We start from the raw sequence: 288,358 nt of genomic DNA on the forward strand, positions 1-288,358 counted from the left end.
CACTGTTGAATTAAAGTGCCTTCCAATGCCTATTAAACTTTGACATATGACCTTCATCAAGTTCCCCTCGCATGATACTATCATTAGCCCTTTTCCATACACAAGTGCTGGCTTGGCTTGACTCCATTTGACTCTGCATGTCAGCCTGGCACGGTGGGGATTTGCATCTCCATTACAACAGGGCTACCCACTTGAAGGTGTGTCTTTAACTGATGATGCTTGAGTCAATGATGTTTAAAAGTGCCCTCCTAAGTGCTGTTTATCATCATGGATCTTTCTGAGGTTGTTATTGCAATTTTGCTTGGCATTTCCTGATTTTTGCTTGAGAAACAGACTGGTTCATGATATGGATATTGAAGAGAATGATAAAGCTACTTTTCGTCCATGAATGATGACAAAGCTCATCTGACATCACTTCAAACCGCTTGTAGGACCCGTCTTTAGAGATGGTCCATCTAGAGGTTCAGCAATACTTAGTGCACTTAAACTAGAAATGGAGACACAAGTCAACATAGCGTGGTTTGACTCAGCACAGCCAAAAGTGCCGATGGAAAACCCCTCCATGTTGACTAAGCAGTTCCCATCTAAAAATAATACAGTAAATAGGTTATCCCACAAATCCAGGGATTATGAAAGTACATTTAACTTGGTTGATTAATCAGATGTTGGTTCTGCATTTAATTAATTGCTTTCGTTTTTTAATACCGGAGGAAGGAAAGAAGACAAGTTGTCATTCCCACAAAGACTCATTTACTGTAAATACTGTAGTGCTGGCATACTGTCGGCTGCTGCATTGTATTTCATTTATCACTGCTGTACAGTACACATTCAGATGTCTCCTCTTGGGTATTCTCTGAATAAGTCTTTGTCAAGTGCACCACAATCACAAGCATTTTTGTTGCATTATGTAGCTCCTGTGATCTGTTCTTTAGCAGCATACTTTATGTTTAAAACATGTTTTGGTGGTGAATCAAGTACAGCAATTCCCACTTTGGCCCCAAACAAAGCAGACTCTTATCAGTTGAATGTTTCTCACAGACAGTTCAGCGATAATTCTACTGGCTCAGTGGTGGGATAGGTACTCAAGTCCTTTCCCTGAGGAAAATTATCTACAGCACAATGGAAAACCAAAAATAAAAACCTCACTGCAAAAGTGTTAGCAATAAATTGTGCTTGTACATCAAAACCTAAAGTTCATGATGACTGGAAACTGTCAGACGGCACATGTAATCACTGTTTTTAGAATATCTGAAACAACAGCAAAAATTTGTGAGCCGACAATTAAACATTTCTGCAAATTGATTGATAAATATGATGATTTTAACAACGACATTTATTTCTTGAATACTCGTGCCTTCTAGCTCTAATTGACATTACTTATGGTCCATGGTAAGACAAAATCTTTTCAAAATAAATATGTTCCAAAAAATGTAGATAAAGCTTGCATGCAGAATTACAAGATTATTTAATTAGATATTTCCGTGAGCATTTTTTACTCAACAGTGAGGACTATCAAAGCCAGAGAAAAATATTACTTTATCGTTTTTTTTATATGTATGTATATGTGATGTCTTACACTCTGTGCTGACTAATTTGGTTTGTGGGCCATTTCTAAACAGTTAGTAGTTTGGACATCATGCATTCATTTTGCTCATGTGTCTTTGTGCGATTTATGCCAAAGCACCTTTGCGGTTGAGGAATTAGTATATACAATATATACAATATAGTGAAGGGCCAAAACAAGTAGTGTAATTAAATAGTTGCTTGGTTTTGTAATAAAACCATCTTAAAACACAAATTGAAAACAGGCTGTATTTTAGTGTAATGCTTTAATGCTCGACGCATGGTGGCTGAACACATCTGCATTAACAATCTGGAGAAGCAGTTGCAGTGATACAGAGTGTAACACGCATACATTTGACAGCTGGTCAGTACAGTCAGTCTGGTGGCCACTGAATGGATCTATTGAAGAACTTTGGGGTTAAGTGCCTTGCTCAAGAGCACCATGAGAGCTGTTGCTGGAAAGGGGAAGTGCACTTCAGAACTATTCTAATGCCCACTGTAGTCTTGCTGTGATTACGGTGTTGTACTTGTAAGTCAGTCTAGATAAAAGCATTAGATAAGTGTAAGTAGACTGAGACTCTTAAATGCTGAATGTAGCCACAGCAGAGCACATGTTGGTGCTGATTTAGCTGCATATTGCTGGAAGATGCACAGAGAACCCTGTTTCATATGTTGATGCTCTTAGATAAGTCCTTGTGGATAGGCTGCTGTTGGTCACACACCGTGCAATTGGCTATATGAAAAATTGATTTCAGACAGTCTGACTAATGATTTCAGCTCTTTCACGAGGCTGTCAAATAGCAAACAAGACAGTTGAAAGCTTTAAAAGAAGCAAGATGGGTACAAAGGAATGAAGAATAAAGACATGGGACAAGGTGAAGATACTTACTGTATGGGCAGATTTGCTTGTTTTTGTAATCCAGCAAATGCCGCTTGAGTATTGAGACCAGGGTTCAATGCAAGCTTTACAGGGCACAATGGAGAGTGACCCTTTGTGATGAAATATGGCAGTTACAACAAAAAGCAGACACAGACCAAGTTGCACACTGAGCCAGCATTGCTAAACACTGTTTTAGCCTACTGAACTGCTTATTCAGGAGCATGGAATTAATATAAGAATAGAATAAAAAGAGCTACCGCCTCGCTGACAATGCAAATAAACATACTGCACATCCAATAGGCTGAAATGAGAAAAAAATTCTGCACTTTACATGAAATGCTTACATGGTGCACAAGTGCAAAAGTGAAAGGTCTCTAACATCACTGTACTCTTACTATAAAGAGTAACACCATGTCTATATAGAAGGCATAGCATAAGCAGCCAATTAGCAGCAGCAGCAGCAGCTTCATTCCTCAATCTGTGTGGACAGATGACATGTTCGGACAGTGTTGCGTGTAGATCAACAGTGTTTTGGGAATGCTCAAAGCCCAATTGTAGTGATGCACAAAGACGAACTTCAAGCATAAAAATACAGCGTTGAGCTGTGACATGGCCTGTGAAGACAGCTGGATTGATTCTGTTCTTTCAATAAGTTTCAAATGTGCTTTGGACAGACAATTGAAAAATGCAGCTTAAACACTTAATGTGTGCAGATGCCATAACAGTCCAGCATGCTTACATTCGCTAACTGGCACAAAACACCAAGTACAGCTGAGGCTCATAAGATTGTTATAAGTTTTTCAGAAATCCGATCACACTGGATTAACAGGTGATGGATCTAAACACAACTCAGGGGATTTACGTTCTGAACCTCACGTGCACAAACAAGCCCGCAATAAGCATGCACAGAGGTAGATAACACACACACACATGCACACACTGTACATTAGGGTGGTTTCACAGGACCACCCATTATCACCCTTTGAAGTGGACGAGTTGCTAATGGTTTTGGATCCTATTCAGGGAGAGTCTGTGGCCTGTCTGCCCATTAGCTGGCTCACACACTCTGCTGACTAAACACAACACTTCCACTGCCCTTGTCCGGTGTTCCTCTCTACCAGGAACTACTTTTCCAGTCTTTTACATTGAGTTGTCCATCTTTATTCACCTTTATGGTAATTGACTATTTGAGTTTACTTAATCTTCCAAATAATGTTAGTTTCAGTTTAATCCCACGTTCTTATGCATTTGCAAAGCCAACAAAATGTTCACATTTGAACTAAAATTTGATCTGAAAATTGATTCAACAATAAAGCTACTGAAGCACAACAAAACAGACAAACTCAGTCTCAATTTTTCTTTCACAATAAAGTGAGTGGGAGTTTGTTCAATATCACTTAATAAAGCCAAAGAATGTTGTCAAAATGGCAGAAGAAATGAGTAAATGTGAACCTATTCTAAAAATAAACCAACAAGTGAAAAGAAAAAAAATACAACATAAAGCATTTTTGCTAACTGACCACAGCTATCTGCCTGCAAAGCTGACTGCCTATACTGCTGACCGCAAGGAATTATATGTAAGGACTTGACTCCACACCTGGATGTACACAATACTTCAGCTTCACATCCAGCCAAAGAACCAGACCCCACACTGAGCTTTTAGGGCAGCACTTTGCACTATGTCCTTCAAAGATTGCCAAAGAGCATTCGCCTCTGCTCTGCTCTCACAGTCAATCGATAGCAGACGTTTCTGCCTCCTTAGTAAAAAACCAAGGTAGACCTCTGCTGCACTATGCACGTGGTTGTATGTGAATGTGTGAATGGATGTAGTTTATAATTGTGCATTCCCTACACAACAAAAACATACATGGGTATGGGCACATGCAAGCACACACGTACACACACTCACTGGCCCATTCATACTCAGACCGTGCACACAGGAACAAGAATGCTTACATATTCTATCCATCACTCAAGCTGCTGATATACAGGAGCATGGTAGGGTGCTGGCTGATTAGATAAATCTATAAATCAGATTTGATATTTCCTGTCTGTCTGCCTGCCTGCCTATGTGTGCGTGTGTGAGAGTGTGAGTGTGAGTGTGAGTGTGAGTGTGAGTGTGCGTGCGCGTGCGTGTGTGTGTGTGTGTGTGTGTGTGTGTGTGTTGCTCTGCCCTGTAGTCAGTCAGCATCTCTGTTCGTCCCAGACACAGATTAAAGAGCTGAAACTGATCTGTGATCAGCCATGCAGTAATCCCCTTCATGTTGGCCACCATCATTTCATCTCTAGATAACTGATAGAGATGCCAGCAGACGGAACGGGCATTTATTAAGTAATGATATTAAAACTGATCTCAAATATTTTCATTTGGGATCATGATTTGGAAATGTAAGGCATTCCGTGAATTTCATTGGCGGGCACTCATTAACCAACAGTTTAATGGGGATTTAATGAAATTCCAAATTAATCAACTGAGCTGCTAAAGGATTGACCTAACTCCATCTACAACTGTGCTGCTGTCTTTAATATTGTCTTTGTGGTACTTCCCGCAGCTCTAAATTGAGCTCATTGTTAATAAACTCACACAGCATATATTAATTAGTAATTTGACCTCTTTCCACAAAGGGCAGGATTAACTGGAATTATTTCTGAAGAGCATATTAACTGACTATACTGTGTGAAGGTGGAGGGATGGTGGCAGAACAAGAAATATATATTATTATATGTGAATACTACTGAGGCTAAATTCACATGAAGTTCTTCATCTTGTTATTTCCTTTTGTTTGGGACTTTTTGGTTTCTTAAATGGAAGGGTGTAAAGGCGTTGTGCTGTTGAGTTGGAAAACAGGAAACTAAAGTCTCCCTTTGATCATATCATTATTTGTTCAGGTTCTGTATAAGAAGGGACACACACTTTTACTATCCCAGTTTCAAAATACAAAATATCTTAAAGGAACCCAAATCCTTTCCTTTTTTCTTCTCTGGCCATAGTTCCTAGTTCCATAGTTCCTTTGTCCTATCAACAACTTAATTTGCCTGCATATGAGCAATGCACCGATATTTAACTGAGGACGGTTAAGGCTAGTGTCTAATATTGATGCGGATCGTGCAAACACCGGGTCATAAAAATTATTATTCTGATTAATAGTGGATGGGGCGTGGGTGGGTAAAATAAATCTTTAATGAGGAAAATATTAATTACATTACCTGCAGCAATCCCCCAGCAGCAGGAACAATAAGTCTCCATTCAGGGAGACCTATGTGCACAGGGCACAGCAGCTTAACTTTAAATCTCACGACACTTCAACAAGATAAGTCAGGATCTATTGTTAATTAATGTTCTGTGTTCTTCTACACATCCAAAAGGTCACACAAACATAAAGTGAAATATATTGGAATGAAGCAGCCATCATCCTGATAAATCCTGAGCTCCATCATACAGTAGTTGTTCAAAAATAGAACATTTTAATCAGTTTCCGTCAGTGTGAAACCAGAAGTCAGAAGTTTTTTTAACATAATGTAGTGAAGTTAAGTGGCGTACATAACATTACGTAAATGTCTTAGGTAACTTTAGTACATTTGTAACAGAAGTAAACATCATTTTAACCCAAATGATGATGTTTTCCTTACCCTAACCAAGTAGTTTTCTTGCTGAAACCTAACCAAACTGTGACTGACAATGAAGGTTTGGTGCGTGTGTCACTGTTACGCTGCAACAGTCATGTTGTTTTGGGAACGGTAATGTTGACGTTTTGGGAGACGCTGACAGTCGACCTATTCAGTAGGTATGAGGATGTGTTGGAACCTGCCCCTGCAGGCTCATCTTACTATCTGAATAATGCAGCCTTTAAATAGAGGAGAAATACTGCGACTTTATTTGTTCCTATTTTCTGGTGTATCTGTTATTGTGTGTTATTTTCTTTTTTCATTTGCATTTAATGGTTTATATGTCGTTCTTTCTTTTTAATGTTGCTAATATATTATTTAAAGCACTCTAATTTGCCTTTGTGAATGAAATGTACTGTACAAATATACTTGGCTTTCCCTTGCCTTATTTCATCTTGATGGTGCAAAACACATTACTAACATTAAGCAGCTTGCACATTTGTACTTAAAGTGATATGGGCTGTGGGCCCAGAATCAGTGCCATGGTCAGCAAACCTATGCTTGCTGCTTTGTCAAGTATATTTAATTGTTGTGCCAGTGTTGTTTCGACATGATAATCTAGATATTTTGAATGAGAAGTGAATCGTACTGGGTACAGACTGTAAGATAAGGATAGACAAAATGGATAGGGAAAGTCAGATGACCAAGACATGAATGGGGAAGCAACTCAAAAAGAGACAGAAACATGGTGGCATTAAATAGAGAGAAAAATATAGTGAGTAAGAGTAAGAGGCAACCTGAGTGAATAAAACAGTCTGACAAGCACATAGACAAAGACAGATGAGAACCAGGAGGAGAAAAATTCAAAGAAAGTCACAGTGGAAGAAAAATATAGAAGAAGGCAGAGAGAAGGCAGGTGAAAGAAAGGTATAAAGAGGATGCAGTGACCCCTGTCTGACTAATCTTAGCTTACACTGGAACAGCACCTTGAACTAGAGCTAATGGACCACATCCACATCTAGCCTCAACTCTCTCTTTTTCTCCATCTTGTACACACACAAAGCAATTTTTATCACACAAGTGTCCACACCTACACACACACCTAGCCTCTGCTGTAAACAAACACACACTCAATCAAAGCAGGTGGTTTGCACTACAGAATATGTACATACTGCTTTTCTGCACATGTACTGCATGTGCATATAAGCAGAGGCATACAAACAACATTATTAGAGTGGATCCTAAGGATCTTTATTAAGGTTGTGGCGGTCATATTTTAATTGATCCATACTGGCTACAATGAAGCTGGTCAAAATGTGATTCTTTCCCAACGGAACTCTCCTGGGTCTTGTCATTGATTTATCAGCCTGCCAGTGTTGCATCACTGCTCTTTTTAATGGCAGCCAACAGTGTAGTGTTTCAGTGTATATGCAAGTGAAAATTACAGTGAATGTGAAAAATGATTTGGTTGCAAACTGCTCTCACAGATTTACTAAGCTCTGATGGCAACAAATCTATTAAAGCAAAATGTTGTGTACGAAACATTCAAGTAGCAGTTTCTAATTTCTAGCCAGCTCAAGCCAGCAAAGACAAACAACAAACTTTGTAATTTGTTAAAGTGGCAAGGTGGTGGTGGCAGGTCGTATCAGCTGTGGCTAATTAACATTGATTCCATGAGTAACTTGATGGCAGGCCAAATTTAAATTTGGCTGTTGTTGGTTTGTGGATTCTCAGAAAGCTGGTTTCTATACTCTGCCAAAGATTATTTTTGAGATAAAACCCTGATCACACTGTAACACCGCTTTACACTCACACAGGTCAAGAAAAGACAAGACAAGACAAGACAGGTTTTCTCTCTAGTTTTCTCTTCCAGTTAAACTTTCATTCAAATCATATCAATAGTTAAAGCTTTTCAGTTTAATAGTTCTGAATCAGGGCCAACAGTAGTTGGACCATAAGCTCATGAAAAATAAGGCGGACTGAATTTAGATGGCTAAAGCAGTTATTTCAATGTGTCAGACACATATTTAATCAACATTTAGTTAAATTCAGAATAACTATTCAGCATGTCAGCAGATATTAAAGCTTAATAAAGGACTCGGATTGGGATCGGTGACAAAAATACATAAAGACACACACACACTGTTGTGTGAACCCTAGTGTTTCCGGCAATCCTGCTAGAGGTTGTTCCAACCCTACTATAGACTAAGCCTGTCTGACATCCCAATTTTACCAAATTTACACACAAACATACTGTACACACACACACTCCATGAGATCATGTGCACACAATGCATACAACCGCACAATGCAAAACACATCTTTTTCCACACTCACATTCACTTCCTTGTACACACACACACACAAACGAAGAACACCCAGGGAACACAATGAACATCTATCCATAAACAGCAGAGACCAGCAGATCCAAGCATACATTCACACACATACACACACACTCACACTCACACACTATGAGACTTGTTTCTCACTAAGCCAAGTCTACTGGAAGCACTGGTGTGATTTCAGCAGAAATGTTGCTTGCATTAAATAAGGCAGACAATGCCTGTTTACCTTCTCTGTTACAGTTGTTCTCCTCTTTATTTTCTCTCTACTTTTACTTCCCACAAATAGTCATAGATGCACCCCAGTGAGACACACACACACACATACACACACACAATGACCAAGTCGTGCACCCAGTCAAGACATGCACAGGTAAACTGTATCTTCACTATACCAAAATAGAGATACACACACAGAGAAATACAAAGGATATGTTTTCCAAGTGACTGGCTGGCTACAGTATGCTCCCATTCTGTCTCTGTGCTTTTCCTTTGAGTCTAAGGAGAAAAAGGAGGAGTGTTTCCTGAATGGTAGTAGCCCAAAGATTAATTCACTTAATCTTGGGCTGTAAATGGGGTATTCAAGCGGCTTAAAAAACAAATTGAATGCAAAGGCTGAGAGTAATAACAACATTTGTCTTAGCTGCGGCACAATGCCCTTTTCCACAGTACTCTTCCACATGAGCTGGTGGCTAGATTTCCAACATTCATTATGACAGAAGGGGACTTGTGCATACGCACTTGCACACACATGCACGGTCCGACAAACAGACAAACTTGCTCTCTCACACACATATACACACATTTTGAATGTGCTACCTACTGTACAGAATGACAAAAGTATGAAGCATGAAATACAGACATGGTGAGGCTTATAAGGACAGTATCGCTCTGTGTGTGTGTGTGTGTGTGTGTGTGTGTGTGTGTGTGTGTGCATAACTGAGACAGTTGAACAGATGTTTGCTGCTGTTTTTAATGTGTAATCCCCAGATTCATCATGCTACTCCATCAGGCATGTGCAGATCAAAGGGTTAATATTGCAGAATATAGGTTAAACTCGAAGAGAGACAAGCAAAAGCAAAAGTTAATATATTTTATAACTAAATATTACAGCTTTCTGCTGCTTCTCTTGGCTCTTGGCTAATGACTTAGTAATGTATGATCATTATTTTTAAATGACCAATAACTAATTAGCGAAGGTAATTAGCTCAAAGTCTCATTAAATCATTGTGCGCACTATGCAATGTACTCACTATGACTAAATAATGCATGTTTTTCAGGCAATATACAGTATAAGTATATTATATATTAACTCATTTAGGCTCTCATTGGTGTCCTCCCCTTTTGCATTTGCTATTATATTCGTGGCGCATAAATTATTTGATATCTAATATCACACTCATAGCAAAGCAAAATCAAATGTTTGTTTTTCTCAACGACTAAAATTGTGACCTGAGTTGAAGATAACCATTTATGCAGAGCAGTGGGCAAACTGAATAGTACAGCAGTACAGTGTCATTTAACGTTGACAGAATGACATAATTACACCTCTTTGCAGTTCTGATCATCACGTTTTTTTTATGACTAGGCTAACGCTAAGAAAGGCTAATGATTGTATGGCTTGTGGAAACCCCTGTTCTTCTAAGGTTATTTTCCCTTGACCTTTTAATATACTTGGCGTGTTACTATGGATCGCTCTTGCTTTCCAAGTCAGAACCTACATCAATCATGCTAGATTAGCTCAAAGGTCAAAATAATGATTCCGAAAGTATTAGATTTCATTGATAATGGTGCACGAGTTAATTACCAGTAGGATGTTAACTGGTGAACAACCAAGTTGGATTTGAAACAAACACAAACACACAAGATAAAAAAAAAAAATCAAAAAAGGTCTGGAACGCAATCCCAGAGAGACCACTGAGGTGTTTTTTGGCAAAGGCAAGGGAATTCAAACTCAACGTGAAGACAACTCATACTGCATACTCACTCAGCAGTTCAGGAGGGTGAAATTAATCAATGAATTATGAGAGGCTGTGTTTTTAAAAACAGCTATGTGTAATTAAGAAATAACACACCACTGTAATTAAAACACGCTGAAAATGTTCAATAAATGCTACACTTCCATCAATGAGAATTAAAACAAACAATAATACATTGATTTTATTATTCTACCAATTAATATGGTGCCTCTAGTATATTTTACATGAACAAACTTGTGCATTAATTAGTAATTTTATAACACTTTTGAATGAGGCACCTGACTAGATATGTTTTCCCACCTTGACAGCACCTTGGATTCAGTCCCTGGCTGCTGATTGGCCAGCTACATCGACCATGGTTAGCAGTAAAAATGGGTGGGATGCCAGAGAGGGCTCGGTCGTCTTTGTTGCACGATTAACTAGAATAAACAGTAATAATACTGCTCTGGTCAGTCTGTCTAAACCTTCCCCATACTGCTGACAGAGGTGATGGCCCAGTTTTACTTTGTGCCGTTTTTGACACTGTTGTTTTGACACTGATGATTTGGGTCAGGTTCACTTACACTGCTTTTCACTGCTCTTTCTAACACCTCCAGTGCCCCAGTGCAGCTCAATTCTGGCATTCCTCCAAGAGTAATCCAGGTCAGTTGTTGTACCCTATCTATTGGCTTCCTCTTAGTGAATTAAGTGGTAAATTTAAGGCTAAAACAAACAAGATTTCAACCTCATTCTGTATAGTTTTGTTAAGTAGTTCAGAACTCAATACAGAGGGTTACTCAGCTAGGTTTCCGGCAGATACAATGAGCAACAACTTTCAAATCTCATGTCTCCTTTTTAAAAAGGGCACTCATGACTCATGATTATCCAGTAAAACTGGTTTAAAAGTGAATCTGAAGAGAGAGAGAAAAAAAAAACAGACAGACAGACAGACAGACAGCATTGCAGTTATGAAGCTTCATTTTAAGGTTCAGTAGTTTCAAAGGCTGGAAAGTCACATCATCATCTAAACCTCTTTACATAGTCTGCTGATGGGGCAGGTTCACCTGCCCACTTCAAATAACTCCCTGTAGATTTCTAAACCAAAATCGTGTAGCAAAGACTAAGCTCCTGAGATTTCTGCTGGCTTTGCAAGGCTAGTCTTCTAAGGCTCAGCGAGGTCTAGCCCCAAGTTACAGCTCAAGATGAACTCAGGTTAGCAGAGTGTCACCGTATATACTCCAGGTTACAACCTTGTTTGAACAAAAAAAAAAAACAGACAAATCATTATGGTTTTAATTTGCTGTCCCCCACTTTTATAACTTATATTTGTTCACTGTTATTCAGATTTGATTTGGTTTCATTTTATTTTGGCTTTTAGTTTAATCAGCTGTTTTATCCCCTGACACTGTGTTCATACCGTCGGTCCTATAAAGACAAATTGAAATTGATGATGGTGATGATGATGATGATGATGATGATGATGATGATGATGATGATGATAATTATGATGATGATAATGATGATGTACAATAAGCAAATTTTAAGTGGATATTCAAATTGACTGCAAAGCAATTATGAATGTTGTATATGATCAATCAAGATGTAAAACAGCCAGGTATCACCAAAGGGAAGTGCAGTATTAGGTGACATGGCAAGGTCCATTCTCCAACTAATGCAACGGCCGCGCTCCGATGCAGCTACAGATTATAATAACAACGGTAATATTGAATGACAAGATGTCAGAGAAAATCCTCGCCTCCTGACCATCTTTCCTCGAGCTGTCTCTCCTTATCCTTCTCTCTTTTCTGATAAATGCCGCTTCCTTCTCTAAATGTCCTCTCTTCCTTCTTCTATAGTGCCAGCCCACTCTCCATCTCAGAGACCCTTGTCTAATGAGGTGGACAGATTCTGACGGGTTCTAATAAGAACACATTCCACTAGAATAACTTTCAGATCCCATAATTCGAACATGCCCACGCACACACATACTTACAGTCTCATACAGAGAAGCATGCAACTTTAGATGCAGAATTACCCCATTATGCACCTGCACTACAGTCCCCATTATGGGTTCAGTTTTCAATTAATGCGTGTGAAGTCAGTGTTAGTGTCTGTGTGTGTGTGTGTGTGTCTGTGTGTGTGTGTGTGTGTGTGTGTGTGTGTGTGTGTGTGTGTGTGTGTGTGTGTGTGTGTGTGTGTGTGTGTGTGTGTGTGTGCGCGGAAAAGGAGGACAGAGGTAAAGCTGTGATTCTGCATGGTGCGGGCCTCTGTGTGTGTGTGGGGGGGGGGGGGGGGAGTGTGTGCGCGTGTTACGTTACTGACATTGTTAGGGGAATTATGCTGCATGACTTGTCAGTGTACATTTGTATCACTCGGCCTTGCTCCCATGATGAAACACAGATAGCCTTGCAGTAGGATTCACTTCCAAGAGAGAAATTTCAATTCTTCAAGGAGACCAATACAGCAGTCTAAGTATAAAGTTGAGAGGGAATAGATAAAAAAGAAAACAGTCATGGTGTTCTGAGAGTAGATGTTCATCATTCTTGAGATCTATGACATTAAGTAAATAAAGAAAAAGCATCTATGCAAGCATGTTAATATAAATGATTTTAGCGATATATTACTTTGTCCATGTTTGAACATAAATATGAAATGTGCAAGCGACAAGGCTATTCAGTTCTTTGTCATAATAGCATAATGTCTTATGATGCAAGTGAAGATATTCTTTTCAAGCCAAATCATATCCATTTATTATGGGCTGCGGTGAAATAAAGAAATTCCGATTCCTTGTGCTATGAAAATAAAGTGCTTTTTGGGAACGCGGTGACTTGTAGGTCAAGCATTTTGTCTCAAAAGTACTGTTATGAATTCATGTTAAGTGAGCTAAAATATTCATATGCTGATGGGGCAAGTGAAATGTAAGAGTTGTATGAGACTGAAGAGGAGACTGCAGTGTGGCTGTCTCTGTTTGGCTGTGAGCCATGTCAGTTTGGTTGTTGCAGTGGTCACACAAACACTCACACACATACAGAGTAGGTGCTGCTTTGAAAGTTTGCATGAGCATGCACAAGCAGACGCATCACATTACTCGGTCGAAAAGTGGCTAGTGGGGACTTTTTTTATCAAACATATTTGTAATCAGCAGCGGAACGAGAAAGGGACAGATTGTGAGCAGAGACTGGTAAGATGAAGAAAGAAGATGAAAAAATACAGGAGGGAGGGAAGTGATTGTGGCCAGATGATAAAACCACTGAGGAGAGCCAAGCAGGGATAGAAAGAATTAAAGACGAGAAAAAGGGCAGTAGACAAGAGAAGGAAAAAAGACAGAATCAAATGATAAGAGAATCAGAGGGCTAAGGGGGAGTAGGAGTAGGAGGGAGCAAGAGGAATCATCAGGGGCAGTTAGTGATGAGACAGCTGAAAAAAGAGAGCAGGGCATGAAAGGTTTTTTTAATGGATTTTTTGTAAAAGAGGCAAAAAGACAGGCAAGACGAGCAAGGAAACACTATAAGGAGAATGGGGAAAAGAGGCTGAGGGAGATTTATTGAAAAAAGAGGGAGTGCAAAGGAGCCAATAGATTAAAAAAAGAAGCAGGAGCAAGAAAGCAACTTTGACTGAGGAGGACAGGATGGAAGAGAAAAATTGCAGTGCAATTAACAACTGCACCTTGTTTCCTAGCTCTGACTCACTTGACTCGATGGCTGATAAATCCACCAACGTGGACACACACACACACACCCAAAACACACATGGGAAGATCCACACATATAAATACATAGGGGCCAAACAACACTAAACACCAAGTATTGAGCTGATCTAATCGCTGTCAAACCAGTCTGCTTCCTCTAGCCCTAATCCTATTATTACCACCTCCTACTGGGAGCCATCGGACACACAAGCACACACACACAAAGTCAAAGCACAGGCCATCAGGTTTACCTTAATTTGTTGGAGAGTATTTTTAAATTATAGTATATCTCATTGACATTTTCCCACAATGACTGATGACAACAATATCAGTGACTCATTTAAAGACAATAGCAATGAATAAGACTGCTTTAACACATGTTACTGTGGTAGGACTGTGAGTTTATCTTGTTTGCTTTAGACAAGCCACAACTTGTCAAATCTTCAAATTCCATACAGAAGCTATAGGCAAATGGGTTTCCCTTATTCAGGCCCCAATCAAATATAATGGGAAGATCTGTTGATGCCTCATACTCAACTAAGAATGTTTGTGTTGGCAACAAGATGCAACTACTTTTTTTTTTTTTTTCACGTGGCATACAACAAATCATGTTGAATACCAGGAAAGCCTGTCTTGCCCTTTGAGGCCCTGAAGGTGCAACCAGACTGATGTCTATGTCAAATGGTCTGGCATGCTTAATGAGATAAGAAAAGGCTAATCTGATTCTATATCAGACAGGCTCTAGGGGCCTCCCATTTAGCCACCCATGGTGTCACTAACAGTGACTTAAGAGCACATCCTTTCCTTTTCACACACTGGTGCTGAGAGTGTTAAAATGTAAACCCGCCCTTGACACAGGGAGTGATGAATAGCGACAGTGTAAAGTAGAGGAGTTCAAGGCTGATTAAAGGAATTTTTTTTTTTTTGTTTGAAAAAAAGGGGTTGAAGTAAACTGTTAACAAATATAAATATCTGTGCATACAAAATACACTTACACAGTATGTCACACATTAAAAACACTAATGAGCTTATTCTCCATGTGAACTATCTGAATCAGAGAAACATGTTGACTTGAATTGAATTAAAAAATTAATGTCCAAATGCTAATTTACATACTGTACTTTAAGTGTACAGCTCAAGTACAACACGGGTAAAATGAAATGTACGTTATTTCAGTTGTATGAATAGCTGTAGAGTAAAGCTTTAATGTCCCTGAGGGGCCTTGCAGACATCAGTCAGTTGCAAATACGGCAATTGATAAATTAAATGGCTATGGTTCTGTGCGTACCTTTAAACACATTGTGCGCCTTTACAAGTTTGTATTTCTCAATGTTCTCATGTGCATTCATTGTGCGTTCGCTTAATTTTGTCGGACCGCAATAAATGTGAAGTTGTACTGTAATGCACCATAAAACTGACTCCTCAGGCTTGCGTAGGAGAAAATCCCTGGATTACTGTTCAACAAACAAGCATTTGTTGAACCATACATGCGTGAACATATGAAAGAACATGCAAAGGCACACAAATCCATATGGAACAAAACATATATAAATCGCCCATTCCTTTATTGGTACGGGAGCTTGAATTTTTTTAATGCCGTTATCTCGGGATTACGAGTTCATTATTTTGCTATCTTGAGAAAATGAGCATTGTTATCTTGAGAAAAGGAGATAATAAATCTGCGATCATGAGAAAACAAAAGGTTGTTTCCTGTTTCTACTTGTTTAAATATCTCTTGATCAGAGATCAGGAGTGCCATGCTAGCATGCATAGATGGCGTATAAACAACTGTAGCAACTGATTTAAGATAAAAAAATGTCAGATCAACTAGTACACATAATAAGTACACATTATTGATCAACACCTCAGACTGTACATCAATCCTGCTATACTACACCATTCAAACACCCACCAATGTAGGTAGTGTCCTCTCCAGTTCCTCTATGCCAACAAGAATTCTTTTGATTGAAGCCTACTGGACAGTAACATATCTGCTTTAAGTTGACAAGTGTACGTACTGTAATCCCATCCCTTAGAATAACCGATCATAATGTAAATACCCTCATATTAAATTACTAGGGAAAACGTTCTTAGAACAAATATGTTCGTATGAAACTCCTTGAAACTCCCAAACCCACCTCACAGAGCAGCCTGTGTATGTCATGATCCACTCTTGTGAATCTTATGAAGTCATCAGTTTTCCCGCGATGAATCATGTCGCTGGGTTTTTATTTTCTCAAGGTAAAGAGAAAAATCAATCCTTTATCTCAAGAAAGCAAGCGTTCATATCTTGTGATCACAAAATAATTATCTTGTGATCTCAAGATAATGGCATTAAAAAAAACAATTGTAAGCAACACTTGTAATTGTAATTCTCAGCGTCCCTACGCCGGTTCCTCACAGAAGCATTTTCAGAGGGCCATTGGGAGACTCCGCACAGTCGGGGGGTCAACCAGCTCATTGACTTTTAGTGTGCGAGTGTGTTTTCCCCGGTTGAATGAAAATGTTAATCTTTTTTACTCCATGCCTCAGACCATTGGCCACAATGACACTGTCTGTTCCCCAGAGTGTTTCACATCTAGTCCACGGAGGGATAAAGTCAACACTCAGATTTAAGCTCAGCAGTGGGACTGCTTGTCCGATTCAACATGCTGCTTATATGACTCTCTCTGTCTCTCTCTATCTCTCTCTGACACACACACACACACACACACACACACACACACACACACACTTGCCTGCTGTCTTCCAAATTCTGATCCACACTTGGATATTCCTGTTGTGTCGTAATGTTGTCTTACAGATGTAAGATGTAAGATGTTTGTCTTGCAACATACATCTATCAATATGTTACAGACAGCTATAGAGTGATGAAGTGAATGATACATACATGTTGTGGTGTATAATACATCAGTATATGGTATATAAAAAACACATATTACCCCAAATTTATGGAAGAATTTAATTAATACTTAATTACAGTGACAGACAGTGATGATATCCTATCTTTATATATCTGAAATAGTTGTGGGTCTTATCATTTTGGTCGTAATTTGGAATTTAAAAGAGCAAACATTTATTGAAGAACATCTATATGATAGGAAGTTATTTAGCTAAAGTTTGAAAGAATCAACAACCTTGCGCAAGCCCTCAGCCGAGGTTCCCCTTCAACAAGACACTGACTCTTTTCTTGCTCCAGGGACACTGAAGCTGACCCTGTCACAAGTGCCAATTGACAGGAGCCAGAGGACTGAGGATTTCCATAGAGGGATCAATAACGTTTTTTTAAATAAACTGGTCCCTATGACACCTATTTTCCGTGAGGTCGCTCTATGAGCAACAGCTTTGTAAAAGAAAAACGCACTGCCCATCTCCTCTAACTCTCCTTCTCTCTTTTCTCTTCTCTAACACTCACTGACATGCACACGCACGCGCGAGCGGCTCGCTGTGGCGCTTCTCTGTTGATGTCTGTCGGAAGGGATGATTAATGAGGCGCGTCCCCGGACACATTCATCCGGGACCCCAGAAGCCCTGGCGATCACCGGGGGAATCAGTCACACCGGCTCAGTCACCGTCAGCAACATCGGGAAGACATCGAACCCAGTGTGGATGATTCCAGGACAATACAGAACCAAAACTAACTGGTCTTTTTAAGACAGATAGGTCTAATAAAGCCAACAAATATCAGGCAGATGGTAGATGTAAATAAAACATGTGAAATACCAGGAGAAAGAACTACGTATAATAAGCCTATGAACACTTTAAATCCCTTTGACTGTGTCGATGAGAATACAAGTGTGTAATGTCAGGGAATGTGTAAAAATACGTTATACAGATACTAAAGTTGATAAGCCAAAAAAAGATCTTCCTTGGGTTTTCCAAGTGTTCAAAATAGATCCATCCTTTGTATTTACGAAATGTATGATCAGCTGAGGCATCTACTCTAAGTTGTTCCTAAGTGTTCAAGTGACTGTTTGCTGGAAAGTAAAATTGAATATGATAAGTCCAGATCTGGTTATAGAGTCGAGACTAATCAAAGTCAAACTGCATAGAAACCTCTACAACAACCTAAATGAGAGTGCAAAGGCAATCGACTCAAAATTAGAAATCGTTATGTGCCTCTGGGTCTCTGGCAGTGAAGCCTCCGAGTTTACACAAAGTTTATTAGACCATAACTCCATCCTGAAAATGTGGAGATTCATCAAAACCTCTGTGTGGATTTCTTTTGGGCATATGCAGTGCAATCCAAACTAATCCGATAAGAGCTGGAAATAGCCATACATAACATAATAACACTTGTGCACTTTGCCCCGGGGTCGAGACTGAACAAAAAACATTAAACCACAACTGATACACGGAAATGTCATTCAGCAGCCTACTCCAGCACTTTCTAGAAGCCCTAAAAACCCGCGATCAAAATCACCAAACGGACATAAAATCCAGGGCGCTAAAATCAATGGAGCAGAGATCCTGAAGAGTTAACACGTGTAGGTCTACACTCAAAAGTCAAGCCCGCTCCCTCTCCCTTTCCCATGAGCAGCCTGGCTCTTAAGCTCCAGAAAGCCCCAGCTGGCACCACCGTGGGGGATACCTGCAGCCCCGCTGGTACACGCACCGTCTCTGCCTCTGCTGTTGTGCTCCATGGGCAGGCTCGGTCTGCTTCCCACCCATATGTGGACTCACCCGTTCAGCGCGGGGAGACACTTCAAAAAAATTAAGAGAAAACAACTTACGGGTTGTTGGCAAAGCTCCGTGCACAGCCTTGACATGGCTGCAAATCCACAAAGCGACCGGCAATAACAACGCCAATCCCTGGGCAGGACGGTGCCGGTGCATCTTCACGGCCGGTGTGGACGCAGCAGCAACGGGAGCGGGAGAGGAAACACTCAGGAAAAAAACAGCGAGGTGAGGGTAAAGCCAGTCGGTCCGTCAGACTCGCTTCGCAGTTGAGGACTGGCGAAGAGGAGCCTGGCTGCACGGACTCACTCTCTCACTCACACTCTCTCTCTTTCTCTTTCTCTCTCTCTTCCTATGTCTGCTCTCTCTCTCTCTCTCTCTCTCTCTCTCTCTCTCTCCCTCCAATAAAGAGATGATGTAAGGATCGCGCCGGCACACAGGCTGCCCTGCGTTTGCAAACGCAACGCACTCCTCTCTGCAGCTGTCTGGCGTCCTTACTTAGCGATTCCCGAATAAAAACAAAACAAAAAAACAACCGAGTCTCCACCTGCACTGGACGAGAATGACTTGGTGCGACTGTAGTGTGCAGTACAGGCTCCAGTAGTTCAAGGTGGCATGACTGTGCGCAGCTCAAATCCACTGAACTGATTTCTCCTCTCCAGCGCTGTGGCGCGCTGTCCGTGGTGCTGAACTTATCTCAGTCTTTCTGTGTCGCTCTCTCTCCCTCTTCATGTCTTGTAGCCAGACAGTGCCCCCCTCCTTTACTCGGTGGTGGTGGCCTTTTTCCTCGTGCATTTGTTTCCTTCCCCCACAACAAAACCTTGAACAAATATTACACACGACCAACAGTCACTCTGTGTCTTGACGTCGTTATCTCTCGTTTCTAGGTAAAGCAACTCCCAAATCAGTCTTTGCCACAATAAACATGTCAGTGATAGGCTTAATGAATACATCGTTAAATGTAAAATGTGAAATTACTACTCTTACACGTTTATTTAGAGAGTATCTCGACTTGTTCTGGCAAGTTACAGGGTTATGGAGAACATGAGAACAATGACAAAATTAAAAGACCTTTCACAAATTACACTTTTATTGAAAAATATATCCTCAGTACTGAGACATCTGTCAGTGATTATGTGCATTAACAGAATTGGATATATCAGTTTTTATTGCCTCCAGATTGCAAAAGCTTAACTGTTTGTGGAGCACAACAGTTATTTTCTCAATTTTAAAGGGATCAGAGCTGGATTTGGTTTTAACCAGTCAATGACTTACATCTTTGATATAAAGACGATACAATTGTTATTTAGCTCTAAGGTTGTTGATGAATAGAAATTGTGTTTGCAAGAAAAGAATTCTGAAGTGTCTTTTTTTGGTTCTTCTTTTGGCCCAGTGTGTATGGCTGAGCATCTCTAGAAGACATTAGCTCAAATTTAAAGACTCGACGTGACTGAGTGACAGCTGAGCTCCTGCAAGCACTTCAAATGTTTTATATTTTTCCCACTTGTATGCCTTCGTCTAATTCTGCTTCAGAACTCTCAACATTTCTTTTGGTTTTATTCTTTCAGCATGAAAAAGTCTCAAGTACTGAACACATCACGTTGTTTACTTTCCACTGAAAAGATGGTGATTCATTTGTAGTGGTGGGATTTTTTTCTATATGAAAGGAAAAAAATCTGGAAATATCCTTTAGAAGCTAATGAAAAGACATGTTCACATCATGACAAATTGCTTTCCATATCTGGCTGTCTGCATTTGTTACTATCATGTCGCAGTCATGTCTCACTCATTGTCATCTGTCCAGAACATAATCTGTGATCATCATTACTGCGGAGATCATTTTTCTAAATGAAGAAAATGGAGAATGAAAATGGAAAATTCATAACAGACAGCTCCATCAGTGGCAATAACATTTTATGAGACTGACAGTCACCAATGTACAAAGAGGGGGAATGTCTTCATCAGGGATCAACAGTAAACCATATTTCCCACTACACTAGAATTTGTCTTAAATGAAAAATATGAAGATACATAATTATGTTGATTAGGTGTTGGCTTAAGCTTCTGAGAATATACTGTGGTTTCACTCACTGTAAAAGTAATATCATGATGTGATAGTACTTTTTGTTCAACTTATTTATAAAAGTGCTACAATGGCTTCATCTAAACAGGTGAAACAACAAAACTAAAGTTATTACACTTCTACACTAAATGGTCAAACCATAAAGAAAGCTGTGCGTATGCTCCAAAAATATACCACAGGCTACTCCATACATGACGTGCAGCTAAAAATGTAACTTCACACCATAGGAAGTATAATAAATACTGGATGGAGCCATCGCAACGCCACTCAATGGTTTGTGGACCATAGTCTCAGAGCCTTGAGTTTGGCATTATGGATGTCACCATCTTGTTTTTTGGAGCCAGATGTGGCCTGATTTGGATGAGATCATGGAGCTAGGGAGGATATGTATTTCTATGCTTTTACAAAATGCAATCATGCTGTGTTGAAGATGACTCGAAACTAGCGATTGAGTCCATAAACTCATTAGGAAACTGATTACTGAGGTAATAAATCCATTGAGAAGTGGGGCCATCTTATCATAATCTTCCATCCAATTAGACTGCTTTTGCAACTAGTGGAGTCACCTCCTGCTAGCCATTTAAGGGAATGCAGGTTTTTAAGACATTTCCGCAGTGGCTTCACTTTTCAGACCAGGATGCTTAATGCACTTACCGTACTGTCGATGCTGCATTTTAGGGTTACAGCGGCCACAAAGCGCGGCCAATGGCATACAAATCTATGACAGGAATCCCACGTATCAAACCATCTTAAGACGTAACAGCACCACTAGCAGCTCAGTAAGGCTGTACTTAGCCACAGTGGTAGCGGTATTTAAAGTGAAAAAGAGGCAACTTTTCAACTTATCCTACCCTAGCTTTCACCCTTGGTGGCAGCCTTGTCACAAAGACCAGATTGCTTTTTGACATACATTTAGCTCTCAACATTTTCTTCATGAAGATAAGTCAGAGCAAAAAAGTTGTCAATAGCCAGTTTAAGCTAAATACTACATTAGCACTCTTAAAATGCTCCAGATGTTATAATCCTTATAATGTTCACTGTCTTAGTTCAACATTTTAGCATTATATAAAAAGGTACAGCTGAGTTGATGAGAATTTAATTAAAAGTTATTAAATTACATCATGGTGGGGACCAAAATGTCTGGACCAAATTTCAAGTAATCTATCCAATAGTTGTTAAGACATTTCTTTCAAAAACCACAAAAGTCAACGTCATGGTGGTGCTAGTGAAAAAGTCAGGAGATTACCAAAGTCAGGAGAATTCATCACCTGGAGACCATGAATGACTGCACAAAATTTCAATTTCAGTCTATCCAATTGTGGTTGAGATACAGTATCTCAGCCTGGACAAAAGTCTTGGACCACGTAACTGAAAGACTGAAATTGCCATCCATTGAGCCACATTATCAAGTATGACTTCTTTTCTGTGGTCAGCGAAATGTCGAAGAATGAGCTTCTGTATTTTTTCTTCTCTCTCCCTTTTCCTCTTTTTCTTGTTGCCTGTTTCTCTTGTTTTCCCTGTGTCTCCCTCCTCTGCTTGTTGATTACTCCGTCCACCCCTTCACCATGCCTTTCTCTGTATGACAGTCCTCTTTCTCCACAAGGACTGCAAATGGGTTTGTCAATATGTCATGCATTGTAATTTACAGCCATCATTCATCTCATAAAAAAAGAGTGATGACTGATGGCCCATAGATTTTGAACAAAAAAAAAAGTTGATGACAGCAGTGATGAATCTCCAGAGGAAGGCAGTTTTGTTAAGTAAAGCGCTGGTGAGAAAGGAGTGATTTTCACAGACAGTTGTCCTGGCTGCCTCCCTGCTGTTATCTATCTACTTTAGGACAGACAAAATAAGGCTATGAGGAGATTTCACATAGTGTTTGAGGGAGCATTAGAAAAGGGACCGCCTTTGTGTCTGTTGGACTATACAGTTTTCTTATGTAGACCTGAACAAGACTTAGATAAGGAGCTGTGGTCTGTTCTATGAGAGGTAATTACTGTGATGATAACGTGCATTATTATAGACCCTGACTCAGCACAATAAAGTAGACTCTCAATAAAGTCCATACACTGGACTCTATTAAATATACACTGGAGAGGAAATGATTGGATAAACGATGTGGTCTAAGGTAGAAAGGGAATTCATTGTTGAGATACCCAACAAAATTGGAGGGCTAGAGACAGATGCGGCCAAATTGCTACCCCAGGGAGGAATTCACGAGTTGTCTATAGAGTGATTCACCGCTGTGGAGAAAGTAAAAAAAGAAACCCAAGACACCTTCATCAGGAAGGAAAATTTCATCAGGAACCACTATTATTGAGTTATTGTGGCAAACTCAATTTCACAGTGGGATAAAACTACCCGTTTTATTTGGTGTACGAGTTTAATTTGTCTCAGGCATCTCAAGTTAAGGAGGAAACCATCCTACTGACAATAGAAGGGGAAGGGAAGAGTTTCCTATGCATGACACAGAGCTCTACTTTTCTGAAGTACCATGGGCAAATGTTTTGTCTAAATGTTTTGTCTAAGTGACCATCTCTTGTGCATTTAGTGGCAGATCAACAATAAACCGTAAACACTGAATCCTGCCATGTTTAAATCACAGGGAATGTCACACAATCAAGGGAAATGGTAGAAACATAGCACTCCTAGAGAAAAAAAGCTCCTCTTTAGGTCAGAGAAAGCTCACACATAAAACTTTAAATAGGTCTGGCAATATCTCAGAGCAAGCAGACATGGGGTTATTTTTAAAATAGTTCAGGTTTTTGACAGATTTTGCTTACAGTGTCTCACAAAAAATACCATCATTAACAATGTGCTTCATGATATCAACAACAACTTCAAAACAGCTACGTTTTCATTTGTTGTTACAAATCTGTGGACAAAAGCAGCAAGAGCACCAGCGCCTCTGTGCACTGTTTAGAAAATAAGTGAAAGAATGAGGAAGCAAATTTTAATTGCTATTTTTCTTTTTTAAACACAACCATTTACAAAATGCATGACAATGAGGTAATGTATTTTTGGCAGTGTAATATTAATATCTGTAATATGACAATGGTGAAACAAAGTCAACTCTGTTTTAGTGTTGTACTGTACCACCAGACTATAGAGCTGCTTCTTTCCTCAGGCTGTGACACTGCTCAATTCATTCAACTCTCACCATAAGAAATTGTTTTAATTGTATGACTTGTCTGATCCGTGTAAAAGAATTTAATATGAGCTCACCCTAAACCTGTTGCAACATTAAAATGATTAACATATTAATGCAATAGTAAGTACAATCCAGTAGTATATCATTCTGGAATGTACAATTTTAATTAAACAAATGCTTAAAGGCATCTTAGCTAAGTTTCGTGATTGGGTTTGTGGTATCTCAATTCTACATTTTGACACAAACATTTACTGTAAATGTATATTGGTTCAAAATATCAGTTATCTGTCTCCTTGATAACTAATCACCCATATTGGCCCTGAAAAAAACATACTGGTCGACCCCTAATTCCTTGGGGTACGTTTAACTTCAAATACTGGTATGCCTAAACATAACACATAATTTTCAATGCAATTTAAATATGTAGGTGTGAACATATAAAAGGCTTCATATATTCCCCTTTCCCACCAATAAGTTAATACCTTAACACTGAATCAACTTCACATTCACATTTACCCTCACACAATACACCAAGCCCAGCATGAACCCTGATGAAGTAGCGCCATAATGTCAATTGGTGGTTTTGAGAAAAGGGTAAGAAGAGCAAACATTTCACATTTTTGGTTTTACTGAGCAAGTTTTGTGCCCGCTAGCCATGTCCTTACCTTAACGGATGGTCCGAAGTATGCAGAGACCATAGATGGTGTTGCTCTTGAGAGGACATCTGCAGTAGTAGTATCAGTAGTAGTATCAGAAGATGTTACCTTGCTCCTTGACCTGCACATAGACACAGTAGTTAGGAGTTATTTAATTTTAACAGGTGTCTGTGCCATTAAACAGACAACAAAAACAAAAATGCCACATTGATATTGTCTTTAAAAACATCTACACAGCCAGCAAAGCCCTCTGACACTATACAATTGTTGGAGATTTATTACCTCTGCCAGGAAGTAATGTTTTCACCCATGTTTTGTAGGATTACACAAAAACTACTGACCAGATTTTCACGAAACTTGGATGAAAAATGGGTCTCGGCCCACAATAGACCCCATTAACTTTTGGTGGGGATGTGGCTAAAGAAATGGCTCCTGGACTTTTTTCTCACTCTCTTTAACATTGCGAGATAAGGTGATTTTCAACATTCTCATTAATTTCTTAGGGGCTAGAAATCAGGTTAAGGTTAAGCAGATATGGGTGGTTTAAAATTTAGAGTGATACAGGGCTACCACATTTGATATTGGATTAGGCTTGATTGATTTAAAAGGGGACTGTTGGGCCTTTGCTGAGGTATGCTCTCTACTGAGTGCCAGTCTAGTGATCATTGACCAAGTGATCACAAACTATTTTTCACCAAACACCAGACACAGCACTCCTCAAATTCATACCCACACTTCAGTTTCTAGAATAGGAACACGAGTCGCTTCAGTTGTTCATGTGTTTTACCATGAGTCTGCTTCGTGCAGAATATCTAATCGAACGTGATCACTATATATTTTGCTGAGCCATAACACACTGTAAGTACAGCAATAATATGAAATATTATATTACAAAATAGCTTACTTGCAGCAGACTGAGGTGCTGTGAAGGTACTTCTGTTTCACTGGGCGAATCTAACTGAAAATAATCTTAAACATATAATGCAATATAATTAAAAATTCACATTGTACATAGAGTTGTCTAGATGTAAGGTTTATTATACCTTCTACTGACACAAAATACAGTATGAGAGCTCTAATTTGCAATAAAACTGCATAGCCTAGTCAGTTTGCCCCGTATCTGTCTATTGACTTTTATAAAAACTTTGCTATTAAAAAAAAAAGTTCTTAGGCTCTCTTAGGAAGGACAAGATGTAGTAAAAAGGCTCTTTAAACACTTCAGCATAGATAAACCAGACCTTATCTCTCAATCAGGCAATGGCTGTTCAGCACTAAACACTTTTTAGCAGACCAGAGTTGGCAGAAGACATATCTTCATTAAAAAAAGAACTGTTGCCATGCCCTCAGTATGCAATTAACACCTTTAATAAACATAGATCAGACTGTCAGGACCTTCAGTACAACGCGATACCCATGTCTTTCAGCTGTTACATCTGGCTGACTTGTATTCAAGCTCCCCACCGCGAGCGTTTTGACTTGTCATATCACCAAAAGCACAGGGGTAACTAATAAAATTAATTCAGGCTCCTTTTCATTTAAATATGCCAATAAACGACGTCACTGCGCCGGCGTTCACAATACTAGAGCTCTACCTGGCGCACCTGAACGCAGCTGCAATTAACGTGATTAGTTACACCTTTGTTTGACAAGTTAAACGTCCGCCACGACAGAGGTAATACAATAGACCTGCTAACATTACCAGTGTTGCCTGTTAACAGTGTTAAACACTGCGTTTGCTTTTCGTGGTAGTTAGTTAAGCTTTTGAAGACATAAATAGTCCCTAGTAGTAAACCTCCAAACGACCTGGACTCTCTTTTAGAGAGTTCAGAGCTGGTACCGAAGCTTGGAAAGATACTGTAGCGCCACTAGGCTTAGCTAGAAAAGGCTGTTAGCACTTATGCTAATAGTAAGAGTTTTTAGCAGATGTGTAGGCTAACATAACATTAGCATTAGCTTCTCTAACTTGTCTAACCTTAAAACAGGTGAATAAGTCGACTAACAGTATGACTGTACCTGTAAATTGCGCGTTATTTCCTGCTCTTCTTTCTGTTTCTTCTTGTGCACCTGGAAACCTGGACAGTAATGAAGGAACAGACAGGCTGTGTGGGGTTGAGTTTTCTTCTTCTATGATTTTTTTTTTCTTCTTTGATTTTTCTTCTTCTATGACTTTCTTACTTTACCTTTTACTTTCTTCCTGCTCACTCATTTCCTCATTAGCTCTGATTAGCTTCGTTAGCTGTCTGGCCCAATGTGCACATGTATTTGTTTACCACAAACATAGTTGTTTCAACCTATGAACAAACATAAAAACAGGCCAAATGAGGGCACTTAACACCCCAAATCATCCATCCACCCACATGATGGCATAAATTGCACTTAACAGGAGCAAGGGAAGAAAACAGACAGAGTAAATATACACATGTATTTATTTTTTTATTTTTAAGGTTTTTATATAGAAGAGATGTGTTCAAATGTAATGGTTTCACATATATTTCAGGTGATCTGTATTATTTTAAATGTGACATTCAGAGCAGTTACTTCACAGCTTCTGTTCGTCACATTTGCTATGAGCCCACTGTACTTTTCCATTATATCTGGCTATATTTATGGAATGACTGTCCAGTCCCCAGAGAAAACATGAACTGACTGCATTCAGCTGTGTGTTGTGTTGTATGCCTCTAGGTTCTTCTCACTTAAGTCATATGCCATTCTGAGGAACTTTCCAGACCTGCCGCTCCTTACCTGTCCACCAGATGCCCTCAGACTTTCTCACAAATCCTGGTCAGCTGACTCTCACATCAGAGATATTCCCACACCTGTTCACATTCCCAAATCATTTCTACCTGCAAACACACCTGCCTCCCATGATCTCATCTGTCCTTGGAGTGAATATACCCAACTCACCAGCCCTTTCTTTTGGACAGTTTTTCATCTTGTCAATATGAAATCTTGTTTCAGCCATCTGCACCTGTGCCAGATTTTCTGCCTGTTGCCTCGATTGCCCCTCTGGATTTGTTTGTTTCTTTTGACTGCCTTCTCATGCCTGACTGTAAGCCTGTTCATTTGAACATTGGTTTAGTGAAGTCCCCTTTTTTTCCGACTTGTTCTGCTTCATTGGGCCCTCAATCCTATTGACTCATGCACCCATTCATGACAACAGTATTTGGATCAAAAGCATGATAGAAGAATAAGACTAGACGGTGAGAGCAAGAGTCTTGCTGCCTTCATGTGCTATGGTACAGATGGTATTTTCCACTTGTGATCTGGTATTTACCAGTGCGTTGTGTTCATGTGTTTTTGTTGTTGTACAGAGAAAATAAAGATGGTGGACACACAGATTCAGGCTTGTTAGCATCTGCTCTGGGGAGGTAAAACCAAACCATAATGGTATTTTAAAAACTGACACCGAGTGTTAACGCATCATATTACAATTGTCAATGGAGCAACACTTTATAGGCTACAAAAACTATCCACTAACAGTAGCAAAACACGTTTAGTAGTGTACATTGCTTACCATTCACAAATCTTCCGTTGCTCGCCGCCATGTTGAAAAGGTGAAAGGTTATCTCATCTCGGCAACTCGGGCATCAAACAATTCTACGAGTTGCCCAGTGGAAAATACCACATGAGAGGGTGTTCATGTGCACTTTTCATGTCGTCTTTTGGTATTTACCATAAATACCATAGCACATGAAGGCACCATCTGAGTGTAAAATTAGTATACATGCCCCCTCTGTTAACGATCTGTTGATCAATTTCAGTGTCAACGGAGTCTAAGAAAAAAATTGTGGTGGTGGAAATATGTCACCTCGCACAGAGATGGAAGGTGCATTGCCAGTCGCTCACGATAATGGTCCTAGAACAGAGGTGCTTGTTACTTTCCATTTTTCATATAGTCAGGTGAACCGTCTAGAGCTTTTCCCCACCTCTCTCACCACTTGGAAAGTCTCCAGTTCTCCATGACCCTGAACAGAGGGAGCTGGTGAAAAAAACTGAACGGACTATTATCAGTAGACCATTTACACAGCAGACGTTTTGACTTGTCAAAGCAGGTAAAGCACAGGTGTGTCCAATAACGTTAATGATGGCTCCATTCTATAAAGCGTCTCAGTAAGCCATGTCAGTGAGTGAGCATGCACAATAGACCCTTTTCACAGCAGTCAGCAGACATTTTCAATTGTCAAAGCAGGAAAAGCACATCTGTGACCATTAACGTTAACGAGGGCTCCATTCTATTAAGTGTCCCAGTAAGCCCTGTCAGTGAGTGAGCATGCACAATACCAGAGCCCTGGAACCAGCTTACCTAAATGGCACGCAGCCATCAGTAATGTTGTGAATTCACCTGTGCTTTTCCTGTTCTGACAAGTCAAAATGTGTGCTGTGAGAATGGTCTATAAGCAAACTGGTGATTAGGATGGAAATGCCTTACAGCCACTTACCATATGTATGTGATGTGTGTATATAGCATTTGAGAGCTATAATTAAAAGTAAAACATTTCAGCCCTTTTATTCTCAATTCATTGCATTTGCTGTATACCGCAAGTGACTGCCTTTTATTTGCTCTGTACGTGTACTGAGAGAGAAGGTAGAACACTGCTACATTTCACTCCCGAAGGAAGCACAGTGGAATTGACTTATGTTAATTAACGACCTTTGGTGTCAATCGTTCCAGGGATTATTTGCATATTCTCAAAATAGCAGTAGAAAAATCAACATCTGCACTTCTGTGAAACTCTCCTTGCTTCTCTGCCGTCAGACATATCATAACACTGCATTACAAATCACTATGCATGTTGTACAAATCACTGTGATTTATGCAATATGTTGATGAGCATGAGCAGATTCCCCTCATCAGTTCAGTCTTGGTACATTTGTTGTTTTTTCGCTGTGGAGCAAATAAGTAGGATCGTGAACATAAGTGCTCATTGTACATGGATGTTGAAGGAATCTCCAGCCGCTAATGGAATATGTCCATGTCTCAGTGTTATTACTTGCTACTTTTAAAACATAGTGTATTTGTAATGATCCATAATTAAAATAAACAGAAGCATTAATATGTTATGATCGCGCTCAGCCATCCACACCACAACTCAAGAAGTTGCCTCTTTAGAAGATAAATACAACACACATGTCTACGTCTGATTGGTTCAGCTGTAAGAAAATATCTTACAATATTGTTTCGGGCAATTTTCACGTGGAGAAGTTGGTTATAAAATTCTGATTGACTTTTTTGCATCAAGACATAATCTTTCAATAGAAAATTGTGATGCAGATTGAGATTGTCACTCCTACTGCACATGCAACACTGTACAAGAGTAAGGTATGATATACACAGATATTCTCTTAAATACAGTAATGTTTCAGTGCTTTGCATAGAAAAACCTCTGCTGTGATATTGACCATAGACACTTTTAGTTAAAGACAAAGGGCAACATTTGGGTGTAAAAACCATAAACCAAATTGTAATGGTTGGAGTCACTGATATCATGCAGAGGACATAAAATGCCCCTGTACTGCAACCAGACTAATAAACTTTATTGCCCATATCCTTAACTACGCATAATATTAAGGATGGATTCCCCTTTAAGTCTAAGCAGTGTTTGGAGTATTTCTTAAAAATCTTCATGGTTTCAACCTGCCATCCACTACCCCAAATTAACAGCAGATCCTATCAGTGGCATGCATTGTCTGTAATCTGATGTCAGACTCTTCTTATCCCTAATAGAAAATCCTGTTGCAAAGAATGTCGGGGTCCGTCACTGCCACGTCAGAGTTTCTCAAGTAATATTGTGATGAATGATAATGTGGATCCACAGGTGACGTCAAAAGGAAAATAGACAAAGGGAAGTAAAAGTTGCTGATGCTGCATTTCACTGTATAAATCCAAACCCTATTTCAGCGGCCGCTTAGGTCGGACAAGTTTCTTTTCTCTTGGAAGACAAGAGACAGACACAGTCTGCACTTACAAGGAAAGGTGGTCTTTTAATAATGTCACTGCATAATTGGTTTCTGAAACATTTCATGGCCTTAATTAACTAAATGAGCCTAAAGGAATCGGCGAGGGCCAGAGGAAGAGAGCAAGGAGTAATACAACTGATAGAGATCAGATACCTTATCTCTTCGGTTCACACGTCTGCTATTCATTCCTGGTTGTCCTCTCAACTCTGCTCCCACACTCTCAATGGGTTTCCGTCTCTCAACTCAAATGAATGTTCTTCACATTCAGAGGCAGTCTCTTGCACACGCTGGATAAAAAATTGCAGTATGAGTGTGAATTTTTGCAGAGTTGTTGAACACTTTGAATGCTCTTCACATATTTCACTGTAACCTCAGTGGTACAGTATAACAAGAGGACACAATGGCATTTTTCATGTCTCAAACGCGTTCACAAGGGCTATGCATTAGTTTTGATTCAACCTGGTCTCTACAAATATCATTTATACAGTATGTAACTATCCTTCATTAGTACTTCATTAGTACTTACTTTTTTAGGCAAAATTGGTGCTGAAAGACAGACTGCACAGATTTTCCAAATTTCACTGGGATGGACTTTTTTAACATAAACTCATAACATCTGAATAATATTAAAGATGCTCTTAGCAAAGGAAAAACACACACATTCACACTGCACTTAGCCCAGTGCTAAAAGTATTCTAAGAACCATCTTAGCTCCAGGCTAAGAAAGCTTTCAGGCTGGTGCAGCCCTCGCACTTTTCAAAGTGGGCTAACCTTGACTTCTGCCTAGGGCCTGCTGGCCCTGCCCTGAAGCAGGGTTAGCCCTGAGTTTGGGCTGAAAATTGACTAAATGTGGCGCTAAAAGGTGCCAGTGTGAAACACGGCAAAGGGACACAAAGTAGTCACACATCAATCTAGAAGGTTAGCATAATTTGCATGTTCCAAATGGACCTTTAACACAGGATTAAGAGAAATACAGTATGAATCATATACTGTAGCACTGGGCTTAGGTTAACCCTGAGCAGTGTATGTGATATGTATAAGAATATGCAGGTTGAAAAGCCCGATAGTGACTTAAACCCTAACCTACCTTTAGGTGTCCCCTAACCATACATTACTTGCTGTGAATATTTTAGGAGATGCCAAGTCAACAATAACTGAGAACATATTGGGGCTTTCCCCTAGAAAATAATTACCACTGTAAAACTGTTATAGGAGATTTGGCTGAAAGAAGGATTTGTTTTTTAAGCTTCTTATTTATTGACTGATTCTTCCTTTTTTGGGGTGTTGGTGCTACTGGATCCATGTGTATCTGTGCATTATGTGTGCAAAAAACAGTAAATAAACAAAGAAAAACAGGATTAGACTAGGCTCTGTGCTGGCAGAATGAATGGCATTTTGGTCCAATCAGGTTGATGTTTTACCTCATTACAGGAATGATTATGTTCGTGTGTGGGCTGCATCCTTTCATGTGATTATACACCGCATACTCTACAGCACAGATAGTGTTAGTAGTATGGATAGTGCTAATGCCTATGATGGGTTTTTGTTTACACTTCAGCATCACTGTAGGCTACAGTTATTTTGTCTTGATTACTTAGTTGTTGCTTACAACGTATCAGAAGTTGACAATATATTCACTCTTGTCAGCAACGCAATCTTATTGTTTCTGTAGACAAATTAAGAAATGAGGTGATTTGTCTTTAAAAAAATCCTTGAATCAAAAATGTATAATAATCCTTAATGTTTGGCATCAGTGTAGCACATATACGATAACTTGAAACAAAATGACAGAGTTGCTTAGGAACCAAAATGATCCAATTTTAAGCCTTCCTTTTTTGTGATGCAGAAAGATTATAATAAAATTACATCTACAAGGCTGAAGATTGAATAAAGCGATTGGTGTAATGTGTGGCATTGCAGTAATGACATACAATCTAAATAAAGCAAGTATCATAAATCAGTATCTAAACACAATAACTCCCTCTTCCAAACAGTTAAAGAAACATATTACTTGGGTCTGAGGGTCTATACAAACATTCAGTATTACTCCCATCCACACCAGCTTGCTGTTTTCTAATGCAATTTGTAAGGAAGTAAGTCTGTTTCTTTAAGACCTACAACTTTTCACAAGTCGGCCTCATTGAGTGTCTTGACAGACATGGCGTGATTTCAAGACAAAGGCCTCGGATTAGTAGTACGATCACAGTAATTTTCAAGGAGTTTGCACTTTGAAAAATCTCACAGGTACTGTCATGAAGAACAAGGGTGATTGGGGACATGCCAGACACTACCAGTCTTTACCCTTTTTTAAAGGGTGACTCAAGGAGGAGGCAGACTTTTCTTAAACCACACTTCTGCTTTTAACTTCCCATTTGGTAGGTGTCAGGTGCATGACTGGACAGGCTTGTGCGCAGTGGTGAGTGTATCCAGCAAGCAGAAGAACAAAACACAGACAGAAATGGCCTAGATGCTCACCCTTTAGGCAGGATAGGTAGGCTGGAAGAGTGAGAGTCATCTAGTGAGTGAGCTTTTATATTTTCCTTTACAGGTGCAGCCAGTCTCACTGAAGGCTACAAGAAGGCCAACCACAGACTCTGGGCGGGGGGGAGCAGACAGCAAAAGAAAGAGGCATCAACTGATACAGTCACGGCCGGAAGACTCCATATAGGTGTGTAGGTGGCAAGGTTATAATTTTTCTCCATCTCCTGAATCATTTCCATCTTTTCCCCCTGCCAATCATATTTTGGTCTGTTTTGCTTTTGATAAGCTGAACTGACAATGACAGACTGATTGCACTGAGGATAAATTGTGACTGAATCATCCGATTATGCAGACATAACAAAAGCGCTACAGATGTATTCACCAAAATGAGGTGTACTTTGGAAGCTGTTCTTGGAAGCAGAGCAGACTTCTGAAAACAGACAGATTGAGGAAGTTCCTCATCAAATGCTTATGCGCAACTTGTGCAATGCACCCATTATTCCGAAAAAAAATTGTCCCTTTGGACTTAAAGCCCTTTCTTTGCCCTTAAACTTATTTGAAGATGCAGGAAAGGACAAAGTTAGGTGCGAAAGGATATTGCCAAAGTCAGGTGACTTTAATGGTAACCATATGAGCATGTGGTAAACATTGTGAAACAGTCAGTTTAATTAGGAACAGGTACCAAAACTACTTGGTTAGGTAAAGGAAAAGATCACTGTTTGGTTTAGAATAAGTATGTTTGTTGCATCGTTTAAGTTACGTACATAAAATGGCCTTCGGGGTAATGTTTTCAGAAGGCCGACTGTCGGACAAATGGGTTTTTGCTCTACATTTTGGGGTTTCATAATTACGGAACAATCATATGGCACCACTCATCCAGTAGCTCTTTTTGGATGAATTAGAAACATTTCTTTGAATACCAATGTTGACCCAAATAGTTTAATTAACTGGTTTTGTCTGGTTTGGGATGCCAATTGAGCATACTGTATAATTTTTTGTTCCGCTCAGCTCAAAGTAAAAGATTCCGATCTTATAATTTATATTAAAGTGACGCGTGTTATTATTTTTTTTAAATGTGAAAGCAGTCATCCAATTATGTTCATGAAGCAACAATTTTGGAACATTACCTGGTCTCGCTTTATGACTGAGTGGAGAAGAAGGGCCTGGAAAATTGAAAACACTAATTGCATTTTCAGTATGTGATAAAAAAGAAGGACAACTGCTTGAGCCAGAGACCTGTAAAGAATATTAAAGTCTGCAAGGAGCAGGAATAATAAAGCTGTTGAGCTCATTAACTTTCCCTCCTTCCCGCTCTCCTTCCTCCTTTCCTTCCCTGCTTTAGGTTTTCTCCTTGTGATCTCCTCTAACTTCTTGCTCCCATCCTTCTCCTTCAGATATTTTCCACCTACATAACTCTGCATATTTACATCACCTTGTTCTACTCACTTCACCCTCTCATGCCGTGAGATGATTATAAAGCATGTTTCATCTCAGTTGCTTACTGCTAAATGCTAATGACTGATCACATTAGCCATATCCTTTATCATCTCAAGTGCCACAGCGACCCCAAACCCAGCCAATCCCATCGCTTTGTAATTAATGAGCATTCCGTTAACGATCTTATGCACATGCTCTACTGACTGATGGAATGTTTTGGGAATGTGTTACCAGGTCACTGTGGTTATTGGGCGTCTCGTTAATGATGGAGCGCTCTCCTCCTAACGAGGGGGCGGGGTGGTGGTGCGTGTCTGAGCAGGTGTGGCCAAGGCACTAAGAGATGGCTAATCAAAATGGGATTAGCAGGTTGATGGCCATCAGATTTGAATGAGGATGTCCCTTAGTCAATGTGCTCTAAAACGATACAGTGACGTGGAAAGAAAATTCATGAAATTACATCAACTATAGCATAACTGAGAGAGGGCAGAAAGTTTACTTTAAGAAACCGTCCCGCAGGATGTAAATGACACTACCTGTCTACCAGTCCATGCTAGAGGCTCCATACGTTGGTCAACTTCTTTGGTAGCGACTAAAAAACTCTCAATAACTATGGGATGAAATGCAAAGAGGATGACATTTCTGTTTCTTGGTTGAATGTCTTGGCAACTAATGAGGGACTGACATGAAATTTGGTACAGATATCCATCCAGAGTTTGAATGGTAATGGTGATCCCCAGACTTTCACTATAGCACCACCAGCAGGTCAAAGTTTTCACTGATCCTGAGAAATGGCTCAACATCTACTTTGTGGATTGGTTCAAAACCCTGACTTCCTCTTCTATCACTGTGAGGTTGACACTTGGTTTTGAGTGAAATATCTCCAGAACTACTGGGTGAATTGCCATTAAAACCTGGTATGTACATTAATGACCCTGTCAGGATAAGTTGTAGTAACTAGTGATCCCTTAGCTTTCAGTTAGTGCCTTTATTAGACCAGAATTCTAATCTTCTAATCTTCTGTTTATGACAAAAGCACGATGTTCATTCAGTAAATTATGGTCCAATTTAGAGTAAAATAGAGGATAAAGCAGGGCATACTTGAGGACAAGGCTGCCTACAACAGCACGTCATTGGGTTCTCAGTCTGATCTTTTAGGGATATCCTCCCCAGCTCCTCCTTCTTGTCCAATAAGGTTTCTTCTGGCTCAAAAAATAAAGATGGTGTAATGCCAGACTCGAGGCTTTAAAACAGTGACATCACAGTGGGTTTCCATGTGGCTAATATGCTAAACTAAAATAGTGAAGACGGTAAACATACAGTACCTGCTAAACATTAGCATGCTGTGTATTTGTATGGTTGTAGTTCCCTGGTCTTGTTTAAATGTCTGCATGGTTTGCCGTCCCTTAAACATAATGATCAGGTAGAATCAGACCTCGCGAGGAGAGGCCATGGCATGCTTCCTAACCAGGTAGCCCCAAAGTAAGTAGGCAGGAAAACTCAGGGTCTCTCTTATGCACAACATTTATTTAATTTCTTCTTTGAAATGCCTGGCCTGTAAATGTTCCAGTCTTTATCGCTGTCTCCCGCAAAGTTCAAGACGGACACTCTTGCTCTTTCTAGCCCTCAGCATTTGTGATTTTGCTGTGAAGGCATTTTCTCTGTTTGTGGTGGCCATTCGTCCATAAGCTGGATTTATGGTGGCAAATCCAAGGCTTTCTTTACCAGCTTGTCCTTACTCTCAACTAATGTGTGTCTCAGAGAGTAAGTGTGTGTGTGTGTGTGTGTGTGTGTGTGTGTGTGTGTGTGTGTGTGTGTGTGTGTGTGTGTGTGCGCGCGCGCGCAAGTATGCACTATTTGTTCCAGGATTTTACTTCTCGTTGAAGGCTGAAGGTCATGATGCCTCCTAATCCGTGATGATTGGCTGACTGCTGGCTACTTCCAAATATGGACAGCTGCCCTTTTGCCCTTGTGCTGCTGCAGTCCTCAAGTCTAAAATCCCATACCCTGCTCCCACTCCTTCCTGTACCCCACCAGCCCCACCCCCAAGCACGCAAACACACACACACACACACACACACACACACACACACACTTCTCTCTCCTCACATCCTCCTGCCAAATCTGTCCAGTACGGCCCATTTTCCATTGAATACATAATGCATACACTACTTACTGTATTGCTCCATTTTTTTTCACATTGCATTGACCCTACCTGCAATTTCAACAACATTGATGCATAATTGAATAATTTATAACCTTTTCTGTTTTTAACTGTAGTGTTGAGGTCAATAAATGCAGGTTTAAACACAAAAGAGTTATGTTATCCATTGATGGGCTTTTCTTTGACAAAGAATGACTGTAAAATGAACAAAATATGCTCCTGAGAGAAAATAAATTCAATATTGTTTCTGTCTGCTCTTTTTCTGCACTCTAAGAGGAGATTTGAATTGAGTTCTTTAAAAATAAAAAGGCGCAGCAAAATGATCTGATCCTGCCTGTGTTTTTGCTGCATAATGCTTTTCCCTTTTCATATGTTATAATACTCAGTCCACTGAACTTAAGCTTGAACCCTTTGAGGGAGTGTAACTTTCACAATTACATTTAATAATGGCCAAATCACTCAATAGCATAAAAAAATGTAATGGGCACCCGAGTCTCCTCAATATTACGGCAATATTTTCCTCGGAGAATTAGCCAAGCCATCTCACATTTTAAAATATGCATAGATTTGGTTGATAGGAGTTCATAAGAACTACCTTTCACATTCATGTATTCTCATCCTCAAAAATATTAATTCACCTAACACCCTCATTATTTCAGCCATGAACTCAAACTCACCTCATACCATACCTTTCAATATCATTATCACCCCTCTCTCACCACCACCACCACCACCTCGCCCACACACTATTTTATTATTAAAACTATGACGGTGTAATATTTTCACCAATGATGGTAATGTCTTGTCCCAGGTAATTCCAATTGGGAAGCCTGATGACTCATTTCAGTGCAGAGTGTGGGGCTAATGGGAAAATGACCAGGGCTGAGGAAAGATAGAGACCTTTTCAATTACTGTAGAGGTGAGAGGACAATCCATTCCACTATATATATGATTGGCAATAACACCATAATAATCAGGAAACTGGGAGACCAGGATAATTTCACAGTCATGTTCTACTATTTTTATTAATATAAATGCCAGGGGCCTTTTGCCTCTAAGGGGTAAAACTGGAGGGATTGGATGAGCTGCTGCGGAAAACTACACTGCACTGTATATATAGATGATTATATGGTTGTATGATAAAATATTAAATGCTATGTATTTGCAATATTATACTAAGCTTCCAGCGCAAATAAATATCTCATTTCCCTCTAACGTTTTCTCATCTGTTGAGGAAAATTATTTATAAAAGTGTCTTTGAAAGCTTGATTTGTATGCAGTTTTAAAAACTCAATACCCAAAGGTCATCATTCAGTCCTCCACACAATCAGTTATGAACAATTCTAACATCTGTTTTACAGATGTAATGTTGTCGAATAAAGACTGTAGGGACAAGCAGTTTGTTAGTCAACAAAACACCATTTTGTTTGAATTTTATACCATCAATTACTGTGCAAGGTGTTGCTTTTTCAGGCTGTTGACTTCTCATTTTAGAACAGCTTTCCCCATTCACCCAATTGGACTGAGTGTAGGTGGTAACTCAATGTTGCGTAATGCAATGATGCTGTGTTGATACCAAACTGCTTTTTAACTCCAGATGTGCCTGCAGATGTCACTTGCTTGCAATTTAATGGCAGGTGGTAATGTTTTTTTATGGCAACTGCACTGAACCGACGAACCGATGAGCCATCATTATCCCCCATGAGAATAAATACCATTATCTGTGTACCGAGATTGGCATTAGTAATTAGGACAGGGGGCTCTTTCAGGATGAACCCGCCCAACATGTACCCATTTGCTTTTTTCATCCTGTGTTTATCCACGGAAAAATTTCACTGCTCGTATGTTATTGCTCAGCATTGCCCTGTTTTGTATTCACGTTAGCTCACATTCAAACCAAGGGGAAAATAATTCCTTTATTGTTTGTTACTGAACAGCACTGCTGGAGCAATGGGAGCATTAAATGCCTTGCTCAAGGGATCTCAGGTTATGACTGAAAATTAATCTTAGAGGCAAACCAAGATATAGTGTAAGTGAACTGAATTTCTACGCTATGTGAGTTTAATTGAGAATAAATAACACAGTCCAAATGCCTGATGAATTACGTGCAGCAATGGGAAGAAATGCCAACAAACAAAGGTGTTATCTTGGGTCAGATAGCTCTGTTTCTGTCTGAGCCTGCTTGTCCCAAAATGGCTCCATTAGCAAATACAATTTCAGCCGTTACAGACGACTGGAAACCCTATCAGAAGGAAGCACACATTGCAGGAAAATAATACGCACACAGACGCACAGCACTACCCAAAGGCAGGTGTGCATGCTTATACACGACACGCACGCACTCACACACACTTCCACACACATACACACACGTGCACAGACAAGTAGACAGGAGTATGATTTTCCTCTCAAACAACTTGATCTGGTGCCAGATCTTACCTATTGAATAGGAGAGGGGGAACAAAAAATCCAAGGATGCATCATAGATCTGGCAGAGAATTATCACAGAGGAGAAATATTCGCTAACATCTCACCTGTGTATTCCTCCTTTGTCTGAGCTGTTTTTGTAAGTGAGAAGCAGGAGTTGGGGAAGAAAATGGATAAAAGGTAAACAGGGAGTGGGAGAGAGCAAAAAAGTACAGAAATGTGAAAATGATAAAATGATAAAAATACATGAGAGAAAAATAGCCAGACCTTCTGGAGGAATAAACACCCAGAGTCATATCAGATTTTGCTCTAATCCTCAGCCATTTACCAAAAGGAGGAGAGCTCAGAGATTACTTTCTACATTTTGGAATTGAAAAGTGGATTCACCTTCACTCCTGTTTATCAACCTGACTGCAGCAGCAATCTGGGGAGGTGGCACCCTTTGTTGGATGTTTATACACTATAATGTTGACTGGAGCTGGAGGGGAAAAGAAGAGAGAGAAGAGAGGGAAACAGAGCCTCTAGTGAGTGCTGAGGTCTGTGAGAGGTCGACCTCAGTTAAATCAGAGATGCTTCAGGGAATTCAGACCTGGTGTTAACATCTGTCCTGAGTGATCCGGTCACAAGCGCTAAGCCCGTCAGTTAACACCTGGCATTAACATGCATCTTGACATGCTTTTTGCACATCACTGGGACAAGCGGACACAATGTTTTTTAAAGAAAGAAAGACTTCTCTGCATGTATAATGTTTGCTGAATTAACAAGAAGCCCAAATAGTTAAGAACAAGACAAGTGAATGAATTAAAGAAAATGTTTATTATAGCTGATGATGTGATAATTATTTTGCTGCCTAATCCTAGCATTTATGAAGTGCTTTTGAGGGGATTCCCAAATATTTCCAAATCATTTAAAGGCCATAAAGCCTTGTCCTACTACAAACACTTAAACCTGCATTGACTGACTTTTTTGGACAACAGTACAACAATACTGAAATATTTTTAAGTTGATATGCTAGGTTGTTAGCAAGTTGCTTAGTTACACATCCAGCTAATATGAAGCAACATTATCATTGATTTGAAGTCATGCTTCAGGCCACCTGATTAATTCAAGTCCACTCCCTCTTAGCTTTGATTCTCCACCAATTCCTTATGGAAATGTCTGGCTTTTCAGCAGCTAAATGCTCCACTGTGTTTGTTGCCTTCTGGTGAAGGACAGGTATCATACAGTGATTTTTTTTTAGAAGTTTTTCACTGAAAACAGCTGCCTGCTGTGGTTGAAAACATCAGTGATGAGAGCAGTCAGAGTGGAGCAAAAAACACATGCTGGAATATCAAAACAATGAGATGAAAGATGGTGAAATGGTCCATGGAGCTGAGGGGAACTGCGTCAGGTGATAATTCTCTGTGGGTTTGTCACTACAAACAACCCCCTTTCACATACAAGTAGTCATGTGATCCACTGTTAGCATAAAAAGTTTAATTAGTCTCTTTAAAGAGCTGCCCTTGTGTTCATAGTAGAACCGCTTGTTTCTCCGGGTTTACGCATCTTTCAGAATTAATCTGTTACGCACGTTGTTGCCGTCTCTCCTGGCATCTGCAACAGAATTTGACAGAAACCCAAGCAGCACAAAAACTCAGTTTTTTGGCTCACCAGTGTTGGATGCCAGTGGCTAAGTCTAATGATCTAATGAGCTAATGATCCGGGTATGGCAGCCAGCAGCACTGCCACCCATTGTTGATGGCTTAGTGATACACTAAATAAAAACAATCAATGATGCCAACAGAAACAAGTGAGCACAAGTAAACTAACTGATTAGTTAATCCAAGTCCAGACCAAAGTTTGTCTTACGGATCTTTCCAAACCATGGATCAACTGTAAAACACACACCCATGCAGCAACATAGGATCAACTTCATCATAACCATGATATGCTAATTTTGTATACATGAATGCATTCATTTCCTGTTGTTATTTTTGGTTAATTTCTGTGTTGAATGGATAGATGCCATTATGTATTCAGATTGCAATCAGCTGTAAGCAAGGCAGCAAACAAAGGATGGATGGGCAGATGGAGGCAGTGAAATGTTCATCAGCCTTAAAAGTCACAAAGGAAAAGCATGATAGAGAGGAACTCTCTTTTCTCCTTGGTTTACCCTTGGAGCTACTTCCTCTATGTACCTGCGGCGTTCATCCAAATTAACTTCTCCACAAGCTTTTTACATACGGTATGACAGAGTGATTCTGGTGGATTTGTATAGCTTATCCAAGTACGGTCATCCAGTCAGCCCGGCAATGTTACAAAATGAATTCAGTCACAGTTTCCTTTCAATGATGAAAGAGAGAAAGCTTGTGCATTTTCACTGGTGATTGTGTGTGTGTGTGTGTGTGTGTGTTTTCTTGTTATTATTAATTGTGTTTGACAGCCTGTATTTTCCTCATTCTCTCTCCAACTGGAGACATCTGTTTTTCATTTAAGCCTCAGAGCCATAGGGGACCCCTCTCAAGACACATGCACATCTGCTCACTCACAGAAACACACACACACACACACACACACACACACACACACACACACACACACACACACACATACACACACATACACACACAGATCATATACGCACATGCACAAGAAGGCACAGGGCTGTTTGCCACCAATACACAGATGCCACATTTAAAAATATGAAGAACACTCTCAAATGTGAATTGGAAGTGTACAGGAAGATATTGCTGAACAATAATTAAAGATCAAACTTTACTGTTTAAGCCAATTTGATCCAAAATCATGTTTCTCCTTGATCATTCCAATTCAAGTAAGTTTTTAAAAAGTAACAATTTCACCTTTAGGATCAAATGAAGAAAGCCAAGACCTGGAAAGACAAATGTCAAGAGACTAACACATGAAATTGCTCAATTAACATGTGACTCACAGACTAACTGTCCGGACACAGTGGCTGAAAAGATTAGTAGAAAAATGTCAAAGTTCAGATAAATATTCCTTGAAAAGAAGCAAACTACATTACATCATAGTTTTTCCCTTCATCCTGCCCTGGGACACTTTTTTTTTTTTTTTTTACCCAAATGTTGATTAGGTTCAATAAAATCCCACCATGAAGACCCACAGTAAAATCCAACCTGCTGATGCTGGTGTTCCGTCCTGTTCCTGGATAATTATAAACTAATCACTGGCTCAACCAGGTCAGTACATGGCCAAATTAAAATTAGGAATAGCTCCTTGGTTACAGCATGTAATCTCTGTTCAGGGAGGTGTGAATGCAAGAATACCCCTTCCAACTGTTCTAACACACATGCCTCACTAGTCTACAAACCATTATACTGTAAACTCTCCATATAAAGGCCCCTCAAGAGTCCTACCAGAGACACCCAGGTAATAGCTATCAGCCTTGATACCAGGATTTTGTTGGTGTTTCTGGATAGGTTCCTTTGTTTTATTAGACTGGCAGCGTATATGGGCCACATGGGGATGATTGTCAAGGCAAGTGTTCACATTGGTTTTTTTTGTAATGCACAACTTACCACATTATGGAGCATGTTTTGGCCCATATACAGAACACATATATATAACATTAGCAAACATTTCTACAGCAAACAATACATTAAGCTGATGACTCTTCCTCCAGACACCCACTGGCTTCAGGTTATTTTAGTAAAGTATGAAAAAAAAGCCCTTCAGCCCTGACGTCAGATGCCAACACTTGAAAATGTCAGATGTGGAATGTGTCTTTTCACAAGTGAAAATCACACTTCACTTCATAGTTTCACATGTGACCGGCTTTTTCTGCCTGTGAACTAGCATGTGAAAATGATACAAACCCACATATGGTTTTTCATGTGATTTCTTTGTCATTCTGCATGATTGTATGATGGCATTTCTCTGTGCAGTCTACACACAAAAACAAAAACTATACACACTAATTAATACAAAAATAAAGTCAGAGAATTGGTGGAGGGATAAAGATGGGTTCAGGAGTCCCACAGCCTGAGGAAAGAAGCTGCGCTGTAGTACGCCAACGGATACTTCTGTTTCTTTTGCCAGATGGCAGCAAGGTGAACATACTGTGGCTAGGGGGGGTGGGTGTTGTCTTGTCTTGTTGTCTGTGCTTTTGCTGCTATAATAACGTTTCGACATTTGTAAGCACGAATCTATTGGATATTCTTGACGAGACGTCGGGACAGTTTGCAGCCAAAACGTGGTATTTTTAACTCGACAATTTCTAGTTTGTGGCAACAGAGCCAGGTAAACCAAAACGGTATTTGTGAGCTGTGGTTCAATAATGGCTAAGCCAACAATCCAACTGTGGTTCAATACCACAGCTGGATTGTTGGCTTAGCCATTATTGATGACACTTGTCACAAGGCGAGCAACATGTCTGCAATTCATCACACCCCCATTCATTCACTAATCTCATGTTCCAGACAAACACAATACAAAAACACAGGGAGGTACAGCACAACCATTTTTCTCTTCGAACATTATGTTACAATGGCTTTATCACAATTTTACAAATGCATCGACAGAGAAAATACCAAGTGCATGTTAGAAACATACTGTATCAATTTCTCCTTTAACAATAAAGTGATTTGTGTATTTATCAGCCAATGATATATGACAAAAGATGTCTATTAAAATATTTATTGAAAGAGAAAACATAGGTTTCAGAGTTGTGTTCTTACAGATGTGCTGCGAAAGGTTTTCTGTAAATGAGAATGCAAGGACAAGGAGCATAATGACAGTGTGTGTGCAGATGTATACTGTGAGTGTCTGAGTTTGGGGCTGAACACTTTTGGCTGTTGAGTCAGCACAGTATTTTTTATCGGCTTTGCACACCTCGGCTCTCCCCCCTGTGCACCCTATCCGCCACTCTGAACTCTTCTCTCCAATACTCAGATTCAGTCTTCTCTCCTTGTTCTTTATATTTCTTTAATAAGGCTCCCCTTGCCTTCCTCTTCTGCTGCTACTGAGAGCAAACGAACATTGTCTCAGTGGAGTTCGCAGCACTCTCAAAGGGAAAGAAGACAAACATTTTTGGACTAATGATGGTGCAAGCTTGTTGCAAATGAGCCCCTGCTGAGCTTTTAACATCATGATTGATAAAAACACATGGTCAGCCCACCACTTTGGTCCATATTTAACCATCTCTCAATTTTTGGATTGTGACTGAATTTGGTCCAGATATTCATGTTTTTTAGATAATGAATGAGTGACTTTGTTGATCCCCTGACTTTTCAGGGCCACCAGGTGGGTGACATTTGCTTTTTTTTGAGTGAATGTCTTAAATTGGATTGATTGCCTTGAAATTCGGTCAGTATTCATATCAACAACATTGGCATTAGTACAACCTCAAAGAGCCACTAGCATGGCTGTAAACTCTGTTTAAAAGAGACCTGTTGCTTTTTTGTATTTTTCCTTTCATTCCGTATTTTATTAATGTTCTTATGAATGTAAAAGATCTTGAAAGTTTAAAAAGTCAGTCTGTACCAACGGAAGCTCCTTTCTCCCACAGAAAACACTGGTCCTGAAATGCCTCCTCAGTATTCTTGACTTTAACTCTGTAACTTAGTGACATCATGGAGTCTCACATTTGCATAATAAATGCCTAGTAGCTTGGCATGTAAGTACTGGTTAAGCACAGCTGCTCTGTTGTTGTAAGCAATGCTGAGTCAGGCATGTGTGAGCTGACCAATCAGAGCAGACTGGGTATTCGAGGGGGGGGGTTCAGACAGAGGGGGGGAATACAGTGCAGCAGCACTGGAGCGTATGAGAAAACTGATGTGTTTTTTGAGCATTAAAGCATGTAAACATATTCTAGTAGTAACCCAGAATAAAATTATGAACCTGAAAATGAGCATAGCATGTCTCCTTTAAATGTGAGTCATACACTCCTCAGACAGTTCCATGCACTCTTAAAAGAATCAACACCTAACAGGTGATCGAGTGACCTCTGACAAGACACTCTACACTACACTCTACACTAACATCATCTATGAATAAAGCAATCAGTCCTGTATTGTATGGCTCCTTGATTAATAACATTGAAATGGTTGCAGCCTCAGTCAAGATAAAAAAAATAGTTTTATCAGTCACAATGGGCTGATAATTGGTGTAATTATTAGGTATTTTCTCTCACAAATTAAAAATAAGCCAAGTGGATGAAATGTGTTGTCTTTAATGTTGTAAAGCTCTCATCTCTGTAAAAAAAAAAAAAGAGATTACTCATTTGTGCATGGATGGTTGTGAGCAGGTATGCGAATTTCAGACTACACATTTAGCAGTTCGAAGCAGTTTCAGAAAAACATCTTTCAGTTTTCAAAATAAATACATGGATACACACACTCACCCACTCACAGTGTAATGATCCTTGTTGTGCGTATGGGCTGATATTGTCTCTCATTGTAGATCAGCTGAAATCAGGTTTGGGGGAAATTACTGTTGCTCACCAAAGGTGCTCATATGCCTGCTGATTTGCAATAAAGCAGGAGAACAGATTGAGCACAGAAGATGTGGTATTAAGTAGATTTATTTGCAATAACCCTGAAAATGTCAATGCAAATGTTGTTTAGAAGACAAATAAAAGTGTTGCATTTCATGTCAAGTTAACTTATCAAGTGAAAAAATAACTGAAGACTCTGTTGGCCACGTGTACTTCCATGCTCTGAAAATAATAATGTGAATTTGAATTTAAACTCCCGCACTAAATTGCATGTGCCTTATTACACATCTTAAAGCTCCATGTAGATGACAACCTCTCCTGAATTTAAAGTTAAATTAAACAGGAACCTATGCCGCTACCATTTGAGGATTTCTTTTGGTCTTTGAAGTTGGTTATCTTCTCAGCAGCGTTTGCAGCTGTGGAAGCTACTGTGCTTAAAATTAATCCATATATTAATAATGTCAGGGCTCTGTCTCTCTGTCTCTTTCTGTGAGATGCAACATTAGAGGAGAGGAAAAGTTTTAATCCATGCATAAATGATTAGAGAGTTTTGTTACCCAAGGATTATCATTTCTATCCCTTCTGCACAAGTACCTTTGATCCTGTCGCATGCACGTACGCACACGCAGAGTCACAAACACACATTTTTGACCAGCAGTGCAGCGATCTCCACAGATCTATACATGTGCACAGCCTGCTCTGTGCATTTCAGAAGCGTGAATGTTTGTGCTCTGCGTGTGAGACAATTTATGTGACACGATCAAAGTTACTCGTGCAGGAGGGATAGAAATGATAATCCTTTTGTAGCAAAACTCTTTAATCATTTACTATGCATGGATTGATACTTTGCCCTCGCTGAAACAGTGCACACCAGGGGCAGAGAGGGAGCAGGAGGAGGGTGGCGGAGGCATACAAAGAACAGGAGGAGATAAGAAGAGGTTAGCAAATACTAAGGTGTGTAAACAAATGAATATTTAAATGTATCTTAGCATCCAACGCACTCTTGCCTGAGAATTTGCATGAGCATTGCTTGGCTGGATGGAACACAAATGTTTTTTTGAGCAAAGGTAGACTACATTTGACTTTCTTCATTTAATTTGAGAACAGTGACAGCAGATTTTTCCCTTTTAAATTGTGAGAGAAAGCAATTGTGTTATCGTTTATTGGGTAAAATAAGTCTCACTGTGTTTTTCTTGGTTTTAATGAAGTTGATAAATACAAGGAGGAAGTCAACATTTGTGTTTTAAAAATACATTAAAAAAACTACCCTCCACTGAGATTGGGTTTCTGTGAGTTGCCTTCTCTTCTCCTTTGTCGCAACAGACTCATCATTTAGAGATTGTAGACACAATTACACATTTTATTTCTCCCCAGGTAGCAAGCCTAGTTTGAATTACTTCATCGGAAGCCAGACGGTCAACAACCAACTCCAGAGACTTGACAAACGATCTCATGCTGGACGGTTCAAAGATAACATTTCACTTAGTTTGTCTATAAATCATCGGCTAAAATGAATACCGAAAACTTGCAATGTGGCTACTGCCACACCACCTTTATTACGGCAAATCTCCCAGCAACAGCAGATCGAATTTGCTCTTTCTTGGCACTAAGAATAACTTCCTGATAATTGCCGCCTCGGTGAACGAGTTCCATTTTCAGATTGTCAAGCCCTAGCAAAGAGCGGGAAAGGATAATTGCAGCTCAAATCATGCCTTTTAATAATTGCCCAAATGAGCTCCACCATGGGTTTCAGTTTTTATTGGCATTCTAATACAAGCTATCTTGTGTTTTTTTCCCCTCCGTACTGCTTCTCTGAATGAGCCCCATTGCTGTCACTGCTGAAGCCACTGTTCTGCTATCATTATGTGACTGTGTTCAAAACTCAGAAATATATGAATACATGAAATGAAAAGAATATTTTATTCTCTTCGGAAAATTATTACATGCAATTTGAGATCAAGTGCTTTTGTAGCACACCTATTGTGCACGTATTCAGCGCTGTAAGGATTGTATTATAAAAGCTAAGGCCTACTGGAAAAATCTTTCTTGGGTCAAAAGGGAATTCTATTTATTATAACAACATAGTGAGCGATATTTGTAGGTGCAGGATAAACCTTTAACCTTTAAAGTACTAATTGAGACAACCATGCACGCTGCAATAAGTACTGTATATGTCAATATTTGCTTAAACCTGATCTCACATCTTCTAAATGATCTTACGTCTTTTGCCTGGTTTGTCCATATGTGTGTTCGGTAAACGTTTAAGGTAGCAGCTTGTTCACTGCTGGCATGCCTCTGCTTTTGTCAAAATGAAAAACATTATTCCGCAGTCGATATCTAATTTTCCTGTTTTGCCAGGTAGAACAAACAAGAGAAAATACTCTCCCAGCCCTCCTCACAGTCTACCTGTTACAGGAGGCTGCACTTCTTCCTCTCTCCATCTGTCTTTCTTACTTTCTTCTCTTTTCTCTTTAAACACACACTTTTGGTTAATTCTTTGACTGACACACCTCTCTTCCGACCAAAGTGCGTGCAGCTGGGAGCGAGGAATAAATCCACTTGGTTTCTAATTGATTAGTTGTCCTGCGCCGACTAATCTTATGCTGCACTTACCACACTCCGCTAAGACTTAAGCTGGTCACATTGGCCTGGGGATCTTAGAACAAATAAACAGGCAGACAGCACACAGTCAGACAGACGAGACACTCAATCACACATGCAGACACACATAATTTCAAAACATTTGATGCATTCGCGCTGCCTGCTGCTTCTCCATGTGTGCCTGCTACCATGCGTAGAAGTACGATTAGTGTGTGCATAAACGTATGTGAAATGTGTGAGGACGACGCGTCCACTGATGAATTATAGAGAGCGAAAGAAAATATGTATTGAGGTGGAATGGATCTGTGAGGCGAAACATTAGTATTTTTTGTCCTACTTTCCCTCCAGCTTGTTAAAAGCAATTGTCTGGACAATTTGTCACCTGGCCTGTAACGGCTCCCCCTCGTGAGGCTCGAGATACACACACAAACACCCACACCAGTGACCACCGTGCCACCACCAAGCAGGAAGCAAGGTGGCATGCTAGTTAGCCTGCCAAATTGGCAGACTGAAGGGATGTGGACGATAGTGTATGCTGCGTCGCCTCCTGAGATGAGGTAGCTGAGGGTGATTACTATTTGCCTGGTGCTTGGTGGGTTGAGCGTGCTGGCTAACTTGACACGGTGTTAGCTGGTTGTAGTCGGTAAGCATGCTGTTAGCTGGTGATATTGCTAGATTTGAAAATAGAACTAGATAGTGAACCCAAATACGGTGCCCACTCAGTCCACTGAGAATTTTCTGCTTAACTAAATTTCATACTGTTATACTCTGTCCAGATTTGGCGGACTCTACCACCTTTCCAGCTTCAAACATGGTTCTTGGGATTTTATTTAGCTGAGAACAGCTTGTTTATTCAGTTGTGGAAAAATAAATATTTTAGAGTTTGTATTATTACCTCATTAATATATTAATATCAATTTTCAATTTGAGTTTGAGTTCTTGAGTTGAGTTTCTTCTTCAAAACTACACAGTGGCCCTTTAACCAGCCAACATCCACTTTTTGCTTGGCTGAGTGTACTGTGGGTGTTAAAGGCAGCTTAAAAGTGCTTTAGGCCAAGCTAGAGAATGGTGTCACCTGCTAAGCGCTTTGTCATGGGTTTTCATAGGAAAGTCGGCCAACTTTCGACACGTTTTACTGTGTATTCATGACTCCTCATTGAACGGATAATAAAAGTGTATCTGATCTGATCTGATGAATGCAAAGATAGAATAGGGATCAAAGGAAGCATGAAGCATTGATTGTGCACATCTATGTGTATGCACGCATTTGGGTTGTTCACACACTCCATGCAGCAGGTGTGTGCCGTTCCTTTTGTAGTCGTAATCCAAACACCATAAAAGTAAAGTCAAACAAGAACTGATGTTTCTTTTTATACACAACAGAAAAAAGGAATTTCTCTCAGACTGTGAGCTCCCAAAGACTTTCTCTATCTTCCCTTTAGCTTTTAAAGACAGATCCAGAGCAGAAATAAAGCCTCTTACAGAGTCCCCTCTAGCCGTCAACTGCACTGACAGGATCAGATTTAACACCGCACTTGATTTTCTCAGCCCTCCAAGAAAGGTAAGAAATGACTGTCTAGCATTTCTCTGCCACCCCTTTGTCTCGCCGGAGATCAAAAGCGAACTAGACAGATAACTGTGTAGTTAAAAAGCCACATGAAGGGCTCAATGCTGGTAGCTACAGCTGCTCCTGAGAACTACAGTATGTGGTGAGGGACCCGGGCTTTACGCGGCGCTGTCCTGTCACTTGAGCTTATCTCAACCAGTGATGTGGTGATAAATAGTAGACGAGCTTCCTTGATGCCCTGAAGGAGGGCATTTTGTGACTTTCTAATTTGTCTTGTAAATAAAAGCCTTTGTCTGGTTATTTCAATATCACATAATAAGGCAATTACGGCATCTTGCCATTTATATTTCATGCACTGCTTGACCCAAGATTTTACACACAGCACTTATTTTTCAACAATGACCTGACCTGCTCATTACCTGATCCTCATTGGTGATACTAAAGCAGTAAGTGAGCGGTAATTGATTAGATGAGCAACTGAAAATGAAGCTCAAAGATATATTTATTAATTCTGAAGAAAGAAATAATGAAAAAAAATATGAGATGCAACCTTTTTCTACTGATGGATATATTTGTACAGCTGACAAATGTTCTCTGATAATTTGTAATTTGGGGTTGTTAAGCATCTGTTTTCAGTTGTCAAACAACTAAACAAGTACAAAATTTGATCGTGAGTCATATAATGTTATAATGTTAAACAACAGTCAACAGCTGTGCTATGAGATCAACTAGGTTGATGTGTAAAATGAGTATTGATGGTAGGTTAGGAGCAACAAAAGGTTGTTTTATTCAAGTACAGCCACAAAACATCTGTCACTTGACCTAAATGAGCTGCAAATGTGTATTTATGCTTCTAACATATGCAGAAAGTGGCGAAACTATAATATAATGCTGCTGAAGAACACACGCTCCGCTTCTGGAACATTGATGTTATGTTGATGCCTTGACGTCATATCCAGGAGATAATGTCTTTAAATGTGAGTATAATACAGAGTGCATCCCATGTGAATGCAACACACGGAACACTAATGGAGGGGGGTTAGTTCCCAATCACATGAGGTCCCCTGGTAATACCATTCCTGGGCAAATTGGGTTTAGGTTATGGAAAGACTGTGACTTTGGTGAAATGTTAAATGAAAAATCGTATGTCTCAGGTCACAGCTGACCTTTTATCTAATATAACAGACCATGACCTTCCCCTAACCTTAACTAACTGCTGCCAGTGCCTAAACATATAAAAGCGGAATAATGCTGTAGTCACTGTGACTGGATGGTGTGATGTAAGATTATCAATTTTGGGGTGAAAAAAAAAAACTGCATCATTTTGTTACAGAAAGCAAGGCGAAAATGGCAGCTATGCTTTATTCTGCCGGGCTTCACAGTACAGTGTAGTGTGCAGTGTTTTCCCAACCTGATGCTTCAGAGAGAGAAATGCTCAGTCAATCATCGTATCATGTTAGCCTGCTCAGCTGAGTCTACAATGCCGCATATGGATAACACCGCCTCACCCCTACGCCTCGACAACAAGCAAGGTCAAGCTAATGAGTGCTCTTTTAGGCCGGAGGAGATGGTTGAAGGGATGGGGGGGTTGGGGGTGGCGGTTTGCTGATTATCGAGCTTCTTTGATGGAAACAACCTCTGGAAAGGCGAGCTGAGTGAATCAGGGAAGAGTGGGATAAGAAATGAAGATGGAAAAAGCAGGGGATGACTGTCGGTGATATTAAAGGCCTCTTCTGGTCCACTGATGAAAGACTAATCATGATAAATGCTTCTTAAGTCTCGCTCATTTTGTACCGGTAGACATATGCACACACACACACACACTCGCTCATGCTCACACAGACATACGAAACCATTTCACTAACCAATACTTCAACTATTTTAGAATAAAGCCAAGTCAGGCTTAAAATATGGAAAAATGATGCAGAAGAGAGATGGAAAGTGAAGACATTTTTTGAACGATAGCACCACTGGGTGTTTTTATTCCACCCCTGTGGCTATAAATCATTTAGAATAGTGCAAATCACTAATAGGTCCGTGTGAGTTTAATGAAATACATGCATCAAAACCGGTTACAGTGAACACAGGCGCATAGATCTCTCTGTCGTATGCTGCAAAATGTTGTTTATGTCTTTCTCCTTTAACTGCATCATGGGAGAACAGGTTTTGAATATGAAAGCAAATGCAAATGATATTTGGCACATGTTGACATTTGCAGAGACTTAACTATCTCTATTTTTATTTTAAAGACTGAATGTGGCATGTTCGAGTGCAAACTGCCGTCAGTCTGCGTGAGGGCAGATGTTTTAATGAGAATCTCAGTTTGTGCGTGTGTGTTGCGAGCGTGCTACTGTATCTAATGTCTGTTGCTCTGTGCGCAGACGAATAAAGTGAATTCACACGACTCGCATCACTCACACTGGATCTCATCACTGACAGCATCTCTGTTCTGCGTTGCATCCCAACACAAACAAAATACAGCTTATGGCGTTTAGGGTTTGAGTCATGGATGCAAATTACCGATGCAGACACACTGATGCGAGCATAAAGTCATTTTCTGTTTCTCTATAGCGCACGCACAAACACAAAGGCCTACTGTACAGTTTATGGAAGCACGCGGGGACGTCTACACACACCGAAACACACACTCCCTCATGCACCACTGCCTTTTTTATTTCGCACGTTCAACTGAGTGAGCTGGATTTCCTCCCCATCTCTCCTTGTCTCTGCTGTAGTTAATGACTTCTGCCTAATGTCTCCATAAGCTCTATTGAGAGGAATGAATGCCAGGTAAGACTGCAGGCCACATCACATTTCTGCCTGTCTCTGCTAAACTACACGGCCTGCCTACAGTAATTATCACAACACAGAGAAGATTCAGCACCAGAGAGAGTGAGGGGCATTAGCTCGGGGGTTTGTATGTATGAGCAGTTGATTTTATTCAAATTCCTCCCTGCATTTTGTGTGAGTGTGTGTGTGCGTTTAGTATTTGTGTATATGATTGATTCGCTGCCAATGTGAAGGAAGGAAAAAACAATTGCCAGGAGGTAAGAATTAAAATCCGACACATTACTGAAAGGGGTCATTTTCATTCTGCATCCCGAGTGTCGCTCGAGAAGTAGAGAACATAAATATGTGCTGTCAAATGAATTGATTTAAGAATTTTAACACATTATGTGGCTATTAAGCTCCCAGGGTTTACCGATTTTCCTGTTGAACATGGAAGGTACATAAAAACAGAAGCCGAATGGAAAAGCCTCGATTGTGTCATGCTTTTTTCCCCTCTTTTCCATATTTATCTCTCAATTATCTCTGACTTTTTGTGGCCTATGGGAATCGTGATGAATGGCTTAATTCTGAACAAATAAGGAAGTCAAACTCTGGGGTGTCAATTTGACTGATGGTACAGCAGACAAGGTATTATCAGCTCAAGGCTGGTTTTGCTGTTGTTCAGCTGTTAGAGCTCTCACGCACCAAGCTGACAGTTGGCCATCAGGGGCTGTGGTGGGCCATTGTCTTTGCAGTGTGCCCTGCACTGTTGGCACAGGTTGGATTTTGTTTTGCAGATGGAGCCTCCTCTCCCTATTTTATTTTATCTTATTTTTTTTGGTCTTCTATTCTTCTTAAGCAATTAACACAAAAAAACACCAATTCAAAGCAATGTTAAAACATTACAAGGCCAGTTTCAACACAGTCATGAATTTTCTTCCTCATATTCCAGGCATATAAAACAAACTAGTTCACAACATTTTCTTGGTTTTATCTTTCTGCAATGTTTTTGTCTTAAAGGCACAGAATTAAATGAAAAGTTTCACTTTTTTTATTTTATTTGTGTATCTCCTTTCTTGCCGAGAGTTAGATAAGAATACATTCTTCATGTTTGTACTCTAAATATGGAGCTACTGCCGTCGCTAGCTGGCTTAACTTAGCACAAAAACTGTCAACGGAGGTAAACAGCTAGAATGCTTCCATCCACATTAAATATCCAAAGTCTAATTCTCAGCACCTCTAGAAAATGCTATTCATCTAATTCTTCAATATGTACTTAAAGTGAAGTGCAATAGCAAACAAAAAAAAGTAAGAATATCAATTAGTCAATGAAGCAGGATTCTGTATTTTTTAAAATGACGGCAAATTCTTTGCCAGTGCCAAAGAACTTTCCTCTCGTCTTCACACTGCCGCTGCATGAGCTAATCATATTCTCTACTGTAATTAAATCTTAGATGCTTAACAGGGTTTGTTCACAGGTCTCCCACACACATCACATACAGCACTGAGGTTGTTCTGAGAACTGCCATCGTAAATCAGTGGCACCTTTTTGCATTCATGGAGCCGGAGTTTGCATTTGACCATGAGAGGCGCAAGGACAAGTAGTACCTATCAACCGTATGTTATTCAGACTACATCCTGGTGATAGTGTAGTTACTTGCTACTGTGTCCCTGTTGATGATAAAACAGCCCGAACTGCTGCGTTTCGATATCATTCTTTTATTCTGAAAATTTATCCTAGAACCGGAATGTTTGGGATTGGAAGTATCGATATTTGTGATCGGTCGGCGCGCCACTTAAAAAGACGACTAATCTCGGTTTTAGTAGAGTGGAATATATGTTGTTGTTCCACAGTTAAAATTTGTCTTCAGCGCAGTACTGTAGTCTGTTGCTTCACATTAAAGAGACATTCCAAAGTGCATTTGACAACCCGACAGCTTAGAGAAGAAACTAAGAATTAAAGTGCCAAAGTAGTTAGTGCTAAGGTGTTTGAGTATCTGTGGCACATTGCTCTATTTTAAGATCTACATTAAAGTTTAGCAGCTCGACGGAGGCAGGGTTATATTCAAGACAATTCTTAGATCAGGACCACTTACTTGTCGGTTGTCAGACAACTGGTTGCTACATATTTAGACACGAAAATGGCATCAGTCTTCTCATTTAACTCTCTGCAAAAAAAGCAAGTATGTTCCTTAAGTGCAGCAAACAGCTGGCCATCGGAAGTAATCGACTTCCAGAATGCAAGGCTTTGCTTTTTGTCCAGGTCTAAATGGGGAACGAGGACCATTAGACAGGCCAAGCCAGGGAGGGAGAAGCTGCAGTGTATGAAGGAGATGGGCTTTCAGACAGAGTTTGTTGTATGTTTCTCTGAGTACTGCTGTTTAACTGTCTGCGTGCGACGGTGAGAAAGCAAGATTTGTATCAAATCGCATTTAACCTCTCCGTCCATCCATTCATCCGCCCACTGATCCAGGGAAACAGAGAGAGAGGTAGAGAGAGCACAAACGTGAGCGAGTGTGTGTTATTCCCACATGATTTACCACTCATATTAATACAGGAATATATTATATCTCAAATTCAATTTGAGCGGAGGGCGGTGTCAGCATTTTGCCTGTCATCTCCAGCGATGGGAAGCGACTGGGATGGATGTGAATGCCTTCTCTTATTTAACTCTGTCTGATTCTCCTGTGGCATGAGCAACTGCACACAGCCGCAGAGGCAAATACACACTTCCTGGGGTTCATAACCTAATCCTGGTTAACATTTGGGAAATAAGCCGTCCTGCGGCCTTTACTGCGGAGTGAAACAATTGCATGAAATGCAGGAGAGGAACATTTCTCATCTGACAGTCAAACACAGATTTTCAAACAACATTACTGTCATGACTTACCTTCCAGTCACTGTTAAGTATTGGTACTTGGATATGCAGAGGTTTGACTGGCAGACTATCATGCTCATAAATATACATTATATATACATACTGCATCATTCTGACGACACGCACTCTGACCTACACATTCTATGCATATGGAGCGGCTGTAAAATGATATATGATGGGCGAGCCCCTTCTATCTGCCACTTCGAGACCTCACTTCGGTTACCGTTTCAACTGAGAAAACTGGATCATTTCTGTGACTGTTGAGCCTTATTTTTGGTGACAAAACGAGGTATTTATAGCAAGATACTGGATTGTTTCTAGCCCTCTCTGTGGCAACAAAATTATTTATTATTATCATTAGATTTCAGGACGCTATCCAACCCTTTTTCTAACCGTAAACCTAACCAGACTGTACAAACTTGTCACCACAAAAAATGGAAAAATGAAAGGGAAAGAAGCATTTAAGGTCCAACTAGATTTTCCCAACTCTTCAAATACTGATGCTTTGGGATGGTGGGCGACCTGACCTACAATCCCAAAGCTTCAGTATTTGACAAGTTAGCAGTGAGACTCTAAAATAATAAGTTTCAGCATGTCCATGGTTTGCAGAAATGCACAATGCCAGCGTTAATTCTGCCGACTGGGTTGCTGTGTTTAGTGGTTGGGCAGGATGTCCACATGCGGTCATACTGTATTTATACTTTACTGGCAGCAACTCAGAAAAACCTATACAGCCGGGGTCAGCGCTGACAAGGAGCTCTGGCAATAGTCTGGCAATGTAAAGAGGTCAAAGGGCAACAAAACTGGCAGTACTGTGCTTCAGGAGCAGGGTGAAGACAGTTGCTAAGGGTTTATTTCAGTTCATTTTCAGCCGAAGAGCAGAAAAAGAATAGGAGAAAGTAAAAGGAAAGCCCGACTTAGTCTGGGGTGAGGTGTAGCCTGAAGTTTGCATTATACAATAGATGATAAGGAGTGATTCTGCTGTCTTGCAGCTGACAGAAGGATCATTTCACCACTGAGAACCCAGGAGGGCGAAACGTCCAGACAGCGCAGTGATAGCGGGTCGCCACAGGGTAGAGAATGTTGAGCACCTATTAACTACAGAGTGCAACGCTGGAATATAAGGTTGAGCCATTGCCTGGAGGCAGGGGGTACACTTCCTGCCGGATCCTTCATATTGTTGTCAGCACTAAGGTGACTTGGAGGAATTTAGAGAGGTGGTGTAATGGGTGAATTGCACGGCGCAGACAGAAGTGCACGGGGAGCAAAGCCAACAGGGGGTCGAGTCAGGAAATGACTAGGGCTCGGACAAGGACTTGAGCAGAATCCCTGGTGAGAAAAGGCTGGATTTGACAGATGTTGTAAATCTCCTGAATCGCGTCGTGGCAAAGTGGGGTTTAAAAGGTCACTGGTGGTCACACTGGGATCCTGGCCAGACAGGGACTGGGGTCAGGGGAGTGTTATTACTGGATTTCTTGCAGAGGCTGGGATTTGCAGCAGGAAAGAAAGAGAGCACATTTCTGTAAAGGTGCTTGAGCTGTCGAGTTGATATAGAGTCATATGTGAATTTGTAGAAAATTAAAAGACATTTCCGCTAATAAAATCTGTGAATAAGAAAGCACCTCAGGGAGAGGGAACAATAGAGCTGTAGAAACTCTGTCTGACATACAGAGAAGCTCCTCACCTTTAAGAGTGTTAACAGCTAAAAGAAAGGCAATCACGATATGAATGGATGCCTGAGTAATGTGTGCCGCTCTGATATCAAAGGGTGAGAGCAGGCAAGGGGTGCAAAAAGCCTGCCGTTATACACAGACCATCGGGGACTCACCATGAATACATTTCCACTGGTGAAGTATCTTTGAAGGTGATGGAGTCCTTGAGTGCTGAAAGAGTGAATTTAAGTCTGGATGTAGGACGCAGCAATGTTTGTTTGTAATTGTTTTTCCAATGACGAGCGTCTGTTTGCTGTACAAAGCTGATGATGCATCTGTCCCTGCCAGATTTCTGTCTGAACTGAAAAGTTTGAAGAGGCTGAACTTGTTGGAACTGAGGAGTGTGTTTTTTGAGTTTGCATCATCCTTTTAGTCTGCAGGATCAAAGCATTGCTTGTGTTAAATATATTCCAAAACTAACCAAGAGGACACTGAAACTTCTGGTGTCCCCTTGTTCAGTGATGGATCAGTATGACCGCAGTAGCAGAAGCAGTGTGGTTACTGTAGCACTGTTGTTTTTAACTAATACTCGCTATTTCTTTCATTGTGTGGTTAATGTTCTCAATATAGGGGATATCCCCAGGTGCTGCTATCTCCTCCCGCACTCTGAAACCAACCCAATCATGGGAATAAATGTTGGCATTTTACAATTCTTTACATTTCTATGTTAAAGGAGCAGCACTGTATTCCCCCTCTGTCTGACATGGTCTGTGTTAGCTCCTGTCTCTTTAAAGCCCCCCTGATGAATAACCAGTCTGCCCTGATTGGTCGGCTCACACATGTGTGAGCCAGCACCGCTCACAGTGTCTCCAGTCAGCTCTGTCCTGTTTTCAGTCTCCAGTTAGCTTCACTTCTACCATGGATAAAGGCAGAAATTATGCAAATATATGACATGGTGATGTGTGATGTCATAAAGTTAGGGAATTAAAGGCGGGACTACTGAGGAGGTGTTTCAGGCACTTCAGGAGCAGGAGAGAGGAGCTCCTGTTGGTGCGGACTATGGGCTCTCCTTTAAATATTATTTTGTGACAATGCTGTGCTTATGTTCTTGTTAGGTTTGGACACAGAAATCAAATTCATTTTAACCCTTTTAAAGGTGTTTTTGTGAATGAAAAGATATTAAACCTAATATTTACTTGAATAACAAATCATATAAATCTAATGACATACAGGCGTGATTCCTCCTGTCTAAACTTTACTGGCAAACTTCTTCATCGCTCCACTTCCACCCGGCCGACTCCTGATTTTAGATCCGAGCCGTGCCAATTGCCATTCATTGAGGCGAGTCATAACTCTGCCTAAGAGCACTCATTGAGGGCCGAGGCAAGGAAATGGGCTCATATATATGCAAAAGCTAAAGGTGTGAATAGCATGTAAATGACCGAACGCACCGGATCTCGCCCTTGTAAACACAGCAAACACAGGTGTCGCTAATGGAGAGAGTCAGTGGTCAGCGGTGGGAGGAGGCGACTCGTGGCTGAGCAGGTGCTAATCACAGCTCAGGTCATGTTATCTGCCCCTGATTAGAAACACTTTGAATTCATTACTGCTGGGGCAGCTGCAAAAGTAACCTTTTTGATGATAAATGTATGGGAGAATAATCTATGTGCATATGAGTTTGTTTGAGAGCGTTTGGCATGTGGCACCGATGATATGAGTCCGCATTCCACTCTTCTTCTATAATGTCGAGTTCATTATAGACCTTAGTGGCTGCTGCACTTTCTCTCTCCTCTGCTTTGAAATGATAAGAGGCTTTTACTGTAAATTCAACTTCAAGTAATGACAGTTTGTTAAAACATTTTCAGTCTTGCTCACTTCGATAAATTTAATTTGAGCAAATTAAATCAACCCAATTTGTGACAACGTTGTGCTTATGCTTCGGTTAGGTTTAGTCAGGAAAAACCACTTAGGAAGAAATCATGTTAAAGCTTAAAGTTCCTGTTTCGTTCACCGCAAATACAGCTGGAGACACTTCCTTCTCAAATGTCAGTTTGGTAGGTAGAAATGTGAAATGTGTAGAAATGGGAACACATCAGTGATTTCCAGAAATTCTGGGGGAATGGGCTGCTGGAAATGTCCCAGCGTCTCGTCAAAATGATCCACTCTCATCAAAATGATCAACCAAAAACATGGCTGGAAATGTGCCAATGTCTTGTTGAATATATCCAGTAGTTTCATGCTTACGAATGTTGAAACATAATCTTGAACTGTGGTTTCTTGCTTGGCAGTCGTCTCCTACCATCCCTTCCAAACGTGATATGACAGCCATTTTACAAATGTCAATATGATGTGAATGACAAGTACAAATTTGAACATCTCTGTGATTTGAAGTTACGTAAAAAACTGGGGGTTATTTGGGTAAAGTTGAGTAAATCCCTTTGAGGCACAATTATCTTAAATTTAGATCATCGTAAAAGTAAATCCACTATATCTAAGAATTTTGATACATGTCTACGTCTGTGATCCCCACTCCCACTAATCCCTCGCTCAGTGAAAAGCCTCAAAGATAGCTGTGCTGTATGTAAACTTTCATTTCTTATCCAATTCCCACTCTGACTCTTTCTTAATACTTTTTAATACCCTGCCATTTCCTAGTGGAGGGCTACATGCTGTCTCAGCAGCGGACAGACAAAGGCGGCGAGGGACATGGAGAGAGATTCAGGGGCTTAGTGTCTATGGGAGGGTGACCCTATATTGTTCCAAATGCATAAGGGACCAAAGAGAAAACCCGTGGATGAGGAGCCTTGGCTTAGCGCATAATGCATAAAATGAATTTTCTCCCCACGTCTACTCGTTTGCCACTTATTCACTCTAATTCCTCCCACCCCGCCTCCCTTCTCCTCCTTCCATATCTTGCTTTGCTTTCGGTTGAACAGCTCGTAAAACTGGTGTCAGAGCGGGATCACGGGCATGTGCATGTGTGCATATGAGGAAAGTGGTGATAAATTAGAAATTGTGCGTATCTGATAGCGAGAAAAGAGGAGTCAAAGAGCAAAAGAACAAACGTGTAAGTGTGTGTGTAAGTGTGTGTGTGTGTGTGTGTATGTGTGAGAGAGAGAGTGTGAGGGAGTAGGTAAGTGTGCGCGTAGGGTCTGTGTGTGTGGCGGAAAGAGACAGTGTCCCAGGTTTTAAAGGCAGGTACAGTTGCAGAACGCTGAGCGCAGTTAGCTTTTTTCTCAGTAATTGCTCCTCGCCGTAAATGCTAATTTGGTGTCATGACTGCTTGACTGAGTCCCAGATGGGATTTTAAAAGTACCCAGCCTCTGTCTAATTTCATTCTGTTTAACCAGCCCATCCAGGGCTCTTTGTGCATGCATTGTGGGCTTCAAACTTAAACCATCCATTCTGTTTGTGATTTAACAATTTGCAAAAACTCCTGTGGTCGCCTTTGGTTTTTTTTCTCAGTGTTAAAATCAATTTATTGTTGCACAAAATCCCCCGGAGAGCTGGGTCCATTGAGCAAAATGTAAAAACCAACAAAATAATGCATATGAGTCATGAACCAAATTGGACATATGCTCAAGATGTAGGAGGGTATGGGTACAGTATCCATTTGTCTCTCTGCTTTTGCCATAGGTATGAAGCAACTGTGTGATTGATGCCGTGTTGCCCTATTGTCATTGAACGCCCCCAAGCAAAGCGATTTGAATTAGGTATAAGCTTGTGTTGAAAAGAGAAATTGTTTTTTGCTATTACAAGGGATTTAAAGTGCTTAAAGTAGCAGCTCTAAGTTTGTAAAACACTGCTATTACCGGTTTAACCTTCAAATCATGAGCTGCAATGTTTGAGATTCATGTTTGGAGCATCGTGTTTGTGTGTGCATGAGCATATGTGCGGGAGTGTGTGCGTGTCGGGGGGTTATTTCGGCAAAGCTGTTTTCACAGTAGGTCCTCGTCTTTTTACTGTCAGTCCGATGATTACTCTGCTGGCTTTGCAAGTGCCCTCACTGCGTGGGGGTATGTGTGCGAGGGAATTTATTGGTGTTTCTGGTTAAATGTGTGGGCTTGCACTATGTGTGTGCCTATGGATTTGCATTCATGATTTGTATAACTTGAGCGTACACGCACCGGCAGCGGCAGGGTTGTCACATTAGGGTGCACACTAAGAGCAGCAATACTGTTTTGCAAATATATGGCTTTGTAGTGTCTGAGAAGTGAAGGTTTTTAAGCTTGGGATTGTCCATATGGATTAGGCTGTAACGAACTAAGTCTATAACATGCCTCTGGCTCCACTTCTCACATCTGTTGACTCCAACAAAGGGCTTATTAAGGACTACATGGTGGCTTGCCTCTGTCCACATGTCATCTTCTATTTATCTTTTTTTTTAAACAGTCCCTATATACTGCACCTCTTTCACACTGGACACAAACCCACCAACAGCTAGCATTCATTCTGAGTCAAATAACTGCAGTAGTCATGGGCACTTATCGGCTTCAGCGCCGATCCGCTGTGATGGAAACATTACACCCGCGTGGACACTCTAAGTTTTCTCGCCTTTCCCAGAGCGATGCTGTGATGGACGTTCAGTTGAGTCGTCGTTGAGTTATTATTGTATTTATGTATAAGGATATCTATGGATGTTGAAAGCATGTAAACCTTTTGTGTCATCTCATCTCTTGCTATTTCATTGCTTCATTGACTTGTATTTCTTTCACCTGGTGTGTCATTATCTGGGTCACGTTAATGCCTCCTATTGGTTGTGGCTACTTTCTAGGTCGGGCCCCATGCATTGTTTCATTTGGAGCCTTGATAATGACCAGATGGTCAAAACATGATGGCTATTTTAATGATTGCCCTTTTAATGCCACGACAATAACGGCTTTTTAATATTTCCTCCCACGTTTTTGGGATATTTTCTTTTTCGGAGGGCCTGGATTGCCTTTGGAGTCACCCTTTTCTCCTGATTTCCAAGATCACCCGACAGAATTTTTGCCTACACTGTGTTAAACGGAGCAACCAGTCATCTTCTCTTTTTTCATACAACTGACGACTCTTTATCAGAAAAGAAGGCTGGTTATTCGCAAAAAATCATGATCCATGACATCAATCGAATCATTATTTACTCATGCATGAACACAAAATCGGATGTTTTCACAAAGTGAATCTGAGGTTATATACAGTTGTCTGTGTTCAGCAATATTCACAGTATACAGTATGTGGATTCAGATAATTTAGCTCAAACAGATTAAACAGTTTTCTGCAGACATGGCGGGTTTCACGTCTGAATGGCAGAATTTGTGAGCAAAGGAAATGTAGCTTCTATACAGAACTTCAAGATACTTACCGTTGGTTTGCTCATCGTTGATTGCATTGCATATTCACATTTAATTTCACTGTGTTCACGTACAAACTAATAAAATGCTCTCTTTTCTCTACCTGAAACAGACTGATCGGCTAAATCCAGGTTAAAGCTGTGATCCCCTTTTAATTTCACCTGTTTAACCCACCTCAATCAGTGAAGCTGAAGGCAGGGAGATCTTTAATACAGACTCTAAAGTCTTCACACCCCCGAGACTCTGGATTGTGTGAGCGAGGGAATGAACAAAATAAGATTCATGTGCCTTTGGACTGAATTTGATGGAAGGTGTCGGGATGGTTTGAGGGAGCAAAGAACTGCAACACTGCTGGGCTTTTTTTTTTCTTCTTTTTTTAACCTGAGCACTGTCCTGTGTGTATCTAGATTGGTCCACCTCCCAGAGGACATGTGGCTACCAGCATGACTGTGGTCAAAAATGGCTCCTTAATGAAAGAGGTCAAAGGAAGCTGACACACACTGAGCTTACAGCCTACAGTTCGTTATTTCTGAACGTCCGGCTCAATAATTGCCCTGAAAGACCTGTAAAACAATGTCCAAATTGGTGCACCTTGACACTAACGGAGTATGGCAGCTGAAAACTTTACAGAGAGCAACATCTATCAGAATCAAAAAAGAAAAGCATTGTTTCAGTGAATGAATGCTCTGGGCTCTGGAGGATTGGGTACAAATTGCCAGGACTGATAAACCACAATTCCAGCTGTTTCAGTCGAATGCGCAGACTTGGGTGTAGGAAGCAAACAAACAACAGAACATTCATACCGCGGGTCAGGTATTGTATTTGTGACACACTCCATGTTGCAGTAACCTGCCAGGGTCTTTTTTTTCCTGCAGAAACTAATACTTCTTCTGCTGAGACAAAAAGCCCTCTGACTCTCTCTTTTGCAGCAAGGTGTACCGGTTCATTCTCGAGGATGGGACATCTCATTAAGATTGGCATTAGAGGTTCCCTGTGACATGATTTGTTTCCAGGGTGAAGGAACTGCGCGCTCCGGGGGAGACTTCCCACATCAGCCGAGACCGTTATCCCCTGGATCACCTTCACACTGTCTGCTGAATATCACCTTATCCAGACTTGTTGTCGCCGTTTTCTTCCCGACTTGCTTATTTTCCATTTTAGCTGTCTTTCACTTCTCTCTTTTACATCTGATATATGCAGATCTGGCACCTGTTATCTCCTGAGCGCTCTCAATATGCCACGCATGTGTTATGAGGCCAATTTTTCGCTCTGTGTGAGTGAAATATTTCACTGCGTGTGAAAAAAAAAAAAAACAGCGAGAAGGGCATCAATAAACTGTTCTCAATATTATATATTTTTAAATGTTTTCCCAATTCTTGCATAAGTATAGCACCGTGTGACAGTGGCAATGCCTCATGCTTTGAACTCTGCAAATAATACTTGTATATTGCATATTTTTTCTTCAACACTTGCATATTGCATATTTTCTCTCAATATATTGAGGCAGGAGAGAGCGATCACTCTGTGTCGTTATCTTTCATCTTCCCTATATTCTAATGATCTTACACTACTTTCCCTCTTGGGCAATGACGATGATGCATCTCAAGTTTGCCTTGCACAGATGCGAAAACCTCCAAGTAAATTATCCGGTTGCGTTGAAATGATCATTTTGCATGTGAGTCCATGGGGAGTCAATATCTCAGCAGTAGGCAATGAGCACACCGTACAATTGCAGAGAGACTAAACTGATATAGCCTCACACGCAAAGACATTGCTCTTTTGAACTGAACCCATGGAATCTCACTCTTGTTTCTTTTTCCAGCATAATTCCCCCTACTCTCTACCCCGGCTTGTGTGCACGCTAAAACAAAAAGATAGACATTCTCTCTCCTTCACTTACTCATATTAGCCTGCGCTGCTGCCTTCCTCCTTAACTGGAAAGAATCAATAATGGTGATGGCTGGCAGGCAGACTTACAGGCGGGCTAGCTGAGGAATTTTAGATGATAAGGCCAAAATGTTCCACTCCAGAAGCCTTCAATAATCTTTATTGACCACATGAGAGCAAGACAGCGATGACTCGGTGTGGTCATCCTGCCAAACCTCCCACATAGGTCCTCTTCTTTTCTGCAAAAAAGAAGAAAAATAAATGAAAATGGTCTCTTTCACAAGATACGTTTCTGTGGATTCTGACATGTTTATCGACTCCCTCTAACAGAAGGGAGAGGTTGGGTAAAGTTCTTGACTCTTGGCATCCAGGTCTGGGAAGAAAAACTGACTCCCACGTTTGATCAATATGTTCCCTGTAATGATGAAGCATCTGTTTGTCACAAAGCATGCCTCGGGCCGCCAGCTAGTCAGTTTGCAAAACAGCCAGTCAATCATCCAACTGCATGGCAGGTCCAAGATGCAAATTCTATAACATCAGGTCAGTTGTCTTTGTAGAAGACTTGATCTGCCTTGGTTATACATCTCAAGGTCAGAAAAGGAGAAGAGGTGTCATAATTTTCCACTGGTGAACAGAAAAAATGACAAAAGCAGCAGTAGCTGTTATGAAGACATTACTAATGTCACCTTCCTTCATAAATACTGGCAATGACCCTCTCTGCCATCTCATCCAGGACTCTGGCGAATATCTTAAAATTTATGACAATGCAAAAAAAGGGTGAGAAAAGGGCCTGAAAGGAAATAATTTCCCAAAACTTTGGTATTGGTTTTTACACAAGTTCCAGAGTACAACTGATCATTTGAGAGCACTCCTTACAATACACTGCACACTGACAGATAAAAACACATCACCAGCGCCAGCCCTGCCGTCAAGGGTCCAGATGACCCCGGCCCAAGGCCCAGGGAGGCCCCTGCGAAGGTCTATGGCTGACCCTTAAATGGGATCAAGTAGAACAATTACTTACTGACACAGATCACTGACAATACATGTGAAATATAACGTGTCATCTCATACTTCACCCCCGGCTGTTATTGCGAAACGGTTCAGTCAACACTTGGCCAGTCTGATGTGCAGAACAAATGCTGCTAATGTAAAGGAAACTTCAGTCAAATTAAGTCCAAATGCCTCACCAAAAGTCAGAGGCTGAAGAAGAAAAGACAGGATATAGAGAGAACAAAGGATGAACAGAGCACAAAGGTTATGGCAACATTTCTAGCCACAGAAAGTTAGAGAAGGCACCAGGTACGACAGGCGAAGCTTAACATGGCATGCACTGCCTGAGAGGATAATATACTGCAGCCTGCTGGTATTAATAATGCTTGCTATTAGTAAAAAGGTTTGGCCCAAAGTCAGCAACAAAAAATAATTGGAATGTTGTGAAAATGTTGTCCTCCTAATGATAATACCTAATGGCTGCTCCGACCAGAGCCTCAGTGCACAGCTGGTGGAGTGAAAAAAGAAATCCTTCAACAGGAAGCCATCCTGCATCTTACTGTCCATTTTAAACTCACAATAGAGACCTTTTTTTTGCAATAACTTATCATTCTGAAGTAAAAATTGATTACGCACAGTAAAGGCTGCAGGGGAATGACACCATTCCCGTATAAATTGGTTCCCTGTAAGCTTTGCTTTCACTAAGCTATTTGATCTGCCACCAGGCTGGATATTTCCCAGACAAATCAAGGTTGAATTTTGGGCCAAAAGAAACGTGTCTGCCATTGCACGGCCAAAACAGGACGAGGCAGTGATTTCTCTGGTGGCTTTCCCCGAATAATGATGGCACAACTGGAATAACTGTTGAAACTCTACAATGCAAAAGAAAAAGAACCTTGCTGATGCAGAAGGAAAAGAAGGCGGAAAGAGGGAGAGTGGTAGAAACTGAGGTCAAACAAGAATGAACGGACAGGCAGTGCTGGTGCTCGCCTGCTGAGACCTGTTTCTTCTTATCACCTGGACTTAAAGTGGTTCAAAAGTGGCATTCTACAATGTTCTCACTAAGAACAACCAATTGTTTTACTCTGCCTTTTCATAGCACTGAGATTGGTACTGCTATAGGTCAAACTGGGATTCTTACGATTGTTTAGTGCTTTGGACAGTAGCCAGGCTGCGAAAGATGTCTTTGTGACAGCGGCAGTAATACCACAGGGAAACACTAGAGAAGGGGAAAGTTAAGTTGTCTATTTTTAACTTTAAGTTCAACTTTGTTCATTTCTAAAGACAAATATTTGTTAGTGTCACTTTAGTTGTCGTCTTACCAACGCGTCTCATAGCCTGTTGTAGCAACCCTCAAAGAACTGCTAAAGAACCCTTTAGTTGGGATAGTAGTAGAATAAAAGCTTTGGATGTTTGAGTTTTGTGTCTGATCCCTGCCAAGTGCTTTGCTTTAACACTGCAACAACATTTTCTCCCCCAGCCTCTTTTCACTTAAAATCATTACTACCCCTATAATGCGTTTTGTTTAATTAATATCATAGATACAACAGGGCTCAAGAGCAAAAAGCAATCCATACTTGTGAAAATACACTAAAAGCTGTTGTTTATTTACGCGTCCTCGATAGCTATTGATTGAGTGCTCTCCTGGTACAGAGCATTGTAATTCTTCAGCCGCCAGTGCGACACCTCAGCAGTCAGCCAGTGAGCAACGCAGGCAAGTCTGTCAATCAAGACAACCAATCTGCCAGCCAACAAAGCTGCAAGCCAGTCAGTCAGCAGCTCCAGTACCTTGTGAATTAGAAAACCAAAAGCCTGCCAGCCTCCCAGTCAATCAGCCAACCAGTCAGTCAAACATTTTCTTGCATCATTGTTTTCCTAACTATCATATACCACCGACATAAACAAAAACATCTGGTGTACTACCGGAGAGAAAACAAGTGTGCGTGATGCTGTTATAAATACCTTCAGGGCAAAAACAAGAAACAAGCTGGGGACTGTTATTCAACATATGGAAACAACTAATTGTGTTTTTATTCCCCTTTTTTTCAATAAACATGAAGAAAGTGCTTGAAAATAAATATGCTTACCACACAGTTTGACATATCCTACTAATAACTCAAAAAGAATGCCACTGGCCATAAAAGCTTTATATGTTATTATACCCGTTATATCTTTGGATTCTACAATCAAAAGAAAAACGATTTGACGCTGTCACTTCTCATGTGAATGAAGAATTATATATCAGGGGTGGGTAGACAAAGCCATAGGAAAATTAATTGAAAGCTTAATACAGCGTTCAGTTAAGTTAATAAAAATCCACATATCACATTAACCTTAAGCACGGTGGAGAGGAACAGGTTAATAAATAAACAAACAAACAAACAAATAAATGAATAAAATGCTAACCTCCAAGCTGGAGCATAGGTCATATTATGATTGGCTCAGTTCCTGTTGATTCTTGCCCAATTACTCCAGATGTGGCACAGTTTCCAAACACATCCTAGCATAATTGGCTTTACAGCTAAGAAAATACTGCTAAATAAATGTAAACATGTAGCAAACGCAATGTTATTGGTGAGAGCAGCTCCGAAAAATATTCTTCCTAGTTTGTCCTTTTAAGATTTAGAGATTTGAGTAGGTGCGTTTGATCAGAGCCAAGCCAGATGTTTCCCTCCCTGTTTCCAGTCTTGGTGTGAGCTAAGCTAATTGGCTTACTGTCGTATAGACATGAGACTAGTATCGATTTTGTCACTTCTGCTTTTCCTTTAACAGTTAAACTGCCAAGCACTGACACAGCAAATTGCATTTGAATTATCTAATGTAAGTCTAATTTATCATTATTATTATTATTATTATTATTATTATTATTATTATTATTAATTTTTCACTTATTTATCAAATATTCAGGATCAACACCGATAGATGTCTGGGTTTTTATAAGACTACAATAATGAGCCCTATCATTGTATTGCAATGCTTCCCAAACTACCCTGTGTTGGAGAAATCATACAAACCAAATACAAGCAAAGTCTGTTTGCCTGCAAAAAATAAAAGCTGACAACCCAATGCTGACCCAGTTCAAAAGCATGTTTCTGGTTAATACAAAAAGTTTTCGCTGATTCCTTCAGCCGTGTTAAAAGAACATTTGTGGGTTGAAGCTTAATTAGATTTTCTTTAGGGGAAATTCACATTAAGAGATCAAAACACAATGCATTACCACTGAGGCCTTACACCGCCAGATGCACTGCGTCTGCACGAGAGAAACAGAGCTTGTATTTGAGAAAGTGTAACGTGAGAACTCGAGAAGTGGAGTGAATGTGTGTCTAAGTGTGTGTTTTTTGCATTCTTGAGATAGAAAGCGTACAAGAGAGAAAAAGAAAAAGATGGAGAGCAGAGACGGTGTTGTGCTGAGGGATAAAAGAGCTGCCCCAAGAGACTGCAGAGCAGAGTACAACACACACACACACACACACACACACACACACACACACACACACACACACAAAGACAGACACTCTCCAGGAAGATTGCTTGTAGGTTAAATCTAGCCCCAACAAGCAGCTCTAGCAGGGTAATCTATTCTACTCTGTGTCTGACAAAAGAAATCTTTTTTCCTCCCTCCTTCCTTTCCTTCCTCTCTTAATTTTTTTTCCTTCCTGCCTGGTAGTTCCTTCCCTTCCCTCCTATTCAATCCATCAGACACTTTGCTGTCTAAGATGAGCTGTATTTTAAAATCTTATTAAAAGCAAAAATTAAACATTCTCAGTATAAAAGAGAAGATTGTGAAATATATAATAAACCGTAGATGGATAAAAGAACATAAATGTGACTGTAAAACTATTTAAATAGAGCTAATCTCCCTGGCCTGCATGGTCAATTGAAAGCCTCCTGGTACTGATGTGAAATTGTAATCGCACATTATCCACAGTGTATATTCTGGACAATGAAGAAAAGCTGCGATACACAGCCTGCAGCACAACATTGCTTGAAAAATCTAATTAAACAAAAACAAGATTAAAAATTGGAAATTTATAACAAAAAACACAAATCTTGGGATTTTTTTTATTAACAAGATAATGTTAACAAAGCAGTTTTGAAAGTCCAATGTTCTTAACTTTGTGTTTAATGAAGCAATATCAAAGGCCAACTTGTCTAGTTTAAAGTTTAGGACTAAAAAAGTGTACAACAGGAACTTTATCAAAGATCTTGTGTCTTTCCTTTCCACTTCCCAGTTCCTCCATCCAGTGGCGGACTTGGGATGTTTGAGGGCCGGGGGTGAAAAAAAGGGGGCACCAGCCGTACGTGGTGGGGTGCAGAAAGTTGTGTGACATTTATAGTGAACTGGGAGGGCACTTAAAATCCTTTTGTCCACCTGAAGGGCACATTAGAGGGCGCTATATCATGTTTTGGTCACCTGGAAGGGCAATCAGTGCCTCCATCAAATCTGTTTGCTTGTATGTTTCCCCTGATACTTGCTTGATTCAGTGACTTACCCTCTTACTAAGTTTTCCAACTCCAAACTCTTACCCCATCTTTGCTTCTCCAACAAAACCTCTGGACCCAGAAATGATGAAAACAGGGTTGCAAAATTTTGACAAAAATCCTTTAGTGATTTGACTAGCCGATGCAGTGATGCAAAAGTCAGATCTCCTAAAGTAATCAAAGATTTTTGTTCCTCCACACGCCCCTTGTTTTCTCACTGATGTAACTCCAACCAGAACCAAGAACAAATCACACCTTCCCCGACTGATGGAGACAAGAGACTCTCAAGGTGAGAACGCACCTTGAATAAACATCGTGAACGCGTTTACTAAACCCCAAATAATCCTCTGCGCTTGATAATGATGTCATCACCGAGCGCTGGCTTAATCCAGAGTTCCTATTTATGAAGTGGAAGAGGCAATAACCTTATTATCCTTCTGAAACAACGGCAGATTAAAACAGAAGTATGTGTGAGTGTGTGCAGAAGAGAGCGTGTGAGCAGCCAGCTGTTTGGTTCCACTGTTTATTCACTAAATAAATTAAGGGTGGAAAGGGATTTTTAAAATTAGATGTTTGTTATAATACAGCATATATTATGTGAGTGTGTGAGTGACTGAGACACAAACAGTTATTTAATGAGCGACTTGCTTGCGTAGCTCTAAACTAACCTAAATGTCTGATCTCAGAAGCATTTTCCTCTGCACTTGTCAGTCAAGACAAAGCTTTGCCTGCATCAGAAGCAGCTTCTCTCAAATGGCAACTTCATATTTCAGGGGAAAAAAAGTGTCTCTCTTGCTCTTGGCTTCTTACTCTGATACTATTTTTCATTTCGCTGTGAAGTCACATCCAATGTAATATTAATATAATATTTTTTCAGACAGCGTTGGAGTTTAGGTAAACAGCAATTTGGAAGGGATGCTGATTTATTGCCAAGATTCAAACCCACGTAATTACAGGCACCTCCCAAACTATGCTACAAACTCTCCACCTTGCTGAGCTAAAAACTCTATCTGTGTGAGCACAGACTGATCGAAGATTTAAGCCATGGCCTTGGGATATATTTTATGAAGAGCAAAGTTATTACATTGCCGTTCTGTCACAAGTTCTCCCTGTTGCTGTGGCGAGAGGATTTCACAGGTTCTTTCCCTCTTTACCCTGATACTTTTTCCACATAAATTTGGGCAGCACTAACCAGAAGATTAGAGACCAGAGCTTGGGTCCGCAAGATTACCAGTTCGAATCCCTGGACAAGGTGTGAAAATGTGGACAGGCGAAGAGGAGAAGTATTTCTTTATCCTATATGAAAAAAATGTGTCATTTAAAGAGCGGCCTTGGGCAAAGCACTCGACCCTCATCTTCTCCACTCCACTTCCAAAAGTAAAAGTCTCTTCTGTATTTAGACTTAGCAGCTTCTTGGTAAGGCTGGGTAGAAAGTGTGACTGTGCAGCGAGGAATATACACTCAGAAATACTTCTATCAGTTAATAAAAGCCTATAAAAAAGTAGGATTTTCAGAATTTTGGTGAACACACTCACTGGCATCGGTGCGTTCAGCGTTCCGAAATATAATCCAAACCTGGAACCATTTGAAAATCTATCAATTGCTTCCTGAAGAGCGACAGTGACTGGGTTGGCTTTAGTGAAATCAAACTGAAAATCAGTTTCCCTTCCAAAAGGAACTCAGTTACTGTATTTGAATAAGTACAATGTAACCCAGAACCAAACCAGAATGGAGATGTGGCAGGGATGTGGCATGTGATAGTCTCTGCAGGATGATCTGAATAACACTGTCGACCAAAGGTTGATGGGTTGAAGCTATATCATGTGCTGTGTGTCTCCCTTTTCTCATTACTCTGAATTTCTTATAAACATAGAATTCAGATTCCTCTTCTCTTTGTTCCCTGAACAGTAAATTCACCATGCAGCTGCTTTGTTGGGAGGTCTGAAAGGTAAGCAAAATGTAGCACACTGGTCTTTTTCTCTAACTGTATAAAGAACATCCCACAGGGAGTGCTCACACACACACTCACACACGCACACAAATAACCCCAGAAAAACCCTCTCCTGAGATTACAATCCTCCTTTCAGTGTGACTAAAAAAGGGGAATAAGCATCTTTTCTGTTCCCTTCACCCATGAAAGAGAGCAGTGAAGGTAAGACAAACATGGGAATCACAAATAGCCCTCCCTGGAGGCCATCAGCACTGTGTCAGGAGAGTTGTTGTCACAGTTTCATTTGATCCTGCTTTTGATTTGCTGATAATGCGGGAGCCAATGTGACTCACTCCCAGGCAATTACACGCCACTCAAGGGGCGTAGGAGCTAAGAAAATTAGTGTAATGATCATAAAGTGACATGCAACATCAAGTCATTTCAAAGAGCCACATGAGCACCACAGCTAGAGCTGGCTTGGTCCTGAATAAAATGAATTAAAAATCGGTGGACTACTGTTTTGAAGCATCAGGTTTGGCTATTTGGCAGTCGTCATCTTGTTTTTATGGCTGCGAGTTGCAATATTTGGACTGGAGGGTGGAGCTGGGGAGGAGTAATGGGTAGATCCGTGTGCAATGCACTATCAATATTACTGAATATTTACATAATTTGACCATTTAGTGTTTTAATGTACGCTGTTTTGTTTTAATTGATTGACTGTGAAATGGTCTAAGTTTTGAGATAAAGTGACAGAAAACACCCAAAAACAAATTCACGGCTATTTAAATGTACACAGTGGCTTGGATATGCATCGCTACGCCTCTATCCCTATTGACAGGTTGCCGTGTTATTGACACAAGACAGCCAGAGCCAAAGCTCTAAGTCAGTTTCATAATTGGGACTATTATTCACTAAATGAACATCATGCTGTATCGAAGAAGACTGGGACCATGACCTCATCAGGAAACTGTTTACTGAGGTAATAACTCAAGCGAGAAGTAGGGTCATTTTGGCATAAGCTTACATACAATCTGACTTTTTTTTTGCAACCAGTTGAGTTGCCTCCTGCTGGCCTTGTGGAAGGAGCCAAGAGAATTCAATGATACGAAGGAAGTCTCAGACATTACATTTGGTTGAGGTCATTTTAGATTGTCAGTCTCGTCAAGAGGACAAGAGAAGGTTGAAAAATAAATAAAATAGAAAGAGAACAGAAAGACAAAACATTAGAGCGGGAGAGGTCCTGCAAATAGTCCTTCAGAGGAGTGGCAGTGGAGAGTCAGAAGACACTTCATTCATTAAACTGATTGATTCATTGTCAGAGTTTCTGTTGGTCTGCGTGTTTAGACAGAGCAGAACCCAGGAGACTGGGCACGGAGGGAGAGAAAGATCAATTGTGTTTTTGAGGACAGAATGAAGTTGGAAGGGAGAAAGAGAGAGCATACACAGAGCTACAAACTGATGGCTTTTAATGATCTAACAAGACAGTAAGACAAACAAAGTCTGTCACAACTCAAAATATGCAAGATATATCTTACATTTCTTTATCACTTATTGATTTACATGTTATGAGATGGCATTATAACATTTATAATATTTTCTGATTATGATTTTCAGTCAGCCGCAAGATCCTGCTCATCTACTTTAGATTAAATAGAAAGCATCAATAGTCATACCGAAAATATCACTACACTGTCGCATCATAAAGGTAACATCTCTACAGCACATTGATGTTACCTTATTTGAGTCAAGTATTGAAAATATGATATAATATATTTGATTTTGATTTTCCAGCTCTGACTCAATCCTGTTACGCACGCGAACACAAGCTTACAAAAATAGCAGAATCAACCACAAAACTGAGACGGACTCCAGAAACCCACATCGCCAGGCATTACTGATAATGAAATGCAAACAGTTGGACCTCTTCCTCCTTTCATGGGCACCAAAACATAGCACCCCCTTGAAAATATCATTTTGAGAGTAAAAACAATAAATTCTCCTCGCCCTCAGGCATGCTGAGAACATCTCTTTCAGAAGTGCCCAGTATGTGACCACTCATCCTCATCTTGTGCATTGCCCGAGTGGCTAACTTGGCTTTGAAACAAAGAATTCAATGAAATGCATTGGTCTTTTTTTCCATAAAGAATGCAGTACATACGCCTTTTGACACCTACCCAAAGTTTCCGTCTCTTACTAAGCCAGCTAAAGCACACACTTGCCTGCAGGCAATTTTCTTCCAGTTATTTTCTTAAATTACAGCCATCTGCAGGTTTCTTGACCTCTAAAGGAGAGGCGGTGCCCTCCCGCCACCGGTGGTCTTGGCAAGCTGTTCAAGTGTTGTCCAAATTTCACAAAATTTTCAGTTATGGAAATGGGAATTTGAATATTCAGATAGCAAAAGATAGCTAAATATTTTAAATCTAGAGCTATTCAACGAAGAATTATTCAACTCCCTTATTGGAAATATTCACTCTTCTGACAATTTATCGTCTCTCTGACATTAACACATGCTGTGTGCATGCCCCCCTCTTTGTGTCTGTCAAAAATAACCCATGCTCACATCATTGAAATGTTGCCTCTATCCCCCTGCCAAACCCCAGTTTCCCTTGGTGCCACAGGGAGCTGAGAAATCTCCTCCCCCGTGGCATCACCCGGCACCATCTGCACCATCCCTCACAGCAAACTGGCAGGGCCACCAGCAGCTCCCCCGTGAACCCCTCTGGCACTTTCTAGGAGGTCAGTCCAGTCCAGCTCTGTTTCTCTACCAATAGGTAACAGAGGTTGTGCTCCAACTTTGTGATACCAGCCCTCACAGGAATCTCCCTTGGGGTTGTAGCACACACACAAGCGGAGATATTCATTTTTGGGATGACAGGTTTCTACTACAACCCCATCCATTCACTTTAAACCCCCACATTACACCGTCCACTAATGTATACCTCAGCAGGAGCCAAGCCCTCAGGACAGATGTGTAAAATCAGAGGCACGAGTGATTAATAACCTGTAGTGCTCATTTTGGCTTTATGTGTGTGTGTGGGGGTGGGTGGGGGTGGGGGAAACGACTAAGCTGCCAGCCCTACTCCTCTCTAAGAGCACATCCTCAACAGATATAAGTTCATGAGCTGCTGGAATGGTGCCTCAAGGTCGCTCTTTATCCCTACTTTTGGACAGGCAGGTGAGGGACACCAGCCCTTAGGCAATGACATCGTGCCCAAAAAGAAATCAGACCAGTTTCCCCTGGATATATGACAGGAAGCCTCTGCTCTGGGGGGAATTAAATACAGCACGGTTATGCCACAGGGGGAAAGGCTGCCAAGTTGTTGATAATCACCAGCCGGCTCATGAGTTAAAAGAGCCGCCACCTCCTTCGACAACCTGGATCCAGGTGTCGGGATCCAGCCTGGATCCCAACACCTGGAATATGCCCTCCTTGTTCTCAGAGCTGATGTACACCTGGAGTCACTTAAGCCTTGTCTCTTTCTACTGAGGCCCATTTGTGTGAGAGAGAAATCCCAATCCAAGCAGGATATTGCAATATGTTGTTTCTTACCCTACTTGACCATGGCAGGAGACTCAAAAACAAGTGGAAAAAGAGGCTGTCCTCTACTGCCCTTGTGTCTTGTTCATTCCTAGCAAAAAATGGGTCATCATTACTGGCAGATAAAAAAGAAAAATGGCCTACTTAGCCCTAATTCAGCCGCACATACCCCCTGCAACTACTGTGTATGGACTTGACCCCAGACTGAGCAGAGCCGTAAGATCCCCAGAGCAACCGTAGCTGGCTTGTTTGAGCTGCTATCCACCATTATCAAACATTGAAATAAATCATTATTAGCAAAATAAAAATGCAGGAATAAAAGAATCCAAGAGCATAATGGGAAAGAGTAGACAGGCAAAATGAGGGAGCGTAAAAAGCTGAAAGCAAAAAGGAGAGATAAAAGGGAGCAGGTAGCGGGAAAGGCAAGACAGATAAAAAGGAATAAAGGCGAGACAGAGAGAGAGAGAGAGAGAGAGAGAGAGAGCATTAGTGGGGGAAAAGGAACAGGTGAAACAGAAATGACAGAAAGGAGTAAAGGTAATGATAGGGAGTGTTAGTGGTAGAGAGAGTATATAAAGGGAGAGAGAGTCTGAATTTGCATGTCAGTTAGCGTCTCCCTTTTTTTGTTTTGTTATCCGTCACAATAACAGGTGTATTCTGCCAGGGGTGAGGGGGGTAATAATGTGACCTGTGTATCCACTGATAAGAGATATTAAATTGAACTCGAGACGAACACACTCACTTCTCTGCGGTGTGACCTTGAGCAGAAAATGAAATAGAAAATGTACACAGCAACAGTTTTCACTAGAGCCTCTCTGTGGGCAGGTGATAATTTAAGAAAAAATGACCAAGCATGGTTTTCTGAGCCTGAGCAGCTAACATTGGTATTTGCGCCCGACATCACTTCATCATTTCCTGCAGGTGAGAAATTGGCAACCGCCCCCTGGTTCTGATGTGTCAAATAGCGAAGGTAATTAGCTGCACAAGATAGATAGCCAAAACCTGGAGACCAACCACAATGTTCTGCAAAGGGATAATTAAAAAGCAATTGGCAAGAGATTTTGATACAATTCTATTATTACCTTGCACAGTAGAAAGAAAGATTGCAAATGAATGTCTGGCAGAGGTTCACTTCTTGGAATGATATTTTTCTATGGTTCAGCCCTCTGCCAGCTTTGAGAAATGTTCCTGCTGTGCGTTAAATGTGATTCAGTTGTCTCTTTATTTTGACTGATGGACCTTTCAGTCAGACTTGTATAGAAATCATGAGGAGATGTGGAAAACAGGGGACGCTACATATTAACTAATGGACTTTTACACAGCCATGGTAATGTTTTTTTTTTAATTTATTTATTTATTTTGTTTGTTGTTTTACAGCTATTGTCGTAATGTGATACCACTCATACTGGTGTGTTGAATATGTCAGGAAAGCAAAGAAGGAAAAATGCCCCGAAAGTTGAAAATGTATGTGAAAATGTAAACAAAGAAAAGTATTTTAAAAAGTGCATGTGAATGCTTGTGAATTAGTGATATTGTTGGACAGAAGTGACATAGTATTCTATGTTTCTGTAAGGCACTTTGAATTGCCTTGTCCAAATGGTGCTATATAAACTTGCCTTGCCTTGCCTAAGCTTACTGGCCGTAGCTTCATATGTCACAGACAAATGTAAGAGTGCTATCAGCTAGTGAATAAAACCTTGTAGTTTCAAGTGTTATTCCACTCTTACTGACAGCATCACATACATATCCTGTGTCTGCTCGTTTCAGTTCTACATTTAAGCTTCATTATGTTTACACTCCGTGAAATATTCAAACAATGAATATTTCACTTTTTCGTTTTAATATGGATGCAAACATTTCATCAAATGGAAATATTCTAGATGTTGTATGCATCACTTCATGCACATCTGCTCAAAATTCATCCTGTGGTGTTATAATTGGCGACTTTGGGATCTCCAATAGAATTCAATATAAATATCTGTCGGTTTGAGCGGTGCACAAGCAGAGTCTGTGAGGTTTAAATGGTTAAATATTCCACATGAATATCAATCTCATGTTTCGTGTTAGGCCATCTAATAAACCCCCCTGTTAAAAGAATGTGGCTGTATTGTCTCCATCTTCACTGCATCACTGACCATCTTTTTCTTACAAACCCGTGAACTTCCCCCCAGTAATAAAAAAGTGAAGGGAAGAGTGCTGCACCCATGAAATGAGGGGAGAGTAAGAGTAACAGAAAGACAAGACGTTGTTCTACAAAAGACAGAAAGGTGCCAAAAGAGGAAGAAAGGAAAACAGTAAAAATTGGAAAGATTGATGGACGAGGAAAGGTGAGCTGGTTAGATAGATGCAGAGAGAAGACAGATCTGATCAAACATTCAGGTAGTGTGGCCTTGTAAAAAAGTGCTGCCAAGAATCCTGAAGAATGCACTCAGTCTGGAATTTATTCATAGATGTATTTATAATGCATGCCCACAGAAGGGAATGACTTCCCATGCAGCATAGCATGTGTGCTCATTTGTGTGTAGTGTACACATGCCTGTGCAACACGGCGTGTTGAGTGTGTGCATGGTTTCCTCCCGTGAGCAGACTGTCTGGAAGACAGGAAAAGTGCTGATTGATGAGGGAGCGTTTGCTTTAACGAGCCTCCGGAGTGGATTCACCTTGAGAGAGATTCGGTTTCTCGCTTCACACTGGTTCGACTGCTGTCTCAAGATATCAGAAGCGTATGCCATCAGTCCACTGCTTGTGTGCGTGCGTGTGTGTGTGCGCTCATGATGTTGTTTGCTTGTGTGTGATTGTCCAGTATGTGTGATATTTCTTTTATGTGGCTGCATTTTTGGTGGGTCCAGCTGTTGTTTGCAGGAAGTGAAGTGAGCGTGAGTGTGCTTGTGTGTGTGTGTGAGAGATAAATAATTGATTGTGGACCATTAGATTACCCAAAAATCAGTAGTTTAATCTCAGAACCAGTCATTTTTTGTCTTTTTTCTTTTTCTGTAACATTTCTTTCATTCATGTCCTAAATATCATAGGAATTAGTCCATGAATTGGTCACTTAATTAGGTAAATACTAAATTTTGGCTCCAGTGATTAGCAGCAGGCACAGTCAATCATTATACCTACTGTAAAGAAAGAATATATTTTACTCCAATTACTCCAATTCATTGATAAAGTATTAGTAGATGAATATAGATTAATATTTGATACATCAATTTAAACACAACAAATTTGAGAGGTTTCGTGACATTTAAAAAATGTTAAGGATGACATATGCTCCCAAATATAACCACATTAGGACAGCTGTCCCTGTTTTGTGAGCTTTATTGTACTGATAGAATTAAGTTGCTGTTTTGTTGATTGACATTAAATTGGACATCTGTTCAATATCCACGTTGTAATGGGGCACGTGATGATGGTTACTCTGAAGAATGAAAGCAGTGATTGCAGTAGTCTCTCTCGTATTACAATAATTTCCACAGAATGAACCTGGGAGTGAAATTAAACTATTTCTCAATTTAGTGGAGAAACCCTAGAGTCTCCTTAAAACAAACCTCTGGTGCTGCCTTTGAGAATTCTCTGCTTTGGAGCGATTTAAAAAGCAAACGCGTTTCCACTTTTGGCCTCTAGGTGTCCCCGTAACAAATTCCCGCCAGTCCTCTCCCCTGCAGGGAGCTCCTTACGCTCTCTTCGACTGTTTACACTATCAATGGCGGAAGACGCTTCATGCCGTGGGTTTTCGTTAAATATTTACATAATACAGCAGTGACGGCTTTGACGTGTGATGTCGCTTTACTCGCAGTGACACATACTGTCGCCATATGCGTTGTTTTTGTCCGAACTGTACGGTTTTCATCTGTGAACAACGGGAGGCAGCCTGGTTCATCGCTCCGCCGTCTCCTCCTACATTAGCTGCGTTCAAGTGTTGAGAAAGTGAATGAGAAGCCACCGGTAAGAAGTCCACTCCTCACAAGCCCTGTTGCCAAAACGGCTCGGTTACCAAGAAAAGGAGCTTATGGGTCAGCTGCTTTCGTTTAAACACAGCTCAAAGTGTGGTCAGGTATTTGTGAGAACGGATAAATACCGGAGGGAAAACACCAGTCACTGGTAGTAGTTGTAGTAAAGCCAGCCCAGCAGCATTACATTTTGCATATTCATCAGGGGGCTGTGCTCATCCATTAGGTGAGATTTGACAGCGTTGTTGATACCCATGGCAGCACATCTTAGTGATTTACTCTTAAGTTATAATTAAATAATAATCAGTTCATGTTATTTATATCAGGGTTGTGGAAATGTGCATTCAGAGAAGAGGTGAAGGCAATATAAAGATTACATAATTCCACTTTATGGCATCTAAAGTTCATTTATTTATTTTTGAATGAATATAGTCCACTGGGTTAGTATGTGTAAGGTAATGATTGACATCATTGTCAAAGTTCAGCTAAGGTGGAGTTATTGTTGTGACCGCTGTGAACAGTGCTTCCTGTTTCAGTCTTAGTCTTTGCTTTATTCTGTTAGCTGTGTTGCTAGATATGGTACATGATGTTTGTTCTATGCTTTTGTTCTTCATGTATGTTTTAAATGTGGTGGAAGAAATTCGTTGTAATTAAAGGACAGAATGTTGTGCAGTTTTGACTAAAGGATGGCTTGAAAAGTTTTGGTTGAGACTGATATGCATAAGAAGGATTTCTAAATGTAGAACGGTTGTTTACAGTTTATTTCAGATATTATTTTTTGTAGCAATTTTAATTTCAGGTTTACTGTTAGACTTGATACACAGCATTTCTGAGTGTATCTTTAGTTTTAATTCTGAAACATTTTGTTACGGTTTAATCTCAGTTATCCATAAAACTGAGTCAAACTTGAAGCTCTTTATAATGCAGCGAATGATTGTATGATAGATTCCTGCTTACTAAAGAGAAGGTTTAGGGCAGCAGCAATTGATTATTTTCATTTTTTTAATAATCTGTCAATCATTTTCTTCAATAAATCATAACAGTTCGAATTTTGCAGAGACCAAAATGTTGCTTCCAATCGCCTGCTGTTTCATCAGTCCAAATCACAAAGATATTCAAATTTACTATCATTTGTGGCACAGAAAAGCTAAAACCACACATTGGAAAAGCTGGAACCAGCAAATATTACAGTAGGTATTTTGACTTGAGAACTAACTGATAAAACATTAGTTATAGATGAATGAAACTATATGAATCACTTTTTCAAAATAGTCACTGATTTAATTTCTGTCAACTGATTAATGAATTATTCTTCTATTTTCATTACATCTAATTACTTTCAAGACAGCATTTGCTGCTTTACAGCTTCCCTTTCAGCAGATAGAGCGATGACTGTACAAAAGTGTCTGTGTGTTGATATTATAATTGCCATGTGTATTATATCGGCGACCATCTGTCGATTCATCATAAGTTGATTGACAGGTTATCAATCTGCAACCATTTTAATAATAAATGAATGATATGAGTCACTTTTTTAATAAAAAAAAAACACATTCTGTGGTTCCAGCCTCTGCAGTGTGAGCATTTACATCCTTTTCCAATGCAATATCTATAAGGTGAATACCTTTGGGGTTTGGACTGCTGGTCGAATAAAACAAGAAGTTTAAGGAGGTCACCAAGTACATTTACAGCAATTTTATAAACCAAATGGCTAATCAAGAAAATATTGTGCACAAGGTCTGGGAAGTATATGCCAGACTATATATCAACATTGTGTAGAAATCAGCATTTGACGCCCCCCACTAAGTACAACAACACTGTCATAAATACAAGTCCCAGGTCTGTAACAATTTGTCTGACAGAATGAAGGGGCTAACTTCGAACAAAACTCATTAAGTCATAACAGTGTTATGAGAACTTAAAAGTTACACAGTGCATAGACAAGTGATAGGAAGGCGGAGTGACTGTGACAGAGACACATTTCACCCTAATACAAGACACTGTATCATCAAAATGATTGAGAAGCTGTTATTTTAAGATAAAAAGAGTTACATAATGTTTCTTTAAACAACAGCCAATATATTTTTAGCTGCAGCCCTAGTGTCACTATTGTGTCTTGAGTTACCCAGTCAACCAGCCTTAGTGTCATCATGCTCACATGTGCATGTTAGAGATTGTATTCAGTTTGCTTGTTTCAGGGGGAATAATTAGCCCAGAGGGAGACTGGTGATAAACTTGGATTAGAGGCAAGTTGGAAAGGGAAGTGACTTTCTTTGATTGGTTAAAAACAAAAGAATGAAAGGAGGAAATAAAAAAATAAAATAAAAGTGAGAAGAGTAGCAACAGTGTCTGTCCTCCTCTCTTCAGTTCCAGGTGAGTCGGCTGACTGAAGACGGGGCTCCTGTGGAACCAGGCCATGGATGAAGAGTTGACGCCTTTGGACTGCCTGCTGCCCTCAGGTACTGTCTTTCAAACACACATTCCCTTGACACAAACACACATGCACACAATCAATCAAATAGGCAAGTCCATGCATAGACACATATGGTGTGTACACCCACACAAGTCACATTTGTGTGTGGGACACGCAATCACAGACAAATCTGTATGCGTCTGATCAAAACACATCTCTTACTCACGTCACTGTCACACTTGTCTTCCTCTCTCTGCTGCTCCCCCTCGCTCTGACACACACAAACTGTCTTGGGGGAATTAAAACTCAAAAACAAATCACTGGCACTTTCATGACAACAGTGTGTATATGTATGAGATGCACTTCACTGTGTCTTCTTTTGTTAGGCTCAGACATAATGAATCTTTACTGAAGGAGGCCTTGATGTGTTTGCTTTTTGAGAAAAACACACACAAATAAATAATCTTGCTCCCTGTCATCATATAAATTCACTTTGTTCAAACACAGTACTAGAAACCCAGGTTTAATCAGACATTTGACAAGAAAATCCCCATGCACATTTATTACATTTCAACATTGCATTTATTCTCTCATTCTGTTGCAACATGTTCTGTATCTGTCGATGCGCTGTAAAAAAACAAACTCTCCAGATGGTGAGCACTGACTGCTCTCCAAACCTGAGGAGGAAGCTGGTTATAGCTGCCTTTAGCCACTACTGTCAGGTCAAGGCTTATGTGAGCTCCCAGGTGGTGTGTGTGAGTGTGGAGGAAGGAGAGCTGATCTGAGCCAAAGGGCAGCTTTTACACAGAGCTGCAAAGGTCAACGGGATCGTACAACAGTTTGGCCTGTAGAGGAGACAGCAGGCAGATGTAGCTCCCTCCATCTTTTACGCCTGTCTAGTATTACACCTGCAGTAACATTTGTTATTTCCAACTAATTTAAAGAGCTAATTTTGTGATTTACATGAAACATATTCCTGCTCTACAAGCTTGTAAGTTAAAATAAAGGGGTCTGTCATTGGTTGAGTAGCAGCAGATACACTCTGTCCAAATTGAATTGTCGTGTGGGACTTTGACACTGGATAGAAATATTGTCCACCCACAGAAAGATATAAATAGAGAGCTTAGCAGTGATAAACAAACATGGTGCCCCCAGAAAGCTCAGCAGTGTCAACTTTTGCCTCTCTCATCCTTCCTGGATTCCTCGGCATACAGTGATCACAGATGGGCCTGGTTCATAAAGAGACATTAAGCATACCGTTTGCTGACAAGATACAGAGGAATCTGAAGTCCTTGAAAAATCTCCTCTTTAATATATCTTAGCAATCTGTGTTGCTGCATTCCTGGAGTTATTTAAATGTTGGAGTTTGGTGCAGCCACTTTCCTTCAACCTTACATTGTTGGATTGCTGAAGAATCTTTTACTGACCCGCACTCTAGTTTAATGGAGAAATACCCGACTTGACCTCTTGTTGTCTATGTTTACCCATTTACAGAGTAGAATCTGAAAAGGTGCAAGGTGCTATGCCAAGAATTGGTTATTAGGGTTGTTGAGGTAATTTGAAATGAGCATGGAATTCTCATGGAAAATAAACTGTTAGAAATGAAGGTATGACGAAATGATTAATTGTAACTTCGTTTTAAAATTAAGATTATTTAAATGACAACTTGATACGAACACTGATAAAAACTAGAGCTGCAATAATTAGTTGTTTTGTCAATAACAAGAAAAATAACTGTTTATCATTAACTTTTTTGATGAAGATTAGGGAAGAAAGTGATTTATAAGCAATGACTTTGCAATAAGCAAAAATGGAAAATAATTTGAAGGTTCCAGCTTCTTAAATGGAAGGATTTTCTGCTTTTCTTTGTAATTTATTGAGTAAATGAACTGTCTTTGGGTATTGGACTGTTGGTTAGACAAAAGAAGCAATTTGAAGATGTCACTTTGGGCTCTGAGAAACTGTGCTGAGCCTTTTTTTAAATTTTCTGACATGTCAGACTAAGCAATTTATTGATTAACAGTGAAAATAATCAGCAGATTAATCAATAATGATCTTCCTGTGATCTGTGACTGCAGACTGCCCAAGTCTGAACTGCATATGGTGATTCAGATTGCATTTGGTTCCCATCTGAGCACAATCTGTTCTTTTGTATAGACAAACTTGAACATAACAGGGCTGATCTTTTTATATCCAGGTCCAAAAAGTAGGTACGGCAGGCCTGATTACAAAAAATGTTGGGATGCTGTGAAAACATAAATATACATTGACATATACTCCAGTGAAAACAGCACAAAGACAATATATTTAATGTTCTACCTCATATGCTTCATTGATTTTTGTAAATATATACTTCATAAAACCGTTGTCGGTAAACACTTTTCTGTGCAAAAAACTTTTTATGGAATTGTGGTTGTATCTGTGTCGAAAGGACTCTCAGCACTGTAGAATGCTCACATCAAAAACATTTTTTCAGCCTATCTTGAGCCCAGGTTGGCTCTTTGTCAGGTTTCTCCTTCTGTACCTGATGAAGAGCAAACATTAAGCTAAATTAATTAAAGAAAAAAAAAGTTTCTGAAAGGGAGCATACTACAAGTCCTTGTACAACCTGATTGAGCAACTACAGTAACCATTTAGTCCAACGATTTTGATACTCGTCATTTATCAAGTATACCATATATTTATAATAATATAGTTTGTGTTTACATTGCCCTCTTCTCTCCCATTGCCTTTGCTTCTCTCTTCCTCTCTCTCTCTCTCTCTCTCTATTGATCCATTAATACTCTTGTTAAACTACCATCACCACTGTAATTGTTGTTCTGTATGTACATATGTTTGATCATTCTTGACATTCTCGCACATGTTTGTGATCTACACAGATCAGGAACACAGAAACAATGTTGATTTTCTATGCTTGTACAGCTCTAAAATCAATAGCACACAAAGGCCAACATCAGTCAAGAGACACTCACTCCTGATAGGATGCTATCAGCAGTTGTGAAGCATCCATTGAAACAAATGTTTACTCAAACACGTTAGCTAAGCATTACAGGCTGCACTCTTGGGTTTGCTCACTGTAGAAATCTGAGATTTATTCTAAGGATTTCACAGGGTGTTCAAATAATCCGCCAAACGGTTGCAGAACAGATCAGAGCAGAAACACACACAAACACACATCAACACACATCCTGCTGATAATTTAATTTAGTGGATAAATCTGTCACTTGCTGTCAAAGGTAAAATACGTGTTTGAGATTCCCTATATCGTACACTTTTAAAATCTTGCTCCCAACTGTAGTTAAACACTCCCTCCCTCCATTATATGAATTTAGAGTATATTTTTATGGCTTCTTTAGTTTAATCTCTTGCAGGAAATGCTTATCTAGACTCTTGTTGGAGAATATAAAAATAGCCCCTGGATGTCTGCATTTTAAAATCCCAAGTGTGCATGGTTAGCTTTTTAAATTTTGCTATTTTAATTATAAATGCCTATTCCTGGAATGTCTATGTACTAAGTTGTGTGCTTGGATTTTGTATGCGTGTGTGTGTGTTGTGGTATTTATGCTGTCTGGTACTTTTAAAAGAATCTCAAGGTGACATTTCTTTGAACAGAGCGCACAAAAGGCCGTGCACCTTCCTTGTGTGTGTGTGTGTGGGGAGATGAGTGTTTGTGTGACGTTGGGTTATCTGAAAAGTCACGGCTGGTTGAGTTTGTCTTTTGTTCTCTGTACACCTCCAGCCAATTAAGAGACAAGACTGACAAACCTGCTCCTCCTCCTCTTTCTCCTCCTCCTCCTTCTCTTCTACCCCTGCCTGTGTCCTCCTTTCTTTTCCTCCTCTTTAGTGTCTCCTCTTTATCCTCACTTACCTTCCTCTTCCTTTTACCATACTCTGCTGGGGTTGACTTTTCGTATTGGATATGACCTTCCAGTGATGTGAACTTTTTAACAACATCAAGCCGATGCTGCAACAAAGTCACAAACCTAAACGACATTTTTTTTTTTATTCTCCACACTCTCAGCCAAGCCAAAATGCCCTCTCTTGAGGGTATAAATCCAAAAAAGATACTTTTTTTTTTTTTTTAATTTCAGGACTCAAGGTGATGCACATTTTGCAGTGAGAATTTCATGAAGCCTGAAGTATATTCTTATTCTTTCTTCTTCACCGTTGCTTTCTCTGGCCCCCCACTGCCTTTATGATGTATTAGGAAAGGTGCATTGGGAAAGATATAAGCTTTGCTAAATGTGCCATGTTTCGGTCTTCTGAAAATACAGGTTAGAAGAGAGGGAAAACGACATTGTGTTCACACAGTGTTGATTAAGCTTGACTATGACAGTTAGGCTTTGCTACAAAAGGCAACAATTTTGAAAATGTCTGAAATTGTTCATAAGTGAAGACTTAAGAGAAAAGATAAATGAGTAATGAAATGTGTGTGAGGGTGAAGGGAAGAGAGGAGAGAGAAAGCTTGAGTATTTGGTCCATTAAGGCTTTTCTAGGAGCTCTGTTTGTACTTTGTCAGTGAATGCAGAGTTTTCCATTATTTTTTTTTCATCTTCTACAGATAGAAAAATGACAATTCTTGACTATTAGTCAGGGGATCTGCATTAGCAGCAGAGCAAAAGAAAAGTTTAAAGCAAGATGGATGGGGGGAGCGAGGGAGGAAATAGATTTGTGAAATGTTGCACCCAGGGACGGAGACTTTGACAGAGAAGCATTGAGGTACACTGAGAGAAAAGAGAGAAGCTATAGGTTGGCAGGTAACTTTCATTTGTGCTGTTTTGGAAAGGGTTCCCTCTGTTGTCGTGTAGTTACAGATGGTGTGTCACCAAGGTCAAAGTAATCAAACAAGTATCGATGAGAAATGTGTGAGAGTTCTTTTGGAAACAAAAACAACCCAAACTTTGACATTTGTGACCCTGGATGAGGAGAGTTACTGTCCGGAGGGAAATTGTTGCCTAATTTGGATACACATTATGTATACATTGGTTATGTTTTGTTATCCTCCCCTGTTGCAAACAAACCACTCACAGCTTAATTGGATCAAGAGGGAAAACATTCTGAACTTTCACAAAACCGCGATTCGACATCTAGACATGTTTTGGTTGGTTTTTCACCCTCCCTCTTATTTTGCTGTCTCCGTGTGGAGCATAATAATGACTTCATTATCACGCCATTGTTTTAATTTTGTTCCTTATTTAGCACATTCTGTCCCACGAACAACAGCCTCCAACCTGTATTTTGAAAGGTATTTTTTAACATGCGAATAGTGATGTGGTTTGTGTGGTGATTGTGCACCATCATCCGTCTGTCTGTGTCTTTATCTGATTGTGTATGATTCATACCTTTCCCTTCTCCCCTCCACTGTATCATCTTTTGCAGGCAAGCAGAGGATCTGTCTGATCATTCTGAACCAGCCTCTGGATAAGGACTACCTAAACATCCTCTGGAGTAAAGGTATACAGAATCTCACACATCTGTAACACAGATCAAACAAGTCCCCTTTACATTATATCATATTCGGTCCAGTCTTCATTGGTTTGCACTGAGCATCCCCTCTTGTTTTTTTTTTGAATGTGCTCTCTAGTCTACATAGCCTCCACTGTGCAAAATCTTAATTGCTTCCATGTCATTAAAAATGCCCCATCCCTGCCCTCTGCCCACATTTCCTGTGAGATGTGTTTTAATGAAGTTAAAGATGGCATCTTTTTTTTTTTTTTGAGGGGGGGAATGCAGGAAATGATGTGCCTTTCTGCAGGGGTGATTTCTTTTTTTTTTTTGTATTTCTTTTTTTTTTAATAACTCCAGGCTGTATGACTTGAACAATGATTATAGTCCAAACAAAGAGAATAATACACCTCCAGTGCTTTCGTAGGCTAAATGTGCAGCATGATCTTGTTGCCCCGGAGACACCATTTTTTCTTCTTTTTTTGCATCATTGCACCATTTAAATGGCAAAACAATTTTTGTATGAGAAATTTCAGTAGAATTTCTGACACAAGCAACAAGCATTTCCATGACGAGCTGAAAGGGGGGTCATTTAGCTTCACAGACAAACCCGAAAATGATGATGTGATGGCGTAAGAGCTATATTGTAATTTAAAGGTCTGTATTTCATTCATTATCTTCATAGGTTGTTAGCTTTCACAGCACATACACTTAACTGTACAATTTGTGTTTATTACAGACATTCAATCCTATTGAAAGCACTGTTACAGCAACTGTAAAGTCTCATGTTAATAAGGATGCCGCATCCATTCAGACTCATTAAATGTATACATTCACTATAGATAATGGGTTGGTAAATTATGTGAACATAAGCAATGGCATTAAGCTTCCACTTAATATAAACAGTCACATTTTCAGAAGACCTATAATAAATTCATTATTGAACCAAACTGCCATGACATACATGTTCTTTACGAATGTATGTAAACTTTTGACTACAACTGTACGTTTAGTTTGAAAAGAACACAGTATTCAGTGGAAAAGACAGAAAAGGACACAGGACTATACCTTCATATTCAAACATACAGTACTTGTTGCGTAATACAAGCTCACTGAATGGCTCCACTTCAGCAGTTTTGGAGTAACAGTCATGCCCAAGGGCAATTTGGTGATTGATGTGAAGAACTGTGCTCAGTCACTTTCACATCATCAAACTGATGGTCACAAGTTTGCTGGCAGTTTATGAACCAAGGAACTAGATTGCAACCACTTCTTTGTAGCTGGTAATAAGAGGATATAAAATCGGTGTGATTTTTCTTCTTCTTTGTGAATACTACAAGGCCCTTTATCAGAGTAAAAGACAAACAGATATTCAGAGAATTCAGAAACATGCAAAAAAGGCTCATCGTTAAAAGAGCAAAAATGTGGAGGGAAGTAGAGCTCCAGACTCCCCGGGGTGTTGCTTATGAGATGTGTTGATGCATAGCATTGGTGCTACTTGGCTGTGATATATTAAATATGCAAAGCTGACTTTGAGCAGTTAAACCAGACAGTGTCATCTCAACCTGTATCCTACGTTTTTCTTTTAAATCTGGTGAACTGATCATAAACAGTATTACTCGTAGAACGAAACAGTGTTGAATTTGTTTGGCATTAGTCATTTTTATTAAGGAAAAATTGGAGAGAAGTGGCCTGGATCACTGGTTCTGAACAGTTTTAAAGATGAAACGACAACAGAAAAAAGTAAGAACACTAATTAATGAAAAATGTGATACACATACTTATGCAATCAGGGAAGAAACACAGTGACTTTGAAGTCAAACTTGTGATTAAAACCACATCAGATTGAATTTGAATGAACACTGCTTTGATATTCTTATCAACTAAGCTAAAACATTGGCATTAGACAATTTCCTCATCTGATTTCACACCAAAGGTTGCCTAGTTTATTTGGTGATAAGAATGAAAATATAGAGTTTAAAGAAAGAAAAAATCTATTAAACATTCATCAAAAGTATTTCGATGCTGTTAAATGAAAAGGGAATGGGTTAAGTTTTTTATAGATCTGCTCAATACTATCAAAAAATCACATTGCCTGATTTTTTTCTTCAGTAAATTACAGTTGTTATATGATTTGAAATGCATTTGAACACCCACTTGTAATTTTTCCGTGCAAACAATGTCTAAATTGAAGAGCGTTTTTCAATACTCAGCCTAAATTGTCCGTTTGCTTCGAGCATGGGGAGATATTACACTTTACGCCCTGTTGAATATAACCAACCCTCAACAGTATTTGGAGAGTGATATTTTTTAGTTTAATATCCTATTTTCAAATTCAAACTGTGACCAGACCAGCAAAGGGTAAATGATGTGGTTACACTGCAGGGATTACATTTTACACAAATGCATTATGGGCCTATTGCATATCCTTGTCCTGATTGTTTTATAGAGATTGCCAGTCATACAGGAATAAGAGTCATGAAGCAAGCATTGCATCATATAATCAAACCAACCGACTGCCCCCTTTTTGCAACCACTGTAATAAAGATGCAGATTTCAGATGTACTTTGACAGTATGATGTAGCTCGATAGTGTCTTATGACAGATTTCGGCATTTCTTCCCTCTTAGATAAGTCAAACTTATAAAAAAAAGTTTCAGACTTTAGGTGGTTTCTTAAGTGCCAAAGGCAATGCTGTGGTGTAAATGTCAGAAATCGGGAAGCTTTCTTGATCAGTTGGCAGCAGCGCACATGGGACTTGAAGAAGCTTTGACAGGATGATGATGGTGCGTGAATGGCAGATCTCAGATCTCCCGCAGTGTGATGGTAAACACGCTTGTAGTAAGTTTATCGTTCCTCACTTAATATGCCATGTATTTTTAATGTTGTTTGTGGGATAAGCTGATGTAAGTGTCTGAGTTGTTGTCACTCTCCAGATGGTTGTTCACCTGGAGGCATCGTAGCCAGGTCCCCACCTTTACATACACAGACATCTGCACACACACACACATACATGCATGCGGCAGTCTCAGGTTCTCTGATGTGCTACCCCTGGGCCCCCTCATCACCTGTGGGAGAGGTAGAGCAGTGGGGGAGCAAAGGAGAGATAGAGGCTGGAAAGCGCAACACTGATCAAAGGAAAACTCATTTACAGGTGCCGAGTGTGATGTTGTGAAGTGGGATCAAGCTGCTTATCTCACTCATGCACCCTCTCAGTCATCTAGGCCATCAGTCACCCACTCACTCAGTCAGTCACTCATTTACTTACAGATCCCTCACTTTGTAACCTCACAAACAAGCAAGTCAATAAAGTAATCAGTGAAGACAACTCTCAACAAGACAAAACACAGGCCCGTGTTTACTTCAACTGCTTCGTTTCATCATCTGTTGATGAGGAGCAGCTTGCTGAAGTTGAAGTTTATGAACATCACCCATCAGCCAGTCAAGTGTCAGCCTTGTAATCAAGGCTGGTTGGGGGATGCGGCTGCGATGTGCTGGTGTGAACATATGCACTTCCTGCACTTCTGCATTTAAGCACAGGTGTCAGATGGAGTAAATAGGTATGTGGAGCTATTAGCAAGGATTGATGAGAGAGATCAAAACACAGCTGAAAAGCGAATAATTCAAGACTGTCAATGGGAAAGAAAGGAGAATGAGTGGAAGAGCACCGAGAATAACAAAGAGAAGGATAAAGTGGAGGAATAAAGAGTTACAGAGTGGAGCTAGAGAGAAAGAAAATGAGATGTTTGTGTGGGGAATCAATCAAATTTCAGGCAAGGTGTAGAGAGCAGCGTGGATCTGCCGACAGGGTGACAGATGGAAGGGTAGAGGTGGACTGATAGATGAAGGGAGGGCGTCAAGGCATCATAATAAGGATAATAATCTTTTCACCGCTCTCCGTGACCGTTTGCCCTCTCCTGTACTGCGCCAAAGCCCCAACCTGACAGGCATTAATCCTCACCACTAACCTCATCAATACAGGGGTGCTATAGAATATATCCCACAGCTGTGTGTGTGTGTGTGTGTGTCTGTGTGTGTCTACATGAATGTGAACATACATCTTTTCTGCATCAAACTCAACAGTGAGATAGATGAAAAAGCAAGTGCTGAAATGGCAGGTTTAGTAGTGTGTGTGGATGTGCATTATCGCCTGCCCACCGTATGTATCTGTCATACAGCAGGGTGAGTGACAGGAAGAGTTGGTACTGAAGCCTGCAGGGAGGGATTATTATAGCTGGTTAATTTACAAGGTCATCTCCCCCGACTGCCTCCTCTGTCCTCGCTCAGCTCATATCATATAACCGTCCGGATTCAGAATTAGTCTTCTCTGCCGGGCCTGTTCGTTAAACTCAAATGCTCTAAAGAGAAAGAGAAGATGGAGTTGGTTTGGCTGTTGTATACACAATTGTGGCACTTGTACTGCAAACAGACAGCAATTCATTGGGCGGATGAAAGTAATTCTATCTTCACTGCCTGTGGATGGAGTGCAGATGGAGAGATAATCTTTTTCAAGTTAAGTTTACCCACTTTTGTCATTAACTGTGATGAAGACAAATTGAATGATGATAGATACAGAAAGAACGACGCCCCCGCAGACGTTTAAGAAAGTTTCTCTTTCAATAAAAACAAACTTTTAAATAAGCTTGACCTGTTTTATCTGAATCTTTGGAAGTTGTGTAAAGAACAGCAACCTTTAAATGACAGAAGAAGCATGCTCTTGACTATTTGACATGCAGACAATTGAAGCTTAAAAATGTATAGTTGCACACTCAAGGACATCAACCTTAATACAGGGAATAAAGTGCTCTCCTGTGACAATTTAATGAAAAGGGATATAAAATAAATTCCTGATATATACAAAGCAGAAAAAGTATGGGGTCTCCTTCAGAGAACTGGTTAAATGGCACACATTAGCTTGTTGTCTTGTTGTGGTCCCTACTGATGCTGATGTATTATACTTACTGACCTCTGACTCACATCCCTATACTGGCCTTACACTGCCCCTACCATTCATGTGGGTACTGTAAGAGCATTTCTGCTCTGTGTGCACAAATGTGGTCACACAAGCATGTGGCTGTGACAAGCGGCCCACAATGCTCACAGCTGGTCAACACTCGCAGGCTCGTCAAGTTGACATTTAAACATTCGAAGCAGGGACAGTGGTTGATATAGGTAAATAACGAATGCAAGGTAAAAAATGACCCCTTCTCCCTCCCCCATTGTCAACGCTTCGAATGTTTGTGGGTAATTCTTATTGAAGCCCCAAAAATGTTATTCGGGACAGGCCTACAAATAAGAATCTGACTGTGACTGGGTTAGTTTCTCAACTTATATTACTTATTCTTTCCCTGTCATTGCAACGTGCTGCTTTGATTTCAACTACCTTATGCTGTTCCTAACCAATGATAGTGTTACGGAGAAATGATTTTATATGTGTTTCTCCTTTTGGTTTGTATTGTGCACAAGTTTGATGCTATTCCACTGATGGTGGTGGTAGTAACACGCAAAGAAGCATATTGATTGAGGTGCAAAGGCAAAGGCAGTGAAGAAGACTGCTAGCGCTAAACATGAATATACACAATGCAGGATTTTAAAAATAAATAGTATTCCCTTGCAAATGTTTAATGAAGAAGTCAAAAACATTCAACATGTTAGACAACAAGGACATAAAAAATGCTTTCAGAAAAGAAACACTGATAGTAAAAATTTTGTTTACAAGAAAACTCCATAGGGCACCCATAATTGTCCCGAAGCACACAAACATAGTAATCTACGAATTAATGACCTGCTGAGCAGAATCTGGCACATCCTGCATGTCATCTCATTATCAATGTAGTTACTAGATGACGGCAAACAACTGTCTGATTTGTCACTGCTCATTTTTCCTTGATAGGGCTAATACATTTGAAAAAGCTGTAATAATTTCTTCTGATCTACGTGGAGGCACTGTTCTTTTCAGACAAGGCAGCAGGTCACACTTCACCTCTTTCTCTGGGGGATAACCGTATGCAAAGAAACCGAATTGTAGAATAAAAACAGCAGTGCAAAGTAATGTTAAATGAGGCTTTAACTGATATTTTACTTAAATGATATTTACCAGATCAGCTTTCATAAAGCAATGGAAGGGATCTTCTGCTTATCATAACAAGCATTTGCAAGGAGAATCTCCTTCAAAAGATTTTGCAGTGGTTAATTGACGGACAATTTTGATACATTCCCGTGTGAATGCAGAATGCAAGATAAGGAGATGGCTGTAAAGTGTAGAGTGTAATATGACCCAAAATTGATTTTTGCTTTTTGCGGTGGCAGTATCAGATCATGGAATTACAATAATAAAAGGGATCCAGTCAAACGTGATTCTATCTACCTGTAAGAGTTTTCCAGTTGTTGTGAGGACATTTCAATCACAGATAAAGTGGTCTTCACTTCCTTGGTTGGTGGGAGTAGACAAAGATGATTGTGTTGATTCCCTCAGACAACAGCAGAGAAATTGTGATGCTCTGTTTACCTTTCACATGTTTTGTTATCAAATTCGGCATTAGCAAGTAGTAACTGGATGTAACTTTAGTTCTATGAGTACGTATTTATCCCTCTAGCTGTGCTTTATCGCAGCAACAGTAAAGTACATTGTTTTTGATAAACTAAAACATTTATGACGGTAAATCCATGTTGTGGCTGATTGTGACACCGCTAACAATAATGAAACCAAAATACTGCCCACCCCTAATGTAAGGCAAAATCATGGTCAGGAAACTCAAATTATGGTCAAATTATAAAATTGGAAATAGATGATTTCAAAAGATTGTTATAACGGTCAAAAAATTGTCAAAAGCCACACTAGAATGACATCAAACCTCTCTGAAGTGTGTCTGTGTGCGTTTTAATGGCATACAATGCAAACAGAGCTGAGGAAATGATTGACAGACAAAGGTAACTGTTCTAAAACAGCAATTCTGTGTGTGTGTGTGTGTGTGTGTGTGTAGATACTCATAAACAGATAATGACTGATAGCTTTACAGTCTGTCATCACGAGGCTAGAAGAAGAGTTTCTCTGTTTTTCAAAAAGTTTTCATTTGAAAAGTTTCTCAGCCTTTGCACTCTGTCAGAGATAATGAGTCATTTCCATTCCATTCCATTCTTGATGTGAAACATCGACAGCAGGTGGTGGGGGTTAAGAATAAAAGCACTACCTTGAGTATAAGTGTCTTATTTACATCAATGCGAATGCATCTGCATTCTCTTCCTTTTTAAGCGCCCAAGGCAATGGTTAGATTGTGAAGAATTCCATCCTCGGAGAACGATTCAACATTTAACTCTATCAGGTCTACCTTAGGGTATGTGTGAGTCTGTGTGTGCTTGTTAATTTGCAGTATGTAGGTGGGACATTGTGGCATGTTGCACATATTTGAGAGGTCATGGTGAAAAAATGTGTTCAGAGTTGTGTGATGTATTGAAATCATGGTTGTGGAGGTTGCAGTTATGCTAATTTTGAAAACTCCTGACCTGGATTTGTTACTACAAGATACACTTTGGAGAACAGACGTGTGAATTTTTATATTTTCTAAATGCTGTGATGTGCACAAATCACTTTTTGCCCTGAAGTGCGAGGAGAGTAGTCACATGCGAACTATCAGTGTTGTTATACTGAAAACTGAACATTGATATTCCTGAAGAAAATTTCCACTAGTTGTAAGTACCTTGTTGGAGTTTTTGACCACTAGTAGCACTGTCAAGTAATTTTTCTGCAACTCAATCACCAGAATGTACCATTCGGCAAACCACAGATATGTGCAAATGTATGTTTCTTTATCTTCAGTTTTCTATTTTATTTTGTGGTAGCACTGAGCTTATGGTCTGGTTAGGTTAGGCACAAAAGTGACTTTGTTAGGGTCAAAAGATCATGATACAAATACCCAGGTCTTTGGTGGCAGATGGAAAAAATACCTGGTTTTCGGCTGAAGTGGCCACAAACAGTGGTCTCATGCCTGGTAACCTTCTCAGACAAGTCACTTCCTGCTACAACATGTCAAAATTTCTGCTGTAAGAAAGGTTTATCAAAAAGTGTAAAGGTCCCACCCTAACAGGTGCACCAAAGCTAACGGGAGACTGAGGGAGAAGTCACACACTGACAAGAGACAGGGCCTAATGAGGCACAGAATTGAAATCAACTTTGTGGGTCGGCCCTAGGTGTGCATGGGTTTTAAACATGTTCCGTTGACCTCTAGGATACACTGTGTGTTTTGGTGGGAAACAATAAATGTAAGCATAACTTTTGTATGTTATCAAGAAAATTTCTCAGGGTACCTCTGACTGGATACTATGGCTATTGCTTGGATTCACTAAAAAACGATTAAATCGAGGTCTATGACACAGGGTTTCACAGCTTTGGATAGTTATCACAGCAGCAACAATGTTCTCCTCTATACGGATGATACAGTAGAAATATGCTGTTCAAGTTATAAAGTAAACTACCAGCTATGTGTGCTTGCCTGTACATATACTCAGTGTAGTGCAGGATGTGTTGCAGCAAAAGTTGCTGGCCTAATGAGGTTTAAGTTTGCCTGTGTTTGGCATGTTGTGTCAGGATTTTTGTGACTTATCCTCTTTCCCCGTTTTTGATGTAGACTAATAAGCAATATGTGCCCACCTTTCACAGGGTTCTGACTATTACAGTTTTTACAAGATAGCCTGCCTGAAATCCATGATGCTATGAGGTCAGGCTGTTTAGAAGGCAGCACAAGGTCAAAATCAGTATGAGCAAAGACAAAGTGGGGAATGAGTTTCAAGAAAAATGGCAACAGACTGATTTAGTAAACCAGATCACATGTTATAGAAAGCTGTGACTAGAGATTATTCTTCAAACTAGGTCTCTGTATTTTTTTGGTAACAAAAACAAATTACATACACACAGGCATGACTACACTCAATAATGGGTTCAAGGAATGGACACATATGGAGAAGGAAAGCCGACGAGACTGGAGTCGCTTGTCTCTTTCATGCAGGAGTTACTTAGTTTTAAACAAGGTGAAAAAAAGAAAACTACATCTAATTCTTTGAAGTTTTCCCCCCTGTGTGCACCACAACAGCCCCAAACAGGAGAGGGCTCTTAAAAAATAGGTTGCCTGTTCAATTTGAATAGAATAGAGGCCATGAATGAGCATACATTTGCAAATAGTTTGCATCTAATTTAGTGCAAGTTGCACACCGTTTTAAGAAAAGCAAATAACCGCCTCATTTGTCTATTTTTAAAATCAGAGAAGATATGTGCTACTTTACTTACTTTGTCTTAAACTGGTCAAAACAAATTTTGAGAGACTTTACATGTCTGAGTGTGCTGTTTGTTATGTTTTCAATAGCAGAGAGGTTGTTTTTTTTCTACTCAAGTTCTACCTAAGTTTATTGCTTGAACAAAAACTTTGGCATAGGCCATGTGGGTGTCCAAGCTAGTGCTGTGTTTGTTTTTCTTTTTTCTATAAATTTCTTCCTCTGCACCCAATGCTCTGACAGTTGTAAAAAGCAGCAAAATCTGCCCATAGTGTCTCGTAAAATGAGTCAGTGAATGACTTGTTTGGTGACCAAAGCCAGCAGGCTACAGAAGCAGTAGGCGTACTCACAGAAACCTTGGACACTCTTTGAAAGTAAACCGCACCTCAGGATAAAGGGAGAGCATGCAGTATTTATAAGGAGTAGCTCTGGAAAGATGTCACATGCGTGATATGGCTCCTACGAAGAGCTCACCTCAGAACACAAGGCCATATCTGAGAATAGTCTCTTTGAAAATCCTTGTACAACTTGCCCTCACTGGCAGGTCACATTTCTTCATTTCTTGTTTAACATTATGTCAAATATGTCATATCTAACGGCAGGTGTTATTAGTATGTGCCATTCTTGTTTGTATGCCACTCCTGTGGAACTGAGTCAGTCTCTGGAAAGAGGGAGAAAACATGTTGGTAAGTGTGTGTATATTACATCAGCTAAGCCACCAGTTAAGATGAGACTTAGATGGTTGACATACAGTAGTTAGTAACATTCAACTTCAACCAAAACATCCTGAAGTAAATTGAACACAACCGCCCTAACCCAAGTGGTAACAGTGTCTTGGTTATATTTCAAAAGGCATAAATGTGTCAGTGAATATGCCATTCATTTAAAACTAATTGCCTTCAGTTACAAGTGTCTCTCTGTCTGACTTTCTGCAGCTCTCTTGAAGGCATGTGCTGATGGAGCTGCCACTCACCTTTATAACATCACTGCTGGAGTAAGAGATAGGTGAGTCTGCCTCGTGTTCACATTTGCATTAGGTGATTTGTGCCTTCACATACGTGTCTTCCTAGTTGTGTGGTTATGTTTGAGAGAAAGATGATAAAATTGGAGAAGTGCACACTGTTTGTGTTGCAGCAGCAGTATTGGTTGCATGTGTGTTTCAGGGGAGAAAATGCACCCTGTTTATGTATCAGAGTTGTGTGTGCTCCTGACAAAGTACTATATGTGTGCATTCCACATCCACATTTTTTGTGTGTATGGCTAATGGAGGACTGCTGTCAGGACAGAGATGGATCTGGGGTTCTCTGTGTCCCTGAAGTGTTGAGGCTTTCACATTAACACCCAGAGTGTGAGCAGGAATGTGTATTTTTGTCAGGGTGCAAATGCGATGTTATGCGTGTCTGTGTTTGTTGATGTGAATGGTCTTGCAATTCTGCCGCCCCAACAGCCATTTTAAGTTGTAGACAGCTGAGGTGAGGACATTTTTCCAAAGTGATGTCATTTAGTCTCACTTTCTCACTGTGCAAACTTATTCTAGTCCTTGAGGTTAGGACATTCCTTGAAAGCTGAAATCCCTAATGTTTTACAACTGAAGCCTAGTCCAAACTAGGCATTTTTAAAAACAGGGTTTTAATGCAAAAACAATCTCCGTTTAGACAAGCGTTTTAGCACCACTTCAGAAATAATCTCCATCCGTATTTACACACCTAACAAAGCAAATTACGTGCCCATGCATGTATATTGGTCATGTGTATGGTGGTATGAACAGGAAGCAGATTGTATACACTGTAGTTGGTTGCTTAGCTGCAGAAAATACCATCACTGGTAACTTTTACTTGTTTTTTACTTACTTTGACTTTAGTTATATAAGTTAGTTATATAAGTAAAGCAGCAAGTCATTTTTTCCTGAAAACAGGACAAAAATTGTGAGGCAGAGAAACATGACCTCTACTCACAGAATTCTCCTAGATAACACTATTTTTATTAAAACATTGTCTTTTTGTCTTCTAGTGCTTTGTTTTTCAATGTCCCTGTGTCATTTGAAATATAGGCAATAACATCCAACCCATCAAAGGACAAATTCAAAAAAGCAGCATTGCATATTTTAATGATGTTTATTGGTGTTAAAAGTTAAACAAATAATACAAGAGAAAGTCAACATTTGGTGCCCAAGAAGCATTTTATCTATTTTATATCAAACCTTTTTTTTTTTTTTTTACCAGATATATTCCCACTGAGATTCAAAATCTGTTTTACAAGGGATTCATGGCCAAGACAGTAGCGTTAAAAGTTTCACACAAAAGAACAATCAGCAGTCTTTAAACGAGATTTAAAAAAAAGTAACAAGTAACTTAAAACTAAAAATAGAAATCAAGCTAAATAAGCAAATTACATCAAACAAGAACATGAAGATATAAACAAAAACAAAATGATACTTTTAGTTCAGCATTACAACTGCTATTTTGAGGATACACAATCTCAACCAATCAAAATTATAAACTGGAAGAGGTAGAACAATTTAATTTCACACTGCAGTGATGACTCAGATTACCAGAGTAAATGCGTAACCGAAGCCAAAGTTTTGTTATTTTTGCTTCTAAATGGGAATGAGGCTGCACAGTTGTGGTTAGAACTAAGATTATAAGAAAGTACTGACAGCTTTTGTTGGTTAAAAGTCCTCACTATTAGAGAAGGACAAACATACATGTGTCTGAACGGGCATGTACTGTACATGTATTGTTTTTCTTCCTTTTTTGTTTGCAACTTCAAAGTATAACCAGTCATGTATCTCTGTCTCAAAAAGTGAGTTTGAGCATATTAGATGTTGGAAGAGTCATTGCTCATATTTCTGTCTGTTTGTGTGACACGGCAGATTCATCTTCTGACCCTTCAGTCCGAGCTCTGTCAGCAGCCTGCACAGTGAAGCTGACAGCTAGGCCTCCCTTTTAGGCAGACCGCATCCTACACAAACTTAACTCTGTCCCAAAAAGTTAGACATTATACAGAGAAGGTGGCAACTGGGGAGAAAAATAACGAGGGGAGGAGAGGCAAAAATGAAAGCAATGTTTATGGGTGGAGATGTGTAAATCAATCACCAGCAAGTTAAGATGTATTTAACCTAACATTACCATAACTAATGGACTACAGAGAGATAGAGGAAGGGGAGGAAGGGATAGGGAGATGCAAATAATCAATCATAGCCAAGTTTTATGAGTGCTTGCAACACAGACAACAGCGGCAGCATTTAATCAAGTAGAGGGAGGTATACGTAAGAGAGATGCAGAAAAAGAAAAGAAAAAATAACAGTAAATACAAATAGATTTTGTGATAAATAAATGAAGCTAAGCAGAGCTCTCCTTGTGTGTGCAACTGTGTGTGTGTTGGGAATTTGCCAGTTTCTGTGTTTTTGTGTGGGTGCACATCTTAAGACCATTGCTGGGGCATTTTTTTTTTTTCAGGCCCTGATATCACAGTGATAAACTTAATCTCAAAATATCTTAAGTGGACTATTTGGTCTGTCAGATACAAGCAGAGCTGATCCTGCCAAGAGGTCCAACATCTTAACTGTACAGTAGCTCACACATCAACAGACTCATGAAAGGATAACCCTTCATCCCCATCCCTAAACTACTGCAAGTAATGCTGACAGATTTTGCTGCCTCACTGCAGGGGAACACGTCAGCTTTTAAGATCCAGTTTTAAAAAAAGGAAGCGAGCTAAAGTGCTCCAGAGTCTGTGCGCTGAAAACACTTTGACCACATTTAATGCAGTTGAGCTGCCGAAGTTGTAAGTTATGTCACTTTGTTCATGAAATCAAGGCATTTGATTTGCCTGGAGGGAAACAGTGACTGAGATATCATTTTAAAGGAAAAGGCAAAAATATTTCAACAATTTCTTTGACATTTAAATGATGGCAAGCCCCAACGGCCTCAGTAAGTGAGGTGTTGTGTGTATGTATTTGTCCACATGTCTGCCTTTGACTGTGTATTTCCATCAGAAAATAATGAAGATAATAAAGTTTCAGGTCAGCGTCTACACAGCCTTCTGCTCTGCCACAAGAACAGAGTGGGCAGACGGCCTCTCACAGTTAAAAGAAAGGTGCCACGTAATTTTCTGTCAAAACAACCTTAATGGCAGTCATTAGGGATGAAAGGCGCGTCAGGCTAAGGCTTTCTGCCTCTCATGGTGAGTCAAGTGACAATGATTCAACTTCACTTTATGGGTTGGTAGAAGACAAACATTTCATATTTGTGTTTTAACGCAAAATCCTGATGTCCAAATCCACAATGTGATGTGACTTCTAATTCACGATTCGATTCAGTTTTTGTTCTAAACTTTCTTTTTCCAGCACTGACATCCATGCCATTTATGCGTTAGAGTATTGATTCTTGATTTGTAAAGCTCAACAGATCGTTGATTTTATGCCCTGACAACTGTCATTTGCCTTTTTGAATTTTTATAGAAAATTATAAACCAAGCACATGGTATCAAGTGTGATAAGACCAATTTATGTTTATTTTTAACATACCATGCTAAGGCCATTTGGTGAAATGTAAATAATTTATTTAAAATGTCACAACAATTACTTTTTTTAAACAATCTGTTAAACACAAACAGAAAAAGAGTCACTGAATGGCAGAAGGGTACTTCACTACAGCCTGAGTTTCCTCACAGCGTGTGTTTGTAGCATGTGTGTTAACAGTATGTACTATATATGTAGTATAGCTTACAAACTGTAGTTTGTCCGTGACATAACCAATGGGAATTGCAGAATGTTGCTGCTAGTTGACTTAAGTGAAGCAGGAGGATTTTCCAGTTCGATCTGTTGTTTTCCCACAACAGATGTCATTTCCCACTCTGGCAGTGGCCGTTGTGTCATGTTGAAAAGCACATCCGCAGGCGGCAAGTAAGCTAAGCTGTGTTGTCTTTAAAGTGTTTTTTTTTCTCAGGATATGCGCCAGAGGCACGCAGGTTGGCTAGAATGGAGAGAGGAAAAAACGGAGAGAGGAAAAAACATACCGGGAGAATTGCTGATCCTGCATTTGATTTCGATGATCAAAATTTAAAGCTTGTTTCAGTTAATTTGCAACTTCGAATGGAAATTGTGATAGCCTTTGTATTCATCATTGATTGCATTCATATGAAGACAAATACATCGGTCAGCCACTACATTAAAACCACTGACAGGTGAAGTAAATAACATTGACCATCTTGATACAATTCAATATTCTGCTGGAAAACCTTGGGTCCTGGAACTGATGGATGCCATGTGAATGCCACTTGACAACACAGCACTCACCCAAACACTGTTCCAGACTTAGTAGACCCCCTATGGCAAAGGCACTCCCCAATGACAATGGCCCCCCAGCAGGACAAGGTGCCCCTCCACACTAAAAAACTGCTCAGGAATGGCCAGAGGATTGGGACAAAAAAGCTCAAGGCATCAACCTGGCCTACAAATTCTCCAGATCCCAATACAATCAAGCACCCATGGGACATGTCTGACCAAGTACGTTCCGTGGAAGCCTCACCATGTATCGGACTTGGCTCTGACCCATTGAAGCATTGGCCCCAGGACCTCTGGGGTTGTCTGGAGAAGTAGGAGGCTACGTCAACGTCTTGAGGCTTATGTCTCGTCTCTTGGGCCATTCCTAAGCAGTTTTTGCTGTGGGGTAGGGCGCATTGCCTTGCTTGGGGGGCACTGCCATTGAGGAATGCTCTTACCATGAGTGGTTGAACTTGATATACAAAGGTGTTTGGGGGTATGGGACCCAAGGTTTCCCAGAAGCATTGTAACAAACTGACAAATGTTATTCACTTCACCTGTCAGTGGTTGTCACATTGTGGGTGATCGGTGTACTGCACATTTAATTACAGGCCTCTAGTTTGAGATTGGTAAACAGGCGGAGTCAGCCACTAATGACTCAACCGAAAGCAGAGTTTAATGCAAGAAATAGCCAAAAAATTCATATCCACTTAATGCTGGGACACAGTACCAGGATAGACCAGGTGAATGTGGGTCTCAACAAGGCTGTTGTGAATTTGAAAGCTGTACTAATCTAGAATAGATCAGGCTATGTTAAGCTGCTAATAAAGACAATGACAGCAGTTTGTGTAAGCCCACTGCACCAGCTGTTTCTTCATTAGACACACACCACTGCCCTGTCTACATACAGTTGTAGACTGCAGCTGCTCTATAGCTTGTGCAATAAGCATCATTATCAGTAAATTATTTAATTTTGTCCATAAGAATGAAGGAACGCAAGAAGCTAAAACAACACTAACAAACTGATATGCAAAGCATTTCAAGTTTAAGCCACTGAGCAGCCGTCAGCAGTATAAAAGCTTTCACCTCATAAAATGAATTGCAAAATGATTATGATATACCAACCTTGCAGTTAAATTGCTTTCATGGGGGCCCCGACTCTTTTGTCGTAGCTAAGACCTCCTGACACTCCTGTGAATGTAACCTTGTATTTTCGCCATTTCTAAATGAAAAATCAATTTCGTCTAATTTGTGCATTTTATCAAATCCTCTGAGAGAATAAGAAGTCAAGAGATGGATGAACAAGGAGAGAAACACGACTGAATGTGGGAGGAGGTGAATGTACACAGGCACGGTTTCTAAAATGTGCAGGTGCGTGTGTGTGTGTGTGTGTGTGTGTGTGTGTGTGTGTGTGTGTGTGTGTGTGTGTGTGTGTGTGTGTGTGTGTGTGTGTGTGTGTGTGTGTGTGTGTGTGTGTGTGTGTGCGTGTGTGTGTGTGTGCGTGCATGTGCGTGTGCGTGAGAAAGACGCAGACTGCGAATGTGTCAGTATTTGACTAAGCATGTATATATATGGAAGAGATATTCAGAGCATAGTGATAGTCAGCATAGTGTATGCATTTTGGTTTGGAGAAAAAGATAATGCTGTCAGCCTCAGCAAATGAAGTTGTCAAGAGTTAGACTACTTATAAGACTTAGTGGCATAGCGATATCTCTGACAGTCTCTCTTTCTATTTTTCTGTCATTACATGTTTTCTTATCCACATCTCACAGGTTTTATTCTTAACCCTCACCAGACAGGCTAATATCTATGTGTGAGGATTATAGTATGATTATAAGGCCAGTAACACTAAGCATTATGGTCAGGAGCCCATGTGAGTTGACTTGATGTGCAAATTTGGTCAGCAAAGATTTCTAAGGCTGTTATGTTGATATTTGTTTAAAATACTTGAGATGAGATATATATTTTAATCTTTATATGGTCCATTTGATGCTCCTTTCAAATATACTGTAATCAAAGTTCCACAGCCTGGGAACTGTTGAACTGTTAGGGTATCAAGTAATGCGTGATCTAAAAAACAAGATCACAGGCCAACAATACCGGAGATTACACTGCAAATTAAACAAGGCAAGGGGTTTGAGAGATTCATGGACCAGCTGACGACTGGCAACTAATGGCTCTTCCTCCTAATTTCTTTCAGTGCTGTTAGAAAGTTCATTTACATTCAACATATTTTTTTTTTTTGTGATAGTATAATTTGTTTAATATGTAATGTTACTGCAGTAGATCTCCTCTGTGTGCAGAAACTACAGTTCTTAAAGTAATTAGCTGCTATTACTGATTTTAATTCTATACTATCATATCATTTTTGTCAAGGTCATAGCCAAACTAAATTTCTTAATTCTTTTCCTTCTATTTTTAGACCAAGTTTTCGTCTCACTAAACTTTCTATTCAGTGGAAGCTTTGAGAGGCAAGTGATGAAAAAAATAATGTTTTTTTTTTTCTGTTTCCTAACAACCCAATTACCAGGATAAATGTTGGCGTGTGAATAAATGTGTTTGCAAACCACGGATATACTGAAACTTAACATTTATTTATGTTGCAACTTTACATTTCTTGAGGTTACATTTTTTGTTTTATATCGTTTCAACACTGTGCGTATGGTCTGGTTAGATTTAGGCACAAAACAAGTTGGTCGGGAAAGGAAAAGATCATGATTTTGCTTAAAATACTTAATTTTGTCCCCATAAATAAGGCTGGAGATTGTTCCGAAGTCTATAAAATATATGAGGAGCGAGCATGGTTCTGATTAGGATGAGAATAACAGGGTAGGCAAATAAGAGTCAGAATAAGGCGGCTCTTACAAAAAAAAGCAGTGGGATCTTCTTGTGGCCGAAACAATTATTGCAAAAACAAACACTTAAAAAAGGGAAACAAATAAAAGAAAACTTTTTGAATCAAGGGATTTAGGACAGAAGGTGTCATTCACTGTACAGATTGTTAATCCCACTGAGGCAATTGTGATTGTGATTTTGGGCTATATAGATTAAATTGATTTGGTTTGATTTGATTCACCAGTTTCACTGATGAAAAAGTTAAGGAGTGATAATCCTGGGAAAACATTTTTCTTTTTACAACTGTTCTTCAGTCATAAACTCAGAGAACCACTTATATTAGATTTTGAAAATAGATCCACAGATTATTTATTTCTCACTTGCCTCTCAGGACTTCAGTGCTATGCTATTAACACTCCATGTAGACTTTGTCGATGATAGACTAAGAACTCCCCCCACTCTGTGTTGGAAATTGACATGCTGAGTTGAGTTGATGAGCATGGGGAAATGTGTCGTACCTTTTAATGTGACGGCTTTGTAGTTTTGTTATCACATAATGTGTGTTGTGCTGTCATTAGTTTTTGTTAAGTTTATTGTATTAAAATTGTAACAATTAAGGTCAATTAAAATTACAATTACCCCCTGCTTTCTCTCTAGTACACCTCCTAGCCCTAGTAATAATTCTGAGAGTTAATAAAGTAAGGGTGTATGTGTGTTTTGGGGATGAGAAGTCTGTTCAATTATGACAATGTCTGGTTATTAGTCAGACATCCTACAGGCATTGAGCTGATTAACTTTTGGATAAGACAGTGTTGGATCACGAATCACTGGATCACTCTTGGATGAACAAATCCAGGTACTGCAGGCACACAAATACATCATCATACAGCCAACCATGGGCAAACAAGTGTTTTTAATGGTTTCTATACAGATGAACATGAGAATGTTAGAGACACTTCAGCATGCAGGTAAGCTCACACTCATGCGCCCCGAGGTCTTGCTTATTAGAGTCTTTGTTGCAGGGGGATAATAAGATCTCTGTTAGCACTGATTGGTTGTTCTTCATGCCTACCTTTGCAGTACTGCTTTATTATGAAACCAGACATGGAAACCATATCTTCACACTAACAGCTTAGAAAATACTGCTCCTTACATACACATACAGACTGCATAAACAGAGAGCTATCGCCTTCTCTCTCTGACAGGAATGTTCTTTTCAGTGGTGGCCTGTAGATTTTTGGCTGTTTTCACCAATATCTGCAACAGACCTTGTTAATTCCTACACCTTGGGAATGCATGTTGCCTCAAAACACGGGTGTATTTGGATGAATGAAACGCATACATATTCATAATGCAAAGCTGGCTTGCACATATATTCCCAAACCTTCTTCCCAGTTTAATTTTCAGTTGTAATCCCCTTAATTGCTTGTATTATCATGGTATTTCTACCAGATTTATGTAGTTAACAGCTAATATTCTGTATTAGTTCAATTTGTGATCACTGTGCCTGTTCAATTTTGGGTTGTGTGAGTCAAAAACCATGGGGGAAAGTAGGACTGTGTGAATTAACTTTTTGCCAGTAAAATGCATTTTGATTTTCTCTTCTTTATTTCATAATCAGTTATACAAATAATGTGCATGAACAGTGGCCCTAAGTAAACAAACAACACACTTTCAAACCCAGCTGTCCAGGTTTATTTACATCCTCAAGCACACATGTTCCCATAAAGATGAGTGGTAACATACATTAATTACATGCAAAATGCACTGATACATGCTATATTCTCAAGGCTTATTACTTCTCCACTTTGGAAATATGGATGTATTTGAAATTTGCATTAATGAAGTCTGAACGTATGTTGTTTTCATGTTGTATGAAAGGAGTGTGGTCCTTTAACGAGCACACATTTGTTGTTTTCTCCCAATTGTCCTCTTCACTTTCTGTTATTGAAAGAATTTAATGAGCATCATCTGTTCGGATCAGCAAGAACTGCCTCTAACCTTCTTCAATAATGCCGTGTTCAGACCAAATGCGAAGAAGATATTTGCGTCGCCAGTAACGCAAATACAAATAACCGCAAACCCCATCGGTATGAACCCAAAACGAAGAGATTTCTCTGTGATCTGACTGCAATAAATGGATCAGAAAGACACCGAAATAACAACATCATAATGCTGCCTTGTAAAAAGCCTGAATTCATGCTTTGTCAGTTCTTTCGGACAGCTTTTAAAATGCTTGTTCCCTGAATGTAGTTTGGATTGATCAGAGCTATGCTGTGCTGAGGCGTATTTCCAAAACTCACCACTTAGTCTTACTTTCTTGGTCACTTCCCTCCACGGCAGCTCCTTATTTGTCCCGTCTCAGTATGAGTAGATGTGTGAGTAGATCATACAGCTCTGGGTGTCCACAAACGGCCACAATTAGTGATTATTATCCTCTCCTCCACTGCTCATGTTCAATGTCTGGACATCAGTGTGAACATCATCGCTGATAGACACGTGAAAACTTTGCTTGAGTTCAACATTTTCAACTCACACAATTGTCACTTGATGTGATATATTCACGCCATCACTTCACTTTGCGTCACGTCCAAACACACTTACAAAAGTTGATGCTGAATGGAGATCTAAGCAAAAATCACTTTTCATTTGTCCAAAGTTTGTATGTGAGTCTGTTTGGCTCTGTGTGTACAGTTCACATTAGTGTTCATATGAGTCAGAGAGCTGAACGTCTCAAAGTGCTTTGCTTTGGCTCATTTATGTACGTGGGTCGTTAATGATATCATCCAAAATAATTCCTCCACCCCTTCACCGGCTCTCTTCCTCTGATTGGGAGATGGGAGGAATGAGAGGGAGTAATCCAGGCCACATCTCTTCAATTGATGACAAGACAAGAGAAGTGAGAAGAGTGTTCATCATGCTTTCATCCAGGAGATGATGAAAGATACGAGAAAGGGGGAGAATATATAAACAAAACAACATTTAGTAGTAATGATGGAAACAAATCGACATTAAGAAAATAAAGGAAAATAATGTGATTCAGATGGAAGGAAGTTGCCTTAATTACACAGAAAAGTAAGTAATGCAGAGCAGAAATGACATAAGATTGGAAGGAAGTGTAAAGGAGAAGGCAGCGTGGGAAGGAGAGGTGTGTGTTGCCTGGGAGAGGAGGAAAAAGCAGGCAAAGAGGATGCAGAGAGGCACACACAAGCAGGCTGATAGACAAACACACATACACACACATACACACATACAGACACAAACAGGCAAAGGTCACACAGCCATCCGCGCCGCCCGATACTCAGACAAACTGGCGGTAAAATGCTCTATTTCCCATCCAAATTAAAGTGTCAGTTAATATTAATGTGGAAGTGAAGACTGTCAGACAACCAACACGCGGACACACAAACACACACACACATACGAAAACAGCATTTACACTCATGCGCACGGACACAAATGCAGAATTTAGAATCTCGCCTGGTCAATTACTATCAGCCGATGGAGTCACGCATACAGGTCACAATGGGATGTGTGTGTGCACTTGTGTGTGTATGTGTAAAGCTCTGATCAGGCCCAATGTCACGTCCCGTCCCATCTGTCACATGAAGGTTATTTCTGAATGGAGATGCAATTGTGGCGTGCTGTATTAAAAGCGGGGGGAGTGTGCACCTGCTTGTGTATACCTTCTTATTTGCAGATTTTTGTGCCATTTGTTAGTGTGTGTATGTGAGTGTGTGTGCGTGCACATTTCAGTGCCTATGAATGTAATGTATTTGTGTGGATGAGGTAAGTTTTTTCCTAGTTCACATTTTTTCCCCAGCTCAGGTAGGGTTTTGTTTCATTGTCTTTATGCTTGCTTGTGGTAGGTGTGTGTGTGTGTGTGCGTGTGTGTGTGTGTGTTAGTGTGTGGCAGCAGATTGCATACAATTGCTGTTCTGTTTGTCTTGCTGTATCTTGTTGGTGTAAATGGGAACGCTGAGGAGGGAGGGAGGGAATAATCCCTCTGTATCTCTTTCTTCAACCGACCGGAACATCGTTCTCGCCTCTTGCTGGGGAGTGCACGCACACACACACACACACACACACACACACACACACACACACACACACACACACAAACAAACACATCGCCCAACCAACCATGAAATCATAATGTCAGACCTGTTAATGCCTCTAGATAGTGGCTACTGCATCCCTGCGTGGTCCTGCACCTTACACATAAACACACACACACACACGCACACACACACACACACACACACACACACAGGGAATAAACAGAGAGCTATCTTTCTCTCTGACAGGAATGTTCTACTCAGTAGTGGCCTGTAGATTTTTTGCTGTTTTCACCGATATCTACAACGGACCTTGTTATTTCCTACACCCTGTGAGTGCAGGTTGCCTCGAAACACAGTTGTATTTGAATGAGTGAAATACTTCATGAAATTTATATTCAGAATGCAAAGCCTGCATGCAAATATATTCGCAAACCTTGTGCCCAGTTTAATTTTCAGTTGTAATCCTCTTAATTGCTTGTAGTAATGTCATTTCTGCCAGGGTTTTCAAGCTAACTAATACTTTGTAGTCGTTCATTTCGTGATCATTGTAGCTGTTCAATTCTGGGTTGTGTGAGTCACAAACCATTTTTTTGCCAAATTTTTATGCCAATACATTGCTGTTGAATTTTTTTTTTTCTATTTCATAATCAGTTATACTTATAGTAAGAGCAATATTTCAAACCCAGCTGTCCAGGTTCATTAACATCCTCCAGCACATTCCTGTTAAGATGAAAGTCAGTATTCATTTATTTCATGCATGCAAAATACTGTCAACTGTCAACATTGATACTATGCTATAATCTCGGCACTTATTACCTTTTAAGAATATAGGGAATTTATTTTCTATTTGAGCATCTGACAACTAATGAACATCTAACTGTGGTTTACAATCAGCACACATTTTATGTTTTCTACCAATTTTCCCTTTTTTTTGAAACATGTTTGAACTTGAGTGGAAGACACAAGACGGGGCATAGAAAATCAGCCAGAAACAGTTTGACTTTGTATAATTTATGATATTGTCTTATAGTATCAGAATTTGGTTATCAGTTGATAGTAACTGTCAATATGAGAGTTTATTTAAAACATTTCAGTGTAGGAGCACACAGATCTGCTTTGTTTTGAATTCGCTTTCTGCTCGAACCCATATCAGTAGTCCGCATAATTAAACCCATTCCAAAAATATACACATGGATTATTTGTACTACCTTTTTTCACCATTTGCTGTTACCATATACTGCATCGATTGAACGCATGTTTCAAAACATCAATTTGCACTCTGACCTGAAGTAATTAAACCAATACTGAGCTCTAATGGAGAATGTAGTCAGTCAGTGTAATGGAACAGGTCAATATCCGATGAACACCAGGTACATTATGCTCTGTTTGTTCCTGTTTCTGTGTTTCTCTGTGTGTGTATGAGGGAGAGAGACAGTGATTTAGGATTAAATTTGCTTCCAGTCCTATCATTACTCTATTGTGTTTATGTGTTTGAGTTGGATGTATGTATCAAACATATCAGATTTGCTTGTAAATCTGCTGCTGTGTACATTTGTTTGTGTGTTTTCACATCAATCTGTGTATCTCTGCAGTCAGCCGTGTGTGTGTGCGTGTGTTTGTGTGTGTGAGTAAGAGGGGCAGCATCAGTGCCACAGAGAATCACCCTGTCAGTCTCCATGTCTCTTCGTCTTTCCCCCGGCGGCGTCACTCTTCTCCCTCGCTGCACAGATCAAAGAGCTGACACATGCCCCCGATGTCCCCTCTCTCCTCCTCTCTTCTATCTCTGCCTCACACTCTCTGTCTCTGTCTTTCTCGCAATCGTAACCCTCTCCCTCTGTCACTCATCCTCTCTTTCTATCCTTTACATCCAGCTTCCTCCCTGACTATATCAGCGGGGATTTTGATTCCATTACTGCGGAGGTCAAAGCTTTCTTTTCAGACAAGGTGAGTGGAGCACAACTTGCACACACTCCCAGAGCTACAGGTGTACACACAGAGACACATATATAAAAAGTAATAGGACTTCAGACAGGCATAACTTGAAAGTTTGGACTAAAGAACTTCACGCTATTCTTGGCTTGAAACTGGACCCCTCAACCACCTTGACATAACTTCAGCTCGACGTTGACATATCCAACATGGATTCCTCTGAGATGAGACCTTTCCCATCTGATGCAAAGTGCCATCACACTGCAGAGCAGTTAGACATCAGTTTGAATTCACTACCATCTTAAAGCTTACGGTTACATTTGAAAGTTGCTGCTTTATGTTCACTATAGCTGCATATTGTGTGAAGACAGAAACGAAGTAAACCATTGATTGTGTACAGGACTTGTAAATAAGTGCACATAAATCATCTCCATTTCTGATTAATTCCTTGGATATTCAACAAAAGGAATGCAACATAGCAAAAACTGTAGCCAGCCTGCCAAACCCAAACTTTGCTTATCTTATTCTAATATGTCTTCTCTGTTACTCTAATTGCACTACCTTGACAATCAGTTGTACTGGTATTGCTGGGCTCAATGCTTTAAAGAGCTAATAAGGGACAAAAGCAGTGAATGTATCAGACAGTTAAGATAAGGGATAGTCGGTAACACAGGAAATGGAGTATTTTTTTGAACTTCTGTGTCCATGTAATATATTCCATTATCATGATGCAGATATGATCCTGAATACTGTCACTGCATTCAGGAAACTTAACCCTAGGTGACATTTTTTGCACTAATATGTCTAAAAACAACTAGACCTTAGTTGTATATTTTGTTAAGTTATGACATTATCCATAAATTAATTCAAGCTAAAGGGTGCGTTTCATTTCGTCACTTGTGGCTCTAACTTCCAAGGAAACATCAGATGATAGGTTAGGGGGTGACGGAGGAAGTCGGTGACCATGACTAAATAGAACGTGAATTCAATTTAAATACATCTGTGAACATTTTGTTTTCATTTTTGTGATTGAAAGACCCCCAGGGGCAGAAATGACATACTGTGCATTTGACATGATTTTAACCATCAAGTGAGTTTGAAAAAACAGGTGTTGCATTGTCATAGAGTTGATGTCACGCTGTCTGGATGAATGCATAAAAGAATATCCAAACTTGACAAGGGTCAAACAGCCTTTTATGCTCAAGACTCTACAGGAGTTCCAACTACAGTGACACGAACATGCAGACTGAATCATCAGAGTGGGTACAACTGTGTGGTCTGACATGCCTTCAGCTGTCAGTGCTCTCCAGATTTAGACCCAGTCATCAAAAGCCACCCCTGGAGGTGGTCAGAGTGACATTTTACAGGTATATTTCACTTTCTGATCATCCAGGTTCAGGCAAACTGGATACTTTTTAAAAAAAAAATTCACATCCCTGTTCTCATACAAAACAACTCTTGTTGCATATTGGGTTGCAAATAGTCTAAATGTCATTACTGGCTTTTAACCTCACAGTAATCGTCTTTAACCTCAGCATAATAGATGTAATGGTGGAGCTTGTTGGGAGTGTTAACACAGCCTGGCAGGAGGCGCTGCTTTGCATTTAACCCAGAGCTAAAGTTCAATGTAATTGTTGGGAATATCTCTGTGTGTTTGATCAGGGGCCATGAGATGAATGCCCATGTAGAAATAGTTTGTACTAAACTAGTTCTTTTTTTTTTTAGAACTTTTCTCTAGTATTTGCTTTATTCATATTGAAATACTGTGCGTACACCCTTTCAGGCCTCTAAAAAATATTCAAAAGGACCAGATGATCTGAGAGCTGAAAGTCACGCTTTGATTAATTTGCTTCCATTGCAAGAAGACATTTCTTCATGTTAATGGGTCACAAGGTGCATACAAACAAAAAGTACAAAATGTATTTTAAGGACCTGCAGATGGGTAATTAAATCGTGTCAAATATAAAAGAATACACATTTCACTGCGGTATTGCATGGGGTAGTGAACAGGAGTCTGCATTTTTGGACAAGTTCTGGTTGTTTACTTGAGAAACATTTTGAAATAAGATGTAAATGTATTACCATAAATACAGTACATATAAACATAGTCTAGACACAAGACGATGCTTCTCCAGAGACCCCTGATGACATCCTACGTCATAGTCCTTCCTCCCTAGCCGTCCATGAAACTTGTTCATACGGCATATTTAGACTAAAGTATCCAAGGTCAGAAAAATAAAATGCAAATTCTCCTATGAAATGGACTACCCGTTGTTTATAACAAGCAAAATGTCAAACCTGAACACTTGAGAGATGAAGCTAGGTTCAATAAATAATAAATACACGGTAAGTTTCACATAAACACACACACCTTAGAGAAAAAAGTGCAGTGTCCGTGTAATCTTTTGCTGTGTTTAGCTGTGTGTTACTGTGATCAGAGCCCCACGGATGCACACAGTTTAAAAAGCAGATCCAATACTTCACAATGCACACGCACAACCACACACACATTATCACACACAAACACTCACATACACAGATATGGGTTGCCTTTAGCTGCGACACCCTCCTTTTCTCTCTCACCCTTCTCCCCCCTCTCTCCTAAGCTGCCTGTAATATTAGTACTTTTTTTCGCAAGTATCACACAGGTTGCCTAAAAAAATGAGCGAAACCGTTTTTTCCATGAGAGAGAACAGACTTTTATGGTAATGCTGTAGGAGCAGAACAATGGGAAAGTTTGAGGCGTTCCCTCAGAGATTTGTCGGAAACGGTGAATAATTCTGCATAAATGGAAAGGAGAGAACAGAAAAGCATCCGCAAGGGAGGGAGAGAGGGGAGGAGAAGCAGGGATAGAGGGGTGAGGGAGGGGGGGGGGGGGGGGGGTGAGGAAGGATGGATGGGATCAAACAGAGCACAGCGAACAAGTTTGTGTGAACTGACTGCACTGTGTGTGTGTGTGTGTGTGTGTGTGTGTTAGGGAAGTTGGTGTACTTTGGGAGGAAAGTGACAGTGTGTGGATAGAGAAGGAGACAGAGGGAGAGAGCATGGTTGTTTACCTGGATGCTGTAGTTTAGGGCCACTGACTGGAGCCTCTGCATTATTCAGCAACACAGCCCACAGACAGCCAGACAAGACTCAAACACTGATTTATACCTCTCTCCATCTCTCTATCTCTTTCTGTTTCTGTGCTCTGTTATCCCCCTATCCCTTATCTCTGCCTTGGTTTTTGTTTTGCCCTCTGCGTGTGTGTACATCTATCTGATTATGTTTTGTTGCCTGTGTGTGCGTCTCCGTTTTTCTTTTTTGCGTAGGGGTGCAAGCTGATAGAAACGGCCAAACAGGACCTCACAGACTTCACCAAGTGTCTTGCAATCATGGTGGAGGAAATTCAGAGACGACAGTTGCAGGTAAACATCCACTGCACATAACACACTGAAACACTCTGACATGTTTCCTGCTAAAGTCCCATATTTAAAAGTCACACTTCCCATTCTTTTTGATTTACAGCAGGTTTAGGTGCTCTATAAATACTGTGAGAGTGTCAAAATGCTGAATCCATGGAGAAGTCAGATACTGTACCTTCAAGCGAGCTGTCACGACTTCCACAAGGTTTTGATGTCACAACTATACAGCCAACACCCTCAGGGCTGTGGTTGCAAAAATTCTGGCGTGATGTAGAAACACTGTGAGAGCTGACCAATCAGAGAAGACTGGGCACTAAAACAGAGCATTCAGACAGAGGGTGAATAGAGGTGCTGCAGCAATGGACTAAGAAACTGGGTCTGTCTAGAGGGATCAAAATCTGCTTCACTAATTAACACATTATATGTTTTTTGTTTAATGTGCTACTTGCTATTTGCTATGCTATATGCTTTATGTTCCTTGGTCTGGACCAGTGACTTCCTGTCAAAAATAGTTTGAATAAAGACATTACTGGTGTACTGTAGTTATAGCACTTGGTAAAATGAGTAAAAAAGAAAAAAAAAGTACAGCTCTTCTTTCCAGCCTCTGAGAGTTTAGTGCCCCTAAGCAAGGCATTCAGTCCTCAGGTACTTAACACAAGCTGTTGAGAGGTCAATAATATTGGACTGTGGTTGGCTGTGGGCAGATCTGAGGTGCGGGCATGTGTGGGTGTATGAATATGAAATGGTGCTGCTGGAAAAGAACATGCATGTTTACTCAACATTCCCTGAAGTGTTTCAAGAGTGTTGAAAAATATCATTGGAATAACATCAGCCACGTTCACACCTACATATAGTATTCAAGTGTAATTGTGGTTTTGCGCTGATGTAAAATGAAATACCTCACTCTTGTTGTGATCTTTGTCAAAGTGTAAAGCATCTCCTAACAACCTGATACCCAAAACTCTGAAATGAGCTGCCAGCCAGAGCGAAGCCCCGTGCTCAGCCAGCTGCTGCAGAGCCCAGACACACAGTGATCTGATCCAGAGATTGACTCCATTTCCATTCTGACTCACAAAATGTCAGCTGAATTGCACAGAATGTACATCACACGATGGGAAAAATATGGAATACAACAAACAGTATATTATCTCTAATGTCAAGAATTTCAACAAATAACATTTCTTAATATCATGGAGAATGATATTTTGTCTATTTATCTATGTATGTGTATATTTATTAGTGTACCTGTCTTCTTTCTGTCTCTCTTTCCCCTCTCCCCGTTTTTCTATCTCTATTTTATCTAACATTAGCCTTTTTTAGCAGCATGCGGAGTGTTGCTCCAATCACTGACAAGTGCCCCAATCACTTCAAATCTTGAGGCTGATGAAACACCAAAGAGGAGATGCTTGCAGCCACACAAAAATGCACTTCATCTCATACAGAATGCACATGTGTTGTCACATTGTGCATTGTCACTTTGTTTTTTGGTGTCTGGCTTTAAGAGAAGATATACTTTTGTCCTTACCTTCCATGGGCCTTTTTTTGTTGGCCTAGCTAATATTTACTCTGCCTTTTAACTAGTGTTTGTCCGTCTGTCTGCCAAAGAGAGATAGGAGCCCGGCAATCAGTTTTTTCTGACATTCTGTAAGAGTTGCTGATGACTTTTTTTGTTTGTTTACCAGGATTTTTCCGCTTTTCCTCACGGACGATGACTCTTATTTGAACTTTTGTTCCCTTCAGCACTTTGTGAATAGGAGTAGCTTACAGAAAAGCAGAACTTTTCTCATCATTTCATATCGAATCTTGTAATTTCCTCTTTTGCTCACCTTCATTAATTTCCAACCACTTAGCCTGTTTAAATGAATTAACACATGGGTGAAATCATTGCAGAGTGATTTGCAGATTACTGAGCGTTGTAATATTGCGTTGTTCTCCTGTTTGGGCTGTTTAAGATTCAACATATTAGCCCCTGAATGTTTTCCTCCTCACAGCTTAGCGCTCGATTTAGAGAATTTATCTCATATTATGTCTGGTGAAATCCCAAAGAATGGTATCAAAGGATTATGGTGTGTGGATGACAATGATGTTTGTTTGTGTGTACGCATATACATATATTTATAAATGCGTGTGTATTTGTGTGTTTACATCACAGTGTGCCTACAGTTGAAAGTGTGTCTGTGTGTGTATATGTCTACATTGTGCAGGTGTTTGCAAAAGGCAAGTTTGTGCGTGTGTGAGCATTTGGTACCTGTTTATTTCTGTTTGTCTATATACTTGTTGAAGTGTGTGTTTGTGCATGTGTGTGTACCCCAACATGTGGTTTGTGCCTGATCGTCTGTCAGTATTCTCACACCTCTGTCCTAGTTAGCGTCTCTCTCCTTGCTTCACTGTTTCAAGCATAAGCAGCATTACCGTTTTCATTTTCTTCTCTCTTTCTCTGCTTATCTGTTCATCATCCCCAATAAATGGATGTGAGTGTTTTGTGTTGATCTCCGAATCGCTCCGACTCCCCCAGCCAATCAGGAGAGAGTACGGCCGGATCTGTTGAGCCAGCTTGTTGAGTTTTATTCATTCAGTCGTGAGATTCTCCTTGCCCTGCTTGTTTTTTTGTTTTTAGTAAACAAACATGAAATGGAAACAAATGAAAATCCAGACTGATATAGAGAGTTTGATATGCGTAGCGGACACAACAGCAGTGTGATGGAAAGCGGAAGATTGAGCAAGCTACTGTGTCATTGGACGCTCAAACACAATACACCTCTAGTCGTTGCTCCTTGTTCTCTTTCACCATTCTTTACTTTCTTTGAGCTTTTCTGTCCTCTGGAACTAACTGATACTCTTCACAGATACTGTTCTCTGTTGGTTTGATCCCTCCACACCTTTTTATTCCTCCTTCTGGCAGCAGCTTTGTTCCTGTCCTGGCATATAAAGAACGTGTTCTTAGTAAGCAGTAAGAACAGTGAGGACATCAGAGTTGAATTTGGAAGACGGTTTGATGGATGGATAAAAGGCGCAAGGCCTGTTGTAGATAAAATATTCCACTTCCACAGAAAAAAATGGCCACTATCTGTATCCTCATTTTTGAAATATTCATTTTGAAAATATGTTTTCAATTTTTTGAAAACTTACATGAATAGAGCGATTTCTCTGTGACATATTTTCAATATCCAAAAACAATTAAGAACATACAGTTTCAATGAGTCACACCATTACACTGGGTGACACAGCCCTGGTACTGTCACTCTGACTACGAACTAGGGTAGGATAGGATGTGCACAATTAGATGACTGGTTGATTAAACATAGCTACCCTCGCATGTCGGCACCAGATACTAGTCGTTACACATTTAAATTGCGTATTGACATAATTTGCACTGATGTGTCAAGTCTCTGAGGCAAATGAAATTGTCTTAGTTGTTGTCATGTTTTGTAGGATAATGTGTGATGTTGATAATGCACAAGGTGCCACTGTTTTTAGTGGCATTTATAGTACATTTTAGTTGCTGAAAAGTGTCATTAACAATTTCAAAAGGCTTGCATAATATACGTAATATTTTTTGACAATGTTTACACCTATAGATTGTGCTCAATTTTGAGTGTTTTGTGAGTGTAATCTTACCTTTAGACAAGTCAATTCATTTTAAGTTTAAACTTCCATTTTAACATCATCAATTGTGTATTATTCTGTGGCTATGAATTGTCCCCATTTAATGCACTATTTACTCCGGTTTGAGTTATGATTTTTAAAATGGGAAATTCAATTACTGAGCCTTTTTTAATGTGGTTATTTGAGATCTGTTTTAAAAGATTTGCATGTTTTGTGGGGGTAAATGAGCTTACTCATGACCCACAGACACCACAACAAGTTGTAAGGTTTTAAGAAACATACTAATCCCTGTTGGTTTTGGTGTTTTCGTGGGATGTGTTGACACTAAGTAAAAAACAAGATAGAGTAACCCTAGTCTTTTTCCAGGTTAAGGTAAAAAAATCTTTTTGTTCCCATCTGTTTGGAGTAACACATGGATGTTCTCTTCGTAGGTTAATGCGGTGGGTTTCAGATTTGGTTATTATTTAGTTATTTTTATTAATCAAAGGGAAGTATTTGACTCAAAGATTATAATTTTTCTACTTCATAACCTCTCTCTCTTTTGCTGTCTCTCTCAGTCTCGCAGAGGGGAGTTTGTTTACCAAGTGCTGTTGTTTACAGTTTCGACGATGTCTCTGCATGTGGGGGCGTCAGCCAGATGTTGAAATAACCCTCAATCTCAGCAGTGGTTAAGTTTTAACTCCATAGCCTGATGCAGGAAGTTGCAATATATTCAGTTCGGTAAACAGTCCGTTCAGGTTATGTACAGTAAAGAGCTACTGCACAAATTTGATCTGAGCTCGTTCAGCTTTTAGGAAACGTTGAATACATTGAACCAAAGGCAGCTCGTTGAAATAGTAAAGGGGAAATGGAAACGCATTTCACAGTGGCGTAGTGGGTTTGCTGTGATGTTATTTACTAAAAGGGTTAATGCATTCACATAAACTTACATAAAAACACTCACAATGCTGTTATCGTTGCAGATGAATGTGGTAAATATGATCTGGCTGATTTGTAGATGTAGGTGTAAGAGCAGCAATTTCTCAAAGTTTGAAATGTAGTTAGTAAACTTTACGTGATTGTACTTTATTGGCTGCTACTGTCTATCTTCATAATGTTTAGATACAGCCAGGCAATTACAGACAACCTCAGCAAAGGTAATAGAAAACAATTTAACCTCTTCCGTTCTGTTTGTTTATTATTCGCAGGACGTGTTTTAGGTGAAAACACTGAAGTGATATGTGATTGACTGTCAGTCGTCACCCTCTGACAGCGCCTCTGCCCTCTAGACTCTGCTGGGTTTTAAGGCTGTCAGCAGTGGTGCTTGACTGCTCAGGGACTTTGTGTAAGGGTATAACTGCTGAGAGCTGTAAATATTGTACTTAAGTGAACTGCTGGCCCAAAGTTAAGAAGGACCTTATTCTAACACTGAGGTTGAAGGAAAGTGTATAACTTTAACTAATCCACTTAGCTTTCTTGATTTGGTGTTAACTTGTTCACCTCTTAAATCAAGAGACTGTTGTTTACCCTCATTGTAATAGCCTGATTTCATTCTTTGATCTACCGCTGATTGTTTATCTCTCCTCCATCTCAGTTTTCTCTCGAAGCTCCGTGCCCTTGCTGTTTCTTTCCTTTAATGTTTACTTGTTCCTGTGGCATTTGTTAATGTGTTTGTTTGTTTGTTTGTTTTTCTTTCTTTGTTTAATGTTAAGGCTGGTGGTATTCTACATTTTTGTTATTTTCAACAAATCCCATCAAAAGACCGACGCCAGCAAAGTATTAGTCCGTCTCTTTACCTGCTTGAAAATGTGTCTCTCAAAATTTCATCCAATCTCTAAAATATGCAGTCTATTCTGAGCAAATAATTTCATTGCATTTCATTTACTGTATAGAAGGCTCTTGGGACACTGTGTAAAACACAAATTAAACAGAATGTGATCAGTTGCTTATCCTTTTTTACATATACTCAATAGAAAACAGTACAAAAACGATATGTTTAATGGGTAACCTCCTCATTCTTGATTTTTCTAAATATATCCTTATCCTGATTGATACTGGCAAAATGTTTTAAACACTTAAATTCTGTTTGTCTTTCCAGGTGGATGCCATAGTGACACTGGGTGGTCTGGGGGGCAGATTTGACCAGACCATGGCATCTATTGAGACCCTCTACCATGCTCTGTCCATGACACGACTCCCCCTGTTGATCATACAGGGGTCTAACCTGGCATACCTGCTCAGACCTGTGAGTGTACTTTAAACACACAGTACTTAGCCTTCACATTGTGTGCATAGACAAACACCCGTTCAATGATTCTGTCCTTTTTCCATTTATTCTCACAGGCATAAAATACCACTAAAAAGGGAGGTTATAACACTTGTAAATTGGTTTTTGCATGTCTTTTAAGTGCACTTTTGATAAAGCTCAAGGTGCATTTATTATGGGTATATCTGTATTTGAAGACAAGACCTGCAGTATGTTTTCACCACAATGAATAACATCCTGCTCTAACATCCTCTACCCCCTCTAGTCTCCCCTCTTCCTGTCCGTCTCTTCATTTTCTGTTCTCTCTCTCAAAAATGTTCCTTTCCTTGCTCTGCTTCCACCTTGATTGGAGTGTTGAACACTTTGTTTCTTTGTTAAGTAATCACTTCAAGAACCCCCGCACACACACGCACGCACCCACACACACACACTCTTTTGGTGCCCCAATTTGCTGTTGTACATGAGAGAGAGAGAGAGTCTCTTTTGATACTCCCAAATTGTTTTTCCTCAATGCCAGCCACTTTCTCATGCTCCTCAGTTGATTGAGTTTACAAGTGGGCCGAGTTGCCGTCATTTGGGACACACTGTTCTTTTTTTTCTCTGCCTCTTTCTTTTCCCCCCTGTGTTGTTTATTTGCTGGATCTTCAGGACAAACAACTAACTGTCGCACTTCTTGATGACACCTTGTAATACGTTAAGTAAACCTTTCTCTCATGCACTCCCTCCCTACCTCTTGTCATTATTCCAAAGGCGCGTTGTCATTTGCTGCTTCATACCTCGACACCTCCAATTAATCTTACTTCAGTGAGGGTAAATTAAGCTCGTTTGTCAACGCAGCTCCAATTCGCTAGCGACTGATGAACGCAGACGCCTGTACATGAAGGTGAACGCAACCTTCGAAAGACCCAGTGCTATTTGTTCAAGTTACATCTGTAATTGAAGTGTTTACAACTTTTGCCAAATATCCTCACCGCCCGTATTCCATGCAATCAAAGCTTTGTTACGTGCTTAGCTTTGGGATTTGGTGGTACAATCAATACATAGAGGGTTGTTGATGTACTGTGCACAAACAGACAAGAAACTAAAACCAGAGGTAAATTGCCAGTCATGTCCGTTTTGCAAATTTGACAAGTATAAATGCAGTGTCCTGTTAAACATGCACATTTTAGAAAATAAGTGAGACTTGCTTCTTCTTTCCAGAATAAATCAGTGAAAGCCTAAGTAACAGATATGCTCTGACTTAATCAGGATTGCGTCTGTTGTTTTAGCTTTTGTTTCCCAGATGAGGTGTCAAAGTGTTATTATGCTATCTTTGGGAAATATGCAGAAGTCTTGTGCTTTCTATAGCTGGCTCAGGGCTTTTGCATAATTCTCATGTCTTTATTAAATCAAGGGTAGGGACATTGCAAGGGCTGCAGGCTTGTTTATTCTGAGTCCCTACACGACAGGAAGATGTTTTAATCAGTCGATGTCCCAAGGTAAGGCTAAATTTACTCAATTTGGATCTAAAGAAAAAAGTTGCACTGAGTTCATCTGTTTTGTTGTTTTTTCTCATTTGTCATTTGCTCTATTGTGTCTGGGTCCAAGGGCCAAGCAGAGCCACATTTACTCAAGTTAGTACCCCAACACCTAAGGATACTTGCGAGAACCTGCCTCTCTGTGTCGTGGGATAGGAAAGGCACAGTGCTGTGTCAGCCCAATCCGTGCTATAAATCATTCTAGAAGCGCGCACACTCTAGGTCAAATGTACAAGCTTGTTTTGGTGATGCCCTTTTGAGGAGTGAAACTTGTCAGACAAGAGCTGATTTAAATGATAAAGTGTGATAGCTGAGGTATGTTAACTCATTCCAACTTCTGCTGGGCTGGAGCAAGTTAGCAACAATATGGCATTCAAATAAGAAATGAATAAATACATGAGGTAAAGAGCTGACCTGATTCTACATAGAAACCCAATGACAATTGATAACAATGGCCTTTTGATATTAATATTAAAGCCAAATAGCATTTAGAAAAGTCATGGCCTAAAAAAAAAGCCTAATTGTGTTATTAATACTTTCTCTCTCTCTCTCTGTTAAATACATAGTATTTTAAACTGAGTTGATGAACACATAAAATATTACACCTGCTTCAATCAGTCTGTTAGCATTGTCATCGTCAGCATTCTGACATTAGCATTAGGGTTGTTTTGATTCAGAAGTCAGATCCACCAGCAGTTGTTGTAGTCTTAACACAAAGGGAATGTGGCAAAATTTAAACAACAATGTATGGCATTTTATACTGCAACATATATGCAGTCACCAGGCAACTTTTAAAAAATAAAGTTTCCCCATAGGAGTTCAATCTTCATCTGTTTTCTTCTCCATGTCCCAGCTAAAAAAGTAGCTAGAACTGTTTGTAACTAGTTCTGCAACCAGAAAAAGGTACATTCTTACACTGCCTACAGACTCTCCTGCATATGTGTGCGTGCAGGTGCACATGCATTTGTTTTCCTTTCTCTCTGTTCTTCATACACTGTCTCTCTGACACACTTACACAAAGAGAGTGTGTTTATGTATAGAAAACAACCTCAGGGTTGTTTCCTAAACACAAATCGCTCCAAAGCTTAGAATTTTCCCATGATTCCTGCCCTCTGGGTGTGCAGCTCCAGGAAGCCAGGCAAAGGAAACTCTGCTTTAAACATGTCACACTTTCAAGACTTCAAACTCCTAATTTAATGTGAATGCCTTTGCTGTCTTTGTCTGCATCTGTTTGATCCTTTAAGATGTAGATCTAAGTTCTAGCCGTCAACGCTTTTTGTCTTTTTATTTATGAGGTGTGTGACACTTTGAGCATACGTGGCACTCAAGCCTGCAGATTTGTTTACGAAACAAAATCATCAAATTTCAGAGATTTTTAGTTTCCTCCAGATGCAACGTTTCTTTACCAAATACACATATACATGCTAAAATGAGGTGTCGATGTTTCTTTGTATCTTTGTTTTTATACGCTGTGAATGAGAGAAACTCTGTTTTGACCTTTTTACATTCCAGGTAAGACTTCATTATAACCAGTGCATTCATAGCAAAGTCATTATTCAACCTGAAGAGCCTGACACTACCTTGCACCCACACTGTCTGGTTCTTGCTTTTTTTTATCTTCCAGCCCTGGTTTCCCAAAGGGATACTGTGACATTTTGAAATTTTGTTCATGTTTTGGTTTTTTATGTAGAGCACTTTATGAAAAGACTTCACTGCATCTCAAAACCATTTCTTCATATGTCCCTCAGTCTCCTTAACACTGTCAAATGTCCTCTATTGATACTGTTTTTCCTGAGCTAATAAAATATGCTATAGGAAACACTGCCTGTCGACTCCAAGTGAAGAATTCATGAGAGTGCAACCAGTGGCTGTACTGTTGAAGTGAAAAGCTGCTTGTTCGTACAGTAATCGGTAGCCAGTGCAAAATTCTTTTGACTCACTGTGACACACAGTAAAATAGAGTATAATTCAAATTGGCAAGGTATCCTTTTTAAGTGTGGGTTGGAGCTGAAAATGGGTTGCAGCATTGACAGGAGCAATAATTTATTTTAATGAGCCGTGTTCCCTGGGCGGAGAAGCTCAGCTTTCTCATTTGGGGCTGGAAAAGTTTAAGAAGTCGTGCTCCACATTTGTTTTCTCTTTTAATTTTTTCTATCTCATTGTTTCCACCTGTCATCGTCTCTTGCAAGCACACACACACACACACACACACACACACACACACACACACACACACACACATAAATACTCATTATATTCATTTTCGCACTCACGCTGTGTGTCAACAGGGCAACCACAGACTGGGAGTGAACACAGGCCTGGAGGGGGACTGGTGCGGTCTCATTCCAGTAGGTGGACCCTGCCAAACAATCACCACTGGACTCAGATGGAACCTGGGTGAGTCCCCTTTATTCATTGTTAGCATCTGTGTGATGCTCCACAGCCAACAATTAGTCTTAAACTTCCATTGTTACTTTACTCTGCATATGTAGGCTTTGTAAAAAAAGACCCTATCTCTGCTCATATAAAATAACCACATACAAATTAAGCATCAAAGTTCATCTTTCCTTTATGTTTTCTCAAAAAAAAGAAAAAACATGTCTCTTTTTAAAAAGAGAAGTTTCTTGATTGTAATTTATACAATGATGCTGCAAATGTAACAAGAAATTGATGTGTATTCAGGGGAATGGAGGACAACATCAGGCCTTGTCTAATCACATTTTCAATATCTTATCCGAAAAACTTTCCTTCTCAGCGTCCTTGTAAAGTTATGGTTTCAGCCTGTTGAATACTAGATGTTCAAGGATATTATGGTTTAATTTATTTAGTTATTTTTATTTCTGTATAATTTAAACTCCAAATTTCTTTCATATGACTTGCACAACAGGTGTGGACTGCTCAAGATTTTTTTTTGTACCTATGAGAAAAGATACATTTTCGGAAGATTGGTGGAGATATGTAGAACTGAAACACAGGTCTATATGTGGGAGGAAATTCTTGAAGACACTCTGCTGATATGAGAGGGGGAATTTAAAACCAAGTGCAAAGAAAACTCCCATCCCCACCCATAACTGTCAGCTGCCAACACTGCAAACTTAAATTTGCATTCTCTGTGAGAACAACTTCCCATGAATTTTCAACATGCATAATAAGATACAGTTAAGTACAGATGCAAAATTTGCTTCCGTCAAATGAAGCTGCGGTTTAAATAAGTTGCATATATTGAAGACATATATACCACAATGATCTTTTTATATTCTTGAATATTGTGTGAAAATCTAATCAGACACCCAACTGAGGACCCCTGTGGTCGTAGCCCACTCTAAGCCTTATGGCCAGCTGTGTTCTTAATGAGTTGTCACAGACCAAACTGCCACCAGAACGAGGGGAAACCTGGACCTTCTGTCAGGGGGGTTGCATAATGTGTCTGCTTCGTGGTGGGTGTCCACTCTCAATGTTTGTGTGTGCGTACGTGTATGTTTCTGGAAGTCTATACGCTTGAGTGACCATGTTTGTGTGTCTGTGCTTTTTTAAACATGCCTGTAGGCTTGTTTAAGTAGTGACTGTGTGTGTGCCTTTCACCCTGTTTATTAACTTGCTTTATGTGTGTGCGTTTTGATCCGCTACTGTGTGTTGTATATTTACTCAGCACACCTGTGAGTTGGCCTTCTGAATGGTAATGAGAGGGACTTTATACATGAGAGTCCTATGCAGATTAGCCAGTGATAACAAGATGCCTAATTAATCACATGCATATTTAGAAGGCTGGAAGTAATGATTTCCCGTTGGGGTTGGGAGGAAGGACCAGAATATGAAACAAAAATTAGGAATATATTTATTTTTTCATATTTTTGAGTGCAGCATGTATGAGTGTTCATATAGCAACAGTGCATCATGTAATACCATCTTTCCCTAATTTGTGCAGTTGTTTTTACTGTTTAAATCCGTGTCTGCATAGGGTTCTCAGTTCAACTTCCTCAGGGGCCCAAATCAGCTCTGTGCTCTGGCATCACTCTCGGGTGACACTGAGAACTCTTCAGAAGTTCATTGAAATGATCCGCCACACTTGGGTTCAAAGCCGGTCTGTGATGAAAAATATATGATCTTTCTATAAAGAAAGAGTTTTGGGCTGTCAGCCATTAAAGCCTTGCTGGCCCAAAGGAGACTTTTTGCTTGCATCCAGAGCTTGTTTTAACTTTTGCTTTAAAGAATAAAATTGTGTAATGATTCATACTGTTTTGATCCAGAGCGTACATTTGAGATGAGTAGCCAGTTATTGAACAAACTTTATTTTTTTCTGGTTGTCGACATACTCCAGGGAAGCGTGCAGGATGAGCTGAAACACCCTTGGCCCGAGTTAATTATATCACGTGTTGATTTTTTTATGTCAGTTGATCAATAATTTAGTTTGTTGTGAAATTAGATGAGGCGCGGCGCATATATGTGCTCACAGCTGAGCTAGAGCTTGCTGTGAGAAGATACAGTTTGTCTTTCTGAGTTTTTGTCAGAGTCCCAAGTTTCTAACGTTTCTATTTTCTCTTGAACAGTGTGAAATTGTTGGTTTTGGAATAAAATGGAATAGCTTGGTTTTTGAGACAGAAAAGGCTTGATAAAATAGAAAAATTATCCTGGTATTGATGGTTCATGTGGTTATATATTTAGATATTTAAAATTATATGATTGAAAACTCAAATTAATGTACATCACATTGAGTCAAATAGTTATAACCAAAGTCCAACAACACATTTTACATCCACCAGCCCGTTATCGCCCCAAACCATGTAATAGTCCCGCTGGTCCACAGTGTCACTGTCGATTTTGGTTTGTCTTCCTGTGAAAACAACCCGTTCTCATTCCAAATGAAGTTAGCCATTATGAATATGCAACATCTGATTACACTTTCAAAATGAAGGACCATGTGTACTTTTCACTCCTAGGTTAGAGAAACTGTGAAACACCAGAGACTGGACTGTAGATTTGCATATTCTCTGGTCTTTATGATCTCAAACTGCAACAAATCTCAGTGAAATGATCTTGTTATTATTTATGTTAACACAAAATGTGTGAACTTCAATATCTCTATTTTAGAATTTTACTTTGTGAACTTTACCTTACGTAGAAAAACCTTGTATTGAATTAACGGCAGAAGTTTAACAGCGGATATCTCAAAACCTCAAGAAAGTACATGGCTAGATTCCAGTTGGTAAAATTAGCTGTTTTCGTTTTGTTTAAATGACCCTTTGAGACATGAGGGCCTGGCAGATACACCAGAGTGTGAGTTATACTGGAACCTTGGAGCACAGGGGTCGATGGCCCATGGTACATGTAGAAAGGAGCTACTGCTGGCAGCACAGTCAACTCCTGAAGGTCATGGAAGGAGCAAATTGCTCAGAAACTTCTGCAGGCAATTTGCAAATAATGGCATAGAAAAATAATGGCTGGAAAGTAAGAAAGAGTTGGTATTCTTGATGATTTCCAGGGCAAACTATGACACCCAGACTTCAGTTTTATTTTCTTTCTTTTTTGTAAATTCTATATCGCACAAAGGATTCATCAGATGGGCATTAATGCCTTAATGCTTATGCGTACTTAAAACACGATTCTATAAGCAGATTTTTTATGCACACTTGTACTGTGACTTCCCAGGAGCTACAAATGTACTTACATAAACAATAATTTCGAACTCATGAATTTCATCATTTTCAAGATAAATATATAAAACTGTATTGATTTTCAGTCACCCAGCACCTGCTGTAGAGGTTGAATGCACAGGCTTTGTATAGCAAGCTCTTCAGAGCCTCCAGCCTGTTGGGCAGTGAGGGAGAAAAAAAGATGGGAAGGAAGGGCAGGATTGCAACGTGGAAGCAGTGGAGAAAGCTGCTGGATGACCGTTGCTCAAGAGAGTCTTTGTTGAGACTGCTGTCTAATGAAAGGACTGCACTGCGGTAATGATACTAAAGGAGGGGAGTGTACTACTAAATAATGAAGTGACTGCAGTGTAGTAAAGGTAACAATGTAGGAGGGAAATGTACTATGTTTCTTATGTGCTAATAGCCATGCAGGAGGGCAGTGCAGGCTGTGTATTGTGTCGCTAATGTAATGTGCTAATGAGACTGCTGGCTGGAGAAACTGAATGGACGTCAGCGAGGCGACATGAATCTGGCATATGTAACACTTCCCTCACTCACATACTAAGCTGCAATTATTCACACTGTGCTTTTTTACTTTGTTCTTCGCTTTACCTTCCAATTTGCTCACATTCTCATCCTCTCTCACACTCCACTATCTCTTCGCTCTTATTATTAAATACTGTGACAGCTGAGCTACTTATCACCTTCTGTATGTGACATTAATTCTCAATCATCAGTTGTAAAATCTCCCTAGGAATTTGTCACTAAATACTGTCTTTGTGTGTGCGAATCTAGTATATTATCATTTTATTGCTTGTGTCAACGTGTCCATGCATGACTGAACTTGCATTCATGCATATGTGTGTATTTTAAGATGGGTTGTGGGATTTAGAAAGTAGCTCAGGGCGATTTCCCTTAATGATATCATTTCCCACGAATGATTTTTAAAAGTCATTTAATATGTCACATTGCACACACACCGTTGTACAACCCACCCTTCCACTTAAATGTGATAAGTAGACAGAGTTGTCTCCCGAATATCTCTACTTTTTTGTCATCTAGCCAGGGGTAGACGGCAACACACACATGAAAACACAAGCTCAAAGGCAGCCCATGTATAATTACATGCAAATACTGGATGTACTTATATAATACTTGGCCATATCGTTTCTTCTAAGGAGGTGTCTGTGTATTACTTGCATTCAGTGCGTGAGAAAAATTGAGTGGGCCAAGCTGATAAGGTAATTTAGATTTAGATTATTATGCAGATTTAAATTTGCTATTTGTTAGAAAAGTAGATTTTTGAGTGCCGTTCCTAACTCGCCAAATAATGGCACTGTGGGTCTCCCAGCTCATCAAAAACTGATGCTTTGGCATGGCAGCTGACCCCTCCTACAATCCCAGAGTGTCATCATTTGACAAGTTGGGAATGAGACTCAAAAATCAACTTTTCTTACAAATGGCACCTTCAATTCCTCTGAACAGTTGTGGGATATAAACAAGTCTAATCAGGAAAAGCCCTGAGGTTGAATACAGTACGTCTTACTATGTATCTATCCATCTAACATGACATGAACAGACTTTTCTGATGTTTATTCTCAAATATACGCAGGTGCTCACCTCAACAAAATATAGTAAACTCAACATTTTTTAATAAATTAAAGTTAAATTAAGATCAATAAAGCTCAATACTTCCTGCAAATGTTTCACAATAAAAGCCTCGATGAGAGGGGATGATATCGTGGTACCTGCAGTTGATGGAAATAAATCACAACTACTTGAGGATTTACTGTATGTATATTCACTGTATATACATATGGTGACCTTCCTCCCGTTAATAATAATTGTAGCAAGAGAATTTTTTGACATGCAAGGTGCCAAATCTAATTCACTAGAGCTTAGTTATTCATTATATGGTCAAGGACGTTGCATCGCCAAATTTTGTTCACACGTGCAACACGCAAAATGGTTTAGTTAGATGAATTGAGAATAGGGAGAAAGGGAAAGGTCAACGACTGAGTCGGTAAAAAAGAAATGCAAGGAGGGGAAAGATGGATTTTGGGAAGAACTGGAGGCTGGATGAAAAACGATTGTGATGAGATGACATATGAGAAGGAAAGGAAGAGACATGGCAGGCGTCTCGTTTATTTGATGTTCAAGGATGCTGACATACAGCAGGAAATGGAGGATTATGGAAAGTGTATGGAAGTGCATGGGAGCTTTTAGCAGCAGCTTGTGTGTGCGTGCATACACATACAGACAGCTACGTACTAGCACAGCTGTAATGTAGTCAATTTCTAATAAGTGATTATTTTCTCCGTTAGTACAAAAAGTTCTTGTTCCCTGATTCCCACAACTGATTGTCCTCTCTGTGCTCACTTAAATTGTTCCAATTATTTGATATCAGATCACAGAAGACAGCATAGGTAAGGTTTTTTGAAGATGGGTGAGATTTTACAGCAGACAGGCTTGGGTGGGATTCAGCTTATGCTTGACAGTTCATTGGCCAAGAACCTGCTTCATTCAGTATATTTATTGCTTCTAGTTTCACTTGTCCCCAACTTCCTACTATTTACTATTTACCCGCTCACTGTTGAGACTTTTATTAATCCTATATTTCAGACAGAAGCAGTGCATTTTTTTATTTTTCACTAAAAGGCTTAATTCATGCTATGCAAATTGAATAAGAAACTGTGATCTTGGCCAGTGTTTAAGATTGGTGTGGCACTGCTTAGCTTTGACAGGACTTAGTGATCACAGTATTTCCCAAATAACAAAAAGATTAGCGTGTGGTTATTAAGGATGTACTGTAACCTAAATAAAGAAGCTTTCTTTCAGCCCCCCCCAACCATGGGATTTTTGTATTGTCACAGATATTTCAAAAGGATTATATTATGTGAGTATAAGTTGTTCTATTGCAGTAATTAGTTCGACAGTTTGGGAAGTGCACTTAATTGCTCTCTTGCTGAGAGTTAGATGAGAAGATTGGCGTCCACCTTCTTTCAAATGAGACAATTAAGACAAATGAGATGATTACTTGTGATTAAGAGTAGTTTTTCTCATTGATGCTGCTCCTCCAGTCTTGGTCTCACTGTGGTAGCAGTATATTGTTACATCTGCCTGAGAGTAGGACATGCTTCAGGGTTTCTGTTCCTGGCCCTTGTCCAGTGATGTATACCTTGAGCTGCGGAGTGAGACACTCAACACTCCCCTACAATTGGCTGCTTCTTGTTTTTGAACAGGAAATCATAGTTCAGAAAGAACAGCATTACCTCGGAGTGCAGGCTCTAAGTTAAGAGAACAGTAGTTACTCTCAACCTCTCTGCTGGTCAGCCTGCTCAGTGGGTTGGCCCTGGGACCTTGTTTCATTCTTATCTTATGGATTCAACTGTCATACCTTTTTAAAGGTAGAAGAAGAAGAAGAAGAAAATAGTCTGGACTCGCACAAAATAATTCCTCTCAATTGTCACTTATGACCCATTAGAAATGTGTGACTATGCCTGTATCTACCCTGCACTCTGCCTGTATTTTCTTATTTTCTGTACCTAACATAGAGAATGAGAACTGAAGGCATCTGTAGTTTACAAACTGCAACCAACTAATCCTACATAGTATACCTTGAGGCAAACAATGATTTCATTTCATAATTTAACAGTTTCCATAGGGACCATAGTCTGACTCTTTTACTCCAGCAACCTTTTAAATAATTAGTCTTTTTAATTCTACATAATTACTCTTTAAACGTATTCCTCTCTCTCTTCATTTTACGTCTCCTGATTTGCTGCTCTATTGTATTCATGTATGTTTGCTCCATTAGTCTCTAGTTTTGTTTGCTCAAATTGTCCTTATTCTAAATGTCATGCCACAGCTGTTCCTTCTTAGGACAAATTAATACAGCGACCATCTGTGGTGGCTTTCCTGATGTTTGTTTTCAGCTTAACTTGCTTGTTCAGATGCAAAGGATTCAGCCCAAAGACTTATAACTGTTATTCAAATGCTTCAAGAATTGGGTTACAGCTAACATTACACATTTCAATACAGACTTCAAAATTTACCACAGCCTGTGTGAGTTTGATTTGCTGCAGAGAGATCTGACTTTGTTCAACTTATATGCACACATCAGAGCTAAGTTCTCTGGAGAGGTTGAGACAAAGTGTGAAAACCTTTAAAATATGAAGCTTTTAAGGTCTTTGGCACTCACCCTCAGGCTGTTTTTAATGGTTGTTAGTTGTATATGCAAAGGTGGAAGTGCAGTCCTTTACTGCTTTAGTCTGGAGTTTAAGATGGTAGACAGTGATGGTGGTGAGCGTAATTTTGTATCTCATTGAATATGGTCTTTATTTAGTACCAAAATAAATTGCAATGTCCTGCAAAATGTTGTACTTTCTTACAAGCTTAAAATATTTGTAGCAGAAGCAATGGGAGATTCAAGCAAAGACCATTCTTTCTTTTACGACAGCCAGACTGATAGACTGATAGACTGCAACTGATATTAGCCTATCCCAGATACTGTTTTAAGCAGAAGGACGCCTAGGGTGATTTTATAACCATTATATTCCCAAGTTTATTGCTTCAGGGCTCAAAAGGTAATTTTAGACAGTAAAGTTTATTGTTAAGCTATAAAATATCCTGCCTTAATTATGTATGCAGAGGGATGCACGATATGGACTTTTGCTTCGGTTGATATAGATAATAAATAATTACCTGCTTCTCATGTCCGATACCAATATGATAAAGAATAATTTCACATTTTTGTACTAAAAAAAACAGTTCCTAACCTGTAGTTTATGCACACCAGAGGAAGAGGAAGGCTAAGAGCAAGAATGTATAATTTGATATTCCACTGCTTTAATACATTTTGTTGTGTTAAAATTCATAGACCTTTGCCTCCTCTCTGACCCCTTCCCGAACATGTTTTTTTGAATGTCAAATGTGTTGTCTTCCTCTTATAAGTCTTTACCGGCAACATGTTTGGCTCTCCACAGGCTGCACTTCTTTTTCTTTGTCCCTTTTCCCTTCCTTCTTTATGTTTATTGGTATATTCCAAAACTACTTTTAACTGCAATGAGCCACCTACTGTGTCTGACTTTGTAAATTCTACACTTGTTAAGTCAATTAAACCATTTGGCTTCATATTATTGGTTCTATCTATTGACTAGAATTTCACTGATACCGATAAGTAGCAGATAATTTAAATTTCCCCATATTGTGCTGATTCCTATGTACATATGTTTTGTGTTTGATAACCACATTTGAGGGATCAGTGCAAATAAATGCGTGTTTATACAGATATTCTGTGTATATGAGAAGACCAATATTTCAATAGCAGAATTTCTTTACTCCCTAATATTGGTGTTGGCATTGATCCCAAAAATCCAGTATCGGTCAGGCTCTATCCTTTACTGGAGAAGCTCACTGGGTTGCTGATACCAATGAAAATGCAAAGATAAGGGCGAGTTCTTTGCACTCATGATTAGTCATGCCTGGACACATAAACCCACACCAAGCTCTTGTTGGCAAGGCCCTGATTCTTGATTGGTGTTGTCTGCAGTAACACTTTAAGACCCCTGCCAATTTTATTTGCATTAAGTAGCGCTAACCTCTACTTTTCCCTGCTCATTTTCTTTGCTGTCGTGCTTTCCATTGCCCTTGCTCTACCCTGCAGAAAATGAGTGGCAGTAGACCGCCCACAGCAAATAACCACTGTAACACTAATCTGACATAAAGGGACGCCATTGAGTCTCCAAAGCCATGAAAAGAGGAGAGGAACTACCCACTGGAAACCACTGACATGCTCAGTTACAGCACAGCAACCTTGACATCAAACTGTGCCTATGTGTGCATGTTCAACCACATTCATGCCTACAATTGTTAGGAGGTTGGAGTTCACTTTACCCTCTGGATTTACTTAAACTGATTGTAATGTTTAACAGTGTCTTGCAGAGCTGGAGATATATTCAGCTCAGCAAGCCTCATACATACATTGATATTGCATTTTAAATGAAATGAAGTCAAGAACTGTAGTTGGGATGCTAATAATCTGAATTACTTTCAGAGTTTTCATCCTTATTTGGTTACCATAAAAAACAACTGTAGCAAACTCATGAAGCCAAGGTCAATATTCCTTTCATCTATCTCTGCTACAAATACATGCATTGTTTTTCCCTTGAGGCATCCGCAGAACCGGACACAAGCATCCATAGGTGCACTAAGCACACAGCAAATTTCCTCTATTACCTCTTGCAAACAATTAGATGCCTTATCCGTATGCCAAACACGCATTAAAGATGAAGTGTAATGAGCAGCTCATAATTTTTTATATATTTAACCCATTAAAGCCCACTGTTATTTATAATTCAACAGATTTAACTGCCTTATAATGGTGTCTGAATCTGCCCTACATAAAGCTATGATTATATTGACTCTTTGAAGGTTTGAAGATTCAATCCTTTGACATGAATACAAACTGAGCCTCCATGCTGAGGTCAGATTTTGGGGAAAGAGTGGGCGAATGATGGAGAGGAAGGGGTTCCCATGTAGGTTTAGTAAGCATTTATAACGCTCTGGCTCAAAAAATATTGATCCATGTTTAGTCTGCATGTGTTTGAAGGCAGTTGTCCAGTAACTAAAATAATGTATTCATGAACAAACTTTGTCATACCACTTTTAGTGTTTTATTCAGGAAGGGGATTGGAGGGGGTCTACTTTGAGGAAATATACTCATGAATTCATACAGCAGGACACAATCACAAACATGGGGTCAAGTTCCCAGTGTGATGATGCTCCTGTACATGGGAGGGAAGCTGGTGTCAGTGGGTGAAAAGGGAATCATATCTGATGCATGTGCAGAGGCCATATTTTTATGGAACTATTCAATTTGAATAGAAATATTTATATGAAATAAAAAGTTTTATAACGCTTTTACAAAATGTGGGACGGTTTGCAACACTTAAAACCTGCTGTGTCATATAGATACATTTTATATACTTTATAACTTTTATAACTTTGTAACTTTTTATTGGTCAGTTGAACTTTTAGAAGGTTATTTCTTAGTTTCTTTTCCTTTCCTTTGCTTTTATGGATATTGCCTTTGCATAGTTATTGCAGGGCATTGAGATTACTGACATGGAGGCCTTTTGGGAGATAAAACATTCCTTTGCAGTCGTTAAAAGGGTTTGTAAAACCCTGATATCTTCATTTTTTTATCTTCACACCCTGATATCTTCATTTTCAAGTACTCAAGTTAAACAGACACCTGTATTGTGAATGGAAGTTATAAAAAAGACTGGGTAGCTTTGAGAAGATGACTGAATGTTTTAAATCAAACATATTGTACTCAGTTTAAACGGCTGACACATTAAATTTGTTTCCTCTGGCATTAGGCGATGTCTTTGAGGGCAGCTGTCTTCCATAGCTTTTATGGCCTGTGTCTGTTCAGCGCAAATTTTATATTAGAAGTCAGGACAATCTTAAGATCTTTGACAGTCCATCAATATTACTGCTGTCTCCTCGAACTAAATCAACCCATGCTATAAGTGAATTCCCAAAGTTGAGCAAGTCCTGAATCCAATTTTTTTGCACTGTTTCAGCTGTTATAGAGAGGATTACCATGTGTATGATATCCAAATTATGTTTGTGACCTATACTTGGAGCTCAGCCATTGTCTTGAGTCGAGGCCAGAGGCCACTGCTGACATATTACATATCATCATCCCTGATGAAATAAACAATCTGAACTCTCACACACAAAATCATCTCTCCAGTGGCTTTGAAATCCAATGTTGAGCTCAGTCAGAACTATGGCAGCTGCAGTTTAAATGACCAACACGTGCCTCAGGCTTTGCGCTTTGTGTCTAAACAGCCCTTTGTCACTTCGCTTCTCATTGGCTGCCATTTATTATCTTCCAGAAGTAGATGGGGGTCATGTGCTATTGTCAGTGGATGAAATTCCTTCCAGTGTGCATTTTAGAGACAAAACTTTATTCTAACGAGTAGAAAGCAAAGCGGTTATGGATGATTATGGTTATGAAGGTCAGTGAGACAATAGGTCTCCATCTGTGACTGACAGGACTACTCTCCTGTATGTGTGTGTCCAAGTGCGTGTGTGTGTGTGTGTTATGTGCTGGCATGGAGAAAACCTCCTTAGTCATTTCATTGTGACTCAGCCCTCTCCCATCTGACAGCTTAATATTAAAAAGCCTTCATCCTGCAGCAACACAGTCTGAGTTATGGCTTCTGGCACGGTGTGTGTGAGTGTGTGTGTGATTGTGTCTGTTAAAACCTGCTTGGTCATGATGTTTTCGGCTTAGCGTGGATCATAATGAACAACAAATTTGAATAGCTGTCATCCACAAACCATCTCTTGCCCGCAAAGTGTGTGTGGGCGGGTGGGTGGTTATGAATGTATCTTTTCCTTTGAATGCTTGTGTTTTGTATTAGTTAGCGCTTATGTGTGCGTATGCATTTGCTTCATTGTGCTCTTGTTTGTGTTGTATGGGTATGCAGATAAATATAAGTGTGTGTGTGTGTGTGTGTGTGTGTGTGTGTGTGTGTGTGTGTGTGTGTGTGTGTGTGTGTGTGTTATACATGTGACAAAAAGCGAGAGAAACTTCTGTGGACGAAGAACAATGGCTGTCAGCCCACTGATGACAGAGCGGCTGAGGAGGTTTTCCTCTGTAAGGTTTTCATTCAGCTTGATATGCAAATGAGCTTCTAGTACTCCACAGCACAGATTCTAGCCCCGTTCCTTATAACTTCAGTATCATCAGTCTCATGCATCCACGCGCTACCCATCAAGCATCAGACACTCATACACACATACAAGCCCTAACTGAAACATACACACATGCACACTTGGGCAGAAAACTTGGTCTGGGATTTTGTTTTTGCAATATCTAGAAATCTCTCCAAATTTTGAGATATTCATTAAATTTTTGGTTTATATTGGATTTTAAAAGCCAGGCTGAGAGTTCTGTTTCAAATACCACATTTATTGAATACTGGGGGGAGCAAACATGCCTAGGGCAGCAACTAGGTGGCAGATAATGAATGAACCAGAATTTGATTTGCATGTGACAATGGCAATGCTCAAGGAAAATAAAAGCATAAATACAAGAGAAGAGCAGCGTTGTGTTTTATATCTGTTGGCTTAGAGAGGATTCATCCCATCATTTTGTAAAATTAAAGAAAACTAAAGACAGCCAGTCTTTTCCAACATGGTAATGCACAGCCCGTCTGTGTCACGTTATAGCCGAGCAACTGCAGCAGCTCCAGTCCATACTGGATTTGTTCAGGTGCAGTATATTGAGTGTAGGTCATCCTTCTTCTGGCAGCACTCGGAACCCAATATATAATCACTTTCATTGCATTGCTGAAAAAGTGTGACAAAAAAGCAAAACAGACAGGTAAATTGGGTGCATAATCACAGTAGATACATGATCAAAATGGAGCAAAAATAGACTTGACGCAGAAACATCCACTTGTGTAACATAACACCGCAAGCTACGATATAAAGAGGCAATAACAGAATGCAAATACATTGATTGGCTCTTGTAGACTATAAATATTTCAGTCAAAAATTAGGTTTGATCTGAAAATTAACAGTGAATCTAGCTGTTTTGGCATCATATTTACATTATAAGTTATATAGTAGCTTTTTAGTGGCTTTGGCTCTTTTAGTAGATGTTCTTGAGCTTTTGATTATATCACTTGATCTTCTCCAGTAGATGGAGTTTGTTTAGTTGTCAATGCTAGATGAGAACTAAATCCGCTGTAAGCGTTGCCGTTTAAGCTAACCTCCTGTCCATTTTGTGGTTATCTATATGTGGTTTCTAATGTCAGAAGATGTTATATATCGTATCTGATCATGATCTTAAATTACATAAACCATCATAAAAGATTTTATCACTATGATCCACTCCTAAAACACACAATCTGACACAAGCAAACAGAATGTGCATCTAAGTTCAAGCCTAAGACAAACAGACACACACACATTTCCATCTGTAGATTCATGTACACATACATTTTTCTTTCCCTCTCACTTCTCCAGCCCAACCAAATACCACACTTACTACACACGTAATTGCACAGTGTGTAAAATGTCATCAGAATGGTAAAAGACCTTCAAATGACCCACCAGATGGGATTTCTATACTCATTCTCCCAGTGCTGCACAAAGACGCAAGGAGATGCATAACATTTCAAGGCGCCAGCGCCTGTGAACACACACATCCGCCCTTAAACTAGTGCAACATAAGACTTGCAGACACACACGTACAAATCCAACACAGGTGCAGAGTTTGATAAAAAACAAACACGTGAACACAGATGGATTTCGGCAGTGAAGTCTCTCAGAGAGCCGAAGCAATTGAGAAATCTTAATTAAAAGTAAACTTTGGGCAAGATTAGAAAGCTTGCCCTCACTGTTAATGAGAGCATGCTGTTTATGAAATGTAAGCCTTCACAAACACATCGGCATGCAAATGAGATCGTGTTTAAATCAGGACTTCACAACATGTTCCATATTCAAAGTTACACTCTGAACATGAGGATACAGATGCACAATATTTTGATGATTCAGACATGCAGTATGAGTGGCGTGTAGCCTTATTAGCCAGCACTCGTTGCCGGTCATGTATATGTTGTTAAATAAGACCTTAAAGCACCTTTCGTGCTTCATGGGCACGTTTCTGTAACTGGCCCTGATCTTTGACCTACGCGTGAAGGCAGCGATGAAAATTGGTCGTAGACAGCCTCCCCACTGGCCTCTTTGATTTAAGTGGAAAACATGCTTTGCAAATACATTACTAATACATACTCTATTGACTAAAGCAGCAGGGATTTTCCTTGTGTTGCGTTTTAAGTGAGGTTTTTTACTGTGATGTCTGGTTCAAACTCTCCAAGAACAAACAGCAGCCTCATTAGAAAAATACACAAGGCATTCAGATTTATTTTCTGTGGCTGTGAAACAGCGGGATAAAAAACATATTGATATAAATTCAGAAACAATAAATCCACGAATATGTAGATAGGACTGCCTTTAAAGTTTTGCCTTAGCTGCTGAGATAAAGCACCGCAGCTGAAGCCTTTAGTCGTGTGTGCAGCCTGAGATTTCAGTATTCAGGCTGCGTTCTAAATACTGGAAAGGATTGTTTTCAAAGGTGGGTAAAGAAATGTACTTTATCTTGTAGTCACACAAATAGATATGTCTGACAAACTTGGTTCAGTGAGGTCTCAGCCAGTGTCCCTGCCAGAGGCAGACATCTTCACTGTAAGATCTCTCCTTTTCCTTCTGTTTCTCGTGACGCAAACACGCACCCTGACCTTCTCCTTTTCTTTTCATATCTCGTTCCTTCTTTTGCTACCTGTGTTTTTCTGCCAATACCTCTCACCTTGTGTTTTTGTCTTGTTCTTTCAGGGATTCAGTCTAAAGAAATTAATCTATTCCCCTTTTATCTCTCTGTTGTGCTTTTTCTTTCATATCCCTTTCTACACATTCTACACGTTCTCTCTCACTCTCTCCCTCTGCTTCACCTTTCTACATAATGACGCTGCCACTCTCTGCCCTTCAAACCCGCCCTTCCCTCTCCTAACTCTTCTTTCTTCCTTCTCATTTCCTCCCTCTCTCCTTCGCTCCCACTCACCAAGGTCCTAGAGAGGGGAAATGAAAAGTGTATGTATTCTGTAGCAGTGCGGTGTGGCAGTGGGAGGGAAAACTGCTGTTTTATGGTTTTATTTATGGATCTGTAGATTTTTGACGCTGTGCACATCACACACGGGGGGCAGAGGGGGAATGAAGAGCAGCCTGATGTGAACGGCTGCTAGTACCCCCGGTGGAGCTGGACCAGCAAGGAGGCAGAGGAGGAGTGCACACATACACGGACATGAGTTTGGACCAAATATGCATTAGCTACAATATTACGTGTAGACAAACACACACACACAGGCATGCACATACACACACAGTAAACTCAAGTATTCATGACAGGATATTAATTTTCACAAACACATCAACCCTATCAATTTATCTACTCCTCTCCTCCATTTAGAAAAACACATGAACAATGAAATATCCTTGCAATCGCCCTCTAATATCAAAATGTATAATTTGCACTCCTGTCTGTTTGTCTCTCGACTGACTGATACCACGCTCCCAGTAGAGCCGGGTTTTCTTATCTGAAGGTCAACTTACGCTGGAACAGTGTTTGTCACCTCACACTCTTAGACAAACCCAGCGGTGCCATCATAAACATTTAATGGAAGCGGCTATCATTGCACAGCAGATGGTGCTAACAGTGCTGGTGCAAGGCTTGGCTCATGTCATGGCCAATAAATAGCCTTAAATATAAGGAGAGTGTCAGGTAGAGAAAATGAAGGACACTGCTGTATATTGAAATCACAGGCTGATTTAATATGCACAGTGCACGGTATCTGGAACAAAATAGCCATAGTTTTCAGCTCATTGATATACAAAATCTCATGTTATTATTTGCTGTAGTTCATTACCTCAACTCAAATTGGAAGTACTTCCAATACAACAATTTCGTGTTGTAGTTTTGCTTCTGAATGGTTCAACCAGTAAACTGTTGTCCCCTCCAAAAAAAGATGAAGTAGAAATCAGTAGCCTGGAAAGCTGATGAATCTGCAAGCTAATATTTTGTTCGCATTGGCAGATACATCTGGCCATCTTCCCATTCAGACAGATTTTACTCCATCCTGGTTTGTGACCAGCCAAACACAACCATTTATCTACAACGGGGTGTGTTTGATACGATGAATGGTAGGGGGGCGTCACTGGTCCACATTTGAAAAGTCATATGTCACAGATTTTGCTTCTCTGATTGGTTGTAATGTGCATCCAGAGCCCTTAAGTAGAGAGAGTCATATCCTTTCCCTCCAGTGGACCATTATTTCACAGCAATGGCAGATCGTGGAGCATCTCAATAGTTCCCAGAAGTTAAGCCACTAGTACTCGCAGAGTTTCAGCAGAAGAGCATTTATTCAATTATTGATTACTCATTTCCAAAAATCGCTGCTCTGTCTGTATAAATTCACATATCCAAATTGTCAACCAAAATTTACTGGAACTATCTGAGGTCTCCGTGAATCTCGTGATGATCAGCATTTTGAACCTCTGTAGTCTCTCTCTACTCAAGGGCTCTGGGTGCATCTAGTCGTCAGGTCCATGCAGGCTCACAAAACTCAGATCAAACTGTCAAACTAGGCAGTGCTGAACAAAGATGAATCAGGATCCTGTCACTGCATTGCCTATTCCTTGCTTAAAATGTTTTCAGAAACACATTTTAGTGTACTGTTCAGCTGTAATTTGAGTTTGTGACCAGGTCACCTTTTCTTACCTGCTCAGAAAGAGACCAAGCACTGCCCCAATTTCCAAGTGTCACTTAGCATTATGTCATACATTTCATTGCTCTGATTGATTGTATGTCTATCTAATAGCATTTTGCTCTGTGCCTGATAATGCCCCTAAGAAATCAAAAACTGAGAGGTTCCAGACTAAAACAATTTGGGGAATTAATGTTAAGCAAGTAATGAAGACTATCTTGTGTACTGTTAAAGTTAGATATAACTTGGCTGAGTAATAAAAATAGTACATTAACTGTAGTCTCGGCCATATCCATCTGCAAACCACAGATAATTGTGAGCTTATAATGAATTCATTTCAGGTTTATGAAAGATTAAGTGTATATTCCCCAAGATTGCTTGGTGGATTTAAGGTGAAACAGGCCTTTGATCAGACTATCTCAGATATTGTTCTCTTATTACTCTCCTGTGTTGCCTTAAACAAGCATAGATTCAGTACAGTCTGTTTATTTCAACGATCAGTTTCTTTCTGAGGGAGGCAATAGAACAGCCGAATTTGTGCAAAAGGCAGTCATACATTCACCTCATTTTAGTAATTGGACAGCTCAGTATTGAACAAACATGATTTATAGAAAATGATTTTCTCTCTCGAACTGTGAAGCGTGATGAAATTTGATAGCACACTGGTCTAAAGGAGTGGAGGATCCACCATCTGAATGAATGAGTTCAATTTGCCTCTCGATGACAAGTCGTGTTAAAAGGGGGACACGTGTTTGACACTGAACACATTCAGATGTAATGGGAAAAAGAAAATTATCTTTTCGCTCGTGTTGGACTACCTGGGATCACAGTGCATAGCTCAGTGTTATTTTAAAGGTGTGATCTGCGACATTTTCCTGTCAATTAACAATTGTCCTTCATTACAAATGATAAGTGAAATTAGAAAATTGACACCTGTACAGGAAAGCAATGTGAAACACATTTATAGATCAATATAACCTTTGCAAGAGAAATAAACTTATTTTCTCAACTAAATGGAAGCTTTAGATGGAGACCAGTTATCTTGACTGTGGCCCCATTTGTGATTACAGTGCACTAATACATCACAAACATAATTTGACACTAATGCTTCGGTGCTTAAAAAAGGCTTCCCGAAGCACCTTTAACATGTCATTCGAGAACCTATTTTTAAAAAAAAAAAAAAACATCAAGAGGCAAAAATAGAGCAGCCACTATCCTCTCTCCCTTTCGCAAATGCCCCCTAACACCCATAATTCCCCTCTCTACCTGTCCACTGCACTGTGAGTGTCTGCTAGTCTCTCCTCTCCTCGCCCACCCTCTCTCCTGGGTAATTTGTTGTGTAAATACGGTCTACTTACAGCTGACGGGCCCTTTCGGCTGTGGCGCTGGAAATGCAATTACAGGCAGCAAACATCTCCATTGTTATCACTGGAGGGTGCGACGCTCATTTCGGTCCCCTCTGCAACGGGGGCCGTTATTGATCGGTATCAGCTTTGAGGAGGGGATTACTAATGAAGCCATCTGAAAGCCTTTTGTGCTTGGTAAAGAGCTGTGTGTGTGTCTCTCCACAAGTTTATATGTGTGTGTCTGCAAGTGCGTGAGTATGTGTGTGCAAGTTTGTAAATGGATGTGTGAGCGAGGCAGACAGAGATAATGTGTCTTAGTAAATGTAGGTGCCACTATTCCCTCCTGTCGAGCATGACGCCTCCTAATGCTTCCTATTGTAGTGCTCTGCTGCCCCTGGTGGTGGTTTTCTTAATAACAGCAGCAATTACGTTTTAGCCATGAAAACATCCTCAATTTTGACAAGTTCCCTTCTTTATGACTGTGGTGTAATCACAGTGTGCTGAGGTAGAAGTCTTATGATACATTTAGCCTTGGCAGCCTGCTCCAGAACCTAATATTTGTGGCACACAGTTGAAATGATGCATTTAAAAAAGCTAGTAGCTATACGCTTTTTTCAATTATAGAATTACATTATTATAATTACTGAATATTTGGGATATTGAGTGTATTGTTACCACATTCCAAACCTTAAACCCCTTAATATCAACTGTTATCACATTTAGATGAAAATATTGCTAAATTCCGATTTGTGTACATGATTATTATATTAATCGATTAGTTGATGGAAAGAAAAGTAATCAGCAACTAATAATCATTTCAGTCAGTCATCATTAAAGATGTCCCTTTGGGCTCTGGGAAATTGTGATGGGTATTTTTCACAATTTTTTACATTGTCGGCCGCTTAATCGATGATAAGAAATCATCTGTGGTTGCAGCCCCAGTGTACAGACATCACCTTTTTTTCTGACTGGAGCCCGGTTGCTTCGAAGCAGTGGGGAGAGGACAGAGAAAAGCAGAAATTAAAAAATCTGTGCAACTTTGGCAGACATTTGCATATTAATGTAGGGCGGTATTGCTCATAAGAAGAAGCTGATTGAGAGAATTGGTTTTCATGTTCTTAAAAATTCACATTTTTAATGAGAATCCACACAAACATGTTTACTCTTACATTTGCCTTTGAGGACTTGTTGATCCTCCCAGAGAGAGCTGTGAAGTAGGGATGCACAAAATGATTTTTTTTTTTTCAACTGATTACAATTAATGCTGTGTCCCCTGGCTGATACTGATAAGTTAACTGATAATTTTGCATTTTTATGTTCGTGACCTGTAGTTTATTCACACCTGAGGGTATGAAAGGCTCAGATGTAGTGAGTGAAGATGGATGATTTAATATACCACATCTCTAATAAGATTTGTTGTGTTAAAACTGGTAGACTTTTTCCCTCCTGTTGGATACCTTGCAGAACACGTACTGCAAATTGCAATCATGTTTTCTTCTTCTGAAAGCGTAAAAATCAGTCCACACTGGCAACGACATGTTTGGCTCTCTACTGTATGACTCTACCCGGGTGCATACCGCCACCCACTGTATTGGAGTGTGTGCATGCTGCGCTTGTTAAGTCAATGAAAGCAATTTGGCTTCATATTAGTGGCTCTATTCATTGGCTTATACAATGCATTCCCCAGTATGGGGCCAATCATTTATCAAGCCGATGTACATTGTGCATACCTACTATAAACTTATACATGCCCACTCACACACAGCGCTACAAAATCTGCCTCGAGTTCCTTCTATTTTTCCAGCCTTTCAGTAACCCTTGTGGCGCCGCTGGTGTGAACCCGGCAGAAACACATTACCCTGCAGAGTGAAAACTTCAGGCCAGCACTTTAACACAGCCAGACATTATTCTCGTACACCCATAGCATAGTGACTGTGCTCACTCAATTATTAAGTACCCCAACTTCACATACAGCTTATTTTCTCCCTGTTCTGAGTCACGCTGGTCTAATACCATGCTTGTGTGGCAGTCTTTGATGCAGAAAAGGTTTTTATTTTTTGTCCGTGTTTGATGTGTGTGCAGGCGCCTGTGGACAAATGATTTGCTCCATTCTCTCCTGTCTTCTTTCCTTTGTGTTCATTTTTGCCTTTGTATGAAGTGATTGCCCCACAATTATTTTAGCATATTCATACAAACCTTATTTTTTAATGCCTTCCGTGTTTTGTCTCTTCTAAAAGATTTTGAAACAATGCAATTATCAGTTGTTGGTTTGGGTTAATAGCGTGCAATATACTGTGCGGTGTTTGAGGTGCAGTGTTTACTCAGACTGGTTGAATGATTAATTAGTCTCCCTATTCTTCACAGGAGAATAAAATCTGCACTACTTTTAGAATACCTCTCTACAGTGAAGCCGTGTTGCATTTTTAAGACCTTTGAGTCATTGGTCTGAGCGCAGAATATTGGATCTCATTTCATCAACATTTATATAGCCCACAAAAAAATGGACTAATCTATTTAACACTAATGATGCACCACATTTGCCTTGACAGCCAATCTTCTGAGATTGGAGGAAAATTGTCCATTCAAATGTGCCTGGACTTGCGGTTTAATGATTACTTTAAACTTTTGTTCAACCAGTGCATTGGAGATCTGATTCAAAGTGTGTATAAAGTAACTCTAATGTGTGAGGAAAAGAGCTGACCGATTGCTCTATGTGATGCAACGTGGATCAAAAATGTGTCAGGTGCTCCTGGAAAATGCAAAAAAATAAACGGGACCTCAAAACAAGAAGGCAGTGCAGGCCCTCTGGCAACCGCTACATCAACAAAATAATAATATTTTGTTTCATTATTTTCAATTTGTTTCACCTGTCATGTTATTATCTGGGTCATGTCATTGCATCCCATTGGCTGTTGCTAATACAGGGTGGGTCCACACCAGTGTCGGTGCCCTGAGGGGTGTACTACAAAGCAAGATTGGTGGGTTAGAGAGGTATGTTAAGCCTAAAGCCAGTTTTCAGTGTCGCGAAGGTGGCCCTCTTTCGACCTGGCTCGATCACCATGGTAACTGAAGATGCAGACATTACCTGGTCAGGACCAGGTTATGTTCAGAGGTTTTGCTTGAGAAGCACCATGCTTATTTTCAGCTGACGGAACACTTTATACATGCATACTTGTTGAGCTGTAACGTTACATTAATGCCACTGAATGAAGCCATGCAGCACTAAGGCTACTGTACTGTATGTATCACGTTACTATCAGTGCTGCAGAAAATCTAAGTATTGTTTTATTTCATTTGGGAGGTCGTTCTTGCTCTCACTGAACAGCTGAATGGGTTTGTAGTGTTCCCATTTATCCAGGCTGGCTATAAAAGAAGCCTTCTATAATATAGCAGAATATTAAAAGTATTCTTTTATCAATCACTGGCCTGTGACCTTTATTTGCATATGAATGTTTTCCTTCCCGATTTACTGAAATATGCTGGTAGGCTACATTACAGCTAATAGAACGCAGATTTAAAAAATGATTATAGTCCATTGGTATTCATCACAGATAATACTGAATCAATAAAGAAAATGTAACTTTGATTTGGCCGTAACTAAGTAAATACTGCATGTCCTTTATTAGATGACAGTGTCAGACCAGTGTAATTCTTGGGTATAATCTTTAAATATTCTGTATCAAGTTTATTGTTTAATGTGCCGCTGTCACATAGAAATAAACAGTAGGCATTAAGAGGACTCTGGGTGGTAAAATAAATACTTTTTGCAAATTTACACAATGAGTAATGTTCTGATAGCCTTCCTGCCTTATTTGCAGCAACAGTGTTACTTTTTTGTAATATTTTTAATCAGAAGTAGTCGTTTCCTTGCATTTTGTGCAGAAGGAAAGTCAAATGATGTACCAAACACAACTTTATGGGAACACGCACAGAGCCTGAAGAAGAAAGCCTGAGTTACCAAAGCAAGTTGATAACCACCGTCATGGTACCTGTTATCTCTGACTGAGGCTGTAGGTTTTGTCGAGCCAACTCACACAAAGAAAGCCTGGCTGTAGTGCAGGGCTCTGACAAAGACCTGGCGATCAAAACATGTTGGCTTTTTAATGACTTAGCCACTTTTATAAAGGTTGTTTTTTATATATTACTTTCTTCATTTGTGACATTTTCTTATATTTGAAGTGCCTGGATTACCTTTTTCTTCTTCTGTTTTGAAGTATTTTTATTATATCCTGAAAGAAGATGGTGCAAAACTAAAATCAGTGCATTTATTGTGGTAAATTGAAGACTTCTTCTGCTGTCCAATAACGTTGATTGTAGGGTTCACCTGTCCTATAATTGTTTAGTACAGTTGTTTAATTTTGTTACCTAACTAAATAACATGTCAAACTTAACTGCACTGCAACAACAGTCCGATTAACTTGATCAGTAACATGGTAGTAAGTGCATGCTCTTCTATCCATGTCGTCTGACTGTGTAAAATATTACAACCTCCCTTTCAAAGTCATCCATCCGGTCACATTATATTTAGAAGAGCAGATGGCAACGCTGTTCCAACAAATGAACGTAAAAGAGTTATTAATGGGGTGGAAATGATTGACAGGTAGAAGCAAAACCTCATCTAGCCCACCTGGTTACAGCTGCGGTTTGTGCCACTCAGAGCACTAATCCTCAAACTCACTTTCAAACACTGCTCATGGCCCACTGACACCAAGAACGCAAGCCAGATAATTAGCTCAAGATGGCTACAAAGGTCGAGTCAGTGCTCACAGCAGCCAGGGTTTAGTCAGTTGAGGTACAGAGACTACAAAGAAGATATAAAAAGGTGAAAACTTCCTGCAAAATGTTTGACCTGACCCGTAGGCTTAGAAGTCATTCAGAAATGTTTTAACTTTTGCTACAGATTTAAGGAAACTTAGTGACAAGATAATCGTGAATGAATAATAGAGAGCCCCAGGTGCAAATCTCCTGAGGTGAGTTTGCCCTTTTCACATTAGGCACGATCCAACAGCTCCACTCTCAGGGCGTTTGTCAGCTCAGCTTATTGAGAGCAAATGTTGCGTGAATAAATGTAACTGTTAATGGAAAAAGTGACACGCAAAGTCTTATTTCTGACATTTGGGCCTGAAGCACGGTCGTTGGTTTGATATTTTCCTTAAAGAGGCGGTCATTATTGTGCATGACTAAATTCAAACCTTCTTGAGTGTTACAGCCATTAATTTGTGAAGTTGCTTCAAGATTTATCTTCACCAGTTTCTACAGATATAAAGCCTGAACTTCCTGATAAATTGATTTGTGACCTGAGTCTCACCACTCGCACAGACTCCCACTGGTAGATTCTGATGCCCCATTCACTACAGATACTACTGAGCTTCCTCATTTGACCACTTGATGTCAGTATTGGCCAGGTGCCCTTTCAGGTCGAAATGGTTTGGTTCAATAAATCACTTGGGTGCTTTTAAATTTGTTCAACATAGTGCACAATTATGAGTGCAGACTAATAGGGCTTGATAGTAGAAATGTCCAGGGCAAATTACAATATCAGTTATCATACAGTTGATGGTTGAAATCTTGAATCTGGACTCATTTCCTCTCTTAAAAGGCTATCTCCTTGAAGAGTTAATTCCCCTTCACTCCCTGTTTGTTGTCATTCTAAACGATGCCAAACAAAAAGCCTCAGGTGACTCGTACACCTCAGTGGTCACCTTTCCTGTTAGTGGCAGCTGAAGGGTTCCCTTTGAGAGGATTTGTTAGCACTTCAGTAAACCTCAAAGTGGAGAGTACGCTCAGTGGCTTTAGCATAATAGCCTTTGTGAATGTGTGTGGTTTTTGGCTGCAACCTCTGTTTGGCCTGGAAGCAAAGTCACATGGACCGCCTCGCTTCATGTATTCAGGGGCACAAACTGATGCAGACTCTCTAACAAGCCCTCAACACACAGTTTCATTATTAATAGTCAAACAGCACAAAGTACGGCACTAGTCACGCTGGAAACTAATCATCTACTTGTACTCATTGAATAATTGAACCAGACTATTTAAAGTAGCCATTACATGTAGTATCACTCAGTAGGCCCTCATTACTGCTGCATTTAATTACATGTCTTGTCTCCTCTGTCCAGATAACCAGGTCCTGCAGTTTGGGAAGCTAGTGAGCACCTCCAACACCTATGAACCCGTTGCCCCCGGAGAACCAAGGAAGCCTGTAACCGTGACGACAGACCAACCTCTGCTCTGGACCATGGGGATACTTAATGATAAGGAATGACACAGAAGAAATCAGATGTCACTACTTTTGTACAGCTATGACAAGCTGGTTTTATTTTTTTAGATGATACATGGCCAAAAATCTCACCTAAGTGTTCTAAGAGTAATATAACGATGGAGACTTTGTGAATACGGCAGGAACATTTGAAAATTCACAACTGACCAAATCAAGTGATTACTGTTTTAAGTGTTTTTTGAGATGTTTTTCTTAGTGACCATCCTTGCCAAGAATATTTTTTTATCGGCTGTATTTTTAACACTTGCTCATTTTTGGATGTGCTTGCTCGCTGTACAGGGTTAAATTCAAAGTGAACTACATAGAACTTAATGTCCTTTTCTGTATATGCACCTTATATGCCTAGAATCCAAGCCTTACTCCAAACCAATAACTGGTTGCTTTTTACATATGAACTTAAATGAGAGCTTGTTGCAGAGAATTACAGACTAGACACATCCACCATTCAACATACCTGCTGTACATATTCCTGTTAGTGTGTGCAGTAAGCTGCTTTACATCACAGCCTACAGTATGTGCGTTTGACATCAGTGCACCTGTTCCACTGCCCTCCTGTAGCCGCCATATTAACTTCTACAGTAAGTTCTATGAAGTTGGGTGTTATGTGCCTCTTGATACTTGAGTTCAATACAGTACTCCTGAGCCATTTACATGCTGTAGTGATAGCAAGGCTGTGTGAATAGACAGGACAAATCAATCTGCAGGTTTCCATTTGTTTTATTTACACAGAAATAGAAATGTTGTGCACAGAATGTAAAAATGTCATCCCTTCAGTCCCCCAATCACACCAGCCCAATCACGCTTGTCGTCTTGCCCATCTCCTGTCCCCGGATGTTGTAATTTGTTTTTTTGCTTGGCAATGATTTAACCACCCCTAGAAGAAAAACAAAAAAGGCAGTGTTAGTGAGTGGAAAAGTCCAAATGGTACATTCGAAACAGAAATATCAATACGTGTGATGACCAAGCAAACAAATGAATCACTGCTTTAGGAAATCAACTCGGCCCCCTCCCCCCCAAAAAATACAATGATTGTGTACATCAGTTGCAAAGTTTTTCCAATTTTCTTTCAAAAACAGACAATCCAACTTCTGCACTTTGGAATACTGTAAATTCTGGCTATAATGAAAATGGCATTTGAATGTAACATCCTACTGTGCACAAAAATAAACCATGAGTGCTACCAGTTTTCTCCCCTCATCTTATGTGTAATGATAAAACATGACATGAATGATAATTACTATAATCATTGTATTAACGCCTATTAAGAAATGTGGTAAAGGTAAATAACATTTGGTCCTTAAAGCTATGGTACCATTTATGAAGTAAAATTAATAATCAGTCCCTCATCAGGGATTTTTTAGAACGGTTAATGTTTCTCATGTTAATTACAAGCCGATTAGAAGAGTTTGGTCATTATTAAATGTCTGTGCTTTCTGGTAATTTTCACTACTAAGTGGTCAACAAGTGACTGCTTGACACCTAATGCTGGGTGAGAGTTTTAACATTTTGGTCGGCAAAACATTAATGCAGGGGTTTAAATAACAACACATAATTGAAGGCTCAATAAAAACTGCCATTTTGGGATCAAGGTTTTTGGGAAGCTATTTATAAAACAATTAATACAAACAAAACAATTAAGGTACTCAATCACGGGATCTAAATGATAAGAGTCTCTTCCAGCTCTGGTAAAGTGGTATTTAAAAATTAAAGTTTCCTTTTTAGACCAGTGCTAGACTACACTTACATCAGAATACAAAGAATGGGATTTTGTTTTATATCAAGAGTAAATTACTGATTATTTGACTTATCAAGCAGTGAGAAGATAGAGACAATAGATCAGTTGATCAGGAAAAAGAAGTAGGTGATAAACTCTCTCTGAGGAGTCATCACTGATATCAGTGAGACAGGGGAGAAAGGGTTTAGACAGTACTTTCCTGGGGGAAACATCTAATCAAGACAACCCCCTTCTCTTGGGCCACTTATTCACTGATCCTTTTAAATATTGAGCCATTACTACTTGACTACATTTCGGTATTATTAACTGTAAAATGATTTGAAATACCAATCAGACCAATTGCATGATACAGTTTACCATGCATACAAGTCATATGTGGCCACTACTTACACAATGATGTTGTTGATGGGGATGTGGATGAGTTTGACGAAGAAACCGATGAAACCCATGATGGCAAACCCGATCGCTGTGGCCATGGCAATCTTCTGGAATTCTGTAAGAAGGCAAACACGAGTGTAAAAACACAAAAATCTAATGATCGTATTAAAGAAAATCGCAAATTTCAGGCCTCTGCGAAATGGGTTTAGCTGGACTGAGAAGGTCAGTCGCAGCTACGAGCACAACACAGACTGGGCCAAATTGAAGTTACAGTGTGAACCTACCTTTTCTGTCGGGTTTTGTGCACCTCTTTACGAGCCTTATGGAGTCTTTGACGAACTGCCGGCTGGGCTCAACAAACTGCATTACCTGATCCATGGTGCTTAGGCTGCGGACGGAATCAAAAACATCATCAGTGGTGAAGCTTGGACTGCCTCAGTGCTGACGTTGACTTCAGCAGCCTGAGCCTTTCACGACTCCCACAGCTATAACATCGTTAATATACTTGACTTATTCTATGTTTACATCAAATATCATGTTGTGTTATTAAAGACGAGTGTCACTGTCAATATAAACCTTGTTTTGAAGTCATTTGTGTTGGTAAACTCATCCTTGCTAGCTAGCTAGCTAACGCTATCCTCAGAAAAGCTGGGAAGTCGATGAAACCTTAGGTTAGCTAAAATAATAGACTGAATAAAACACATAAAAGTCCAAAAAGCCTTACACCAGTTAATGGGTTATACATATGTAACATAAATACAGTAATGTTTAATATAATAGCGTGTGTCTTACCTGGTTCTGTCGTGTCAGACGAGAGGACAGTCGGAGGAGTGAGTGAGGGCCACGTAGCTTTCAGGCAGCTTGTTAGTGAAGAAGAGCTGACGTAGACTTTAGACGCGCATGCGCATGATGTTCTTTCTATTTTTTTATTTGAGTTTGAATTATTGCCCACACCGCCACCTACAGGTGAGGAGGTTAAACAGATTAACCCCATTTAACTCGCTTCCTTAATTATATCTGGCTTTATTTCGACTTCTTTAGTTAAACTGCATAATGTGAAATCACTCAAAACCTGAATTATTTTTAACACTAAAAAGATTACTGACTTTTTACCTCTGTTTAATTCTCCCACATATTATTATATTTCTACTGAAGGCAAACACTATCCTATTTACTGTGACTTTCTCAGTGTAATCTTGCAGTGTAGTTTAATAATCAAGATTATACTATGTAGTTTAATCCTACCTACAACTTGCAATAAGGGAGTGCCCTACATACCCCATGTTTAAAACGAATCTCAAACTATGGCTTAAAGATAACCAGAGCTGTGACCACTTTTAAATAGACATATTGATTAATGTCTTTTTTTCATCTTGTAATGTTACTATTTCTGTTGCCTCCTGAAGGACTATGGATGTAAATAAGCATTCTTGCTTAATCCAGCATGTTAACATTGTGTATTTTTTATACTGATGTTCATTACCTTGCTCTGTCTCTATCAAATAATTAAATACAGAAAATACAATATAAACAAAATAAATCATTTGGTACTTTGTTTCCTCTTCTTGTTCTTAGAAATGAATACATTACTAGGACGAAGACATACTTTAATGATCCCTTTTCAGGGAAATTCTGTTTTTTCCCCCCCTGTTGTTATTTCTTTTACATACACAGGTACACAAACTGAACCTATACACATGCATTAATCAAGAGGTGTTAAAGCAAGGGGTTTGGTGAGAGCGACAAGGCAGTTGCTACCCTAGTTAGTTAAGAACCGGCCAACCTCTGGTCCCCAAGCCAAGTGCCTATGGACTGAGCTACTGCAAACCAAACAGCTCATTCTACTGTTTATTTGTGTCATAGCGGGGCAACTGTGGTATCAGTGGTGATATAGGGGATGACAATTCAAAAGTAAAAGTAAAAAAGTATTCCCTTTTTTGTATTTGGTAAAAAAATATATAATTAAAAAAATGAAAATCCAGACTCACTCTTTTCTAATAACATACAGTATAATGTAATTCAATGTAGTGAAGCAAGGAGGAATATTTTATTGTCAGGTTATCAGAATAAAGAACAGTTTCCAGTACATATCTGGAAACAGGACAGCTGACTGCTGGGATATTATTTGGTGAGTGTGTATAATAATACAATGCTTTGAGGGAACACTGGTCCCGGACTCCTCGTAGCCACTCCTCTTACTCATGCCACATTCCTTTAGTCTTAAATGCTCCCTCATGTGATTTAGATTTAGTTTCTAAATAGAATCCTGGCATTTTCTCTTGATCTTTGTTCTCTATTATGCTGCTTCTGTGGTGCCACTGCCACACTTACACTAATACTCAACTCTAGTAACTGTGCGGCGCTGCACTATTTTCTACTCACCATTTTTCATTCATTATTGGGACCATAGAGAAAGTCACATTGAAATTCACTCATGTTTGGGTGGCACTGGGTAAGACTTTAAGACCCTAAATCCAGTCAGTTATTACACTAAACTTACTTAATCTCTTTTAACTCCCAAAAAATCAACCCAGTGTCACGTTACTGCGTCTGAAACGTCAACTTGGAAAATAGTTAGATGTAGTGAATCCACTCCGAATGAATACACAGTAGCTTTTATGTAAAAGTCACAAACAAGCAGCACTTTGCACTATGTTTTCCAGTCCAACAGGTTTAATTTTTACATTATGTACATTTTGTCACATTAACAGAATCCCACTTCAAAAACATTGCTAAAGCCTTAGCATGCTGACACATTGTAACCATGCTGTGATTACATTCCTAATGTAGGTTAAATACAAAAACAGGATGTCGTCTGAAACTGAAGTTTGCATGACAGAAGGCTGTACAATGAAACAGTTCAACGATACAACAAAAGTAGACCAGTGGCTCATGTTGTACTGTTCAATAAATGTACACTGTGATACTTTAAGTGCTGCCAAAAGCAGACAGGACCTCATTATAATGCTTTAACTGTCAACCACAATGCTGCGTGTGCCCTGAAGTACAGTAATTCGTTCAAATGTCACAGTCATGAGGGGTGTTGGGAGGCTGTTACAAGATAACAAGATAGAACAGCATCTGAACACAAGATACAAAACTGACTAAAATGCCCACATCAGTTAGCAAAAATACAGTTTAAAAGACAGTTTCTCTTTAACACAATCTCTTGTTAAATCTTTTAAAATACAATCTCACTAAAATGCAGTGTTCGATTAGATAATTCATAAAATGAACCAGCTCTTGGTTGTGATCAGGCGACATTTGGACTACACTGTATTTTGATTAATAAAATACATCTTTTTTCACAACAGTAACAGCAACATCAATGCCTCTATAAATCCTTTCGCTGCGCAGGTTATTTGTCGCTCTTCACTGCCAGGTGATGCCGAGCAAGTTGCAGCTGATCTCCCACAGTTTTTGGGCCGAGTCGTCGTCAGAAGCAGCCCTTGAGCACCTTGTAGCGGCGCAGTCGCTAAAGCACACACGAGGACAGAGAAGAGCCATTACACACTGTGCTGAGAATAAAAATAGTTAACCTCCAAACTCCAACCAGTTGTTGATTACCTGAAGTAGCCTCCACTCTGGCTATCCAGCTGTGGCTCCACAGCACAGTAGATGGTGGTCTGTGCTCCCTCCACTGTTGTCTTGGTGAAAATCCTAAAGATCTTCACAGCCACCTGGATACACTGGTGCTGGTGCCTCCACAGGTCAGACTGCACCACCCCCGGGTGCAGAGAGAAGACGCTCACCCCTGTGCCTGCAAAACATATTCAGTCAAACATACATATTGATGTATGACTTTATATACAATTAGACATATGTCTGTGCTTCTTCTTCAAACAGTAGCTGCATGAGTGACTGAGAAAAGGGAAATTAAAAAAAATGTTTTCATTTTGTTTTCAATCATTTTGTTCTTTCCCTTCAATTCTTCTGGTTGTTTCTGAGTTAAATGGATGGACAGGGTTTTGATAGCTTTTCTCCAGATACAGGCCATCAACCCTTAGACTGTAGGGTTGTCTATTAAAGTAATTTCCTTCAGTTCTTGGCCATTAAGCAGAGGAACAAAAAGAACAATGGACTGAGACTACAAAATGGCAAACTTCCAGTGAAAATCTAATTTGTAAGTAATTGCCGTGCTTCTTCAGAGGGAGAAAAGACAATTAAATAATGACCAACACTGACGCAAGCAAGTGTGGACTTGAAAACATGTCCATCACCATCTCACCTCACCTTGTAACCGTTTGGCAAGCGAGCGTGCAAAGAGGACATTAGCTAGTTTGCTCTGTCCATAGGCCTTCATGGGGTCGTAACTCCTCTCACTGTTGATGTCATCCAGTCGAAGCCCGGTCCAGGTGTGCGCCACCGATGCCACGACGACGATACGGGCAGGGGCTGAACGTTTGATGAGGTCAAGCAGCAGGTAAGTTAACAGGAAGTGACCTGGGGAAAGTTATGGGACACACTTTGTCAGTGTCATTACCTCACTGTGATGGATTTCAACACCTCAAGGTGCTCTCTCACAACAAGGTCTGTGGATTATCTTGAGTAACCCGGTCAGGTTTTCTGTAGAGACACTGTGGTTGAGCTTTTAAAATGTATTTTTTGAGTGTTTTATTATTGTCGAGAGAATGCAGACATCTCCCTGGCTGATATCTCCAAAGCTTGAAAACTCACACCAAATCAATCTAGATAGCATTCAAGTTATGAGGGAAAATATGTATTTTTGATTTTGGGGTGAACGGTCCCTTTAAAACCTTTTTACTGAATGTAGTAGAATATAAATTCTCCGTGCGATGAAGCGGAGGAGAAATACGTTGGTGCATCTAATGAAGGGGGTGAAGTGTCTCTTTGTAATTCATACTTTCATAGCTAAATGCTAATTCTGTTGTCGTCTAATCCAATCAAATTTAAGGATATGAGTGTGACAGCTATACTGACTGCCAAAACACAATGTGGACAAACAACTCATAAAACACCCAATATAAGCTACTTTTCACAAAAGACTATACAGAGAGCATTGTGACAGTTGGAGCTGCTGCAAAGGCAACTCTGTGAGACATCACCGTGACACGATGCTATCTGTGCTGTTGTTTGAGTATCTTCGCTTTCCTCACTATTGTTCTCTATTTCCTGCTTTACTGTTGACCTAACCCGAGTTTATCGCTATTTAAAGTACATACATACATGTAAAGGATGTTTTTGCAAATGTGGAGGTGTGTATTCATGTATGTGTGCATGCACGCATACAGGATTCACATGCGATTCACACGTGCGTGTGCGTGGGCAACCGACTTCGAGCACAGAATGTTCTTCTCTCTGTCAGCCTGTGGCAAAAATACCACGGAGGAATAGATAATTTGGAAGGAAGCCGTTGTCCAACACAGGGAAATCACTGACAGTAACTGTGGCTCATCTTAGTTGTACATGTGCTGTACACTTGTGACACCACCTAATGTGGAAAAAAACACATTTTTACATTATTAGTAGGAAAATCCTTCTTATCAATATGCAATTGTGTTATTAAATCACACAAATATATGAGTGCCATCTGTTTGTGTCACATCAATTACCAAGACGAGGCAGTCCAAAAAAACACTTTGAAGTCCCTCTATTATTTATCTCACCGACAAACATCACAGCCAACTAAGCCACTTCACTGCTTTTTATGACTGCCTGTCAGATTCTTGAAAAATGTGCACGAACATGAAACATCAAATCAAGGTAGACTACGACTCCCAGTATGACTCACCCAAATGATTGACTCCCAGCTGCATTTCAAAGCCGTCAACAGTCTTCGAGTAGGGACACATCATGATGCCGGCATTGTTTATGAGGATATTCACTTGCTTCTCCTCTGAAAAGAACATCCCACGCAAACACGAAAAGATAAAGGAGTGTTAATAATTAAAAAAGAAAATTTTGATTTGTGTCTGCAGTGTTTAGCTCAGAGACGTGGACAGGAAGTGCCAAGGATTGAACACCCAACTGTACGACTAATGGAAAACCCACACTGCCTCCTGACCAAAACTTCCCCATTAAGGTAACTATCACTGTTTCAGGAACATATTGAAAGGGAGTTTGTGTACAATAGGTGAAGACATACACTGATCAGCCACAACATTAAAAGGACTAATAGGTGAGGTAAATAGCATTGATCATCTTGTAACACTACAATGTGCTGCTGGGAAACCTTGGGTCCTGGCATTGAAATGCAGCTTGACACGCACCACCCACCCAAACACCGTTGCAGACCAAGCATACCACCAATTGCAATGGCAATCACAGCAAAGCAATGCACCCTGCCACACTTCAAAAACCCTGGCCTCCAAATTCCTCAGATCCCAATCCGATCGAGCATCCGTGGGACGTGTCAAAACAAGTCTGATCGATGAAGGCCTCAACGTGGATCGGACTTGGCTCTGACCCGTCGAGGCATGGACCAAGGGACTCTGGGGGTGTCATGTGGTGTCTGGCAGCACGGCATGTGCAGCAAGACTTTAATTCCTGTGGGTTGGAAGGTAGGGATTTGATCTTGCACATCCCACGGATGGTTGATTGGATTGGGATCCAGGGAGTTTGGAGGCCCGAGTGCCCCCTAGACCTCTTTGTCACAAATCTCAGTGTCATTCCTGAGCAGTTTTTGCATTGTGTTGTGGCAGGGCACATTGTACTGCTGGGAGGGTGGACTTAAGGCTTTGCAGCAGAACATTGCATTCTAACGAAATGATCAATGTTAACCACCTCACCTGTTAGTCCTTTTGTGGTTGTGGCTGATAGGTTGTATACAGTGATGTGTTCTACCTTTGTTGATGAGTTCGGCAAACGCTCTAATGGACTTGGTGTCAGATAGATCCAGTTTCCTGATGACCAGGTTCTCATTTCCTGTGTCTTCCAAAATTTCCGTCCGTGCCTCCTCTGCCCTCTCCAAGTCCCTGCACGCCATCACGATGCGTGCTCCTGAAAAACAAGGGCCGAAGAATCGTGATTATGTCATATTTCCCCCCGTTTCACACTAATCTTTCTCCTACAGTCTCAAGACACACAGCTCAGGTGAAGTTTGTTTATGTGTGCTCGCTAAAGTAGGAATAAGCGAGTATAGAGAATGCAATGATGGACGGGCACTGTGAACTCCCTCTTATTTTAGCGGAGGCTTTAAAGTAAATCTTATGCACTTCATAAAAAATTCACAGGACAAAGATAACAAACAGCCATTATAGAGAATTATACATCAAGGAACATACTGTACACACAGAAGGTTTGAATCCTTCAAAGTTTCCAAATTCAAAGCAACAAAAGTTTTGCTCGTTTGCAGACGTACAAAGCCACCTACGTCAATTAAGACGGAAGTGCCGAAGTGTCTGTGTGCTTTTGATCCTTCTCTAATGTTCTCTAAAGTCTCGTTCCCCATCTCATTTAGCCAACCGCTGCACTCACATGAACACAAGACCCTCTCAACTGTGTCATTCTCATTCGCCTCTGACGCAAACCACCATGCATTCCCCTTAATGAGCCCGGAAAAGGGGCTTTGAGGACACGTACATACGCACACTCTCTCTCTCACACACCCATGGACATGTACGCAAACGTGCACGCGTGCCCATACAAACAACAAATAGGCAGACGACTCCCCCCACCACACACACGCACACACACACACACGCACCGCTGTGCCCAGCAATTATGAAAGAGGAGAGCCATTAATCAGTTGGAGCGTAGCGTCTGCATCCCCTCACAGTGTCTTTGTTTCTCCCCTGCTGTTCCCATGTGGGAAAACCCAATTGTTCTCTTGTTTCCCTAGAAGCTCACTCACTTAAATAAAATGGCAAACAAACAGTGCAAATGGAAGGTTACACTGAGTCAAGTTAAAGATCATCCAGCAGATGACTAGACAGTGTTGTGCATCCATAAATAATGTCGGTATACATATAAGGGAAAAAGTAATGACTTAAGCAGAGTCTGATCACTTTCTGTATATTCAGACTCCCCTATTACAATTTTTCAAACACGCTTTTGTCTCTTGACATGGATGAGTGACATTTCACTTTGTCAGCATGGGAAACGCTCCTACAAGTGAATGTTATAACCGAATGATTAAAAAGGTCGAGATTCAGTTTGGTTTTCCCGATACAAAGCCCCAAGGAACCAGCTTCTGTTATGAATCCTTCCAAATCTAATCAGGTTGTCATCATGTTATTACATAATCCCATTTACTGAAAGGTGATACAGTAATCTGACAGTGAATTCTCCGGAAGCGAGGAACACAGTATTATTGTGGCCACCTGGCAGCGATAATTCTTCTTGTGCTGCCTTTTTTTCCATTCTTCTGTATTCATATTTATTTTATTACAAAAACAAAAAATCTGTTGGAGAAAAATAAGATTCTTGGATCGCCCTTCGATTATGAAGGCACATTTTTTGACGTGTGACAGGCACTTTTTCAAAAAAGCGGAGGTAGATGCCATGCTGGGCATTTCAGGCGCAGACGAATGAACAAACTGAATCACATATGCAGGACCAGTTTTCATGTTACTCACTCTCACTGTGTGTGTGTGTGTGTGTGTGTGTGTGTGTGTGTGTGTTGTCTCTGTGTGTGTGCACTGCTGGGTGCACCCTCCCATCTCTCTTTGTTGCCTGTCTGGCTCTGGAGGGGAGCAGACCCTCACAATGCTCCCTCTGTCCCCCTGATGCCGAGCCTGTCTTCCATCACTGCCACTTATCTCTCACTTGGACGGCTCGAAAGTGTGAAGCAAGATGCTCTTATGGTCAACATAGCCTCATATCTCTCTTTTCCATCAGCCGTTTGTCTTGGTTTTGGATGTTAAGAGGTTTTTAGCTCTACAAGCACACTGAAAAGCAAAACAAGTAGGATTAAACCTGATTCTAATTCTGAGGCCACATTTAAAGATCACTATTAATACCCACTCATTAGAGGTACTTAACTCCGGGGGAATGTGTAGAGTTTAGAAGTGAGTGAAAATGAAAGAAAGAAAGAAAGTGAGAACACTGGTCAGAGACACGTCGATGTGGCTGAGACAGAAATAGACACAGAGGCGAGAGGAGACAGACGAGCCTGAGCGGTACCTCTTCTTGCCAGGTCCCTGGCCGTTTCTTTTCCAATACCGGTGTTGGCTCCGGTGATGATGACCGTTTTCCCATCCAACCTCTCCTCACATGACCAGCGGTTACAGCACACGCTCCTGAACAACACACACACACCGCAATTAAAGCATCAATAACAGGAGAGAGAAAATCATGAATAGTGCAGTATTTCCAATCACCACTGCTTTCACTGGCAGGAACATATTTAGTCTATTTATACACATGAAGTCAGGAACGTTGTGAGCCTTTGAGGAATTTACCACAAAAGTGAAGAAATTTGGAAAAATGGATCATCAATTTTATAAACATATTGAAGACATATCTGTTACCTTTCAGGACACATCAGTGATGGTTGTATCCTGTGCATATAATAGGTTACCTGTATTTATATTCCCTATTGAACTCACTATAACATTCACAGCAGCTTAATCCAACTGTTCTTCCATTCACTCCACTTAACTAAAAATCTACAAGGAAAGAGAAACGGTCTGAATCGACACAGATCACACATTTTTTACACAGATTTGCTGCCAAATCTGGGGGGGCTTGCTGTGATCACCCCCCTAAACATTTCCAACATTCCTTGTTATTAACAGAGCCAGCAGCCTAACCTTTGCCGTTTTCCCACCGCTTGTGTGTGTGCGTGTGTGTGTGTGTGTGTGTGTGTGTGTGTGTTTTCATGCCTTACCTGCAGGACATTCTCCCCCCCAAGACTCAGATATCTCCACCTCAGGAAACACAGTGAGCACACACTTTAGCAAGCAGTGAATTCACCTCCTTCGATCCTGCCAACAGTTAGTTCATCAGTGGATTTCGTGCTTGTCATGTCTTCCCCACCCCGCCGCGTTTGTCATCACAATATCCCGGCTGGGCCAATCAGGAGCGAGCTGACGCATAATTGATTCACAAGTTCCCAGAGTGTCTGAGGGCTGCTCCCCTGCTGCCTCCTGCTGTCGGGGACACTCAAGTGGGAGGTAAGAAATGCAAAGCATGATATGAAACAGTACACATGAAGTGAACGGTTTAATTAGCCTGCTTGCGAGAGGAGTAGCAGATTATTACCAGCATCGGTAGCAGCGCTTGATCACGCTGTGATATAATCACCGTGCTTTAATCAGGGGAATGCTGTAACATTGCTTCCTGGCCACTTGAGGTCCTCCCAGTCCAAATTTCAGCAGCCTGTCAGGAGGATGTTCAAAATAAGCTGTAGAGTGAAAATCACAGGGTCATGCTGAACTCATGATTCAGTGCATGCATGAATGCAGGAGGTGTTGTGACTTCCAACAAGTAGTGAAGTTGTGACTTCATGTGGTCAGCTCTCGCTCAATAGACCTTCAGTTAAGAAATGCTTATTCACAGTTTCTTCAGAAATGTATTTATAGTAAGCGATGAGATGTAGCTAAGGACGTTTACTTAAGTACTCCACTTAAGGACAATTGTGAGGAACTTGTAGGCCTGCTTTACTCGAGTATTTCTATATTCTGCTACTTTATACTCACCTTTGTACTTTTTACTTGCTACATACATTTATTTGATAACTTTAGTTACTAGTTACTTTGTAATCAGCAGTCAGATTAATAAAAAACACTTATTCCAATAATCTGACAAATGCTGAAAATCAGCCAGGGCAATAACCTGTCGACCCATAGTATACAGTATATACATATACATATACACTAAAAGTGTATAATTTACTTCAATATGTACTTTTGATACTTGAGGACATTTAATATCAGATACTTGAGACTTTTACTCAAGTGTTATTCATGTGGGTGGCTTTCACTTTTACGAAAGTAATATTTTAACACCATATTTTTACTTTTACTCAAGTAAGACTTTTGGATACTTTTTACAACACTGTTAATATTCAACCCAATTAGCAGGATTCCAGATATTATTTCAGACTCGTGTATTTGCTCAGCCTCTCTGAAAGCAGAACATAAAAGTATGAAGCTATTCAGCTAATCATCATGAGTCATGCATTAGCCTAGCTTTACTTAAGTATATGATTTGTGCCTTTGTTATAAAGTGTTACCAAAAAACATACTCTTGCCATATATTTCCTGAAGATTAGAAAAAGCATCTTAAACGCTCTCATGCTGATTATGCCAGCTTGCTTTTTCAGTGAATCAAAAAATAAAACACACGAGAACAATCAGCAGTTTGGAAGATCAGTGATCATTTTATTAGCTGCGTCTATTACCATTTCTTTCTGCAACCTTTTTGCAAGTCAGATTTCACGAAACTTGAGTTTTACCAGCCAAACGCTACAACAAGTAGATTGTATTCTTATCCTATTGACATACTTTTTTTCATCTATCACATACATGACATTGTAAGCATTCACTAAACATAGCAGCATAATATTTGTAGTGCTCATGAATATGGCTTCATAGCACGTGTAGGAGAGCCTGTTTAAGTGTGTACGTTTATCTCCAGCGGATGCCGAGCAGGCGGCAGCTCACAGCCCACAGCTTCAAGGCGCTGCCGTCGTCCTGACCTGCCCTGGAGGTCGTTGCAAGGGCACAATCCCTGTAAGGGAAAAAAAAAAAGATGGAGTAGTTAGTTCTTTTGCACATGCAACACTGTAGTCGTCTTTTAGTTTTAAGCTGATTGTGAGACTTCAACAGCACTTCAGACTGACTTGTAGTATCCTCCGGTGAGCATCTGGTTCTCAGGAGTGACGATGCAGTAGATGCTGGTGCTAGCTCCCTCTGCTGGGCTCTTGATCAGAAAACCGAGGGTCTTGACGACCTCCCCAATAGGGCGCATCAGGTGCCTTGTTATTTCAGTGTTCACAATGCCAGGGTCCACAGAGTAAGCCATCACACCTAGAACTGTAGGCAAAGGGATGTACATGTATTTAGGGTTGCGTATGTGAACCGCTCAAAATAGGTTGGGTTTTGTCTTCTAATATTGTTTTGCTCAGTCTGATATGAAGAAAACCCATGAAAGCAACCTAATTTTGAGTCAAACCCCGGCTACAGAATGCAAAACACATCAGATCACTTTCAGGATCGATGGCACAATCATCCCTAACTTTTACATAGGCACACAGCTCATATAGAGTTTGGTACAACGTGATAAAACCTTGACACATAATTATCTTAGTGGTGAGAACTACAAACAAGGTGTGATCCGTGGAGCAGTGATTCATTCGTCAAGTGTTTTCTACCAACATGTTTCTCCTTGCTCTGCTTCTTGCCCAGAGCGGTTGTGGTTCAGGCATGAGACTCTCACACTGGCAAGAGATGCAGATCGATTTTGTACGCACAGAGAGTGAGACAAAGAGGCACAGAAAGAGACAGAAAGACAAACATACAGTACATGATGCATAGACTGTGTCGCAAACGCACACACACACACACACACACACACACACACAAAGACACCCTACCCTCAGTCCTTTTGGCCAGCTCTCTGGTAAACAGGATGTTGGCCAGCTTGCTTTGCGCGTAGGCCCGGATGGGGTGGTAGTTTTTCTCACTGCTCAGGTCATCAAACTGGATCTTGCCCATTGCGTGAGCCGCCGATGACAAGTTGATGACCCGGGATGGGGCCGAGTGCTTCAGCAAGTCCAGCAACAGAAAGGTCAGGAAGAAATGACCTGGACGGGGAGAGAGCGGGTGGAAGTAGAAGGAAAGACATGGGAGTTTAGAGCAGGAGGAAATGAGACACAAAAGGAAATATATTAATAAAAACACAAAGTCTCTAGAGACTTGCTCAATGAGAGCAGAGGCACTAAAAAACAGCTGCTCGATAATTTGTTGCATGCTAATGTTCCATGAAATGAAAAGTAGTGAGGGCAACTGCAAATTCATTTTAATCATTACATGGCCCACAGAATTCAATCAACTAAACACAGGGACAATCTCCCCCAAAACTGGTGTATTTCCTGGATATTTTAATCTGGTACCCAAGTGATTGACTCCAAACTGCATCTCATATCCATCCACCGTTGTTCCATACGGACACATAGCCACGCCTGCATTGTTGACCAGGTAGTGAAGAGCCTTCTCAGCTGCAAGACAAAATATGTCACCTGCATAACAGTCCTCATGAAAAATGTACACTGTATATGTGTGTGTGTGTGTGTGTGTGTGTGTGTGTGCATGCAACCCACTGTTGTAGATATTCTCAGCAAAATGGCAGATCGATTTGGTGTCGGCCAGATCCAGTTGCCTGGCGACTACCTTGGCTCCCCTCACCTCCCTCATGATGTCACGAGCAGCCTGCTCTCCCTTCGCCATGTCTCTGCACGCCAAAATCACCCGTGCACCTACGGAAATTTGATACCTCTTAGTGGTGACTGTGTGTGTGCGTGTGGATTCATGTTGAAATTTGAGCAAGGTAAGGTGCTGCGGAGCTTAAACATTTGTATTTCAGCAGTTTAATATTTGAGCCACCTCATTAGAGTTGTTATTCTTGCAGCTTAAAATGTGTTCCACCCAGGCACTCTGAGCCACACAGCAAGAATGAATATTTAAAAAAAATACAAAGAGTCTATAAGTCATCATTTAACTCTCTTTAGCTCTGTTTGCTTGCCTCTGCTGGCCAGATCTTTAGCCGTCTCTTTGCCTATTCCAACGTTGGCCCCCGTTACTATAGCTGTCTTCCCGTCCAGACGCAGGTCTGAGGACCACTTGGGGAGAAACAGAGACCTGAGGAGTGAGGTATGAAGATGACACTGTAAATGATTACGGTGGATCTCGGAATTGAGTTTTTACTGTCAACAGGAAGAAAAAGAAACAAACTTTGCAAGAAAAATAAAGGGAATAAATGACCGTTTGTGTGACATGTTTGTTTAACCTTACTATAACTAAATTACAAGGTGGGTGAGGTTGACCACCTGAGGCAAAACAGTGAATGCCAGGAACCACAGTCATCTCATAAAATGTTAAGTTAAACGTCACAGGCTTTGAACTGACTTGGAAAAAGCACTCGACACTTCAGGGTTTGTCTAAACTGAGATGAAGCAACAACTTCCATCCAAATCAGGGTGGATAAAACAACATCGGCTTAAATACGGTCAGCTAAAATTCCACTGAACTAGTTAAAAAACATTTTTTAAAAGAGGTGATTCTACTTTTATCTTCTCTTTTTTTACAGCCAGTGATATTCTATGCAGGGAGTTTCTTACCTGAGTGCTTGCATTTCTTTACTTTATGACAAAAATTGTAATATCCTAAAGTTTGAGCAGCTCCTTATTTCACCACCGATGTCTCAGGACTCCAAACAAATGACCCAGATAGAGAGATTTTCTTGTGAAATGATTCCAGAGCACTTGGAAGTCATAATTAGATACAAATCCCTCCTCTGTTCAAGGTTATTGTAACTAATCAATCGGACAGAATTTCAAAAAGGGAACTGCTTCATAAGCCAGAGTAACAGAGAGCTATTTGTCTGTTTGTCTTAATTTACCCTGACTATTGACTGAGCAGACTGTATCTTACACCAGTTTTTTTTTTCTTTTTTTCTATAGCTTTTCCGTCCTCTTCCCCAAAATTACCATTATGAGAATCATCGGTGTCTCGTTTCTTATGTCGATACATTAAAGGTGCACTGTGAAGTTTTGGGGAAGACATTTTTAGATCTTCATTGACTGATTTTTTATGCAGAAACAAACTAAATAAACAAACTCTCTTTGTTTTTACAACTGAATAAACTGAATAAACAAACTGACAATGACGGACAGCACAATTTGTTTTACTTTGTTTATATGTGGTGGACCCTGCCACCTTTCCAGCTTCAAGCAGTGTTCTGGGGACCTTATTTCCCTCCGAGAACAGCTTGTTTATTCAGTTATGGAAAAAGTTAGTTCAGTTATTACCTCATTAATATTGTAAATATTATAATTCTGAGTTTGAATTTGCCCCTTTAACCTGTAAGCAGCATTTTAAGGTTTAAAGGGACATTACTTTACTTTAATTCTTTTAAGCAATTCATCATATTTCTAAGCTCCTCATATGTCCTACATGCAGAGTCAATATCTGTGAGGTAACTAGACTCTGCATCTGATGAAGAAAAAAATGACTATTGGGAAAAATCTAACTATTCTTATATATAAGTGTCTGTGCAAAAGAGTCGCTGCGGGTGAAATCGAGAAGCTGGATCCACAGGTGAGCTGACTGTAATTTCAGCATTTCACCGATGTGGATTTTCTGGTGCTTTCCACAGGAAGGTCTCAGCTGTCACCTCGCTCCATGTAAGACTGTTATCCTAACTGTAGATCGGGGTGATAGTGACTCCCCTCCTCTCCTTTCCTTTTATTTGATTATCATTTAAAGGGGCACTATGTAGTCTTGGAGAAGAAATTAAAAGTCAGAATGTTGATATTTGCAATATTAATGAGGTGATAATAAAAACTCAGGTATATTTACTTCTTCTGTAACTGAATAAACAAGCTGTTCTCAGAGGAAAATACGGTCCCCAGAACACTGTTTGAAGCTAGAAAGGTGGCAGGGTCCGGCAAATATCAATAAATAGGAACTGCGTTGTTCTTTAAGGTCAGTTTGTAAACAAAGAGAGTTTGTCTGATTAAAATGACTTTGCCAAAAGTGCATAGTGCACCTTTAAAAATTGAGTGTGTGGTGGTAAACGGGTCATATGTTTGCACAAGTGTGTTTTAACACCCCATTTATAAAAAATGTGACCAACAGAGCCATGCCTTGTCTTTAAATGCCATCCTCACGTACAGTGACCACTAGGGGGTGCACTGTCACAACTTCCTACATATCGTCAGTCGACGGAGAGACTGTTTTGTCACACGTGGAAGGTTGGGGGGGGGGGAGCCGAAATCATTTCAATCTACAGTCAGGTTCTGTGTTGGCCCGGCCAGCCAAGTCTCATGTAAACCATGTGAAAGCCAGTCATAACTTCCTGTTTTCCCAAACAACCATAAAATAAGCTGAGACAAGATGCACACTTACACACATGCACACACACACATACACACACACACATTTATAAACATACTCCTGCTGACCCAAACCAGGCCTAAATGAGTGCTGCCAGCTCCTCTCATGTGGTCTCGCTGTGACGCTAGCTGGTCTGACTGCTAGATTAGTTTCTCCTCACAGCTGCTCGCCATCCCCAGGCCTGATGAAAGGCTGCCTGTCTGTCTGTCTGTCTGTCAACACGGGGACCAAGACAAAGCGGCCTTGCCACATGTGTAATTAGCATTGCTTCACAAAGATTATAGATCATCTTGGGGAGATAAATGACTGGTTCATTGTAATTTGTCGATCCCAGAATAGCGGAGTTGACACAGAGAAACCACAGAATGCAGGATGGCAGCCATCCCTGAAAGGATTAGATGCAAAACATATTTAATTTTAATCAAAATATTCTTTCAGTCATTCATTGCAATTGTGTGATTGATATGTACATAGTTATTGAAAGGCTGCATACATATGAGGTTGTAATTGAACAGTCCTTGAGTGTGAGTGTTTGCCTGCTGTTAATGGCGCCGCTCAACACATCCACAAATCAACTGAGAGAAGACACAAAGAGAATATTCATTCTTATTGTCACAGAAAGATCAAGCTCCTTTTGAAATATATACAAACATTGATCACATATGCATCTTCTGAAACAATACGTAAACAATCTACTTTGTGAAAATTAATTAAAACTAAATATAAACAGGCTGACATTTAACCTTTCTTCATTAAGGCTTGCACATTAAAACATTGTGGAACAACACAAACCAGTATTAAAATAGCTTATCAAATGCACAGCATTTTTTTCTTGGACACAAACTGCACACGTGGTGCAATGAGAAGAGAATAAAAAAGTCTACATACAGAATAAACAAGCATCGTACCCAAACTGACTGTCTCCCTTGTAAAATAGCTTTTGTTAAACCCTGAAAGCCACAAGAAAGGGAAATTCACTCAGTGAAATGTTTAAAATTCATCACAATTGTTTTATTTTTTAACAAACTTTGAATTTACCCTGCCAGATTTTAATGTAGCAAATCGATTAACTTTTCTACCATAGAAATATTTACTTTGGCTTGAAGCTGAGAGAGCAAACACAATTATTTCCACACAGTGGATGTTTTGTTGTGCAAGGGAGCTCATGAAATCATCCAAATGTCCAATTAAGGATTAAAAACCAGGATAGTACAGAATTAACCCAGACTATTCAATGATGGATGGTGGGAGATTCGATCAATACCTGGCTGCAGTTTTAATACAATAGTAAAAACATGAAGTTCCTCCAGTCTGAACTCTCGTTCCACATCCAATTCCCAACAAAATTCCCCATCACTGTCTGGAATGAAGGGAGTTTCCATTCAAAAAAGCCAGCAGCGTTCCACTGGAAAATGAAGAAAAGGCACCTAAGAGATGCCTGAGACAAGATTCAGTAACCAATGTATAAAATAGGAAAGATTACATTCCATCATTAAGTTAAAAGCCTTCCTTTCTCTGTTCATGGAACGCTGGTATGGAAGACAAAATGTGTTTTATTTTCTTGTTATCTGTGATTTCATTGGGAGCCAAGATATATCAGGTGGGGAAAAAAACGACAGATATGATCAGAGGGCATTTTTGTGACGTCTAACTGATGGAGATGATCATTGCACTGACAGATAAACAGCCATCGGTTGCTTTTCACTTGCGCAGCGGCCGCTTCTCCATCACTTCCTGGACTGGCAGTGTCTCGTCTTGCAAGGTGCTGTGGGAAACGGAGTCCCCTTGTGACCTCGGGCAGCTCTGGAAAAACGGGGCTGTCTCGTTGGCCTCTTCCTGGACGGGGCTCCCGAAGGCGTCGTCCTGGCCTGTCCCGTCGCTGCCTAGAGACGTCTGGCTGACGTAGACGACGATGACATCGCCGCTGAAGTTCATCACCTGACCGCTAGAGATGAAGGTGGTGTTGTGGTTCCCGGACACCTGACCTGAAAGGAAAAGATTGTGATAAGTTAAAGAAAGGTCACATGAGTGGCAACAGGGAAAGAAATGGGACGCCATTTATGGTTACGATTTGCCTGGTATGTACATTTTTCTCAGAATGCCTACACTTTTAGCCACAAGTGGGCTGATGTGACAAATGGATCAACATTTCCAACCAGGAAATGACAAGTGCAGTGACACCTCATTGTAAAATGTGTCGAAACATGTATATAAACATATATTGTATGGTTGTTTGAGACACTGCCTCAACATTTCCTCCTACACACACACGCAAATAGAGCTTCCTCTATCCATGATGCAAGTGAAGAGAGGGGACTATATCTTGGCTAACCTCAGATGACAAATGGACAGTGGGTGTAATGACCTTGCAGAAAGACCACAGAGAGGCCGCAGCTACATAGACCGCCATATCATATCCTCTCTGCCTTATTTGTTTCAGTGTCCAGCACTTTCTAGCGTGAGAAACTCAAGACCTCTGAAAACAAGCCATTTGTCAGGGTTTAGGGTTTTACAGACGTGGCTGAATAAATGCTAAAAAAGTGTTGTTCAACTCTTTCTAACCAAAGGAGAACTTTCCATGGTTTATCTTGTACATCTACAATGTGAAATCTACATCAGAATTATTTCATCCATGTATTGTTCGCGTATGAAAGAAAAATGCCTGTTGTTCTTCTGTAAGCCACTATTCACCGCATTAAGCCTCTGGTTCCTATTTTACCCAGCCTCCTGTCTGACTTTCCAGCAGACAGGACCGGCCGACCCTCCGTGACTCACAGCTCATGCTTCATCTATTCACACATGTGTGCGCGCACACGGACACGATCACAGTAAGTGTAAGCAAACAGGCTCTAGCAGACACTTTTACTCCTACACATACACACATACAGTGAAAAGCACAAATAGCCCTATAAAGTTGCAAGGACAGACAAACACAATCATACACTCCCAGAGAATGTGTCTCTGTGTTCCCCAGCTGAGAGCCTTTTCCCGGAATACCAGTCTGAGAGGTCTAGCTTGCAAGTATGTCATTTCACCGCAACTTTGAAAACAAAGCTCGATGGAATCTGCTTGGGTTCTTCTGTTTATCCTTTCTTAATACTGAGCTGATTTTTCTGGATGCCCAAACAATTGCAGCAATACAGTCCACTGACAGGGGTTTTGAACCGAAGACTAAAGCTGAAAACCACAATTGTGCACAGTTCTTGTGCTTGTTTTACCTGGACTGCTGCCGGGTTTTAATTCCTTGACCGGAAAAATATATCAGGGTCATTACTTGAACAAACTGTTGCAGTGGCCAACGGATTACCGTGATGCTAGACAGCTTCAGTGCGAGACCTTGGGTTTAAAAATATTTCAGGTGGACAGGTGAAACCTCTGACCCTCGCTCGACCTATATATAGCAAGTGCGGGAACCCCTGTCATTACTGCATGATGGGAAATGTTGTTCGTGTCAGGCTGGCAGGCGTGCAATTAAAGTACCCAGTCATCAGTGAGAGTAAAAAAAAATGTGCCTCACAAGTTTGTGTGTGCGTGTGTGTGTGTGTGTTTTTGTTGGGTGGGCAGGGTTATAAAAGTATTACTCAAGCCGCGCACATCTTGCTTCAGTTAAAGCTGTGGTCACTTTGCGCAACCCTTTGGAACTCTGGGTAAACAGGAGCTTTGTAGATGGCACAGTTCACACTGACACACAAACACACAACACTATGTTAGAGTGCGGTTCTGGTGGTTCACTAGCTCCTCAAACACTCACGTATCTTATTCCTGCTCCCTGTGTGGTCCCTCCAAAATTTGGGCTCCAGCTATCAATTCTGGCTTTAATAAAAACATATTTCTTGGAAACAATCACCCAAACTTCTTATTCTTATGCTGAAACCAATCCTGTGTCAGAAGTTTTGTTCACCTAATAATACCCCAGTTTGAGCTAACCACTGTCCCGCTCAGACTGTTCTGATAATACTGCTTTTATAACTCACCATAACCGCTCATTGTTTGGGTCACAATAAATACGTTTCCCGGAGATTTTTCTCTTTGGCAGTGTGTTAAGTTCCTGGTGAGAACAATAGAAGTTGAACCATGTGGCAGTAAAACTTTCCATTAAAACCAACATATATTTCATTCTGTTATTCTTGGTGGCTAGTCCCACCTCTTTTGCGGAAAGGGAATGCTGCTATGTAGTCCATCAAATCGCGTATGGCTCTGACCCTGTGGCAATACAGTGGTGACTGCCTACACAAACAAAGAACACAGAATCCACCTGGCAAAGACAACTGTGCTCCCACAGTCTTTGTAATGAACCATTATCCCTGTAGCACACTACCGCTGTGCATTCAGCTTTAATTGACACTGTTGAGCGGTCGTACCAAAAGAATTCAGGAAATATCCAGCTCCATAGCAATTTTTTTGTATTGCCCCAAGACAGCAATAAATACCCCCTGGGAATCTATCCACAGATGTATGGAAGATCAAATGAATGGAGAGGAAAAGTTCTGTGATCGTAAAAATATAAAACAATGACGGTAATACAACGTGAAAATTATGAGATGCTGAATCGGAATGATGAGATGGACTTTCCAAGTAAAAATAAATATACAATAAATCAGACTTTTTATTTTTAAATGAAAAACAAAATGAAAAACAAATGTATATCATAGGTGTCATAACTTCAAAATAAAATAATAATTAAAAAATATTGAGTTGTAAGTCGACATTATGAAAAATTATGTCGTAATTTTGAGATAGTGAGACAAATTAAAAAACTTTGAAGTATGACTTGAGGTCAAAAAATGTATTATTATAATTATTATTTACGGAAGCCCTAAAGGGCCACGCATTCATACATTTTATTTCCTCCGTTTTACCGTGATAACAAGTTAATTTCATTTGTTTTCTCGAGATCTCGAGTTATTATCTCGAAATAACAACTGCCGTTTTCCCGAGATAACGGGATAATTTTCTTGAGATCTCGAGATAACAAAATTTTGTTTTCCGAAGATAACGATATAATTAATGCGAGATCTTGAGAAAACAAAACGACAGTGTAGTATATTAAATCAGTGCAGGAAACATCATTCAGTGTAGCAATGTCAGAGGAGCAGGAGCATATCGATCACCACATCACATATCTTTTCAATCAAGGCCTGACACAGGCTGAAATAGCATTATGCCTTGCTATTACAGATAATATACACATTAGTGTGTGTGATCTAAAAAGACGGTTAGCAAGGCTTCAGCTATATCGGCGGTGCAATCTAAGTGAGCCTGATGTCGTCGTTAACTGCATAGCTGACCAGCCACGAGGTCCCGGGCGTCATATCACAGTCGTTATCTCGAGATATTGAATTAATTATATAGTTATCTCGGGAAAACAAAGTTTCATTATTTCGAGATCTTGAGAAAATTATCCCGTTATCTCAGGAAAACGGCAGTTGTTATTTCGAGATAATAACTCGAGATCTCGAGAAAACAAAATAAATTAACTCGTTATCACGGGAAAACGGAGGAAATAAAATGTATGAGTGCATGGCCCTTTAGGGCTTCGGTAATTATTATCATTATCATTATTATATATTTTTCTTAAAATGTCAAATTTTTGATTCACTAAGTTTCGACATTGTATCTCGTAATTTTGACTTTTAGCGAGTCATACTAAGGAGACTATCTATGGTAAAACCTTGTGCGTCATTCTTTGAAGTTTAAAAGTCATAATTCTGACTCATTATCTCACAATTTTGACTTCCCATTTCATACCTTTAAATAATATTGTCACAAGTATTTTGGGATTTCCTCGTTTTCATCCTTTTTTCTGGCAGAAATGGTCTTCGATACAAATTAGCTTAAAATTCATGGAGTTTTTACGTTTTCATCTACCTGAGGTAAGAGTTGGTTCAGCCAGCTGACTATGGAGGCTCTCAGGTGTGCACTCCAGTCCTGACTCCACCGAAGAGAGCTTGTTTCCTTTGCTGTCCCCCCAGGAAAGTCCCTGGCCTTGCTCCGGGCTCGAGGCCTCAGCCGGCTTGTCCAGGTAGAGATCTCCAACAGATGAGGAAGTCATCAAGGGGCTAACCGAGGTCATCGTGAAGGTTGTACTATTATCTGTTGAGGTGGAGTCTGTGCTCGTCAGCCTGTATAATTCCTCCTGTTTTACCAGTGGCCTGTCAGTCAGGTGAGGTTTGAACTCCGGCCTCACCTGAGCCTGAGACAACGGCAGGCAGAGTTCAGGATGTGGACTGGATGGAGGGATTGCAGCGGAGGTGTGGAGGAGCGGAGGAGAAAGAGAGACAAGTGATGTAACACCTGTCTCACACTTGGACGAAACCATCCTGTCTCGATTTCCATTCCCCTTTTCTCCACCATTGTCTGACCTTACACTCTCACTTTTCTCCTCTTTGCCACTTTCATCACCATCAAGCCCTCCACACGAGCAGGTTCCTGGAGTCCCGGGGCTGACTGCCTGGCTACAGTCCTCATTCTCCCCTACTTCCAGGGGCTCGCGGACGGGAATGATGCACACACAAGAACCTGCCAAAAGAGGAGACACACTCGCGACCTCCTCATCTTCTGACACCTCCTCAGGTTCTCCAGACCCTTCACTCTGAGCCTCCATCTGTGTCTTCCCTTTTGTCCCTTCTTCATCCGTGAGGGGCAGCGACACCTTGATCTCAGGAACAGTGGTGGGGAAGGTACATGTGGTCTCATCAGCTGGACTGTGTGGTGCTTGACAGATGAGTTTACTCGTTTCACACGGTGTACATTTGGGGCCTCCAGGACCTCCTCCTCCGGCTCCACTGTGGTAAAGAGGGGCCAGGGTCTCCTAAAATGGCAGAAACAAAGAAACTATAACTGTTATTTCTTAAGGACAGCATTTGCTCGAATGTTTTCAACCGATTGTATATTTCATGATCAATCTAGTAGGTTTATGGGATTACTCTTAGTGTATTTGCATTGCTTTTTCACTTTACCTGTTGTATCCTAGTTCTCTTCAGATTCTGGACACAGGACCGCAGATTCACTAGAAAAAAAACAACTTATTGTACCTTAAAACTGAATAAATTCAGGAGCAGAATTCTTATTGACAAGGAGGCAGGTAAACACTTTGAAAACTATTTTTTTTATGTCTTAAAAAAGGACCGAAATGTCGACATTCATAAGGAACCTCACTGTAAAAATCATTACTGTAATTTTGCAATAAATTACTGGCTAATAGTGGCATTACATTCACAGTAGTATATTGTAATTATCTATGTCACAGTAATAAAGATGGAAATCACAGGAATATATAGTGTTTCTACAGTACTTTGATGTCAAACTAAATTACAGTACTGTCATAAGCTTCTGTAATTGTTATAAATATACATACTTACAGTAAATTTACAGTTAGCTTGTCACCATGTATACCTTGTTGGACCACTTGTAGGCCTGTTAGTCCTTTTGTTAGTATGTTAGCATGTTAGCTTGTGTACCATGTAAGCCTATGCACAATGTTTGCTTGTTGTTAGCATGTGTACCTTGTTGGACCCCTTGTAGACCTGTTAGCCTTTTAGCATGGTAGCATGTGAACCCTTGTGTAAAACTACAGTTTTTTTACTGCTAAATGACTGTATGGTGCTGTGCCCTAATTACAGTTTTAACTTTTTTTATGGTTGCTTCAGAGTGCCGCTAAAATTCAAATTCACAACAGCTTACAGTAATATTCCAAATAATTACCCACCATGCATTGCAAAAGCATAATTACAGTAGTTTTGATTCCCAAAAACACCAAAAAGATATAAAATAAGTGGTGTGCATGTTGCCTTGGACTTGCACGCTGACTGTGAGACCTACCAGAGAGTAATTTCAGTTTGTCCTTGTAGCAGAAGAGGAGCAGGATGAGGAGACACAGAACAGTGATGACTGACAGCACTGAAACTATAACCCAGGAGGGTGCTGGAGCTGTGAGAAAGAGGAGTTCAGAGCTTACTTTTCTACTCTACATCTACTGTAAGTCATAAATGTTGCCTAACGATATAAAAAAGTTACAAATATCTTGCAAAGATACAATGAATCAGACCACCAGCTGCTACTTTAAATTGGCTTTGTGTGGCCTGCAGTGAATGTGTCCATGCTGTGTCTTACCAGGTGAGACAGGTGGTCCACACACTGCATCAGCCTGAGCGCTGCCGGGCTGTGTTTCACTCCTGCCCTCAGCCTTACAACTAGAAGATGAAATCACAGAAACACAGAGTAAAGAGGAGTATCTGTACACGTTGACACACTGCATGTTTTATTTTTTATTTATTTCTCTTTCTCTCTCTATAATTTACCAACCAACCCGCCCCACTTTACAGATGGACCTGCAATGACGAAGGACAGACAGATGGTCGAGGAAAACAAAATTCTCTCTCCGTCTCTCCATCACCATCATCATCATTACAGATCCGGCCAGCAGTGGAGGCTGGTGTCTGGTCCGGGTTTCAGAGGAAGTGGTGTGAGTATTACTCATGACAGCTGGCTGGTGGTGTGGTGGAGAACAACTACCCAAACCACCCATTTCCCTCCTCACAACATTAAAAGATTCCAGGCTAACAACCTTGCGTGTCTTCATATGTACACTTACTTAGTCCATGGTTTGCATTGTCCAGCACTGTTGACCGCAGAGAAGAAGCCTTTCTTACATTCAACACAGATCTTCCTTCCATTGGTAGAATCTGCAATTAACAACATCCATTGTAGTTTATATGTAAGTGACACTCCGCTGTAACTGTTTAATTTTTATTTTACTCTAGTGTGTCTCACCAGGGTCCATCTCCAGTCCATATCCGGCACTGCAGGTGGGTATCCTCTCACAGAACTCACAGTTGATGGGGTAGCACTGGAGGCCGGCATCACAGCGGCACGGCTCCTCTGCCACTGGGTTTTCAGGCCTCGGCATAAAACCCTTCCCTGCCGGTCAGAGCGAGGAGCATTTCAATGCAGAGGTCGATCCAAATCATTGAAAGGAATGATAATGGGTGGTGCATCTAAAACCCCAACCCACAGGCTGAATCTCTATCTGTGTTGCGGCTTGTGTAGAGTCAGGAATTGGCTTTGTTACAAAGAATTTGAGTTATCCTTATAATAATGCAAATTGATGCAATTACATTTTCATATTTTTAGTCTGTGAGACATTTTCCTGGAAGACACTTCCCTTTTTTTTTTTTTTTTTTTAACATTTTTGTCATGATTAGAGCTTTGTTTGAATGAAAAGTCCAAAATCAATACAAAAGCATGACAATAAAATACTTTTCCAAACCACTCTGGTTTAACTTTCGCTGAGACTGTATCAGAGGTGTTGTCTTCAAGGAGACCCATTATGCTTTTTCATTTTATTTCTTATTTCCTTCAGTGTTTTATAGGTTCTTGACCTTGAAAGTTAAAAAGATCGAAGCCTCCTCAGTAGTCTTTAATTAAGTGACTTTGTGACATCACACTACCTCACCATGTCACACATTTGCATAATGTATCCCTAGCGCTCGGTTTGCTCGTAAGAATTGATTTTGCACAGCTGCTCTGTTGTTGTTAGCGGTGCTGTCTCAGGCATGTGTGAGCTGACCAATCAGAGCAGGCTGGGTATTCAGGAGGTGGGCCTTAAAGAGACAGGAACTAAAACAGAGCGTTTTGGATGGAGGGGGAACACAGTGCTGCAGGATGTCTCCTTTAATCTTGGTAATCGTTTATGCAGTATGTTATTGTTGTACTACAGAGCTTTATATTAAAAGGTCTTTGGTATTTGTTCTCCATTGTAGGTAAACGGGTTGAAAAACTCAGATTTAAACACTTATATTGTTAAGCCATAAGTAGCTAAACCTTTAAATGTTTATTCAGGATTTTGAAGTCCTTGTTCGAGCTCCGGGTACTCACCTGGGTCACAGAACTTCTGCTGGATACAGCGCATCTCTTCAGTCCAGCCGGGCTGGTATTCACCACGACTACATTTGATACATTTAGTCGGGTGGGAATCAGTGCAGTGAGTATACACACGGAAGCCTAGCGGAATAGAAAGGGAGAGAGAGAGAGAGAGAGAGAGAGGGGTAAGAAGAAAGACAGATGGATTTAACAACCCGTGCATAATCACAGTAACCACTAAGAACCTAATGGAAAAAGAGAAAAGAAGAAGGAAATTGACTAAATTAGAGTCCTTTTCCTCTTTTAACAAAGTGGATATTTCTAGTGGATCAAATGTCACAGTAAATTGTGCGTGTATATGTGTGGTTGTGTATTTCTGAGCCATTATAAGCCAAATGTTCCCTTTTTAAACATCCTTCTTTTGATTTAGGATCTTCGTGAATGGAAATCTATTCATGCTGCTTTCATTGAGTAAACCAAACATGCAATATGTTCACACCACTTTCTGGTGTTTTGCTTTCATCCGTGTATAAGTGTGTGTCACTGTGTGTGTGTGTGTGTGTGTGTGTGTGTGTGTGTGTGTGTGTGTGTGTTATTACCTGGTTCACACTTTTTGCAGCATCTGGAGTTTATTTCGTAATGTGTTTCATCACATGTGAGAGATTTGGAGACCACATTCTAAAAAATAGAGAGATAGAGATAAAATTAGTTTGCTGCTATTTTGTGTGAACGAGTCAGAGGTACAACACAAATTTAAAAGATAATATGCCAAAAGAAGTATCACTCTTTCTAAACCGAGTTCTATAAAGACTTCCTTGATCAATAACATCCATTTTCCACCAGTGCTTTACAACTTTCCCTAATGAATGTCGCTTTTCTATGGCAATCCTTCTTCGCTTTATCTTTCAAATCCACACATGATATTTTGAGATGAGTAATGAGAGGAAGAGGATGATTCAAACTTTTCCAAGACATGCCCAGAAAATCTTTCCGCACTCTCAGAAGCACCTGACCACAGCACTGGACTGTACAGTCTCCAAACCAGTAAACCAAACCTGAATGGTACCCAGTTACGTAAGGAGAACCAAGTTGAACTGGTGCAATCAACTCCAGTTAGCTTGAAATGTATAAACCCTTGCTGCAGATAGTCTCCTGGTCCCCACGAGTGATAATCATCAGTCAATAATTGGTGAGAATAAAATGTGAGCGATGAGATAAATACCAAGTTCATCTCTAAAGGTCTTCTTTAGTCCATAGCATTAGCACGGATCCTCAGAGCTCTCGTTAGAAGGAAACATGGAGGTGAACCATGAAACATCTGCGTGTGTTTTAAACTATAAAATACTGGGAACTCTAGTAAAAAGGCCTCAAAGGTAAGCCACGCAGGCTCTCTCTCTCTCTCTCTCTCTCTCTCTCTCACACACACACACACACACACACACACACACACACACACACACACACAGACATACATACTGAACACACCCTCCAGCCACCCCAAATTAGGGGCTGGTAAACTCCTCGCCACATTGCTGAATTAGAGAATCTGGCTGTTATGACAGAAACTGTGCCAAAGCCACAGTGTCTATATATAAATGTAGAAAAATACAACCTATAGGCCTGCCTGCACTCTGACCTCGGACCAACCACCCACTTTTTGTCATTCAGCCCTTCTGTCAGTTGAAATCTGAAATCTGTGATTTCTACATTAAAGATGCTGTTGCCCAAGTCCATTTACAAGAAATGTGACCAATCCATCCTGGACGTCAGTGTACTCATTAACAGCAGCTGTCTTTTCTGTTCTGTAGTGCATCTGTCTGACTGTAACTCACAACAGATATTTTAAATTTTTGGTTTCCTGTTTTGAATACCGATTCTCACCAAAATACATACCTGGAGGAACCGCTTAATTCTTGTTTTTCTTGGCATGAGATTAAAAATATGCACAGTAATATTAGGTTAAATCAAAAAAATAGAGCCCGACTGATGTTACTGGTCGATTTTGGCCTATCACAGATATATCGGTGTATACGTTGTCTGATATGTGGCGACATGAAAATATAACCTATCAATATTAGAATCGTTTTTTTACTTCCTAATATCTGTACTGGCCCCAAAAAATAACAGCACATAACTCTTTTATTGTCCTTCACATCCTCTCCTCTTCTCCCATGTTGTTTTCTTTCTCACACCTCCACGTTTTAAACTCTGTTAAGTCTCAGTGTCTGCCCAGCCTCAGGCTACAACATGAACACTGCCAAGCATTTAATTAGCTCCACTCAGCCCCTCACACATCAGCCAGTCTTTGTTTTATAATCTAACCAGAGGGATAATGATGCACAGCTCTCATAGCATGCACCGCAGCTCTAACGAGGACCATGTGCTGCAGCAGACAGGAGCGGCAGAAGTAGGAAAGGTTCCCATGCTAAGAAGTTCAAACTGTAGTTAGAGATAGATGTGGAGGCACAGCTGTAGAGCCAGTGGCGGTCAATCTGGACAACTGGGCCAGAGTGCGCAGGAAGCCAAAGGAATGCTGGGAATTGTATTTTTGTTACCGCCACATCTAAACATTGGGTCTCAGTTAACGCGAGGCAGTATGTTTTGACTCACTAAATATATGAGGAAGAGGAAAAGAGCTGATCCACCCTATATGATTATAGGTTATCATAACGGTCGAGTCAGAACATCCAACCTCAAAACTAACTTTATCTGCTGTATGGATTCATTTGAACACTTCTGTTCGAGAGAAAATGGAGAGGGAAGTGTGGGCATAGTCAGATGGATTGAACTGAGAAAGGAGACAAAAGGGGCATAAAGTTTCCTGTTGCTCCGGTGATATTCAGTAACCGCTCCCCCTTTTTTTATTATCACCTTTTTCCAAGAGGTTTTGTTTACCTTTTACAAATCCTTCACTGGTCGGGTGAGTGTGGGAAGAGTGCATTCCATTTGCTGTCAGAAAGCTAGAGAATTTGCATAACGGCCGCAGCAGCCGCCGGCACAGAGCCAAGAGAAGCACGGTGTGACTTTTAGGCCTCTGGAGGTTTCAGCCATCCGTGATAAGGTGCTATAAAAGCACAATCCAATCTCTGTACAGTGTTTGCACCTGTAATTAATTCTTTAAAAGCCATAAATACAAATGCTTTGAAGTGACACCTGCGCAAATCTGGACATTGACAAGCTTCAAAATAACACTCCCTGATAAGTGCTTTCACAACTTTAACCACATGAGCAACTAAAAAACTTGAGTAAGAATAAAACACAGTTCGCATTTATGTGCAGCTTCCGAATGTCTTATCTTACAAAAGGGGATTGTGATATTCTCGCTACCCAGTCAATACAAACTTGGTATCAAATGACAAGCGCTGTAAGTTTTTCCAGGGGAAAAAAATCCACTGGTGCACATGAACTGACATATTTTAGAATTGGAACAGGAAGAGTGGCTTAAAGAGGAAGAAGAGCTGGGAAATCAGCAAAGACAGCCAACAGCCTGTGAACAAAACAATCGCAAACTATGAAAGTCGACTCAATGCCAGAGGAAAGCAGATACTGCAAAAAGGTTGCAAGAGAAGTCCTGAGACATCTCTTATCTGTGCTAATTGTTTTTAACTGAGCCAGAGAGGTATGTTAGAGACGTACTAAAGGCCTTAAAACAATCATAATCTAATCATACATGGCTTCATGCTTCATCTGTCAAGATAATGTCTCTGTTGTCTGTGCAGTCAAATTAAATTTGGATCTGCAAGCCCTGAAGCAATGTCCTGTTGTTGCTCAAACTGGGGTAGACACAACACTGATCCGACAGTAGGTGGATGGATGGGTGAATAACAGACAGATACAGCTGCATGAATGCATGGATGGCAAGAGAAGCGGACCAATAACAAGTTCAGAAGCCATGAGGGGAGGCAAGTAAATTAATCCACCAAAGCCCTGTTCATGACATCCTGACTTTTTTATGCTCTCAACATCTTGAAGTAATCTTGTATTGCACAATGTCGCACAGACAGTTTGAAATGAATTTGGAAGAGATTGGATGAAGCGGTTGAAAACCAAGAAAATGAAGGGGAATTCTTTCGGGATATTGTGAGTCAGTGATGGCAAGACCACGGTGAGAACAAAACCAAAGCCAAAGGTTTGCAGTGTCACCTTAAAACGTACATGAAAACTTTCTGTTTTCCTTCAACGTGGTGACTCGTTTTCCAGGCATGAAACAAATGTGACTTGAGAAAAACATTTTTTATTCTTTCCCCCCCTTCTGTGCCATTACCACTCTGGATCTCAACATGATGCCGTGCCCTCCCTCAGCATTATCTCATAGCAACATATTTTGGAGAGGCAGAGAAGAAAAACAGGGAAGAAAGAAAGAGCGTCTGTTCCAGTCAAAGCCATAACGATGCTGGTTTACGGTAATGCAGGCAACAGGCAGTGATAGATCACTGGTGCCCAGCAGTCCCACCACTACGACCACAGCTTATAAACTACTCCACCTGGACAGAGTTAGCTGCTTGGACTAAACAACAAACATGGACAACATGATAGGGGCCATTCACTTTTTGTTCCTGGAGTGAAGCTGTGGCAGAGGATCAGCTGAGAGTAGTTATAATAATGATTTTATCAGTAGCTTTGATTTATGCCACTGGCACAAAAAAAAGTTCCCACAAAAAAGTCATGCATGTACTTAACTACATACAGCCTTATGTGATAGTAACAGTAAAGCATGGAACAATCACATTTTTATTTTCTAGTCCGACTCCCTGCAGGACCCCCTGCTCCTCACTTTGGAAACCTCTCCTCTGGCGCAGCTAATGAGCTTCCTGATGAGCCGTTTGGCCCGCGCCGGTCCCCTCTGGAATCAGGAGAGAACGCTCGGTGAGGGGAGAAGCGCATCCAGCTGCCAGCGGCGTTTTTGCGGTCAGAACAGGGGAGGTGGACTCGACCCAAACACAACTGTTTCCAGTCAGTGTCCGGGCGAAGAAATGCAACCCCTCCCTCTCTTCCCCCCTCTGACCCGTGCATACAAATCATCCGATGTGATGACACTTATTCTGGTTTACAGTTACATATCTTCTTATCCAACAACTCAAGAAAAACAAACCATCCTGACTCTCTGTCTCAGTGTTTTAAATTGCCAATGACAGCCCTTAAAACGTAGTGCACCGTTGACAAAGCATAACAAAGTAATCACCAACTTGTTTGACTTTTAAATTGATTGTACCAGTACATCTTTAACCCTCGTTTTGACACCAGAAGTGTGTGTTTTACCTGTGCGTAAAAGCCGACGAGGACGCACGTTATCCAGCCTCGGACTATCCAACTTGTAGAAAAGTTCGGTCTCATCTCTGCAGCTTAGTGAAGTCTACTTCTGAGGCAAACTTTTCTGTCTCAGCCAAGACTCTTAACACCGAGATTCACTTCTTCTTGTGTGCGTAACTGTGGCGGTTCCTCCACACCGTCTCACAGCGCATTCTTGCGCCTTCATTCCCGGGTTAGGCAGCTGCAGTTCCCCACCTCTCTTCTCCTCTCATCTTCCTTCTGCTTTCACCCACGCGTTGTGGAGAGGGCTGCATGCAACAGCTTGTAAAAACTGACTGACTGACTGAGGGAGGGAGGGAACTCTACCACGTTGTCATGTGTGGAGAATAAAGTTCATCCCACCTCTCTCTCCTGCCTCCTCTGCTCTGATCCCCCCTCTCTCTCTCTGAATGAATGAGTGTGTCTCAGACAGTTAAAGTGTGCCTGTCTGTGAGGCAATATGAAGATTTATAAATGGGAATTAGAGGCGTGCTGTCACAACACGTTTCTGTGATAACCAGACAGTTTGCCGAGTAGAATTTTCATGTGATTATCCAAACAAGATGAGTCATGACCTCGTGAGAGATGGATTCAGATATCTGACCTCTCAGGCTTGAAGCAAAGCATGTGGTCACTTTCATAGATATGCCTTCCTGCATTTCATCATGGAGGTGAGTGGGCGGCCCTAGCCTAGTTCCTGGAGCGTGGGCCCTGGAACTGCCAGGGCCATTCCTGCAGTCTACAAAAGGCATGTATTTGAAACAGTAAAAGAGACTGCCTCCAGGAAACAGCCCTTCTCTGCTGCCAAGGCAGATAGAGAGTCAGAGAAAAAGTACTGGGTGTGTTTCCCTCTGAATTTGCATGGACCAAGCCTACCTTGGCAAGTCATCAGAGGGAAGGTCTGCGAGGGGAGAATATGTTCTCTTCAAGGTGACAGTTATGCAAATATTAAGTTGCATGTGTAGGCCAAGGATGGATAAAACAGGGCGGATTGGCACGACAGAGGAGAGTTGAACAATGGGAAAAAAAAGAGATGCAATTATTCCTCGATGGGAGAAAAGAAAAATGAGACAACATTGTGTTTATGTGCAGCACTCATTGTTGCCCCCCTCCAGGCAAAACTATGTCTTCTTCTTGTTCCTACCGTTGAGTGTTTGAGCGTCACCGTGTAGAATTATATATGTGCGGGGTCTGACACGAGAAGGTTGTTTTCACACTGATCTGCTGAAAGTGGAAAGTTTGTGTGCTCATTAAAAATTTGATTTTTAAAGGCCTACGAGCATGATTTGTGACATCACAGCTACTCAAGGAACCTAAAAAAGAAGGAAGGGTCTTCACATCAACGTATCTTGCTTTGGTGCCAGACTGTGGTGCCAGCTGTACACTGTGAACAGGAGCCTTTCCTGCACAAAGTTGAGGAACGAACAACGTATTGATAAAAAAAATTGTGTTGATAAAATGTTTTTTGAAGTGCGTTCTTTCATTTTCTGGAGGCATTTCTTCATCAGCAGTCCAAAGAAGTCGATACATTGGGTTTTAGCGTGTTTCTCGCTGAATCTCCCATTGACTTCAATACAGTCTGGCACCAAAGAAAGATTCGGTGATGTGATGACACTTCCCTTGCATCTTCTCTGGAAGTCAGTCTTGGCACAATATTCAGCAGGTGCGATGTGGCAACTTGAAGCCTCCAGTGCTCCTCCAGACAGGACGGATGGTGGGGTAGGAGACATCTTGTGTCCAGCAGTTTAATGAGTGAAATTAAAAATATCTGCATATTCAAATACATGGAGGAAGAAATAAATCATTAGTCAAAGTAAAGTCTTTAATAGGCGTCTTAAATCATGTGTTGAGGAGACCTTTGAGATTTTTCAGTGTGGATTATGATGCATATCCATAAATTCTGACTAAAATCAACAGCGGCTGATGTTCAATCGAGGCGAGTAGACAGATAAAGAACTTTTAAAGTAGCACAGTTTTATGGTGGGAGAAAGAGGAAACATAATGAGGGTTTAAAGCTAAGTCAGTCGAGGTAATGGGCTCTGTCCTCCCTCTCCCCCTCTTCCAGTGAAAACATGCTGAGAGAAGCTGTTTTGTGGCGGGGCCTCTGCAGCTCGCACAGTAGCAATAAAGAGCCAGATTGGACTCTTTTAGTAATCAAAAACCTCAGCTTGACTCCGATCGCACCCAAAATATTCACACAGAGGCCAGCCCCTAACAACAAATCTTAACAGGAAACGCAGAGAGAGGAGCCCCTGTTGGGCCTCACTTCAAACGCAGAAGTTAAAATGTCGCTGGTTTTGATGTGTATAAATGTAGATGCACTGCAGGCAGAAGCCATGCTGCTCTACAAGCATCACACTTGTAGTGACCTGGGTCAGAGCGCAGACTGTGTAGCTCCGTGAGCATGTGGGTTGTGTTGCTTAGCATCACATAAAACAAGTCAGAGTTCACGGAGGAGGCCCATTCCAGATAGCTCAAATGCACAAAAATGCACACGCACGCCATAAGCTGCCGATTGGTTTCCATTTAGAGAGAAAGCAGCCGCAGCCTGTTTTTGGTACCACGGTTTTGGAGGAAGCTTCAAGGGTTCGGCACGGTCTCCCCCGAAAAGTATGCAGGGCTGAAAAACACGCACAGGGCAGTCACATACACTGAGAACAGAGTGGAATAACAACATTAAGGCTTAGCCACCATGTTCCGGTGGTTTCAGGGTTGGATGTGTGCTGCTCCTGCTTGCTTTGGAAACAGATGTGATCTGTGAGTCACCAATGTGAGCTAGGGCTGCCCGCTGACGCCATTTCTGCCTGGACAGAGACTTTTCAGGAAAACACACACACACACACACACACACATACACGTTCTCATATTACCATGGTGACACAAAACCTATGCTGAAAAGCCAACAAGGATGGACAAAGAACAAAAACTACTCGGTATGAATGCAAATCACTTAACAGGCATCTGTCTTCACTCACACACACACACACACACACACACACACACACGCTCCACCTCTGTCTTGTATTGATTATTTGACCACCTGGCGATTTATCAGTAAGGTGGTTGAATATTAGCCTGAATATGCAAATGCTGTTCTTTATCAAGGGGTGTTCACTCGTGCAATGTTCAACCACTGAATGAGTGCAGCGCTATGGGCCAGCCTGACCCATTTCTACTTTCAACACATATACATGTACAGGATCACACTAAAGGTCAGTCAGACGTGCAAAAACCGTGTTATTTGTCAAGATTGAAATTGCAACCACATGTTCTTGCCACCAAGATATATTGTGCCGTTAAAGCCTTGCCCTGAATAGCATGGATTAAGAGATAGCGCAATCTTGACGGCAGATCTGAGCTTTTACTTGCATGTATTTATTTGGGGTCAGTTGTTAGGAATGTCCCTTCAGATGGACTTTGGTTTGCTGTACCTGGCAGACAATAGAGCACATCAAAGGGTTGGACGCGAGGAGTGTGTGTTTGTCTGCGAAATGACTCTGTTTTACAGCCTCCAACACCTGTCGGCACTTGGAGCCATAACTTCTGAAAGCGCGCAAGACATTCAGCGAGGCCTCCACCGGCACATTTAAGTACACAACTCCATCTTTTATTACACCATGACACCAATTTCAAATATACATAATGAGTACCATCCTCGTCAGTTCAGTGTATGATACAGTTATTTACTGTTTCTCATAGAGCATATTGAAAAAGAACAACAACATAAAAATAGAACCAAATACCCACTTTAGAAAAAAAAAAGTACAATTATAAGAGACACTGCAACACAGAGACAAGATGCAACGGACAGAGAGGGAATAATTATGACCAGTGTTCTCTTCAACTACACATCGCCAAACAGATAAACAAAAAAATCCATTACCAGTAGTGATCATTTTCATTATGTATAAGACTCTGAATTAAAACAAATATATATATATATAATAAAGAACAAAACAATAAAGTGAAGTGCAAATTTCTTTGGAAGTTCGAATAAGGTTTGTTTTTTCTTCATTAAGACATAAATAAGTTATAAAATAGAAGTTATCAAAACAAAAACCAGAGACAGACTTTGAAGAAATAAAGGCAAGACAATTCTTTTTCATAGCTTCAAGTAGGCGATACTTCTGCGCCGCACGGACACACCGTACAAGGCATTCTTAACAGAGCCATTTTGTTGTCGTTCAGGACGATTACTCAAGAACAAATGCAACACAAAGCATCTGTTCGTCGCACAACTCTTCCCTCCCAAATGGCGTTTAAAATTGTAAATAAAAATCCAGCAGGCCGTGCTCAGAGTTTTTGTTTCTTTAGAAGTGTGGAGCTCTTCTGATACGAGAAGTACTGCACTCAAATTGAATTAAATTCTGTGATCCTTTCAAGTCCAGAAACTTCCAGAAAAGCAAGTCCCTTGTTATCACTTCGGGTGAATCTCAATACTGTCCAGTTTCGGCTTCACCACTCTATGCCCTCTTTCTGAAATGACAATGTTAACAACACTGATTCATAAAAGCAAATCCCTAGTCCTCCACAACGCTCTCGTCATGATAAAGGAGATAAGCAGAGGGGGAAAACCTCAGCTTCCACTGCAAAAAACCAATGCTGTTCACCTTTAAAGTGCATGGAGTCCTGCTGCACTGGAGATCTGAAATCAACACAACCTTCAGCAAACCTCCATTTCTTTGAAACTGAATCAACAATACACTTGGTTTTCTTCTACTTTAAGCTGAATCAATGCCTTTCCCTGTATAATGAAATGCTCCCAAAGACAGCAGGGGGACCCGTCAGTTAGTCGCGGTGGTCGATCAGTCAGTGTCCGCGATTCACTTCTTTCTCTGGAAGACGTTGGCCAGCATCGCGCCAGAGGTGGTTAGCTGACCCATCTTGCTCAGGAACTTGGTCTTGGCATCCTCACCCACCAAACTGGAGGCGATGGACATGGAGCTACAGAGAAAATGAAAGAAACAGGATGTAAAGGTTGGATTTGGCCATCATGAAGAAACAAGGTTTAGCTCTGGTTTATTAACATTTATGGACTGACAAGACAAGAAGCAAACAAAAGCAGGTAAGAACAGAAGAAAGCCTCCACAATCCTCCACTATCTATTGTCCAGCTTATGTCAGGCTTTACAAGAGGGGAAATGCTGTTTGCCAACCCACCCCCTCCTGATTTTACAGTCTAACGGCTCCATAAGTTCCTCTTTTGAGTTAGCTGGGATTCAGACTGACACAGAGGAGCAGTTACAACATTCTGCCAAGCTGCTGCATTGCTCAACAGAAGGACAAACATCGTATCGCAACACCAAACAAAAGTCAACGGATATCAGGGCGCTCACTCTGATGACTGATGCCTTGTGGTATGAAGACCTCAACTTTCCTGCAAACTCATACAACATGTATGGGAAATCTCATTTTGGCATTTTGTATTAAGGTTGTCTAAAGTATTGATACTTTGATACTTTTTCCGATGCCACCTGTTTAAAACAATGTGATCTCGGTTAATTATACATTTGACAGTATCCAAAGTACTGAAGCTATTAAAAAAAAAGATCTACAATCAGATTTTCAACCCAAAGATGCACTGATTTCTTATGGTATTCTCTCCAGCAGCTAGCCCACTTTGTGACTGGAGGCAGAATACAAGCAAGCGGCACTTACTCAAGAAGCAACATAAACTTATTCAGAACTAACATGAGTTGACAAAGAAAATAGGCGGAGTGAGGCGTATGCAGAAAGAAAGGCAAAAGATTTGCAAAAGGTGCTTCAGAATGGTAACAACAAAGGCACTTAAAGATCTGTTCTGCACAGTTACTGTCATTAAAGGGTAACGGTGTTTACAGGTTTTGGGGAATACAACTTCATATGTGAATAAAGTATTGTTAAGTCTTTTGTGAAGCAAGAGGAAGCTGCATGTGATCTGATAAACTGCGTCAAGTGATGTCACTTGCATTGTGAGTAATGTAGGCGCCAGGTTTTGCAAAGAAACAAGAATGTGTGGGGGAAAAAAAGATGATATCTCTGGTTCTGCCGTATCCATTTTGATCATCATTTATCAGGAGTGCAATGCTAGACCAGTCGACTGCTTTTCAAAACCTGGCGCCGACATTACCCACAATGCAAATTAGCCACTGAGTGACATTTTTCAGATTTACATGCAGCTTCGTCTGTTGCTACAAAAGACTTTATACTACTTTTTTCACATATGTAGTAGTACCTGTAAACACACTTTAACATTTAATATGTAAAATTGGTGGATTTACCCTTTAATCAAGACCCAAGTGGCTTATGATGCTGCTGATTAGCTTAGAAAGTTTCTCCTAAACCAGCTTCTGTGATGTTAAGGTAGCAAGCTTTTTACCTCAGAGCACAGCTAACGTTTTAGCTGGCTAGCTTGCACATCAGTTAGTTCAGATTACCTACCCTTGTAAAGCTCAACAGCTGTGGTTAAACAACATTACGTTATGTGTATCCAAACTTGGTTTGACTTTGTCCTAATCATCTCGCAACAACAACAAGCTATTTGTTTAAAGGGGCTCTGTGGAGCTTCTGTGTTGTGCTGGAAGCCGGTCCCTAGTTTATGTTAGCGAGTCCTGACAAAGAAATCCACAGTCCAGCAGCATTAAACAACACAGACAAATCATCTACAGGCTTTTATAGGCAACCGAGAGAGACGGGGAAGATCTCATTTTTCATGTCAGGTTACGATCCGCTCACGTATGGCCAGTGAAAAAGTTTAATAATATCAAAAGTTTAAAATTCTGGTATTATTAAAACATTTCTAATTATGACGAGAGATGGGCATGCACATGTGAAATGTAGTACACTGGAGTATGGAAACATCAGACTCAGCGATGCAGAGCAACATATAATTACACCAAAGTTATATGATGCCACTTCAGAAAGTCGCTCTGACAGACTGCTCGCTGAGCTGCGACAGCCGCAGAACATCATGGGTTTCCAGATTATTTCATACCAGGAAGTAAATAATCAATCAAAGAAGGGGGGAGAGAGTAAAACGTACATTCTACGGGGCCAAAACCCCTCAGCAGATACATGCTGTGAAAATAACGATCCAAGTTATCAATTACAGTAAGAGAATCTGAAGAAAGACTCGACTGACCTAAATGACTGAGGAACCAAAGATCTTTCGGCACAAACAGAGAATTTAACCTCAGAGTTCAGCTGAGGGTTTTGGGGGGGGGATGACACACCCAAAACTGAGTGTATGCGCATAGAACGAAGCAGACATATACACACTTCTTACATCCATATAAACACACTTCTCTTTTTAATGAGCCCCAAACACATGTTAACAAGATGGGAGAAACATTTCTTAAAAGACACCCACAGTATGGCCGCTGTCCCAGCTCTCTGAGCGGTAACAAAACAACTCCTCTCATTTTCTGCTCTCTCTCTCTGTGAAGATACCCACATAATGAGTGTGGTTCCAACACTCTTACATGTTCTCCTCTACCCACGGGGAATGAAGCCACAAAACGGGCCCAGTCCCAATGCTGTTAAGCGACCCCTCTCCTCACAGTAGGCCTATTTCTTCTTCCTGCAAATTTTCCTTAAATACCGCTTGTTGCTGTTGCAGCGTCTCATGCAATAAAAAAAGAATATTTTGCAATTCATTTCAGAAGAAGGGATGCAGTGAATGGGACTGTTTTACTGTGCGTTTGCTCTCACCCTTGTGCATCTGCCATTCCTCTGTTTTCCACCTTGATTTCACACTCCTTGATCATGGAACTCAGAATAACCTGTGGAGAATGTGACAGAGAAAGATTAATCTGACACGTTGCATTTACAAAAAAGGTCTTTATCATAAAAAAGCAACTGAAAATTACAACTTACTAAAAGATTTCTTTAAGGAATGCAATGTCATCTATACATACTATTAAAACAGCATGCTTATGACAACTAGAGTGATACAAAACAGGTGGTGTGGAACTAATTCTGTCCCAACATGATAAAATAACAACCTTGCGGTATGTGTATGTTTTAATACATGAAAGTTCCAGTTTGGAAAATAATTCCTGTCTTCTGGTATGTAGGCCTTACAGACGGAGCGGATGTCAGCCGATCGTTAGTCACCTTTGGAAAATGCTCACATGAAATACATCACGTGAGATTCTGAGACACAAATAAACATGGTGGAGGTGCGTGTATGAGTGTGTCTGAGAAAGAGGTCAAGAGTCAGACCACTCTATCACTACACAAGCATGCAGACAAGATACTATATGCGGCCGGTGTCTGAATGTATGAATGAAACCGCCCCCCCTCACCCTCCCCCTCCTGAGTGTGAGTGCATGTCTGTGTGTCTCCTGACCTCGTGCTCAGGGGAGAGTTGTTCCATGTCGGCACGGAGGCACCTGAGGCCAGGCAGGAAGTGGTTGACCATCACCTCCTCAGAAATGACTGCACAGGAAGTTAAGGACTGGAATGAAAAACTGAAAAATAGAAAGACTGCCTTCCAGTCGTATGGCTCCGTGCACCAGTGAAGTTTATATTCATGTCTGTCCTTACTCATACAAAATATGTGAAGACTTTGAAGGAATTGAATAAGAGGGTATTAAGTGTAGTCCTTTGCTGACAGATCAGCTGAAGCTTCATATCAGCACGACCAATGAGCTTGATGAAGCTGATTCTAATAGAACACGAAGAAGCTACAAACTCGAAAATGTGGATGCTTCACACTCACAATCATAATTGCCACAATTTTAAGGTGAGCACCCAAGATTATTGTGGCACCAATTCAGTATCTGAAAAAATGCAAAACATGGTCACAACCTCTCCTTCTGGTCCTGAGTTATTGCGTTGAATAATGGCCAAAGTGTTTTTTGCATTATATGATTACGCTGTGACAGTGAAGTTGCCCTTTTGGAGATAAAATGTCATCACTTTCTCATTTCATCCTATGACACACGTGTGAAATGTTGTCATAATTAGCGTATTAACTTTTGGGTTATGCTCAAAAGCGTGTTTCGTGGGGTCACAGTGATCTTGACCTTTGACCCCCAATTTCTAATCATCTCATCCTTGAGTCCAATTGGACATTTGAGCCAAATTTAGAGATATTCCCTAAAGATCCTGTGGGATTCAGTTCCTGAGAAAGCGTGTTCAAAATAATGACACATTGCTAGGCAGTCACTGGCATGGAGCCACAAACAAACCCCAAAAATCTAGTTGTTCTAATGCAGCGCCATTCATTAATGTTTCATCATTCATACAGAGGTAATCACTACCACCTTTGCACTATCCATGTTTCTATACAGGTCTCATAAAGCCAAATGTGGGTGAAAATAACCCCCAAAAAACCCTGTTTATCTGAACAGCTGAATATAGCTTAACAAAGCTAATCTGCTGATGGCCCCTGTCAGAAAAAATACCAATTTTTATTATTAATTTTTTCTGGAGCTGCCATATCTATCTGGATCATCTTGTTTTTCACTACCTGGTACATGTTTCAAGGCCCAGAAGCTACAGATACTATTTGAATAGTGCTTCCAGGAATTACCAGATGGGTGGAGTTTACTTCCAAGATTACTCAAAATGTCAAAACGTTGCTTTTTTGAATATTTTCTTTTCACTGTACAAACATTCTACAAATAAAAGTATTGCTATAAAGGAACTGAAGTAGGTTGACACAAACCTACATTTTCAGCACAAGAGTACTTTGTCCACCTGTCACAGCCAGCGGGGCTATATGCGACACAGTCCACGAATCTATATTTGTGGAGTGGGAATGTGCAATTTCAAAGCTCGTCAAACTGATTACAAGAGAAAGAAGTGAAGTGGGAGGTAAAGCCTCTGAGGTTAGGGCTATACCTCCTGGACGCTACTGCACTGTGAAATCACAGCCTGACAAAGATCCACAGGAATGAACCTCAGACCAGCTGTCCTCTACGTGTGTGTGTGTGTGTGTGTTGGACCCGGGTGCGGTAAGGTTGACGGAGGAGAAACAGAGAAAAGAGAGAGAAAAACAACGTGAAAAAGGAAAAATAGTACGAAGCGTAAGAATCACAGGAGAGAAGGATGAAACACACAGAGGAGAGGTAATGTAAACGTGAGCCCTCTCCTGGAAACTGTTAGACGATTGGAGCTGATGTTCAGTCCGCTCCTTCTCTCACGCTCTTTCTCCCTCTCTCATCCTTTCCTTTGCCTAACCAACCCTGTAATTACCTCGAACCCAGAAATGGAGGCAGCTTATTTTCCCTTTCTCCTCCTGCCAAATGACAGGCAAACTGTGCCAACACACACACTGAACCACACACTCCGGCACTGGGGCCAAGCTGATACGTACCACACAGTCAAACAGGCAAATTCAGGGGCACATGTAACCAGTGCAGCTAGCATTTGACCGGTTATTCTAACAGCCTTCCCGGTGACTCAGTGTTACAACAACTAACCCTGGACCTGAGCCAACCTTGACAAAGCTTTCTAGTAAATCCTTGGGAAATACATACGGTAAAGTAGTTAAAAAACATATGAGTGAGCTGACCTCTGGGAAATTGTCTGCACGCTCATTTTCCCTCAAGTTCCACAAGGTTATCTAACTGTAACACGTTCAGTGGAAGTAGTTATAGTCCTCTTAAATAAGGTAAATCCAAACTATCCAGCCCAGCTTGCCCTGACCACTAAGTGTGACACATGGAAGGATACAGCAGCAGGAGAGGGCACTGTATGCCTCAAACAGCTGGGTGGCGATGTCAATCCTCTTGCTTTCCACCGCCTGGCTGTTGTTCCCCAGCGCCAGCTTGTGAAGGTGTGGCAACACAACTAGAGGAGTTGAAAATGCAGAAAAAAGTTGAAGCACTTGAAGGGCACATGAGAGGAAGAGCAAGAACTTAAGCCCTGGTTCACTATTGGACATTTTTCTACATGATTTTGTGGTATGTTCTTTAATGCGTTCGATATTTGTGTCCTCTACGTACACTCATCTCTAAAGCGTGGCTCTGCATTCGGCCCGACCCTTCCAAATGTCCTGATGATCTCCATGTGCAACGAGTGCTGGTCTTGGTACTGAGGATCTTCCAGGAATGATGCCAGCTGCATTTTTACACGCTCCAGCAGCTACACACACACAGAGAGAGACACACACACAAAAAGTATATTTATACATGTTTAATGATGATTTGTAAAAAAAAAAATTATATTCAATGTCTGCATTTCAGGCATGTGTGCAGTCTGGCAGTTACCTCTTTTTGTGTCACAGTCTCCATGATGGTACCAAAGGCAGGGATAGTGGATATCCTCACTGAGCTAAAAGCAGCAGGAGAGCAAGACAACAGTTTTACCATTTATAGTCACTGCATCACTCTCACTTCAGGTGTTCTCCGATTTCTTCATGCGTGTCTTTATGCCAGAATCAGAATGAGTCAAATATTATCTGCAAATATTTATTAAATGTGATCTCTTGAATCGTGGCCTCAGGTTATGTTATTAGTAAGAAGTCACCCATCAGGTTTCTTATTTAATCCCATTTTCAGATTTTTCAAACAACGCTATCAACCGTTTTAAATATTGACTTTTGAATTTATCACAATGGAATATCTAATGCAGAGTAAACATTCAAGAAGTAGGACTACTGTGGCTAACACATGTTCTAGTGTTTATCCAATAAAGTAATTGCATAGAAATGACACGCTTCTAACCACAGTGATGACTGATGAGGTGGTCTCTAACGTCATGGACTGGCAATTTAAGATGCATTCTGCCTAAATCATGACATGACCAGAGACTGTGAAACTTAACCAAAATGAACCGTCAAAGCGAACCATCAATATTTTACTCACCGCTGCAAGTTGGGCTTTATTTTAAACACTGTACGTCTAACTGCTGCTGATCTAGTAAGTTTATATCTGACAGGGGATATGCAATATAACATCTGTAATCAATGTCTTAATGTCTTAGCTTAATGTATTTATATCATTCTTGAGCTAACAGTAACAGTAAAAGCTAGAAATCCTGAAGATAAAGGGGGAGATAAAGGTCACTACTACGTTTTAAAACAAGATCATATAATTGCAAAATCCATCATAAAAAAAAACAAAAAACAAACATAATTCATAATAAAAGTATCTAACAATAATGAGTGATTGTAATATATTGCCACAAGCAGGATTCATTTGGTGCTGTTAGGGTGATGTTAGATAATCATTCCAGTGTCAGTAGGAGCAGGAAAGACCAAAAGATACACATGGGCCATCTTGGAATTGGTGGAGTAAAAAACAGTTTGTCATCATATCTTTAAGTTTGACTTTACAGTGTGCTGATCGTTGACACAGCAAAATATGTGAAAGATATCATGCCAAAAGATTGATTTATTTTCCAAAAAGTAATGAACATACGTAACAATTTTGAAATCAATATATGTGGAATTTTTTGTGTACCCATTAGCATGGTATTTCAAACCAGAGTGATGAAATGAAAAGGGCTGCATACCAACAGTGTCGGCACTAATTTCCCATCATCTTCTCTAATCACAGACATGAAGGCCAGATGTACACTGAAATCTTTTACGTGTAGGAGGTCTGATCTGTGAATAATTATCAAAGCATGGCTAAGAGGATTGTCCCCCGTTTATACCGGGATGAAAAGGACAATCGTGTGCCACAAGATGGATCCAGGGGAGATTTTAGTATTCATTGAACTTCGAACGTTAAAAAGAATTTAAATAAATCACTTTGGCTCCAGATCAGTGGACAGATTCTTTGTGCCCATTCAAGCCCAGAAGACTCACACTGTGAGGATGCAGCCCACAAAAATGACAATGTTTACAGAGAGGTTTTCTTGTGTCGATTGACTCACAATTCAGGCCCACTGCACAGAGTTATAAGGGCCGGAGCCGCCCGGCGATCAACTAATGCTTCACTCATGCCTCGGAGAACCAACTGCAAACCCACCACACAGCAGGATGAGAGAGAGGGAGAGGCGGGGTGGGAGGAGACAGGAGGAGGGGAGGGAAAAATAGAGGGTAGGAGCAGAGAGGTGAAAGAAAGAGGCAAAGATGGAAGATAGAAGGGAATGATACCAAAGAGAAAGAGAGAAAAATAGAGTGACAGGATAAAACCGAGAAAGACGGGGTGAAGAAGACAACCAACCACAAGCTGATGGGTCGGTCAGGAGGAGGGACCCTGCTTAAAACTGAGTGGGGTGGGGAGGAAGAGGAGGAGGAGGGAACGGGTTACAGATGATCATGCAGGGATTGTGCTATTGCCGCACGCAGCAATGCACACGAACAAATCTGGACGGGTTAGTGTTGTCGACTGATGAGGTGACGAGAGCTGGCGTGGGATAGTGTTGCAGATTGATGATGCCAACATGCAGGGTGTTAGTGGTAACAGTGGTGATGCTGATGAACTACCTCATGGCCCAGCCTAAACCTGAACAGGAGCAACTCCACACAGAAAATTATGCCAGGAGGATTAAAAGGAGAACAGGAAAAAATGAACTGAATCGATACCAAATGAATTAACTGATTGATCAATGAAGATATGGTTCTGAGAATTTGTTCTGTGCTGAATTTGCTCCTGGCAGGCACAGACTTGTTTCACTGTGATAGTTCTCCGGCGGCAGAGAGAAGGGGGGAGAGAGACGCGGCGCGGTTTATTGTTTGTTGTTGTTGTTCCACTTACATTTCAGGGTCGGAGGACAGTGTGATGAGAGCCGGCACCACTCTCTGAGCTACCAGCGTCTCATTCACCCCCTTCACCAGCAGCTGATCGGATTGGACAGAGCCAGCCGTGATGTCACAGAAGTGGGCGGGGCAGTGGGACAAGAGCGAGCAACACCGCCAATAGATAGAGAGAAAGGAAAAAAACAAACAAAAGAAGCAAAACAGAAAAGGGGAGGGAAAAAAGAAAAAACAAACACAAAAAAGATAGGAAGAAAGTGATATACAATGACAAGAACCATAGCTGCAAGGCACGGAACGGCACTGCATGTATCAAGCAAGTGTGTACACAAACACACATACACACAATCACACACACGCAAACACACGCACATGCACACGCAGGTATGCAGAAGAAATGGCAAAGCCAACATAGCTAAACTGCACAAATACTTTTACAGTATGGTGAGCATAAAGCTGTGGGCTCTTTCCACAGTCTCCAGGTCAGATTACTCTTCCATTGGTTTCAACTGTCGACAGTAAATTGATCTGATCTGGGATCTGTGGTAGATGACAACACTTCAACCCACAGTTTTGACAATGGTGAACAGCTAATCACTATGGAATGGTGACAGTGGGGTGTGCTGGGGAACTTCACAAAACAGGGGGGGACATGAAAACCGCCTACCACTCCTCCTCCCCCAGTGTTTGATCAACATAGGCCCGGTTCTACTGCTATACCTAGATCCTCATCCCAACATCTGACCTTTAAGTGTGCACACATCTCTAAGAACATAGACATGGGATTTGTTATGGTTGTTTCTCATTAGGGCCAGGACCTTTGCTTTGGGAACCTGGCTTCAAAATGGAAAATCAGTGGAATAAAGTCACAAGGAAACAGTCATCTCCCATTAAAAATAATAGCAGTATTATATTTCCAAAAATCCTGAAACACCGAAAAAGTAAAAAATATATAAATATATATTCATAAATTCATGAGAAAACATTTCTGATTGAATTATACTTTCCAATAACACTGAAAAGGAACAGGCTTTAAAGTTTTCTCACTATACTTTCAGGTCACTGACCTTAGCCTTTCTCTGACATGCAGCAGATATTTACATAGTCCGCCTGAGATCAGTGCACAGCGAAAGGTCTGATGTTAACTCTAGGAAGGTCTCCCCATACAGTTGGAACCAGGGCACTGATAAGTTACAGTATTCCTTATTCAGACTCATAAACAGAGTAGCTAAATATGAAATGCATGTTAAACAGCAGCAATAGCAAGCAGAGCTAGCACATGTATAGCAAATAGGTAAACATACAGTAAATACTGTAGTATCTATGATGTAGGACTGCACAATTCATTTATTTAATTGCACATATTTTGTAAAGTGTGTACAATTTCATTTAGGATGTATTGCCTATCATGAAATTAAGATGCTTTACGGGATAATTATATGATCACAAATTAATATGGATCACCATTTTATCCACAATTGTGCAGCCATGTTGTATTCTACTAGTATCATTCATTCAGTCATTTTTCTCATGTTTTGCTGAAATGGAACAGGAAAGAATCTATCGAAAATGACATATTTTCGTGGAATTTAACTCTAAACATCCATGATTAGTTCATACCGTGTGTGTGTCTGTGTGTGTTTGTGTGTGTGTTCCATACCTCAAACATCCGTGCAGCAGTACACCGCACCAGTGCAGATGTATGGACGACCCCATACCACAGAACAGTCAACAACAATTCATGGTACACTGGGTTGGCGCTGCAGAGAGAGCATAACATAAATACTGGCCAATAGTATGAAGACTGTGTCAACAAACAACTGACTTTCAAACTGTCGGATAATGTTTTGACACGCGTAACAATGCAATAGCACTGCAAATCAATTAGACTTAGGATACTTTGGAGGTCCACTGTTTGTCATAGTTTAAATCAATTTATAATCATGGCTTAAACCCTCTGGCAAATTCATTTTAATTGTAGCCAAGAAGGGGGCCTGCACATGTGTGAGTGATCAGAACTTACAGCATGGCGTGATATTATTATCTATAAAAAATCCATAATTTAAAATCAATCAATCTTGTTTTGCCATTGTTGTAACTGTGTCTAATTAGAAACAATGGTCCACACATGGTCAGTGGAGCATAATAGTCAACTGTTAGTAATGCAGGAGAGCGTGTGTGTGTGTGTGTCTCACCCTAGCTCCACAAAGGAGGCCTTCAGGCTGTCAAGAGGTGCATGGGACAAAGACAGGGTTGTCATAACATCCTCCAGGAAACCCACCAACAACTTGCGATCCTCGTCCTATAACGATATCATAGAACGTTGTGTCAGTAAAAAAAAATAGCTTAAGATACATATTTTAATATGCGTAAGTGCGTGCACATTTCTACAGATCATTTTTTGATTGACATGTTGTGAGAAAGGTAAGACAAAGGAGAAAGACAAAATAAAGCATGTGCTGTCCATTGTTTTGCAAGTGCTCGCGTCATTTTCTGAAACTAAAATCAAAACAAAAACAAGTGGCAGCTTGATGTGTTTTGGAGTGGATTTTCCCTCATGACAAAGAACAGTAACCACAAATGTAACGTGGGTTACTCTACATACCGTAACATAGACAACAAAATAGGAGCTCAAAATGTCATCTACCTATATATATATATATAGGACATCATGCACTTATTTACATTGTCTAGATTTATCGCGCAACACACCGAAATGCCCCATGAGGTATGATTCTGACTCTCAGGACGAATCAGTGCTCTCTTCAGGTGTTTTCAAGTCACCCAATACTTGGCTGTGGTCTGGTATTAATTTACCTGGTTGTAACAAGTCAGCACTCCAGTGGCGTAGATGGGGACTGTGGCTTTGGTGAGAATGTCGTTCCCTGCTGAAACATCTAAGAGAGGAATGAAACCAGAACAAAATAAGAAAAACAAAAAGAAAACATCAAAAATCCAATAGCAGCTATTAAAATTTCAAAAATTGCTTTTATATTTTTCTGCATCAAGCCAAAACTTTTCTTTCTTGTGGCCGCATTGCAATATAGTTTATTGATGCTTCTGCCTCTCATCTCCGGCTTTAATTGTCTGCTATTAAACACTACTACAGCTGTAATGGACATGCCATGTTTCGCCCAATCAATCAGAAAAAATAATAACACAATAATACAGGGGGATTAGGGGCCAAAAATGTGACAGGACATGATGGGGTGAGGTATAGTCTATATATTGTGCTAGGCATTTCGTGACTGTGTCTGTCTACAGCATACATGCATTGTGGTCTTACAAAAATCTAGTGGAAGGACCGTTGCATTATAAGGTCACAATGACCTAAACACAAACTCAATACAAAACACATTTCATAAATGCCACAATACCAAAGCTAAATCACTTGGCAGCCAGTTGAGACCAAGCACCTCTTTTAACTACAGAAACATGTCCGGAATAAAAAAAAAAGAGAGCGAGGGGAACACCCATTACTGACTGCAAATAGCTTGTTTACATCAACAGAGTCTGCGTCTGAACTTCACCCACCAACATTCTCTTCAGAGAGCTGAGAAAATCTTACATCAAATGGACACGTGTGTGTGTGACGCTTTTATCTGCACTCACCGACGTTTTCTTCAGACAGTCGGAGGATCTCTTGGAACTGTGGTTTAACCTGAAAAGGTCATGGGGATAAAGAAAATCACTACATTCATAAATATTACTGACATTTAGTGGAAAATACTATTTTACGTACAGAGCTCAATACCTTGGATGCAATTTTGATGAAAATATAATATAAATATATTGGTTAATATATTGGTTATGATCACTGCTTTTGGATTTAGGATTAACTCCTATTAAAGCAACATTATTGGCTTAAAATAACAGCTTTGTAATCATTTTGATGGTACAGTGTCTTGTAATAGGCTGAATGGTGTCTCTGTCTCAGCCACTCCAACCCCCTATCACTTGTTTCTGCACTGTGTAACTCCAGTGAGAGGGTAGGATCACAGCGTTACATACATGTTTACTTCAAGACTCAAGTGTTCAAGACATAACAATGTTATGCCATAATGAATTTTGTTTGCAGTTAGCACTTGCATTATATCTGACAAATTGTTACAGACGGTGACGGTTATTTTAATGAGTGAGATGGTTTTACCTTAGTGTTGGTAAAAATCTTGCCGAAGGTGCGACAGAACCTCCAGAAGAAGCGAGAGAACTCGTGCACGCAGGTCGACGACGTCACATTGATACGACCCACGATCTCTATGAGCTGAGGGAGGCTACAGACAGAGCAGACAGATAATCAGTGTATGCGGGATTGTCCGTGCATGCACTTCTGGTACAATGTAAAAAAGCTCTGTTGTGTGTGTGTAATTGTGCGTGCTTGCTGCATTTCTCACAGTTGGTTGACCACCCATAGCAGGCTCTCCCAGCCGGTGGTCCCTTCATGCTCTAGCTGGTGGTCGTACAGTAGCAGCAGGGCACTCAGCATCTCTCTGCTGCCGATGATGGTCGCCACGTCCTGGAGGGGAGAAGCTGGCCTCGGGAACCGGGTCACTGCAGAACCGGACGCAAAGGAACAGAATAGAAACTCAGGAAATGTTCTGGTTTAATAATTACTACTTCTGCTTGTGACTTCTGTGTTTGTGTATAGTTGTCCTACCCTCTATTGCAGGTATGTCTCCGTGGAGTTTGGCTCTGCTGGTGAAGGGTGCGTTCTGCAGCACCACAGCAAACAGAGGAGGGATGAGAGACTGCAGGGCCGACAGGAACACGTGTAGCTTGTGCTCATCCAGACCATGCTCTCCTTGCTGTAGACACAGGGGACAGTTTTCCTTACAATAACAACCATTTTCTGTTATATATTCACATTGCATGTTGATATATTTTCACACATTTACAAATTCACAAATATTATTTTCCTCTAACTTACTGACCATTTGAATGTCCTTAGCTCAACAAACTCAATTTTTACAATCGGGAAAGGATGAGCGAGGTTCTCGGGTTTTAGGCTCATTCATTAAGTTACAGTTACAGTACATGTAACTGTAACTGTATTGTATTTCAATTCTCCTTGTTACTTTTAGCTTTTAAAAAGCTTTCAAAGTAGACAAGACAAACAAGTAAACATGCACTTACCATAAGTAGTTTCTCTATACGTGCCAACAGAGAAGGGATTAGTGCAGTTTGCAGGGTGCCCAGCTCTGTGGTCCAGGCAGCAAAGGCGGGAATGAAGACCTGGTGGACTGCACTGACCACCCGCTCTGATGGGTCACTGAGTGACAGCAGCATCAGCTCAAAACCCTGGAAGAAGCACACAAAGTCACAAAGACTGACAAAAGAGGAGCATGGAGATTTAGCCACGACAGCAGGAGGAAACTGACTAAAAATAATAATTAGAAACAGATACAACATCTGTTATCTGTATAACACATACCTGGGAGTACTTATCAGGGTCATCTATATAACCCATGATAATACCCAGACTCTTGACCACAGCCTCTCTGACCATGTCAGCCTTGTCCTCAGCGAGCATCTGCTGCAACATGGACAACACCAAGGAGCTCCGGATCTCCTTCTGCAGACACAGAAAGCGGGACAGACGGAGAACTCATTCATATTTTATTCCTCTACATAAATCCCTTTTTAATTTTGTATGAACAATATGTTCTTACAGGCAGGTATGGTGCTAAGGCTCCACAGGACTCTGCCACTAACAATCGTCTCTCTGGATATTTGTGGTTAATCTGCAGAAGAGGAAAACAACATTTAGAGGAGAATTAGTGTTGGAAGAAACACATGGAACAGAAGTTGAAAGGAGGCGAGAAGTAGACTGGAGGGCAGCCACCGTGGAACAAAAACAAGGCATGTATCGTCAACATGCTGACCCTGTGGAAACCGCTACTGGTCTCGCTGTCAGATTCTCAGCCTCCAAACTGCTGGCAGCTGTTGTTGCCATAAATGTGTTGCATGCGGTGAAACAGGTGGCAATGAAAACAAAACTGATATCGCCTTTAATTCAGGGACACCTAAATATCGTTGAATGGAAATTTTGTGCATTAGAGCTTTGAGTGTTTCTTGCAGAACAGATGTTATTTTTCTTTTTACATACACAAGAGAGAAAGTGAAAACAACAAAAACAGACACGGTTAATATTATTTCTCTAGCCTTTTACTGAAATAGAACAGAAAAAAAAGGGTCACAGACACCTTAGGGGAAAAAAAAACAAACAAGAGTAGGCAAAGCACTTTTTGTATTACCATAGAGAATCAGTGACAGTATATTCAATAACAATGGCCACCTGCAGAGTGTGCACCGTACCTGTTCCCAGCACTGAGGAAGTAGTTCAGCCTCGACACGCGTGGGGCCCACGTGCCTCGCAAACGCAACACATCCTGTCAAGATCATTTGTCTTTGGAAACACACACACACAGAGACATAGAAGAACACACTGCTGGATTAACAGATCTGGTAGTTAGCATTTTGTTAAATAATTGAAATATGTGTTTAAAAGCCAGATTGCCGCTAAAATAAATTAATCTGAAACAGCACTACTTTGGATCTGATGCAGCTGACTCTCTCTCTCTCTGCTGTCCCACTAAATGTCCCGCCCACAACACTATCTGATTGGTTAGTCACATTTCAAGTAATGGCTTATCACCAGTGCGTAATCTGAACCTGAATCTACGAAGTAACTAGTAACTAAAGTTATTTTTTTGTGGCTCCAGAGGAAGCTGCAGGTTATCTCATAAGTTTCCTCCAGTAATGTCACTCAGTGGCTAAATGGCATTATGGGTGATGTAAGTACCAGGTTTTGAAAAGCAGTCCACTGGTTTAGCATTGTGCACCTATAACAATATATAATATTGATACAACAGATGAAGTTATACCCCAGTTTTACTCCATGCATTCTTCTTCCTTTTCAAAACCTGGCACACATAATACCCATAATGCAATTTAGCTGGTGAGTGACATCACTAGAGGCAATTTATTAGATTACATGCAGCTTCCTCTGGAGCCATAAAAGGCTTTATACAACTTTTTCACATAAGCAGTAGTACTACGTTCATGTAGACACACTTCAAAGTGTAAAACTGAGGAATTGGATACCCTTTAACTACAGTACTTAGTTACATTCCATCACTGGATATTCAAAACACTTTTACTGCAAATGTATATCAGTTCAAAATATCTGTTATTGGTCTCCTTAATCCCAGCGATCGTTATCTGCCCTGAAAAATCCATACACACCTCTGCTCATCATCCGGTCTCTTGATTAGATTAAAGAGGATGTGGAGGAGCTGGTCTCTCTCTTTAGGCTCTGGGTGAAGGCAGGCGGTGCACAATATGAGTGGGATCAACTCCTGAAGGAGAAAACAAAGACAGAAAAGACAGAGAGAAGAGGCATCAGTTCAGATGACTCTGCAAAAGGAGGGTGAGGTTGAAACACACAGGGAGAGGTTGGTAGCAGTCAAGCAGGCCTGAGAGTCTATGAAGAACAGGGGACAGGAAAGGGGGAGAAGGTGTTTATTAAAAAGAGGAGAGAAAATGGGAAAGTCACATGGAGAGGAAACAAAGGGGGGTCAACTTTGAAACCAACAGGAGTCTGTCAACACCGGTGGAAACATGCTTACCTTCAATACCTCATTGGTGTCATACCTTGACTCATTTGGCTTTGGAGTTACGCACATACAATTAGAACCACATACTGGAGAGAAATAGTGCATGCACACACCCAGAGACAGCTGCATATAGACGCACACACATATACCTACTGCACTAGTTCCCCTACTACAACGCAGCTCTATCCCAGAGTTCACACAGAGTTTATAGACCTTCCAGCCAGAGGGGAGAGAGCTCAGCTGCCCTTGATACAGGGCCTCCATGGCCAAATTGTGGTCAGCCCTAAATTCCCGCCACACACACCCAAATTAGAGAGTGCATACAGAGTTAAAAATATGTTTTTTTTCAAACAAACTCTGCTTTTTTTTCCAGGAAGATATCGTATGTTCCTGCCAAGTGCTGGAAGAACGAGCAAAACCCCAACGCTGGATGGACACATGGGCCTGACAGAGACACTTGGGTAAAGATAGGCTGTGATGAGTCACTCGCACGACGCTGGACAAACCCTCTGAAGTCAGTGCCATGTTGGCTATCTTCTAAAAAGTAAAAATTATGGCATTTAAGAATCAGAGGGCCATTTTAAGCGGTTACATGAAGAGTTCAGTATGGGTGAAAACAGTTCAAGCGTCAAAATGCTGCAAAAACCTTCGAATTAACTAAATTCAGCCCAATTTAACCGTCAAATTCAATAATCTTCTGCCCTGGCTTTTGAAAATACCATATATCCTCACAAGAGACATTTTTGGAGACTAAGCAGCATTGGCCTGATAAAGCACATAAAGGAATTCATAAACAGAACACATCAGAAAAGCCAGAAGCCATGCTGACGCTGTTCTATTTCTGTGTGAACTCCTGTGCTTCTGATGTGAAGACTCCTTCAGGAGGTTAAACATCTGACCAGTCCTGGATAAACATTGTGGGCAGGTAGAGTGGACAGCACGACGCCAGGACCCAGAGGCCAGGGGGCCAGATGATTTACTTCAAGGAGCAGCGCTACTGTAAAATTGCAGGCCAAGGACCACTAGGTGCAAGAAGCTGTGACAATTAACCAATTGAAAGAAAATAAATGACCAACTATTTTGATTATCGATTAATGATTTAAGTCACTTTTCTAGCTTTTTTCTGCCATTTATGAAGTAAATGAAGAGTCTCTTGGTTTTGGACTGGTGGTTTGACTTGCTGCATAGGCCTCCCTCCACCAGAGATCTATTCCTTTCGATCCTTTTTCCTTTTGTTTTTATGCCTGATGTCCGTTATTTGAGTCACACCTTAATCTTTCATCCTTTCTCTTAAAACAGTCCTGACAAAACTTTCAGCGTTTGTTTGCCAGTAGTTCGTTAAAGATCAGTTAATCTGGCCAGCAGAAAAAGGAAGTCATTGATTAAAGCCTGTATTTACTCTCTTTGTAATGACACCGCTTCTTGGAAATAACTAGACAAACCGTTTACTGTATATTAAATGGAATAAGGGAAATAGTTCTGAAGCAAATTACCAAAAATTAAGCCTTTATCTCCGAAAGTAAAAGTAAAATTCAAGTAATGCAGAGCTATAAAACAAATGCACAGCACATTAAGTGCAGCGCTGTATATTGACGAAAAACATCATGTTTAATGATTTACAGTCTCTGATAATACAGCCAGGTGGCAGGCAGAGTTTCGATGCATCATTTCACCGTTTCAAGTCAAAAGCTTTTTGTTCTTAAGTGGGTGTCACTTTCAAACAAGGTGTGTCTCCAGGGTCGTGGCAGTTAGAACGCTTTGAGATGCAAGATGGAGGTGTGAGCAGCTGTGTGTGTACGCAGTGTCATGCTCGGTGAACTTAACGGACTAGTGCAAAGTCCACACAGCTCAAGAAGGACCCAGAGCCTCGGTTTTAATTCTTCACCCTCACCTCCTCTCAGCTTGTTTATCTTGATCTTGCAGAGAGATTGAGTTCTCGAGAACTGTGGTGACTTTATTAGAATAACATCACCATAATGATATGCAAAGCAGCCTGACTGAGAACTACTCCAACCAGACTTACCTCTTTCAAAAACTCCTTTCTGTGTTTTATCAAGTTCAAAAATCTGTGTGCAAAATTCAGGCGTACACATGAAGACACACACAGACACAAATTGCATGCAAGCAGTTATGTGTAGATAGGACACCTGTGCAGGTGTATGCATTACGGCTTGGAAGTATTAATACCTTGTTAATGCCTAAACCAATGAAAAAACATCTCCTTCCCTTATCTCCTCGGGAGAAATTAACATTCGAATTGGGAAAACAAAAGCAAACATTTCCCTCAACAGTTCTGGGAAGAATGCAGATCTACATTAGGTTCTTGCTGCAGACATCATAAGTTAAAAAAACACTTTAGTCATAAGAATAAAGCATAAAACTACTTTTAAATAAGCTTCTAGAAAACGTTATCAGATTAATTTGTAAGATAACTCAAGAGCTGCAGCAAATAAAACAGACAAGGAACCAATGAGAAAAGGGTAAATATACACAGTACATGACCCATCTCGGGCTAAAACTGCATAACCTAGGCCATCACTGCATACATAGCTTGGCTACAAACCTATTTTTGTATTTACTTTCATGACAATGCGAGATATCTTAAGAATTAGCACTATCCTCTGATGTCAGAGTTACTGCTAATCAAAAAATAATAATAATTCTAGCAAGTCAGACCTTATATGGCAGCAGTTGTAGCCAACAGGAGCTGGGCAATAGTAATATACTTTTTGGTCTACAGGTCATGTGAGAACCATGCAGATGAGTGCGTGAAAGACTCACCTGGCAAAGATGTGCAACCATTCTCTAGAAGAGAGGCATGCATGAGAGTGAGAGAATGAGTGAGACGAAAAGAGAAGAATAAAAAATAAAACCAGTGAAGGCAAAAAAGGACAGCAAACGTGACTGCGTGGGGGACAAAAGACGATGAACACTGGTGACAACAAATGCCATCAGACAAAGAAGGTGGAATTTCCAATCAATAGATAGACACACATCAGCTTGGTATTAGAAGACTACTGTATGTTTAGCACTCTTAATGAGCTCTTTATTCATACATCTTGCTGGCAAGGACAACAAAGATAAAGGTGCTATGTGCATCTTTAGTACATTAGGCTAATAGGCACAGTATGTGATTTCTGCCCCTACGGGGTCTCTGAATCAAAACACTGACAACAGATGACGTTGTGAAGTAGCATGGGATCATGGGAGTTGTTGTCTCCTTTTTGTAAATTAGCAGCGGTGTTGATGAATATGAATAATAGCATTCCATCACGCAATTCAGACAATAGTAAACAACAGAGTGGCTAGTTAGCTAGCTCACTGACTTCCTTCCTCACTCTCTTTAGTATCGTCTGGTGTTTCCTGACTAGAGGGGGGAAATGGGAGATGACACCAATGACAGGTGACAAAATTAAACGCACCGTTAACCTGAATAAGATTTCTCTGGGTTTGAACAGAAACATTTGGGATAATGTCAGCACACAACTTTTTAATATGGATATATCGTAATCTTATATCTAGCCTATATCTCACTATAGATTTTGACTATCCACTTTTTCACAAGGATCGTGGAAATCAACTACATTCATTGCATAATATGTGTTATACTGACATTATCTCGACATAAATTTTTAGTTTCATGATTAAACACGCTGACAAGTGATTATGCTGCACATAGCAGATTTAACCAGGTTGTTTAGACTCTGTTCACTGCCCGTCAATAAGGACAGAGTTTGGTTGTAGATGACTGTGTCCTCTGCATCTCTTCCCAAATGTTCACCCTGCTTCGCCTTGCTGCTGTGTGTGTATCTATTTGGACACTAAGAGAAGAAGCCTGTGATGATGATGACAATCATGAGAGGGATACAGTGAGGAGAGGCAGATGACCAGGAGGAGCAGCAGAAGAGGGGTTACCTCTCGTTTAGCAAGGAGGACATTAGGGACGATGTGAGGGAGGCAGCGGCCCAGCATCAGCATCACACTCTCCTCGCTGTCTGCTATGCGTGACACCTGAAAATCAGAGACATTATCATTGATTGTGTTATCATGAAGGTAAAGCTTTTACTGCGTCTTCATGATAGAGCATGTGCGCTGACCTCTGCTCCCAGGCGGCTGTCGGAGCACATTCTGCAGAAGGACAGCAGGGCTTGCAGGAAGGCCGGAGATAACTTCCTGTGACACCACAAACAACAACAGACCAAAACAGTGACTTCAGTCTGGACCGCTTAATCTGTGCGCCACAACTGGAGATCGCCCGACCACTGAATGATTGAGGCCTGGACCGGGCCAGCCTGCCAGAGAGCTTAGTGCTGCCACTCTCCCATGTCACTGCTGTGTATTTCAGTAAATGTTGAAAAAAAAAATATCTAAAGATAGATGGTGTTTGACTACAGGACAATACAGCAGCACTGGCTCCAGCTCAAAAGCAGATGATGCCTTACTGTATGGGCCACTTGATTTCTGGAAGTGCAAATGTATCTAAATTTATATGAGGGTATATTGGAAACACAGCATTCCATTGACCAGATCATTTATTAGTTGTAGGTGCACTAAACAACATGGGTGGGATGGTGGTAAGAAGTGTTTATACATGATCAAAAGTCAAAGGTTCACTTCCCACAAGGACCGCTTCATGCTCTGAGGAAAGTAAGTAGGTTACATTTTGACACAAGAGGGCAGCAATTCGCCTAATATGGTGTGTTGTGTTGCCCATAGACTGGTAACTACCTCCATCTAGTGGCTACTTTCTGTAACTGCACTGAGATGAGCTTATTCAAGTTACTTACAGATAAATACAGCATTATTAACACAACGATTATCATTTTGTCTATTTATATCTTTCTATGCATGATGCATATACAAATTTTTAAGGGATAGTTTGATAGTTGAAAGTTTACATTTGTTCAGGTTTTCTGCACGTCTCTGTTTTCACTCACCTGTTTGGTTGATCAAACTGGACGGGAGGCCGACTCTTAAGCTTGTTGAGGGACTGCAGGTGGGGATGTGATGTGTTCTGAGTAGCGGGGGGGTCCAGGTCTGTTTCAGGCTCTGAACCCCCTCGAATGTCCAGATACTTGCCGTTATCTGTAGGAGGCTGAGAGGAAGACTAGATTAAGTCTATAGGCTTAATGGCTTCTGTAAAACTTCATCAGGAAACCTGCATATACACTAGAAGAATTTAAATTTATTGCAGGACTTTTTTTTTTATTGCAGGACACTAGTACTAAAAACACGGTACAAATGACATATTGTGTGTTACATATTGACACCGGCCACATACCACAGAGAGAGGGTCAGTGGAGGAAATGTTGGTGGTGGAGCAGGAGGAGGAGGGGTTGGATGCATTCTGGGAGCCCAGGTCCAAAGTGGCCGGAGGTGGGGAGGAGACAGTCCTCTTCAGTGTCTGAATCTCACTGCGAGGTGGGGAAAGGGGAGACCGGAGATGTCGTGTTCAGAAAACACTAAAGTGACGTAGCCTTCTCCCAACCAACAGTACTGTTGGAGCACTTCAGTGAAATGGCTCAACAATTTTGGATTGTGGTAAAGTAAATTTGTCTACATCTCGATGGTAGCAATTAAAGATTCCACATGGAAGGAAAAGAAGTTTCACTAATGCATCAAAGCAGAGTTTCGTCTGTAATTTTATGCAACAGCTGGCTTTCCATACTGGTTCTACCACGTGGCCTGTTATGGTCACAGTCATGGTTATAATGCGGACTGAAGTGCTGGAAACATTTTTCGACTTTGATGGATGAATGTTCTTATTGTAAAGGCTTGTAACTGCTATGAATAGACGGAATAGTTTCAGCATCATAGCATACCAACAGTGGTCATGTGATAAATAATATATAGCACCACACTGCAGGCAGTATCTCAGCCAGTCTTACATACTGACTTGTTAATCAGAATATACATTATTATAATACAGGCTTATTATTAGATTCCTACATCCAGCTGATATATGAGCACAAACATGCACTCACCTCTGCAGTTTCTTGATCTGCTCAGCTAGGCTCTGCTTCTCATTGTTGAGGAGGCTTATCTGGTACTCCAACTCTTGGACGACTTCTGTCTGCTGCTACAGATGGAAAAAAAGATTATACAGACACTTTATTACCTCAGCTCAAGGTAGGTGGTCCAAAAGTTCGAAAGTCTTGGTTAATATCTTGGACCTCACTGAAAGGGTGTCCACTTTTCATTCATTTCCACATCCCTTATGAAACGATGTGAAAGTAGAGGTGGAAATTTACTTTTTTATCATCACGATCATTGTAGTTCTGTAGACCACCTCCACTGTTACCGGGATGATGAGTCAAAAGCAACTGACCTTCACTTAAAAGCATGTGTGAATGCATTTTCTTTTTAGCTAGTCTCTGTCTACTAAGAAACTATAACTCATACAAATAAATAAGGGCTGCATTTCTCTCATAATGGAATAGCCAATTTTCTGATTACATAGCTTTTGAAGCTATTAAAATCAGGATGATTTACCAAACAAGCATGTTTTCCTACAACTGGAGAATGAGATGCGTAGGCCAGGACATCTCTGCAGACCTACAGTACTTCATTTAATGCTCACTCACTAAGATAAAGCAAGAAATCCAACCTAGATTCGAGGTACAGGTGATGAGGACCTGTACATTGATGAATTACACCCATAGATGTACATACACACCCCCACACAAACCTGCTGTGAGAGGTCAGGCTTCTTCGGGGGATCTTGGGCGATGCAGTTTCCGGGAAGATCGCCAAAATCCACCTCTACTGACACATCAGCTGTGTCCCGAGGAGAAGGGAGGGGGGTGCCACAGTTCCTGTAGAGCTGCAACAGGTCGGGGGGTTTTGGGATGTTGAGGCCGACATCATCCCACAACTCAAAGTCCTGGAAACAGAAAAAAGACAATACTAATGTGTGGCAGTAATGGGGGTGTTCTCTGCATAGATTAAGCAGAACACAATGCAAGCTCAGAACAGGACAGCTGATCTGAGTTGTTGAATTTATTTATGGTCACATGACCCTACCAGTGCTCTTAGACTTGTATGCATGAGTGCCCTCATGCATACAAGTCTGACACCTCCTATTCTGCCTTAGCGATAAAAAGACTTTGCATTAAAAAGCAGGCAGGAATAAATGATAAAACAGGTTCATTCCTTTAAGACATTCTTTAAAACATGTGCCAGCACAGAAAAATCTTTACCTGATCATCATTTTCATCAGAGAAGGTGATGGATGAGAGTTTGTATTCATTTTTCAATAAATATTCATTCACAAGGAAGTTTAAGGCTCTTTTCTCCAGTGGGCGTATAGGCTCCTGAGGTAGAGAGCAAAGAGAAGCTGTGAAATGATTCACTCAAGGCCGAGCAGTGATAACATCACAGGGGGTTTAAAGGAACACATCTAATCTCTCGACTCATTTGAGAAGAGGGAAGAATTTCACATATCTTTTCATTTCAAACACTTAAAAGATTCCCCACCTGAATTTCAGGACTTGACTTGAAGTTTTTTCTCTCCTGAGAGGGCACTTCGCTCTCTGAGAAATTGAGAAGATATTAGATGAGTTTAAAATGGCGCTGAGCTTTAATCATCTAGAGGAATTCTCTTAGGGAAAAAAAGACAGAAAAGCTGTAACAAAAGAGGGTTCAGGTGGAGAAGAAGTTAAAAGTACGCCACACCTGCTGCCTGAGTCAAGTTGGCGCGCAGAGCCTGAATGGTCTCCTTTGCTTTCCGTAGCTCAAACTCCAGCACTGGACAGGAAGTGACAACACACACACACACGCACACACAGGAAGTGCATACAACCAAAGACAGGGAACAAACAAACAAAACAAAGATGGGCATGAAAAACAAAACGACCACACGAAAGATCGTAAGAGTCATAAAACAAAACAACAAAAAAGGATGCATGCAAATCATGGGTCTAAGGAACACATGCAGCAGAGGATCATGGTAAAGCCGGCTGGATGACAAGTGTGTGTAATGCATTGAGACACTTGGTACTCAATGGTAGGATTTCCTGCCCTCATTTTCCTCCCATTAATAGCACTGATTTAAAAAATTTACTTCATTTGTAGCTTTGGTGAGCAAATTTACACAAGCTACTGAAATGTAGCCTTGTTAATCTAGGAGCTGTCTGACAAAGGATTTTTTCCAGGCAAATGACTTACTAACAAGCAATTCAATCATCTGGTTTCAAGCCACTCAAAGGACAGCCACTGCTCAGGTTTTTACCTCTGAATAGTTTAGCCCATTACACTATGTACAACAATGTCATTCAGAACAAGGTAGGTTACAGTTTTAGACATGTTTTCATGAAAAAAACACAATTCAGAATAACTAAGCCGTTTCTGACATCTTATACAATCAGAAGCAGCAGACATTTGGGGTTCAAATGTTGATTCGTACATTAATATTTCAAAGGCTAAACTAACACTGAATAAAGAAAAAGAACACACAGATTCTTAAACACGTTAGATAGAGAGAAAAAAAAAAACACACGCAAAAAAGTAAGAAGCGATGGAGCAGGAAAACTATGTTGCATAGCTGTGCACTGAAAATCTGTCATCTGATCTGTTCCTGTTGACCCCATAAGCTGTCGTCTAATATTGAGGACTGTGGTTCATTCTGTTTTATTTAAAGAACTTGATATACCAGCATGGGAAATGCAAAAAGCAGGTAAAAAGTCGCTTCAATATTAATTGCAAGCAACATTATATAATTTCCTGTAATGCTGTTGTCAATTTCCAGTTTCCACTACTTAAGAATATTAATATTTCTGTAAAAGGAAATTTCATCAACTCATTTTTTTGGGCCAAATCCACTCACTCTCGCTCCATCATCTCCAATCTTTCCAGCAGATTGAGAGTGCACAGGATGCAAGCGCAACAAAATGGAAAACTGAATAACGGGGAGATTTATAAAAAAATAAAAATAAAAAAAAAAAGCAAAAAGCTAGTCTGGATGGAGTGACTTGTCCAGTATAGTTCACTGGGGTTTGATCAACGTCAGGAGAAAGCCAGAAAACCCAGAGTCAGACAGCTGGGGGCAGGCATCAGGACGGGCGGGGGGATGAGAGTGGGGGTGGGTGAAGAAGAGGGGAGAGAGGAGGGGGAAGGTGCCAATTTGGCAGAGTGGGCTGTGTGTGAATAATAGTCATTTAAATAAAAAAGATGCAGAATTTGTAGTTTGGAGCACTGAACCAACATCTCTGCTGCATGGTTTTAAATGCGCCCTTACTATGCATTAATGTACAGTATGTCTGACAAAAGCCCCGAACGATGAGCAAGCTGAGGCGATCTACTGGACCAATCCCAAAGCTTTTGTTAAGGATGAAATATATACACACCAGAATATGTAAACAGGTTTTGGTTTAAAAATTCCCCATTTAGACCCTTAAATATTTATAATTTATGACATGTCAACATTACCTTTACGATAAAGGAAAACACCCTTATTCTCATGCTTAGCAGTCATTTACAGTACAGAGGGAAACAAATGAAAAAGCATACAGTATGTCCATCTGACAGTTATGGATTGGGACTTTTCAGTCGTCGTCGTTTTTCGACACTTACCGACCAAATGGGTGGATGACTACAGAAAGCTGGTAATGAATAATGTTAACCACTGTAATATGCATAGTGTGCAGGGCTAAAAAGTTTTTTCATGTTGGCGATTACGAAATAGAAAGATGAAAACAGGAGGCAGATTAAGGTAACATAATAATATAAATGATCCCTTCATGACAGCACTGTCCCCTCTGCAGTAAAGTCTTATTCATCTGTTTCTTTCCCTTTAGTCAAAGTGTAAAAAACACTCTTCGCACAACATCTGAGAACCGACAGAGTTACTTGTAATGGAGCAACTGCTCTTAAAACCAGCGTTCTGTGATGAGGTGCCGCCGACGTCAAACTCGACTGTTAATGTGCTTGGCTCAAACTATCTAATGGTGTGTCACGACAGAGCCGCAGGGGGGAGGGGGGTGTGTGATTTCAAACAATGCTGAGACAGGTCCTATTACCAAAAATAACCACAGACTGACTCGACAATGTGACAGTTGATGGGAGGAGGCAGGGAAGCGGTTGAAATACGTATTCTGTTAATTGACTTCATTTCTACCTGGATGGTTTAAAAACTCTATGGCAACGAAACAGCACGTATGACAGTGTGAAAACTGTGTGACACTTTTTGCTCATTATTTTATCATCAGGATGAAAGCAGCTTTTGGACAGCTGTGCCACTGTGACAACATCAGCATTAAAACAGATTTTAATTTTGTAGTGACAAGGATTTCACAGAGATCACTATTACACAGGCTGTGATGCAGCAGTAAGGCGTTATTCCCTGTTTCTACGCCACCCTCCAATTATGTCACTGTCTATTCTCTGGATCTTTTATTTCGCCAAGGTAAGCTGGATTCTCTTGCTATCCGCCCGGACAGTATGGTTCATCTTACCTGCCACCCGCTCGTCCGACTCTCGGTTGCCGTCATCTGAGTAACGGGCAAAGTCCAGAGAGTCCAAGGTGCTGATGCTTCCTGCTCGATCTGAACAGAGACAGAGATGGAGACAACGGTGAGACAAGTATACAATCACTTAACCGCACAGCTGGATAAGTCTGCTGTCGAGCTGCTCACAGTGCTCAAAAGTGTGACTGATCCTCCAAAAATGTTGCTTCATAAGGACAAGGTCATCTGTGCAACAGTAGGCCCGCTGCGGTAGGGATCAAGTACTTTGCTAAAGGCTGGACGCATGCTGACAACGTGCTTGAGCAAAAGGATGCTGACTCAACACTAGGCCACACTTCTACAAAACACATGGAAACTTTATTAAATTCAGCTAAAAGCAGAGACCTTTAAAAGCCTGTGTGGGAAGGTTACACTTCAGCCAAGAAACATATGAGTCACTGCACATGGGGGAAAACAAATCAATCATAAAATGTTAACTTTGCTTCATGGAAACACCCATTTCCAGACAAACACCTCCAAACAAACAGGCTTACATCGGAGTACAGCGACGCCAAAAGTATTGTTCACCCAAACGACAGATAAAGCTGATACATAAGCATACCTGTACTCCTAGCTAGGCTGGCCTCGTAGCTTAGCCAATGGTGTTAGTTTTCCTCCACTGCAACACAAGCGCAAGATTGGCCTATTTATTCTCTGATATCCAGATACAGTGGAAGGTCAAGCCAAATGTGGCGTGTAGGCTAGGTTTAAGACCATCGCATGCTTTGCTTTGCAGAGCTTAAGAGCAGTGAGTGTGAGTAATTAAGATGAGAATAAAATCATTGTTGGTGCAGAATGTGGGTATTTCATTTAGTAAAGACACACTGGAGGTCGAGACCTTTGGCTTTTTGGTTACACTTAACAATTCAAAAGAGTATCACTGCGTCATCAGTGTGTGTGTGAGTGTGTGTGATGCTTTTTATTACAATAGACCGTAAAACCTTAACTTTGGGGAGAAAAGCATTTATACTTACGGTTGTTTCGCTTGATTTGTTCAAAATTTAAGATTATTCTTCAACGTTTGACCCTCAGTCCTATGAGTGTACAGTGAGAGTGTTTCTGCATTGGCTGTGAGTGTGTGTGTGTGTGTGTGTGTGTGTGTGTGTGTGTGTGTGTGTGTGTGTGTCAATGTTCTGTCATGCTGACATCACGTTAACCCCCTTTCCTGCGGAGAATGCTTCTAACTGTGCTTACTTCCTGATCATGTGTGAGGATGTTTGCTGTAAATTGTTGCAATCTATTTGGTGAATCAGTGGATTATTGTGCATGTGTTTACATGCATGTGAGTGTGCATGCACAGATGTCTTTTGTGTGTGTGTGTCTAATTTGCTTAAAAAAAACAAACAAGTATTACTTCGTGGCTGACCTTTCAGCCTGTGTGCCTGTGGCGTGTTTTGTCTGGACTGTAATCGATCTGACACCTCTTCCCTGCACTCCTGCTGCTGGGTATGCACAGTGTCTCTCTATGCTCTTGAGTGCATGAATGTCACCATCTTACATTTGCAAGACACGCTTCAGTAAGCCAAATGGGCCCTTATTTGCTGAATTAATCAAGCCTCATTGTCTCTCGGGTAGTTTTTAATGGAAATACAAATTTTACAAAAACAATTGGGAGGCCAACGGGAGCTTTTTAGGGAAAAGGGAAAATGAAGACTACCATGATGACGGACAGTTTTTCTGCTTTTGCAAGTAGAAAACCAAAGCAAATAAACAAGAGACAGGGAGCGAAGCAAGAGTTTAGTCTGAGAACAAAGAGATATGTTTAAAAGGAGCTGATACAAATACAGACAAGACAGGACTGATTGTCAGGAGGAGGTCGCGAACAAGCTATCATTTTAATGGGCGGAATGTTTTGGCAAGACTGTCAACTATTAAGAGAATATAAAAGGGATGAAACAATGGGGCACGAATCATAAAGGATGCACGAATGCACGCATCGCACAATATCCCAATTATGAAAATATATTCAAAAGTAAAAAATGAATGAGACCTTGTATAATGTGGAACATGGGTATAATTCAAAATCACACATATCCTATGTGTAACTGAACTAGGCTGTTATCTTTATCTGCAAATATGAATGTCATGCATGAAGGTAATCGTAGGTGGGTAATAAATTGGTGTGACTAAACATTAATAATAGAATCTATGGAACATATTCATAATGCTTATTCAGTTTCAAATTCAAAAATGTGATAGGGTTCCACACAATGATAGCCAATGTCCTGGGTTAGCCCACTGAAGAAAGAAATATACACATGCACATACACACACATACTGTATCCATGAAGACACACACAAACACAGAGGTTAATGAAAGGCAGGGAGTTATGACCGGGCACCCAGTCGGAGCCGGTCCAGAACTACATGGAGCTTCGCCAACACTCCGACAATATCATTAAACTCCTTCACACACAATACCAACTCCCTGCCCCAGACAGAGAAAAGGATGGATTGACATTATAAAGTAGGGAAAAAAGTCAGATTGGGGGCCAGCTACAGTAGAATTGTTTGGACAGCCCGACAATGACTACGTCTGAATTTTGATCGTATAAAGTCTAATGGTGTTAAAAACCTAAATGTTGTATAGTAAGGGATGTGGTGTGTGGTTGACCTGGATTGCCTTTGTGCCAAATTTTAAAATTCGTAACAAGAGAGCACATAAATAGTGGTGACAAACAAACTAAACTAGAATTTCTCATGTGAAGCTGCTTTGAAGTAGCAGATGCCTACAACTACATATAAACTTTCAGATTGTTGTCCTGAGATGATATGCACTTATCCTGTATCATGTGTGCAAACCACACAAACTCTTTAAATGTGGCAGCTTACAGTCAACCTCGTGCTTGGCAATTTAAGTGACTTCCATGCTACCTTAAAAGCTCCTCGCATCATATGAGCAAATAACTATACCTGACAAGCCAATGATAGGCGGAGAGAGGGGCTCATTCATGCTTCCTTGCTGCAAATTAGCAAGCTGGTGAGAGATGCCTTGCTGTGTCATATGGCACAGAGCAACAGCTGCAAATATGATGCTGCTTGTAGCACAGCCATTATCCATGCAAACGCTCACTGCAATTAACAGCTTCCAGCTAACAGCCACCAGTCGTGTATTTATAATGATCGCATTAATGAGAACAATTGTATTAAATTATATTAAAGCATTGTTTCTAGCACTACAGCACATGGGTGTTAGGGTGTTAACAGTCCTTAATAGTCACACTGTTAACAGTAAGGTAGCCAACAGAATGTGTTGCCACTGTTTGAACAATTATATTGGAAATTGGCAGCTTAAACGGCCAGCTGCTCTGTCAACAACAGAAGACAGCAGACATCTGATCACCCTCCTCAACAAATACTTAACTATCTTTTGTCCTGCAAACATGAGGAAAAAGATCATTCCAGTGATCACATGAGGTCATGGCTATCAGATTATGCTGGAAAGAAAAGAGACATTGCCCCGGACTGAGGCCATCGCTTTCTCTCTTGTCATCTCACGTCAGCTGCTTCATATTTTGCCCATCTGCATATGGTAGATTTGACTTATCAGGAGTCAAGGCTTACATATTTTTAATTACCTTTACTCTCATCAGCAGCTGCTAAGTCAGATATTACTGTTTCTCCATGACCTTCCTGTCAGCGTCACAACAGGGGAGCTGTCATGTCCTGTCATGCTTTTCAAACACATCATCATAAAACATTCATCCTGTTACCATGCTCCAAACCTTTGGGGGTTGGTATGATAATGCACCCAGCAGACCTTTGCAACACATAGCTAACATTTTATTGTTACTGCTTTGGTCTGTGGATATATAGTCAGTCTACCTGAGTATTTAATTGTAAAGGGTGTGGTTTCATTCTGGCAAGGGTTCCAGCGAATCTGACTAGCTGCCATCTACTATCTGCTAAAGCTAGCCTCAGACTAGTTTCAGTCATAGTTACACATTATTGTCCATTTCTACAATATCTAAAATAGGGAATGGAAATCTTCTGATCAGAAAAAACAAATCTGTTTAAATTACAATTACAATGCCGCTGTCATGACATATGAACACCCTGAGGCATTTGTAAACTAAAACACTGATTTGAAACCTGGAATTGATGAGGAGCAATGCCGCGAATGAATGACTAAAATGACCCCGCTGCACGGCTGCTAAATTCTGTGACAGGAAACGCAACCCACTCTGCCTTGATTCTGACAGCACGTGCCAGAGCCATATCTAGCAGATACCGAAAGCAATATGAATTCTCTTAATTTGAAACTACAGCACGAGTAGCAAATCACACCCACTGGTGCGATATGGCACTTGGATCATCGACGAGATGCATAGAGCATCTGCTCGGTAAAACATGATAAAATACCAAATTCTTCATTTGTTGGTGTTGGTTTGGGGTGTAGGTTTTACTCAATTCAATCCACAGCCTCAGGGGCATCCTGCCTGCATGTCTCTGACTGTTCAAAAGATAGGGTGGGTGTGTCACTGACATCGTTGCCATCCTTTCTCTCCTGGATCTAAGATAAATATACTTTGACGATCCAATCACTGTAGTGGAGAATACCAAGCTGAGTCATGTCCATTAAAACCTCAGAGTCATTTAGAGGATCCAATTTAAAAAATGTGCAGACAAGGGCATTTTATATTACACGTTATCACGTTCGAGTCACATACAAGGCTCTGAAGAGCTCAATCCTCCATGGTGGGTCAAAATATCCTCACGGTATATTTTCCCTATTCTAGCTCTCTTTTATCGTATCCAATTTGCTGCTTTTAGACCAGAGGAAGCTTTACGGTGCCTTATGGGTCTGTGTAAAGTGTGAATAAATTTGCTCCCTTCACCTCAGTTCAATGGGGCCACAAGAAAAGATTTTTGCCACTCATATTCCATTCAATGTAAACCCTCCCATGCTTTGCCACGGTTGAGGTAGAGTTTATGGTAATACTACTCCTGCTGCTCTATGGCAGGCTCTATTTATTTGTGGCTTGGGCTGTCACCATGGTTACCATTTGCATTGCATGTTTGTTTATGGCTCCCGACTTTTCAGCCACCTGCAGGTAATGGTAATGCTGCAGGTTGTTCCATACAAGAGGTCCTGTATGCATGTGGATGAGGGCGATACAGATGTGCACCCTGACCCGTAAACAAAAGCAATATCTCATCTCCCCTCGCCTGGTGGAAACAACAGGTGCAGAGCAACAAAACCACTAATAAGGCACAGTCCTTGATGATGATGGCAAGATGATGTAGGTTTAATCCTAGTTCAGGTCTGTAATGCCTTGCTCAATCTTCTTTAGCAAGACACTAAATTGCAACTAATTCAAGATTGCTTAACGGGCATAACCATAGTTAAATACAGCATTGCATAAGCAGGTTACAGGAGCCATCTCTTCTTCTCCTGTTCCCCTTGTCTGCTGATCCTGACCTCTGACCTCTCTTTGGCCAACAGGAAAGAGGAACGTGTATTTTCCTACAGTGCTCAGTTACACAAGACAAGATCATTAGACCACAGGTCTGTCATAATAACACAAGCATCCATCTCATCCAACTGGATAGAGTGGTATAGCTCACCCTGTTCAGACTCCTCTGATGCTTTAGTCTGTATGCCACCAAACACAGCTGACCCACAAAACCCGCTTGCTGGCTGCGGGCCCTAGCTCGGGAGAGCAGGTGCAGGAAGCGGATATCTCATGATCGATTAGCTTCTAAATCCAATGTTTTAAGCTAACGTTAGCTAGCTACACGGCTAACTTAATATAATGCACCATTAAAGACAGAGCCAGCTGACAGCTAGCTACGTGACTAACCCCGGGAGCATACTCACTCAGTGGTCCTCCAGGTCCGAGTACCTGGTCTTTGGCAGGCGGAGTGCCGCTCTGTCGCTCGAAGTTGCCAGGGTTGGAGAAATAATCCCTCAGCCGCGGAAGCTCTCTGCCTGCTTCCAACAGTTCGGTGTGAAACTCCAGGGCCGTGAGGATGTATTGGTCCCTTATTAGCTGAGCAGCAATAACATCCACAGATACTCGTGTCTCGGCGCTGCCTGCCATAGCGGAGGTGGCCGCGACCGAGACCGAGATGCCCTCACCGCTGGGGCTCGTCCGGTTGCTAGACAGCAGGAGCGTTGGAGGCTCGGCGTCCGCAGGCGGAGAGAAAGGATTGCCCGGCGGCGGCCCTGGCGCCCCGTCACTCGGGCTTCTCTCTGTGTCAACTGTTTCATTGGGGCGCCGTTCAGCCTCTTCCTCAGAATCACTGAGATTAAACGGGTTGACCGACGCCATTTTTGCACTATAAAGATTTTTAGCAATCTAAGCTAGCTAAGCTAATCAGACCCGCTTCTTCCTGAATAGATTCCTAGCTAAGGTTTGGTAGGTGGCTTTGATAAGGGGGAACGATTGCGAAGCTGTGATTGGTCAAATGTCAGAGACGTTATCCCCCAAAGCCCGCCTCTTTCGTGTGATAACTGAATATGATTGGGTACTGGCGAGACAGAAAGGAAAACTGGGCAGGGCACATTTGACAGCTGACAGCGTATGCTAGCTAATGTGTTATCAAAGAAACACAAGCTGAAAATGATCATTTCCAATGAAGCTGCACTGTTACGCATATTATTTAAAAGAGAACCGAAAGGAACTTATTTCCATTAAAAGGCGTTTTGAGAGAGGTGCTTTTTTAAAGAAAAGCTCGCTAGGAAATGAATATTTTAACTACAGTACCCACAATTCAACTGCAAAGTAAGCGCGTCGACGTCCAACGTCACTTCACAACAAGGAAGTGGATGCTCGTGGTACCTGTATTTCTTGTGCTAATCCACTTAGACAGAGGGACAGTTGGTTTTGTAAAAGGACGCACTTAAAGATTACGTTGATCTTGTTTTGTGCAACACAGCCGTCCTCTGCCGGGCTCTCTGGATGTATAACTGTGTCATCTACGAGTATAAAGCGGAAGTTAAATCAGGTGCATGGGTGAAATGGTAGTAAAGTTAGATAGTTCTCTCTCGTTCATTCATACAGAGACAGCGTCGCCCGTTTTTATGGGCAGTTTCCACTGACGTTACATGCAGGTAAGACTTTTTGCATGGCCATAGATGCATCTTGTCAACAAGCTTCACTGATTGCTCATCCATGGGTAACTGAACCACTGAAATGTACAGATCTAACCATTAAAGCCATTATTTCTGCACAAAGGTTAAAGGCATATGGGAGCAGAAGGATTACCCCGGCTCTTAAGCAGTCTTTACATGACACACACTTTGGCTTAACTGCTCTATGTTACACTACACCTTTATGACGCCTGCTGCTATTTGAACTAACCTACTAACCCTGAAAAGTTAGGATGTTAGACTGCATAACTTTAAGTCTGTCCATATTTCCCTAAGTGATATTTTTTCTGTCTTCATTCACGGTCTCTTCTTGTATCTTCCTTCCTCCATCGCCACCCTCCCTGGTTGCTCTGCAGACCCGCCTCAGTGTTGACACTCAAAATGAGGATGATCACTTTCTTCCTGTTTGGGCTGACAGTCCACGTGGTCTTCTTCGTCTCTATTTTTGACATCTACTTCACCTCTCCACTGGTCCATGGCATGACACCCCAGGTCACACCGCTGGCACCCCCTGCCTCCAGACTAGTGTTAGTGGTGGGCGACGGTCTCAGAGCAGACAGTTTCTTCACACTCCTGCCCAACGGCTCATCCAGGGCCCCCTACTTGAGGTTGGGAAACTGATATGTGTTTATACTGGGACTTTTCTCATGCTTTTTTCATACCTCCTGAGTAACTGGAGTTTCTGTGTGCACTTCTGTGTGTGTGTTTCCCGATATCAGGAGTGTGATAGAACAGAGGGGTACCTGGGGCGTGTCGCACACACGCGTGCCCACTGAGTCTCGTCCCGGTCACGTTGCTCTCATCGCCGGCTTCTATGAGGATGTCAGTGCTGTTGCCAAAGGTAGGTGTGCTGCATCTGTGCATGTTGGTTGACTGATATTTGTGTCTGTTTGTGACTGCAAGTGCATTGACCTTTTTTTCTGTGTGTGTGTGATCAGGGTGGAAGGAGAATCCTGTAGAGTTTGACTCCGTGTTTAATGAGAGCAGACACACCTGGTGCTGGGGCAGCCCTGATATTCTGCCCATGTTTGCCAAAGGTACACATACACACACACTCACACACACAACACAATGAGAGCCACGAACTTAATCAATAGTAGTAAAAGGTCACAGATAAAGACTGTATGAAAAATTAAAGAAAGAATGAAATTCAAGCTTAGTAAGTTATGTACGTACTTAAATAACAGAAGTTTAATAATTTATCATGACATTTCTTTTATTCCTTGTTGCTTTAAAATTAAAATGAAGTAATGTAACCCCCTTCCGTGCTGTGGTTCTTCCAGGTGCCAGTGGTGACCATGTGTATACACACACATACCCAGCACAGGAGGAGGACTTTGCCTCCACAGACGCCTCCAGGCTGGACAGCTGGGTGTTCACTCAAGTCAAAGTATGGTAGTGGCATTAGTAATGATAAATGTTGCAATGAATCTTTTGATAACAACTCACGATAAGGACATAAAAATGTTTTAGAAGTTATTCTAGGAGACTCCATTGGTGTTATTAGTGCAGCTTTGCTCATTGACACCTTGAATAAATTCAAACTATGTGTGTTGTTCTCTCTCCACTAGTCATTCTTTCAGTCAGCGAAGTCTAACTCCAGCCTGAGGGAGAGCCTGCTCGAGGATAAGAATGTCTTCTTCCTGCATCTGCTGGGCATCGACACAAATGGACATGCTCACAGACCAATGTCACAGTAAGAGACATGTTATTAGGATGGCCTTGTTATTTTGCCATTCATATAAAATTTAATTGCACATCACATAACATGTTTTATTCTTTCAAGGTAGCATTCACTTAAGTAGTGCTATCTTCATCTTGTATTTGTCGTCTTTTAGGGAGTACCTGGAAAATATTGCTCTAGTAGACACTGGTGTAGCTGAGCTGGTGTCTATAGTAGAGGACTTCTTTGGTTATGATGGCAGAACATCCTACGTGTTCACCTCTGATCATGGCATGACAAACTGGGGTAAGACTGCGTATTTGTCTTTTTGCTATCTACAACTGAAAAGACTTAAAAATATATACTTCAGTTATGAATTCACTGGAGTCTTTGATATCATCTGTTGATGTGTGTGCGTGTGTATATGTATTCATGTGTGTGTCTCCAGGTTCACACGGTGCAGGCCACCCCTCAGAGACGCTCACTCCATTAGTGGTGTGGGGAGCCGGAGTCCAAAGTGCCCACAGAGTGACTGAACCCCAACCATACAGCGATGGGTACCTGCAAGGTGCTGAACTTGTGCCGCTTGCCCTAAATATCCAAGCAGGTTTTTAGCTTCAGTTTAAGACCCAGGTTCTCCTACGAAATACGTTATTTTTTAAATAACTTTTAGGCAGAGTGGAATTTTATATTTAATTATAAATAAAATCATGAATATTCTATTTTATTAATGTTTACACTATATGTTCATTGGCATACATTCTCTCTCAGATTGGAAACTGGAGCACCTTCGTAGAGTTGATGTCAATCAGGTAAGGCCCATGACACTTTTTAATACTGCTGCACATAAAATGTACATTTCATATAACAGAAGAAAAGGTAGTAAAGCTTTTTTTTATATTGTTTACCTTAGGGAGACATCGCTCCCCTCATGGCTTCTCTCATTGGTGTGCCCATTCCTGTCAACTCTGTTGTAAGCCCAGAGACATATTTTATCTTACAAACTCATACGTAAGTGTTTGCTGCATTGTCAAAGTTGTATGTGCTAATGTGTTTTTGTGTCTCTTCAGGGTTTGTTACCTCTTCTCTACCTTAATAACAGTGAGCAGTTCAAGGCAGAGAGCATGTACGCTAATGCTATTCAAGTACTAGAGCAATTCAAGGTACAGAAGCATTCAGCTCTGCTATTACTCATCATTACCCTAATAGTTGAACTTGGTAAATATGCCATTTATTAATAGTTATAAACTAGTATCAATATTATTGTAGTTATGCTAATATGTTCGGAGATATATCCAGTTATATTAATTTCCATTACATTAACTTGAACATGATAACTTTAAACACCATGTTGTCACCGAGTGCTAAATTATTTAAAGACGACTGTATTCCTGCACATGTCTTGTAATTCAGTTATATAAATCTATAGTGATTGTTTTTTATAGGTGAAAATGACCCAGAAACAGGAGACAACCTTGTCTTTTCTCTTCACCCCATATCAGTAAGTACAATTAGTGAGTTCATGACTTGTAATGAACGTGATGTGAATCTAAAGATGACTTTTTCTTTGTTTAGTTCAGAGTTCAGTTAAACAAATTGTTTGGAAAGGAGTCATGTTATGCTGAATTCATGTCACGTCTGTGGCTTGGAGATAATTTCAGTATGAACGGTAACCAGGTGGAAGTTGCTGAGGCATTCTATTGCTGGCCAATGCAAAACTGAAGCTGGCCAATGCATTGTTAATAACATTGTGGTTGTGTCAGTATGAAGGCAAATGAGGCGCACTCTGTTTGGTTAAGACCACATTTAAATGCAATTTCACGCACTCTGTCTTCATTGCGCTGTCTCACTGTTTTCCCAGACTACTGACTGAGTCAAAACAAGCAGAATTCATCCACAAGGCCAGAATACTGATTCAGCTGGAGAAGTATGGGGATGCTGTGAGTATTTGGGAAAAGATTGTCTGCAGCTTATATGTATAGAAACTAATTTGAATTAAAGTCAAGAACACATAATGTGGTTATGTAACATAAACTGGTGTATTAGATGTTGCAATAGAAAGCTCACTGTTATGCCTGACCTCAATTCTGTGTTGTACTCAGAACATTTGGAGGGACTCTGTGTTTCCACCGTAAATAAGAGTCTAAATTAAAAAGTCGCAGCTGGTAGTACTTTCCAAAAGTGTGGGAACTTTGGGGTCGGGGCTTGCATGTGATTCTTCCTGAACGGTTGAGTACACGTTGCATTTTATTTCAGCCATTTTTTTCAAAATCTGCAGCCATAAGCCAGTTTGTTTTTTGTTGCACTTTGACTCATCAACATTGAGTTACAGAGGAAAGGAGTGTTGATTAGTTTATAGACTAATGGAAAAATTAGGTCATTTTTTGATACGTCCGTGGACTCATTTATGGGCTGAATGAACCTTCTAGTTCTTTGAAAAGTAGTTCCTGGGCGTACATTTTCTGGGTGAATAAACAGCTCAATGAAACCAGCTAAAATGTGGTAAATGCTGTCCACCAAACTTTTATCTGCATTGTTGGGTTTTTTAATGATCACGTTCCTTCCAAGTTTCCTTGTTTGTTACTTTACATTCCTTGCTTATTACTCATCTTTCCACTTTCCCCATCTCCCCCTCGCCTGTCTCCTGTCAGATCTCTCTGTGCCGGTCTCTGATATCCCATGCTCTGGAGGGCCTGGTCTACTACCACACCTATGACAGGTTCTTCCTGGGTTGCAGTGTGGTGCTGGGATTTGTAGGCTGGACCTCATATGTAGTCCTCGTCATACTCAAGACTCATGCCAGCCTCGACAGACACCCCAGCCTCCTCAAACAGGTCAGGGTGTGCACTATAATCCCTCCTTTACCTTCAAAGATTCCCTCCACCTAAACAAGTTTATGAAACTCGAATGTCTCGTTCAGTTACATTCTTGGTATTCCTCCTGTATGTGTGTGTGCAGATTCCCAGTCATACCTTGGCGAGGCTGTGCATGTGTGTGACAGCGGCGATCACTGTATTCCTGCTTATCCAAAGAAGCCCGGTTACCTACTATATTTACTGCCTGCTGCCTGTCCCTGTATGGTACTCTGTCCTCAAAGAGTGAGTAACACACACATTTGAGAAAAAAAGGGATGAGAGGAATATAAAAATCAAACAAATCTGAATGTAGAAGCTTTAATTGGATGTAATTTGCCTCACACATACTTGGTCATGCACACGTAGACCAGCTGCAGCAAGGTGTTAATTAGATCCTTTGAAGTGGTGTCGGATCCATTCATGCTTCTCCTCTGTAAATAGATAAAAGGATGGTCTTTGTGTTTTCTCTTTTATCGGAGGACAAATAAGCTCTTTAATGATCAATTTTAGGTCTGGAACTCTGACAGATTTGATTCGGTCAGCTCCCTCCCTGCCACTGTGGAAATGTTTTGGCTATTTTTTGCTGGTGGCGTTGGGGATCGAGCTCCTGGTAGGTGTCTTTAATGTCTTCTAATGTACCACGAGAGGCAACTGTGTTACTTTAGCTGACCTCCACATATAGTACATATTACAGATTGTTCACAGTGTGCATTATAGGGCTCACAGTTTACCTTTGCTGCCCCCAGGTGGTGAGTTTCTTCCATCGCGCCATGCTGACTGTGGGCCTGGCCATCCTCTCTCTCTGGCCCTTCCTGTCAGGACTTTATGGCAAATCCAAGGTAACTCCCATCACTGAGAATCGCTACTGCAGCCACACCAGGAAAAAGTATTTGAATATTTTTCATATTTTGAATGTTGACAACTGAAAGGATTATGGAAAAAGAAGTTTCTCCAGGAAGTTTGGGCATTCCAGGTGGAGTAAACACAGAAGCACTGCTCACAGAGATAATGAAACAGAATTAAGCAAATAGGTAGGTAGGTAGGGAGGTAGGTTGGTAGAAAATATTTCTTTTTGTATCAAATCCTTTCTTTTTTTAATTTAGACAGTATTCCAATAAATAAAATAAATGGTTATCAATTAAACATTTAATTCTTCCCAGTTCTGACACGTCACATATTATACTGTATGCTACATAGACTCCTCTGTCCCGATTGTCTTTTCCTATTGTGTCTTTTATTTCTTGGATAACAACAATAATATAAAGAAAATGATTGGACGAAATATTGAAGCACAAAGAAAAATGAAACACATGATTAGTTGTGTAAGAAGTACATATTTTTTAACCCCAACAGTAGTTTTGGCACTACTTAACAGTTTACTATCAGGTACTATAAACACTTTGTTGGTTTCACATACAGTATCTTCTTAATATGGACTCATTTTGTCTGTCACCGTGCAGTTCCGATCAGTGAGCTGGTTTCTGGGCTGTCTGTGTCTGGCTGCTTTCCCCCTGATGCCTGTTGTGGGCAGAGAGCCTAACATACATCTGGTGTGAGTGCTTCCTCTTTTTGCTTATGTTTATCGGAAAGGTTTACCACAGCATCCCACCATGAAAAACCACTTGTCAGATGCAGGTCAGTCAGTTACAAGGAAATCAATTATTACTCTATGTTGAGGAAATGTTAAACTTCATCTCTGAAGGGTAAATTTGCTTTTCTAGAAATCATTGTCGATGTTGTTGGAAACCATGTCACAATATTCATATGATATCAGTGTTTGTGTATCAAAATGTGGCAACTTTATGCAAGATCACATAATATATGTACCCTTTTTCTATCATTGAGTAAACTGACGCCCCCCGAATATTTCCTGTTATATCCAATGTATAACAATAACAATGCAGAGCAACTGATGAACTGTACAATTATTACAAATAGTCAACACAATAATTGCAGGAAGTTTGTGTAAAATGGGCGATTTAGATACATTTTGAGCAATAATTTCCTGTGATATTTGCTTCAAAAACGAGTTTTCCTGATATTTAAGAGCATTTTGTACAGTTCTCTGTCTTTATTGATATTAATTATTTTCTTAGCAATCATACACACTTAATGGGCTTCTGATTTGACAAATTAGGTGTTTTCTTCTCCCTGTGCTTGGCCATGTTTTCCATCAGCTCTTTGGTTGGTTTAACTTCAACATAATATGTAAACAAGATATGTAAAAATCTGTGTAATTCCCCTTTAACTAACCAGCCAGAAAGCCTCATGATTGACTGTATTCTCCAAACATCTGATTTGAAATTTCATTAATGGAGGAGTCAAAGGCAGGATCCCATTCAATTAAACTGCTAATTAACAATTTCTGTAATGCAACATACATGTTTAAAATGAAGCTGTATGCCATGAGCATGTCTATAATAATAAAGTAACATGTGATGTTTGTTTGCTCAGCACCTGCGCCGGTCTGCTCACTCTCTTCACTTCAGCCTGTTACCTGTGGTCATCACGACGGAGAGCACCGCTGCACTTCAGTGACAAACAGCAGTTTTTCGCCCAGGTAACTACAGTGCATGTCCTGTTGTGTGTGCGTGTGTGGGATTGTGTCATTGTGTTTTCTAAAAATAAATTCTGACCTGTCAAACTCAACAGATGCTCCATGTTGCGGTGTGTGCGTACGTGCCATCCCTCACACACTCCAGCCTGCAGCAGAAACAGGGCCTGCCCCTTCTTAATCAGATCATCAGCTGGACCACGTTAGGTAGGTCGGTCTGATGAGAGATCGCGAGACTATTGGAATTTTTCCATTTTCATTTCTTAGAACTTCCCCTGGAGATTATATTCATATTAGGTGTGTCTATATCCCATCTCATTAACTTGGGGTTAGGACGTACTGTAGTAGAACGTTTTGGTGAAAATTTCACATCCTATACTACATAACTTTCTAGTTCCAAGACCCACACCTCTCCTGTCTCTTCTTTTTTTCTCAGCATCTTCTATGCTGGTTCCATTGTTGAGCTCCACACGTCTTTTCCACCGACTCCTCAGCATCTTCCTGTCTCTCACAGCCACATACCTGTTGCTCAGCACTGGGTAAGACAGTCACTGTCAATTAATCAGTCAAGTATTTTCTCGCCTAATCGATCAGTCGTTCGGTCAGAAAATGGTGAAAAATGTTTATCAGTCCAAGATGATGTTCTCAGAAGATATTCTGTTTACTTTCATAGAGGAGTAAAGAACCAGAACATATTCATATTTCTTAAGAAATTACACAAACTGATTAATCGATTAGCAAAAGAGTTGGTGATTTAATTTAGTGGTTGGCAAATAATCGATGAATCTAGCAGCTCTACAGACACATCATGCAGCTGAACTAACACTTCAATGATCTCTCGTGTAGAGTTTCGTTGGCACACTTGGATTTCTAATGCGTGTGTTTCCCCCCTACTCAGGTCAGAGGCCTTGTTCCCCCCAGTGTTGTCTTGGTTGATGTTTGTGTGGATCAACATTGAACAGGAAGCCATGCTTGCGCAGGGTGTCTCTGGCAGACAAGAGGTAAAACCATTAAGCGTGTTTCCAAAGTTAGATTAAGGCGCCACACAGGAAATGAGATGCAAATCTTCAAAAGTCTGACTAGTGTTTTTACTGTAGGCCTGTGTCTACAGTAAATCACTACTGCCATGTCATACAAGCGCTGGAATATCTAAGTGGAGTTTTAAAACAAATTTTTTTATGAATAATTGCTACAACAACAGTCCATTTCATCTTGCACAAGCATATTCTCACATATTTGTATAGATTTTATAAAAGTTATTTCTGGAGTATCTACATATCTGATCTGAAGTGATCTTTTGTTACATATCTATTTTTCGAACCAAACAAACAAGGAAATCCCTGCTCATGATTACATACTGCAATCTGTGAAGTAGGTTTACATAAAGCTCAATATAATGTACATAAAGTCTCAGTACTCACTGATTGTTATCGTGTGTGAATGGGCTTACGCTCCATGTCTATTGGCATGCTTCACTGTATGTGTTTCTTTCCAGCTCTCCACTATTGATTTCTCTGCAAACATTGACATCACCAAGATCCGACAGCTGAAGCTGGATGATATCAGAAGATCTTACTTTTTTGTATCCCTGTGAGATTGTTTGCACCAGTGACATGAGCTAAACCACAACAAACAGACCCTAACTGCCAACGGTTAGTTGGAGGCAGTGCTTCAGTCTCAGTGGAGTCTGCAGGTGTCATTCAGGCCAAATTTTAAAGACCAAATTGTTATTTACAAATTATGAACTGATAAGCTTCACATTGTCCCAGGTCTTTCCTTGACTGCACACTTTCTTCAGGTATTTTTTATAATAACAGCCTTCTTTGGGACGGGGAACATAGCTTCCATTAACAGGTACGTACATCTTTGTCTGTCTCTGTGTGATTGTGTCTAAATGGCAGGAAGTTGTGTTTGTGGTGTTCTGTTTAGGTACAGGGGGCAGGTGGGTGTGGGTGACTGTGGCTGTACATGGTTCAGCCTGAGTAAAGTGTCTGTCTGGTGCGTGTTTTAATCGTTAGCGAGAAATCATTTGAATACAGGACAGAAATAAGAGATCTGGGAAATTCTGCATAGGCATACAGTTTAGACCAGCCAGTTTCTTGTTTAATGCATGCCTTTGTACTTTATGTGAGGTAAATGATTAAATATTGTGTTTAATTCAGTTGTCTGTTTCTCCTTTTGTCTAGTTTCGACCCAGCGTCTGTTTATTGTTTCCTCACCGTCTTCAACCCCTTCATCATGGGAGGCCTGATGATGTGGAAGGTACCATATTTAAACAATTTGTCTTTTTAAGGTATATGCTGTGTGTCTGTACACAGTATTTTGCCCTCACGTAGCTTTCTTTCAGTCTAAAGGGCAACTCCACCAATTTTACATATTAAAGTGTGTTTACAGGTCTTGGGGAGTAGAACTGCACATGTGGGAAAAAAGTAATATAACCCCTTTTGTAGCTCGAGAGGGAGTTGCATGTCATCTGATAAATTGCCTCTAGTGATGCCACTCAGTGGCTAAGTTGGATCATTGGGTAATGTAGGTGCCAGGTTGTGAAAGGCGGTCTACTGGTCTTGCATTGCAGTCTGTTATTTACTGTTATTTATGGACAAAGTTTAAAGTGTGTTTTTGTAAACCCACTTTATATGCAAGATACAGTAGGTGGATTTACCCTTTAGACATCTGTCAGGGAATACATTTTAACCAGCTTCTCCTCTGCCTTTTGTATGCTGACTCTCTGCAACCATGACCTCTTGACATGCCGGCCTTTTAAACCCAAATTCCCTACATTGCTTTTTCACATACTGCTGTACAATCATGACTTAAAACAGAACTTGTATTTCTATGGACTTGGTCATTAAATCTTAAATGTCTTGTCTTGTCTTTTGTTCTTCCAGGTTATCATTCCATTCATAATAGTGATGTGTACATTTGAGACCATCCAAGTTGCAACACAGCTTTCATCAAGAAGGTAATTCCTCGCTAAAATAAGATACAAGAGCAATTGCATCAGCTATCAGTCAAAGTTCAGAGTTCAGTCAAAACCCTTTTTCATTTACCTAAAAATGTACATTGACTATACATGCAAAGCGCAATGTCGGGTCTTTTGCCAACAGAAGGCTGCAATGATACAGCCATTTGCTTAGACATAAGTCTTCAACCACAAGTCATCTCGGATACCAAAATAAAGTGTTTTTTCTGTGGCTGGCTGTCAGTGAGGGTGTGAAAAGGATGTCAATCTAGCGACGCACTAGACATTGAACATATATGTGTAGTTGTGGATGATTGAATGTAAATGATCTTGCTTGTAAGGCTTTCCTTATTCTTCTTTTCCAGTCTGTTCCTCATTGTCCTGGTCATCTCTGACTTGATGGCTCTGGTGAGGCATTTCCTGTTAATTTGAAAGGATCCGGTTGAATATAAAGTTAAAGATACACTGAGTGTTCCTTCTCTCCCCTTGTATGATTAATTTTAACCCACTCTTTCCTCTCCTCAGCACTTTTTCTTTCTGGTGCAGGACTACGGCAGCTGGTTAGACATTGGCACAAGGTAAGTTAACCAGGAAACACACGGTTTTTAAATCTTAATTAATAACTAGACTCACACACACACACACACACACACACACACACACACACACACAGTCCCTCCTCCTTCCTTGAGCCTCCTTTTCTTTACTTCGATTGCACACTTTCACACATCAACACACTGAACTTGCTTCTTTCTCTCTTGCAGCATTAGCCATTATGTGATTGTGATGTCGATGACCATCTTCCTCATGTTGCTCAGTGTCGTAACGCACATCTTCACCTCACAAAGACTCATCCTGTGGAGGAGAACCAAGATGCACTTCCCCTAAATGAACATGTGCACACATACTGGTTTCCAAACTAAATGTTTCATATTTATTTAACTTTTTCTTGTTTGTTTGTTTTGTTTTAGGACTCAATTTACTGTGTAGCACTGTCCATAACTCTCACACCACTGGGATAATTTGTACCAATTATACTCCTTCATTAGTCAGATGCTTTAATTTTTCCTCGCAGAACTGCTTGAAGAATTTACCACATGATTTCCTGTGAAAATGTTTACCAAAGAGAATAACTACAAGTTTAAAAGATCAAAATCATGCTCAAAAAATACTGAGCTCTCTTTCTGAGCAGTTGTTGTCAAAGTTATACATTTTTAATTTTCTTACTGCGTCGAAGAATGCTTTTAATAAGACATTTTCCAGAGTGGCCCAAGACTTTTGCACTGTATTCTTTTGTACACCAGGCTACTTGAATTCTCAGAGGAAAATAAGGTCCCCAGAACACTGTTTGAAGCTACAAAGGTGGCAGGGTCCGCCAAATATAGACAAAGTAAAACAGTATGAGACTACGTTGTCCTTTAAGGTCAGTTTGTTTATTCAGTTTATTCAGTCATGAAAACAAATAGAGTTTGTTAATTTAATTTATCAGTCGATGAGAGATCTCTCTCTCTCTACATAGTGCACCTTTAGGTATGTGAAAGCATTTCCTGTAAAGCTGCCTAAAACTTATCTGTAACGTAAAGGGATGTTTGTTTTTTTTAATTTATTGTGACTACGTATGTACTAATAACACTGAAGGAGTGGGTATTAACAGAACTAAACCAGGTACTATTGCAGTTGTTGTGCGCTGTTTGTACACCAGGAAATCGCCATGGCCTGGGCTTAGAAAAAACGGGTACCCATTGGCCAGCAATAGGACTGTGGTTGCATTTGGAAACTCCTTTGCTAAATTGCTGTAACTAAGAATGTGTAACAATGTGCTGCTATGGTTAGTATGTTTTCTCTGAGCAAAGGGAACAAAATAAAAGCCAAAAAAAAAACTTTCTGTGTGTGACATTGTTATTCCACATGTTATTAAAGCAACACTAGGTAGTTTGGACTCATTACTACCCCCAGCTGGTTGAGAAGTGCAGTTATCTGTTACCAGTGTCGTAAATACTGTCGCTGTATGAGCATCCCTGGGGAAAATGAATACACGTGAATTTGTTGACGGAGCGAATCACGAAGCCTCGTTTGGAAACATGTCCACCGACAAGGTTTTTGATAAATAAAAAAATAAATAAATCAGAGTGTTTGTAGTAACCTGCCGCAATGCAGAACCTACATTCTACAACATGAGGGGAAAACTTTAGACTGGCAGTGGGTCACAATCGTCTGAAAAAAACGCAATCAAGTGCCAACAACAAGCTGGATTCAGAAATAGCAGTTGGTAGTTTGTTAGCATATAGGCTGCACAGCACATTAGCATACTAGAACTATTCTCATACCGAGTTGGTGCAATATTGATTGCGCCGACTAAGTTACTTCCAAAACATGACGCTTGGGCGTGAATGTGTTTAGTAACGTCTGAAAATTGGCTATGTTTTCGGGAGTTACTAAATACAATCTCAAGTTGACATTGTGTTTGGTGTTATAACTACAACCAACTCGGTACGACAACAGTAAGTAGCATGCTAACGTAACCGATAACAACAATAGCCTAACGTAACTTCCCGACCACACTGATCAACAATTACGTGGATTCTCAATGAACTAAGCAATCTGCAACTTTTCGAGACAAGATGTTCATAGTGTTTTAGTAAGTTAGTCATCGTTTACAGTCACTACATGAAAACGTGCAAGCTATCGAAACAGCATTAGATTATCTCCCGGCTTTATTACAGTTATGAACTGTGGACAAATAGAGCCCCAATGAACACCACATAACAATAAATCAACTCAAAGTAAAAGTCGGTAAGATAATAAATATGTTTATATGTAATATATGACTTACAAATCCAGTAGCATCAAGGCTAGGTCGCCATCAGTCTTGAAACCCATTTCTTCTTCCAGCTCGCGCCACCGAGCGTAAGCTGGTCCAATATTTATCCATGTCCGGCTCATGTTATATCACTTTCTCTTTATCTTTTCTTCGCCTCCTCAGACAATACCTCCTTGGCTTTTTTAGCTGGCTCGGCCATGGAGTTGGTTTACGAAAAATCCAAGTAGCTGCTGGCTAAATCCACCGACGAATAAATGTGTGAAGTATGCCATAAAGCAGGTTGCACTTGACAACTATACGTCAGATAGGTTCCTACCCGCTCTGGGAAGTACCACAGTGTGGTTTCTGCCGGCACGACCCCCCTCAGGCTGCAGAGACGTCACCATTCATCCTATTAACCGTTTTTCTACCACTTAACTGAGTTTAGGAACATTATTTTAAGGTCGAAAAACTACCTGGTGTTGCTTTAAAGTAGGCTGATGTTTGCTGCATGTACTGACTAAACTCATATCTCAAACCATTACTGATACCTTAAGAAAATGGTACCACCTTGCTTTGTGGTCAGGATGATTACTGCTTTCTGACCATGGTAATAAATAATATGTCTATACATTTTCACCTTAATTGCAGACTCAAAGGACCTTTCACTTGCAAGTTGGACTTTAGATGCCTTGCATAAACGGTAGTGCTTGCTGAGATATGAATAAGAATGTGAGAAGAACACATGTCAACATCACAGCTTGCATTACCACATCCTCTTTCAGTGCTTCTCTTTTTGAATTAGCCAATACTTGGATGTACGGTACCGCCATTGGTTGTCTTCTTTGATGTATCAGTCTCACTAATCTTAATGTAACGTTTTAAGAGATTTAAGATTTGATTGGCATATAAAATGTTTCTAGGAACTATAGGACAAACCAGAGTTATTGATTTTATTTGTATCTATGACAAAAGATGAGAAATAGCTAACTTGGTTATTGGGTTTAAAGCTAAAATGCAGAAGTGGCTGTAGGTGTTGGCAGCGCATCTGCATCTATCAGTATTATGCAGATGCTGTGATATGTGCTGGTGTCAAACCCAACAGTAAACTTCATGTTTCAGTACTTATTTAGTCCTCTATTAGCCTAATACAAAGGGGGTAAATGTAGGTCATCTCTAATGGCAAACCAAAGCATAAATACATGTGCGCTCAGGCACCAAACTTTCCTTCACTTCACTTTCCTCTACTCACCTAATCAAAGGTTCAATAATGCATTTACTCTACGTACAGTACATTGCATTCTGAGTTTGTATTTAGATGGATAACGCAAATACAAAATAACAGGCATGCATAGTGGGTTGACCAGAAGGAGGAAGCAACTGGCTCTGTGGTTTGCTAATATATGTGTGCAGTCACCTCCTGCTTCTGGTGGAACACACACACACACACACACACACACACACACACACGATATGCAAAACTGGACAGTGGTTTCTGACAAGACACACAGAGACAATTCATTTTCATAGCCTTAACTTCCGCACAAAGTTGGCACACAGTCGCACTTGAGCACACAAACACATATATGCATCATATGCGCACATGCACGCCATAACGAGGGACACACACACACACAGACCTTTCTTTTCCCATGCGTGCCTGTACGGTGCGAGAGCATAAAAGTTTGATGTAGAGGACGTAAGCGTCCTTTAATGCCTCATTTTCACGCACAAGATCACTCGGCAGCCAGTTCTCCTTACAACCAAACGGTAAGTCTACTAGTAATCTGTCTTTATGATGCAGCGTCCTTTGCATTATTGGTCTCTTGGTAATAATTCAACTTTAAATTGTATTTTTTATATGTATTTTACTATATAATCTGTATTCATGACATTAACATACTGTAATGTTTGTTTTCAGTTCTATTTCCTGTTAAACCGATAATACCTGACCAAAGCTTGTAACCAGTTGATGTTATGCAAGACAGCATGTCAGACTGAAATCATACTCTCGACCTGGATTATGTGAACAAATATGAGCAACATATTGTGTCAGTAAAAGCAGGAACAAAAGTAATAATGTGATGTTGTGTCTAACAGTTCAATCAGCCAGTTTTTACTGACATCTATTTTCTCTGTTTTTGACTTTTCTTTTTTTCTGTTAATCCTGTTTTTAATTGTCAGTTTTACTTGTTTTTCACTAATTTGTCTCAAGGTTCTTTACAATCTGCAAATCTGCATTCAGCAGAGGCAAAAACTTCTCCCAAAAAGACTAATGGTAAAAGAAATATGGAAGAAATACAACTAACGACAAGTTTGTTGTATTTCTTCCATATTTTCATAGAAATTCTTCAAAACAGTCTGTCCATTTCTCCCATTTTTACTCTCTTATCTGATGTGGCCCTCCCTTTCTTTCCCTAACAAAGATGAACTCCACGGCACCCCCAAGCGCACCATCCCATCCGAGGGGTACTGAGTACGACAATGCCCTTGTGGTCATCTACTCTGTGGTTCTGCTCAGCGGTACTATCAGCCTGAGCCTGATGATGCACATCATGAAGTCCAGCAAGACCTCCCTGACCTCCATCGCTGTACTCAACCTCATCTTCACCCACTTCGTCTTCCTTCTCACGGTGCCATTTAGGATTTACTTTTACGCCACTAATGACTGGAGCCTGGGCACCGCGTGGTGTAAAGTGGTCAGCGGCATGATCCACATCCACATGTACATGTCTTTTATCTTCTATGTGATCATCCTCATCACGCGCCTGTCATCGTTCTACCACAAAGCTGAGCGGGGGACCTCCTTCCGGAGAATTCACGCAGTCCTTGTCAGCGTTGCGGTGTGGATAGTTGTGCTCATCTCGGTCCCTTGCATTATCTCTTTTGCCTATGGCAGAGACTCTGAAGCAAACAGCTTCAATGGATCCTCATGCTTCGAGTTTGGCGATAGCATAAAGTCTGTTGCCAAGGTCATCAACTACATCGTAAGCACAGTAATCATCGTGGTGGCGATAGTGCTGACAGCCCTCCAAGCCAATGTCCTGAGGATTTTGTACAGGAAGCACCACCAGGGATGCACCTCTCAGCAGGACTTTGGGGCTCAGCTGAAGAGTCTGTGCTTTGCCCTAATCATGGTGATCTGCTTCATTCCATACCACCTGTTCCGGATGCATTACTTAGAACACATTAAAAAATTGGAGATGACCAATGAAGTGTTTCTGAGCCTGACCACTTTTAACTGTTTGGACATGCTCACCTTCTTGGGGAGGAGAACCTGCTACATGTGCTTGCCAGGAAAGCCTGCTTGAAAACAGCTGTTAGGAAACCCAAATCACTGGAATAAATGTTGGCAATGTACGTTTCTGCACACCACAGATTTAATTTTTACATTTCTTTATGTTGCAACTTTACATGTCTTTAGGTTCAGCTTTATGTTGCGACAACGCTGTGATTATGGTCCGGTAAGGTTAGCCCAAAATTCACTTGGTAAGTGTTAGGAAAAGATCATGTTCTGGCTATAGTGCGTTAGGGTTAGGGCCTATACTGAAAGCAAATGCCAGCCCCAGTCACGGTCTGTTCACCCTGTTGCCATCTGACAAAATGTACAGAAGTATTCACTGCCATACCACCAGACTACGAAGCAGTTCCATTCTACAGACTGTGTGACTCCCCAATTTTGTTTTTGTTTCTTTAATGTAGCATAAAGGGACCTAAACTCAGTTTTTTTTTTTTGCAACCCTATTGTTGTAAAATGACAAATAAATTAACGATTAACCTTTATGACATGTACAAATTTAAATGTATCCGGGATTTGCCAAAATGTAAAATCCCAACATTTTATTCTGGTGACTTGGCTGTGTTAGGATGTATGTGAGAGAGTTTACGTGCTTTATTTTGTAAATCAATTACTAAACTGTTTTATAAATTGCTTGTGTGCATCTTCATAGAGTCGGACGATAGGACATAACAACTATCCAAAAGCATATAAGAACAATTATTAAAACAAATTAGATTGAATTAAGAAATACTGAATTTAAAAAGTTACTGAAAAGGAGTCAAAGAGCGCAGAATCTGAGCACCATCAGATTGCATTCAGAGTGTAATGGTCTTGCAATGCAGTCTCTTATAACAGGGGAGAAATTAAAAAGGACGATACGTTAGTATTTAGTTTTTGTTCCTCGTGCGTGGAGGAAGTCCAACTCTTCCCCTCTTTAGCAGTTGTGATGCATTAGTATCAGCTGTATAAATGTGACTGTTGGCTTATACGGCCGTACATAATCTTTTCAACTGGGACAGCAAACAAAGCATCTGATGTACTTTTTAAAAAATGAATGGTGGTGGTTGTTGCTGGTGTTGGGGGGCAGCTGGGAAGGGAGCAGTGGCAGACCATGGGAACAAAACCAGATTGGCCAAAAGCTCCTATCTAAGTTCTGTCAAATGTGCAATGTTTGCTCTATTAATCCTACCGGTGTTGTGTCATCTGCAGTTTCTTTTTTGTGTTATTCATTGAACTGTGTAACTTTTTTTTTTTTTTTTTTAAGTTATTTTTTGGGGGAATTATTGCAATAATGTGATGATTAAAAGTGCAGAGAGAGAGAGAGAAAACATGGGGCAGGAGAGAAGAAGGTCATCTGAGGTTAGAACTTAACTGCGCTTGTTAAAGGTTTGTCCTAACTGGCAGACTAAAGTGGTAGAAATTGTGTTTTCACTGTTCACAATACTGAATTTGACTTGACTGGAAACTGTCTTTTGCTTATGACTCAAAATGAAAGAACTGTTGCCATCTGCTGGTCCTTGTATAAACTACACAGGCTGTAATGCTAGATTGTGCCATTGGTCTTTAGGTCCCCTCATTTTTCATTCAAACTATGATTTCATGTAAAAGACATGTGAGTGGAAATGCAGAATAAATATATTTCACTGTGTTTGCTAACACTCAACATGTGTGTACATAGCTGTAGTGTTCAGCTCCACGGTTGAGTAGAGAAATAGATGTCTAAAATTGTTACTTTTTCACCATTATTTTGTGAAACATTACCTCAACCCTCTTGGATGTCTTACCTTCTGCCCTCTGAGGTGGTGTTAGAGGCCCTGGCTGACACACACACATGCTCACAAACACACACACCTGGTGATCCTTTTCCTTTTGGTTTTTTATGGCCCTGGGTTACTGTTTAACATCCCCACCCTACTTTGAGTTTGTTTAGTAAATCGATCTAATGACAGGGCTATGGTGGCGCCATCCAATGTGTCGCTCCATGAATTATAGGCTGCTCAGCTCTCCAACCTTTCTCTTTTAATGTTGTTGAACACCTTTACCATTTTCTTAGCGTCACTTAGACCAATGTTGCACTGAAGGGGGTTGCTCACTGCCGGAGTACAACGGCACACCTGGATAAATGCACATCCCAGACAGAAACAGAAACACAGGTAAGTCAAACTCCTCCTGTGAAGTGTTTTGTCACTGAAATGCAAAATATCCACATTAGCTGTTAGAATTCTACGGCATGATGTTGCTTTTGTGGAGGAAGTGAAGCTTACCTTCAGTAGTTTCTTGAGGAAGTTTGGTAACAAGTTCTGCTAAATCACGTGGTTTTGTATTCTGGTGGTAATTGCCGTTCACACACACACTTAAATTCTGTGAACAGAGCTGGTGTACTGTTACATTGTGCGATATATACAGTTTGTGGTTGGCCGAGTGTTGCATTTTGTCAAGTGTACTTAATGACATAGCTTTCTCGCCTCTCTGTCCGACAGCATTTTGAGAGATAAGATAGACTCACTTTGTCACGCATACTGTGCTGTAAAGATCATGTGATAACCCGTATCATCTGTACAAGCACGTAATCTGTAACAAGAGCAGTCTAACAGAGCAACATATTGCGAAGAAGGAAGGTGGTAATAAAGTCCAATTGTGCTTGTTTTTCTCCTCAGATGCACTAAGAATAGGATACTATCATTGAAAGTACAAATAAAAATACTTTAAAGTGATTTATTTTTTGTAATTCACTGTAATAGGAAATTCCTCACCCCCAGGCATCTAATTCTTTGACAAAGCCTCAGCCAAACATTGGATTTGCATCAAGTGGCCACAATGACAAAAACACTTACACAACATGATTCAATCTAAAAGAGCTTAGGAACAGCCCTTACAGTAAACTTAACTTTGTGAATGCTGCAATGGGGAAATTTTGTCAGATGATTTGTCGATGGATTTTAAGGCTGCAGTGTGTGTTGTTGTATTGACTGACTCAAATTGTGCAGGTGACTGGGTTCACCCTGTGTATGGTGTTTACAGTTTGAAGACAAATGGGCATCTGTAACAATAAAAGGATTTCCATTTTGAAGGGTGAATGTTATTGACCAGAATTTTTACTAGGTGGTGACATAAGTGGGTTTGTATCTTTTGCTGGGCATTCATGTACTTTTTAGGTCTGCTGTTAAGTGTTGTTGACTAGTTTAAGTGATCTTTTTAAGTTATAGCACTGGTTTAAGAACTGATCCAGCAAAAATGCTGCTAATGATGTTTACCCTGTCAAAATAAAAGCTGATCCTTCCATAGAGTTCTAAAAGTAAATAATATTTAACTGAACTGTGTGTATTTTTTTATTTATTTACTATTGCCGGGTATCAGGAAGTAGTGTTTTACTAGAGTCAGTTGGCTGGCTGCTCATCTGCGACTATTAAAACCTCTAAGCTAAACAGAGGCGACAGTATTATGGCCAGTTCACACAGAGATAGCCTCTTAGCACTGGGTTTTATGGCTTCAAAAAGCTTTTGGTTGCTGGGCGGACACAATGTTTCTGAATTATGTCCTGCTTGGGTTTCAGCCGAAGAAGTCATAACAGCTTTTATTATTTTAAATATTACCCTACAGTTCCTAGATGTTGCTATATTTACTAGGATGCAGGATTGCACCAAATAATAGTAAATAAACAGGTTTTAGTCGTGATATATGTGGTGAACAAAGCTGACTAACTCCAGTGTTTGGAATGTTGTATCTTGATCCAAATAAATAATGGTATGATTTGTCAAGGATTCAAGATGGAAATCAAAAGATCAAAGCATCATTACACTAACAGAAACGTATTCCTACACCTGTTGTCCTTGCACTTAACAGGAGGGTGAGGCTAAAAAGAACCCAGAGCTGGAAGGAGTACTCAGACATTGTATTTAAGTAAAAGTAGCATTACCATAATGGTAAAAATGCTCTATTACAAGTAAAATGCTGTCATGTCATGCTTTTGCAAAAAAGTATCAGCATCATAATATACTTAAAGTACAAAAAGTAAAAGTCCTCATTATGTAGAATGACATTTCTGAACAATTATATAAATGGATTATAATTACTGATGCATTAATGTGTTCATCGCTTTTATGCTGTAACTGGTAAAGCTGAAATAACTACCTTATATATTTTATCTGCAGGGTAGAGTTTTACCTTAAAGCAATATTATGTAGAAATTGGCACTTTGTGTGATCTGGCGCCCCCCACAGTTAATGTAGGTGCTAAGTACAAACAAAGCTCATTACATCATAACAATGTTATGTGTTGAAAACTTGTATTTTTAAGTAAAAGTGTATGTAATGCTGTGATCGTACCCTCTCACTGGAGTTACACAGTGCAGAAACAAGTGATAGGGGGTCGGAGTGGCTGAGACAGAGACACCGTCCACCCTATTACAAGACACTTCACTTAGTCTGAAGCTGTTATTTTAAGGTAAAAAGTTACATTACGTTGTTTTAATCTATTATAATACATAATAATGTATTTGTTATATTATTTATACATATTGTTATATATATTTGACATTATTAAAATAAATCTGCAAAGTAACTATGGTTGTCAAATGTTATGGAGTAAGTAGTTAAATATTTGTCTCTGATTTGTAGTGGAGTGGAAGTATGAAGTTGCAGAAAAGGAAAATACTTAAGTCAAGTAAAAGTACCTCAGAACTGTAATGTACACAATTACTTTTCAACACTTGCCCAGTTTTAACCAGTAGCTATGGATTAAAATGACATTCACTCTTTAATGAATACTGGATTTAATCTGATACTATACCTGAGTACATGCCTTTAAATACAACAAGTCTTGCTTTCTTTGTGTATGTTAAAGGTGCACTATGTAGTTTTTGGGACAGAATTTTAATCAAACTTAGACATCAATCAAATCTTAAACAAACAAAATAAAAAACTCTCTTTGTTTTTATGACTGAATAACCTGAATATACAAACCGTCCTTAAAGAACAACACAATTTCTTACTGTTTTGTTTATATTTGGCGGACCCTGCCACCTTTCTAGCTTCAAACAGTGAGCTGGGGACCTTATTATCCTCTGAGAACAGCTTTTTTATTCACTGATAGAAATAATAAGTATTTTTGAGTTTGTATTATTACCTCATTCATATTCTAAATATTACCTTTCTGAGTTTCTGAATTTCCAAAACTACATGGTGCACCTTTAAACCCATCTCTATCACAAGATAGCCTCTTAAAAAAGTACGCACCGACATGCATTATATATTCACACATCTGTCTCAATACATTTAAACCAGGTTTATACTTTGCAACCGTAGTTTAATGAAGTACACTCATGCTGCAGTGCTTTGTGTCAGTCCTTTCGTGTGTTCTGTGATTGTAAAGATTCACTCTCTACAAACCTGATGAGTCAGGAGGCCTACCTCACTGCCTGGTTAAAATGTAATCTCGCTATCACTTCTCTCTCTCTCTCTCTCTCTCTTTTCCTTCTCTCTTTCTTTTGTTGCTGTCTCTCCACCCCTCTATTTCAGCCTCCCCCATTATCTAATATATCTGTTATTACCTTGTGACCGGTTACTAATTGCTCTTTCTCATCATGCCTAGTAAGCAATCTGTGATAATATGCATTCTGGTTTACATTATTACCCCCATGCCTGCTAATTTACTGTAGGTGCTTTTCTGACTGGCCCACTCATGACTGATGTAGGGCATCCAATCTCCCACAATATAACCTCTTATCATTTACAGCCTTCTCTAACACAATGCTCCAAACTGATTACCTTTAAGCCACACAATAAGATTTAGTGCAATGAAATTCTCCATGTGAGATGGGAGGGTTGGGACATTTTAACAGGTTTATAGAGCGTTTACAGCATTCCTGCCCTGAAAGAGGAGGCGGCTCACTGACAACTGCTCAACTGTTCACTTCTCGCTGACATCCCCTGCCTCTCCTCAACGTGCATTTCACAGGAAATCTGGCCTGCTTCTTTAACCAGAGAGCTAAATGTGTGAGAGCTCTAAATTTGTTTGACTACTTCACGCTGCTCCTCAGGCGGTTTAAATATTTCCCCTACACAGCAGATTGGCTCATTATTCTTAAAAGAAATGAACAAAGATAAGTGTATCACCCTGTCTGAAAAATCTCATTCATCTTCAGCAATAACACTAAAATTAAACGCACAAAAAAGATATTCAAAAATGTGGCACAGGGCACTTTAAATATTCCACGAATTAACCAAAAAATACAAATAATAATAGGTTTGTTTACAGTAGGCCACTGTATATGTCCTGTTAATTTAGAAATATGTAGAATAATGTTGTATCAACAGTGGATTGGAGTGTGTTTGTGGAAGTTATCAGTATTTTCCACTTCACTTTGTGTCTTTATAGATTATATCTGCTGAGGTGGTGGTGTTATTACTCCACTATTGATTAGATTAGGATGCCTGGGAAGGACACACTCACACACACACACACACACACACACACACACACACACACACACACACACACACACACACACACACACACACGCATTCATAAACACATGGGCCTTTAAGAATAAACCCCTTGTCATGCATGCAGATACACTAACATGTACATAAAAAGCACACTGTCCTCCAAATGGTGATGAGATCAGTCTCCTTGTTAAAAAGAAGAGGTGTAAAAGAAAAAAAGAGGCAGAGGGGGAGAAGGGAAATATCTCCTTCACTGCTATCTATCCATCCCTGTGATAAGTGTGAAGGAGAAGGACAGATAAGTAATGTGCAATAAGGTGAGAAGTCTTAGCCAAAGCTCCACCCCTCTCCTTCTTCCAAACCCAATCAGATGGGATTATAGATCTTTTATGCTAGGGATCTCTCTTGCCATGTCTGTAAGAATTAGATGAAGTACAGACCAGCAGAAAAAGAGATAGAGAAAGAGAAAAACTAGAGTGAACTGGGGGGAGAAGAGAAGAGAAGAAGGTGTGAGGAAGCCCAGGACCAAGCCCAGACAGGAATGAAGTATCCTCCTGCTCCTCAGAGTAAATCTCTGTTAGACATGGAAGTAGCCAACTACTGTGAGGGCCTAGATCCCTCATACAGCACGCTGGGCTTTGAGAATGCAGAAGTGCTCTATGGAGGAGGAGGTAAGTGCATGTGCATGTAGCCAACTACACACACATGCACACACAAACAAAGGATGTACAGCATTGGTTGAAGTAGAAAACATCTGTTTTTTTGCATGCGTGTTGACAGTGGATAGGTAAAACAGATGCACACTCCATTTTTCTCAGCACAATGCATAGAAACAAAGAAATTGTGTGGTTATTGTGTATCTGGTTAAACTGTGGCCTCTTGATTGACATGATGAGTCGGTTAGGGAGGTTTGGAATGAGACATCTACCTCAGAACTGGTTGAGGAAGTGAGTTAGAGACATTCTGATGAAGTGAGACAAGCAGAAGGCAAATGAATTGCTATTTGCAGAATAGGAAATCAGCATGACATTTTAATGTTGGCCAATAGTGCGTGGTTCCAGTTGTCTGTTTACACTGACAGTGGAAACATAATTCTACTTCGTTTGTTGCTTGTATATGAATATGTACATGGAGTACCGCACTGGTTATGAAGGAAAGAACAGGGCTGGGTCGAGGTTGTGAAAGCACGAAATCATATCGTTAATAAAACTGATTGGGCAGGAATTGCAGGTATGCATCGTAAAGACATTTTATTGAGGAGCGAGCATGCAGCTCAGTGATACACTGATGTCACCTCAGCATATGGACGGAAAGTTAGTCAAACATTGACCCATCTTGCCTTGGATGTTTTTTGGGGGGGGGGGTTGTGTATGTGTCAATGTTCCTGTGCTGATGAGTTTTACATACACATGCTATGATCTTGTGTTCGACAGGACTATAACTATGCAGACAATGATGATGATTATGGTTTTGATCATGATGACGATACTGCTGCTGCTACTGATAATGGTGACGATCATGATGATTATGAGAATGTTGATGACAGTGAGTAAAAATACAGACAGCAACAGTAACATTTTAAATGCCCGATGATTGAACTTCCATTTGTTCTTTATTCTGATTTATGTTTTGCAGATGCATCGACTATAATATGCAAACCAAACACAGCACAAATGACTTTGCAGTTACAAACCGCAGTACACATAACCTGCAGTTAGACTGTGGAATATACGCAGATTACATTAACTACAGTTGTAAGATGCTAGAATCACATTGAAGGGGATGTGGCTCGGGAGGTAGAGTGGGTCTACCTTTGCAATACTGTACAGTTGTGTCGAGTATATCTGTGTCTATAACAATATATGTACAATACAGATGTGTGAGCTTGTGTGTATATGCAGTGTTGCTATGTAACTAAGTACATTTGCTCAAGTTCAATTTTAAGTTACTTGTACTTTACTTGAGTACTCCCATTTCCTGCTAATTTATACTTCCAGTCCACTACATGTTGGAGGCAGATATTGTGCCTTTAAAGGTGCAGTATGTAAGAACTGACTACATGTTGAATTCATAGGCTACTTTACACAAACAGGCGGCAGCATATCACCGGAGTAACCGCTAACTGCTTCTAAGTAGAGCTGCAGTTATCTAGGCACAGGACCAGAACAGGCTAGCTGGTTAGAATGCTAACTTCCGTAGATCTCTGTAGCACAGTACACAGGCCTTGCAATGTCAAAACTGCTATTTCTTCTCATTCTGTTGACAATTATGTCTAATTTAAGTTTTCAACTGAAATTCTTAGACACTGCATGTTTTCCACTACATTTATTTCATATTTTTACTCACTTTGCAGATTGTGTTCTGCATTGGAGCCAAAGTAGCACATTTTTGAACCAATTAATTCTATCGACGATCAGATTATAAAAAAGGGTCAGGCTAGGATTAGGGTTAGTCAACCTTTGTGTTCATAAAAGTAAATATAATTATACTTTATAAAGGTAATAAGGTAAGGTAATGACACTTAAGTACATCTAACATCAGATTCTTTAAGACTTTGACTCAAGTACCATTCACATTGGTTAGTTTCATGTTTACCAAAGTAATTAATTACCATGATATATGAACTTTTACTCAATTATGATGTTTGGCTACTTTTTACAAAACTGCACACATATATGTGTATTTACCTGCAGGAGTGTTTTCGTGTGTTTCAGACAGCATGCCGACAGAGCAGAACCTGCCCGGTCCAGATGGAGTCAGCTCTAATTGTGCCATCTGCGGAGACAAAGCCACAGGGAAACACTACGGAGCCTCCAGCTGTGACGGCTGCAAAGGCTTCTTCAGACGCTCCATTCGCAAGAGCCATGTCTACACCTGCAGGTGCAGACAGTAAAAACATATACAGATGAAAAAAAACTTGTGCATAAAAACATGCTCTTGTGCATCTTTCTGATCGTGTGCAGAAATCTAAATAGAACTCCAACATATGACTGACTTTTTAGCCCACTCATCATGTCATTATGTTACAGTACACTGTCATCATATTATGCTATGTTAAGTTACTTATATCATTTTATGTTCGTTGTATGCAGGTTCAGCAGGCAGTGCATTGTGGATAAAGATAAGAGGAACCAGTGTCGTTTCTGCAGACTCAACAAATGCTTCAGGGCTGGCATGAAGAAAGAAGGTTTGAAAACCTCCCTCCTGACCTTGATGATCATGAATGTATTCTTCCATTTCGAAATGCACTTAAAGTTTACATGAGTATTTTTGGACAAACACTACCTAATGGTCATGGTTCATGGTTTGTCAGTAGTTGATTTTTTTCCCCTACCAAGACAAGGTATATACCTAAGTAGTGGCACTGAGGGTAAAAGATGTCGTCAGAGAATCTGTAAGCAACTTCAAGATGGTTGAAACTGGCTCAGCCATAAAAGAAGTGATTACTTAGTCTCTGTGTGTGTATTTATGAGGGGTATAACCTTGGCACAAAGTTTTACGACACCTAATCATGTGTTGTTCAAACATGTTGTTCTGGATCGCAACTGGTTAACGTTTGACTCCTCTTGCTGATGCCAGCCTGTATGGTTATTTTCCTAAATATTAACTGGTCCAGAGCCTGTCTCAACAGTCATGATGACAAACTTGAGCAAATTCTTGAGGACTAGGACTTGAATATTAGCAGGACTACTGGACATTATGCCTGTTTGAAAGTTAGTTAATTTTTACAATAAGCAAACAGCGGGAGTTTCTTCCTGTTCCTTTTTATTGCTCGTTCTGTTTCACACACAGTAACTGTCTGTTCTTTTTAAGCTGTACAGAACGAGAGAGATCGGATCAGCTCCCGAAGAAGTATCCCTGACTCCCAAGACTTGCCGCCTATCACTATTTTGGCCCAGGCAGAATCACTGTCCCAACAGGTGACAGTTTTTTCTTTATTTTCCTATGATGGTTATATGTGACCAAGAAATTATGACCAAGAAAACTCTCATTATCTGTGTCCCTCCAGATCACTGCTCCAGTTGGAATCTCAGACATATCAGAGCAGAAGTCAGGCTCTGTCGGGGATGTTTGTGATTCTATGAGACAACAGTTATTGGTGTTGGTGGAATGGGCCAAATATATTCCTGCCTTTGGGGAACTGCCACTAGATGACCAGGTAACACGGCTCTGATGCATGAGGCTATTACATACCGTCATTCTCTCGCATATTTTATCACATGTTTAGAAGTTAAAACACCTTTCAGACATGAGTACTTTTGCCGTCCTTGTTTATCGCTTGTGCTAAGCTTGTGTGGGTGTGCTTGCTTCTCTAACAAAGAGCTTTTCCCGGTCAAAGCACACTCAGTTAGAAAAAGATCCTCTTAAATCAACCAAATGCACTCACAGGTGAATATAGTAAACAACTAGTACATTATGACCCCTGTGTGATGTGTGTGGGAGATGCATTGTTGCATTCTTCACTGTTATTTGTTTAACTGTGTGTGTGTGTGTTTGTCTCCAGGTGAGCTTGCTCAGGGCTCATGCAGGTGAACACCTCTTGCTCGGGGTCGCCAAAAGGTCAATGCCATTCAAGGACTTCCTGCTTTTAGGTACAAACTGGCCGACAGAACGGCATCTTATTTATATGTGGTGCAGTCAGCGCTGAAGTGCGAAGACTGATCAAATGTTGTGTTAGCTGACAATGATTAACTAAAGGTTTGTGTTTCTTTGTGACTTCAAAAAGTGTCTCGCGTAAACGGCATTACTCATTACTGGGGCATGTAGCAACATCGTACTGTAGGCACATCCATCCACTGCAAGCACACATACTCCCACTTCTCTTCACCACAACCTTGACTGAAACCCTTAAATAGGCCTGAAAAAAATCTACAAGATCCAACTTATCTTTCTCTCAAGGTTAAAAGTACAAAACTATTCCCTTCACGCTTCCACACCGACACACTAGCCTCCTGTCGATTCCCTTCAGCACAACCGCTGACTAATACGCTCTGTGTCTGCAGGTAATGGCTGTGTGATCCACAGGAACAGTCCTGAAGCAGAGATCTGTCGGGTAGCCAACCGAGTGCTGGACGAGCTGGTCCAGCCCTTCCAGGATATTCAGATAGACGAAAACGAGTATGCGGCGCTCAAGGCCATTGTCTTCTTTGACCCAGGTAATAAAAAAGGCCATCTCTCTACTCTTCCTGGGGATGAGTGCTTACCCTGTTTTCCAGCTCTTGCCTCTTCATTCAAGAACTATTGTCTGTATTTGTAATTAAAATTTCCATTTTTTTGTCACGGTAAATGAAAAGATGAGTAAGGGATTCTAGTAATGCACAATATCTCTCCTTTAAAAGATAACTAAATTACATAAATTTCTTGTTTAATATTTCAAGAAAAGATTGGAGCATAAAACCAGCAAAAAGATTGAAAATCTAGCCTGTGAAATAATTCTTAATGATTACCTTGTCCCATTCCCATTATCGTTTCTGTCCAGATCCCTCTTTTCCCATCCAATCCCACCCACCTGGTTACATTTCCCCCTCAGAGTTGGATCCCAATCCCAATGTCTCCTACGCCTGGTGTGACCATCATCCCTGCCCCCATCTTATGTTACCTGCCCCCCTTTACTCTCCCTTCACTAAATCCCCTCATTTTGCCATATACTAATATACAATCCCATCCCTGATCTTTCTGTTTTTTTTTCTTCACCCTCCTGTCCTTCAACCACCCCCCCACCCTCTTCAATCCACCCCTCACTTCATGCTTTGCCTCCCAATCTGCAGATGCAAAGTCTTTACGGGACCCATCGAAGATCAAGGCCATGCGTCTGCAGGTAGGTCGAGCATTTGACCCTTGTAGGTTATTGCAGAGCTGCAGTTCTTTTCTATTATGCTCTATTATAATTTCCAATTAAAAAAAGAACAGCCTTACTTTTAATATTCATTATACTTTGCATTCTATTTTGCATTTTTACACAAATATATAACACATCAGTGAACTTACAAGGGCAAGGTAACTTATACCGATGGAGACTTGGCCTTGTGTGTGTACAGGTCCAGATGAGTCTGGAGGACTACATCAATGACCGTCAGTATGACTCCAGGGGTCGTTTTGGAGAGCTGTTACTACTGCTGCCCACCCTGCAGAGCATCACCTGGCAGATGATTGAACAGCTCCAGTTCATTAAGCTCTGCGGCCTGGCCAAGATAGACAACCTGCTGCACGAGATGCTGCTGGGAGGTGAGACCGGGCCCACGTCTGTGCTTGTAAAACTATAGACAGAAAAATAGGTTGACCTTCAGCAAGACAAACAAATGCTCCAGTGGAGATCCTGTACACGAATAATGCAATGTAAAAAAAGTATCGGCTACATATTCAGAAAAAGTATTCCTGGATATATACTACAGTATGGGTAAAAAGTTTTTTGGATTTTGCAGAAAGATAGCCTCACTCTGCATTTACAGTATATTAGGCAAAGCCAAAATAGACAACTTGGTACAAGAGATGCCGCTCGGTGCAAACATATATAAATATGTATAAAAAAGCGAGTCTGTAGTTAAAGGCAGAATGCATCAAACATATTCTAAGCAGGGCCATGACAGTCAACTCAAGCACAAGATGAGAATAAAGTACTAAGTCATCTCTAAATATGTCTTCCATTTTTTACCCTACATGCTAAAAACAACTCCAGGATATGACACCCTGACTTAGAAGACTGTGTACAGAAAGAGCTGTGTGTGCTTCACTTTTCAGCATCCTGCGATGTCGAACTAACACAACAAAAACACTGCTATTCAAATATTCAAATATATATTTAGTAAAGTGAATAAGCAACTGTTAAAAGATAGCGATGCTGACAAACTGTATATATTTAACAAAAAAACAAGCTAACCAAACAATGAAATGATGTGATCTTTGCAAAATGTTATTTGTGTTTGTGACATATACTGTAAGATCTGAGTCGAGTTAAATAGACTTGATCACTGAGTCCATGTGTTATGTGTTAAGGCCTTACGTCAGAGCCAACACACCTGCACCACCAAGCACACACCCAGCTGGCCCAAGACCCTTTGACTGGACACACACTGGTCATCAGCACCATGCCTGTCGCTCACACTCCACTGATAGGTAAGAGCCACATACTCCACAACTGTGAGACATGCATTCAATCACACAAACTGCATTCAGTCGGGCCGGCACAAACACGTAAGAAATGTTAAAGGCAAGTGCATGTCCAATCTATCTCTTCTGTTGAAATGTCGCAAAACTGTGTGCCAGATGTGTTTCCATTAACTTACCATAAACTAAACTAATAAATAGGCATCCTGAATATTAAAGAAACCATAAAATGTTAACATTTACAAGAATTGGTGAATATTGGCCATATTGTATGCTTTCATTTAAAAATAAAAAATGCATTTGGCTATATTACACCACCTAATGGCCACACAAGATTGATGGGAACTCTATCTATAAAGCAGCAGCTGCAGATATAACATTTCCCGTGGGCTACTGTGGATACATTTTCCAGACTATATATATACTTTTTTTCCCATACAAAACATTTCAATTTGCAGAAAGACTAAATAAAATGTCTCTTTGTCCCTGCAGCCTCTCCAGACACTCCCATCCCATCGCCCCCTCAGGGTGCTGCCCCAGAGAAGTACAAACACTTCCCCCAGCCTCTTTGTCCTCCAGCCAGCCCCTCGCCTTCCTCACAGACAGATCCCTGACTTCTCTCTGCGCTGTGTCAAAGAAGCTGACACTGGATCAGTTTCCTTGTCTCATATTCATCATCCAAGTTATGTTATTAGCAATCCCTGTTCAGTGTCTGCGGCTAGACTTTATCCTGCTGCTTCTTCCCCCCCGACTCTCGGTGGGGTTGCAATAACTAAGAGTTCATCAAAGCTGCAATGTGCAGCACTTAAAACTTCAATATGTCACTTTCAAATTGAACTAACGAAATGCCAAAATAAGGGTTTAACAAAACATGCTGTGCATTTTTGTGGTCACCTTAAACTAATATACTGTTTTTCAGCTCAGGTTTTACAACAATTTCATGCCAATAAGGCACAAGCTCTTAAACATTATGGCCATTCAGTCTTATTTTAAGATGTTTTTTTTAAAACATGCCATCTAAACCTTTGCTTTGTTCAGCTGTAGATTTTTTGGACTAATGTCTTGCTTGACTGGGTATCATGAAGTGAAGAAAATGGTCTCCGTCCTTCTCGTTCTTTATGTGCAAGTCTGTCACTAAGGAACATCAAATGTCGATTTGTGATTATGTGCAAATGTATGAAATATCATCTCATGATAAATATCAGAGACAACGGAAATAGAGAAACTCTGAAATTAGATTGTCTGTTTTGTATGCATCAATAGGACCTAATGTTCCTGTAAACTGGTCTAAGATCAGTAATTGTTTTCTAAAGAACTTCAGAAATGTTGCTGATTTTTAGGATTTTTTAATACAATACGGAGTGTACAAAGGAAGTGACTTTTTTTGGTTTCGTGAATAAAAGAAGACTCGATGGTTTGTATTGAATACAAGGCCTTGAATACATGTAACTCACACCACGGCACATGAATGTTCTTAATAGTAGTCAGCAGCTAAAACATAATTTAACGAGGTACAATAGTCTGTGGCCATGATCAACATGAGAATAAAAATAATATCATTCTTAAATAGATTGTGAAGGCGTTGTGTTAAATGCAAAAAGAAATGTGGAAAAAGTCTGATATTTTAATAAGTTACTGTAAATAGTCAAATAGCAAATATTTGGATAATTAATCTTAAACGATCTCTCTTTATTCAATGTATTTTTTGAATCATCTGTGTATTTTTATGTTGGTTTGTGCTGATAATGTGTACACTTCTGCTTTGATTAAAAAGAAATCTTGAATATTTCTTAAGTGTTTCATTTGGAATGAGATGATTGAATATTTGGTTTGTTTTGCTAATTTCAGTTACACAATTATACAAGACACGTAATACACTTTCACCCAACGCACTTATTAACATTCCATGAACAAAACGGGTGCAGTAAGAAGGTAAACTTATATTAACTGCCCCTTTCTTAATTAAAACATAAAATACTGGAAATACGGATGGCCAGCCGTTCGTTGATTACCTTTATCTTTTCGCAGATCATATTAAATTCGGCAATTTATACCCAGATGCAATCAATTACAGTCATGTTAACATAAATGTTACCGAATAAGTTCATAATGTGCAATTGTTTTTCCTTTATACATTCTTTTACATTATTTTGCATAGTATTTGAGCATGTTAAGTGATTGATAGAGATTGATAGAGAATTTAAGTTTCACTCCATATACTGAAATACACATGTGCTTTAATGTAGTACGTGAGTACACACTTTTAAAATTAAAGATTCTCATCATTCGATTTGAAAATAAACAACCTTTGTAGATTTTCAGGTAACAGCCTATTTTTGGTTTTACACATAAATAATAATGTTTTCAAATCAACAAAATCTTTAAGATTGTTGTACACACAGTGAACAACTCACAAAAGTCCCATTATGTGATGGCGCAGTAGCACCCTCCTGCTTTCAAGAGAGAAAATACAACAGTGTACTAAATGTAAATGGACCACTTATTGTATACACTGTACGTGTATCAGAACGCCATGTGAAAGGAGTATGCATTCATTCATTCATTTTCTAAAGAGGAATAAGTGTGAGATTGTAAAGGGGAACATTTCCTCCCAATCAAACATTAATCTGTAGCCACAACAAATCATTTCAGTGGACATTGCTTGGGAAAAAAATGGAAATAGACATTTTTTTTCATATTTGATCCTGAAAGGAAAACAATATAGACAGACAGATGATGATAAATTGACAGAATGTATTTCAATATGGTTTCCCCACATGCAAGAATATTGAGTGTGGTTTGTCCATTACTTCCTTCATGGAAGTCATCATGTTCCCCCACAGTTCCATTGGTCAGGGGTATACAGTTTCTATTCAAAGCTTTATTGGCAAGCTATTGAGACTGCATTGGCAAGTGATGCTGCTCATCTAAAATCAAACTAGTTTCCCCCGTCGTCCATGTGAGAGAACACACTTTGAGACAAACCCTGCAGCCAAACTAGAATGTAAAACGATAATTTAAGCTGAAACTGAGCTGTGCCGGGGCCAACTGTACTTCTAAATCTGTCATTTTGTTCATGTCTGTCCACACACAATCATTTTCTTGGGGTTTATGTGTATGCGTGAGTGTTTGTGTGCAGTGGATGAGATCGGGGGATAAAGCTAAGAGCTGTTATTCTCTGTATATTGTTGTGTGACTCAGAAAAAAACACTCAGGTTATTTATGGCAGAGGAGATGATGCTGTCTAGAATCAACATGGCCAAATCCTACTATCAACTCCATAATGGACAAGCTACCTCGCTTAGGTCAAAACAACACCACCCACAACGGGAGGATGTGTGTATGCATATATACTGTATGTGCGTGTGTTCTCCAACTTGCCATTTATTTATAATCTGCGCAGGTGCATGTGTGTACACTCCTGTATGTGTGTTTTTTGGAAGTGTGTGCATGCGTGTGTACCCAGGGAGCTTTAATCAAAGGCCTATAGTGGGGAGATGTGGGGGCCCTGTCTCTTTCTTTTTCCTCTGATAAAACTGTGTGTTAGCATGCCAGTCACATATCTCATCTGAGACGCACCGCTCTCCTCCCCACACCTCGCCGCTGCCCACACTGACAGCACCCTATTACACACCAGTATGACGCTCGCTCCACCTGAGGAGGACGACGAGGGGGAGAAGGATGAAGAGATAGAGGGATGGAGGAGCAAAGGATGGACAGGAATATGACATTTTTTTGTCTTTATATATATAGTTGCATATTTGACTTGTTGATTAAGGGTGTAGTATTCAAAATGATCCCATTTTCTTCTTTTCTCACTTTTTTTTATTTTAAAGAGGCCCTATATAGTTTCGGAGAAGAAATTCAAACCCAGAATTTTTATATTTATAATATTGTTGAGGTAATGATACAAACTCAAGGATATTTATTCTTTCCGTAACTGAATAAACAAGCTGTTCTCAGAGGAAAATAAGGTCCCCAGAACAATTTGAAGCTAGAAAGGTGGCAGGGTCCGCCAAATATAAACAAAGTATAATAGTATGAAATTGTGTTGTCCTTTAAGGTTTGTTTATTCAGTTTAGTTTGATTGGGCATAAAAATCAGTCAATGAAGATATTTCTATTATGATTAAAATGTCTTCCCCAAAACTACATAATGCACCTTTAAGTATTGGTGCAAAAGATTTTTATAAGTATATAAATACCCCAAAATGTGGCTCTTATTGGTTATGAGACACTTCTAAACACAATTTACTCTTCACTCACCTGATGATAAAATGTGTGAACTTCCTAAATTAAGTGATTAGGGCAGTGAACTCCCTTTTAGCATATATACATTTTTATCATTTTAGAAATTGTTTAAAATGAACAAAAATTGGACCTACTTTGAAAACAGTTATATCCCCTTTTCTGGTCATTCGTCCGTCAAATAACTCCTCCATCCTCCATCCATCCGTGCATCCGTTCACCCATCACTCCATCCATCCACTTTCTCTTGTAACCACTAGATGGCAGTACAAGTCTGTGGTTTCACAATAGACACATTGCCCTTTAATGGCTGTTATCAATGTACTTTGCCCTTCCTCTGTCATTCTATGTCACAATAAGTACAAAAATGGAAAGAAATAAATGTAATTTAAAAAGCATTAATCACATTTTAATCATCGCTTACTTACTTAGTTGCAGCATTTAAAATGGTGCAGAGTACGTATGAAACATTTTATTTCCAATCCTGTCAACAAAAGAGAGGAACATACTTACATATGTTTGTGTTTTGTAAATCAATAATCTTTTAGCTATTTTCATCCGCTGTTTAACACATTCATTAAAGATGTTTAACTAAGATTGTTAAAACAACAATAATTATTCGAATGTCGAATGTGTGTTTCAGCGTTTTTTTATTAAGCTTTACATTGCTGTTTCCATCATGTTTGAATAGATTTTTGTCTCTAAAATAGGCATAAAAGATTGCACCGTGCAGGGGGACATATTGGTACAGTCTGAAATGAATGGCATGTGTCAGCGATCCCAGATTAGAGCCGGAGATTGCAGACTATCATTCCTCACCAGTGCATTTACCCATAATTCCCCTCTGTCTCCAACGTATCCGATGATTCCTCCTCTAGGAGACAAGGTGAGGCTGTACGAATCTCTGCCTCCAACTCTGGAATGAATTTAAAACCTCTCCTGAGTGATTTTCTGTGTCTCCGTCCTGCGACAGTGTGTGTGCGCGTGTGTGTGTGTGATGAATGCATGTGTGGTTTCTGATTATACCACAGCATGGGTGAAGGGAAGGAAAATACAGTGACAGCTTCATTTCCAAAGCTGAGTTCACATAAATGAGGGATTAAAGCAAGCAAGCAAGAGGGTTAAGGCTCACCTCGGCCTTCAATGACAGCTTTCCCTCCTTTAAAATCACTCGCTTCCTCTCGCTGTTTGTCTCTTTCTGTCTCACCCCTCTTTTTAAAAAAAATGTTTGTCTCACTTTATTCTCTCATTCCCTCATCTGTTTTGTCTTGCTACTGCCCATTTTGCCTGCAGAGATAATACACACACAGATAAAAAATGTAAAAAACGCATACACAAACACACAGTGATTTACACAATTGCAGGGGGCTGGGGTGCGCTCTACATCATCCTGATGGGAACCAGGTTAGGGCAATGAAACTATGGGGTTAGGGCCAGGGTAGGGTGTGTGTGTGTGTGTGTCGATGTGTGCGTTTGGGGTACATTAGGGAAATGAAAAGGGGTGGACCACTGATGGCTTCTGAGATGCAGACTTGTTAGAATAAAGGAATATAAAAAAGACAGGAGACAGAAGAGATGACAGGGTGGATGATAAGATGAGTAGTACGGTAATGAAAACGGTCCTCTGTACCCCGAGATTACATGGGGAATGAGATTGGAGTGAGAGAGAGAGGGAGAAGAGATTGGGAGAGAGGGAGAGGCTGAAGGGGGCACACTGTGGAGGGGGAAATGGGCGATATGGGAGTGAAAGAATGGAGAAAAATGGAGACTCATTTATGATGAACCATGGTGAGACTCAGCTGGAACAGACATGCTCCTGGTGCGAAAGGAAAAAACGGAGAGAAGAAGAGAAGAAGTGAAGAAGAAGAAGAAGAAGAAGAGGAAGAGAAGAGGTATTACAACTCAGGACGAAGCAGTCCCACTCTGAATGATAAGTGTCTCACGCGCAGCGGGTTATGGGAAGTTCACACAAACAAATGACTCCCATTTGCCAGAGGCGAGGGACACAATTGAGAAAGAAGGGGCGAGAGAGAAAAAGAGGGGAAGAAAAGGGAGAAGAGAGGAGAGGGAGGAAGAGGACTAAATACTAGAGCCATGATTTCAGATAACTCCATCTGCATTGAGGAAACGCTTACCTTTTTACCCCTCTAACGTTTTCAAACCAAAGCACCTTCAATCCAAAGGATATTAGGAACCCTGTAGTGAAGTGCAGTAAAAGTCTGTGCTCGGTATCTTAAATTACAGGGCGCCTATGGACCTTGGTCAATAACACTAAATGTATTGTAAATTGTAGCGTGTAGGCGGGCTATGTTTTGCACCGTAAGAGGTGATATCAAATAGTAATAAGGGTGCATGAATACTGCCCTTATTTATTCACAAAGCAGCATGGAATCAAAGTTAAGTATGTCTGGATACCTCCCTTTGAAAATGCCTTCACTACAGTTGTTTTTAACCATGTGACATTCAGGTACAGAGTCTGCAAACAAGCAGCTGATTTTGCTTCTTACCGCCACTTTTCAGGTTAAAGGTGTGTTTTTATAAGTTAAATTAGATACTTTAGTGTTTGGTTCAAACGACAACCTCCACACTTACAGGGACCCTCCGCTTAAAAGCATCTGGGTAGACCCAATAGCTTCAATTTGATTGGACTGGATACACTGGCGATTGCAGGGGTCCAACCTGTGACCTTCAGTTTATGTTCAAGTAAATGAACAAAACTAAGAGTCTACAGCCACACTGAGGCTCTGAGAGGCTGAAACTTGGCACAGTAAGAATGCTAATGACATTGTTAACATGTTGATGCCAAGCAAGTATCATGCTTAAAATGTTCACCCTCTTATTTTAGTGTGTTGGCATGACAAAATTTGCAAATCAGCCCTAAAGTACAGCAGCGTCCGATATGGGAACGTCATTAGTTTTGTAAGTATTTGTTCATAAACCAAAAAGATATTGGTCAAATTGAAATTCCACTAATAGTTTTGTACCCTGTAGCGTCTGTATAATGGCCCAGTGTGTAGGATTTAGTGGCATCTAGTGGTGAGTTTGAAGATTGCAACCAACTGAATATCCTTCGCCTCACCCTCGTCTTCCAAACGTGTAGGAGAACCAATGGGTGTCATCAGTGTTCAGTTTGTCTGTTCTGGGCTACTGTAGAAACATGTCGGTACAACATAGCAGACTCTGTTGAAAAGGATCTGCTCCTTCTGTATATAAAAAGGGCTCATTCTTAGCTAACACTAACTAAAACACAATTGTGAATATGTTATCCCATTTTTGCCAGTAGATGCCCCTAAATCCTGCACACTGGACCTTTAAAACAAGTCTAATATAAACCCATCCACAGCAATGATTTTTTTCAAAAACCTAACCAAGCTGCTGTTTGACATTAAACTACGTGTTGGAAAGGCTTTCTGGCAGGAAGGCATGCTATGTTAAAGGTACCTCATGCATCTGTATAAGATGCTGAGGTCCGTGACATTCAACCAAATGATGGCACTAGTTGAAGTGACAATGGCAATCTATCCAACAGTTATCCAGACATGTCATTCAAAACCCAAAGTGTCTAGAGGACAAGACAGAAAATCATCAAAGTCAGTAGGAAACATGAAAAAAAATGTCATAGCAATCCATCCAATAGGTGAGATATTTCAGCCAATGTGGTGTGTTGCCATCAATAGGGGCATGCTGCTAGCATGGCAACACATGGCTCTCAATGTGGGAATTACACAGAAAAGATATGTAAAACATCATCTTCAAATATCAGATGTTGTATTCAGCCACTGAGAATCAAGTAGGAAAAGGCTGTTGGCAATTTTCACGTTCAGCAATCAGAGAAAAATCCATCACGGAAGAGGCAGAGATGGCAATTTCTCCAGTGACAGTCGCATCAATAGTCCATAATGTGATAATGCAGTCACACGACATGTTGTGTCTTGAGTAATTGGTGACCCTCACTTTTTCTCAACTGGAAAAGCTTTCCTCCCTCGCTCTTTCTGTCTTCATCACTTCCTCCTCCCACTCATATAACGCAACAGCTGGATGCAATAAGTTGAAGAACATTCTCTGGGGGTTTTCAAGAGGCATTTTGGGAAATGTAGGATCTTCTGAACAGAATTAGACGTGAATGAAACGAGTTGAGGAAGAGTGTACTACAAAAAAGGGGGAACAGCCAAACACCATTATAAAATAATGGCTAAAATATATGAATATATAAAAATGTACAAGATTATACGACTAGCCAAGTGCTTCAGTAGAGGTGGCAACTGGTCAGCATTAGCATGCTGAGGGAAATCTGTGCAACTATCAGTGTGAATCAGGGCATTACTGAGTAAATGAGGTTTAATCATGAGACAGAAAAAAAAAGATCAAAATGTACCTGAGGAAGATCAGAAGAATTAGACAATAGCGCCTTTTATCTCCAATTCACGAGACTGCTGGGTTTCCATTTTGAATTTTATCATCAGAAACAAACCAAGTGTAAATAATTTGCCTTTCATAGCAGAGGCGAGGCGTTTCATTTCCAAAACAGCTCCGGATATAATTATTTTACCCCGAAAATTAGAACTGAGCTCACTTTAAAAGGTACAAAGGAATTCACTGTTAGCGTGTAATTAATTTTATATTACTATTTACCTTTACGTCAGTTAATTATGATCTCTATAGATGTGTGCGCTACACACATACGCACCAGACACACACTGCCTTCACTATGTACGAAGAGACAGTGGCGGTAAAAAGTGTGAATTTTACACACATGACTTCCTGTCCTAATCAAGGGCTTTCTCAACTCCTATCTGAAAGACACACATGACTGGCTCCTTCAGCGGATACCTACACACCGTGGATGTGTGTGATGAGACCGTGAGTGCGTGTGTGTATGCGCGCTTGCAGAAGCTCAGCGACCCAGCAGTGGAGTGGTAAAGGATATTAGGCCGCAATTGCGAAAAGATTGCAAAAAGTGACATCCTTAATAGAGAAAGATTACTGTGTGCAACATCACTTTGATTTGAGCTGCATACATTTTCCTCACGCAGACAGGCTTCCGGACAGCTCTGCACTCTCGCAGTTCTCCAGAATGGAAGCGCCAGCTTCTTGTGTTTGTGTGTGCAAACCGCAAATGTATGTTAACACGAATGCATATGTAAAAGCAGGAGAGTGAGACACCCTTTGCAACAATCATTTTTGAGAGATGCATTTGTCACACCTGTCAACACCTGTTTTTTAGAGGATGTAGTCAAATGATTTTGAGGTCTTTTTTTTTTATTGTCAGTGATCAAAAAAGCTAATTTAAACTAACATGTAAAGTGCTTTTTAAAGCCTCAGTGGCATGTTGGTCAAACAAAATGGACAGCAGGAAAAGGGAAACTGAGAGTTTTCGCGACGGTTGGTTCAGCAATAAATGTGTCAACCGTGTTATTACTGTAAGCACATATAGCATGAAATGACACAAGTAGCTGTTTTGACAAGTAAATGGGCTTCAACCTTGCTGCTGCAACGCGGAAATATATCAGCCCAGTCTCACACCAAAGCCTGTAAAAGACCTGCTCGTTGATCCACTAGAGGAGAGGCTGTGGGTGTCAGGGTTTGCCACGGCTTGGCGCGAGAAGTACACACGTGTATGAAGATGTACCAGCGGGGGTTGATAATGATGGGAGCAAAGGACAAATGTTGTTTAAAGACCCAGAAAGTCAGCATAGGGAGGGGTTGGAGTTGATGGGTGAGTCAGTCACAGGGCTTTTATCTGAGAGACCAGGGTTCAAATCCTGCAGTCAAGACAATGGTATATTTTTAAAGGAGGCAGTTATTTCAAGGCAAACCATAATCTTTTCTAAACCCTAACCAAATAGTTTTGGTGGCCTTTATTTCAAAAGTGTAACCAGATGTTGCATATCTCTCATTGCTAGCTTGACCACAGAATTAAAGCCTGTTGTTTTAACAGGTGGGAGAGGCCAAACGCGACAGTGATCCAGCTGACCCACGAGTCTATTGGGTTGAATATACTGGGTTGAATAAATACTATGAATATGTCCAGTTTCAGGCAAGTTATAGTTAAAAATATTCATATACAGTACAAACAGAACGTCTGATCATTTAAATGAGCTACTTCACAACAGATTCCCTTGTTGTCTTTACATCAAATCCAACCACGATGAAATTATATTCTCAGAAGGAATCAGTCAAAACTTGCTGTACCGTTGTAAAAAGTAGTGAACAGTTTTTGATTTCCTTTGATTTCTTAAAATAAACACTGTTATCAATCTTGTGCGGTACACAATGCAGGATTTGTCAGTATCCAACCCTATAGGCCAAATCATTTGGTTAATTAGAAAACACTTCCTAGAAGGTTTACCTCTCATTTCCACCTCATTAAAATAACAATCTCCATCACAACAGCCTTCAGTGCAGCTGGTGTCAAGTACAGCATTAAATCTGGGATTGTGCCAGGGGAGGAGATGTCAGAATAAAAGTCCCCCGCCTCAGGTCAAAATATTCTCAAATCCCTGCGGTGGACGATCAGTATCAATCAGAAATAAAGTTTGTTAGTGCAGAGCCTGAAATCTGAGCAGGACAAAAGCACCAGGGAGGTCCTTTATTTAGCTAATTCTCCTCTATTTGAGATGTACATATTTCTACAGTGCTTTGATAAGGCCTTGGGGACATGCATGTTTTAATTAGACCTGAGCAGCCTGAGCAGCCTGGTTGAACAGTTCATAGAAAACTTTGAACATTTTTGCTGAAAGCCCCTCTCTCTTTGTGACAGGCAATGTGTAATTAGCGGCATATGTGCATTTGCATATATGCACCCTGTGACATGTTGCATCTTATTTGAATAAGTAGACATGTCTCAATGTGATATCCCTGAAGTGAATACATGAATATGAGCCACTAATTATACCAATCTTGCAAATGATCTATTTAAATATTAATATCTTTTCACTTTGCATTGTTTGCTGGGAGCTTTTTTAGTCAGCGAGCTGTGCGTGTTTGTTTGTGTCACTTCCATCTAGGTTGCGGTGGGTATTGTCCTCTGTGCGTAAAGAGCGTACGTGTGTCTCTGCATGTCGTTTCATGTGAGGAGGCTTGTACTGTCTGGATGCCTGTACACGATCTCCAGCGGAGACAGACAACGTGTGATTCTCGTTTCTACACAGACAACAAAAGCCAATCAGTGAGGCCACTGCGTATGACAAGCTGTGGAACAGGAAAAAGAACATTTTTTGTGATTCAAGCTCAAACCTACGAAGGAAGTGTGCAAACATCCACCTGGAAAACAAGTTGCCACGTTTTTGTTTTTTTTGTGGAAACTAGATCATTGTCATAATTATGAGATGTTGCTTGTTACTCAGTCTTTTCTCATTATTTTACATTCCTTGTTACATTCTGCAGCACAAATGAAAATGTACAAGACCGGCATGTTGTGATAATGAATTAAGCATCCTCGAAGAAAATGTTCAACATATTTTACATGCTTAGACTGCTATACAGCACAGAAGTGTTGATCAAGGTCGGTCTGGCTTCTGTTCTTCAGTGATATCCACACTACAGATCAAATGATTGTGATAGTTTTACTGCACACTAACAAAAAACAAGGCCAACCATTTCATGAATGTAAGACTGTGACATATTTGCAGCAGCTGAAAGTGCAAAACAAATGCCTGAATTTCAGCTTCTACTCACAAATACAGTAAGATACTGGCTAATTGCTTCTACCTTCATTGAAACCAGTTTCTTCAAACTGACTTAAACCACTTTGAGGAACTGAACGCTATTTAAACTATTCACATTAATCTTCTTCTGATGATCCTTCAAACAGCTGACTGATGTCTTGTGATGTCTATAGCATAACAAAAGCAAAACAGATAACTCTATGCAAAAATATATCTACCTATACAGTCTAGTGCAAATGACAAATGTAAATCATGTATATTTAGCCAAACTGATGGTAGCAATCCTTAACCAGTTCACGACATCACAAAATGTGGGCACAATCACCTGTTTTGGGCAGTTGAACAAGTCCTTGCACAGAGATATCAGTCGGATGCTGTGCATGGCGAGGATGACGGGAGGGACGTTTTGATGAGTAACACTGGAGAAAGTGATGATTTCAATACACCAGTGTTATAAAGAGTGAAATAATAAGGCTATGAGCTCCATTACATTACCATATTACGACTAATTATAAGATATAATACTGTGTGCTTACTTTTTGTTTAAATGCACTTCATAGTAATATTATTTCCTGTGTTTTGCGTCTTTGGGGTGAAGCCAACTGCATGACAACATTGTATTTTATTTTTATTCAGAACTCAAGGCCTGACTTTTTTTTTTTCTTTTTTACAGATTGCTGATATGTAATTGCATTCATCTTTTGATTCTCTTCACTGATGTTTGCTGCTAAGTGTGCTGGACAATGAAAAGCCTCTGGACAAAGCGAGGCCGGGCTGATGAACACTACTCAGCCTTAATTGCACGCTAGTTTTGATGTAAGGCAATCATGAGGTCATCTGTTTGAAGTGGATAGGTTTGTTTGATCCATCTTTGTGTGAGTGCGTGCATGTGGGTGTTTGAATGTCTTATCATCAGCTACCTGGTGCGATTAAGCCAGGCATAAGGAACGAGGGAGAGCGAAATGTGTTTTTGTGTCTGCATGTGTAAACACACATAAATGTGTACGCCCACATACACGTAGTGAGGTTTAATAGAGGTCTGTCTGAGCCTGCACTGTACGCTGTAACAGTCAATCAATCAGCAGCACAAACTACAGGACACTACTGCCTTCAAACTCATTAAAATGAGCATGGCATAACAGAGAAACAGACCCTTCGCAAATTAAGTTGTGTGTCCTAATTGTTTTCGTGTTTGTGGGCCTTTCGACAACTTCAGAAGGCATTTGTTGTTGCTTGATGTATGCTTGCTGCGCCCCAGGCAATGTTTTTTATGACCATTATTATTCAAATGAGCTAGAAATGTGTTTTGAAAGTCCTAAATCATTGAGCATGAATGGCTACCCTTGGCGTTTATAAATGACTTTCCACACAAGCAAACCTCCGCCTGCATGGCTTACTCCACTGAGCTCATTTGGGTATTTGAGTTCTGTCAACAGAATTTGTGTCAGTTGTCCGTTGGCATGACAAGTTGCATTATAAAGTTTGACAAGATTTTTCTCCACTGTTTTGGACTTTTGGAGTGATAAACAGTGTTGTATTGGTTCATAGAAAAGTGGGTGAAAAACGAGCTCCAGTTGATGATTAGCATTTGGAAAGCTGAATGGGGTCCATATGTGTCAGATAATGGTAATGCAGGGGCTTTGTTGCCGTATACTGGTCTCTACTTTAGAATCTATAGAAAGACACAGATGTCACTAGTAAAGCTGTCAACAAAGGATGGTTAACAATTGTTTTCATTCTGAACTATTTTCTTGATGAATAGATCAGCCATTGAGTTTAAATGCTCCTCACAGTACCCAAAGCCCGAGGTTATATATTAAAATTGCTTGTTTGGTATAACTGATAGTCCAGAACCCCCAAAGTCTATATTAGCAAACTACATGAATACCAAATATCCACATTTGAGAATCTACAACCAGTGAATTTTTAACATTTTGTTGCCAATTAATTTTCTGTCTGTCAGCTAATTAGCTAAATAACTGATACAGCTCTAGTTTAACGACTCAATCATAGTGCTCTAGAAGGTGCACACACGTATATATATCACTTAAAGCACTACAGTACTCCCTGTTTCTACATAGCACTGTCTATGTATGCTAGTCGACACAGAGTCCATTAATTCCTATGGGAATCTCTATGATCTCTGACACATTAACAAAACTCCTATTTGTTTGCAAAACTCCTTTTTTGAGTATGTTTTGAGTTTGTTGAAAAATTGTAACTTTTGCGGTGGATGTCAGGCAGAACGCATACACTGTGTGCCACAGGAAAGTTAGCATGAAAATGAATTAGCTAGCTGTCAAAATGTCAGTTACTAACTGAAAATGACTCATGATAACTGTAATATAGCTCTATTTATACATTTTGTTCAAGTGAAAAGTTTGACGGCATATTTAGTTAACATTGGTAGCATGCTAGCTGTGCAACATATAGAGTGCTTGGATAACATTAGTGGTTTATATGTCTTTAAACAAAATATTTTACAAATCTGGCTAAACAGCTGGGAAGCTAACCTCCTCACTGAGTTGTTGAAATGCATTATTTAGTCCTGTTTCGGTCTTGATAATGCTCCATGTGCATCAAAAATACAGGGAAAATTAGCATCTGAAACAAAACTGTGTGGAAACGAGCCATTAATGTGTGCATTTCCACAGTTAATCAAGTTTATTGTAAATACATTTTTATCACTTGTCATAGCATTTGTTTATGCTTATAGTTTGCCTAGTTTAAAGGTGCAATGTGTATTAAATTCATCTTCTAACTACTGCTAACTGCACCGGCACTAGTTAGCTCAGTTAGCTGGTTGGCAGGCTAATCTCTGCAACACCACACATAGACATCATAATGTCAAAACTGCTATTTATTCACATTATTCTTTTTTTCTTTTCTTCTAAAATTCATACGTATTGTACATATTGTACACTGTAGTGTATATTTTGAATATTACGAATGGATCATGACACTAAAATATAAGCACTTCACTTAAATTTTACATTAGACAGACAAAAGCAACTCGACTCAAAAACATCTCCAGTGGGAGTTACAGTCGGAGCGTTTTCTAAGATTATTACCCTCCTCCACAACCACAGAACTAGCTTCTATCTCTGCTGATAAGATTTGGTTTGTAGATATTTTTATATTGGCGTAACTGCCTGCAATCTGTATAAAACATTCTGCTTACACTTGGACAGAAGCTACACACACATGCACACACACAAGTGTATGCGTACCAGCTCGCACTCCATGCCTCATCTTGTGTCCAGACACACACTCTCTCTCACACACACACACACACACACACACTGAGACCACATCTTGATTAGGTTTTCATAAAGTCTGGGACTATGCTGAGTCTGTAATTGACTTTGACAGCAGAAGCCTCCATGTCCTATGGCTATGTTAAACGAACAATTTACATCTTCATTTCAAATTCTACATGGATAAAAAGCTATTAATTACATTAGTCTGCGAAGAGTCATTCCAGCTGGGTAGAATGTGTGTGTGTATCTCCCCTTACGCATATACACTTTTTCTCATTTGTATATTAAGTCTTGCGGCCAAACAATGCCCAGTAAGCGCTTCTCTGGAGATGAGTTTATAAGTGTTGAAAGGACTTTTACTCACGTGTATTGCTTTGCAGAGCAAACACACCGGCTACTCCTATATGAGCATTTTATGGACGGGGGAACGTTTATTAAATCTATTGACTTGGCAGCGGTTGCAGAGGCGTTGACCCTTACACTACCTCCCATTCATTGCTTGTAACGATGTTAGTTAGGAGAATATTTTACTGTGGCTTGTAAAATATAATCGCTGCATAAAGTCATTTCACCTGGTCCCAGGATTCCAGTTGAGATGCTGTCGCTTAAAGAAACGGCAAGAGCGAATGGATAGATGGATAGATATGAAAGAGACAGAAAGACAGAGAGAGATCAGCCCAATCAAAGAGGGAAAAAAAAAAAAAAGATTCATAACCAAAAAAGGGGGGGTGGAAAGTGTTTTTGCATGACGATCAAGCAACTTTTCTCTCTTAGAGTGCTTCCTGTCAGCTTCAAAGAGCGCTTTAAGAGGCTGCGAAAGTGGCTCTCTGAACAGCAGCGAGAACAGAAGCATCTCAGCCATCATCTCCGAGCCATCTGCGTGATGGGGGGAACAACACAGACCCCTGTGTTTGCTTTGGAGATAGAACGATCAAAGAACAACACTAACCATATAATGAAGGGACAGATGGACCTTATATGAAGTGGAGAGAGAGATACAGTGGAACTGAGAGAGAGGGAGGGAGAGAGAGAGAGAGAGAGGTGTAGACAAAATCAAACCGCAAATGCAACAATCTTTTTGGGAGAGAGAGAGAGAGAGAGAGAGAGAGAGAGGTGTGCAAGGGGGGGATATGATGTGGTGAGAAAGTGCGAGCCATCTCGTCGCATGCAGACTGCCTGCGCTGAATGAGAAAGCTAAAAGGTAATTTCACGGATAAAGAGGAGGCCTAATGCATAGAGGTAATGTAGCAGGGGATGGAACAAAGGCAAACTTTCATCTCTTTAAGCTTGGATGGAGAGAGAGTGAGAAAAAGCGCGAGAGAAAGCTTTGATGCTTTGAAAATGATAATAACAATCTCAAAGTCAGCCTCAGAAGAGAATGTGCTCCCCTCGCTGTGCCCCATCCCCTCCTCTTCTGCCCCCTACCACTTAATACAACTGCACAATGACTGTCTAGGACAAGGTGGGCTGTGGGTGTGTGTGTGTGTGTGTGAGGCTGAAGGAGGGGGGCAAATTGTGACACTTACGGCCCCCCAAATTACTCATAGAACAAACACAAAGATGATGAGAATAAAGAGACTCATTATATGTGAGATTAGATGACTTTTGTGGACACACTAAGGGATGAATTTATGTAAAGATGATCTTTCACATAGGTAGTATATGGAGCTATATTGAAATATGAATGCCGATGAAAGATTCATGGATTGCAGCTTCTCATTCTCTCTGCCTCTGCTCTGTATTAAAATGAAGAACTGAAGTTGTTTTAGTCACAAAGCTTTTCTATCTCCGTTGTCTCTGCAGAAAAAGCCCATTTTGTTCTCAGAGCTTCCTTAATGCACATCGCCAGCAGAAATGATGGGCATTACATCCCATCTGCCTTCAAAATTATGTAGGTGCATGAAACACAGAGCTAGCACTGAAGTGGGAGTACCTATTGTCTTTCAAGTCAAAGAGACGACGGGGTACAGTGGCGCTTAGACATTTGGAACAGCATGTTCGAGTACGCAACATTTCACCATTGGTTTGTTAAATAAAGGTCCAGTGTGTAGGATTTAGGGGGAGTTGTGAATATTTATGAGGAGAAATGGAATACATCATTTTTAATTATGTTTTCATCAGTTAGAAATTGCCTAAAGGCCCTGTTCACATTTGGCCTCATCATCCAGTACAAACGTGTGTCCTGGGCCACACTGAAGGACCGCCTACTCAAGCGGCGTCCTCTGTGCAGCAACATAAGGAGTGTTTTATTATTTAATCATTTAATTTTGTTTAATTTCCATGTGGTTTGCTGTCATTTATATATTACATGTTTGGACTCTCTTAACCTGCTGGTGTTTGCAGGAGACGTTTGTGAACGCCCTGTCCGTTTCAACTAACCACTGAACTAGTAACAGCAATATCCCCAGACTCCCCTACAAATCGCGTGATTTTAAGAGTTGTTGCATAAGGAGAAAGTTTAAAAAACTTTGCAAAACATCTAAAGTAAATTCTAAATCATTGGTGCCTTTTTTGTATATTCGGCATTGGATGTAAAACATTAACATGTTTCTTCCCTTGTAAAAAGTGTCAGTTTGTTGTGACATCGCTGAAACAGCCTGTCTCTTTTCATGTCTGAAGTGCCACCTGTCTGCTTCCGTGTTTGAAGTGCGTTATTCCTTCCAACAGCTGTCTGAACACACAACTCTTCAACTTTCAACTGATTTCACCATTTACACCATATTTATTAAAGAATGCAACATATTGACAGTTAGCATGTCAAATTTTACAAATACAGTAAACAGTAACCAATGACTGACGCCAGTGGAGGAGGTCCCCAGACTCCCTTAAAAACGCTACATTTTGAGACTGGTTGGGTTAGGAAAAACTTCATCAACGTCTTAAAAAGCTGTCTACAACAAATTCTTAAATATATGGGCCTACTTGTTAATTCGGCAAACGTTATACATGAAGAAATGTCTTTCTTTTTGCAATAAACCTTTGGTTTGTTCAAGTGATGTAGGTGTATATTTGCATACAGTATAGAGCGGGGAAGTGAGATCTGATCCAAAGAGGCCAATCGAGACGCATGTCGAGACGCATTTACTGTAATGCCAGGTGTGAATTGACTGGCTTAAGGCTGTCGGCTTCTGATCGGGTCACTTAGAGCGGATGGTGAAACCAAATCTGAGCAGCCTAAAAGCTCTGAATTGGAGCCTTGTACACTGTGTGCACAGAAGGACTGGGTTTTCTTCCATGGAGTTGACCGCGTTGCTCCTCTGTGTTCATACAGTACTGAAGAATGGACAAACCAAACGCTGGCTCTAGAGAGGACCTTTTAAATAAACTAATGAATGACCTTAAAAAAAACCCAATGCCAATCATATGGTTGCAGATGTATTTTTTAAGCATGATTAAGAAGGATAAAATCGTTGTTTTTTTCCATTGGAGGTTGGTGGAGGATAAATACATGAATACTAATTGCATCTACTGTATATCCATAGAGCCTTGCCAATTTTGCAAAACAATAATGACAAGTACAGCTGTATCATCTTTTTAAGAGCCGTAAGACAGCTCAAACAAAGGCTGGCCCCTCAAAAGAAGAATCTTAGAATCATCTCTGTCATTATGGCCCAAATTTCCCAAATTATGCAGCGAGGTACGGCCCATTCTGATCGCCTTTTATTGTCTTTAAATTGAACAGATGATGCATTTAACTGCATCCAACAGTCTGAGTGCTTGAGCTCATGATCTTTGACCCTCCCATGCTGGGGGGGGCAAACCATTAGCTGACTGTGTTTCAGCCACTTTATGTGTGTGCGTGTGTCAGTGTGTGTGTGTGTGTCTATCAAGTGGATCACCTCCCCCCTTTTTCTTTCATGGAAAACACAATTCAACACCCAATTTTAAATTATTCAAACCATTTGCTTCGAATGCAATCTGACCCACAAACGCTATCACACATCTCTGGAGTGTCGATCATGAACGGATTTAACTTGCTAAATTTGCAATAGGTTGTGCTAAATAAGTGCACGATACATTGACTAAATCTACAACTAGATATAGTCGTCTGAGTTCAGATTTTTTTGAAGCGAAACATTCGTTCTCTGATCACACTACAATTGTCCATATCATTCCCGCTTTGTTCCAAGGTGTTGCCTGTTGATGAGAGAGAATTTAAGCTCTGATCACAGATTGAATTCCAGCATGAAATGTCCTTGTGTCTTACCTCATTGGTTATTCTGTCCTGGTTAGCGCCAATTGCACACAGAGAAAAGACCTTTTTTATCCTCCCTCCCTCATTTCGTTTTTCTCTCCTGACCCCTCAGAGTATCACCAGACCTCAAAATTGCATTGAATATATAAATGCTAATGCTAATAACTGCTAGCAGGAGCAGATAATGTCCTTGACTGGTACAAGAAAAGATCCTTTTCTCTTACATGACTCACTGCCTCTGAATAACATTAGAAGAGTTCACATCCCAAGCTCTTATTTCTCTCCTATTCTCTCCCATTCTCTTTTCTTTTTTCTTAATTTACTTGACTCTCCCCTCAACTCTAGCCTTCGTGTGGCAGAAAAAAAAAAATCCAGCTGAAGTGTAAAATATTAATTCATTTATCTGTGCGATAAGATCTTGCTGCCTGGCTCGAAATTCCAATGACATCCATTTGCCATTAAGTCAACGCAACACACAAGCAATGAGGCCTCTGGAGCTTGTCTGTCTTTGCACCCCCCCCATACCGTGGCTCCGTTTTTATGCCTCTGGAAGCTTTTCATGGTAGGAATTAAACTATAATACTTGTTTCAGTGGCATGCATGTTAATGGCTGCAGCAAAGCTGTCATTTAAGAGACATGAGGAAACAGCTGCAGCGAACAAAATGGCCTCTCGTGGAAACACCCAGGATGTCTTTGGGACTTTTTATTGTCTCTCTAAAGATGGAGATCATCCTGATACCAAAATCCCTGCAGTTCTGGAATGAATGTTCAACTTGTTATTGTGCATTCTGATTGGTCTATGTTTAAGAGTGTCCAGTGGGGTCCAAAAAGCCTCTTAGGCCTTCCCAGTAGGGCCTGTCAGTAACAATAGAGGAATTAAAGGACCCTGCACTGGAAAAAAAAAAACCCAAGACATGAATAAGAAGCCAAATATTCCATTGTTTCATATAGGAACTTGGTTCTCTTTGAAGACGGATGTGAAGAGAGCTGCGCGGCAGAATTTGCCCTTGCCTCAGTTTCTTAAAAATGAATTATTTCTCGTCTGGCAGGCAGCTCTCCGGAGGTGAGAGGCTGCCTCTTAACATGAGCAGGTATCAGTCTTAAAACCGCTCAAAGTAATTGTAGCTTTGAAGTCACACACATCACAGATGGCACAGTCAATATTGCACCAACTTGTCTGGGTGCTTTCCTCCCAACTCTGCTGCTGCACTCCTGCTCCTTTTCTTGTGATGCAAAATACATTATTTGTCACAAACTTTTTATTAAAAGAGGCCAGCCATCAATCAGTCCTGCAATCACTCATGCAATCACATTAATCATTCTTCTATGCCTTATTTGCGTCATTTGGTATAAGAATGTTGAGACCCCCAAGTGAAATGTACTTCACAGCTACATCTGGTTCTGTGTAGTCTTTTGACAGCGAGCTTCTTAAATCATGTCAGCAATATTCAGTAAGAGCAACTGATAACTGCTATTAGATTTCTCAAAGTTTCAAATAAGTAACTTTTCAAGGCTATTTCTCTCTTTATTTCAGCTACTTTACTGAGGCTTACAACCGGGATTCCTTGTGAATAAAAAGAGTCAGACATGTAACTCAACCCGCGAGCACCAATCGGGATTTCAAGGTTGATTTCTAGTTGAGAACTTCAACATCAATGTGTCCCAAAACACACATTTGTGTAGTCACTTTGATCATTTGTTCATTTGTAGGTTGAAAGAGAGACGATATTGATCAATGTGAAGGTATTTATTCAAAGTCATATTGTACTGCAGGCGAAATGTGGTCTACATGAAGACGTAATGTCAATGCATTTAATGTTATATATAAAGTGTCATAAATATGGAACTCTATAGGCTGTGAGCTGTCAACAAGACGCTTCCAGGACATCGTAATGGGAGCAGTTGAGTGTGTAAGAGTCCAAAGTTAAGGGGACATTTTTTTTAACCTGGGTGTGATATCGACATGTTTTGGTGTGTAAATGATTCGTTACCAAACGTTTTGGAAACGGTTCGGGAGATCAGCTCAGCTGGCAGCCGCGACACAGCTGCAATGGCTGCAATCTAATCCTGAGGTGCAACTCTGTCTGTTACTGTACATCCACCAAAAGTGCTTGTTTTTGCCACTGACGGGCTGAGGTTGTTTTGTGTGTCTCACAACATTGCGGAAGCAATTCCTATGGAGAGAGACCCTTTCTTTAGATAATTAAATAGTTTTTGTAACCGAAACACAAGGAGCACAACTCAAGGAGACTTGTGGCAGGAAGACGAGGGTAGAGAGAGGAGTTTGGAGAGGAGTTCGTACCAGCACCATCAAGTAGCATCGTGAGGAGCTTGATTTATAGGGTAGTCATCCAATCATGACAATGCCATTTCCAGCATGTGCTCATATGCGGGGTTATGTTACACAGACACTTGTAATGTCAACTTTGACAGCACTGAACACTATTTACTCTCCAAACTAAAAACATAATATGCACATAGACAAGTCATTCATGTCATCATGTCTCAATTCGAATCAACTCAAGAGTCTTTCACTTCCAAGTCCAAGTCAAGTCTTGAGACATTTATTTTTAGGTCAAGTCAAGATGTGAATCATCAAAACAGCGATTCGAGTCGACGTGAGTACCAGTCACATATGACTTGAGTCCACATCTCTGGTTGAGTTGTTGAGGATTCAGCACTAAGCAACGGGAGCCAAAACATACAAACTGTTCTCTACTATTAATAAATCCAACTACATTCCTGCAATCATTTTATAGAAATGAGATCACTGCTGAGAGGAATGACAACAATTTCTAGTAGCCGTGAGTCTGAATCTGTTTGCAACTGGTCGTATTTTGTAGAAAATCAACCTGGAATGTCCGTTTAAGGTGATTAATGCTGGAAGCGACCACATCCTTTCAAGTAAACAAATGCACACAGACACAAAGCAGTGCCAGGATAAGGGAGTTGTTAAAGAAGTTCATTGTTACAGGAAGCAAAGGTTTATAGAAAACGTGGCCTTTACCACATACAGCCTGCATTACACAAACAACCACAACCAATTGTTAAATACCACAAAGAGAAGCCTGATAAGCACCAAATAGTAAAATAGCCACAGGAAGCAACAAACACTTAATCACAACCGACCGCAAAATGCTGCAAATGAGCACAACTCAGCTCAACAACAACAACAAGGTTTTAAGGGAAGCAGTACCAGACATCAATCCATCTGTGGCCATGTAATGAGAAGATGAAACAGATGAATCATGGAGACACAGGAGTTCTTGAGTCTCCACAGGTATAATGCTGTAAATCATTACCACCTTTCAGGGTCCCTGCTTGAAGAGGTATTGTTTTGAAATCCCTGCGCTGCTATCTGATCTTCTCAGAGACAGAATTTATCAGCAGTGCACGCCAGAGACACGCGGGCAGTAAGGTAGGCATCGGGAGAGCGAGACGAGGTAAAATAAGGCCGGCAACACATGCGGGGAAAGAGCATTGAGACGGAGAAACAGACATCACGGCGAGCAAAGTCTTTAGGCCAAAGCTTTGAGAGGTTGCACACGTTTCCTGCCTTGATTAATAAAGTCTGGCTGGGGCTCAGGTCAGCTCACTGCTCATCTAGCACTGCCGAAACACACACTCACACACACGTTCCGCGCTGTCTGCCAGCATTCCTGTATTGACTGACATGGCCTAACCCCTTTTAATTGTCCTCGAGCAGAAGCTGTGCCAAAGGCTGAATCTGTTAAAAATACAGAATCAGTGGTTATACAGTCTGCGACCGTCTCCAGAAAGTATCTGTTCTGTCAGATTTTGTACATTTGATATGCCTGCATTCTGCATTTTTCTGCGGATGGAAGTGTGTGTGTGCATTTGTGCGTCTGCCAGCTATGCAGCCCAACCAATGTTAACACAATAAAGAGGTCATATCAGTATTCATCTCACAGGCCGGAACAGGGTGGAGTGTTGATAGAAATGATATTAGGCCATCCAAGATTAAGCACATTTACTCAAATACATACTCAGGTACTTTGAGCCTAACCGTTCATAATGGGTCCATTCGTCCACTGCATAATGGGGCTCCTATTACAAACTGCATTTAAAAGAATCAAATAAAACATGTAATTTTGATCAAAAAGTAAGAAACACTCACCAAAATGCATCATTAGGGCAGCCCTTGCCCGCAGTTTAAGACATTAAGGGCGTTTAGCCATAAGGAGTGGTGAGCATAATGGGCTGGGTGTGGGTTCATCGGGTTGTCTGCTAACATTTTTATTGCCTTTTTGCTCCATACTTTAGCCATTAAAGAGTTGGAAATGTACAAAAATTGTGTGCCAATTTGTCAGTTATTTGCCCGCTAAATGTCGAAGCACTTTGCTGTCATTTGGGGTGATCAATGCTTAATGAATTAGTCTGTTTTTCACCTCCGTTAAAGGCAGACGTGCTTAGCACCTTCCCAGTCCCTCGGAGACCATGTCTGATGGAAGCCTTCCACCCCTAATTTATGAAAAGTGAGGAGCTAAGCAGTTCATGCGTCTAGAAGTGCTAGCTTTTTGGTAAATTGCTTTTTGTGAATTCACTTGAGTCCAAAACGGAACTCAACCTCAACTTTCATTAAACAGAGGATGAAAGAATGTCTCGAGAAGTGGTGGAAATAAGGGGGAAACAGAGACAGAGAGACCAGAGGATAAATGGCAAGAGCTCAAAGCAATGTTTACATGATGGGAATGAGCGTCCTAATGCAGTGATGATTGCAGAGTGTTTCCAGTGATTCCATTTAGCCTATTGAATTAGCCAGAGCTGGAGTCAGCGCTCTGGCCCCAGCGCTCCAGAAACAGACACCCAGGCATCGAAATCCAATTAAATACATTTGTTAAATAATGTAATGATTGCCTAAGCATACTTCTCGGTTGGACTCCATTCATTTTGACCCATAAAAATGCCATTGTTTTCTGAGCTTTGGGAAAGGTTATGCAGATTGATAGAATTAATTGTCTGGCAGGCGAAAAATGTCATTAGAACACTTAGATGGCCATGATGGCCCATTTATATCCCCAGTCTGTTAGCGGCCAGGCATTTTAATTTGTAACTTGACATGATAATGTGGCTGGTCCCCAGCTCACAGACACAAATATTACTCACATTGATTAAAAGGGACCATTCCTTCATCCTTCCCAGTGGCTGGACATGCAGAATCCATACGCTGTTAACTTTATCTAGCTAACATTTAGCTTGCCGTGACTTTTATTGCTTCAGTTTTAATGTAGAATGTAAAATGAATGTGTAATAAGCAGATATAAAGTCATGCAGCCATGTGCAACTGGACATTAGTATTCATGGTTAGGATTAAATTGGCTGTGTTCTCAAATATTTCACCAAACTTGTGAACGGCTATGCGCATAATATGTGATGTAATATATAATATGTTTTAACAACAAATTCAACACATTAAAACAGACAATATGCAAAACATATTCACTCAAAACTCTTACTTTAAGAATTGCATATTGTCCACTAAAATAATATAACCTTAGAGTAAATATACAAAAAGGTAAAACAACTGTTTATTATCTACTCAAAAAACTTTCATTTTGCGCCTCTTAGTGGTTTTTTGATCATGTTATGCAAATGTTTTCATCGTCTTTTATCGGGAATACTGTTTTGCATTGTGTATCTTTGCAGACGTCACTGCCAATTACATTAACTGTACTATTTAACCTGAAGAAATCCTCACATCAGCTTAAGGGAGACAAACAGTCCGCCTGTGGATGCACTGCTCAGACTGCAAACATCTCTTCAGAGGTCACCGACTTGGCTTGAGACTGAATTAGACACGGATGGAAAACTCTCCTGCATTATGAGCGAGGGGGGAAAGGCTATGTTTCCATGGCAACATATTCCAGGGTGTGAGAGGATTGGTTCATTAAACCTGACTGGAGATTTCAAGGTCAAAGGTGAGAGGCACGGCGGTCCAACGGGAGCAGCTTGTGAATCTATCATTACACCGGCCGTGCTCATAAACATACAGTGCACAACACGCGTGGAGGAGTGCATGGGCACGGATGTACAGACACTCACTCACACACACCTCTTGATTCCTGGCAATTAAAGAAAAGATTGACATCACCGTTTTTCTCCTCTTGAGCATCTCGGCTTGAACGTTATTTCCTCTCCTCATTTCCATCTCTCATGAATCCACCTGTAATGAACACATTACAGTTGAGCACATTGTGGAACATTTGCCAGGCCAATGGCTGTGCTTCAGCTTAAGTGATGGTCATAATGTGAAATGATGAGGACTTGGTTTATAGTGGTCAATTTTTTTTCCCCCTCCCGCAACGTCACAGCTCACCAATCTGACTATTCTTCATTTTTGCGCTCCTTATGCAAACTGTTTGTTTGAGTCCAATAACAGATTAAAAAAGTCAATTATTCAGCTTGAAACAGAGTGAAAATATGCAGTTATTATACGTGTGCATTTTTAAAATAAGTCTGAAATTGTCACTAACAGCAGCTACACTTCAGTCATTTATGGAAAATTAAATAAATTATTGTTGTTTTGTGGTAAGAATTTGCATAGCTGCAACTCAAAGATATTCCTTTTCTTCACTTAGTGAAAGCACACAAAAACTTACCTGACAGAAGTCAACATTTACAAATTGCATTCACCTACTTAAAGCTGTGGACCAGCTGGAATGAGCCATCGGCAAAGTACAGAATAAGAACACAAACAGACATGTTTGGTGCTTAACAACAATGAACGCCTTCATCGAAGCTCTATCTCTTCTCTCCCGAGTGTCACAATTGCCTAGCTCCTGTGACACTTTTTTTTTTTTTTTTGCAACATCGTTTGAAAGTGATAAAGCAGAATGATCAAAATGCTTGGAGACAAATGGAGAGCCTCTGGTTTGGAGTTTTGATTTGTGAGACTGGAAGGTGCTACACAAAGAACAAATGATGACAGTTCCTACTGTAGTTCTCTATATCATTATCAACCCTTATCAACTTTTTTTTCAAAGAAACCACATGTGTTACATGTCCCCACTTTGTACTGGGTATCGTACACCAAAAGGTAGAGGCAGCTTGTGTCTTGTAATATGATGTATGGGTGAAGACAGCTCAAATTAGGGCTTCAGCTTCACTAATAAACACTGAGTGTACAAAATATTAGGAATGGCGTTTTAATAATGAGTTCCATCCGTTTTTTAACAATCCACGTGTCAATTTGCAAATCCTTTTTTAACCTGTGTCTATCTCATGAATCTGAATCTCGTCCTCAGGAGAGACGCAGTTTAAAAAGGTGAAATCAATAAAGGATCGAAGCTTTCATGTTGAATCCCTTGATCAGCCCGTGTCGGGGAAAAAAAAGCACACATTCTCGATATTTTGCACGCTTGGTTTTCGACTGAATTTTGACAGGGCAGCTCAAAAAGCATGTTTTAAAGACTGTCTTGAAAGATAGCTATCAATGACACAAAAATCAGTACATCTGATACATTATTAAATATGCTCAGGCCTAGATAAACTGTGTGTGATATTCATGTAGCATAAACAACTGTGCATCAGCTACTTTTGGATTCTTTTTGACCTATACACAAAAACAAAAATGTATAAAAATGTTATTTGGAAGTGCAAAACAGGATTTCAAGTGGCAGTGGAGCACAAAATGATTTTATTTCTGCTCGTAAAGCCAGATCAGCTCAAAAAACAAACAGCCTGCACAGTAAAATGTCTTGCATTAGGTGGATTTTGTTGATTTTTATTATTCTCAACATAACAAAAAAGAACAGCTTTGCTTCTCAAACAGTAATTTCAACTGTTTGTTGACCATCCTGGAAGGCAGTTCCAAGGTTGACATGATTTTTGGTGAATGAAGAAATGCACTGTGCTGCTGCTTTAGAGGTGTATTATGCAAATTCAGTGGCTGAGTTTTTCTAAATTTATTTGACCCTAAATGATCCACACTTTGTCCCTGGATAATGACTGAACACTGTCCTCTTCTATCACTTCATCCAGTTCGATATTTTACTCATCTTCAAGATCCTCTTTCACAGTTTGTTGCATCTTTATAGTGGTGCTACCATAGGGTGACAAGAAGATGTGAAAGAAGGACAGATACATACCAAAGCTTTAAGAACTAACTAGCAGGTGCAATGTTTTGATTGTAACGTTTGGGACAGGTCTGTAAAGATGTGGGCACAACGGTCTGATTTCCCTGTTGTTTGGCCATCACATTTACTCCATTTCATTTTCCTGTGAGGGGACATTAGCCAGGATCAGCCTTCAATCCAAGCTGGATTAGCACGGCTCCCATTTCGGATCCCTCCCCACTCCTCCTTGGGTCAGTCTGGCTGGTCAGGTTGGATGGTCGAAAGTGGCCGTGGGTAGTGGCTCTCTCAAAGTCTGCCGCTCTCAATCCAAAATTTTCTTCTCCAAATGTAATTTATTTATTTCTGCCACAGGCAATATGTGTTTCAGCAACAAAGCCGTAAAAATAACTTGAACATTTTGACCTGCTGGACACTGTATTTACATGCGCCGCTATTTCCATAACATGCGATGTCTACCTTTCTAGAAAAGGTGTTTTCCATATTTTTTAGGGACTATAGATGGTAGAAAGGTGTTGTTTTGGTTTCTCTGTTCAACTGGATAGTGGTGATGAAAAAATGTGTCAGTAATTATGAACCAAACTTCTGCTGAACTTCATTAAAATTATAAAGCTTGTAATGCAGTGGTAAGAAAGTACTTTTCGCGTTCTTATTCACAGTGATTAATCACTTCGTATTGCTATTAAAGGCCAAATATCTGAAGTTCTAGTGAAGACATGCGACACTGTCATCATTTCTAGCAACTGAAAGAGAAAGGAGGCAAACCTAAACCACCAAGCTTATTTCAAATCAAAGCTGGTAGATGCAGGAATACAGTCGCTAATTGGTCTTGTACCTTGTCACAAATTTACACATTTGTAGCAAAGTGTGAACAGCCAAATCCAAAAATGAAAAGCTTATTATTTTCTTTTGCAGAGGTTGTTGCCAAGAAGTGTTTTATTTGACTGTCTTAATGGTGGAATAAAAGGATGCCACAAACTATTTGGCAACCTACTGTGTTACCCCTAAGCAGCTGAGACAAGGGGGCTCCAGGAGGTTTGTGTCAAAAATTACATCCCCTTAAATCAAATTAAATTTTATAAAGACACATAAAAATGCAAACTATATTAACATTATATTAATATTATTTCTCTGCAAAAAAACTGAAAGAGAGACAATATGTGATTAATAGCTGACTCTAAAGTGCTCGTTGTCAGTGTTGTTCAACAGTCTGTTGATCCACGGTCGAAGTGAAAATTCAAATTCGTACAAATGCAAATATGGACAATCAGAGGCTGTTTTATCTTTGCCTCGCATGAGAAATCTGTGTCAAAGAAGAAGTTAGTTGAGCAAAAAGTAATTCCAGCCCGCTGCTCCTTACTTACATCTCTGGTGGCACCTGCATATGGTGGCCGTGCTGAACCTCAGGCATAGGAAGGGGTGTAAGAATGGACTCCATCACAGCCGAGGGTGACTGGATAACAAGTGTGAGGTAGTGAGGGAGAGGTGGAGAAAATAACCTCAATTTACACTCATTTTCACTTTTCTTTGGCAAATGTTGCAACATATTGGGTTTTGCTGTGGAAGAGCCTGTTTTTCCGTCCGCCGTGTGTGCATGCGTGCTTGTGTGTGGCATGTGTGGACAATGGGCAGACTCTCCTGGTCTCCTAGTTGTCCTAACCCCCCGTGGCGAGGCTGAATAACACACCTCATCCTGGGCTTCTTTTCGCTCGCTCGCTCATTTTCACACTCCCCTTTTCTCTACTTCCAAAAGGCTGAGACAAAGGCAGGCCTGTGTTATTGCCATTTTGTGTGCGTGTGTGTATGTATGTGTGTTTGTATGTCGAGGTCTTGTCTTGCTCCTTCAGGAAATGGTGCATCAATGGGCATTATGTAGATGTTTGAATGGCTGCCACCCAGGGTCTGTCTGTATATCTGGGTCTCCATAATTCTGTCTGCTCCTTCTTGTCTCTTAACAACTAAGGATCTTAACAAACACTGCAGTGATTGACATTTAACAAACGGCAAATGATGATAACGCAAAGATCTATATATTGTTGTTGTTGATGCATTTAAAGGAACGCAATGTGATTTTAAAATTTAGTTTCCCAAAATGTGTTTTTTTTTTTTTTTTTGCTGTTCTTGGACTGTATTAATTCATATCAGTGTAAATATTATGTAATTATTTCTATAGTTAAAAATAAATGTCTTTATCAAGAATAAACAAGCAAGTTTAGTGCCTTTCAGAAGTGCTCGATCCATCCACAGAGCTTTCAAACAGCCCACGGAAACAGTATGTTCATTCTCTTTTATGTCTTTGCTGTTGCGTCTTTTGTCTCCGTCTCTCTCTTTTTTTGGCCTAATTGTTCCTCCCGTTGCGTCTGCCAGTAAAGTATAATGATGATGATCCATATTTAACTCCCTAGCCATCCAACACTACACTGAGCACACAAGGGACTATTGTAAACAGCAGCATTAGTCTGTGAGGACAAAGCTTCTCTTCATGTGGGGCAGGTTGACTGGTCTTGCAGAGAACACAGGGCCGTCATCACAGAAGGACCCACAATATGTGACATTCGGCTGTAGAAGATCGTACGGGAGTTTAGTGGAATCGACTAATCTTTTCTCATTTACTCAAATGTTTTTAAAAGATTTACTTTCAAGTTGATTACATTTCTAGTTGTTATTATCAAACCACGTCAGAACTAATAAACAAGTTTGTCTTACTTTTAACTTGAAATGATGAGATGGATGAATATACTATGTGGAGTTCAAGCAACTCATTAAATTACGTTTTTTTTAAGAAACATGATCAGAATTTAAGCAGACTTCCCAGCCTGCAGTGTGTGCGAGTTAAAACTCTCTCCTGAGCCCCTTCTTTTCCATATTTTGAAGAAAACATGACAGAAACTTGGAGTGTCCTTTTATGTTTTAAGATTTTGTTTTGACAAGAAATTAAAACATTGCGAATCATAATGACGATTATTATTGAATTTAGTCTCTACTCCCTTACACTTAGAATAAAATAAAAAAATTTCACTGGAAGCAGTTTAACTTATTGTTTCTGCAAGACTTTGAACTTATTATTAGTCAACCTAAGCTCATTTAAAGGAGCAGTTCATTCAAAAAACCCACTTCAGATGTAGTGTGTGCTGACTCTTTTAGCTTGGCAAGCCACACTTTAGAGTTTGGGCTTAAAAAGGGTTAGGGTTAGGAAAGTACAGCTTTTCAAATCAATTTGGGATCTCTGGTCTTCCAGAGACTTGGATTACGGAGGATGAGCTGACTGAGTCATTTTGAGGTTTTTAATTTGGGTGGTTTGTTACGTTTTACTACTACTACCGTCTACTTCAGTGGCTTAGGAGAATGCTGCAACACCGCAGCATTCTGAAGCTCCAGAAATATTTTACAGAATACCAAACTAAATTAAAATTCTTGGGTGAACTCATCCTTTAATTCACATTTTTAGGGCAGCAGATACATTTTAAGTTAAACTAGCTCAAACATTTTACAGTACAGTAAATATTCTGAACCTCCTGAAAATGTCTATTCTTGATTTACTGTGAACGTACTTTCTATATCAGATATTTCAGAAAAATAAAGTATGATTTCTACAAATCATTCTACGTGGTACTCTGGTACTTTAACAGGGATGCCACTGATCAAAGCCTACAAATGATCTACATATCTGTGTGTCCATCTGTCTTACTATCATAGTAATATTTCATAGATATCTATATTATGCAGTCATTACATGTGATTACTTGCCAATAAAATGCAAATCATCACAGAATTTCTGATCTAAATTTGCCTCCGCGCACTGTTATTAATCCTTCCCCTTCCACCAATCTAACCAATCTGGAAGTCTGTCTCCCAATGCCATTTTATGTCCATTTCAATTTTTCACAGGACTTTGTGATGAACTACGATATTAAACCAGGTAGAATGCTCATTTTCTACTCATCAACAGGCCCAGCGTGTGAGTGTGAGTTTCCCGCCGAGTAGTAGAGGGAAACGGATCACTGAGCCTCCCTAAGGTCCTGCAGAGTGATTAGGCTTTAGATAGGAGATCATCAATTCATACTGGGATCCATACCTGCCGTAATGATCGGGGTGTGTGTGCGTGTGTGGGTCTGACACATGTGTGTGTGTGTGGGTGGAGTGCATGGGAGATAGTCAATTAAAATGTAAGGCAGGCTAAAGAGAGTGCTGACCTTTCCAGCAGTTTTAGACACCCTGACCGTGAAAGGGTTATAAGGGAGCCTAAATGGAAGTAGACACACACAAACACACACACACATAGTGAAATGCACACTTCCCATACACCACATGCCCCATGGATTGAAATTAATTAAACTTCTTGGTGATGTAGTGGAGGCTGATTGGAAGCTAATGTCCTTCTGTTTACCTGCCCAGAGCTGAAACAATGCACACCATATCTAATGGCCTGAGGAAAAGGAGGGAGAGTGTGCAGCTGTACACACACACAACCAATCTCCCACACACTACTGGGCAATTAAAGGCCCATTTCCTTAGCTGATACTGTGGATAATGCAACAGCTTGCTAATTCTGTGTGAGCAAGTGTGGTGGTGGAAGAAGTGTGAAAATGTGTTTTTGTGTGTGCACACGCCAATTTAGCGTGAGTAGGACTAACCATTTGAAACTGTAATGAAAAACTTGTGTCCAACATTTCGAGACTGTTAGGGCCTGAAAGTGAGGGAAGCCATATGAGAAGTAGACTAAAGAGAAACAGCTACTCCTGTTGCATTGAGAGCAGTTTATGTAAGTGAATTGCCAGAGGCGTTTAATGATGTTTACAAAGAAATGTTTAAATATCAGTGAACACAACTCCCCATGCACAGCCATTGTTTGCGATCAGGTGCTGGTCGGCTGCGGGAACACGTAGTGAAGATCAAAATTAAACACCGCTCACTGAAATGACTTTAATGTGAATTTATAAGGAGAGCTACAGGCGACACGTGTTGTTCGCTCCCAATAAATTCAATGTGTTGTGGTTAATTTCAAAATTTCAAAACATATTAAGTTCGGTCAAGAAGGCAATTGTATCAACAGTAAGTGGGATGCAATGTAGTTACAGTGTTAAATTGTATTAACTATAAGCTAAAACAATTAAGCTTATATCGAGTAAGTGGACCTTGAGTGGAGTGCTGTTTTCAAGCTCTGCAAGATAATATGTTAAAGTTTGCAATATGTAACAATTGGCCACCTGCCGTGTTCATACTCAAAACAAACAGGGCAGCATATCACCAGATATGCAGCAGCTAACTGCTGCTAACTCTCGCTGCCGTTAGCTAGTTAGCTTGGTAAGCTGTGCATCTAGCTGTCCAGACTGGAAGCTCAGAGCACCAGGGGAGTGTTCGCACAGGAGCTAGAACTTCAGTAGATACCTCTGCAACACAACACGTAAACGTCTTTAACATCACATTAACACTGTTATTTCTCCCGTAGGTGCATTTGGAAGGGAAGTTACAGAAGTTATGTAGTGATTTTAACCCAAACCACAATGTTTTCCTAAACCTAACTAAGTAGTAGTCTTGCCTAAACCTAGCTGCCTCCGTATGACGAAGGTTCTGTACGTGTGTTGCTATTATGCTGCAACAGTCTGCACCAGATATAATAAAATAATTGCAACCCTTAATTGAACTTTATAAATAATTGTATCTAAGGTTGTTTCCTTTTTTAACAACCACCTCTGCATTGCTCATGACTTGATAAACTTATCAAGAAGGCCAGCTCCATCCTGGGATGCCCTCTTGACCCAGTGCAGGTGGTGGGAGACAGCAGGATGATGGCCAAGCTATCATCGCTGCTGGTGAAGGAGTCCCACCCCCTACAGGCCACTATCACAGCACTGGTCAGCTCCTTCAGTGACAGGCTGATACACCCCAAGTGTGTGAAGGAGAGGTATCGCAGGTCCTTCCTTCCTGCTGCTGTCAGAGTCTACAACCAGCACTGCTCCCAGTAGACCTCACTGTGCACTGTGCAATAAAAAAACTCTGCACATATCCACACACTTTCTGGTTTGCACAAATTGGACAATTTTTAATATCCATATTTATTATTTATTGTTTGTAAATAAAAATACCAACTGTTTAAACTTACACTGTCCATATTATAAATAATAAATACTATGTCATATTGTAAATACCAATTTCATATTGTAGATATTATGTATATACCAGTTAAATTCTATTTCTTATGTCTTATTATATTGTTTATTTTTTACTTTTATTACTGTTTAAGTGTGATACTGTCCTTTGGCTGTTGTGACAAAGAAATTTCCCCATTTGCGGGACAAATAAAGGAATTCTGATTCTGATTCTGATTCTGATCCGTGCCGATGGTGTGTCAGCTCCCCGGATCTCGGGCACCACGCCAACGTTCATTTCCCCAAATGACATTATGGCAGGTCATACAGTAGCCAAGTTAAGTGTGCCAACTATTCATGACCATTCGAGAAAGTTGATTTGAAAGCACTCTCTCTAATTCGGCCGGGGAACATTACATCGGGTATAGACAAAGATAGAAAAAAGCAACAAGATAGCGATAACTGGAGGAACAGAGAGACGGGGGAAGGCGATAAAGGGAAGAATAGCGTCAGGCAGTGAAGGTGGACGTCCTGTATGGGAGACAATCAGTGCGCAGGTTGGCTGTCCTTTACGACTCTCAGGGCTCATAATAACCCGGCTAAACGTTTATATTAACACAGCATATCAGCCTTGCCATCAGAGCAGTCAATGATAGAGAAAAAAAGCACACATAATTATACCCAGGCCTCGAAATGAACTGTCGTTAGTTTCATACACATACGGAGGAGGGAGGGATGGGAAACGTGAGGGAAAGAGAGAGAGGAGCGAAATCTAATTTACCCCTTCAAATCACATTCATAGGCTGGGACTGTCAGGTACCTCCTGAGAGTAAAAGATGACAGAGAGAGAGAGACAGAGAGAGAGAAGGAAAGACTTAGGAGGCTGAAAAGGTCAAGGGACCTCAGCTTAGAGGAGATAGCCAAATATTATGTTAATATGGACTCCATTTTACATACAGAGCTAATCAGCGTGGCCCAGAATTAAAGGGGCAGATAATTAATTCTAGAGTAAGGGGTTATCCTGGCCGCCTATTGTCTTGGCAGGAAAGAGGAGGGAAAAGAGAGCGGGAGGACAGGGAGAGGAAGAGGAGTCCCTCAGCCTGTGTTGAACATGCAGCGATAAGGGGACGAGCCTGGACATGAAGGGAGGCGACACAAGTGACAGAAAAGAGCGAGCGAGGAGGGATTCAAAGGAGGAAAGTGCAAAAGTATGTTGGCCGGAAGACACACACAAAGGCAAATCATAAAAAAAGGTCTCAGTGTGGGAATGATGTCTACAAGGGTGATTTTTTTTTTTTTTTTTTTTCACCTTCTTTTCATCTGCTCTCTCATTTCTATCAGTGGACGAAGGAATGTGGTGTGGTGTTGTGATGAACTGCCTGGTTTGGGCAGGTTGGGTAGCCATCAACGCATCCAAAGGTGTGATAATGGTGTTTGATAAGTGTACTTGATATATATCCTGTCAGCAGCAGTGGGAAGTACAGAGCAAAGGTGGTAGATCTGGAGGTTATCTGCCTGAACAGAAAATCGCAGTCAGTGAATCATATTGAGCCTCTAAATTTAATTTTCTCTTAGAAAAAGTGAAAAATAAATGACAGAGGGATGAGATCATTGGATTCGTCTCCGATCCGGTTTCACTTGATTACTTCTCTCTTTTCAGGATAGTGCTGCTTGTTTTACTAGATTCTTCAAAGAAAGTGGCCCTCCATCGAACAATTGACTTTATCTCATCACATTTGAAGACCCCTCGCTTATTTACAATTGAATTGCCTTAGAAAATACATTGTATAGGAAACATAATGCCACCTGGATTATGTTATTTTTAAAATCAAGTTAACGCATGAACATTATGAATGGTAAAAATGCTACATTTACATTACGTCTAAATATGTCTCTACTCTCAGATGTTGCGCTGTGGTTTTCTGAAGCTTTTGGGCTGCAACTGCGTCATTCCAAGGTGATTTTCTTTCTGGAAATGCAAGGCGGAAATTAAATACAGTGAGATCTATACTGATGCTTACTCCTCTGTAGAAGTGTTACCTTTATTTTGGCACCAATATTTTTCATTCAGACCTTGTAGTTGCAGAGGTATACTCAGTGTGCCATCTAGTTAAATTATATCCGAGAAAAGGCAGACGACAGATATCTCCCAAACTCTGCAACTCACACCAAAACAATCTAGATGGATCAATAGCACTACAGGGAAGAGGAAACATATTTATTTTAAGGGTCATGGTCGTCATCTGAAAGCACTCCGATCGGGAAAGATTAGGGAAAGATCAAGGTCTTGGTTAATTTAAAAAAAAAAAATCCAACGCAGATCTAGGGAATTACACAGGACCCACTGACCTTTTCAGTTATCCACCAAAACCACAGTCATTCCCAAACACGTACCAAATGTTTTAGCAGCGTAACCTTAACACCACAGTGGGATGCATGATGCAAACTACTGTCTCTCATATCATACCAAACCTCCTTTGTTTGACTTCTGTGAAAAAATTCCTGGATTTGAAAAAATGCTGCCAGTGATGATAAACTATATCCGGCAAAGAAAATTAATAGGACAGTAAAATGTATTTTGAAGATAGGGTTGAAGACAGAACGCAGGATACAGTGACACATGTGCCATATGGTGTGATCATCAGGGTCACACGCAGCCTCTGAATGGCCTTGACAAAAGCCCAAATATCCTGACAGCACCCTTACAATATGCACTTTGAAATGTTGTTTTTACGATGTTTTTCATGCCTTACGCACTCCAACACAGGCCATATAAAAGTGTGTAAAATGAATCCATGCAAAGATGCAAAAATGCATCTGTTTTTTTTTTTTATCACTAGGCTCTTCCTTGCAGTGGCAAACTGTTACGCAGCTGAAGGCTCGGTCTCTGCCTCGAGAAACTAAACTGACTCTCTCTGTCTCCTTCTTTCCATGCTCATGTTTAAACCATAAGGGAGACAGCCTCATTACGTTTGACTCTCTCACCTGCCACCACAGAGACAATATGACATGCAAACACACCGCACACACTCGCACACCCGCTCAAACACTGCGCATGCATGCTGAATTGTCCAGCACGGCGTGACATAATATTACATCTGCACACGCAAACACAAAACTACACCACACAAGTGTGTAATTGCATTAATATTCCATCGCACCTACATATGCACACACAACACAAAGATGTATGTGCACATACAAATGCACTATGCTACTACACACCAAGCTTAGGTAGAGTATGCCCTGTTTACATGGACTAATGTCTGTTAGCAGGTACTTACTTTGAAGTATCATCCCACCATGCCTGTAGAGCAAGCCCAGATTATGTTGAGGCTGTCACTAAAGGGTATAAACACAGGCCTGCACACATACACACAGCAAAAAGCCACACACGTGCACGGCGAAAGCTTACATTGTATCAGTCTCCTCTAAGCAGTCTAAACACATCGTCTGGCTGGCCTCAGAAGGTGTGCATCACTGTTCTGATTTACATACATGAAGTGCAGCAAATGCAGCCTGATGTTTTCACCTTTGCAAAAAAAGATTACACCGGCTGGCGCTTTGCAACATGAAACGTTCCAGCTAAAATGTAATTTTCACCCCCATTGTTGGGGGATGAAACCAGGCAAACGACAAAAGATGGGATATGACAGGAAAGATGCGGCGGAGGGGAGGGGGGTGAGGGAGAAATTAAAGGCTGGAAGGAGAGAGGGAAGGGAGGATGAAAGAAGGCAGATCCAAGTCTTTGATACTCCGGTAACAGAATCTCAACAGGGGAGAAAACATAGTTGGTAAAATACGATTATGCAAACCTGACCTGTGATAGATGCTGGAAAAAAACAAAACAAAAACAAAGGAGACTGCTTCTAAGTTTCATGTGAACCCCTCTCTCTTCTCGTCTCTTCCCCTCCATGTTCCCTTTATTCAAACTTCGACATTTAATACTGTATTTAACACTGTTAATCAATTGACCTCCATTGTGGGCTAATCCTTTACTGTGCCTAATTCATTGAGCTGAAAGTGTCATTCGACTTAGCTCTGTTCACTATCTTTTCAATGACACTTACCCAAATGGGACTAATATGGCCTCAATGGATTCACTTAATTTCCATCTGCTCAATTTGGCGGAGGATAAGTATTAATATGGGGCAGAATAGACTTGATTCAACCTTGTTTCTCTTGTCTTTGAAACTGTCAGCTGGAGATTTGTGTCTGACACGCATATGCATATTACAGCACTTACTTTGCGGCAGAGAATTCGAAGACACCAACTTCAAAAAATCTGCAAAAAAGATTTGCATTTTATTCAGATTTACCGAGGAGTTTTTGAGGTTTTAGGATCTTCGAGTGCAAGAAGAGTGAAGTCCGGCACTCCAAAAGTAGTTCAAACAAGAGAAAATATTTTCAAAAATATTGATTTCCTTTGCTCAGGTCTGGAGTGTTAGTGTCTTTATGAATTTCAGCCAGCGTATTTCATGGAAGCAGTGTTTTGCTGGTTGAATCTGAGCCTCGCTCAATGGTAATGCAATCATCCAAGTTTTACTCCATTTTCTGTCTCTTCCAGCTGAAAGACCCGAGTGTACAGCTCAGACAGGCGCGCATGCATGTAGGAATACTTAGACGCACACACACAAACGTGCACACGTACACACATGTATTCATACACTGCAGTAAAGCCTTCCTTTGTCTCACTATCAATCCTTCCTTTCCTGGACTGTCTTATTGAAACATGTTTCTTATCCTGTCAACCACCACTCCGGAGGGAGGGGACGTGTTTGTGAAGGAGAGATAGAAAGAGGAAACAGAGGAAGACGAAAGAGAAGTGGAGGAAGAGGCAAAGAGAGAGAGGAAGAAGGGGAAGAGGTGAGAAAGAGGGAGACGTGCAGGCGAAGGGGGGGTGAAGAAAGAGGACTGAGAAAGCGGAGAGATAAAGGAGGCGAACGAGCTGATGAGATCCCGGTGTCATTATCATCAGTGCCAGGAGAAACCACCTATATGAATCCTGAGACTTCATCTGATTTTATGGTTACTCTGGAATCTAATGAACATAATACACTTCTACAATGGCTCCGAACATGATATGATACCTTTACTTGTTCTCAGCCTTTCTGGGAATCACATCGACGTAATTAAATCTCAATAACTGCAAACAATGGACGGATAGAACAATATTTCGCCTGCTGAACCAGTCTGAAGATCATTTGCTGGAATTATCATGTCGTCATTAGCGTGCTAGCTTGATGTCATTGTGATGGCATGATAGCAGTGTAAACAACATACACCGTAGTGTATGTATGGTGTTGTTTGTCAGGGGGATATTATCTGCAAT

The 288,358-nt window shown here is 40.4% G+C and overlaps 10 protein-coding genes across 20 annotated transcripts in view; 4 read left to right on the plus strand and 6 right to left on the minus strand.

The window, feature by feature from the left end:
- Positions 1-19,374, minus strand: part of cntnap2a (contactin associated protein 2a) — a 316,263-nt gene extending 296,889 nt beyond the window's left edge. The window contains exon 1 of the mRNA XM_084340352.1: positions 18,774-19,374. Within this exon, the coding sequence (XP_084196478.1) occupies positions 18,774-18,876 (103 nt within the window). The 5' untranslated portion in view covers positions 18,877-19,374. The remainder of the gene's footprint in view (positions 1-18,773) is intronic.
- Positions 19,375-78,820: 59,446 nt separating this feature from the next.
- Positions 78,821-148,555, plus strand: tpk1 (thiamin pyrophosphokinase 1). Its single transcript, XM_084341016.1, has 9 exons — positions 78,821-79,097; positions 81,470-81,561; positions 86,895-86,969; positions 97,159-97,228; positions 110,257-110,329; positions 113,626-113,721; positions 119,402-119,548; positions 123,375-123,483; positions 147,522-148,555. Exons 2-9 carry the CDS (start codon positions 81,519-81,521, stop codon positions 147,665-147,667), a joined length of 759 nt encoding a protein of 252 aa, XP_084197142.1. The 5' UTR covers positions 78,821-79,097; positions 81,470-81,518; the 3' UTR covers positions 147,668-148,555.
- A 1,248-nt stretch (positions 148,556-149,803) lies between these two features.
- Positions 149,804-150,704, minus strand: sec61g (SEC61 translocon subunit gamma; the record flags this gene model as incomplete). Its single annotated transcript, XM_084341017.1, has 3 exons — positions 150,588-150,704; positions 150,080-150,183; positions 149,804-149,910 (listed from the first exon to the last, which is right to left on the minus strand). The coding sequence occupies exons 2-3, from the start codon at positions 150,171-150,173 to the stop codon at positions 149,804-149,806; spliced, it is 201 nt and encodes a 66-aa protein (XP_084197143.1). The 5' UTR covers positions 150,174-150,183; positions 150,588-150,704.
- A 1,742-nt stretch (positions 150,705-152,446) lies between these two features.
- On the minus strand, positions 152,447-159,740 carry LOC311249878 (retinol dehydrogenase 12). Its single transcript, XM_084341240.1, has 7 exons — positions 159,586-159,740; positions 158,880-158,995; positions 156,600-156,755; positions 155,548-155,652; positions 154,029-154,238; positions 153,363-153,555; positions 152,447-153,270 (listed from the first exon to the last, which is right to left on the minus strand). Exons 1-7 carry the CDS (start codon positions 159,594-159,596, stop codon positions 153,168-153,170), a joined length of 894 nt encoding a protein of 297 aa, XP_084197366.1. The 5' UTR covers positions 159,597-159,740; the 3' UTR covers positions 152,447-153,167.
- A 1,377-nt stretch (positions 159,741-161,117) lies between these two features.
- On the minus strand, positions 161,118-164,127 carry LOC311249879 (retinol dehydrogenase 11). The gene is made up of 7 exons (XM_084341241.1): positions 164,038-164,127; positions 163,443-163,558; positions 163,021-163,176; positions 162,814-162,918; positions 162,295-162,504; positions 161,542-161,734; positions 161,118-161,429 (listed from the first exon to the last, which is right to left on the minus strand). The coding sequence occupies exons 1-7, from the start codon at positions 164,049-164,051 to the stop codon at positions 161,327-161,329; spliced, it is 897 nt and encodes a 298-aa protein (XP_084197367.1). The 5' UTR covers positions 164,052-164,127; the 3' UTR covers positions 161,118-161,326.
- Positions 164,128-166,213: 2,086 nt separating this feature from the next.
- Positions 166,214-181,261, minus strand: tnfrsf11a (tumor necrosis factor receptor superfamily, member 11a, NFKB activator). Its single transcript, XM_084340551.1, has 10 exons — positions 180,935-181,261; positions 176,275-176,353; positions 175,691-175,816; positions 174,587-174,733; positions 174,408-174,498; positions 173,927-174,006; positions 173,636-173,743; positions 172,774-172,823; positions 171,683-172,625; positions 166,214-167,799 (listed from the first exon to the last, which is right to left on the minus strand). Exons 1-10 carry the CDS (start codon positions 181,007-181,009, stop codon positions 167,516-167,518), a joined length of 1,983 nt encoding a protein of 660 aa, XP_084196677.1. The 5' UTR covers positions 181,010-181,261; the 3' UTR covers positions 166,214-167,515.
- Positions 181,262-184,549: 3,288 nt separating this feature from the next.
- Positions 184,550-219,093, minus strand: relch (RAB11 binding and LisH domain, coiled-coil and HEAT repeat containing). Of its 7 annotated transcripts, none has more exons than XM_084341040.1 (31): positions 218,539-219,093; positions 212,667-212,756; positions 209,890-209,961; positions 209,692-209,747; positions 209,415-209,528; positions 208,904-209,098; positions 208,200-208,291; positions 207,497-207,629; positions 207,153-207,310; positions 206,313-206,388; positions 206,131-206,226; positions 204,997-205,020; positions 201,845-201,957; positions 200,915-201,005; positions 200,269-200,340; positions 200,031-200,171; positions 199,733-199,897; positions 199,257-199,404; positions 198,994-199,150; positions 198,750-198,873; positions 198,212-198,260; positions 197,417-197,496; positions 196,795-196,901; positions 196,260-196,359; positions 194,601-194,683; positions 192,162-192,225; positions 191,898-192,036; positions 191,626-191,742; positions 189,293-189,381; positions 188,653-188,723; positions 184,550-185,908 (listed from the first exon to the last, which is right to left on the minus strand). In XM_084341040.1, the coding sequence occupies exons 1-31, from the start codon at positions 218,990-218,992 to the stop codon at positions 185,788-185,790; spliced, it is 3,591 nt and encodes a 1,196-aa protein (XP_084197166.1). In that variant the 5' UTR covers positions 218,993-219,093; the 3' UTR covers positions 184,550-185,787. The 7 variants fall into 7 exon arrangements, 6 of the variants coding, with proteins under 6 accessions (XP_084197166.1, XP_084197165.1, XP_084197164.1 ...); XM_084341039.1 differs by lacking the exon at positions 194,601-194,683 and adding an exon at positions 193,774-193,856 and having other exon boundaries at positions 208,200-208,294; XM_084341038.1 differs by having other exon boundaries at positions 208,200-208,294.
- Positions 217,795-230,789, plus strand: pign (phosphatidylinositol glycan anchor biosynthesis, class N). 4 transcript variants are annotated; one of them, XM_084341045.1, is made up of 30 exons: positions 217,795-217,960; positions 218,164-218,226; positions 220,170-220,421; positions 220,533-220,654; positions 220,752-220,850; positions 221,097-221,203; positions 221,385-221,509; positions 221,652-221,782; positions 221,925-222,044; positions 222,248-222,288; positions 222,390-222,449; positions 222,547-222,639; positions 222,922-222,977; positions 223,338-223,416; positions 224,128-224,310; positions 224,435-224,574; positions 224,842-224,941; positions 225,078-225,170; positions 225,792-225,883; positions 226,786-226,891; positions 226,984-227,092; positions 227,322-227,424; positions 227,784-227,886; positions 228,381-228,467; positions 228,684-228,739; positions 229,072-229,147; positions 229,774-229,847; positions 230,213-230,255; positions 230,373-230,425; positions 230,612-230,789. In XM_084341045.1, the coding sequence occupies exons 1-30, from the start codon at positions 217,956-217,958 to the stop codon at positions 230,733-230,735; spliced, it is 2,895 nt and encodes a 964-aa protein (XP_084197171.1). In that variant the 5' UTR covers positions 217,795-217,955; the 3' UTR covers positions 230,736-230,789. The 4 variants fall into 4 exon arrangements, with proteins under 4 accessions (XP_084197171.1, XP_084197174.1, XP_084197173.1 ...); XM_084341048.1 differs by lacking the exon at positions 218,164-218,226 and adding an exon at positions 219,725-219,774 and having other exon boundaries at positions 217,796-217,981; XM_084341047.1 differs by lacking the exon at positions 218,164-218,226 and adding an exon at positions 219,725-219,774 and having other exon boundaries at positions 217,796-217,960.
- A 3,491-nt stretch (positions 230,790-234,280) lies between these two features.
- On the plus strand, positions 234,281-237,924 carry gpr141 (G protein-coupled receptor 141). The gene is made up of 2 exons (XM_084341055.1): positions 234,281-234,417; positions 235,074-237,924. Exons 1-2 carry the CDS (start codon positions 234,361-234,363, stop codon positions 235,956-235,958), a joined length of 942 nt encoding a protein of 313 aa, XP_084197181.1. The 5' UTR covers positions 234,281-234,360; the 3' UTR covers positions 235,959-237,924.
- A 4,987-nt stretch (positions 237,925-242,911) lies between these two features.
- On the plus strand, positions 242,912-250,130 carry hnf4g (hepatocyte nuclear factor 4, gamma; the record flags this gene model as incomplete). Of its 2 annotated transcripts, none has more annotated exons than XM_084341049.1 (11): positions 242,912-243,041; positions 245,064-245,250; positions 245,463-245,557; positions 246,184-246,290; positions 246,380-246,529; positions 246,875-246,962; positions 247,374-247,526; positions 248,139-248,188; positions 248,409-248,595; positions 249,364-249,483; positions 249,967-250,130. In XM_084341049.1, 11 exons carry the CDS (start codon positions 242,912-242,914, stop codon positions 250,086-250,088), a joined length of 1,389 nt encoding a protein of 462 aa, XP_084197175.1. In that variant the 3' UTR covers positions 250,089-250,130. The 2 variants fall into 2 exon arrangements, with proteins under 2 accessions (XP_084197175.1, XP_084197176.1); XM_084341050.1 differs by having other exon boundaries at positions 245,085-245,250.
- Positions 250,131-288,358: the final 38,228 nt, after the last annotated feature.

This window comes from Pagrus pagrus (assembly GCF_965226575.1).
Source record: "Pagrus pagrus genome assembly, chromosome: 20".
In the NCBI taxonomy this organism is placed as follows: domain Eukaryota; kingdom Metazoa; phylum Chordata; class Actinopteri; order Spariformes; family Sparidae; genus Pagrus; species Pagrus pagrus.

What these genes read in the sequence shown, in the direction of transcription:
- tnfrsf11a (XM_084340551.1), bottom strand. Translation starts at nt 181,009, where the DNA reads ATGAGACCGAACTTTTCTACAAGTTGGATAGTCCGAGGCTGGATAACG. An exon ending in TCGTCGGCTTTTACGCACAG is followed by an intron (nt 176,354 to 180,934) that starts GTAAAACACACA and finishes TCTATTTTTTAG; the next exon opens with AATGTGGTCTCCAAATCTCT. An exon ending in CAAACTGAAATTACTCTCTG is followed by an intron (nt 172,824 to 173,635) that starts GTAGGTCTCACA and finishes TTTTTTTTCTAG; the next exon opens with TGAATCTGCGGTCCTGTGTC.
- pign (XM_084341045.1), top strand. An exon ending in TGGTACTCTGTCCTCAAAGA is followed by an intron (nt 224,575 to 224,841) that starts GTGAGTAACACA and finishes GATCAATTTTAG; the next exon opens with GTCTGGAACTCTGACAGATT. An exon ending in TACCTGTTGCTCAGCACTGG is followed by an intron (nt 227,425 to 227,783) that starts GTAAGACAGTCA and finishes CCCCCTACTCAG; the next exon opens with GTCAGAGGCCTTGTTCCCCC.
- LOC311249878 (XM_084341240.1), bottom strand. An exon ending in TGCCGAACTCATCAACAAAG is followed by an intron (nt 155,653 to 156,599) that starts GTAGAACACATC and finishes TGTTCTTTTCAG; the next exon opens with AGGAGAAGCAAGTGAATATC. An exon ending in GCTGGGAGTCAATCATTTGG is followed by an intron (nt 154,239 to 155,547) that starts GTGAGTCATACT and finishes AACTTTCCCCAG; the next exon opens with GTCACTTCCTGTTAACTTAC.
- relch (XM_084341039.1), bottom strand. Translation starts at nt 218,992, where the DNA reads ATGGCGTCGGTCAACCCGTTTAATCTCAGTGATTCTGAGGAAGAGGCT. An exon ending in CCACTGACCCTCTCTCTGTG is followed by an intron (nt 207,311 to 207,496) that starts GTATGTGGCCGG and finishes TCTTCCTCTCAG; the next exon opens with CCTCCTACAGATAACGGCAA. An exon ending in TCCTCCTTGCTAAACGAGAG is followed by an intron (nt 205,021 to 206,130) that starts GTAACCCCTCTT and finishes CCTCTCTTCTAG; the next exon opens with AGAATGGTTGCACATCTTTG.
- gpr141 (XM_084341055.1), top strand. Translation starts at nt 234,361, where the DNA reads ATGCCTCATTTTCACGCACAAGATCACTCGGCAGCCAGTTCTCCTTAC. An exon ending in GTTCTCCTTACAACCAAACG is followed by an intron (nt 234,418 to 235,073) that starts GTAAGTCTACTA and finishes TCCCTAACAAAG; the next exon opens with ATGAACTCCACGGCACCCCC.
- tpk1 (XM_084341016.1), top strand. Translation starts at nt 81,519, where the DNA reads ATGGATGAAGAGTTGACGCCTTTGGACTGCCTGCTGCCCTCAG. An exon ending in AAACATCCTCTGGAGTAAAG is followed by an intron (nt 86,970 to 97,158) that starts GTATACAGAATC and finishes GACTTTCTGCAG; the next exon opens with CTCTCTTGAAGGCATGTGCT. An exon ending in TTCAGAGACGACAGTTGCAG is followed by an intron (nt 113,722 to 119,401) that starts GTAAACATCCAC and finishes TTGTCTTTCCAG; the next exon opens with GTGGATGCCATAGTGACACT.
- LOC311249879 (XM_084341241.1), bottom strand. An exon ending in GTTTGGAGTCAATCACTTGG is followed by an intron (nt 162,505 to 162,813) that starts GTACCAGATTAA and finishes CTCCCCGTCCAG; the next exon opens with GTCATTTCTTCCTGACCTTT. An exon ending in GCTGGCCAAAAGGACTGAGG is followed by an intron (nt 161,735 to 162,294) that starts GTAGGGTGTCTT and finishes CTTTGCCTACAG; the next exon opens with TTCTAGGTGTGATGGCTTAC.